At 42.4% G+C, this 214,402-nt stretch overlaps 1 protein-coding gene and 1 long non-coding RNA gene across 5 annotated transcripts; one reads left to right on the top strand and one right to left on the bottom strand.

Moving 5' to 3' along the window:
• The first annotated feature begins 45,543 nt into the window (after nucleotides 1-45,543).
• Nucleotides 45,544-187,816, top strand: RAB2A (RAB2A, member RAS oncogene family). Of its 4 annotated transcripts, none has more exons than XM_081111501.1 (11): nucleotides 45,544-45,591; nucleotides 97,937-98,012; nucleotides 98,466-98,768; nucleotides 101,047-101,200; nucleotides 142,009-142,080; nucleotides 144,235-144,302; nucleotides 151,161-151,243; nucleotides 151,673-151,765; nucleotides 160,963-161,074; nucleotides 184,467-184,535; nucleotides 186,509-187,816. In XM_081111501.1, the coding sequence occupies exons 4-11, from the start codon at nucleotides 101,194-101,196 to the stop codon at nucleotides 186,602-186,604; spliced, it is 600 nt and encodes a 199-aa protein (XP_080967627.1). In that variant the 5' UTR covers nucleotides 45,544-45,591; nucleotides 97,937-98,012; nucleotides 98,466-98,768; nucleotides 101,047-101,193; the 3' UTR covers nucleotides 186,605-187,816. The 4 variants fall into 4 exon arrangements, with proteins under 4 accessions (XP_080967627.1, XP_080967626.1, XP_080967625.1 ...); XM_081111500.1 differs by lacking the exon at nucleotides 45,544-45,591 and adding an exon at nucleotides 93,878-95,115; XM_081111499.1 differs by lacking the exons at nucleotides 45,544-45,591; nucleotides 97,937-98,012; nucleotides 98,466-98,768; nucleotides 101,047-101,200 and adding an exon at nucleotides 111,228-111,632.
• LOC308533459 lies at nucleotides 67,660-111,114 on the bottom strand. The gene is made up of 3 exons (XR_013997092.1): nucleotides 111,068-111,114; nucleotides 104,936-105,035; nucleotides 67,660-67,941 (listed from the first exon to the last, which is right to left on the bottom strand). It is a non-coding gene; the product is annotated as an uncharacterized lncRNA (long non-coding RNA).
• Nucleotides 187,817-214,402: the final 26,586 nt, after the last annotated feature.

A 214,402-nucleotide genomic window follows, 5' to 3' on the forward strand; every position in this document is an offset into this window, starting at 1 on the left:
TAGAACAATTTATTAAAACTAAGGCCTATATTGCTAATTACTATTTGATACTAAGAGAATATAAATAGAGGCACCTAAAAGGGACAGACTACCTAGATGTCAAAGGGACAAAGAGAGAAGATTGGGTCCAGCACGCCATACCCACACAATCCTCTCTTGCCAATCTTTTCTCACCAGTTGCTATCTTACCAAGCTTTCTTACTGTGTTGATGGGTTCTGGCCCTAGAACAGGCATAAATAATTATTACCTTCTTATGTGCACTTCATGATCCAGGAACACCTCAAGGATAGAGCTAACATGTGCACGTCAGATGACTTCTCGCCAGATTGTAAATCTCTGAACCTCAACAACAATGAATTATGTTCCTTCATAAGCCCTCAAGGAATGCACAGTTTCCTTGGGGAGGGGTGGGAAGTAAATAATTAACAATAATAAAGGCAATATGTTCAATGGAGATGCAAGTACCGTTACATCTAAAGATGATGCAACTCATATGCATGGAAACAATCCAGGATGGTTTCTTGGAAAAGATATCATTCGAGGCAAACCAAAAAGGATAAATAGGATTGGGGCGGGGGGGGGGGGGGGTAGGGGGAGGGGTGTGCACTGAGTGAGTGGATGGCTTCCAGGCATGAGCAATGGTGCTGAATAATGGCAGTGCTTGTTGAAGACCAATTCTCTCCTCAAGTACCTCCTGTGACCTGTCAAACCCAACCCAAATTACTCAAAAACGGAGGGCTTCAATGGGCTCATGCCTGAAGTAGGACACTTCTCTGGTTGGTTACTTTGTTAGCCTGATTTTTGTTTGGTCAGTAAGACCACAAAAATTTTCCTCATTATATACATTTTGATTTTTTGACGATTTCAGTCTTTTGTTTTTAAGCCAAAAAGCTCTGATTCTCTCTCTTTTTTTTTTTTGCATGAAAGCTGATGTTTATTATAATTACACTGCATCTTACCATCTGAGTAGAAATCTTGCACATGAATCTTTTGATGTAAAACAATTGCCCATCAAGACATACATATAACTGGTAAAGGTAGAGATATGAACAGAGCATAATAATATACTAACAGCAATTATATAACATTTGAAAGATTAACAGTATTGTTCCCTTTGTCTTGCCCCTACTCTCTGGACAAGTGGAGAGTGGATGTTCAAGGTCACTGTCATTCATTTTTCACAGTCTGAGGGACCTTTGAATGATTTAACATAACCATATGGCCATGCCGTTTTAAAGGACATTAACATTCCTATTAAGCTCTTGAGAATTTTGACCCTTCTTAAGTGTCAGAGAGGAGATATTCTGCAGATAAATTAGGATCAACTGGATGCATAATATTCCGAGTGCTTGGACTCATCTGTCTACCTCAGACCCCATGGGAGGTAATGGAGTTAATGAAATACTGTTTTCTATTATACAAGAATATTTGATAATTGGCTTAGCCTCCATCTTGGCACAGAAAGTGCTGCAAGATCTGACATTGGTGATCACAAAATTGTAATCTTCCAATCCTGTCTCCACATTTTACAAATAAGAAAGCCAAGGCTCAGAGAAGTGAGATATTTGCCCCAAGTCAGCCAGCCAGTTAGTAGCAGAGCTGGGAGTAGAATTCAGGTCTTCTGACACCCAGCTTGTTAGTCTTTCTACTTTATCACGCGGAACTACATTTTTAATTGCATTTATTGGGTGATACTGGTTAACAAAATTATATAGGTTTCAGGTATACAATTCTATAATACATCATCTATATATTGCATTGTGTGTTCACCACCCCTGATTCTTTCTTTCACGTTTATTTCTTTAATAGATTAATCTTATACTTTGCTTACTTAAGTTGATCACACCCTAATTTTATTTGAGCTCTTCTTGGTCTTTTGTCTTCAGAACCATCAGCTTTTAGTCTTAGAGTTCAGTGTAGCTGTGGCAAATTGTATTGTTTCTGTCATTCACAGCCCCTCTTTGTGTTATATTATACCTCATAGTTTTGACAAAGTAAATATGGGCAGAAGTGTAGGCACCACTTCCTAATAGAAGCCTTAGCTGCTATCGTGTGGTTGCACCATCATTGTTGTCCCTTGGCCCCAAAATTACCCAGTCCACGAAAGGCACTGTTCCTTCAGTTGGGATCCTGGAATGAAACAGATCCATGGATCAGAGGGCAGACAACCTGAAGTCAATAACATGTAAAGTGGAAATAAACCTATGTTTTATAAGCCACTGAGATTTGGGGGTGTTTGTTATAGTAGCATAACCTACCAAAAGCTGACTATTACAGTAGCCCATCAGGTAAAGGTGAGTTCAAGGGTAATTTTTATTTGTTCAAATGCTTTTTTGCATGTCTTTTTTTTCCAAATAAAAGTATCTCTCTGGCCTGCAAGGACACTAAACAGTCTAAAACAGTACCCTTACCAACCCCTTGCCAATTTCTTAGACGCCCTGGCCCTGACTGGGATCCTCATTACCTCAGCACTCACTGAGAAAGCTCTAACCCAGTGGTTCTCAACCTTCCTAATGCCCCGACCCTTTAATACAGTTCCTCATGTGGTGACCCCCAATTTCATTGTTACAAATTGAACATAATTAAAGCATAGTGATTAGTCACAAAAACAATATGTAATTATATATGTTTTCCGATGGTCTTAGGCGACCCCTGTGAAAGGGTTGTTCAACCTCCAAAGGGGTCGCGACCCACAGGTTGAGAACCGCTGGTTACTAACCCATAGAAAATCCCCATCTCCTGTAAGTACACATGGCCCATAACTTTCTTCACTTCGCTGAGATCACACCGATTATGCCTGCAGCCCTACACCTACTTCAGCACCAAAATGACAGCTGCTGAAGTTGGGATGTTTGAGATCACTATGTTGATGACTCTGAAATCCACCTTTTCTCAGGTGCCTTCCCAGCATTTGCCAAATGAAACCCTTACCCAAGTGGTTTCCCAAGTGCTTCCATAACACCCCGTAGAGATCCCTAGCCCTGAAATTGTGTTGCAAGTAAGTATTTTATAACCACCTTCCCTAATAAACAGTGAGTTCCCCAAGAGCAAAGGGTTGATCTTTTTCCTCTCTGTATCCCCCGATGTAGCACGGAAGAGGCACTTAGGAATTCGTTTCCCTGTGCCACCAGCCATACAGTGGTCTGACTAGCCTTTGTAGATATTAGTGCAAGAAAAGTCTGACGACTAACATAGAGGCTTTCAGGGTGCAATGGGGCCATTAAAAAAAAGAGTAATAAAGTTTACTTGGTGGCAGGTATGTCAAGAGGGGCTTCATAAAAGACGCTGAGTCTGGCAAGATAAATAAGTGCTCTTTTGCCCACAGAAGGGAGGTGGAAAAGAGGTCAGGACAGGCCAGTTAAAAGGAAAAACAAACAACCAACAGTCAAATATAGAAGCCAGTGTGGGTTCACTTTTTGATCAAGATTATTTTCCTTTTTATAGTGTGAATAGTTTTTCTATGGTATAAATATAAGTGCAAAATGATATATTTAAATAGTCTGTCTATGTTTGTTTTAGAGATTATTTTAATATTCATGACATGAAATAAAATACAAAGTAAATGATATGCTTTGATGCACACATACTGTTGAAAGAACAATTCTAAAAATGTATTGAGCCCTTTATACATTAAGAGAAGTCGCAGTGGCCAAATTAGAATGGCCCCTTGGCTACACCCATACTTCAGTTCCCATAGCAAACAGGACACCTCTCCCTACAGCATGCTTTTGGCTGTACGAAATGCAGGAATGCCTATCTTGCCAGATGGCAAACAAATTCACAGGAAAATAATAATTTGAGCACTGTGGTTTTCTCCAAAGACACTGCCATGATTTCTACCCTCCTGTAGGCACAGGCTGCTCTTCCCATTGAGGGAATTAAGTGCCTACTTAGCCGTCTAAAAATGCTACTCTTCAAAACCAGGAAGCATTCAAGATGTCCTACATTAAATATTTCTATTCCATAAAAAGTTTGTGTAATGAGGAGGAATGGGGACACTAATGAAACACACAAAGCAATAAACATTTGTAACACTGATGAAGTACAGCACGTTTGCTTTATGATTGGAACCACATTGATTAGGTTTCACTGAATATTACTTTGAGCCTCGTTATCATAACATCGCAATTTCATGTCATTTTGGATCTTATGTCAAAATGTGAGAATTTAGATTTTTAAAAAGAACGACTCCGTTTTAGATAGCCCTTCTTGATGTTCATATATAGTGAGTCCAATGTATGCAATAATAATCATAATAATAGTTCCAAACCAAAAGGGGTGTTGGGAGGATTGCAAAAGTTAATATAGATAATGCACTTAAACTGGAACAGCCGGTTTGACGAGAATGCTTGTTTTGAAAATGCACATTTTGTTCCAATTCAACTGATACATTAGGGAACAGTTTGCGCACAAAACTTCCCTGTTTTCTTATGACACTTTTGTCTGTGAGAAACATGAGATAAACTCAGAAAACTGTGCTCATTTCAAAGGCCTTTCATGACTTTTCCTGATTGAAGGGACCTTGAAGATCCCTTAATTTGAAGGCAAAGTCCAGAGAGGTCCTATGACTCCCCGAGTTTACCCTTTAGTTGATGGGAAGCCAAGACTAGAGCCAAGTTTCACGTCTCTTCTTGATGCTCGACATTCTTTTTACTTTTCGTAGAGTCTTTCAGCATTTCTCTGCAGCTGGAAATATCCGACCCTGAACTCCAGCAGCTTCTCTTTATCTCCTAACTGATGCTCTCTGGGTTTCCGAGTTTCTCGCTGACAGCGCGCTTTCTGGGAGTCTCCCAATCGGGGCTGCACAAGGTGGAGTTATCCTAGATACCCCCACACAGTGAAGAATCTGAACACTTCCCATGTGATTCTACTCGGCTCAGCGTCTGTTTTTCCAACACCTGGCTGGTGTCTTACCAACACCCACAGAGCCTTGTCCTGCTGTAAAAGTGTTCTAATCTAGGCCAATTCTTACAGTTACCCCAAGTGAACAAAATTATATAACGCTCGCATATTGTTTCTGCCAGAAGAAGGAAAAAAAAAAATCCCAGCTCAATTTGTGACCCAAAGAAGGAATCTCTCACAATGAAATGAACGTAAACCAAAGGTACTGGGGAACAGTCATGTGACAATTCTAAATTATCAACATGATTCTGCAGAGTCTGAAAGAGCATCCCTGTGGACTTTCAGGATAGCTGAGAGCAATGACTCTCCTTCTGGGAAAAACGAAAATAATGGCCCCAAGTCAGTTTGACCTTCAGAAGAATTCTTTTACATGAATCAACAGCAGTGGTTCTAAGCTGTGGGACAGAGTGAGGGCCAAGAACCATAATTTTAAAAATTCTGGAAGGAGCTTGATGGGAACCTGGTGTTCCTGACTAGCAAGCATATCCAAGCCCAGTTATATTTGGAGTTGATGGGAACCTTGTGCATTTGTGGTGACTGCGAGAAACCCTGAACTTCCTAAGAAGGAGGCAAACTTGCGTTTCTTGGATACATGAAAAATAACGATATCTCTTTCTTTGTTCCCACTGAGAAGAAACTTTTGTCTTCTTGGCTCCCAAGAATATCTAGACCAGTCCCATTTTCCAGCAAATAGTTCATACCCTCCTCCCTAACCAGAAAATACATAGTTTGACTCACCCTGACCCTGGAAAATGGAGAACAAAGACCCAGTTATGCCATTCATGCAGCTAAACCCAAGGACAGATGAAGTTGGGAGCAAGTAACAAAAATCCCATTAAAGCCAGACAGACCTACAATAAAAGTAAAACAGACCAAAGAATAATCCAAATCCTTCTTTTTCCTTTCCTTTCTCTTTTCATAGCTGCTTTGGTACTAACTGATGATTATTAAAGGGCCAAAGCAAAAACCTTTTGCAAGACATGTGGATTTTGATAGCACATGTTGAAAAGGAATTCCTTATGGATTTGGATGAATATAGCCAACACCAACGGGTAAGACCCTGATTAAAGTTTCCAAAGCAATATCTAAACGGGTTCTAGTTGGGAAATAATGTGATGGCAGTAAACCAGACATAGATGTGTTTGCCACATTCTGGGGTAATAAAATTAAGAAAGTTCCTCATGGAGATGAAAAGATGTAATTTTAGGGAAAATAAAAGGCCTACTTTATACTGTTAATCTTCAAAAAAATTACAATAGTTTAAAAAGTTCAATTTCAAAAAATTTAGATAAATCCTGGGTTTAGTAGCCAAAGGATATGTGATACAAAAGAAAACATAAACATGTTAAGTCCTGGCTGGTGTGGCTCAGTTGATGTCATCCATGCACCGAAAGTTTGCTGGCTCGGAGCCTCGATTCCCCGTCAGGAAACATGCCCAGGTTGCAGGCTCAATCCCCGGAGAGGGGCAGACAGGAGGCAGCCGACTAATGTTCTGCTCTCATGTCGATGTTTCTCTTTCTCCCTCTCCCTTTCTCTCTCTCCCTCTGAAAATCAATAAAAAAATCTTTTGAAAAATAAAAATATGCCTCTGGGGTCTAACACATTGGGAAATCGTGTCCCATCCCTCATTGCCCTTTAGACTACAACAATCTTAAACTCCAGCTTTTACTTATTCTTGTGTTCATGTTCTCGGTGAAATCTGTCAAAGTACCTCTATTGAAAGTCAAACACAAATACAGCATTAGTGTAGCCGGGTAGCAAGAAGCTAGGAAAATCCCTGGGCGAGTGGAAGGGGGAAACTGAGGCAAGAAAATTAAACCAGGCCAAACAGTTCGGGCAGCTTGCAGCCAGCTTGGGAATTGCAAGACCTTGTCTTCCCCAACCAAGGACACATAAGAGCAAACGGTTCATACCTTCCTCCCTGACCAGAAAATACATAGCTTGAACCACCCTGGCCTGGAAAAAAGAGGGAACAAAGCCCCAGTTAATGCCATTCGTGCCTGCTAAACCCAAGAACAGATGAAGTCTTGGGGACAAAATAACAAAAACCCCATTAAAACCAGACAGACCTTTAATAAACAGTAAAACAGACCAAAGAATAATCCAAAACTCCCCTATACACTCACTTTAATGCATCAGCACATTGAAAATGCACCTGGAAAGCTGATGAAGATTCTACTGAAACCCTCCCCCAAGATTCTCACCTGCAAAAAAAAAAAAGAAGTATAAAAAGCCCGCAGGACATAGGCTAGCTCCAGAGCACACCCATGCCCCTTCCTGGGCATGAACTGTTTACTTCTAAGGGTCCCCAGGAGACTTGCAGCCACGGGAGCAGTGGGCAGCAGCAGCTGGACCCAGGCTCACCCCCCCCCCTTTTCCTCTTCGCAGTGAGCTAACAGCAGCCCTGCCCAGGCTCACTTCTACCACTTTGACCTTCACTTCCCAGTGAGCTAACAGCAGCCCTGCCCAGGCTCACTTCTTTCCTGTAACTTTTCTAGGGAGACCAAGCAGAGCCCCGCCAAGGCTCTCCCCTGCTGTTTCTTCTACCCTGATTTCTTCTTTTGTTTCACTGTCCCCAGCATTAATAAACATGCTCTCAAATCCAACTGGACTGGCGTTGAGAAATCTTTCCTACTCACACGAAGTCAAGGACCCGCACACTGCAGGCCGGCCTGACGCAGACCTGCCGTGGGCTGGCCCCTGTCCGGTAACATTAGGAGCTAGAGAATGAGATGATATCATAGAGGAAACTTTCAGTAAAGACTGAGAACAGCAGAATCATTTGGAATCAACACAGGAAGTCTCAGTTTCACTAAACAAAAAAAAAATCATCTCACAAAAATGAGACAAAAGAAGCATTTCTCATCTTATGTGAAAAGATCGTAGGTTTGTCTAAACCAGTGGGGTTTCTTTTTATTGATTTTTCAGAGAGAGTGGAAGGAAACAGGAGGGGGAGGGGGAGAGAGAGAGAGAGAGAGAGAGAGAGAGAGAGAGAGAAGAAGAAGAAGAAGAAGAAGAAGAAGAAGAAGAAGAAGAAGAAGAAGAAAGAAGAAGAGAGAGAGTGAGAGAAAGAGACATGTGAGACCCATCTGCTGTCTCCAGCACTCCCCACACCCAGGATGTGTCCTGACCAGGAATCAAGGTGACAAACCCCGGGCGTACGGGACTAACTGAGCCAGGGCTAGACCAGTGATTTTTAAAGTGTATCAGCTTCGCCTGAGAAATTGTCAGACATGCAGATTCTTGGGCTCCCCTCCCAACTCATCGAATCAGAGACTTGGGGGATGAAGCCCAGCAATCCATGTTCTAACAAGTCCTCCAGGCCAGGATTTGAGAACCAATGCCCTAGACCTGTACTGTCTACGATGAGTACCAGCATGGATGAAAAAGGGGCCACACACTAAACCTGACAAGATCAGGGGGGCCTACATGGCGGCCTTACAAACTCAGAGACCTACAGTCACGCAGAGGATGGTCTGAAATTGAAACGTCTTCACTAAAAGTAAGTCATGGCTGATAATCATGTCCTAGGCGGGTATCTTCCTGACAAAAGCCCATCTTTACCTGAACTGAGCCTGCCTCTTGTCTTTGTGCATCTACAATAACATGCCTTTGGATGTCAGAGCAATCCCCTTTTTCCAGACCCCCCAGGGCACAATCTCCCACCAAAAGAACCCCTCATTGTTATTTTGTGACCTCGAATACCATCTCTATGGGCTGTAAATGTGGATTGTTAACTGCCCTATACTCACCAATGTAAAAGAAGCATGTGTCTATCCATTTTACTTTTTATCCAATCTGAGATTTCCCCACTTTGCTTCCTCCCTCCTCCCTAATCTATCAGTGATGGATTTCACATAACCCCCTGGGGCCTTCTCCTTTAATTCTGATGTATAAATTAAGTGGTAAAACTACCATTTTCTGGAGCATTTTCTCAATCCATTGAGATTTTGCTTCCCAGCAGTTGTCCATCAGTTTGGCTCAAAAAAAACCTCATAAAAATCCTTACAGGTTTGGACGTTTCCTACGTCGACACCAGCTACATGCTGCTATGGAACATTTGAAATGCAGCTCATCCGCCGAAACCGGTTTGGCTCAGTGGATAGAGTGTCGGCCTGTGGACTGAAAGGTCCCAGGTTCGATTCCGGTCAAGGGCATGTACCTGGGTTGTGGGCATATCCCCAGTAGGAGATGTGCAGGAGGCAGCTGATCGATGTTTCTAACTCTCTATCTCTCTCCCTTCCTCTCTGTAAAATATCAATAAACTATATTTTAAAAAAAGAAAAAAAAATGCAGCTCATCCAACTGAGACCTGCTGGTAGTTGTAAAATACTTAGTACAAACAAAATAAATAAAAGATTTCATTAATGTTTTTCTATTGATAACATGTTGAAATAATAATGATTTGGATATATCAGGTTAAACAAAGTATATTATTGAATCAATATAACCAGGTTTTTAAAAAAATGTGGCTACAAGAAAAATTTAAAATACATATGAGTTGCATTATATTTCTTTTTTTTAGTTGCATTATATTTTATAGGATAACACCACTCTAGAGCAAACTTCTGAAAAATATAAAATTTTGCTCCACAAAATTCCTATAGAAAATTCTGTAACTTCTTGAATATATTCAATGGCAAGGAACCCACAGATCAGCACTTTCATTTCTGAATAGGTCTTTCATATATTAAATTAATATCTGCTTTGCTGTAACTACCAGTTTTGGTTTTGTTTTTCCTTTATCCTGGTTCTGAGCTGCAGAATTAACAAAATAAGGATGACCCTTTGCTTTATGACAGTTCTTCAGTTTTTTTATAACTCAAACCATTATCAATGATGTGTCATGTCTTTGTCAGATCCCTGTACCATTGCTTGTCCATATGATGCATGAGTTCAGGGGCTTCTGTTTAAGGGTTACTCTCTGCTGAACAGTCTTCCCTGTGTTAATATTCCTCATGCAGGGAACATGGGCCAAGCATTGTAAATGAGCCAAAGTGATTTCTGGTGTCTTTTCAGTGGAGCTCAGAGCATTGTTACCAGACCCCATGGGATTATCTGATTGTATAGGGCTGTATTTTCGATTGCCTTTGATTGGCTATGTCACAAATCTGTAGGGACAGAGTGTAAGTTATAGAAAATGGGTAACAATGCAAATGTTGAATAGCCACAGGAGTGCAAATGATTGCTGTTTGTAGAAATGCAAATGAATTTTGTCTGACAGAGACTATAAATCGCTGTGAGTCAAAAGCTCATTTTAAGTGGATTTTAATTAATGGGTTCAGTAAAATATCTGACACATATTCATTTTTTTTTGCAATTTTTACCTTTTGAAAATTATGTTTCAACACCTTCAAAATGGGATTCCCAGAACACAATATGATACCCTAGCTGTGGTCTGAGTACGGGGGACTCCTCTATGCTTGCCTGGTTAGTCCACATCTCATAACTCGAGAGCTGCCTAATGACCTCCTTAGTACCATTGACAAATGGAGTTTATGGTGAAACAAAACACTTAATTCTTTCCTTCACAGGAAGTGCTTCTAAAACTTTAATGTATGTGCAAATCTCTAGGGATCTGATCAAAAAGCTGATTAGATGTCAGAGGTCTAGTTTAGATATTCTGCCTTTCTAACAAGCTCCCAGGTAATGCCAGTATTGGTGGTCAGGGACCACACTTTGAGTTTCAAGGGTCTGGGATCTAATTTAGTGTGGGTTGTTTTGTTCATCTGATCTACTCATTCATAGATTCTTTTCTTCATGTCTACTCCCGTGCGTGTGGGAAAATTATGTGCAGGCTTCACATTTTCATCACCACTGTGTGTATTGTGGCTCCAACCAATACCTTCTGACACCTGCACTTCCTGTGTTAGGCCTGTGACTGGAGCATGTGCATGGAGCCAGGAGTCAGCTGAGGGAAAGATTGGAGAGAAGCAGGGGAGGCAGCAAATAGGGAGTCGAGAGAGTGGGGCAGAGTCAGGGAAGCAGGAAGGAAAGTCTAGGCGAAGATACACCTAAGCCTCTTGTGAAAGGTGTGTGTGTGTGTGTGTGTGTGTGTGTGTTTAATTTTAATTCCAAACCAGAACACCCATTTCCATGCTTTATAAGCAGAGTATTGTTCCTCACTCCTCTGGAAACCAGTGCTATTCGTCAGGTCGATGAAATGAGGTCATTGTGAACAGCTCTGCATCACCACCGAGTATATATGCACCTCCCCTGCCTGGAGCGTGAAACGGAAATCCCATGCTCCTTTGACTAACAGAACTGACTTTTACAAACTGTAAAAGTATTTTACAAGCTGCAGTTCTTTGGAAGTTCCATAAACAATTCTGTGGAGTCCTCATCTTACCTATTAAAGAGGCAATTTCTCTTTTCTCAGATTAAGTCAAGACTTATCCTCACTCGTTGAATACAAATGACTTCTTAAGGCTTTACAGAGAGAGGTCTTACCTCTTTTGAAGAATCTGAGTCATGGACTGCTCTCTAAGAACCCAGCGTATGCCAGAGGGTTATTTCACAACTCATAGCAAATTCCAAAAATTTTAATTGGACAGTCATCCCAGCTCAAGAAAACATTTTGATTTAAAACATGATTGCTTATATCTGTGCCAGATGACACTGTGATATTGAAGCTCACTGGGAGCCAGGCGCTACTATGAGGACTTTGCACACATTAACTTCCTGATGCCCAGCACCCTGCAGGCCATCGTCCATATGTTCCCCACTGCGCGGCACTCTGGGACAGCTGGTCATTTCTAGCCCTTACCAATGAATGAAGGATACATGTTCACGGGTGCCCGCTAACAGGTATTTTGTTTGTTTGTTTGTTAATCCTCACCCAAGGATCTTTAACTTGTAGAGAGAGTAGAAGGGAGAGGGGGAGACACAGAGAGAGAAACATCGATGTGAGATAGACACATTGATTGGTTGCCTCCCACACACTCCCCGACCCAGGATGGAGCCTGCAACAAGGTACAGGCCCTTGGACAGAATCAAACTTGGGACCCTTCAGTCCCCAGGCCAATGTTCTATCCACTGAGCCAAACCATCTAGGGTTCAAAAACAGGTACTAGTATCCAGTTTTTATTTGAGTAAACAGATGCATAGAATGGGGAAGCACATGGCCTGAGGCCACAGCCAAAACCACAAGAGGCAGACCCTCAAGGCAGGAAGTCAAGATCAGATGCAAAGCCAAGCTCTAAAACCACCAGGTTTTGTTGCCTCTCAAGAGTGAATGAAACCAGAGGAGAGCCCTTATCAAAAAGAGAAATGGTGCTTCGTTTATATGGAAGCTGTGCTTTCAAACCAGTAAAGGAAAATAAATGTGCATCGAGCCAGCAGAGCTTCGCCCACCAGCTTTAGGGAAACAGGCCCTGGCTCTGCAAACACAGTGCCTGGCCTCGCCTCGGCCCAGCCACCCCTGCCAGGGCCTGGAGGGCTGTGTCTCCGGTGGAGAAAGGGGATGAGGTTCCAGTCACTAAAAGCAGCTCCATCAGAAATGGAAGTGGATGCATTTGAGGCATCTCGATGGACAGAGTCTTCATACAGACCATCTGAGCTACAGGAGTTGGAGATTTTAGACAGTGAGTAAGGCAAGGTCTTCCCTGGGTCAATGTGAAGCATCCATCTTATATAAAAACTGCTGTTTGAAATTTTAACCCTGCATTTTGGCTTCTGTAGATGCTTGTTTGCTTAAATAATAAGGAAAATAAGACTACTCCCATTCCAGAGAGGCCAAGCCTTTGGCTGAGGTCTCAAAGCCCCAGCACAAAGGGCTCTTTAAGAACATGCAAAAGGGACCAGAAAAAAAAACCATATTTGGGAGACAAAGAAGGTAAGATATAAATAGGGAAAGTTCCTCCATGTTGGGGCCCAGAATTTGAATACAGTTTTCTCTTGGCCCGCATGTAATAATAATAATAAAGTGTAACTCCATCTCTCTAAGTATTGCTTGGTTCTTCTCTGGTCTTCTGTAACAAATGCAGCAAGACAAAAGCTCCCCTGCCTGTAAATCCTCTCACCGTGGCATTTCCCTCATAAAGTCTGTTGATTTCCTGCCCTTCCCCTAGGCAGGCACTCAACTAGTGCTGTGCAGTGACAGCCAGCCGTGGGATTTTGTTTTACTCAAGTTTGGCCCGTGGGGGAGCGGAAAGCCAATCCATGAACCTGCAAGGGAATAAAAATGGTGCTTGTCTTGATTATCTCTTGCTGCATAATAAATTACTCCAAATGCAGGGGCTTAAACACCATCATCTCGTGGATTCTGTGGGTCAGGAATCTGGGCATGGCTTGGAGGCCCACCTCCGGCCTTCACAAGGCTACAGTCAAGTTTGGGGCTGGGGCAGCTCTCATCTCAAGGCTCGCCTGGGGCAGGCTCTTCTTCCCAGGCCACTCGCCTGGCTGTTGGCAGCCTCAGTCCTTGCTAACTGCTGGCCAGAGACATCATTCCAGGGGGCAACTCACATGGGGCTGCCAGTCTCAGAGGGAGAGAGAACCGAGATAAATAGCATAAGCTCCAAAGAGGCGTCCTCTCACCTCTGCCCCTCTTTGTGTCCTAGAAGGAGTCACAAGACCCAGCCTTCCTCTAGGGGAGGGGTAACATGTGGGCATGAGCACCACTGAGGCTACTTAGAGGCTGAAGGAAGACAGTGACAGAGATTTGATGAGGGAAAAGTCTTACCCAACCTTAAAATTTTTGTTTTTAATACAAAAACACTTCTTCACATTTCTAAGCTGTCAGGAGTCTATCAATAAAATTATACAAGTACTAGAGGCCCGGTGCATGAAATTTGTGCATGGGTAGGGTCCCTAGGTCTGGCTGGCGTTTGGGGCCAATCGGGGCCTTCTGGCTGCCAGCTGGAGCCGTCTTTCATTCCGCATCGCCCCCTGGTGGTCAGCACACGTCATAGCAAGTGATCAAACTCCCAGTCTCCTGGTCTAACACCCAAGGGGACACTTTGTGTATTAGCCTTTTATATATATAGATATAAGAAAAGCGCAGTGACATTTTCTTCCCTTTGTCCACGCTATCTGCAAACCTTCAGCCATTTTCCTTCCCTGGTTGCACCACTTAACCCTTTAGAGTCCTAGCACTAGGGGCCATCATTAGTTAGGCTAACAGCATTTGAGACACATCTATAGGGTAACAATTTATCATCCGTATTGAGACACTTTATAGTGAAGGGACTCTGTTTCTAAGTCGAAGACAATGGGCAAAGCAGAATGCATGGGCAGCCTCCTCTTCAGCCAAGTCTGTGTTTTAGGGAGTGCCTTTCTCCCACCTGCACTCTTTCTCTCTTCACTCCCGACTCGCTCTTCACTCTCCACTCCCTCCCCCCTCGCTCTTCACTCTCCACTCCCTCCCCCCTCACTCTTCACTCTCCACTCCCTCCCCCCTCACTCTTCACTCTCCACTCCCTCTCCCCCCTCACTCTTCACTCTCCACTCCCTCCCCCCTCGCTCTTCACTCTCCACTCCCTCCCCCCTCACTCTTCACTCTCCACTCCCTCCCCCCTCGCTCTTCACTCTCCACTCCTTCTCCCCCCTCGCTCTTCACTCTCCACTCCCTCCCCCCTCACTCTTCACTCTCCACTCCCTCCCCCTCACTCTTCACTCTCCACTCCCTCTCCCCCCTCACTCTTCACTCTCCACTCTCTCCCCCCTCACTCTTCACTCTCCACTCCCTCCCCCCTCACTCTTCACTCTCCACTCCCTCCCCCCTCACTCTTCACTCTCCACTCCCTCCCCCCTCACTCTTCACTCTCCACTCCCTCCCCCTCACTCTTCACTCTCCACTCCCTCCCCCCTCACTCTTCACTCTCCACTCCCTCCCCCTCACTCTTCACTCTCCACTCCCTCCCCCCTCACTCTTCACTCTCCACTCCCTCCCCCCTCACTCTTCACTCTCCACTCCCTCCCCCCTCACTCTTCACTCTCCACTCCCTCCCCCCTCACTCTTCACTCTCCACTCCCTCCCCCCTCACTCTTCACTCTCCACTCCCTCTCCCCCCTCACTCTTCACTCTCCACTCCCTCCCCCCTCACTCTTCACTCTCCACTCCCTCCCACCTCACTCTTCACTCTCCACTCCCTCCCCCTCACTCTTCACTCTCCACTCCCTCCCCCCTCACTCTTCACTCTCCACTCCCTCCCCCCTCACTCTTCACTCTCCACTCCCTCCCCCCTCACTCTTCACTCTCCACTCCCTCCCCCCTCACTCTTCACTCTCCACTCCCTCCCCCTCACTCTTCACTCTCCACTCCCTCCCCCCTCACTCTTCACTCTCCACTCCCTCCCCCTCACTCTTCACTCTCCACTCCCTCCCCCCTCACTCTTCACTCTCCACTCCCTCCCCCCTCACTCTTCACTCTCCACTCCCTCCCCCCTCACTCTTCACTCTCCACTCCCTCCCCCCTCACTCTTCACTCTCCACTCCCTCCCCCCTCACTCTTCACTCTCCACTCCCTCCCCCCTCGCTCTTCACTCTCCACTCCCTCTCCCCCCTCACTCTTCACTCTCCACTCCCTCTCCCCCCTCACTCTTCACTCTCCACTCCCCTCTCCCCCCTCACTCTTCACTCTCCACTCCCTTCCCCCTCACTCTTCACTCTCCACTCCCTCTCCCCCCTCACTCTTCACTCTCCACTCCCTCCCCCCTCACTCTTCACTCTCCACTCCCTCCCCCTCACTCTTCACTCTCCACTCCCTCCCCCCTCGCTCTTCACTCTCCACTCCCTCCCCTCACTCTTCACTCTCCACTCCCTCCCCCCTCACTCTTCACTCTCCACTCCCTCTCCCCCCTCACTCTTCACTCTCCACTCCCTCCCCCCTCACTCTTCACTCTCCACTCCCTCCCCCTCACTCTTCACTCTCCACTCCCTCCCCCCTCACTCTTCACTCTCCACTCCCTCCCCCCTCGCTCTTCACTCTCCACTCCCTCCCCCTCACTCTTCACTCTCCACTCCCTCCCCCCTCACTCTTCACTCTCCACTCCCTCTCCCCCCTCACCTCCACTCCCCCCCCCTCACTCTTCACTCTCCACTCCCTCTCCCCCCTCACTCTTCACTCTCCACTCCCTCCCCCTCACTCTTCACTCTCCACTCCCCTCCCCCTCACTCTTCACTCTCCACTCCCTCTCCCCCCTCACTCTTCACTCTCCACTCCTCTCCCCCCTCACTCTTCACTCTCCACTCCCTCCCCCCTCACTCTTCACTCTCCACTCCCTCCCTCCCCCTCACTCTTCACTCTCCACTCCCTCTCCCCCCTCACTCTTCACTCTCCACTCCCTCTCCCCCCTCACTCTTCACTCTCCACTCCTCTCCCCCCTCACTCTTCACTCTCCACTCCCTCCCCCCTCACTCTTCACTCTCCACTCCCTCTCCCCCCTCACTCTTCACTCTCCACTCCCTCTCCCCCCTCACTCTTCACTCTCCACTCCCTCTCCCCCCTCACTCTTCACTCTCCACTCCCTCTCCCCCCTCACTCTTCACTCTCCACTCCCTCTCCCCCCTCACTCTTCACTCTCCACTCCCTCTCCCCCCTCACTCTTCACTCTCCACTCCCTCTCCCCCTCACTCTTCACTCTCCACTCCCTCCCCCCTCACTCTTCACTCTCCACTCCCTCCCCCCTCACTCTTCACTCTCCACTCCCTCTCCCCCCTCACTCTTCACTCTCCACTCCCTCCCCCCTCACTCTTCACTCTCCACTCCCTCCCCCCTCACTCTTCACTCTCCACTCCCTCCCCCTCACTCTTCACTCTCCACTCCCTCCCCCCTCACTCTTCACTCTCCACTCCCTCCCCCCTCACTCTTCACTCTCCACTCCCTCCCCCCTCACTCTTCACTCTCCACTCCCTCCCCCTCGCTCTTCACTCTCCACTCCCTCCCCCCTCACTCTTCACTCTCCACTCCCTCTCCCCCCTCACTCTTCACTCTCCACTCCCTTCCCCCTCACTCTTCACTCTCCACTCCCTCCCCCCTCACTCTTCACTCTCCACTCCCTCCCCCTCACTCTTCACTGTCCACTCCCTCCCCCCTCACTCTTCACTCTCCACTCCCTCCCCCCTCACTCTTCACTCTCCACTCCCTCCCCCCTCACTCTTCACTCTCCACTCCCTCCCCCCTCACTCTTCACTCTCCACTCCCTCCCCCCTCACTCTTCACTCTCCACTCCCTCCCCCCTCACTCTTCACTCTCCACTCCCTCTCCCCCCTCACTCTTCACTCTCCACTCCCTCCCCCCTCACTCTTCACTCTCACCCACTCCCCCCCCTCACTCTTCACTCTCCACTCCCTCTCCCCCCTCACTCTTCACTCTCCACTCCCTCCCCCCTCACTCTTCACTCTCCACTCCCTCCCCCCTCACTCTTCACTCTCCACTCCCTTCCCCCTCACTCTTCACTCTCCACTCCCTCCCCCCTCACTCTTCACTCTCCACTCCCTCTCCCCCCTCACTCTTCACTCTCCACTCCCTTCCCCCATACCACTGTTTTCAAACGTGAGCTGGAGACGGGGGCACCATCCATGAGCACCCGCTGACAATGCTCCCTGGTTGGTACTCCCATGTAACTCCCCCCTCCCCGGCACCTTTTCTACAGCTGCCTTCGGAGGTGAGGGAGCATCACATGGAGTGGTCCTGGTGGCCTTGGTTTCCGAGCCAACTCAGTCCTCCCACCGCTGCCTTCACCTGGGATTTCTGCCACTCCTGGACGTGTCCTCCTTTCCCACCATCGGCACCAGTATGTGTGTCTCTGTCTGTGGTATGTGAGCACAGGTGTGTCTCTGTGTGTGTGTGTGCACCTGAGTGTGTGTCTGTGTGCACATGTAGTGTGTGTACGTGTATGTCTGTGTGCGTATGGAGTATTCCTGGTGAGGGTATTAGAAATTGGAAAGGATTCAGACTGATACTGTCAGGATGGTTTAGTCTAGTGACTTGTCATGGTGGTCACATCGTCAGGTATAGACATGTCGAATCCCTATGTTGTGCACTGAAACTAATATAATATTGTATGTCCACTATACTTCAATAACAAATAAAGAATTTTTTTAAAGAATTAATGTCAGTATTACAGGTTAATTTTTTGTTTTTATAAAGCATCTTTTAAGCATCTTTGTGTGCAGAATATTTACTGGCTAAGGTACCATCATCTTGTGGTATTTTAAAATTGTGCATCTAGAAGTTAACCTATCACTAAAAATAAGTACTCTGGTGTTTGCCCCTAATGCGGGAATAAGAACTTTGTTACCAAAATGGAATATTAAGATGAGGAATTGACATCATTTATCCAAAATGTCCAACTCTTGTCCTTCCCTAAAGAAACAAATGTTTACAATCTCTTTACTATCACCCATAGATTGCTGTTAGATAAATGAAATTTAGAAAACGGCATCCATAAACTGGGTTATAATACTGTGAACATCCTTTAACTCATTCTAAGAAAGCATGTATATAAATAGGGGAATAGTTTCTTAAAACTAAACAAAAAATTCTTATGATCTTAATGGCAGTCATTTCTGGATCATAAACACAAGAGCAATCCACATGGAAATGAACAGTTACCATTTCTAATGATCTGGAGAAACCATATGTCTTTTTAACTGTTTAGTTGTTCAGGCGGGATGAGCACAAAAGTGAATTTTTTCCTTTTTCTCAACACATCTGCGTTGAATTGGCAATGAATATGAAATCATCTTTCGGGGCTATTGCAGAGTGCCTGTGCAGTGTTATCAAATGCAGTCTACACTGCTATTAGTTTTGCAGCAAAGAAATGTTTCTATCATATGGTCTTTATCAAGAAAATTAAATAGAAGGATTGATAACTGGTGGATAATATTCTCTCATGAGCTTTTAAATGGGTCACATTGCTCTCCATTCTATTGGAAACTGAAAATAGATGCTCTGTCAGCAATGTTGTGAAAAATAGCACATTATCTGGAACTGACGGGGGGGGGGGGGGCGCAGTATATTTCTTTATAAATTAAGCCTCTTAGCAGAACCATGAGGTTTTTAAATCTGACAGGAGCTTCACAGTGTGTCTATTTTCCCAGCCCCTCACTTTCTATCTTAGGAAACAGACATCCAGAAATATTGAGACCAAATAAAACAACTCTTTAGTGTCTGAATTATAGTTTCAGGGGTAAAAATCCCTGCTTCTACATTATATGTAATTTTTCTGAATAAAAATGGAGTGGAGAAAAAAAGAGAATTTAGATTTTATGTAATAAATATTCCTTAAGATTTTATGCATTTTACCCCTTGATGAGTCTTAACTATAAAAGTCAAGGAGTTGAGCCCGGCCAGTGTGGCTCAATGGTTGAGCATTGACCCAGGAACCAAGAGATCACTAGTTAGATTCCTGGTCTGGGCACTTTTCAGCTTGATGCCCAGTAGGGGGCATGTAGGAGGCAGCCAATCCATAATGTTTCTCTCTTATGGATGTTTCTATCTCTCTATCCCTCTCCCTTCCTCTCTCTCTCTAAAAATCAATACAAACATTTATTTTTAAGTCAATGACTTGAAACAGAAAAACAAGGCAGAGAAACAATTTCCCCCAAATAAAATGGAAATAGCCCCTTTCTCCTGACTCTCAGCAAACAGGACCTGGATCCTGCCGTGGCACTGAGCCACGCCCGTGCCCTGAGCACTGACAGAGGACCTCCTGCGCCCAGCAGGCTGCACCGCAATGTCCCTTCTGCCTGGACCAGTGGGCACTGTGGCCTCAGCTCCGGCTACTTCAGTCTAAGACACAGAAAAAGGAATCCGGAAAGGCTTTCTCTCCCTGTGCCAAAGGGGCCAGTGTTCATCTCCCTGCTCCTGCCTTCCCAGAACCAAGGTGACAGTCAAGCCCGTTCGGCCTAAGGCAGCCTCCCAGAGCCACTTTTGAACAAGATCCGATTTCCCCTCAGGCCAGGTTGCCTTTGACCTTGGGCCACTCACCACTTACTAACTACATTACAGGTTGCACTTCGTGTATTTCAGGCTTGACAGGGGCGGGAGGGCAGCTGAACGTGAACGTTTTGTGTCCACACACCTTAAATAAAGTTCCAACTGAGAACAACCTTTTCCGCATCTCCTGCTAGCTGCTAAGAGCCATTTTGAAAAACAAGAAAATGAACAGCTGGAAGGCTAAGCAATTAGTGGGGGGGCGTTTCTTATGTACTTGATCTCCTGCCTCTCAGCTCAAGGATACACAGGGAGACTCTGGGCTCTGCTAAATGAGTAGCTAGTGGAAGTCCCTTGATAAATTAACAAGAACCGAATTAATATCGGTGCTCTGTAAGGTGAGGCCCGAAGCACCTCTGGCAGAGATAACTTAGGGTGACCCAGTTGTGATTATAATGAAGGGCTGCCTGGGATGATATTTCCCAGAGAATTTTATAAAAATTAAAAGATTGTGCAGTAACAATAACCCACATACAAGGTGTTGCTAACATCTATTGAGCCCCGTCTGGCAGACACTGTGCTATGTATAAACATTATCTTCTTTATCCTCATCGCAGCCTTAAGAGATCAGTTTGATTATTATCTCCATTTTAGAGATGCTAAAACCGAAGCTTGGAGAGGGTGAGGAACTTGCCGTCGGTCTCACAGCCAGAAAATAGTGGCGACTGGCTCTGAATCTATGCAGTCTGCCACCAGAACCACACTTTTAACTGCTCTTCTATAACTATCTACGGGAGACACGTATCGAGTTAGGATGTCTTTAAGCGTTTTTGAATTTGCACAACATTCAAGTTCAGAGTCAAAAGAATTGTAATGGCTCCAAAGTTGAAAATAAGAAGGTTTGTAAAAATGGGCCAAGACACAGAGAGAAATGAAAGTAGAAAAGCCTGCCCAAGGCCAGAGAATGGGATGCTGTCAGCTGGCTCAGGAGAGAAGGCAGCAAGGACACTGCTGTCTGTGGTTAGCATTGTTGGAGAGAGCCTACAGGGAACTTTTCCTTTCCCCAAATGGCCCTCATTCCAAGTAAGTAAGCAAAGCTAAATGTCCTATATAATAAAAGGCTAATATGCAAATTGTCCCCAGGGGCAGGAGTTCAACTGACCAGGAGTTAGACCTGTGCTAACCACCATGGGGCGGCGTAGAACATGTTGGGTATCGGTGATGCGGTGCTGGCAGTGGGCAGCAGTAGAGGTGCTGCTGGCCCAATGGGCCCTGACGAGAGTGGAGCAGGTGAGCTGGTGGCGCCAGGCCAAGGCAGGTGCAAAGGGAGGCCCCGGCTGGCAGCCGGCAGCCACTAAGGACCTTACCCATGCACGAATTTCGTGCACTGGGCATGTAGTGTTCACATAACCAGTTCACCCTCCTTGTTCTTGTCTTGGAAAATGCGAGAAGTGATGGAGAAGGAACTGGAATGGGGCAGCCTGCGCTTGGGCGTGGAAATCTCCACTCTGCCTGTGTATCTTCTCACTAAAGTCTGGATTCTGGTTTCTAAGAATGTTCCAAAGACGTTATGCAGCTGGGAACATGGGGAACAAATATCGGAACAAATAGCAACCTTAAATTAAAATGAACCAAAGTTTAACTCGGGGGGGGGGGGGGGGGGCGGGGAATCACCTAATTTATGTCCATGAAAAGGCCTATGTTAGAGAGCGAACAGCCTTTCCACCCAGTTTGTGCCATTCATGTTGTTGTTTAATCTTGGGTTTGCACATCTGAGAAGGTCTAAGATCTAGTGTTATTTTATGTAAATAGTTTCTAAACTTGGGCAGCAGGGTGTCACTGTGGTGGCGAAGGCGGGACTCCCACATTCACACCATGCAGTGGAAGTGTTCCCAAATTCCGCTCTCCTCTCAACAGCTAGTTCCTTCATGCAGCCCAGTTTGGACGGAAACGTTTTGCCAACTCTTGTACCGAATACTGACAGTTTTATTACAAATTACAAAATTAGAAAACCACAGGGATACGTTTTGCACGCTTCTACTATATTTAGTTCAGCATATGATAGTTTTCAGTTTCCTACATATCCTTGTTTTTATATGCTGAGAATATAAATTTATAGGACTATACATTGGGTTACAAATTGCTTTCCAATAATCCCTTTGTTAGACAAAGAGTTACAGCATTGGAAATGTATCCTGTGCTCATCTGTGTGCCTTCCTTTTATTTATTTATTTGTTTGTTTTTTGGAAATATCTCTTTTTAAATCTTTATTGTTGAAAGTGTTACATATGTCCCCTCTTTCCCCCATTGACTTCTTCCAGCCCGCCCCCGCCCCCCACCCCAGGCCGTCACCACCCTATTGTCTGTGTGTGCGCCTTCCTTTTCATTGATCATTGTGGCTTTTGCTGACTTTTGAGGCCCCGTACCTACAGAAGTCCATTCTCGGCTGTGCACACAGTCCAGCAATCTTCCAAAGCATTTCTCCGTCATTAATGACACAGCCCGAAGGATGCTTTGAAGAAACTGATCTGGGCTTAGAAGACAGTATTATTTCATTTCCAAAAGCTCCTGACCGATTGGGAAAGCTTATCAATAAACACAGTTTGAACCAAATGAAGAAATATTTATTGATGCCAATGCCCTATGAAAGAAATTGCAGGGGGAGAAAGCAACCACAAATGTGTTCAACGCCTCCTGTGGGTCACCCTTCAAATGATGTGGACGCTGGATACAATGGCTGTCAAGAGACTTCTAGAACAGCCTCCTCTCCCAGGGTGTGTAGTCTAGCTGAAGGTCGGGGGCCGTGGGGGACAATTAAGCGCTGGGTGGCGGGGTGTGTGTTGAGTGTTGCTGAGATACACGTGCACTAAATAGGTTTTATTAACACGTCCGCATGATGAGTTCTGTGTGCTGAGTGATCTTAGCGAGGAGAGGCTGCTCCCAGTTGTGGGGACCCAAGGTTTTTCCAAGGAAGGGATTCAGGGGGGCCTTGACTTACGAGTTTAATTCATTCCGTGACGGAGCTCGTAACTCAAAGTACTCGTATGTCAAATCATTAAAGTGAACGAGTGAGACACGTCATGCTGGGCTGATGTTGTGGCGTTCACTGTGACGTTCGCTGCGCCAACTAGCGGTGGGGTATCTGAAGCTGGCTCGTAACCCGAATTTTAGCTTGCAACTCAAAGCAAAAAATCAGCCGAGAGATGGCTCGTATCTCGAAAAACTCGTTAGTCGGGACACTCGTAAGTCAAGGCCCCACTGTATTTGAATTAGCCCTTAGAAAAGGGGTAGGATCTCAGGAGGCAGTGATGGCAGGGCAGGATTTCTAGCAGAACAACGACTTGGAAGCAGTAAGACACCGGGAGGATTTAGGGCAGCAGGTAGCGCAGAGAGCAGGATGAGAGGTGGAACCGGCAGGGTTTTCAGAAGGCCGTTGGAACCCCGAGAAATGTAAAGCCAAGTTCCCCCGAAAGCAAAGACCTAAGCTCCTCAGATGCCTTGGCGAAATGTTACTCATTCATTCAATAGGAGAAAAATCGATTACTTTGCTTCTGAACTCTCTACAATCACAGGCCTCCCAAAGGCACAATTAGTATTTGGAAAATGCCTGAGGCAGCTTCTGTTCTCTTTCATGTTCCATTTGCCATTGGATTACTTATTAGGCGTCAGAGAGTTAGTTGTTCTCTTCTGGGCACCTGGGGTAAAGCGGTGCACATGCCTCTTCTGTCATTAGCTTACAATATCACAGGATCATGTTCTATCCCAGAACACGGGAGAGGGCTTTGCCCTGTGTTGTAGCTACACTGCACCCCGAGAGCTCAATAAAAGCTGCTATTGCTCTAGAGCAGCGGTTCTCAACCTGTGGGTCGCGACACACTGGTCTTTTTAAAGTATATCTTATAAGGTTTTAGCCATTATCATGAGCTATTGTGAACTGATAAGAGGTAATATTAGTGCTTCTGGATTTTCACAGGGGTCGCCTAAGACCATTGGAAAACACATATATAATTACATACTGTTTTTGTGATTAATCACTATGCTTTAATTATGTTCAATTTGTAACAATGAACCTGGGGGGTCACCACAACATGAGGAACTATATTAAAGGGTCGCAGCATTAGGAAGGTTGAGAACCACTGCTCTAGAGCAATCATATAGACTTTCTTTTTTTTTTTTTTTTGGCCGCACTTTAATAAACTTCAAAATACGAGGCAGGGCAAAGTTTTACAAATCTTGAAACCCCAAAGCAGGTTTATCCTAAATAAGCAGGCTTTACCTGGATACTGAAACTCCAGGTAATTCCTTAACTGGTTCAAGGATTACTTTCCCAGTTGAAATTATGTTGCTGCCAAGAACAGATTTCTCAAAAGCTAGACTTTTATATGCTCACCATCTTTTTAAAATATGTTTTTAATGATTTGAGAGAGCACGCAAGGGTGAGGGAGAGAGAGCAAGAAACATGGATGTGAGAAACACTGATCAGATGTTTAGGGCCTCTTGCACGCCCCCTACTGGGGCCTGAGCTCACAACCCAGGCATGTGCTCTGACCAGGAATCAAACCTGCAACCTTTTGGTGCATAGGATGACACTTAACCAACTGAGCTACATGGGCAGAGCATATATATGTTCTCTATCTTGACAGATTATAGATATTACAAATGTATGTTTTCCTAGCTGTGGAATTGGGCTTTTATATGACCAATGGCTTCTGTGAAACACCATTTTGTTTTTGTCTCTCAAACACACTGGTCTTTTTAAAGTATATCTTATAAGGTTTCAGCCATTATCATGAGCTACTGTGAACTGATAAGAGTTAACATTAGTGCTTCGGGATTTTCCTACAGTAATTGAGATACATTTGATTTAAAAGATGGGGGAAATGAAGTTTTAAAGAAAATCAATTTCTCACCTATCACACTTGGCATGACCTTTTGTAATATGAGGTTTCTGTGATGCAGTTTTAGTGCCATTAAAACTGACCTCTTCAATAAATATCAACTAAGAGAACATAGATCAAGGCATGTTTCTACTGGGAGGTTAGCAGCTCGACAAGTTTTAAGAATTTAAAGAATTTAAAGTTTTAAGAATTCTAAGTTTTCTGGCAATATTTCCAAAGTGAGCAATCCATCAAATTTTTTCAAGAAGCTACTCTGAGTGAATCGAGGCCCCTTTGGTATACACTGAAGCCAGCATGGGGGGAAGGAGAAGAAAATAGGTGTGTTAGACATAACATTTATGTATTTATGTGTGTATGTAATTCTACCCTATTATTTCATATTTTCTCCAAGCTTTCCTAGATTACTTTTTCTATTCTTTCTTGCTTTTCCAATTATTTTTTCTTACTTGATTTTTCTCCTTTACTAGTTTGCAAATTATGCCTTTTTTGCTATTTTTAGTGGTTACACTAGAAATTTTCATACGCACATTTTGATTCAGACATTTCTTACCCTCTTACCAACAAAATAAATATACATCTTTATAAACATATACCTATATATTGCAATGGCATTGAAATACATACCTACAGCAATGACATTAAATCACACATTGGAAATTAAATGCTTTTTTTTTTTTTATTAAGGGCATCCTCCTTCTTGTGGGCTTACTTTAAAATTAAAATATTCTGCCCTGGCCAGTTTGGCTCAGTGGATAGAGTGTCAGCCTGCGGAGTGAAGAGTCCCAGGTTTGATTCTGATCAAGGGCATGTACCTTGGTTGCCGGCACATCTCCAGTGGGGGGTGTACAGGACGCAGGTGATTGATGTTTCTCTCTCATCGATGTTTCTAACTCTCTATCCCTCTCCCTTCCTCTCTGTAAAAAATCAATAAAATATATTTTTAAAAAGGAGGTTGCAGTTTAAAAATAAAATTAAATTAAAATATTCCTAGGAGGAGTCGCATACATTTTATCATCATAATAAATATTTGTTTAGCAGATCCTTCTTCTCTGTGACTTAGGTTAAAAAAGAGAAAGTGAGGACAGAAAGTGAAGAAAGTGTACAAGAAATGAGAGTAGGGACCTCAACCACAAACAACCTACCAGACACTTTTGCCAGCCCTGACAACCAGCCTTCGAATCGCTTGCCAGGGTTAGTGCAGAGTAAATACCATTTGTTGCTACCACCAGCTATCCAGAAGACAAAGGAAAGATCAAATTCCTGTTGTTGTGACAGATGTGGACATGTGTGAATTAACACCGTGCACAATTAAAGTCTCCTCAGTCGAGAAGAACATGTTATTGCTCTCTGCCATCTGATTGGTTCAGATCTCAAAAATAAATTTTGATCTGACATAGAAACCATGTGTAATGCCTTATTGGATCTATTTTGTTTCACCCTCACACCATGGGTGGGGGAGTTGAGTGTGCCTGACTGTTTCTTTACTGGTAGATATAAACAACACTTATCCTTTCCTAAGAGCTCTCATTAATCACTCTATAAGCAGAAAGACTTCTGTGGTGGTGGTTTGCTCTAGGCATAATAGTCACAAGTTTGCCAATGATACTGCACACTGATGACCCAATGCCGTCTTTCCCAGAAATGAAAAGAGATACTCACAGGTGCAGATAGAGACTGTCTCCACTAAATAATTGTTTCATAGCTAAGGAGAGCTCACCCAGTGGAGCTCTACCCTGCAGCAATTACACCTGCAGAAGTCACTTTGTTCCAAGCTCTAGATGAGTATTGTTTGGGAATGTGGCCAGTTAAAGGAGAGGTGGCAAGTTCTGAGTAGAAACTCAGTATAAGGTGTTCAAAAGTCACCATCCCATCACAGCGACTCTTCCCAGCAAGTTCCAGTATACATCCTAAATCAGAATGGTCTAGAACTTGGGAAAGAGGCCCCTTATGACAGACCAAACAGAGCACCCCCACACCCCTGCCTCCCTACCAGACATACACACACATTCAATCTGGTTCTACTTGACCCTTATCTCTGGGAGATTTAAAAGGCAGTAGTAATTTTTCTTCCAACACACACAGTCCTTGAAGTAGATTTCTCTAAGCCTCACCCTGCCTACTATACCACTAATATGTTTGCTGGCATGTAGAAATTTCAGTTAAAGAGGAAAGGATGTTTGGATCCTAACCAATATTTACACAGCAACTGGGTGCGAGTCTTCATCCAAAGGCCTCAAAAATGTGCATATTGTTGATCTACCAATTTCATTTCTAAAAATTTTTCCAAAGAAAATAACTAGAGATTTGTGCAAGGATTTAGCTACAAGGAATCTTATTATAGAGTTGTTTTATAATATAAAAATAAGCAAAAAACCTGAATATACAGCTTTATAAAATCTTTGATTTATGGTGAACCCGCACACTAAAACATTTTGTTGCCATTTAATAGTAGTAATGACTATATCTAACCAAATGAGAAAATATTTATCTTACAATATTAAATGAAAGAGCTTGAAAGCAACATTTTGTACTTTATAAAGTAAAGGGAGAAAAAATCAAAAGGACCCATACACTGAAAGAATTATGTGTGAGTGATGGGACTAGCAACTACCGCCTATAGTCTTCTCTTTGCTTTTCTTCATATTCCAAACAATCTGCAAGAAATATCTATTAGTTTCCTTTTCAGAAAAAGAAACCCCATTTCCAAAATAATTAAGTAAATTTGGGAGTGCAGATGTCTACTATTCGAAGCTCAAGAGCTCTGGGAGAACAAAGGCTTGCAAATTAAAGTGCTGACTTTATGTAATGTTAAACAAAATGTGTGCTATCGCTAACACTTTTGTGTTAACAAATTATAACGTTTCAAGTCCCTTAAGTGGTTGAAATCAGATATGTTTTGTCAGGAAGTTCTGGATGAGTATTTAATGTTGGTGGTGGGTTGAAGCAAAGAGCCAAGGCATAAAAAGTTGGCCCGGGAATACAATGTAGGCAATAACCCTAGGTGGCAACCTGCAGGTGCTGTGCTCAGAATTCCTCGGGATAAAAACAAAGGCTGACGATTCCTTTGACCTTTCTCATGCACTGACTTTCTCTGCCCCCAACATCCGATGGATGGCACATTTCCCGGTGCTGTAGGACTCAGGAGAGGGGTGACATGACAGCCAGGGAGTCCAGAGTCCCATGAGTAATGATGAAGGGCCAGCCCCAATTCCCATGCACAGAGCATATGGGAAATGAGAATATCAACCTCTAAGTCAGCGGTTCTCAACCTGTGGGTCGCGACCACTTTGGGGGTCAAACGAACCTTTCACAGGGGTCGCCTAAGACCATCGGAAAACGCATATATAATTACATATTGTTTTTGTGACTAATCACTATGCTCTAATTATGTTCAGTTTGTAACAATGAACTTGGGGGTCACCACAACATGAGGAACTGTATTAAAGGGTCGAGGCATTAGGAAGGTTGAGAAGCACTGCAAGTGGAAGGCATGTTCCTTAGAACGCAAATGGCTGACAGGAAATATAAACAACGGGAGACCATGGGAAAGCGCAAAGAACAGTTTTAAACTGGGTTTTTGGAATCAGCAGAGCATTGAAATCATTAAAGTGAACCAGTCTAATCTGGGCTCAGTCACTTACCTAAGGACCGAAAGCCCTTGGGCATATGACATGAGGCCTCAGCTTTCTCACCATGGAGATACCAGTGGTTTCCCATATCCACTGTAGTTATTTATGTTTTACAAAGTTGCTGCAAACACTGAATTAGTGGACACTTTCGTGAAACCATTGCCCCTACGGAAAACACAGGATTGGGTTTTGGGGAGCCTCTGGTCACAATATTTTCCTCAACCCATCAATACAGGACCTTGTTTTATGTGTGTTTCTATTTAAGGCACCTTATTTAACATATATATCGTTGACTCATTAACGTTGACCTTGCAGTGAACTAATAGCACTATTACTCATGCTTGCTCAAAGCTTATCTAACATACCTTTTTCTTTCTTTTCTTTTTTCTGGGGTTGGGAAGATTAGAATTAGCTTCAAGATCCTTGTTTTATTTAAGAAAAAAAGTAAAGATGTTGATTAAGTGTAGACTTAGACAATTAAAATATGCATTTAAAATTTCTAGTGTAAATAGCAAAAAAAGTCTTAATTTGCAAATTAGTAAAGGAGAAAAATCAAATAAGAAAAACATAATTGGAAAAGCAAGAAAGAATAGAAAAAGAAATCTAGAGAAGTTTGGAGAAAATACAAAATAATAGGGTAGGAATGCATACATATACACATAAACACATAAATGTTATGTCTAACACACCTACTTTTTTCCATAAGGCACATCACAGCCTTCTTGCTCTTAGGAAGAATACTAGCTTGGAGGCCTTTTCTTTAAAAAAATAGATTTTTATTCATTTCAGAGAGAGGAAGGGAGAGGGAGAGAGAGATAGAAACATCAATGATGAGAGAATCATTGATTGGCTGCCTCCTGTACATCCCCCACTGGGCATCAAGCCTGCAACCTGGGCATGTGCCCTGACCAGGACTCAAAACGTGACCTCCTGGTTCATGGGTTGAGTTCAATCAGTGACCCACACTGGCCTGGCTAGCTTGGCCAGGGGGTCTTTTTAAACAATGAAATCATCAACATAAAGCAAAAAAGAAGTGCGAAAAGCATAGCACTAAATAGATCTCAGAAATAACAGCTTATAGTGTGAGAACTAAAACAAGTTCCTGGGATGTAGCCACGCCTGACCCCACTGGGCCTGCGTGCGTTGATCAACTCGAAATTTTCTCTGCTCTGCACCTGTCATGTCCAGCAATGACTGTGAAACTGCCACAAGGATGGACTTCAGGGTCACAAATAAATGTTGGCAAGTACGTGAAATCACAAATACAGAAGCTCCAAATAATGTAGACAGACACTAACAGCAGTACCCACTGCAGCAGGTTGCTATAGAGATACATGAAAGAATTCATGGCAAGCAGGAAACACGGCACACAAACTGCGCTGAACAAAGAACTCCTTTCTCGAATTACTTGTAGCCCCGTTAAGGTACTAAGTATATAACTACACATATCCCCATAGACAGTCAGTCAGTACTCCGGAAAGGGGATTACGAAACAACCCAACGTGAAAACTACCTGATAAATCAGTGCAATTTTTTGCCATGACATTTTTCAAATGAACTTTTTTAAAAAATCCTTTAAAATAAAGCCATCTATGTTATTTTCTGCAGCAGGTCTGTTGGGTTATAATTAAGACCGCTGGGAGACCTGGAAGTGGGAGGGAAGGAGGAAGCAGATTAATTGTTTTGTAATAAAAGCTGCCCTGAAGGAGACAATTAACCCTTATTCAGAAGTAAATAGTGCTATTAATGAAATATTCATAGGACTCCGTAAAGGGGGCATCGGCAGCATAACCTTTTTTTACTTTAAAAGTCACCTCGCTTGGCATGAAAGGGGTCCTCTTTATTTGGCACAGGATCCCCTTCCAGAGAGTCAATAATTGATGATTGTGTGAGAAACTACAAACACATTTTCCTGAGGGAGTTTCTAGGAAGACGTTTACCTGCCTGAGCCAGACAGATTGAGATGATTTTAAAACTAACCTTCCTTCCAAACCTGGCCAGGTGGGCATTGTCTTCTAGTTCATTTTTCACTACTCTCCAGGACACTTAAACCCTCCTCTTCCCTTCGGGGTGTGGAATTCAAAACTTAATAGAACTTTTATTGTCATTGTTGTTAACTAAAATCTTTGGAAAGCTCTGTCTGTAGTATCCACCGCCTCTCCCTCCATTGTCTAACTCCCACACCCTCCCGCATTCCTGGTTTCTGTTTATGGGATCACCATTCTTGCAGTGACCCTTGGCTTCATCTTTTTCTTCTTCTTATTTTTCATGCCACAGGCCAATCCCATCCAATTACTTCATCCTAAGAGGATATTTGCAGTGTTTCTCACATCCATCCCCATCTCTCCCGTCCCCTGGTGCTCTTCCTAGTTGAGTCCCTTCATTTTTAATGCCTGAGCCAAGGCCACAGTGCTGTAACCACCCCCCATCATCTCCTCTCCCAAGCCATCCTACTCATGGCTACCGAATTCATTTTTATTATTATTTTTTTATTTTATTATTATTATTATTTTTTTGCTTACAGTATTACATATGTGTCCCTTTTTTCCCCCCGCCCTTGACAATCCCCTGGCCTCCCCTACCCCCCAGTGTCTTATGTCCATTGGTTATGCTTATATGCATGCATACAAGTCCTTTGGTTGATCTCTTACCCCCCTTCCTCCTGCCCCCCAACCCTCCCCGGCCTTCCTGCTGCAGTTTGACAATCTGTTTGAGGCTGCTCTGCCTCTGTATCTATTATTGTTCAAAAGTTTATAATGGTCTCTATTATCCATGACGAATTCATTTTTATAAAGGACTGTTTTCTTATCACACTCCTGCTCAGAATTCTTCAATGGCTCCCCAGTGCCCACAGAGTAAAGGGCTCACTCTCCTTTGCTCTGCAGTGAGTCTTCAGAAGTCCCCATCCTCCCTCACAACCACATCTCTGGCACCTGCCTTTCATGGAGGCTGGGCCAGGCCAAAACCACCCTGGAGCTCTCTGTCCTTGCACCCAGACGTCCTCACTTCTGTCCTCTCCTGCTACATGCCTGCCTCTGTCTACATTTTCATTTCCCCTAACTTTTGGGTACTCCATTGCTCCAATCCATTTCAGGCCCAACTCCGTTTCCCCCTCCTCCCTGCCACCTGTCCTAATTCAGGCTCCCACAGTCCCCCTCCCGCCCTGCATCCCAGCGCTGACTCTGAGCCACACAGCAGCAGCCTTGCTGTGCTGTAATCCAGGTACTTTAGCCTATGATTCCTCAACAGAGTGAATGGAGAGTTTTGTCTACATTGTGAGGGCTGAGGGCGGGGGAGAATGGAATGAAATTTGGGGTGGAGGAATACCAATCTATCCCGAGAACATTGTAAGGAGGAAAACCAGAAAGTATTTTCTTAAGTAATCACATTCAAACATCTTTTGATTTTCCTTCAGACAATTATTTTCTTTTTAAAAAAAATATATATTTTATTCATTTCAGAGAGGAAGGGAGAGGGAGAGAGAGAAACATCAATGATGAGAGAAAATCATTGATTGGCTGCCTCCTGCATCCCCCAAACTACATGCCCAGGAATCGAATAGTGACCTCTTTCCTGGTTCATAATTCAACGCTCAACCACTGAGCCACACCGGTCAAGCCAGACAATTATTTTCTATAGGAGAACTGAAAAACAATGCCTCCCACTCTTTTAAAAGACATTTCTTTTGTCTGGAGGAGGCAGACCTAGCCTCATCCAATCGTTTAGGTACTAGTAAAATAAAAGGCTATTTTGGTTCTGAAAACATCACAGCTGAAGCTGCAGGGTTTCTGATGGGAGGGTTAATTGGTAAATGTGCGAAGTGGTAAAAAGATCAGCTCTGTTCCTTGAGGGAACCAATGACAGGGCCACAACGTGAGGGCCTGGAATGTCTCAAAGCCATATGGGCCTGTGCTTATCAAAGAACTGAAACTTCTTGTTGCTGCCTGGTGGGCAGTGCATTCTACAACCAAAGGAAGGATGAGGGAAGAATTTAAATAGGAAGCAACATGATTGGGAGGTTATGTTCTCTATGTTTGCACCCCTCTCCCAACAAGAATTATCTGTTGAAATTCTAACCACGGAAGATGATGGGATTAGCAGGGGGCCTTTGAGAGGCGATTAGGTCTTGAGGATAGAGCCCTCACGCAGGGGATTAGTGCTCTTATAAAAGGGGCTCCAGAGAGACCCCACCCTTCCACCAAGAGGTCAAGAGGACGCGCAGCAAGGAGGTGCTGGCTATGAGCCAAGAAGAGGGCGCGCCCCCCCCCCCCCCCCCCCGCCCCCAACCACGCTCGCACTGGGCCTCGGACTCCACGCCTCCAGACGGTGAGGAATACATGTTTGCAGTTTATACCTCATCTCTAGGATTTTGTTATAGCAGCCGAAACAGACTGAGGCGCACGGGTGTTTCTCTGTTATTGGTTAATGGCTTCAGGAACGAATCCTGTTCAGAAAAAGGACACATTATAAAAGGGAAATTTTGTATGCACTCTACTTATTAGGTTACAGAAAGTAATTCTGCACATTGTTTTAAAATATCTCATAGAGAAAGATGTAGAGATAGAGATGTGATATAGATATGACCACAGAAAAGAAAAGAAAATGGGCCTATTTATTTGAGCGTCAGGACAAAGGGACAAAGAGAAATTGCCCCTCCTGGTGTTCCACTACTGGTCCTCAAATGAGTTTCATGACCAGAGACTTCCTCCTCGGTGTGGGTATGACTGAAAACGCCAGGGAAGCTATGGTCATTTGCTCTCTTTTCTGGAGGTGGGATCTGCCCACGGAGACGTGTTTATGTAGTTGCTTGGCTTGTTCTCTGGGGGAAGTTTTAGTGTCTAATTGGATCTCTAACTGGAGCGAGTCAGATGTATGAGAAAGTCGTCCCACCTCCTGGCTGTCCTTTCGAGTCTTCTCCCAGTGCATCCTCCGCCCATCCACCCTCCCCATTCACCTGCTCCACTCCAAACCCTGTCCATCCGAGCTCCACTAGCTTTCCTCTGGTCTTTGTTCCCTCAGGCGGAAAGCTGTCCCGTAGGCTTGAGAAGAAATGACTCGGCAATAGTGGAAATCAAAATATTTCTTCAGCCAGAGCAGAATTGTCTGTAATCCCTAAATGCTTTAAAGACAAAGCACTTACTAAGTTGTGTTTGTCTTTTTCACTGGGAGGGAGAAGATAGAAGGATGCTCTGCACCAGAAAAGCTCCCCATGCTGTCTGACAATTGCTGCAGCTTTTCCTTCCCAGCTCCCAAGCTTAGGTCATCATTAGCAGAACTTCTACAGCTGTTTAGCTAGAACACCTGTGAGATATGTCATGATCCCCTTTAATTATTTCAATAACCTATTTATAGCTCAAGACATAGCTTCAATGTGTCCAATATATTTTATACTTATACTATAAGACTATATAAAGTGCCTCTGAAGTCTACGAGGTTCAATTTGTCTCCAAGACCAGGTATTGATGAATACTATACTTATATCTTAATGACATGACCACACTAACATATGCAATGTGATATAATAGCCATGATGTTTTTTATTATCCCCTAATTAAGAGGAAAGGGTAAAGGTTTTCAGTACCATGACAAGAAGGCTAAACTAGCATAAAGCTATGTAAGAGATGCTCCTTTAATTTACATCTGAGTTGTAGCAAATAAACCAGGCTAAGTTGAGACCACTACTATCCACAATAGTTGGCAATTAAAAGGGAGGGGGTGAGAGCAGGATGGAGGGGGTGAATGGGGAATATAGAGGGTTATCTGTAATACTTTCAACAATAAAATAAAAGTAAGGGACAGTTGAAGAGGGGGATGAATATCAGAATGAAATGTGTAAAGAGAATGTGAGAATGGGTGGGGAATACATAAGAATTTATCACTGATACATTGTCCTGGGGGAGAAAAATCTAGAACATGATACTTTCCAAATCATACTAGGACGTTAGAGACTTCTCAATTTGGCTGAATAGGAATATGCCTTTTTGTTTTGATTTCTTAACTGGAATTGAGTGCCACATTCTTCTAGCTATTGCTTCTGGGGGAAATTATTGCTAATTACTTTTTCCACTCACAAACTTGATCGTTAAACAATACATGTTGAAAGAACTGTGAGAAATCAAGACCAGCATTGTTCCCGGGTCATTCTTCATTTCCTCCCCTTCCTTGTCTGTTCCCAAACTTATTCACTTCTCTTTTTCTTTATGTTTTCTTTTTTGCTTAGTTTTATTCTTTTATTTATTTGTTTTTATTTTTCAATATGGTTCACAATTAATATTATTTTTAGTTTCAAGTATACAACATAGTGGGTAGATAATCATATACTTTACAAAGTGGTCAGCCCGATATTTCTAGTTCCCATCTGGCACCATACCTAGTTATTACAATATTACTGACTAGAGGCCCAGCGCACAGATTCATGCACCAGTGGGTCCCTCAGCCTGGCATGCTCCCTCTCGCAATCCGGGACCCCTTGGGGGATGTTGGACTGCCGGTGTCAGCCCGATCCCCACAGTCCGACATCCCCTGAGGGATGTAGTAGTGCACAAAGCGGCAGGTGGCCGGGGAGGAGCCCAAGCCCTGGCTGGGTGCCTCGCTGCTCCCACTCATCCCGGCCCCGCTGCACCTGCCACCACTGCTCAGTAGTGCGCTGCCATGGAGGCAGGAGACGCTGTGAGCTCAGCATCTGGCACCCATCAGTCAGCTGAGTGGCACTCCCGCTGTGAGAGCGCACTGTGTTAAGTGTCTGTTCCCTGGTGGTCAGTGCACGTCATAGCGGCCGGTCAAACGGTCATTTGGTCGTTCAGTCGTTTGGTCGCTTAGGCTTTTATATAGATAGATTACATTCCCTATGCTGAACTTTATGTCCCCGGGGCTATTTGGTAGCTATCCATCTGTAGTTCTTTATCCCTTCATCTTTTTCACCCAGTACTCAAACGCCCCTCCCCTCTGGCAACCATCACTCTGTTCTCTGCATCTATGAGTCTGTTTCTAATTTGTTTGTTCATTAATTTTGCTTTTCAGATTCCACATATAAGTGAAATCATATGGTCTTTTTCTTACAATAGCCACATTCTAGTCAATCATGAAGAGGCAGTGCATTCTGTTCTTTAATTTGCTTTCATACATTAATCCTATTCCTGAAATTAAATGACTCAGTGAAAGGAAAAAAAATCACAATTTGAACAAGACAGATATTCAAACATGTAAAATAAGTGGCTAAATTCACACAGTCAGTTTTAGGAATTTTCTTTTGCTATCTACTCAGAGAAAAACTAATTCACCATTATGTGTCTCCTTTGTCCATTTGTAAAAACAACTTGTAGTATTCATGTGTTTTCTGTTTTAAGATATCATAATAAACAGCATCATGTGCCTACTACTTACCATTTACAATGCAAATAATGTGCTTGAATCTCAGGAACATCTGGTGGCCAATGCTGGCCACTGGTCACTGATGTAGCAGGGTCCTACGTTTCCTGACAAAATCAGCTCTGAGCTCTGAGGGTAAGCACCACGGGGTGGGGGAAGAAGAGGAGGAATTCTCTCCTTTCTATGACCTGGCCTCCGCAGGCACATGGGATCCCTTCAGCCATGCTCCATTGGGCCACTGGGGATAGTCATAAATCCTAATTCAAGGGGAAGGATCATAAGCCCCAAAAGCCCCATCTCTTGTTGGGAGGAGTGTTGGTGACAGTGTTACAAGAGCATGCATGATGGGGTAAAATACATAGGAGCAGCCACCAATGGGAAATGCAATTTTCCACAACAGAGAGAGCCTGGGATTTAGTCAACCCCACGAAACATGTCTCATGGCAGGACTCCTTAGGTGGATAGAGAAGGAAAAGATCGGAGAAGGTTTCTGACTAAGGATAAAGGCAGTCTTTATAGAGGAAGCAGCGCTTGAGTTGTATCCTGATTGGGCAGGACTCCGATTCATTTATTCATTGAGTGCCCACTTGGTGTGTGGATGGTAAGTGGAGAACATCATAGAACATTCTACTTCCCTTTTAAAAAAATATATTTTATTGATTTTTTACAGAGAGGAAGGGAGAGGGATAGAGAGTTAGAAACATCAATGAAAGAGAAACATCAACCAGTTGCCTCCTGCACACCCCCTACTGGAGATGTGCCCACAACCCAGGTACATGCCCTTGACCAGAATCAAACCTGGGACCCTTCAGTCCGCAGGCCGACGCTCTATCCACTGAGCCAAACCCAGTAGGGCTTCCCAAAGCCCAGAGCTGAAGGTGATCTCTAGAGAGGGGGTCAGGACTTCCTCATTAGTCAATGGCTCATTTACACTCTTGCCTCTCTCCTTTCACTGTAACGTTCCTCCTAGTGTTGCTAGAAGCTTACAGTGCTGTCGAGACCATGAATCATACTTTCCTGGTTTCCTTCAGTCTCTACTCCAACAGATAGCAGGACCATGGGAGACAGAATTAGGGAATCTGCAGACCGAGCTAGAAACTGTTTAGTATTACTAAGGTGAAATTTTATGTAAAACATACCCAATCCAATGAAATAGTCTATTTGCAGACCATTGAGTTGCCATTTTTTACATCTTCAAAGAAACCAAATTCCTTGTGATGTGTGAATTCAAGTATTTAAAAATATATAGAAGAAACATTTTTTAAAAAATGTATTTTATTGATTTTTCACAGAGAGGAAGGGAGAGGGATAGAGAGCTAGAAACATCCATGAGAGAGAAACATCGATCAGCTGCCTCCTGCACACCCCCTACTGGGGATGTGCCCACAACTATGGTACATGCCCTTGACCGGAATCGAACTTGGGACCCTTCAGTCCCGCAGGCTTATTTATGCTCTATCCACTGAGCCAAACCGGTCAGGGCTAGAAGCAAATATTTTTATAATTCCATTTTCTGTTTGATTCCATATGGCATAGAGGTCCAAAGCTTTTACTTGTTGACAAGGAAGTGCACAGAAAAATCTACAGTAATTATTCACTGGACCAAAGAAACTAACAATCTCATAGGCATGATTGTGATTTTTGAATCCTATCAATTACTCTGTCCCTGAGTAAATGAAATTTTTGCTGATACTAGGGCATTGGGTATTTTTGTTTTATTTTATTTTTAAATATATTTTTATTGATTTCAGAGAAGAAAGGAGAAGAAGAGAGAGATAGAAACATCAATGATGAGAGAGAATCACCAATTGGCTGCCTCCTGCACATCTCACACTGGGGATTGAGCCTGCAACCCGGGCATGTGCCCTGACCAGGGAATTGAACCTTGACCTCCTGGTGTATGATTGATGCTCAACCACTGAGCCATGCTGGCTGGGCAGGCATTGTTTTTTTTAATAGCTACAAGTCTTATATTTTATTGCAGAAAAACTTCTTAAAGTAGGATATGCCCCAGATTTATACATCAGCAGTTCAGCAAAGAAGTGTTCCCTGTTTTTAAACCCATATACATATAAAATAACTTGCTTTGGGAACTCAGTGTAAATTCTAAGACTCTTCTCTGATAATGAAAAACTTGACCATAATTCAACTGTGATTACTTTTCTCACATATATAATTAGCATATAACTTTAGGCTTAACTTGAAAGATCATCAAATACCTTCACAGTGAAGAACTCTGCAATTTTAATTCTAATAGAGGATCATATTTAAAAACACAGTATTTTCAAAATGCTAAGAATTTCATAGGGTGAAGAAATTAATTTTCTAGGTTGGAGAATATTTTTTAAAAATGAAGGCAAAATAAAGACATTTCCAGATAAAGAACATCTAAGAGAAATTGTTGTTAGCAGACTCACCTTACCAAAAAAAAAAAAAAAATTCAATCAAGTTCTTCAGGCCAAAACCAAGTAACCTCAATTAGTTCCAGTAAAGATAATTATATAATTATAAAAGATGACATAACTGCCTATTTCCACTCCTGGTATAGACTCAAGAGAAATGAAAACATATGTCCACACAAAAACTTGTACAGAAATGTTCATGAAGCAGCAGTATTCATAATAGCCGAACAGTAGTCAAAACCCCCAAAATGTCCATCCACTAATTAATGGGTAAATGAAATGAAATTTATTTGGAAATTTAAAGAAATAAAGTACTATTATGTGCTACTTCTGAGCTCAAACACACCAGTACAAGGGTACCCCCTCCTCAGAGATCTGGATCCCAGTCCACGAGCTGGAAATGCATGCACCAGGGCTTCCTCAGCCCTGGGCTGTGTCAGCTGCTCAGAGCTCCTCCTTAGCGGTCTAAGTGTTAATAAATCTAACCCATTCCTTCTTTTCTCTCAGGCATAGTAGTGTTGCTTCTTCCTGCAATTGTTACTCTGTGATGCCTGCACGTTTGTTTACCTGTCCAGCTACCTGTTCACAATTCCTTATATTAAAGTCTCTGTGTTCATTGGCCTCTGCCTCCTGACTGCACTTACCTCACTCCCCTCCTATGAAGTCGTATTGCCAAAAAAATCAAACCAAAACCCAATGGAGGCATACAACACTACCTGAACCTGAGTCTGATCAAGCGCTGAGAAACCAATTTGTAAGAAATACAGGAAGCAGAGGAACATGTAACATACCACAGGAGTGTAATCAGCAAAAACCAGACTGTGGAAAAATTACAGAAGTGACTGTTTCTTAATCACAAAAATAACAAATTGCCAAGGGGAAGGAAAAAAACCCACCTTTACAAATATGCTGTTACAGGACAACCCAGGAAATCTTAATGCTCACTGACTGGGTAATTGATATTATTAAGGAATTGTGGTGCTGTGTTCTTTTTTAACAATTGTCGGTGAAAGTGCAAAGTAGCAACTGGAGGGAATAACCCTGTGAGAGACAGATAATGATCCCCATAGCCATGACCTCGTCTGCAGAAGCTGTGAGTATGTTATGTTACCTAGAGCGGGGAGTTAGGTTGCACATGGAATTACGGTTGCTAATCAGCTGACCTTAAGATGGGGAAATTTTTTAAAAATATATTTTTATTGATTTCAGAGAGGGGGAGAGAGATAGAAACATCAATGATGAGAGAGAATCATTGATTGGCTGCCTTCTGCAGGCCCCACACTGGGGATCAAGCCCAAAACCCGGGCATGTGCCCTGATTGGGAAGAGAATGTGAACCTCCTGGTTCATAGGTGGACACTCAACCACTGAGCCACGCCAGATGGCCAGGCAAACTAGACTACTTTAAAATTCATTAAATAGTTCTATCTCCCACGTTCAAAGCTCCCCCAGGCCACCGCTGCGGGTAATTTTTCTCCACCAGTCCCCTCCTCAGGGCCCAGCTTCAGTGGTTCATCTTTTCTCTTCCTGGCTTCATTCCCCCAACCTCAAAGGCCTCCCTGCTTTATTATGTGGAGAAAGTCGCCCTCGCCTCATCTCCACCTTCTACCTTCAGACATGATCTTCACAGTATTTAGCGAACAAAGGCCTTTCCAAAGCCCAGCGTAAACCATCCCCTCCCCTATTAACTGTGGGGATTATAAATCAATTGTTTAAAGTCGGCCTTTGGGATAGGATATGGAATTGAATTCCAATATGATATTTATAGGGACATGATATGAATACTGAGGCATCTAAATCCCAACAGTAAGTTACAATGAACGGACGTGAACTATATCAAATATATAAATGTTTTCTTATTGAAGATAAACTTATTACAGGTACCTGCTGGGAATTCCTGACAAATTCCAATAAAAGAATTGTTAACTGCACAGTTAGATAGGATTTTGGAGACAATATATTACTGACTAATAAATATCCCACAGTTACGTGTCTTTCTTCGAATAACACTCAATGATTTTCATTATTTAAATAACAGTGGCACATCGGAATTGTTTCATTGTCACAATCAGAACTTTGAAAGAAGCCCAACAGGCTACAGAACGGCTGCGTTGCTTTACTCTCAAGCAAGCTGTCACGGGAATGGCCCCAGCAGGTATCAGTTGCTTTTAAGGACAACCTAAGGATGGCGTTCCATAGCGTCCTTCGGTGTCCCGAGAAGTCACTACATTGGCTCTGCTGTCCTAAGAGACCACAGTCCGGTACCCTCACGGGGGCCTGGTGCCCAGCGATGTGGACGAGCCGTGTCCAGGCAGATGCAGAAGCATCCCATCAATGCACCACACACTTTGTGTCAGAGGAATAACTGGACAGGGCCACCATCACCAGAGATTCAGACAGAAAGTATAAAAAAATTAAAACCATAAGCATCAAATGCTGATGACAACAAATTGCTTTCTCTGGGGAGAACCAGTGGAGACCATCAGGAAGCAAGTGATATCATGATTCAGCAAGAACTTTAATATGTCAGATGCTAAAAATACCTAGTAGACATGTGCCACCCCTGCCCATTGCCCTCTGAATTAAAATATGTGCCCAAGTGCTTTATCTGGCACCAGGGGCTCATTTACAAATGATTATGAATAAAGGGATTCCCTTTCTGAACAGGTGGGCCTCAGGTACTGGTAACAGAGCATCTGTATGACCTGCACATCAGGTTGCTAGATTTGTGAGCATTCGCAAGAGCTTACATATGACACAGGATAGCATGTTGGCAAGTTGAATTGCAAATCGTGAAAGCCAGAATTGGGCTGGCCAGTGTATTTGGCCAATGTCAGACCTCACATGCAAGGTCAGACGTGCATCCTTCTTGGTGCTTCAGATGATGGATCTGCATGTGGCTTTGACTCGTGGCTCAAATAAGTCCCCAGGTATGAGTTTATGTGCCCATATTAAAAGCTTTCACATGAAACATGTGTTTTTATCAGACGGAACTGATTGTGAAGCTCAAGCCATGATTTGGAAAAAGATCTGTGTTCTGATGTGGGTACTGGTCAGACTTCGTAATGTAGTATCTGAATCCCAGGGACAAGGGGCTGAGAGCAGAGAAAGCAGAGGGCGGGGAGAGCCCAAATCTCCGTGGAGCCCTGGAGCATTCCTGTGGAACTGTCCTGACAAGCGTAGAAACTAGGTACGTGGGCAGGCGTGGGACTGTCATGGGGACAGTCGGAGGGTGACTTCAGGAACTACACGGGAGGGAACCGAGGCCAAGCATATTATGGTAGTGATGGCCACATCTCACTCCAGACTTGCCTGACCTTTAACAAAAGACTCGTGAAAACTTTCATTCTGGGGATAAGCTTCAACCATGGTATTCCCGTGTTCGCAGCAGGTTATGGAGTTCCCCTCAAAATCCATCCTGAGGAATTGCTCACTTCATCTGCATATAACTTTTGTCTCCGTAGGCCAGCCCACATTGTGATTTAAAATAAAGTTGTCCAGCCTGGCCTGCATAGCTCATGGTTCATCGTTGACCTATGAACCAAGAGGTCACAGTTCGATTTCCTTGACCTATGAACCAAGAGGTCACGGTTCGATTTCCGGTCAGCTTGGGACTCAATCCTCAGTGTAGTGTGTGCAGGAGGCAGCCGATCAATGATTCTCTCTCTTCCTCTCTGAAATGAATTTAATATATGTATATTTAAAATAAAGCTGTCCAAACAGTAATTATGTGTAAATCCCTGACACCTCAATCCATCTGCAACCACAGCACCCTCACTCCATTAAAAAGCCCCTGCGCCCAGTTATTTCTGGAAGGTTTTCACTGAGGAGGGAGGATGGCGCCTATCCTTTCTGCTAACACCCTGAATCTGTCATTTTATTGTTCTGAGGCTCCTGTTCCCTGTGGTGAGGGTCACATCTGCTGCCTGCCAAGCTACTGAATCGCCACCCCCTTCCATGAATGCTGGAGTCACTTTAATTGGCTCGAAACCAAAAAAAAAAAAAAAGTAATTAGTTCTGTGCTATTTCTTTCTTTGTACCATATCTAGTCCCAAAGAATTTTAAGTCCAAAATTATGTACAATGAAACAAGATAATAAATAGGAATTGAGTTTATAGAAACATAATGGCAGAAAGATTTTTTTAAAAAGCTATGAAATTAGTTCATAAAACTCATGCCATAAAATTAGGTAGACTTGCTTGAAGTGGCCTGTAAATGTGGCTGTAAGCTTTCTAGCAGCCAATGTGAAATGGGAAGCATAAGAAAAATCAATTTAATTCTCAGTAACTGAGATCTGAGAGAACTGTCTCCTATAAAGTCCCACTTTTACAAGTCTCCGATAAATGTCTCACTTTTATAAAGAGTTTCTCTTTAACTTAGTACCCTGTATCTTCACCAATATTTTTATAGTAAACACAAGAGCATTCATAAGCTAATTTTTAATATTCCTTCAAGGTGTATCTATGGTCTGTTCTATAAAATGTTGTTTAGTAACCTCAGCGGAGGAGAGCAAAGACAACGCAGTTTAGGTCTGACGCAGAAGAGAGATGAGAGTATCTAGAAACAAGCTGCATAGCTCTCGGGCACACCTCCATGAAGACGGCTGCGTCAAAGTCACCCTTCTTAATAGGTACTTAGAAGTACAAGTATTCTGTGTTGCCAAAAACGGACACATATACATCTAGAGCAGTGGTTCTCAACCTTCTGGCCCTTTAAATACAGTTCCTCGTGTTGTGACCCAACCATACAATTATTTTCGTTGCTACTTCATAACTGTCATGTTGCTACTGTTATGAATCGTAATATAAATATCTGATATGCAGGGTGGTCTTAGGTGACCCCTGTGAAAGGGTCTTCGACTGCCAAAGGGGTCGCGACCCACGGGTTGAGAACCGCTGATCTAGAGTCAGCTGAGTGAGGGGTAAGGTTAGCAAGTTCTTATAAAGCTGAGACATTGAAGAAAAGTTACATGTGGGAGAGAAGGCCACCCCTCCTGCGCTGGGGCGAGCTCAGGGTACAGGAAACCACAAGCAAGATTTTTTACTCCAGCCCTGGCCAGTGTGGCTCAGCTGGTTGGGTGTCATCTCATACACCAAGAGGTCACAGGTTTGATTCCCAGTCAGGGCACATGCCCAGGTTGCAGGCTCAATCCCCAGTAGGGGGCATGCAAGAGGCAGCCAATGGATGTTTCTCTCTCACTCCCTCTCCCTTCCTCTCTCTCTCAAATCAATAAAAACATATTTTTAAGATTTCTTACTCCAGTACACAGAAAAACAAGCTGTTGAGTCTCAAAGCCCTGTTATTGAAAACATGGAAACAATAATTTTTGTATGAAAAATTACCAAAACCTCAGCCCTCCCTCCCCCGCCCCCCCCCCAAATTTTTCCTTAAAATATCTGTTGAGCATCCAACTTTAAGTAGTGTAATGACTTACTGTACACCCCCAAGATAACTGATTCAATGGTTTGGCTGGATTTATCTGCTTTCCAGGGCTGTTAACTATCTGCCAATTGTAGGTTAGGGGTATAGGGGGGTCTATTAAAAATTAAGTGTGTTTTGTTTCTGAAGCCCTTCTTTCTGGAAATACTTGCAAGAAAAGACCAGTTGCCAATTGAGGTCACTCTTTCTTCATCGAACTAAAGCATGTGATCTGCTTATAATAAAATGCTTCTATTAATTTGCAGTGACTCAGAATGAAAACTTTATTCAGTCCTTTTCAACTTAGGTATGTTCAACTGAAAAGTAAGCACTTCGCTTCTGTCCAAACTTTGAAAAAAAATGTGGGTCCCTTTCAAACCCAATAAAAAGTCCATACTTTTATGGAAGGAGCATATTGACAACTCAAATGTAAAAATTCCACAATAAGTAATATGTATAATAGATCCCATTAGAAGGTGCTGATCAGATAATGTGGTCTGACTCTGAGTTTAAGAAAATAGCTCTGGCCGGATAGCTCAGTTGGTTAGAGCATTGTCCCAATATACCAAGGTTGCAGGTTCGATCCCCGGTCACAGGCACATACAAGAAACAACCAATGAATGAGAACAACCAATGAATGCATAAATAAGTGGAACAACAATCAATCTCTCTCTCTCTCTCTCTCTCTCTCTCTCTCTCTCTCTCTCTCTCTCTCTTAAAAGGAAACAAAAGAACAGACTAGTTCCACAGGAGCAAAATTTATTTACAACAGCTTCAGCTGACAGGAATCTTTCATCCTCAGTGGAGTCCAGGGCTATGCCCCTCTGTGATTAGACACCCCCCCCCCCCATCCTCCTTGTTTCATCAAGTTGGTGGCTCCAAGTCAAAGACCTGAGGACCCATGGGTGGGGTTTAACCTTTAATCTATAAACCCGGAAACTGTCGGGGTAATTTATGCCAGTATTGGGCCCATTTCACCTTCTGTCTGTCTTTACCAATGCAAAACAAGAGAAATGCCTATTTATTGCAAAAGTCTTAAATGCAATGTCCCAGGAAGACGTAAAGTAGAAGAGATGGGAATTAGCCCTCTAACCTAGTTTCGTATCTGCAAACAATTCCATTCCCTCCAGTATCGACCCTGGAGCCCCATTCATCCCCCACAGCCCCACCATTACCTCACTATTATTTATTATATGACTCTTAAAGCCAGATACTTTGGATGATGAAACTGTTTCCATAATAAATTATTTCAACATCATTTATGGTTTATGGCTTAGAAGAAGGAAATCATATAATTTCGTTCCACTCCTGAATGTCCAAGCATTGTAGATATAATCCTATTCGTGCCAGTAAAGACATTAGGGAGAGAGAAATGCAGGCCCTTTTCCAGGCTTCCAAATAGGAAAAATATTTCTTAAAAAAATAAAGAACAAAGCCACCAAAATGGTCCAAGAAAACATTGGAGACATGGTGACAAAATAGAAAACAGTGTTATTCCTTAGAAAAAGTGAATCACAGAGCTGTAAACATCAAGTAATGCTTCAATATTGCCACTATAACATGGGTTTTACAAGGTGAAACAGTAACATAAGCTGAAAATATGAAGGAAATCTGGACATGTAATCAACACTTGATTTTTTTTGTAAAGTCTTTTAGATGAAGACATTCAAAAATTATAACGTCGGACCCACACTGTAGTCAAGAATGCATGACAGTAAGAGAGAGGCGACGTCAGCCATCACTGCCAGAGTTCCGATTGATGTTTAAAACCCAAGACTCTAATACTCCTCCTCCGGTACATCCCATGCTGAAGAAATAAATGTCGAGAGAGCAGAAGACCTTTCCACTAGACAGAACACGGTGCCGGAATGAGAGTTAAGGGAATTTGATTCTGACATGACCCCATCAAATCCCAAACCTCATTGTGCTGATAGAGATCAGAGGCAAAAGCAAAAAGGTTGAATCTACACTTGTGTGCCAGTAAAAATTCCATGGCAGGTTTTACAGGGAGAGCAGCTGACATTTGGGGAACGTATGGCGGACGTGGCTGAAATACCAAAGAGAAGTCGGCCAGATCGAACGTCTACTTCCTGCAGGTATGTGAGCAACAATGCGGGGGTGCAAAAACTCACTGTTCAGAAAGCCTTTGTTCCTGCCAGCCACATACCCCGCCCTGAGCTATCATGTGTGCTAAGTGGGAACATACAACAAAAATACCCGGAGCAGGCGAGGTCCTGACAGCTGAGGGCCTCGGTTGTCACCAAGAACTTGGCCTTCCTGGTGACTGTGCAAAGGATGGTCTCCAAACTGGAGTGACATGGAGAAAAAAAGGGGTCATGAACTTTCTGAATCATTCTGTAAACTAAACCATATTTCTTTTCATGGGTTCTTAGGTCTTGTTTTTTAAATGTTTCAAGAATGTTCTAAAAACTTTCCATTTTGGCCCGGCCGGCATGGCTCAGTGGTTCAGGAGGTCATGGTTCGATTCCCAGTCAGGGCACATGCTTGGGCTGCGGGCTCGATCCCCGGTGTGGGGCATGCAGGAGGCAGCCGATCAATGATTCTCTCTCATCATTGATGTTTCTATCTCTCTCTCCCTCTCCCTTCCTCTCTGAAACCAATAAAAATATTTTTTAATATAAAAAATAAAAACTTTCCACTTTTCAGTATTGGAAACTCAAGAGGACTGGAAAATTCACTTGCATACGGATTGCTCTTGTGGTCTCATTGGGTCCTGAAATCCGTGTCAAAGTTGAATAAATAATTTTACAGGGGAAACCTGTTAGGATCTCTGGTAGCATGATTTGCAAGTGATTAGCCAAAAGAAATAAATAGCTGCCAGGGTTTATTGTGGAAATCTTTCATTTAACACCCAGCGAACTTTACTGCACAGCTATTATTTGGTGGGCGCGGGAGAACCCTCAGAACCTGGGCGCAAGTTTGGAGACAAACACCAATCATATTCAGGAGCAACTATAAGGCGGTGTTGTCTGCTTCTTGTAATCAACCCAGTCCTGTCTCTTGTGATCAAAGGTTGGAGAACAAATGCAGTTAAACAGGGATGTCCTAGAAATGACAACCAGAAATAGACTTAACACGGTTTCCGTAAATAAAACTGAGGACAGGAGAGCAAGGTGCTGAAGCTGGAGTTTCCCAGGAAGGGTGGAAATCTGTGCTCCGGCCCGTTGCACAACCCAATTACCAACCAATGTCACCCAAGATCCAGGGAGTGTGTTAAGGGCTTAGACCTGCTCTGTCCGGCGTGGCTTATGTCCAATGTGCACTTGAAATGTGAGTGGTCACCCTGCCTGGTTAGGCTCAGGGTGTCGGCCTCCGAAGGGTCTCAGGTTCGATTCTTGGTCAAGGGCACATACCTCAGTTACAGGTTCCCAGGCCTGGTTGGAGTGCAGGCAGGAGGCAACCAATTGATGTGTCTCTCTCATGTCAATATTTCTCTCTCTCTCTCTCTCTCTCTCTCTCTCTCTCTCTCTCTCTCTCTCTTGCTCTCACTCTCTCTCTCTTCCTCCCTCCTCCCTTCCTTCCACTCTCTCTTGAAATCAATGGAAAAAATATCTTCCAGTGAGGAAAGAAGAAGGAGAAGGAGGAGGAGGAGGAGGAAGAAGAGGAAGAGGAGGAGAAGGGGAAGGAGGAGGAGGAGGAGGAGGAGGAGGAGGAGGAGGAGGAGGAGTGTGGCTGGTGAGCAAATTGAGATGTAACTTCAATGTAAAATAGATGCCAGATTCCAAAGGCAATATGAAAAAAAATGTAAATCATCTCATTAATGATTTATTTATGTTGATTATATGTTGAAATTGTAATATTTTGGATATATTGGTTAAACAAAATATAGCATTCAAATTAATTTTACTCGTTTCTTTTTATCTTTAATGTGGCCACTAGCAATTGACTAATATATGGCTCACATTACATTTTTATTGAACAGCTCTGGCTTAGACTCTTGAACACGAGAAAACTGAGTTCAAATCCACGCATCAGTTGTGTGATCTTGAGCAAGTCACTTCACCTTCCTCACCACTTGCCATCTACCACTTTCTGTTGTTTTTTTTCTTTTCTTTTTAATATATTTTGTTGATTTTTTACAGAGAGGAAGGGAGAGGGATAGAGAGTTAGAAACATCGATGAGAGAGAAACATTGATCAGCTGCCTCCTGCACATCTCCTACTGGGGATGTGCCCGCAGCCCAGGTACATGCCCTTGACCGGAGTCGAACCTGGGACCTTTCAGTCCGCAGGCCGACACTCTATCCACTGAGCCAAACCGGTTTCGGCACACTTTCTGTTTTAATTGGTGGGGAAACCTTAAAGAGTTGTTTTTAGGGTGAAGTTTACCAAGGTAACTCATGCAACACAAGTCTTCCATAAATTTCAGCAAATATTTTCAAAACCATCTCAGCTATGCAGTGACCTTTCCCCCCCCCCCCCACTTTTTTTTTCATTTCACTGCTAGCCCTCAACTTTAAGGAATCACATGATCTAAATTGACCTAGGATCCTTACACAGGAAGTGGCATTTTCTACTCCCTTTGGGGTCATTGTTTTCAACCTTCCTTGTTTGGTCAATTCCTACTCAATCCTTCAAGACCTAACTCAAATGCATCTCCTGTAACAACTTCCATGCCTCCCCTTCCTGATTAATGACTCTCAACACTGTCCATCTAATATTTATTTAACAAGTTTTGATTGAGCACCCACTATGTGCTAGCTTTGTTTTAGGCTCGAATAGAGTAGTGAGCAAAATAATATTCCTGTCCCAACAACATTCTGCATTCTTGCAGAAAAGACAATAAACAAAAGCACACATAGCATCGTGCCAACAAAGAGAAATTTGGGGGAAAATAAAGTGGGGCCCCTTGACCTGGCCTGTGGGATCAGGCCGAAACAGGCTCTCCGACATCCCCTGAGGGGTTCTGGATTGCGAGAGGGCACAGGCCAGGCCAAGGGACCCCACTGGTGCACATTCGGGGCCTGGGAGGGACTTGGGAGGTTGGCCAGCCAGGGAGGGACCACGGGAGGGCTCCAGGGCATGTCAGGCCCGTCTGGCTCAGTCCCAATCGGCTGGACCCCAGCAGGAAGCTAACCTACCAGTCGGAGCATCTGCCCCCTGGTGATCAGTGCACGTCATAGTGACTGGTCGACCAGTTAACTGTCTGCCCCCTGGTGGTCAGTGCACATCCTAGTGAGTGGTTTAGCGGCCTTAGCATATCATTAGCATATTACGCTTAGATTGGTTGAACAGACAACCAGATGACCAGACACTTAGCATATTAGGCTTTTATTATATAGGATAAAGGATATATAATATTTTATTTAATATAATATTTAAGTCTGATCTATATTCTTATTCCCATCATGATTATTAAGTCCAAGAAGAAAGCCAAGGAGGAGAAGAAAAGATAGAGCCATGGATATCTCAGATGGTAAAGAGTGAGTCATAATTTGCTTCATCTCCCAGTAATTGAGTGGTTTGCAGAGTTCAGAAGTGTCCATGCACACAAGTCCAGCCAGCCTCATCTGTAACTTTCCACAGTGGAATAATACTGATGACTTCCATTTGTTTTCTTTCCATTAGTTGCAGCTGTTTTCTACTGTTATTTATTTTATTATTGTTAATTATTTGAGCAATTAATACAGATTTATTTTGTCTTGATGGCCTGGGGCTATGTTACTAAGGGTACAAATTTTCAAGTCAAACAAATACATGGACTTGGCTGGTGTGGCTCAGTTGGTTGAGCGTTGTCCCGTGTACTGAAAGGATGGGGGTTTGATTTCTGGTCAGGGCTTATGCCCAGGTTTTGGACTTGATCCCCAATAGGGGGTGTGTGGGAAGCAGCCAACCGATGTTTCACTATCACATAATGTTTCTCTCTGCCTCTCTAAAAATCTTTTTAAAAATAGAGAGAGAGAGAGAGAGAGAGAGAGAGAGAGAGAGAGAGAGGAAGGAAGGAAGGAAGGAAGGAAGGAAGGAAGGAAGGAAGGAAGAAGAAAGAAAGAAAGAAAGAAAGAAAGAAAGAAAGAAAGAAAGAAAGAAAGAAAGAAAGAGAAGATGAATCACAGTAGACTTCCTTCATTTCAGATTCTCCTGAAGTCAGATAACAGGGAGTCTGGGGACCATACACTCTTGGCCAAAAAGAAAAATGTTATAGCCAACAATCACTTATATCAGCTATGCATCTTTGAAACCATTTGCCTCAGTCAGCTCATTTTTCGCAGGACACCTCCAATGAGATGAACGTGTACATACACATATTTCAGCCAGTAAGTAAGGCTAAAAAGGGGTGGAAAATACATTGACCAGAGTTCTCTACCATCAGATCACAAGGGGAGGGTGCTGTATTGTTCATAAAATTCTTTGGGTCTTAGCTGAGACCGAGTTGCTAAGCCAGCCTGACTTCAGCTTTCAGAAAATATACTCTGCACAACAAACCTAAACTCATGATGGTCCTAATAAAGAACCAGTAAATTAAACCAAATATTTAGAGGCCAATTTTTTAAAAATAAAGATCATTTGTTCAGAGTGATGATGCCAACAGGGTTTTGCTCATTGTGTGGGTCTCCTTTTCACAACGCGGCCTAAGTAGACTGCCCAAACCTCTGGAGCCTGCTCCAGAATCTCACTGGGAACACTGGCATGAATGAACAGTAAGTCTGAATTACCTGATAATTTGTAAATAGCACTTCCTTAATTACCATCAAGAATTTTCACACACACACACACAGCACTATTGGCTAACCAGGGATAGCCTAAAAAATGAATGCTGATCACATTTAATGCAAAGTTGCTGCCTGGCAGATTCAAAGGAACACTCGTCCGGAGTCAGGTGATCTGGTTCTCATCACAGTCTTGTTTATTCTGTGTGGGCTGGTACAAGTCAGCTGACCTTCTCGTTCCTCTAACTTCTCATCTTAAACATGAGGGGCGTCTGCTAATGATATCTATATCCTTTCCAGCTCCAAAATGCTAATTTTACATCTCTAAACATTTAAAGTAACACGTTGTCCCCACATAAACTAATCTCGTTAAACTGATTTCCACGTAACTCCAGGAGGCTTGTGTAAGTAGGTTACACAGCCGCACGTTAGGAGCTCTGAATCGGGTTCTCCCGATTAACTTTCTCATAAATAGCACAGAAGTCAGCTGCAACCCAGTTTCGCCTGCAATGTCATGAAACCTAAATTAGTTGAATTTAAATTGGCGAGGTGTGAGTATGTGTTAGATCAAAACCAACTGTCAAGTAATTGTTCATGTTGTGTCCTGGGCCATTGTCTCTCTCGCTCCACAATCTGCCCAGGAAACTGTGAATTGCCCACAGCCTCCACTGACAGTCATGACCACTGGAAGTCTAACTCCAGACAACCCTCCCCTGAGCCCCAAACTCACGTTGACTCCTCATAGTCACCACGCCCGGAGTGCTTCTTCCAAGCCTGGCGCCCAGTGTCCTTGAACAGCTGGGCTCTGCGCTGACAGCACCTCTGCAGGTGGATGTTGTTATCTCCATTGCAAAGCGGAAGAGAGTGAATCTCAGAGAGGTCGCGCAGCGGACCAAGGTCACGCAGCTGATCGTTCTCAGGCCATGCTTCTAATCCAGGTCTTGCTGGCTGAGAAATCCATGCCCTTTCGACTGTTCCACAAGAGTGAACAATATAGTCAGAAGTGCTGGATAGCAAATCCTGGTAATTGTTCTGGATAAAAGTTTTCTCAGTGCAGAGACAGGTAGGTTTGGGGCAGGGGAGTTGGGGGGTGGGGGGGTAAGAAGCCACTAGTGCAGTGAGGACAAGGTCTGGAATTCGAGATCGAGAGCAGTGGATACTGAAAAACCGTTATCTGGGCAGAGTGGGAATCACTTCGTAGCCCCGGACAAAGAACGAAGGCCTCTGTAAGACCACGTGGGTCATCAAAGGGTATCAAGAGGGAGCAGGGAGTGATGTCTCTCCTGGGTTTCATATTTCAGGGGGAACATTCTGGAAATAACTTTACAAATGGTTTAGAGGGAAATGAAGAGAGATTAGAAATAGGAAGCTCATTGAGGAAACTATTGTAATAGGCCAGGTGCGAAGAGATTCAGGCCTGAACTGGGACAGTCACAGCAGGAAGGATAAAAAAGGATTCTGAATTTGGTGCACAGTTGAATTGGAGAGGTAGATAAGGGTGAGGTTATGTCACCCCAAAACCGTCCTTATTTGTCTTCACCTTGCTACCAATTAGAGCAGCGGTTCTCAACCTGTGGGTCGCGACCCCTTTGGGGTCAAACGACCCTTTCACAGGGGTCGCCTAAGCCATCGGAAAACACATATATAATTACACATTGTTTTTGTGATTAATCACTATGCTTTAATTATGTTCAATTTGTAACAATGAAATTGGGGGTCACCACAACATGAGGAACTGTATTAAAGGGTCGCAGCATTAGGAAGGTTGAGAACCACTGTATTAGAGTATGCCCCGATGGCACACATATTGCAAAGCCTGCCACCTCAGTGAGGAAACTCACTGCTCTGGGTTGTACCAGATCCAAAACATGCAAAAACAGAATGTCTAGATCAGTGATGGCGAACCTTTTGAGCTCGGCGTGTCAGCATTTTGAAAAATCCTAACTTAACTCTGGTGCCGTGTCACATATAGAAATTTTTTGATATTTGCAACCATAGTAAAACAAAGACATATTTTTGATATTTATTTTATATATTTAAATGCCATTTAACAAAGAAAAATCAACCAAAAAAATGAGTTCGCATGTCACCTCTGACACGCGTGTCATAGGTTCGCCATCACTGGTCTAGATCATACTGTTATTTGCCTCTGTGTCTGTCCTCTCTTTTTAAGAAGAGAGAGGGTTCCTGGTCAGTGTGGCTTAGTTGGTTGGGCATCTTTCCATGCACCAGAAGGTTGCCGGTTCAATTCCCAGTCAGGGCACGTGCCCAGGTTTTGGGCTTGATCACCAGGAGGGGGCATGCTGGAGGCAGCTGATTGATGTTTCAATCTCACATCAATGTTTCTCTCTCCCTCTCCCTTCTTCTCTCTAAAAGTCAATTAAATTTTTTGGAAAAGGGAGAAAGAAAGAATTCACAGGACATGATTCCCTGTTATTGAATGTCTGTGACTTTGACTAGGGGTAGGAAAGAAATGGAGATAACCTACTGAAGAATATAGAAAACATCACTGAAAACACTCTTGTTTATCTTGGCTAGTCTATCTCCAACAGTAAATGAATTAATCCAGCGGTTCTCAACCTGTGGGTCTCGACCCCTTTGACTGTCAAATGACCCTTTCACAGGGGTCGCCTAAGACCATCCTGCATATCAGATATTTACATTATGATTCATAACAGTAGCAACATTACAGTTATGAAGTAGCAACGAAAATAATTTTATGGTTGGGGGTCACCACAACATGAGGAACTGTATTAAAGGGCCAGAAGGTTGAGAACCACTGAATTAATCAACACTTGGGGTCTTTCCTGTCACCTCTCTTTAAGACAAAACCTTTCAACCTCCACCCCAAATACCATAGACTTCGGTGCCTTTTTTACTTTGCTTATCTTGCTTCCGCTGTTGAGGATGCCCACCTGCTCCTTCTCCACCTGTTAACACCTCTTCGTCGGTTATGACACATCCATGTCCTCCCCTCAGTGATGAATTCCCTCTGCTCCCCTCCTCTGTTTTATTATTCCTGTGGCTATGGCTCTCTGCCTGTAAACCGAGACCCCTGGGAGTTCTGGGATCATGTCCTATTAATCTTCCTACCTCCAGAACCTGGCCCACTGTGGGCGCTCGGCGGCACTCACGAGGTGCTCGGCAAATGTTTGCTAGTTTGAATTAAATCTGTGTCCTGCAGCTCTGGCTCTGGCCACAGAGGGACACGAGAGGATTAGAGAGGACTTTGCAGAGAACTCAGATCAGGGCGCAGGAGCCTCCCTGCAGGCTCTCTGTCTTCCTGCAATCCCGGCAGAGTTTCTTAAATTGGAACAGCCGGTGATGTTGTACCCAAACCACTCAGCAAAGCCCAGGGAGACACTGGCCAGAATTCACAGCAACCCAAACAGCTCCATCAGAGGAGGTGTGCGAATCCTCCTTTTTATAAAGTAGAGCAAGCGTTCTACTGCCTCCGATTCCGGGTAGAGGTCTCATCGCTGGTTTCCTTTCTGTCCCTAGTTTCTTCCAAAGGGCGGGTGTTGTAAAGGCCACCTGTCTCCACCTGGCTTTGCGGAAAGGGTGAACTGGAGCCAGCTCCAGAAATGCTAGTGAAGGGTGTGTTGGGCGTGGCTGACACGCATTGAGCAGAGCTGAATACTCACGTGGATGTGGTCTGAAAAATCATCTTCTGCATGGAGCTTGGCTCTCATGGCAGGAAGCGAGCTCTCACGCCCCGAGCCAGCGAGGATTCCTGGTGCAGCGCTCCCTCCCGTGGCCGGCTGGCTCGCTCTGCATTGGGGCCGCATTCCCACTGCTCCCAGCTGCAACCAAGAATGCACGGATACGAAATTCTATGAACCTGTGTTCCATGGCCTCAATAAAACTTTCTCAATAATCAGCAAGAATAACAATGCCTACGAAAGACAGTCCTTCGCCCCGTGTTTGAACATGGAAAGGCAAAAGGCACATCAACGGAAAAGGCTTTTTAATGAATAATATTACTTTCTTAATCTGCAGTTACCTTTCAATCGATACTCACTTCCAGAAATAAAAACAAACAAACACCATCTTGCAAATGGAAAGGAGCTTAGGATAAATCATAATAAACTAATCAAGAGGCAGGGTTCGACAAAAAATGATTATGCAGAAACGTTCATCTTGTCCTCACACAGTTCATCTTTTTCTACTGTAAACATCCGTAGTTGCCGTCTGTCACAGGGGAAATGTAATTCTCTATCGTGGTTTCAGATCTATGATGTCTGAGAAACTTAGGCCACGAAGAAGAGCCATAAATGCATTTCATTGTCGGTGAGAACCCATCATGTCATTTCAATGATGGTTAAATAAATAAATAAACAAACAAACAGCAGCTCCCTGGACTAGCAGGCAGAGCCTCACCATTTGTGGCAAACAAACTTGATGCAAGTTCTCCACCTAGTGGATGTTTTGGAAAATGCGTAATGAGATACAAATGGCACGTGTGAATGCGCCTGTGCATGGCACCGAGCTAGAGAGAGACGCGGTAGCATTCTGTAAATCAATCAGGGACAGCATGTCAGACTCCATTTTCTTCTCTCTACTTTTCCTCTTCCTTTCGTGTCCCTCCCTGTCTTATTAGGCCAGGTCCCCCAGGAGCCACTCAGAGACAGATATTTATTTGCCTACAGGACGCTAATTGGGGAGTGCTCTCTGGGAAGACACCTGTGAGGGAGTGAAGGAGGCGGCCCAGGTAGAGGGGCAGCTGGGCTGGGACAGAAGTGCCACCCAGTGCTGTGTGCTCCAAGTGGCCGGCTGGAGGGGTGGTGCCATACAGGGCTCAGCACTGCTCTTGGTTGGCCGCTTGCTGTACAGTAGCCTTGGCGAGGGGAGCCACACTGATGGGCTCAGACACCGCCTCCAATCCTGCCACCGTGGGTACTCCACCCGCAGCCCCGAGGGCCAGGTCTGGTGGTCACTGCTGAGGCTGGCTGGCTGGCTTCAGGGAGCGCGCCATTCCCTACCTGTTGTCCAGTGCCTTGTGCGTGCAGATGCCCTCTGGAGGTCCTGCCAGGAGAAACAAAGCCCTTCCCACGTGGTGCCACCCGCCGGCTTCTTCCCCCGCCAGACCTGCTTGTCCCTGACCATGCAGCCTTTCTCCTTGCAGGCCTCCGACTTCCAGGGAAGCCACCTGCCACCGTGCCGGAAGGAACCCACGTGCCTCGGGCCATTCTCCTCACACACTAAGCGGATGATTAGATTCACCACCCAACTCACTGACCCTGGATCCTCCTCCCCTCCGTGTCTCAGGGCAGCAGCCGTCCAGCCTTAGCTGCACCTTATCCCAAGCCGACCCCTCCAGGAACTATGCCTGGTCTTCACCCCCCGCTCAGGTGTTCACAGGGACCCCTGCCCTCACCACGCAGCCATGGGTGTGAGTGAGAGGCGGGGCCAGTACATCTGTGATGGATGAAAGGGGGATCTGAAATCCCACCTTTTGTACCTCAAACTGCTCCAGTACGATCATGAAATGAGAGCTAATGAAATGAGAAAGACAGTGAGAACAGGAGGAGCAGGGGGCGGGGGTGGAGGGACAAGAGATGACAGGCAGGAGGAAATGGCTACATTGACGGGTGCATCTGAGGACATGGAAGAACGAGCAGAGAATCAAAGATTCTTTTCGCTTGCCCTCCACGCAGCATGTGTCTGACCTTCCGCCTGCCTCTGCTCCTCAGACACCTTGGGTTCCTCATTTCCTGGACCCCTAAACGTTGGAGTGTAACGACCCAGAGCCCAGACCCCAGACCACTTCTCTTCCCCCTCCACACAGGGTTTTCCCCCAAGTCCCTCACTTCCCCCTCCAGCCCCGACCTCCCGGCTGCCGGCCTGGCCTGCCCACTGTTCACCTACAGCCGCTCAGGCTCCACATCTGGCTCCACAGCCCAGCTCCTGACACTCCAGGCGGCCTCATTTTGGGCCACGTCAACTTCATTTTTCCCAGTGGCTCAGGCCAAGAACTTGGAGTCGTCCTTGACTCCTTTCCCTCACAACCCACTTCTGATTCAGGAGAATGCTGTCAGCAATACCCTTCAAGCATCTTCAGAGCCCAACCACTTCCCCCCACCACTCCTGCAGCAACCACGATGGGCCCAGCAGCTTCGCTCCCGTCTAACTGCCATGGGTGAACACATCTCCTGGTCGCCGCCTTCGCCCCTTCCTGTTTATTCCTTGAACAACATGGCAAGGCCTTCACACTGGCCCTCCCCACTGGTGGGCTCTGCCCCAGAATTCTGTAGACTTCCCTCCCTCGCCTCCTGCAGGTCTTCATTCAAATATCGCCTTTTCAGAAAGGTCTTCCATTTAACATCAATTTAAAAAATGGGGAGAAAACGTCTGGCCCGAGTGGCTCAGTTGGTTGAGCGTTGTCCTGTGCACCTGAAGGTTGCTGGTTCGATTCCAGGTCAGGGCACGTATCCAGGTTTTGAGTTCAATCTCCAGTTAGGGAGCAGACAGAGTGCATTGAGTCGATGTTTCTCTCTCTCTTCCTCTCTCTAAGCATGTCCTTGGGTGAGGATAAAAATAAACTAATAATAAAATAAAATAATAAAAAACAATTCTGTTCTCCCATGTGGTGGGTTGAATGGTGGCCCCAAAAAAGATATATGTGCATCCTAATCTCTGGAATCTGATTATGCCCTTATTTGGGGAGAGGGTCTCTGCCAACCGTAATTAAATTATGGGTCTTGAGATGAGGTCATCTTGGACTACCTGGTGGACCCTACGTCCAATAACAAGTGTCCTTATGAGAGAAATAAGAGAAGACACAGACACCCCGACGTGGGGCAGGCCAGGTGGAGCTATATCACTGCTCCCATGTAAAATCTGTTTATCACGGTTATTGACTTTCTACCTAGTAATGTATAATCCACAGGAAGGCAGAGATTTTTTTATATCCGTTTTGTTCACCTCTGTATCCCAGAGTCTAGAGCAGTGCCTGGTTTCAGTACCTGTTTGTGTTCAATAAATACTTGTTAATTAGGAAAACAAACAGATGAATCAACGAATGAGTGACAGGTCTCCGAATGTTGTACCTGTGTGAATAGCAGAAGGACGAGTCTATTGATAAAAAGAGAGAGTAGAGAAAATGAATAAATTAGAATTGAGATGAAGGTAGTTAGATAAGTTTAATTTATGGCTTGGTGCCATTTTATTTGACATCATTACAAATAGAAATGCCTACTCCCTCATTAATTTATAATTTCTTATCAAGTCAGCTCTAAAAGAATTTTGGAAGACTTACACTATTACTTTAATAAGATAACTAAAAAGACATAATAGGACAAAAACACTGTGATATTGAAGTTACAGAACTGATTTGGGGGTGAAATGTGTATTGAATGCACATGGATTAATGATTACATTTCAAATATAACCCCTTCTAAGTCCCATTTAGCCAGCCTCTCTTGAACCAGATGTTTTGGTATATGAAACCAAACTGATGTATTGGTTGACTGAGGAATTGGTTTCACCTCCAATCTTTCCCCTTTCCTATGTACTGAGGCAACACCAGTGGTGAGGAAAGCAGCCAGGGGCCGGGCTACGTGATGGATAACGACATCTCTGGACAACTTCAGGGACCCAGAGGAGAAGCTGAAATCGCAGCTCCCACCAGCACTGTCCTGGCAGCAGCCCGTCCTCCCTAAAGAGGGGACCACCCAAGCCCCACTGAGGGAGGCAGACTGAGAGTGGACACCCTTGACACAGGGGACCCCATGCGTGCATGTGGGAAAGGGTGCGTGCCCAGCCTGGCCGTCTTATTTCCCTCATCTCTTCCCATCCCATTTGATGAGGCACTTCCCTAGTGATATTTTCCAGAATGGTCTTTGCCATGCTCCCCTTGCTTGTTAAGAAGAAAGGAAAAAGGAAGGGAGGGAGGGGAAAAAGGAAGGGCTACTCACAATTCTTCATAGACACTAAAAGTGGAATAGATCTCACCTCACCTCCCTACACATCCATTTGAATTTTTATGACACCTTTCACCTGATAAAATGTTGGTGAGAAAGGTACATATCAGAGTCAGTTTTCTTTATTTTCCAAGGTTTGAAGAGCCTCGGGGGTATTTTTGCAGGGGCCATGGGGCCCAAGGGGTTAACATTTCATCAGCACCCTTCACAGATGCCGGCTGTGTGGCCACGTGGGGGCTCAGACCAACCTCATCTTGGCGGCCCCCGGAGGTAGGCAGGTACCCTCCCCACTCAGGGTCATCAGTGTTTTTGAAAACATCGAAGTTGAAAAGTCCTCATAAAACCTGAGGAACTGGCTTCCTGGTGAACTCTGTATTTGGTATTGGCTTTTTAATGGGCACTGAGTCCCAGATGCGTATTTTCTTGCAATCTGGCATGCACTGTCTATCTCAGTGCCCTGACACATGTGATAAGCCATTCTCCTTTTTTTTCTTTTTTGCTCCTGAGTTCATTTTAATTCTAAAATTAAAAAAAACTGGAAAACCTGAGTTATTCTAAAACATCATGTTTTCACCATGAGTGCTAGATTGCACTTGCCCGTGTCACATGCCTTTGGGCTACTTTGCCGTTATTAACATCTCCTCTGTGACAAAGATGTCTTGATTATGGAAGGGCCTACTGTGGAAGAGAGGTGACCTTTGGCATAGCAAAACATTTTTAGCGAAAAGTAGTCACTGTACCTCACTGAAAAGACAGGAAGAATTACTTTGTACTACAACTAGCCACAGACTGGATGAGAAATAAGATCCCCTTAGGGTTGAATTGTAAGGATAATTTTTTCACTAAAAGCAGATTATATATATATATATATATATATATATATATATATATATATATATTAGAAAAACATGGTAATTGACCGTACCTTCACTATACCTCCCATTGGCTAATCAGTGCAATATGCAAATTAACTGCCAACAAAGATGGCGACTAATTTGCATACTGCAGGCAGGGCCAGCAATGCCCCATGCTGCCCAAGGGATGAGGCCTTGGATCCGTGACCTGGGGAGGGAGCAAAGCGGCGGAGAAGGGAGAGAGCCCAGGTGGCAGAGAAGGGAGGGAGCTGAGGGCTAAGCAGTGAAGGGAGGGAGCAAGGCAGCGGAGAAGGGAGCGAAGCCTGCCTCAGTTGGCTTCGCTCCCTTCTCTGCTTCACTGCGGTCTCAGGAAGCCCTATTCTTGCAGGAATAGGCCCGAGGAAGCCCTATTCTTGCAGGAATCTTCCTGCAACGGGCCTCTAGTGTATATATATACAGGATGTCCCCCAAATATGTATATGCACTTTAACAGCTGATAGCTCAATTTTGAAAATGAAATGTATTTTAATAAACACTGCTTTTATAATTATTCAAAGTGTGTGTTTACAATTTTGGGATGTATATATATATATATGGAAAATAATACAATAATTAATCAAGAATAAACTGTTTTGTGTACTGACAACTGTAAACCTACTTTTGCCTCACCCTGTATATATTGAGAGAGACAGAGAGGTCTATATGCAATATAGATATTTCCTTTATAATAAGCCTTTCTTCTCATACCATATTTTTAAAATAAACTGTAATTTTATTATATATCTTCTCCATATACACAGATCTGAATTTTGGGAATTTTTTTCTAATAAAAATTATGCTTTTGGCCCACTGGAAAGCAAGACTGTGTGTTGACAAGTCAACAAATCTTTGTAGAGCAGGGGTTACATGCAAAGCATTGAGAAAGACATACTCCAAACCCCAATGCCAGTGCTCAGGCGCCCCCACTGGGATTGATCCGGACCTGTGGCCTGTGTGTTTCCTCCTTCTGGGCATTTGCTGAATCATTCATGGGTGACAACTGAAGTGTTATCTCTGCAGGGAATTTGTATTTTTTACTATTGGTGGATTTCTAATTGGCAGGAGAAAGGAATCCTCCAGCTGTCTGCTCAGCCTAGAGGTGACCTGAGGGGCCCGGCCACCTCTAGTCCTCACTGGAGGCTTTCCTCCTGACTTCAACACTGAGTCCGACAAGAGAAGCAGTGGCAGCCGCCCCAAGAGCTGCAGACCACCAGCTACCCTGACAAGGGGGCACCACAAAGGGTCTACACCTCATTCTGGCTAAGTGGCTGGTTTAGAGCTTGGAGTTAGACTGATCTGGAATCAGTTCCAGGTGACCGCCACTTACTAAATCAGTGGTTCTCAGCCTTCTGGCCCTTTAAATACAGTTCCTCATGTTGTGACCCAACCATAAAATTATTTTCGTTGCTACTTCATAACTGTCATGTTGCTACTGTTATGAATCGTCATGTAAATATCTGATATGCAGGGTGGTCTTAGGCGACCCCTGTGAAAGGGTCGTTCGACCGCCAAAGGAGTCGTGACCCACAGGTTGAGAACCGCTGTACTAAACCTTAAATCTGTGCCATCAGACACATCTTTAATTTCTCTAGGTCCCCGTTTCCTCAGGTGTAAATGGGGATGATATTGGCGAGGGTTTTGTTAGGATTCAGAACAACAACGTCAAGATCTCAGCACAGAGCCGCAGACCCTGAAAATGTCCAATAAACGGTATTTATTATCCTTTCACCTTACGACTTGAGACCAGTGAGTTCTGGAGTCATGACATCTCAGATGGAGGGAACTTCCAGGTTCCCCAATCCCACCACGACTCGCCAGCACCCAGCCCAGCCACCGTCTTGGCAGGAGATCTTCCAAGATTCTCCACATCTGACCTAAAACCCTTTGGGGGGACTATTGCCAAAAGGGGGAGGAGACAGGAAAGTGGCGTGGAGGCAACTTGCTAAAATGAGTTGTAAGAAAATACAACCTGGTGTGGGTTTGTTGTGTTTTGTTAAAAATATATTTTATTGATGTTTTACAGAGAGGAAGGGAGAGGGATAGAGTTAGAAAAATCGATGAGAGAGAAACATCCATCAGCTGCCTCCTGCACAATCCCTACTGGGGATGTGTCCGCAACCAAGGTACATGCCCCTGACCAGAATCGAACCTGGGACCCTTGAGTCTGTAGGCCAACGCTCTATCCACTGAGCTAAACCGGTCAGGGCTGGGTGTGTGTGTGTGTGTGTGTGTGTGTGTGTGTGTGTGTTTTCAAGTCTGTTTTTTCTGAGCACAGAAGTGTTGGAACAAAATGGAAACTCCAACCGAAGGAGACACTTTCTGAAAGGCACTTTGAAAACAACCCCCCCCCCCTCCCAAACCTCTTATAAGACACAGCTGTTAGAATCCAGAGGTACCCAGTCAGGTATTAAGAGATTTCTTTCCAATACAACTAATAAATGAGAGGCTGCTACGAAGGCCTCGGCGGGCATCGCTGGAGCCTGGGAGTTGTGCTGTGACATTCAGCTGGTTCCTGGCACCGACGGAGATGATCACTGAAGCGGTGAAAGCTACGCCAGGAATCACAATATTGCCACCTGCATCCTGGCTGGGAATGACGAGCTGCCAGGGAAAGCCGGAGCGCACCTTGGGTGTCCAGCCCAGTGCCAGGGGCTGGAGGACACAATCCGCCGTCAGCTCCACCTCCCACCTGCCACCTGACCTTGGCCGTGACTCATTGCTCTCCCAGAGCCTCGGCGTTGCACCTGCCAAGTCGTGACAATTGTGGCCACCTGCCTTCCTCACCTGATTAGTCGGGGCTTTCACGGATTTCATTTTCATAAAGTGTTTTTGTATCCTTGGTAAGGACATTGCTACCCAGTGTAAGGAAAAAGGCATTATCATTACTGACCTCAGAGCTCACAGAGACTTTTTCAGGCTTACTTGCTAATAAAGTGGTAGTATCTAATGTGTATATACTGCTTTGCATCACACACACACTTACAAGGTCATGATTTTGAAATGCGAATTTATTGTTGCCGTTGCTGTCTCTGAAAGGCGCTGTGAGCTGCCCCGAAGACGCTCAGTTCCGATGGCCAGCGCCAGCCGCTGATTCCCCCTTCGTGACACAGCCTCCCTTTGACCAACAGGCCCCTCATTGTAAGCAGCCCGGGCCTCGGCTGATGTCAAAGCCCCATTCTCTCCGGGATGAACTGTTCTCAGAAAGCGTGCCCCCATGCACTCTGCAGCAGGCAGGGACGGGCGAGCTCTGCAGATGTCACTGCCACCGCCCCTGTCCCTTTCCCCCTCACGCGATCGTGGGTCTCCTTCCAGACTTGCACAAAGCTCGATTCAGAGTTTGCCTTTGACCGGTGCACACTCGGCCTGCAGATGGACGCGGGAGAGGAAAAGGCTCCCCAGTGTTCCTCCCCGCTCGCTTGGGAAAGCTTGGGAACTCCTGCCTGAGCTACCAGCTTCCACTCGGGCTGGACAACAGGTCAGCACGTCGCCAATGGTTCCATTCACTCTTCCCAACCGGGTTAATGAGACTCTGTGTGAAACCATCAATGCACAAAAGTCAGGAAATCCAAGGCCGCCGTTCCCACAGCCCAGGGAGGCCTTGCACACACAGGTGACTCTGTGCCCCGGCCTGGGCCCGACTGCATCCTTGCCAGATGGCAGAGCCAAGGTGGAGGCCATCCCTGGGAGTCTGCCCGCCTCGGGGGTTTGGTCAAGGGGAAAACGGTCTCTACATTCATTACGTTGCCATGTCTACTCTGAGGGTATTCATTTATTCTTCAGTCAACTATTTACCAACGTATCATAGATGGACTAAAAAGTGCACATGTGGCAAATGCACGATAGCTTTTTACAGCACAAATGCACCCATGTCATCAACGTTCAGTTAGGAAATTGAGTGTTGCCAGCATCCCAGAAGCCCACGCCTCCTTCCAGCCTCTAATACGATGATCCATCTGATGATGAAAATTAACAAAGGAATGTGGTGTAAACAGACTCTGAGACGCCAGAGGAGACGAGATGATCTTACTCGGCGGTACGTCCTGGCGTTGAGCTGGCCTCTGGCAGCACGGGCTGGCGCCCCCAGCACTGGCCTTTGCACCCAGCACAGCAGGATGAAGGATGTGGTTGCTATGAGACAGGCGCAGGCCCTGTCCTCAGAGATGGCCGTGGAGCACCCAGGGTCCTTCTTCCTGGAGGCAGGTACTCCTCGTCCGGGAAGCACACAACAGATGTTCTTATACAGGACGCACCTGAGGAGCCCTGTGCCGGGCTGAGTGAGTCCTGGGCCCTCCCCAGGGCCCTGAGTCCGAGCTTCTGACCCTCAGCTCCGGCCACGTAAATCTCACAGACCTCCCAGGAGACAGCGAGGTGCAGCCCTCGGTGAGCACAACTCTTTCAAACCGTTGTTTTCCTCCTTCATGAAACAAGTACCTCTGAGCCCCTTCCCTCTGGCAATAGAAGGAAGAAGGCCGGTGCCGCGGGTGTATCTCTGTGTGAGCGTGGACCTGTGAATCAGGAGGGCATGGCTGACTCCCGATCTGGCCACATGCCCGGGTCGCAGGCTCAATCTCTCATCATTGACGTTCCTATCTCTCTCTCACTCTCCCTTCCTCTCTGAAACCTATAAAAAAAATTTTATAAAATAAAGGAAGAAGTCCAGGAAGACACAGGAAGGGACAATGAGGGGGCTCAGGTATCTCCACGTTCTGATTTTATCTGGGCTGTTCCTGCCTCATCGGATGCTGCGGCTGCAAACGCCCACAGAGCCTGTCAGACTCCAAGCCTCTCTCTCCCTCCCCAGACCTCCCAAGATCACTTCCTTCTTGTACGTAACTCCAGGCCTTTGCATGTACCTGAGATGCTCTCTTGCCTCTCATCCACACAGCAAACTCCTACACATTCTACAAGACCCAGACTGAACGCTCCCAACCCATACACATGTCCCGACTTGGGCCTTCTGTGGCCCCTGACATCCCATGGGGGCTCTCACCAAACCACACTGTAATCTCACGGTGATGCCTGGCCCCCTGAATGGACTGAGACTTTTCCTCTTCCCACCTCTGCATTCTCGGCACCGAGAATGGAAGCCGGGCCCTGCCGGATGCATAAATAATGGATGGGTGGAGGGTTGCATGGGTACTTGAAAATGCTTGGTAAAGTGCAAACTGTTCTATTTCCACTCGTTCCGTAACTATCGCACACAAATGTCTATCTGGAACTGAAACGTCCCTTTTTACCCAGACTCCCATCCTTCCCACCTCTCAAGCAGATAGTCAACCTTTGCCCTTTCAACAGCAACTAGAAACCCTACCCTCACCATGTCATTGTTAGCAAGACTTTATCTTTTCTTAGCATTATTCTTTCACACTCACTGCCAAAGTCCGACATCCGAATGTCCCTTCTGCCTCTCTCTCCTCTTTTTTTAACCCAAATACCAAACAAGGAGCAAAGAGAGCCCTTGGAAAGAACAACTCAAAGTGTGTCTGAGCGCTGCCCCCGAGGGCGCAATGGCAGTGAGGCCAGCTCCCCGTTGACGTCACCATCCCGCAGGTGGCTCAGTTCCCGCCAGGTGCGTATGCACGGCAACTGCTTTCCTGGGAAGAATAAACTACATGCAACCAGGGCAGCGATGACAGGCTGAGCCCCTGGCACAGGGTGGTCCCCAGGAGCTGGTCCTTTCCTCTGAAATGCGTTGGAACCACAGTCCCAGCACAGGAGGCACTGGCTACATTCCAGGAGCAGCCACACGGCAGAAGCGTAGTCAAAACAGGCAAATGGCCTGGCCGGTGTGGCTCAGTGGTTGAGCATCGACCTATGAACCAGGAGGTCAAGGTTTGATTTCCCGTCAGGGCACGTGCCTGGGTTGTGGGCTCGATCCCCAGTGTGGGACGTAGAAGAGACAGCCGATCAACGATTCTTTCTCATCATTGATGTTTCTATCTTTCTCTCCTCTCCCTTCCTCTCTGAAGTCAATAAAAATACTTTTTTTAAAAAAAAAAAAAGATAGGCATTTGAGTATGTGAAGCAAGTAGGGAAAAACTGTAAAGGTTAGAGCAAGAGAGAATTGAATGGCTGGAGACGGGGATGAGGGAGCCAGCGTGGGACACAAGCAGTTCAACAGAGAAAGCATGTAAATCGCATCATGAACAGTGTATCGGAATGTCCGAATGGTGGATGGGTTCCAGAACCGGGCAGATATGACCGGCCACGCACACCAAACCCAACATCTTATATGGATTTACCAAGACTAACAGTGAACAACGTTCCTGTCAGTGTCCACTAGTATAGTTCAATCTGCGTGCTGCCGGAAGACCCATCTACCTCACCATATTCCCACCTGGTGTTTGTGATGGTGTCTCATATACACCCACCATTGTTTCCTGTGAAGCTACTGTTTCCCAGAAAGGGCACATTGAACACAAACCTGTTTTCAAATTGAGGGGCAATCTACAAAATAAAGGGCCTCTACTCAAAAAGTGTCAAAGGCATGAATGGGGGGTGGGGGGATGGGTGGGGGGGAGGCTGAGGAATTGTCCCAGATGAACAAGACTAGAGAGAGCCGACAGCTAAGTGAAATGTGGGCCCAGGTTGGATCCTGGGCCAGAAAATAATGTTCCTTTCCTATAAAGCACATTGGTAATAGAGTTGGCAACATTTGAATAAAGTCTACAGATTAGATGTTGGTTAGATTCCTGATTATGATTACTTAACCCTGGTTCTGTAAGAGAACGTCCTTGTTTTTAGAAAAAGCTCACGAATGGGGTAAGGAAGGATGTGTCTCGAACGTTAAAATCATCCTCGTGAGTCTTGGCAGGAATGTTATAAGTACCTGCAAAGGACAGCGTGACCCAACGGGAGGCGCTGAGGAGCCCGGGTAATGCAGGGGCCGGATGTGCCCGCCTGGATGTCCCCTTCACGATGGTACCTGGGGCGTTGAGCAAATTGCTTAACATCTCTGCTCTCCTTTGTTTCTTCATCTGAAGTTGCTAAGAAAAATACTAGCAACTTCTTCAAGGAGACCTGAACCATGATCTGTGCCAAGCACTGTGTCAAGCACTTCGTGTGCGTTAACAACAAGCCATGACAAATGACAAGACTGGGGCACAGAGAGTCAAGTAATTTGATCACGATCACACAGCTGCGTGGTGGTGGCCAAAACGGAACTGCTACCTCATACCATCGTCTCGTCCACTAGTGTTTCTACGAGACCCCAGTGAGATCTGCCGCGCACTAACTTAGTGCCTGTGCCACGGGCAATGCTCAGGTAGGGTTGGCTCATCCCCCGAATCAACCTCATCACCACCATTAACGAGGACCTGCAGTACACCTGCTTCTGCTGGACTCTCACTCATCCGCTCTTAGGTTCCTTTTTTCGAAATCTTTTGCACAATTTCATCAATAATGTGATCTATAAGGTAAACACCAGATATCCCTGAAGAGCTAGAGAGAAAGTAACGGTAACATAAGTGGAGATTTTTTTTCTCATGACAATTGTTAACTTTGTACCTTGGTTCCATAAATATTGGCTGTGTGATTCATTTAGACTGGAGGACATTTTTCACACTATGGTATTTGGAATCCTTCCACAGGATACCACAGAGCTGGGGGGCGGGGCGGGGGGGAAGAGATTCATATTCAATCATAGCTGCGGTGTACATAGTTTGGGCATGTATTTGGGCTTTTCTCCAGAAATTATGCTCATATATCTTATCTAGTAAGTGATACTGAATTCTTTCAAACCCGATGCTCCTTCGCAAGTCACTTTCCTGTCTGTCTGTTTTTAAGATGTTTTAGTTCCTTACAGAGTGGCCTTTCACGGTGTTCATAGGTTGTGTTGATACCGAATGGAGGGGCCATCCAGTCATGTCCCCTAAATTCAGGAGACCATTTGAGAGGCAAGGGCTGCCATGACCAAGTACCGCAGACTGTGTGGCTACAGCAGCATACACGTACTTCCTCACAGCTGTGGGGGCTGGAGCCGAGGTCAAGGTGTCGGCAGGGCTGGTTTCTCCGGAGGCCTCGCTCCTTGCCTTGGGATGGGCAACTTCTTGCTGTGTCCTCAGACGGTTCTCCCTCTGCCCGTGTCTCTGTGTCCTAACTTCCTCTTCTTACAAAGACCCCGGTCATGTTGGACGAAGGACCACTCTAACGACCTCACGTTAACTGAATTACCTCTTTAAAGGCCCGATGTCCAGATAAAGTCACATTCTCAGGTACTGGCAAGGTAGGACTTCCACATATGAATTCTGGGGGAAAAGAATTCAGCCCTGACAAAGACTTGGAGAGCATGGCAGAGCGAGCCTCCATATAAAAGGCCCCTCCAGTTTAAGCCACCGCTATTCCTCGAAGCCCACTGTTTGTGAAAGGAGTCTGGCTTCCGATGCTGCCTGTCTCTTCAGTAGCAGCCTCCCTGGGAACGAATCCAAGGGCGCTTCCACCCTCGCCAAGTTCCAGAGCCTGCTCTTGCATTTTCTCCTCCACACCCCACGCAGCAGACTCAGTCCCATCTCCAGTGTGAGTCTCGGTGCCCAGGAATCCAAAACTCCAAGCATAATATGCTGGCACCCGTGCTGGATCCAACGCCGCCAACACGGCTCTGCGCCTTGGAAATAATCCATTCTCTTAATAGCTGATATAATTTTAGTGCTTTATTTACTGCAAACATTGCATTTTGCCTTCAGGCCTCATAGAGAACAGCACTGACAACTTCCAGAAACATATTGAAATGCCTAACACGGGGCGCACGGCTGAGTAGAAACGTTCCCAGTGTGCTGAGGCAGGAACGAGGCGAAGGGGGGGGGGGGGCTCCAGGGCAACCCCGCCTCTCCCAGCCCCGCATCGGACTTCGGACTGAAGACCCAGAGGCCTGTAACCCTGACTCTGCAGAGACTTGCGGCCTCGCTCTCGGTTTCCACGTCAGTAAAAGAGAGATGAAAAGTAGACCATCCTCTTCGCTTCAAATTCCTGTCAAAGGTAAGAAAATGGGGTGAAACTTCAAAAAACACTTGAGAAAGGTCAAAATGGATTCAATAAATAGAACTTTCATTCTTAGCTGCTCAAAACCGATTTAAACCCACTCAAGTTGTTCTTTTTATCCTGGCATTGTGTATTAGTGTATGCTCGTTACCAGATCAAGACTGAATGGTTCCCACAGTAAAACTTCTGTCTTCAATCCCGTAAGGAGGTTTTAATCTATGCCTTTATTGCCCTTAATCTATCTTTGATTCTTCATAGCTCAAGGCTTTCATACTGTGCAATAGAAGAAAGGAGAGCGGTTATCATTTTACACTCCGGAGGGCTGGCTGTAGTATAATAGATGACCACCAGGGGGCAGCACAGACCAGGTGCTGCTTTAGGCTTTCTCCCTGGTGGGCCCACAGAACAGGTGTGGGTAAAGATAGCGGGCACGGGCATCAATGCACAATATACAGGCATCCGAGCCACCCAAATTTATGTTGGCGCCGAACTCAGTTTCCCAGGCTCTTTCTAAAGTGTCAGGGAGCGGAAGGAGCAGGCGTGGGGGGAGGGGAAACACCTGGGGCAGCTGCAGGAAAAAGAAAAAAAAATCCCAGACCAGGTCTGGAGAGAACAGGAGGTCCCACAGGCCTTAGAAAAGGTTATTAGTAAAGAGCCAACAAGGGTTTCTTATTTACATTATTTCGTATTTTCAAAATGTTTCATCTTCACTCTTATTCATTATTAGCTAATAATTCCGGACCATCATGCTCATGTTATTGTTGAAAGGACGAAGCACGAGACATCAGCACTTGAAGCAGAAAGCAGTGAGATTAAAAGGAGAACCCCGGACTTCTACCCTGTTTGTTGCTGAGCATCCGTAAGCACATCACCTCCAGCGGTTCGAAGAGAACTCCAACCTGGAACCAAGACACAAGTGGAGCCCTGCTGGCGTGGCTCCGTGGTTTAGTGTGACTCTGTGAACCAGAAGGTCACGGATCAATTCCCAGTCAGGGCGCATGCCTGGGTTGCGGGCTCCATCCCCGGTGTGGGGCGTGCAGGAGGCAACGGACCAGTGATTCTCTCGTCAATGATGTTTCTCTCTCTCTCTCTCTCTCTCTCTCTCTCTCTCTCTCTCTCTCTCTCTGAAATCAATAAATATATATATATATATTTTTAAAGGTGCAAGTGGAACCGGGTAGAGAGATGGTGTTACAACAGAAACAGAAACTTCGCACGCTGTCCCAACCGTGGGGCCCCTCTGAATTGTGTGGTAACCAGCATAACCTGTTCCGTCCACCAAAGAGGAGGCCAGGCCACCAGGCGCCGAGGGAACTAAGGAAGCATCCCAAGGTCAGCGGGGCACTGCGTGTTCCCACACAAGGACTTCCCACCCGTCCCTGATGGATGCTCCAGCGGGGAACGCTGTCCGTGAGCTAATTATGGGGGTGACCTGCGGCCGCGGGACCGGAGTGGGTAAGTGGACCGTAGGTGAGAGCTGGCTATTCACAAGGGGGCAGGCTTTGATGCAAGAGGAGCAGAAAGTTTGGCCGAAACTCAACACCTCTCAGAAGCACAGATTAGCCAAGAGGAAGAAAGGAGAAGGCATTGTGGACGTTTGCAAGAAGGGAACAAAGATGCCTGTGTTCCGTATCGCTCAGCTGCCTCAAGAAAATGTCCGTTTGTTTTCCTTACACTCCTTTTACATTTTAAGTGGGATCGAGTGAATGTGTCTTTTCAGTGTTCCCAGTTCCTCCGTTTCCACTACACCTCATGCTGCCATTTTAATGAAGCATCGTTTTTCCAGAGGGTGTGGGAACAAAACCTATTTAATGACCTCTTGGAGCAAACACTGGGTTCTTCAAATGTTTCCCTGAATTAAGACTCCCCCTCCCACAATTCACTTCCTCTTTAAAATGCCAGTTTGCCAACGACTGCAGGCCACAGGGATCCCGAAGCGTCTCACGCCTGGGGAGTCCCTGAGAAAGCCGGGGCTCCCGGGGCCGCGCCGAGGGCGGTGGCAGCAGCGGTCCCCCCACAGTCCTGCAGCACCCAGGTCAGGGGACTCGGCAGACACCGGGGATGACCTTGGAGATGACCTTGGACCTAGTCCAACCCCTCACTTCACAGATGAGGAAACTGAGGCTGGTTGGGAGAGGCACGCAGAGGATGCACGGGTGTCCCTGGGAGACGGAGATAAGGAAGGTTCGCCCCCTATGGTTCCCTACCCCCTGCCCCAGCATCGCTTCGGGCAACTGTGCCAAGTGCATATTCCTGAGCCCCTCCCCAACCTGCTGCGCTGGCCTTCCTGGGGGCGGGACTGGAAACGGACACGTCACCCCACCACCGCGGTGGTGATACACACTGGCTTTGGGAAGCACTAGGAGTAGAGGGACTAGGCGTGGGGGCAGACAGATCTGGGTTTGAATCCCATCCCTGCTGCTCCCTAGCTCTGCACATTTGCAAGCTGAAGTCTCCGAACTCCATCTCCTCAGCTGTAATGGAGGGGTGTGCTGCGAAAGCCATCTGGACGGTGCACAGAGGCACACTCCGGCCCAGGGCCCGGCCCCGGAACATAGTCAGTGTCACCTGTCCCCTGGAGGTTGCTGGGCTTGAGTCCCAGAACCCCTGTGCAAGGACGGCATGGGCTTGGACACATCACTTGTCTCCACGGGGCCTCAACTTCCTTATCTGTACATGAAGGTCATAATAGTACCTCCTCCCGGGGGTGTGGTGAAGGCTGAACACCACAGTGCAGCATGTTCCAGTCATGAAACACAACCACTCCAGGTCCTTCAAGTAGACAGAATTCAGGGAGGGGATTTGGTTCCACAGGGGATGGAAGAGCTAAGGAGGGGAATGGAATAAAGAGGCCATCCAGATATTAGCTGCAGAAAAGGGCAGAGGAAGGAGGGGGTTGTACAGGAGTCAGGGTGACTAGCATGACCTAGGACCACCCATGGTCAGGGCAGGAGAGCCAGCATCACACAAGGCAGCCGGGAAGGAGGAGAAAGACCTTGGCTTCCCACCTCCTCCCCCCCCCCGCCCCCCCCCCCCCTGCAGTCTCCTTCCAGGACCTCTCCTGACCCAGAAATCAGAAGACAGGGTAACCTGGGAAGAGCACAGTTGGCCCTCTGTATCCACAGGTTTTGAATCTGTGGATTCAACCAATTGCACATCAAAAATATTTAGTGGGGGAGGGAGGCAGGAATCCCAGAAAGTTCCAAAGAGCAAAATTTGAATTTGCCACATACAAATAACACACAGTATTTATATTATACTAGAGACCCAGTGCACGAAATTCATGCACAGGTAGGGTCCCTACACCTGGCCTGTGATCAGGGCCAATTGGAGGCTTCCGGCTCCCAGCCAGGGCCTTCCTTTGGTCTGCGCTGCCCCCCTGGTGGCCAGCGCATGTCATAGCAAGCAATCAGTCTCCTGGTCAAACTCCCGTGGGGACAATTTGCATATTAGGCTTTTATATATACAGATTATTATTATTATTATTATTATTATTATTACCTGATTCTGATATTCACCAGGGAAGCTCCTGATTATACTTTTACTGCCCAAGGACAGCTGCCAAGATAAAGATAATATGCTTGTCATATCTCAGTCAAAGGGATACTGAGTTCTCATTGCAAATACTGCCACTTTGATTTATACATCATTCTCCTGTTGTCTGGGTTAATGGGAGTCTGTCCCCTGAGATCTGGATCCAAACCAATTGTATTTAAAATTTTAAATATTTGAAGCTCCAAGGTGACAGCTTGACCTAGTATTGATAGTGTGGAATCTACAGAAAGTAAATGCCAATTGAGGAGACATGTGGGCACTGACAAAACCAACCTTCCTCAATAATATCCCAATATTGCTAAATGCCATCATTCAAATTTAAACAGATAGCAGTATTGAGTGTGCATGCATCAGGTCACCTGAAATGCTGCACAAGGTAAAACAGCATGAATCCTGCAAAACTGGAGGAATTACTGTCGTGGTCCAGATCTGAGCTGCAGAAAAGGACTTAAGGTCTTTGAACTGTAAATAAATTCAGTAAAACTGGCACTAAATAGCGAATGTCTACAGTTCAGCTACGGTGAGTCACAGCGGCCAGCACAGTGTTCTACGTCCCTCCAATGACATTTCCTCCAGAACGTCGCTTAGACACCTCTGAGACTTTACCATTTCTTAGCAATTTAAATTGTGTGTAATAAAAACTAATAAAAATCAAATAGCACTCTGGCCATAAACAAATAACCCATAATATCTGTATTAGAATTGGGACATCCTAAAAGTCAAGAAATAGGAGACAGTATAACTAAAGGAACTAACAAATTTGACCCATATAAAAGTTTCACATTTCTGTGAACATACCTGGCAATATTTATATTGTAAAGACAAACAACAGATTAGAAAGATGTTTGCAGCAACATGTCAATAAAGAGGGGGGTCAACATTTGATTTTGATGTATCCAAACTTTCTAATAAATAAATGAAAATGGGAAGAGAGAAATTCTATTATGCACCTATTTAAAAGTAAGCAAGAATACCTAGCAAAAATTAAGTAAAGGCGGGAAGAAAATAGATTCTCACACGCTGCGGTTAACAGCACATATTTATACAACTCTTCTTGATTTCATTACACATCAAGAGTAATGAGATCATTTAAATTCTTTTATAATTAGTCTGATTTTAAAGTTTTTATCCTAAGGGGAAAAAAAAGTTTTAATGGAAAAAGCTACATGCATTAACATAACATAATCATACATAATAGAAAAGTGGAAAACAACTTAAATTGCCAACAAGTGAGAAGCAGTCAAGCTGACTATGATACACAACTCAGTGGGGTGTGATACAGCCCGTTAAAATTCTAATGTTTAGTTCTGCATAATACTTTGGGGAAATATTTAGAACAAACTAAACAAAAATCTAAGTATCTGATTTTAAGCCTGTCCCAGCTACGCTATGGCAATATGCGAGCACGTGGCCAAAGTCTGGGAGAGAACAGGAAACAAGGAAGCACTTGTGATGTATCTGAATCTCAGCTCTACCACTTACTGGCTGCAAGGCACTGTGCCTCAGGCTTTCAGTCTGTAAAGTGGGGAGAATAATAATCCCTACTTAGCCCTGGCCGGCTTGGCTGAGTGGATAGAGTGCCAGATTGTGCATTGAAAGGTCTCAGGTTCGATTCCAGCCAAGGGCACATGCCTGGGTTGAGGGCTTGATCCCCAGTGGGGGGCGTGCAGGAGGCAGCCGATCAATGATTCTCTCTCATCATTGATGTTTCTCTCTCTCCTTCTCCCTTCCTCCCTGAAATCAATAAATATATATTTTTTAAAATAATTCCTACTTAGTAAGGTCAGTATACAGATCGAATGAGTTACTGCTTAGAGAACTGTGTGTTTTGTGCAGAGCACAACAAATGCATTATGCAAATGATTACCCTTAGTCATTAGATTATTCTCCCATCATATGATTACCGTAGCCTTTATAATAAACAAAATTTAGAAAGGACACTTTAAACATTTTCTCTCCCTGGCCAGTGTGGTTCAGTTGGTTGGCCGTCATCCCATGCACTGAAAGGTTGCTGGTTCCATTCCAGGTCAGGGCGAAACTGAAAGTACAGTAAACCCTCGCTTTTACGGACCTCGATTTAATGGACTTCTGATTTAATGGGCAAAACTGTCGGTCTGTATGTCATATGTGAAAATTATCACCCTGCCAATTTTACAATGTGTTTAACCAAGGTTTGCTTGTAATTAAATTAACAGGTTATGCTTTTTGTTATTCATGCACTGTTATTTTTAACAAATTTTAGCGAACAGGCCATATGTTGGGAAAAAACACTGCACTAATTTTGCCAACACATAAAGATTACATGTCTACAGCTACACTCTACCTGCTTAAATCGAGGAGTCACCGCTGGTCAACAACGCTGGGGGAATGATCAGCATGTGGTCACACTGCACCCTGATCGTAATGGCCCTGCTGTCCCAAGGGGAGGCTTTCTACGGCAGGCCGATGGGGAAGATGCTCCAACCAACTGAGCTACCGGCCAGGGCCTGCTGGTTACTCAATATTATGAAACGTGTACCCTGAAACAGGATGTGCTAAAAAGAAAGGCGGATCGTGTTCCAGGAACTGCCTCTTACGGTGCCAACGCAATCCACAGGTGAAGCCCCAGAAGTGCCCCTCCTGTCTCAGCCACTGTGCAGTCCTGGCCGTGTTTGTGTGTAAGTAGGCTTGCTGCTGGTGTGTGCATTCGTTTGGGATTTTTTTTTAATTTTTTTATATGAAGAGAATATACATTAATGGTCATAACAATCTAAAATTAGAAATGGAAGCTACTGGGTATTCTTTTATACTTGATATAAGATTAAATACAGATTTTTTTTCTGTTTCTTAAGTGCAATTAGAGATAAACTGACTGGAGAAAACGTTTATAAAAATACATTCATTTGAATAGAAAAAAAAAAAAAAGCAAAAGCCACGGTCCTTACTATGACCTCTCAGCGCCTGTCTGATCAGTGCCTCTGTATTTCTGCCCTCCCGCTCTCCCCATTCCTGCACCCCACTGCAGCACTAGCTCCCTGCTCTTCCTAGAACATGGCAGGCGTGTTCTACCTTGTATCCTTTGGCCTAGCTGTTCCCTGGACTTGGGACTCTCTTCTCTCAGTTACTCACTTGCTAGTTCCCTTGTCTTCTTAAATCTTTGATAAAATCTCAGCAGGAGGCTTATCATGGCATACCCTTTAACACTGTGTACAGCCTGCCCCTGATAACAGCACTCCTGGCCCTTCTAACACTGCTTCATTTGTCCCATTTCCCATATCCCTCTCACCTTCAAACATAGCATACACTTTACTTACTTGTGTTTGTTGTCTGTCTTCCTCCACCACACACACCGACAAACACATATACACTCATAGAAGGTAAGCTTGCTGGAGACAGGGGCGTTTGTGTGTTTTGTCACTGATGTATCTCATGCTTCCAAAACAATGCTGGCCCTGGATGGGTAGCTCCGTTGGTTAGAGCGTCATCCTGATACGCCAAAGTTGCAGTTCAATCCCTTGTCAGGGCACACCCAAGAATCAACTAATAAGCACATGAATTAGTGGAACACAAATCAGTGTTTCTCTCTCCTTTCTTCTCTCTCTAAAATCAATCAATCAATAAATTAAAAAATAAAATGAAAACAGTTCTGTTTTGTTTTGTTTTTTAGAGCAAGGAAGGAGTGAGAGGGGGAAGAGGGAGAAAGAGAGAAACATTGATTTTTTCCACTTATTTATGCATTCATTGGTTGACTCTGGTATGTCCCATGACTGGGATTGAATCTGCAGCCTTGGTATATCTGGACAATGCTCTAACCAACTGAGCTACCCAGCCAGGGTCTACCCCGTAGCCTTTAAATGTTTCCTTGCGTTTTGGCATAACAAAATGTCCTAGGCGTATCTTGCATATTTCTTGCTCCAGACTTGGAATCAGCGATTTCTCAGAGGAGCTCTGGTTTCTTTTATTGGGAAATAGCATTCACAGAATTCAAGCAGGACACCAGGGGTGCTCCTTGCTCCCGGACTGCCATTGCTTCTAGGACTTTCAATGGACAGAGCTACTGGTAAGAAATACGAATATTTTCAGAAATAGAAAATATTGCCTGCGCCCTCTCGCAATCCTCGGGGGATGTCAGACTGCTGGTTTTGGCCTGATCCCTGCAGGCCAGGCGGAGGGACCCCACTGGTGCACGAATCCGGGCACAGGGCCTGTAGTATGCATATAAGATCTTTGGTTAATCTCTTCCTGCCCTCCCACCTCCCCCTCTGAGATTCATCGGTCTGTTCCATGTTTCCATGCCTGTGCATTGAGCGTCTGCCCCCTGGTGGTCAGTGCGCGTCATAGCTACCATTCGGATGGTCAAACGGTCGACCAGTCAGCCGGTCTCTTAGGCTTTTATATGTATAGATACTGTCCATGCTGTACATTAACTCTCAGAGTTACCTACTAGTATTGTATACCTGGAAGTTTGTAACTTTCGACCATCTTCACCCATTTTGCCCACTCCCTACTCTCCACCTCTAGCAACTTCCATATTTCCTTACACCTCAATATTTTCTTAACCACCCCACCTGACAGAAAAGCAACCTGATGCCTGTAAGTCAGAGAGCTGGTAAATGTTAGAACGAAAATGCAAACACTGGTGTTCTGATTACATATCTCAACTTTCCCACTAACCCATGAAAACCTTGCATTTCAATTCCATATTTTTAGAAGATTAACACCAGAATGCTATGGGACTATGTGAAGCATTTTGAATCACAGATAACATTTTGGAAAAATTTAGTATTTTTTTTCTCATTTATTGATTGATTTTAGAGACAGAGAGGAAGAGAGAAAGATCAACCTGTTATTCCACTTATTTATATATTCATTGGTTGTGTGTGCCCTGGCAGGAGATCAAACCTGCAGCCTTAGCGTATTGGGACGACACTCTAACCAACTGAGCTACCTGGCCAGGGCTGGAAAAGTTTAATTGGAGTGATTTTGAGTTACCAGCTTGGAGGCAGGAAGTAAGAGGACAAATGCAGAAATGTGCACATGTGGTCCCAAACTATATTAGATATTTGCCAAGATTGTAATTGTTTTACTAAAAAGCAAGGAATAAGTGAAAACAGCTTATTCTTCACTGTCACAAATGAACATTCAAGCAATATGCAATTAATCACAAGCTGTTTCTTATGCAAATATTATTTCAATGTGAAGTCACTTCCATAAGTGCAACTGTGAAATCCTTCAGGAAATTGAAACAGAACATAGTTCAACTGTTACCAGTGAGCCTTACTCTCTAGATATGTTTCCTAAATGAGCTGAATTTGCAAATCTAGCTTCTCATTGACTTTTATTACAAATTTAAAAATGCTTTTCCATTTTTTCAAGTAATATACATATTTTCCATTACAGACTGTGTTACAATATGAATGAAACTATTTGTCACTATATACAAAGGAACACAGCCTGACCCATTTTACAATTAAAGTCAAAAAACAGGGCAAGGTGCTTTTAATAGTGACTATTCTATTATGGCGATTAAATGTAAAAGTCACCCTAGCTCTGTGACTTTAGGTTATTTCTAAGCCTTAATTTCCTTAACTGTAAAATGGGGATAACACCTACTTAATGGCATAATTGTGATTATAACATGAAATGCCAGATGCAAGATGCTTCATCCAATAAGTGCTCAATAAGTAATCATAGTAGGACTAGGAGGGAGAATAGTAGCAATAGTGACTGTAGTAGTAATACAGCAGTAATGGTAGCAGTGACAGAAATCATCAGAATCGAGGAGACCACTGGCAAAAGGTGAGACCCTGAACTCAAGAGCAATGAGAGGAATTTGGGGGACTCTCCTGAGAGGAAGTGGGGAGAGGAAGGAAAGGGAAGGGATGAGAGAACAAGGCGAAGATCTGGGCCATTCAAGGGTAAAGGCGAATTGAGAAACCCCCTGTGGTGGGCCAAGCAAAGGACATTTAGAAACAAAATTTCTAATCTGTTTTCCTGCAGAATTTGGCCAAGCAGTATGCTCAGTGGGATCCCTCCTGGTGACCCCTAAATGCTGAAGAAAGTTAAGTTCATAACAAATTCTCTGTGTGAGTAGATTTTTGTAGCAATGAAGGAAAGGGCAGAGCTTGACAGGGATGGCAGGCACCAACCCAAGGACAGTCTCGGAGATATTGAGGTAGACTTTGAACTTCTGCAGGATGTGGAATGGGCACCGGAGTTCATCCTAACGAGATCTTAGCCGAAGGGAGACATAGCTGACATCTGTTAGACATTTGCTACCTAAATTCTTTTTAATTCCCATTCATCACTATCACCACCAACTCTAAATTCCCTTGGTTAGCTCCTTTTCACTGTTCTGATTGTTACTGGTCCAAAGTCCGTGTGTCCAACACTTTGAAAGACCAAACCTCAAAACGTCAGCGTTTTGGAGTAAGGAAATGTTTATTGATCAAGAGGGCGCCAACTGAGGAGATGAGAGGCCTAATGGTGCCTCGAATCCAGCTGCAGAAAAGACAGAGTTCGGGCTCCTTTCATGTCAAGGGAAGGGAAAATGGGAGGGGCAAGAGATGATTGACAACCACAGACATCTGGGCATCAGCAGGGGTTTGAGGAAGAAATCTCTAAATCTCTTTGTTCCCTGTAGGTTCCCTCCAGCTGATCTGAGTCGGGGCTTGTGGCTCCTGCAACTCTTTGATAAACAATCATTATTTTGGTATATATTCTCCCCTACCCCCTGGAGTGGCACCTTCCAGAGAAGGGCTGTTTTTGTGAAAACTCAAGCTGCAACAGAATTCCTCTAAGGATTCGCCTATCTGTATGCAAGAACACAGCAAGCTTGAAGAAGATGGGAGTCAGAGAGGCTAAGCATTTCATTCTGTTACAAGATCTCAATTTTCAAGCTATGGAAGGTCCTTCCTGACCCGCCTATGTCCAGGTTAGGTATCTCTGCTGAGCTCTATGATAGCACCCTATATCCTTACCCTGGCATAGCACCTTCCACCTTTATAATACGCGAGTCATTGACTCTCCCCCAAAATAGACTTTAAACTCTATGAAGACAAGAGCCGTATCTTTTTGTGTACCTCATCCTATTCCCAGCCCAGAGCACTGAGCTCAGTAGGAACTCAGTACATCTTTAAAAGGGAAAACAAGTTGAAGAGGGAAGAAGGGAGCTAACACCATTGTAATAATCTAGTTGTAAATAACTGGGAAGGAACAAAGGGAAGGCCAAAGAGGATAGCCATGCCATTTGTGCAGCTCTGCAGGAAGCTGCAGTTTAACACTCCCCAAGGTCCCACAGGTTTGTCCCCTGCAGGGGGAGGGGACTAGACAGGGGAAGAACAGACACGTGCCCAGTAAAGTCTGGATGACATAGGGAAGGTACTTGTTTGTCAGTCACACCTGGGAACAGGTCATTGGCCAGAGTAGGTGTGGCCACTGCAAGCACGGGAGATTGGATGATGTAAAATTAAGGAAGTTCCCCCTCCAAGGCCCCGTCTCAGTCTGTCCCACCATGAAAAAAGTCCAATCTTGTCTTTACCAGGGATAGAATTAAGGCCACTGCCCAGAATTTCTGCTCCATGTTCAAGTCTAGTCCAGTCCAGCATCTGGCTAGCTTAGATTGTGTTCCCAGCTGCAGGTTATTGTCTGTGGGGTCCGCATGGCCCATGGCTGCTGAAAGCCTCATGGCTATAGAGAGATCACGGGAGACCACACGGGCAAGTGCAGGTCACAGAGCAAGAGAGAAAAGGGGAGAAGGAACTCTTTGGGGATTTTAACTTTCCAAGATTTTTCGAGTTTCTGATGGGGTCTACCCCCAGCCAATCCATTGTTCGCAGGCTAGACTGATAGGCAAGCACCTTCCCTGCATCATCCCGACTTCACTGCACATGCGCCCTTCTCCCTCTTTGCTTGGACCCTTCCCCCAGGGATATGCAGGGAATGGATTGGTAGTTTCCTGGGAAGCGGGAAGCTGTAGCTTCCTGGTGAAGCTGCCCAGGTGACCACGCTTACAATGTCTAGTCTCCCCTTGGCTCTCTTCCTATTATTGATATTAATCAGCTAGTTAATCATGATGATAACGAAAGTGGGTCTCAATTTCCCCCCAGACTCCCTTCCTTAGTGCTCACATGAGAAATGGGTGAGATTTTGATGGCCAGGAATAGACAGCTTGGGTGCCGTGCAGCCATACACCCCAGTAAGCTCTTCATCGACCTTCTGAGCAAGTCTGCCTGCTTCAGAGCTGGATTTTAGGAGCGACGCTGGTACACGGGAGAAAGCAGCCCAGGAAATTTAGCCTGGGGAGACTGCAGATGTAATCTTGAACCAGCACGGAACACGGAAACCTGGAGTGCTTGTGAGACAGCCAGTGAAGAAGGGAAAATTAGAGGCCTTCAAAAACACGAAAGGCAGAGAGATGCTCTTATTTCTTGCCTGGAAAGGTGGCTCTGAAGCAAAAGGAGACAACTGGGCGGGAAAATCACTACCACGCCCTGGCACCTGGGAAGACAGGCGTCACAGGAAGGATTCAGCCTCTCGGTAGCGTGACCTGAAATGTTTGTACCTTTCGACCATCTGCACCCATTTTGCCCACTCCCTACTCTCCACCTCTAGCAACTTCCCTATGGAAGTTGTGAAGCGCTGGAAGAGGAGTTCATTCATGTGTGTAAGGCGTCATTCTTCCACCCTTCCGCCTGATCCCTCCCATCCTTAGAGTGAAGAGACCAATTCAGACAAGAAAAATGTGAGGAATTCCTGTGCTGGGTCTGATGAGGTCAGCATCTGCCTACTGTTCAACATGGCGGAAAACCTGCTTGATCTTTATCAAGTGATGCGATAAACAATTGTATAGTATCTGTAGGTTTCCTTTTTATTTGGGGGATGTTTTTGTTTGTTTTTTTCTATTTATTTTATTTGTTATTGTACACTTCCTTTTAAAATAATTTTAACTTAGTAATTGTATATTAAAAGAGCTAGGGAAGTTTAATTACTGAGGTACAGAGCATTTTAAAAATAATTTTGATGAGGTTATCACAAATTTGAGAAATTGAGGGAGTATAGATGTGGAAGTATTAAGTAATAACCATTTTTTTGATTCGCGGTAAAAATAAAATAAATAAAAATGAGTCAAAATTAATTACAAAATTAAAATTAGATTTGTTTTTAAACATCGCCTATAAATATGTAATACTAAAATTGAAATACAAATATGCATGGGCCTTCAAAATGATTTCCATCTATTTATTTATTTTAAATATATTTTTATTGATTTCAGAGAGGAAGGGAGAGGGAGAAAGAGATAGAAACATCACTGATGAGAGAGAATCATCGATTGGCTTCTCCTGCACCCTTCCTGCCCCCTACTGGGGGATAGAGCCTGCAACCCAAGCATGTGCCGTGACTAGGAATTGAACCTTGACCTTCTGATTCACAGGTTGATGCTCAATCACTGAGCCATGCTGGTAGGGCTATTTCCATCTATTTACCTGATAAATACTGACTCAAGAAATTGCTATGTTGAATTCAATCAATTACCTTTAGGTCCTCTAGTGACAGCTTAATTATCCTTGTGTAACTTTGTTTTTTTTGGTGCAAACTCTATACTCAGTTTCCCACACACAGTACACCACTAACATATGGTGCCATGCATGATTTACTACTAAAACCTGCTTGCAAAGGAGGTCTGCAAATGAAGATTTCTCAGACGTCTGTGAGGATTCTTCTGCTCCTGCTGTTAAAACATATTTTGTAGATTTAAAATATATTTATGGAATCAGGTCTTCTGACTTTTCATCATCTATGACTGGATTTCTCGGTGTGCCAAGTATTTTTTGTATGTTGCTCATTTTAGTAAACCTTTTTGTATCCCCTGAGTCCTCAATACAATGACACCCTGCCCATCTGTTCTTCTGTCTCTCTCCTCTGTAAGTCCCCTGCTATGTTGCCAAGGCAACATTACCTGCTACGACATCATAACGAATGGTTATTCCTTCACTAGACTTCTGATACCAAATGCAGCTCTTGGCTTTCAAAACCCATGGCATTTCATCCTTAGGGTTAAGGTTTCTTCTCTGGCAGATATATCTGCCTAGGGAGGCTGGAGGCCTTGTCAGGGGTCATCTTCCCACTGTTTCCTTAGCCAGGAGCTTCCTTTCATAGTTAGGACGCCAATACCATCCCATCTTTCACCCTAGCAGACTCAGTTACCCACAAAAGCATCTAGAATTTCTGGGGATAAAACAAACCACTGGCAGGAATGGCCTATTTCACAGAACAAATAATCCAAAAATTTATATCAAACCAAAAAAAAACCCCTAATAGCCACAGCAATCTTGAGAAAGAAGAACAAAGTTGGAGGAATCATGCTATCTGATATCAAACTATACAACATGGCCATAGTAACCAAAGCAACATGATACTGGCATAAAAACTGAAATATAAATCAATGGAACAGAATAGAGAGCCCAGAAATAAGCCCATGCCTTTATGGTCAATTAATCTTGGACACAGAAGGCAAAAACATTCAATGGGGTAAAGATAGTCTATTCAACAAATGGTGTTCAGAAAATTGGACAGATATGTGCCAAAAAAAAAAAAAAAATGAAACTAGACCACCTTCTTGCACCATCCACAAGAATAAACTCCGGCATGCTCTCCCTCCAGGAAGCAGGCCCAAGCCTTTCCCTTCCCCCTCTTCCTTCCCCACAGGCATGCATCTCCTAAACTCTAAGGGACCCCACAAGACTTCAGGGGAGCGATGGGAAGCAGCAGCTCCTCCTAAGCTAACCTCCCCGAACCTGTTTCCAGGGCCTCTTTTCCCTAATTTTCCAGCGAACTGACAGCAGCGCCACCTGGGCTGGCTTCTTTCACTGTGGCTCCTATTTCTCAGTGAGCCAGAGCAGCCCCGCCTCAGCTCTCTCCTGTTGCATCTTCTGTCCTAACCCCTTCCTTATGTCATTGCCCCTGGCTTTAATAAATGTTCTCGCAAATAATAATAGTAATTACTATTATTACACATAAACTCCAAGTAGATTAGAGACTTAAATGTTAGACTCGAAACCATAAAAATCCTGAAGAAAACCTAGGCATAAAATCTCAGGCATTTCTAGTAGCAATACCTTTTCTGCTATATCTCCTCGGGCAAGGGAAACAAAAGAAAAAATAAACAAATGGTTTCTTTTGCACAGCAAAGGAAACCATCAACAAAATGAAAAGACAACCTACTAAATGGGAGAACATATTTGCCAAAGATACATCTGATAAAGGGTTAAAATTTATAAAATCAGCAAAAAATATATACAATCCAATTAAAAATGGGCAAAGGACCTGAACAGACACTTCTCCAAAGAGGACACAGAGATGGCCAACAGACATGAAAGATGCTCAACATCACTAATCATCAAATAAATGCAAATTAAAACCACAATGAGATATCACCTCCCACTGTCAGAATGACTATCATCAAGAAAACAAGCCATAAGTGTTGACAAGGATGTGGAGAAAAGGGAACCCTAGTGCACTGTTGGTGGAAATGCAGATTGGTGCAGCCACTATGGAAAGCAGTGTGGAGTTTCCTCAAAAAATTAAAAATGGCACTGCCTTATGATACAGCAATTCCACTCCTGGGAATACATCCAAAGAAACCCAAAACACAAATTTGAAAACATATATACACCCCTATGTTTGTTGCAGCATTATTTACAATAACCAAGATTTGGAAGCAGCCCAATCGTCCATCAGTAGATGAGTGGATAAAAAAAGTGATGGTACATTCAGACAATGGAATAGTACTTGGCCAGAAAAAAAAGAAGGAACTCTTACCCTTTGCAACTGCATGGAATGGACCTGGACAGTGTTATGCTAAGTGAAAGAGGCCAGTCAGAGAAAGACAAATACCATATGATGTCACTTACATGTGGGATGTACTAAACAAAATAAACTAGCAAACAAAATAGAACAGACTCAGAGATACAGAGAACAGGCAGACAGCTGTCAGAGGGAGAGGTGTTGGGTGAAAAAGGTGAAGAGATTAAGCAAAACAAAACAACAAAAACAAAAACTCATAGACAGAGACAACAGTATGGTGATTACCAGAGGGCAGGGGGTTAGGGAGAGGTAGAAGAGGGTAAATGGGGGTAAATGGTGATAGAAGACTTGACTTGGAATGGTAAATACACAATATAATATACAGATAATGTATTATAGAATTGTATACCTGAAACCTATGTCATTTTATTAACCAACTAGAGGCCTGGTGCACAAATTCATGCATGGGTGGGGCCCTTAGGCCTGGAGGGCAATCAGGGATGATCAGGGCTGGCTGGCCAGGGAGGGACCGTGGGAGGGCTCCAGGGCATGTCCAGCCCTCTCACCCAGTCCCCGTTGGCCGGACCCCAGCAGCAAGCTAACCTACTGGGGTGAGCGTCTGCCTCCTGGTGGTTAGTGTCCGTCATAGCAAGTGGTCGAGCGGTCAACGGAATGATCGACCAATCAGTCGGACACTTAGCATATTATGTTTTTTTTATATAGGATGTCACCCCAATAAATTAAATTTAAAAAAAAGAAAAAAGAAAATCACTGGCAGAAACTCATACCAGTGGTTTTTAAACTTCAGTGTGACTTGGAATACCCCAGGCTGCATGTTAACCATATGACCACTGTAATCTGCTCTGCCTTGATTCTCATTTTCTTTTCCAGAAGCTCCTGGGTAGATGTACACCAGAGCTTAGGGGAAGTGACCTGGATTTCCTAATTCAGGGAGCCACAGACTCAGATAATTAGGTGATGTTTGTGTGTGCATAGGACTTGAGTTACCTGTGTCAGCTTTGCTGGGATATTTTATTTAAAATGCAGATTCCTGGATCTCACCTCCTAAATCAGAATCTGAGCATAGGGTCCGGATATCTGTATTTTAACAAGCATGAGATGCCATTGTGATGACACTAGAGAAACCAACCAGACCTAGATCCAAATCCCAGCTCTGCCCTCTAGGTAATTGTAACACATTAAAAAAAAAAAATTCTCTGTATCTGTTTTATCTGTAAAAATGAGGGTGTATTATAGAAGGCCAAGAGACATATGAAAACATGCTCAAAGTCACTAATCATCCAAGAGGTGCAAGTCAAAACGACAGCGAGGTACCATCTCACACCTGTCAGAATGGCTATCATTAACAAATCAACAAACGACAAGTGCTGGAGAGGATGTGGAGAAAAAGGAACCCTCATGCACTGCTGGTGGGAATGCAGACTGGTGCAGCCACTGTGGAAAACAGTATGGCGTTTCCTCAAAAAGTTAAAAATGGAACTCCCATTTGACCCAGTGATCCCACTTCTAGGAATATATCCCAAGAAACTAGAAACACCAATCAGAAAGGATACATGCACCCCTATGTTCATAGCAGCACAATTCACCATAGCTAAGATCTGGAATCAGCCTAAATGCCCATCAGCAGATGGGTGGATTAAAAAACTGTGGTACATCTACATGATGGAATACTATGCCGCTGTAAAAAAGAAGGAACTCTTAGCATTGGCAACAGCATGGATAGACCTGGAGATCATTATGCTAAGTGAAATAAGCCAGTAGGAGAAAGATAAATATCACAAGATCTCACTCATTTGTGGAATATAATGAACAACATAAACTGATGAGCAAAAATAGATCCAGAGACAGAAGCATCGAACAGACCGTCAAACCTCAGAGGGGAGGCAGGGGAGCGTGGGGGTAAATGGCAGCGATCAACCAAAGGTTATGCTTTGGACACAGACACCAGCGGGGTGAGGGCATGTGCTGGGAGGTGGGGTGGCTGGGGAGAGGTCAATGGGGAGAAAAGGACACATATATAATACTGCAAACAACAAAGAATTTTAAAAAATAAAGAAAAAAACAGGTTTTTTTAACAAGAAAAAAATGAGGGTGATAATATCTATCTTAGAAAGGGATTGTGCACACGAAATAATGAGAAGCTGTGCGTTGGGGCTATTTCTGAATCGGGCCTGGTGCAGCTAGAGAGGATATTGCCTAGAGTTGGGCAAAAACACCGTCGAGGCTGGTCATTAGTTCTGAGTAATGATGGAGTCTTTTTAAGGACAACATTCCCCCCACCCCCCGGGGCGGAGGGGGTACTTTCTTCCAACCAAAAGCCATGCTATGAAACTCCAGCCCAGTTTTGAGGGACAGAGCAAAGGGCCACAGAAGTGAAGAATGTAATTTCAATCATTTCAAGAACCTACCGATCCAGAAAATATTTCTGTATTTGATAAAAACCTGAATATGGGACAGTGTTGCATATATATGATCCCAGGAGGGAGAAAGTTAAAGAACCGCCTTGTAGAATGGTGCTTGGACAGGTCCTCTTCCCCTCTACGCTGCTCCCCCAGCAGGAAATTTCCTGTATTGAAGAGAAAGAACTGCTTCTCTCTACCTGACTCTTGTTTCCTGAGTCAAGTTAAAGGTCTTTCTCCAGCAGTCACCACCCTTCCAGGTTTCCCAGACACTTTCATAAGGATGTATCCATCGTGAAGGATGACCATTATTTCCTGGAGGTTTGCGTTGGCCATCTCACAGATTTGGGGGTGCAAAGTCAAGGCTGCCTGGAGTGAGGGTAGAAGCAAAGCTGTGACATGCTGATTCCTCTGTTTCCAATGTCAGTGTGGCAGGGTCCTGCTCAGCTGAAGGTTGCTGTTCATTTCTAAACGGCCCTCTGAAAATAAACAACTCCCAGAAAAAAAAAAAGACGCCTCCAAAGTAGCAGTGGTGACCTTAAGCACCCATAACCCTTCCCAGTGACCAGCCTCCTCCGCTCGAGGTGGATGGAGAACAGAGGGCCTGATGTTGAGAGTAACACTGGGTAGGCAATTAAATAATTGGAAAATAAAAGCTTTGGGGAAGGGCTAAAGGAAATAAGATATTTAGCCTGAAGAAGAGAAGGCTGAGGAAAGACCTAATTACAGGCTTCAAGTACATGAAGAATTAATCTACTCCAGATGGTGACCAGCTGTTTTCAATTCCCATTGAATACAGTACAACAGAAAATTGGCTTAGAGGGTTAAAATGAAGGATTTAGGATAGATAAAAGAAGGAATTTACTGGCTTGTGAGGGTCACAGAGGTTAAGAGCAGATAGGCTCTATTACTTAGGGAGATGACAGCCACTCCTCCCTTGAGTTTCCTGGATTGGGTTGGTTTGTTGAAGAGCACTGAGGGGGAAAGAGAGCTTTCTTCTGTTTGGTGAAGGCCAGGCCCATTCTGCGGTGGCTCGTCACACCTGTGCATTTCACCTTTCTACCTTCGTATGGTTGTATTTTTGTCATCAAGTGCCACGTGTGTGCCAGGCATGGTGGAAGAAAACGACATAGATTCCACTCGTTACCCTTCCAACATTTGCCATTGGATGGCTACATGCATTTATTATTACCCTGAGTGTCAGGCACCCTGTTTCAAGAATAGGGGCCTATCCAGATTAATAAAATGGTTTTTCTCAACAGCAGTGGAAAGTGTGTGCGTGTGTGTGTGTGTGTGTGTGTGTTCGCAGCAAGGGAGGCAACTTACAATCAGGAATTTTTAAAAAAACCACACAAATGACATGCTTTTAGTGCATATCATTCTGATACATTCTACCAAATCATAGTCATCACCTGCAATTTGATAATTCCCCCCATTTTTACTACAAAATGTAATAAGAAATACATTTTAAATTGTGAGACAGTGTACACTCACATAGACATATACATCTACATCATTCATAGACACACAGCTGAAAAGAAATGTCACAGAATAGTACTTTACTGCCACTTTTATATTTTATTCGTTTTTTTATGTTGGTCAACTTCAATACATTGATTTTATAACTCTCTAATTGGTTATGACCCAGAGTTTGGAAAACACTAATATGGGAAAGTTTGCTAAAGCCTGGGGGACAATAACTCACACTTTTATTACCACTGGGACTTTTGTCCCCATACTCATTCACCTTGGTGACTTGGACTGGAACATATATACCCTTGGAGTTTAAGGTTTGGAGAGGAATGGAAGACCCTTGGCTTATTTCTCTTATTTCTCTACATTTCGCCCTGTGAGTCATAAAAGTATGAGATATTGAGCCAAAAAGAAAAAGAGAGAAAAAACTCATGGACACTGGCTGTGGCAGGGAGAGGGGTTAGGTGGAAGTGGAAGAGGGTACAGGGGGGATAAATGGTGATGGAAAAAAAAATAAAGGGGAAAAAAAGATACAGAGAACATTTTGACAGTTGCCAGATGGGAGAAAAGTTGGAGGGGGTGGTAAAAAAAAAAAAGGTGAAGGGGGCCCAGCTGGTCTGACTCAGTGGATAGAGCGCCAGACTGTGGACTGAAGGGTCTCGAGTTTGATTCCAGTCAAGGGCACCTGTCCAAGTTGTGGGCTCAATCCCCGGTAGGGGGTGGGCAAGAGGCAGCCAATCAGTGATTCTCATCATTGATGTTTCTCTCTCTCTCTCTCTCTCCCCTCTACCTTCCTCTCTGAAATCAATAAAAATAGATATACTTTAAAAAGGTGAAGGGATTAAGAAGTACAAACGGGTTATTACTTAACAGTCATGGGGTTGTTAAGTGCAGCACAGGGAATATAGTAAATAATATTCTAATAACTATGCATGGTGTCAGATGGGTATAAGATCAGGATGATCACATAGTAAGTTAAATAATGTCTAATCACTGGGGTTGTACACCTGAAACTAATATAATATTGTATGTCAACTGTAACTGAAAAATAAAAAAATGTTAAATAGCTTTAAAAAACCACAGAAACAAAAAGAAATGTGCTGCATAATTTTGGTTGTCAGATGTCTTACTGCATAGCTGACCAGCAACAGAAATTTGTCACAGTTCTGGAAGCTGGAAGTCCAAGATCAGAGTGACAGCATGACCGGGTAGGACTCTCTCCTAGTCACAGACTTCTCACTGTGTGTTTATGTGGCAAAGGAACTAGGGAGCTCTGCGAGGCCTCTACTAAACGTTTAAGGAAACAATAATACCAATTCTACAGAAACTCCTTCGGAATTTTTTAAGTGAAGGAAATGCTTGCTCTATGAGGTCAGTATTAATTACCTTGATAACAAAATCAGACATAGACATTGTGAATAAGGAAAGCTATAGGCCAGTATTCTTCATGACTGTATGTACAAAAATTCTTAACAAAATTTTAGCAAATTAAATCTAGCAATATAAAAAAAAAATTCAACTGTCTTTATTCACAGATGACATCACTTAGGTAGAAAATTCAATAAAACTTACTAGGAAAAGCTACTAGAACTAATAAGTGAATGGAGCAAGGTTGCAAGATATAAGATCAGTACACAATATAATGGTATTTTAATTTTAGCAACAGTCTGAAATCGAATACCATTTACAAAGCATCAAAAAATATGAAATACTTAGGGATAAAAAAATATAAAAGATCTACAAAAGTTATGGAAGAGTTACATAGTGAAAACTACAAATCATTACAGTGAGAATTATAGAAAACCAAATAAATGGAGAGAAATGCCTTGTTCATAAATGGAAAATTAATGTGAAGATAGCAATTCTACCCCAAATTGATCTATAGATTCAAACAATGCCAATCAAACCCAGCAGGCTTTTTTTTTTTTTGGCACAAATTAAAAAGCCGATTCTAAAATGCATATGGAAATGCAAACCATCTAGGAGAGCAAAGGCAACTTTTTAAAAAACCCACAAATTTTGAGAACTAATCCCATGTGATTTCAAGGCTTATAATAAAACTATATTAGTCCAAATGGTATGCTATTGACATAAAGATAAATAAGCAGATCAATGAAATAGAACAGAAATTCAAGAAATAGACCTACATATATAAGAACAACTGATTTTTTACAAAGGTGCAAAGGCACTTGTTTTATAGTAAATTTTCAATAAATATTTGTAGTAGTAGTAATAGTATCTTGCACTTCTATACAGTTGTAAAGGAGTAAGTAAAACACGGTTGTGCCCACAGACATCCATTCGTTAGCTAGGTGCATACTGCTTTGTGAAGGAGAGATCACAGGCAAGGCAGCTCTCCCAGCAGCGGGGACCAGATCCCTCTTCCTCAAGCAAGCTGGGCCAGCACGTTAGAGATCACCACAGGACACCCCAGCAATGGTAGGGTGACAAAAAGCTTTGTGCCAGATCCCCTGCTTGTAGAGGGCACACCACATTAATGATTTTATAAATGTTATACCTAATCAGGAAGCATGGCTAGTTAAAATTACAAAGTTGACTTGAGAGAAGTTTGGTCCTTTTAGCCCGAGCGCCAAAACGGCTGGCTAGCGCTCTGCTTGAAGGCAATTTTTGTGGTTGTATCCTGTGGGAATCCTGCGTGAGTCAGAGACGGCAGTGATCTGGGACCTGGCTACCATTTCTAAGGGGATAAAGATGAGCCAACCTGGAGGTATTTATGATTCCCAAGGCTGCGGAGGAATAGCCAGTCCTTAGGGCATGTGGGTCCTTCCTGCTGAATTGTCTTTATGTGGATGGACAAGTGTTTAGATAGACAATGAGCTTAATCTTTCTCTGCAACTTACAGATCTTGGGAGTTCAACAGAAAACAATCAGATATCCTCACAGCATGGAGCTGGAGGTGGGAGGGATGATACCGGAAGTCTAGTGTGGGAACAACCTCACCAAGGTAAAAAAAGAATGTCTTTCCTTCACCTTCCAGGCTTGTCAGTACCCATGAATCACAGCAGTTGGCAGTGAAAGATTATTAATCACATGAACAATTTTTAAAAGCACTTGGTAGGAGACAGGGCTCAGAAGGAATGAACTTGTATGGATAGAGAATTTCCAGCATTACCACTGGAAATATGTGAAGGAGTGATTGGTCAGAACCATAGGTGAGGAAAATGTTCAGCTGGTGAGCAAGTAAGACACACAGTGAATAATGCTTAAGACTTTCAGAGTTCATGCATTAAATCTCTAACTGAAAAAGGTGTTTGGAAGTGGATTGCACATTAGAAGTAAAAAAATAAAATAAAATAATTCACCAGATGACTCATAAAACCATGAACCTGTGGCTTCAACATTTAGAATGCGTTTATTTTACAATAGCGTTTCTAATGTAAGAGGTTTTTGTTGGTAATATTGGTGGATTTGGTTTTCGTTTTGCTTTTTCATCAGAAAAATCCAAGGATCTATATTCTCAAGTTGTCATGTTTTCTTATAATAGCACACGACTGTGCACATAAATTTGCTCACTTGATTCAAAGATTTGAATTCAAGAAATGCCCTTAACTGGTTTGGCTCAGTGGATACAGCGTCAGCCTGCGGACTCAAGGGTCCCAGGTTCAATTCCAGTCAAGGGCATGTACCTTGGTTGCGGGCACATCCCAAGTAAGGGAGTGTGCAGGAGGTAGCTGATCAATGTTTCTCTCTCTTCGATGTTTCTAACTCTCTATCCCTCTCCCTTCCTCTCTGTAAAAAATCAGTAAAATATATATTTTAAAAAAAAGAAATATACACTCACCACTACCAACTTTTTAGTGCATGCTAATACGTCAGGACAAGCAGCCAAGGCTGTAGTTAAGTTATTTGCAGTCAGGCAGATCCGGGTTCATTTTTAAGCTCTGCCACTTGCTAACTGTGTGGCTTTATGCAAGTTCCTTAATCTGTCTGAGCCAGTTTACTTATCCATCAATGGATCCAGCAGAGTATCTGCTGTTAGGGTTATCACAGGTATTAAATGAGACAATACAGGCCCAACCAATGCTTAACACCGAGCCCAGGAAACTGTGTCTGCCCACTAAACAGGAGCAGCTGCTACAATTGCTGCTCACATCAGCTCTGCCACTAGCTGACTTGTATTTACCCAGGGTTTTTCCTTTCATACGTTTCTGATTGGCAGGAAGGAAATCTGTATTACTCTTACAGCATGAGTTACTCTTCACCTCAATTCTTGTAGGACTCCAACCCTTTTGACGTCAGCACACATGAAGTATTGGTGCAGTACTATAAAATAAATAGTGATGCTTTGGCCAAATAGTTCAGTTGGTTGAGCATTGTTCCATGCATCAAAAGGTCACAGGTTCAATTTCTGGTCAAGGCACATGCCCAACCTGTGAGCTTAATCCCCAGTTGGAGGCATGCAGGAGGCAGCTGATCAGTTTCTCTTTCACATCAATGTTTCTCTCTCTCTCCCTTCCTCTCTTTCTAAAAACTCAATAAAAACATCTAAAAAAATAAAATAAATATTGATGCCCTGGACATCAGTTGGTTCAGTTGGTTGGAGCATTGTTCCAATATGCCAAGGTTGGGGGTTCAATCTCTGGTCAGGGCGCATACAAGAATCGACCAAGGATTGCATAAATAGGAGGAACACGACTCTCTTTCTCTCTCTCTCTCTCTCTCTCTCTCTCTCTCTCTCTCTCTCAATAAATTTTTGAAAATAAAAAGAAAATAAATATTAATAACAACTATATTTTGGAGAGGCTCATGACAGTCACAGTATAATCCACATGCCAATTCTGTCATTATTTGCTATTTCACTACTTCTTTTCCAGCAAATCCCAAAGCAACATGAACTGCAAGAGGGTTAATGACTTGTCCAAGGTAAATTAACTCCAGGTTGAGCCAGGAGTACTCATGTAATTGAACTCCTAGAACAATGTTTTTTCTTTTTCTCTAGTTTTATTGAGATGTTATTGATAACGAAAATTATAAGATATTTAAAGTGTACATCATGATAATTTGATATATGTATACATTGTGAAAGAATTCCTTTCAGCTAGTTAATTAATACATCCATCACCTCACATATTTATACATGTTTTGTGTGTGTTAGGGAACATTTAAGTTCTATTCTCAGCAAACTTCAATTATATATATCTAAAGAACCTAGATATACATTCACAAAAGACTACATATTGTATAATTTCATTTATATGACATTCTGGAAAAGATAAAACTATAGAAATAGAAGTCAGATTTGTAGTTGCCAGGGACTGGGAGTGGGGAAGGAAATTTGGGGATGACAGAAATGTTTTATATCTTGGTTTTTGTAGGTTTTATAAAACTGTATATATTTTTCAAAAGCATCAAACTGAGCACTTAAAAGGGGTAAGTTGTACTGAATGTAAATTATATTTAATAAGTCTGACCTAAAGAAATGTAATTGTAAAATTTTTTTAAATTTTATTTATTGACAGAGAGAGAGAGAGAGAGAGAGAGAGAGAGAGAACCATTGATTTGTTGTTCCACTTATCTATGTGTTCATTGGTTAATTCTTGTATGTGCCCTGACTGGGGATTGAACCCACAACCTTGGGGTATCAGGACGATGCTCTAACCAACTGAGTTACCTGGCCAGAGCTAGAAAAATATTTAATGACATAGAATGATGACCATGTGATATTACTAAAGAAAGAAAGCAGATTATAAAATAATCTATATTCATTTTTATAGGTCAAGCATTTTATGTAAAAATTGATAATACATAAATTCATGTACAGAGGAAAGAACATAAGAACATACACCAGTATTTCAACTATAGTTGCTTTGGAGACTCATGGGGTGAATTTTAATTTTATATTTTTGGGCATATGCATTTTCTAAATTTGCTTTAGTAGGTACATATATCATATAATTTTTAAGTGTATTTTTGTTGATGGTGGTGGGGTTGAGGGTTTTTAAAGAACCTATGAGAAGTGGGGGATCCAGACACAGAGATTCTAGCCTGTCCTGACAGGCATGGCTATTTAGGGAGTTGTGAGAGACTCAGCTCAAGGGAATCATTTTTGTTTTGTTTTTCCTTTTTTTTAAAAAAAAAAAAAATGAGACTTTTCTGTCTGGGAAGAGTGAGAACAAGATGCCCAGGCAGTCGAGCACTGACATGACACTCCCTGGGAGACACAGCCAGGAAACAGTGTTGGGAGCAAGACTCAATTATGCTCAAAAGCCTTGATGACTCACCTCTCCCCGAATAATGCTTTCGTTTTCCCTGGTGCCCACCCACATAGACAGTACTCTGTGTTCTCACCAAGAGTTTACTCAGCACTCCCAACCACAGCCTGAACTCCTGCTCCATGCCTCCACTCTGTTCCTGCGTCTGGAATGCTCTCACATCCCTCTCTCCTCAAATGGGAAGCAACAGTTATTGCCCCAACCGGTTTGGCTCAGTGGAGAAGCAACAGTTATTCCCATGCACTCTACAAGAGGCCTGCACCGCTGACACTGGAACCTAGCTATACTGTCTCACAGTTGTCCGTGACTCCTCTCTCCCTCATTAATCTTAGCTTCTTAGGCTCTTTATATCCTCCACAACATGGAGCACATAAATGTGCTTTATAAATGTTTCTTGACTTTCATTGAAGATGGCATCAGATTGAGGGCACCATATTATGGTACATCCATAAACTGAAATGCTTATATAATGAACAAGTTCTATTCCACAGCGATTAGCAAAAAAAATAAAATAAAGGTCTCTATTTTCATGGGTCTTAGAGTCTATTGAGAGAAAATAACACATAAAATAAAGAATTGCAAACAGTGATGAGTACTATGAAGGAAAGTGTCACTGGATGTGGTAGATTTGGTGGTGCCCAGTGGACCATGCCTCCTGATATTCTGCCCTTGTGTAATCCCCATGCTGGGGATTACTGGTTGGCCATATCATTAATTTTGACTATTGGGACATTACATATGTGGCTCAAGCAAAGGCTTGATGAACACTTGCACAACACGAGTAGACCTCCTCGAATGCACTTTCTCAGAATCCAGTTATCATGTGGATGATAACAAAGGGCCCTGGCCAATGACCCCAGATGAGCCTCCAGTAGGTCGCCAGCATGGTATGCCAGCCTTGTGACCTTCCAGCTATCTCAGCACCTCAGTGAAGACCATGTAAAGCAGAACCACATGATCAACAAAAAAAATAAAAGTCATGGTAAATAATACCATTAGTATTTAAACCACTGAATTTTGGAGTGGTTTGTAACACTGCAATACTGGTAGATAGCAAAAACACAAGGCTATTAGAACAAAAACAAAAAGTCCTATCCAGGCTGGAAAATGGAGAGGCCTTTCCAGAGAAATTGATGATTTGCATGGACTCTGAAAAAAAAAAAAGTAGGAGTTATCCTCCCAACAGAGTACAGTATGCACAAAAGCTTGTGTTTGAAGGGAAGAAAATGCATTTAAAACCAGAATGAAGGTAATTTTCTTATGAACCTTTGCCTAATTATGAAACATATAGAAAGGCAAACATATGTGTGCATACATATTTATATTTTATACAGAAATAGTACATTTAAAAAGGAGATGAACGCCCAAAGCTAAAACTGATCTGCCTATTCTTGTTATTACTCCAGACCTGCTATTATGAACCATCTGGGACATGAACACTTCGTGCAGGGACCATCTGTAATGTTCCTAATCTAATGGTTTAAATGGTTGCTCATGCTATCATTAGAAGATATTAGCACCTCCGAAAACATTTGTTGGAAATAGCAAGGTACTGATCCCTTCAGATCCCACCAAGTGGCTACACTGTAAACTAATGCACAAAAGAGCAGGAAGAAAGGAAACCAGCACTCATTGAGACCCTTCTATGGACCAGGCCATTTATATTGTCTCATTCATCCTCTCAGTAATCTCATGAGGTAGGTATTTTTATTCCCTGTTTACTTATCAAACAAAATAAGGCCTTTTAAGGTTCATTAACTTGCTCAAGATCACACAGCTCCAAAGTGGCAGAGCCAGGATTTAAACCGCAGGCCCTCTGCTTCTAAGATCTGTATCTAGCTGTTGTTGGCTGCCTCCCCTGTACCCACTTGTCCCTGACTTCCAGAATTTTGTTTATTTTTCCCCAAACCTCCAAGCAGTTCTCCAGTTCTCAGTGTACATCAACTGTGTGTCCTACAAATTTAACTCAATTCTGACACCATCTGCTTGGAGACAGCATCAGGTCCAAAGCATCAGGGCTCAGTCCCACAGACTGCTCCCACTTCAGACGACCATCACAAGTCCAAGGGGCCACCTGTACTGCTTGCTGACGGACTGGCTATAAATTGGAGTTCCCAGGACCCTCACCTCAGGTCTGAGAATTTGCTAGACTGTCTCACAAAGCTCAGGGAAATATTTACTTAATATTTACCTGTTTATTATAAAAGGATACTACTCAGGAACAGCCAGATGGAAGAGAAGCAGTCTCCAGGCACACCACCCTCTCAGATACTCCATGTGTTCACCAATCTAGAAGTTCATCAAATCTCTCATTGTCCAAGAGTCTGTTGTTGTTGTTTTATGTTTACACTAGAGGCCCAGGGAACAGATTCATGCACTGGTGGGGTCCCTCAGTGTGGCCTGTGGAAATTGGGCCGAAACTGTCAGTCGAATGCCACCTGCTGCTCTTGCCTGCCACTCCCGCTCATCCCGGCCTCACAGCAGGCCAGTCGGTCCCAATCAGGAGAGTCAGTCCCAGCCGTGAGCCCTGCCTCTGGTGCCCATCAGTCAGCTGAGTGGCGCTCCTGCATTGAGCATCTGCCCCCTGGTGGTCAGTGTGCATCGTAGCGACCAGTCAACTGGTTGTTCGGTCACTTAGGCTTTTATATATATAGATTGATTTCATAGAGAGAAAGGGAGAGGGAGAGAGACAGAACTGACATTTTGGACTGGCCAGTTCTTTTGCTCTGTAAGAAACTACTGTTATCTGATTTATGGCCCCACCTTAAGTCACCTCATTAACATAAATTCAGGTGTGATTAAAAAAAAAAGCAGGGGGCTCCTTATGAATAACAAAAGAACTCCTATCACTCAGGAATTCTTTAATGAAACTGCATTGGTAATCTTCACTAATTAACACCTAAATGATAAATCCAATAGGCATTTTCACCTTTAGAATTTATAGTCGTTCTGTTAAGTGGGTTAATCAAGTCTTCCTTCAAAAATTCTCTTTTCTTTTGGTGTCTGGACTACCACCCACTGATGCACAGAGAACCTATCTGGGGTTCAGGACCACCTAGATATGGATGGGGTGGGGAAACTGCTTCAAAACCGCATGTGACAGTACAGTCACTGGATTTTACAGCAAGGGTTCACCTAAGGACTTGGAAATAAGTTTCTACCCTGAAAGTTTATTTTAAAATTCAATACATAATGACATGTGGTAATCCTATATAATAAAACCCTAATATGCAAATTGACCAAATGGCGGAACGACCAGTCACTATGATGCGCACTAACCACCAGGGGGCAGATGCTCAATGCAGGTACTCCCATAGGGGGAGTGCTGCTCAGCCAGAAGCCAGGCTCATGACTGGCGAGCGCAGCGGTAGTGGCGGGAGCCTTTCCCGCCTCCACTGCAGGCGGATGGTAAGGAGTGAGGGGGTCCCGGACTGTGAGAGGGATGTCCAACTGCCGGCTTAGGCCCACTCCTCAGGCAGACATCCCCTGAGGGGTCTCAGACTGCGAGAGGGCACAGACCAGGCTAAGGGACCTGCCCACCACCGAGTGCACGGAATTTCGTGCACTGGGCCTCTAGGAATAACATAATATACTGTAAGCTTCTCACATCCTCAGCACTTTATGGTAACCCTATGACTGACATTATCTTCCCATTTTACAGATTAAGAAACTGAAGTGCAGATGGAACCAGTGGTTTAGCTAAGTCATAAAGTCAGAAATTAATGAGAGAGAGGGCATAAAATACTGCAAAATGAAGTTACAGGAGTGACCTAAAGATCCAGATTGGATCCCAGGGCCAGAAATTGATGGTAATTTGAATTTGTCAAGGTATCAGAAGCAATTGTCCATCCAAAGGAGGGTTGGTTAGCTTTAGAAGCTCAAAAACTGAAAGATCTCTGAGAGAGAAAAAAAACTGGCATTCTCTATTGAAAAACTACTCAGAGAATGTTTTTCACTCATCAGAGTATTTGGTACTTGGTTAAGGCTATTGGGCCAGGCTTAGAAATGCCTTCAGAGGCCACACAGATATGTCATGCAGCTCAGAGCGAGACAACAGCGTGTGGTCAGACTGATGAAATGAGAGAGTGAATGAGATGACAAAAGGCACTGGGAGTTACAGATTTTCTTCCCTGGAAAGATTATCTCAAAAGTGAGATGGGAGCTTCATGTTCTCTTAGCTTGAAGTCATTAAATATTTTCACACATTTTACATTTTGTCCAGGATAAGAAAAAGCGAATTGCATTGATTTTACATACTCCTGTCTCTTGAACAGTGATTTCTCACTGCAATCTGCTTTTAAAAATCGGGCTCATAAACTAGGTGAGTGCAAGTCCATTCCTGAAAGATGGGTTCACTCCTGCTGTAAAGACTAATCTGGTTTCTACTAGTAAGCCTGAATTACTATATATACCATCCTGTGAGTTCCCTTGGGAGACTCAATACATCCTTTCTGCATGAACATGAAGTGTCTATCACTTCCTGTTGGAGGATAACTACATTTTTCTTATGTGTTACAGGCTGATGACTTCTACGTTTATATGTGGAGGTCAAAACTCTCATTAGACCCATGTATCCAGCTTCCAGCACTGCCAGGTAGCTGTCATGAGAAATTATTTAATCTCTTTAAGCCTCAGATTCCTTCTCTATAAAATAAAGATTTTAAACGTAAAAATAACGGTATCAGATTTGTTGTGAAGTTTAGGTGATTTGGAGTAGTCTACTACATATTTTAACCTTGTGAGATGCTGAATAGAGAACCCATTCACACCATGACAGACTTCTGCCCTGAAGGTTAGTGAGATAAAAAATGGGCAAAGCAAAATAACCAAACAAAAACCTCATAGACACAGACAACAGTATGGTAATTACCAGAGGGAAAGTGGTGGGGAGGAAAGGGTAGGTTGAAGAAGGTATAGAGGGGATAAATGGTGATGGAATGAGACTTGACTTAGGGTTGTGAACACACAGTACAATATACAGATGATGTATTCTAGAATTGTATACCAGAAACCTACATAACTTTATTAACCAATGTCACCCTGTCAGAGCAAGTTCCTCCTTGATCCTGCTTGACTATGCTAACCGTGGGATCACAGGTTCCCCTGCCAGGAACTGGACCTTCATGGATGCCAGATATTAGATGGAGAAGATATGAGAAGTCATCATCCTATACAATAAAAGGCTAATATGCAAATAGACCGAATGGTAGAACAACCAAACAACTGAACAACCGGTCGCTGTGATGTGCGCTGACCACCAGGGGGCGCACATGGAGCATGGTGGGCATCGGCAGCAGGAGGCAGAGCGTGGAATATGGTGGGCGTTGGCCATGGCAGAATGGTGGAGCAGGTGAGCGGGGGCGCCAAACCAAGGTGGGGTGCCGGTTGCTGTCATCAGGGTGAGCCTCTGGTGGTTACTGAAAATTCTTTGCTCCCATGTGCCGTGGTCCCACCTGGTGTTTGCACCTGCTGCCAGCGCCAGCCCCACTCTCACCCACTACCAGGGCTGGCCCCACTTGCACCCGCAGCCGGTGCCATCAGTGAGTGTGAGCAGTAGCTGCTGGCCCCAATCGTCCCTGAGGGCTTCTCCACCTCCCCCTGCTACCGAGGGGCAATCAGGGCAGCAGCCGCTGCTCCCACCCACTGACAGCACCAGCCCCACTCCCACCCCACCCGCTGCTGGCACCAGCCCCAATCGCTCTGAACCATTAGCAGGTGCGAGCGGGGCCAGCGCCATCAGCGAGTGGGAGCAGCGGTGGCGGGAGTGGGGCTGCCGGCAGACAGGGGACTGGCACCATGACCGGAAGGGCCGGGTGAGGGCACGGAGGATGGGCCAAGACCCACCCCTGTGCCCATGGCAGCCTCGCGGCCCACAGTTCCTTTAAAGGTGCACAAATTCGTGCACTGGGCCCCTAGTTGGGTATATAAGAGAGACTTTATTGCACACCATGTAGCCATTGCTACCAAGTAGCCATCAGACAAAACAGTTCTTCAAAGTAGCTTCATAAAGTAGCTGTTCAAACATAGCAGCTATTGCTAATAAAGTAGCCCAAGTAGCTGCAGTAAACATAGGAGCCATTACACAAAGTAGTCCGGCACCAGCTGGTCAGTAACACATCTTTATACCAACTTAGACAAAAGAGGCTTCTGGCCAAATAGCGACATCAGCATTTGGGTTATAGAAAGGAACGCCTGAGCAGTGTATACAATAGAATCACTGTGTCCTTGCTCAGAATGGCCTGGAACATCTGGCGTACTCTGGACAGGACCCCCACACCCCCAATAAATTTAATTAAAAAGCAAAAAAACCCACATTGTTTTCAATTAAAAAATATGGTTTCTTTGTCTTTTCTTTCTTTTTTTTTTTTGCCCCTAAGTCTGTGGTATTTTGTTATGCAGCAATAGAACACTAACCCAGGAGGACATGCTTACACTGAGATATGCCCTCTACACCATATGATGTAGTGTGAGTCAGCACAGAAGGGATTGTGGCACTCCTGGGAGCCTTTTCTACACTGGACAACTTGCAATAATTCAACTACACACAAGAGCGACTGAATAAATACTTATTTTCTTTTTCTTTTTCTTTTTTTTCCATACAAGGAATTTTACCTATTGTAAAAAGAGAGGATTATTGGCTCTCGGAAGGTTCTGGGCTCCATTAAGACTGTCCATTTCACAATTCTAGCTCCAGTGCTTCTTAGAAACTAAGAAAGAGACCCAAAGGCCTACGCTCATGGGCACTGATGAGGGCAGCCCACCCTTTGGCTCCAGTTATATGTCTGATGCTTGAGGAGTCTGCCAGCTGTGGATGCTTGCTCCCCCGGCTGCCGCACTCCTGAAGTAGCTGGATTAGGAGTGTAAGGTTGCTGCGGGTGGGAGGCAGTTCCCTTTAGTCTAGACTCCAGATCACTGCTTTCTTGGCCTGATCCTGCTGATTCTGATTTGGGACCTGCAGCATTCTCGTGTAGCCCCCATTCTGACCTTTGTCAGTCCTTGAAACAGCTTTGGGATCAAGTCTTTCTTTGAGTCAGAAGTCAGTCATGCATATGGCTCTTCTATACACACCCCTGACACCTCAAAGCGTTCGTGTGGCCCCATAAGCCGGTTGAGCAACAGTGGGTTTCAGGGCCAAGACCCAGCTGGCAGAATAGGTGGCCATGGGAGAAGGTGGCAGTGACCAACAGCAGCATGTTGCATAAATATTTCTCTTTTTTATGTTTCATTTATTTATTTTAAATATATTTGTATTGATTTAAGAGAGGAGGGGAAAGGGAGAGAGAGAGAGAAACATCAATGATGAGAGAGAATCATTGATCGGCTGCCTCCTGCACGCCCCCCACTGGGGACCGAGCCCGGAATCAGGGCGTATGGCCTGACTGGGAATTGAACCAGTGACCTCTCGGTGCATGTGTTGATGCTCAACCACTGAACCACGCCAGCCAGCCTGCATTAATATTTCTCATGAAGCTACATGTGTCCCCACCTCAACTCTTCCTTAATAAATACCAAAAAATATCTGTGGACACTCACCTCCCAACACAAGGGGAAGTGTAACAGATAGGAAGTCTGAGTAGAAAGAAAGAACAGCATTCATAAATTAAGGTTTAAATATTTAACTTTTGCAGAATTTACCAAAACAAGAAAAAAGAAAAGAAAAAAAGAAAAGAAAAGAAGACTATATAAATACATTTGCCTTGGAAAAGATTCATGCAAGTGAGGGACCCTGAGCTTAAGCTTCACTAGCTTCATGGTAAATCCTGAGCACCTGGCACATGACTGGTAGGTCTCAATTCTTTCTTATACCCTCCATTACATTAATCATTGAATAGTTGTTTATTTCAGTGATTTGCTGATTTCAAAAAATTTTAAGTGAATTCATGTTAATTAGGGATGCCTAGATAGTGAGTCCACTTTCAATTAAAACATGGGTCACTTACTAGTAAATAACATGTATCATATGTTTGTTTCCTCATCTCTGCTTGTTTCCAAGAAAGAGAAGGTAAATAATTCAGTTTTTGTGTTTCAAATAGTAATTCAAGAACCTCCGTCTGTTCTTTTATAAATAAGCAAAATGGCTTATCTCAGGGTTCCGATGAGACCATCTCACATTTGGTGTTTGCATTTAGTGCCTTTTGGAGTGAAGTGACAGGAGAGCCTTCCAGAAGTGCAGTCAATTCAAAGAGAGGAAGCAGGATCTAGTTCTAAAGAGGTTTTTGTCTATAATTGGTCTTTCTAAAGGAAAAGTTAACAGAAAGTATAGTATATCGATGCTGAATAATCTGCTCTCTCTAACAGACACTTTTGTATAATAATTTGTGTCAAATGAGGTATCAAGAAATTAAAATATCCATTTACTAAGAGTAACAAATGTTCTCCATTAAGCCTAGTAATGAAAACTTCAAGATAAAATTTTAAAAATGGCATAAGCTGGCAGTTCTTCTACTAAAGATTACTACACTGTGGTACCAGAAAAGACTACTTCTAGGGAATAAGATGATAGTCAAACTTGTACTTGTTTGTACCCTAAACTTGCTTAATTAAAGGCAGTACTCCCTCTACCTCTATTTAATGTAAATTTTTTAAAACCTGAAACTTATATTGCATAACCAACTATTATAATATTTTGATATAAGAGTTTTTATAGGTAAGAAAATATTGATGTCCCATAAAAGTATTTTTTAAAGTTGATGAAAAAGTAGAAATAAGTTGCTTACTCTGTTGAATCACATGAATCCTTAAGGACTTAGGATGGAAACAAACACCTCTCTTAAAATGTTTTTAAAACAAATATCCTCACCTGAAGATATGCTTATTAATGAGAGAGAGAGAGAGAGAGAGAGATCGGTTACCTCCCGTATGCATCCAACTAGAGTTTGAACCTTTTTGGCGCATGGGATGATGCCCAACCTATTGACTCACCTGGCTGGGGCCTTTTAAAAAATTCTTTTAAGGAGCTCCATTGCCATTGTATTCTATCCTCAAAATAAGTGCTTTGAAGTATAATTTCTAAAAACTGAAAAATGTTTTCCTTTTCCAACTACAAAATAATTATTTTTCAGGTCACTTACCTAAAATATTTTTAGACATACACATAACTAAAACTACCTTTTTCTTTTTTTCAATCCTTACCCACAGATATGTTTTCATTGATTTTTAGAGAGAGAGAAAGGGGGAGGGAAGAGAGAGAAAGAGGCAGAGAGAGAGAGAGAGAGACATCAATGTGAGAGAGAAACATCAATCCAGTTGGTTGCCTCCTGTACACCCCCGACCGAGGATCGAACCTGCAATCTAGGTACTAGTATATAACCTGACCAGGAATGGAACCTGCAACTTTTTGGTGTAGGGGATGGCACTCCAATCAACTGAACCACCCAGCCAGGGCACACAATAAGCTTCTTCTTCTTCTTCTTCTTTTTTTTTTCTTTCTTTTTTTTTTTTATTTATCTCAGAGAGAGGAAGGAACTGGGAGGGAGGGAGAAAGAGAGAGAAAAACTTAAATGTGAGAGAGAAACATGGATTGGCTGCCTCCTGCAAGTGCCCTGACCTGGAATAGAACCCGCAACTTGAGTATGTTCTCTGACCAGGAATCAAACCCACCACCCTTTGGTGTAGGGGATGACACTCCAACCAAGTGAACTATACTGGCTAGGGCACATCAGGCTTCTTTATAGACTAATCTATTTATAGTCAATTTGTATTATAACAGGTTAAGTGAACCTGACTTGACCCAAAATGTATCTAATTTCAGGTGGTTAGCCATTTATTAGATCTCTGTTTTTACTTCTTGATCTCTTCAGGTTGTGGAAGCCAGCTTCTAAGATGATCCCCAATGATCCCTGCCTCTGGTATTAATGCCCTTGAGTAGTCCCTTCCTATATTTTACCATAGTGGGTCTATGGGACCAAAAGAATGCAGAAGTGATGGAACATGACTTCCAAGACTAGATCATAAAAGACTTCGAGGTCTGGCCTTGTACTTCCTCTCATATCACTTATTCTGGGAGGAATCAGCTTCCATGTCCTCAGGATACTCAAGCAGTCCTATGGCAGGCCCATGTGGTAAGGAACTAAGGCCTCCCTTCACCAACAGCCATGTGGATAAGCCATCTTGGAAGTGGATCCTCCGGCCCCAGTCAAGCCTTCACATGACTGCAGCCCTAGCTGAAAGATTAACGACAACTCATGAGAGACCTCAAGCCAGAACCACCCAGCTAAATTGCTCCTAGATTTTCGATGCACAAAAATTATGTAAGAATAAATGATGATTGTTTTAAGGTTGTACTATCCTGTCTCATAATCTGTTTATTTGAAGAAGTTCTTGAGAATTGATTGCCAGATTCCTTAAATTGAGAAATTTAAAAGAGCGGCAGAAGTGTGAAACAATTCTTGAAACAAATCTAAATTAGCCTTGCAGATTTTTTAAATGTGAGCCTTCAGGTGTAACCTTAACTTTTTTTAAAATAAATTTTTATTGATTTATTTAGAGAAAGAGGAATGGAGAGGGAGAGAGAGAGACAGAAACATTGATGAGAGAGTGAAACATTCTTCGGCTGCCTCCTGCAGGCCCCCTACAGGGGATGGAGCCTGCAGCCCTGGAATATTCCCTTACCTGGAAATGAACCGGCAACTTTTCAGTGCACAGGACAATGCTCAACCAACTGAGCCACACAGGCCAGGGCTGTCATCTCAATTTTTGAAGAACAGATTTATTCTTTTAATAAATTTTTAATATATTTTTGTTGACTTCAGAGAGGAAGTGAGAGAGAAAGAGAGATAGAAACATCAATGATGAGAGAGAATCATTGATTGGCTGCCTCCTACACAACCCACACAGGAATCGAGCCCGCAACCTGGGCATGTGCCCTGACCGGGAATCGAACCATGACCTCCTGGTTCATAGGTCAGTGCTTAATCACTGAGCCACACTAGCTGAGCAATACTTTAATTTTTTAAAATAAGAAAATTTGAGCCCTGGCTGGTATGGCTCAGTTGCTTGAGTGTAGTCCAATGCACCAAGAGGTCGCTGGTTCAATCCCTGGTCAGGGCACATGCCTGGGTTACAGGCTTGATAGGGAGCATGCAGGAGGCAGCGAATCGATGTTTCTCTCGTCCTCTCCCTTCCTCCGTCTATAAATTAAAAACATTTTTTAAAAAAGAAAATTTGGGAAAACAGACTCCTATTTTCTCCATATTAAAAGTGAAATGTGATTATGTGGTGGTCATTTTCTTCTGACTCACTCCACATGTTGAAAATTCTGATAATGAGATTGTTAGAAGTAAAAGTAAAAATGAGATAGGAGAGAGAGGACACAGAAGGTTGAAATGAGCTCTCACAATTCCCTGCACCACTTATTTTCTAAGATCCTGTCTTACACAAAAGATAGTGACAGGAGGCTTTCTCTCTCTATACCTCCTAATGGGACAGAACTAGCTTACCATTTCCTCAAAAAGAAAGAGAAAACGCAAAATTTAAAGACCCGTGAGAGTAAAGATTGAAATAAATTAAAGCACTTACGGAAGTTGTAAAGGGTTCTCTCTTCAGCACAGCTTTAAGAATGCTCCTCAATGCAACGCTATTCTCATTCCAATCCCAACTTTTTCAAAACAAGGAACACCTACCAATTAACACAAGACATAGAACACATCAAAGATAAATGGAGAGTAGGGCTTGAAGCAATTGCACGGTGTAGTCTCTGCTGACACACACACAAAAAGCAGATAATAAAATATTACTGATGTTAAATGGTTGGCCTTTTAATATACTTAGATACATGTGCAGAAAATCGTTCACCCACAATTTAGTATATGTACCCTCTCCTAGTAATAATGTACTTTTCAGAGTGCTTTCATATCTACCTCCCAGCAATTCTATTCTATAAGCCACCAGAATTATTACCTATTGAACATATGACAAGAAGTTTGAAGATAATTTTCTCAAGGTCAGCGAGGTAGTGGCAGGGAAGAAACTGTAACTCAGGCCTTATGGAATCCAATATTGGGCCTTTCTCCACACCACTTTCTCTGCTGAAAGCATTATGCAAATGTTAAAGACTTAGAAAAGTAGTTAATGTAAAAAAACTACTCTGGTTTTTTACTTTTCAGTTTTTGGGTTTTTTTAAATATATTTTATAGATTTTTTACAGAGAGGAAGGGAGAGGGATAGAGCGTTAGAAACATCGATGAGAGAGAAACATCGATCAGCTGCCCCCTGCTCACTCCCCACTGGGGATGTGCCTGCAACCAAGGTACATGCCCTTGACCGGAATCGAACCTGGGACCCTTGAGTCCGCAGGCCGATGCTCTATCCGCTGAGCCAAACCGGTCAGGGCCAACTTTTCAATTTTTTATTAATTCAAAATGTTTTATGTATTCGTATTTTTAATCCACTTTTTTTATAAAATAAGCTATTATTATTCCAATATTCACTGTTTCGCTGGTCCATGAGCTCATGTAAGTCCCTTGTATTACTAATGATCAGTTGATTGTAAAAAGAATAGCCTACATATAAGATAAAGTTTCTTCAGCCATCTATATACACAATGACTAAGTATATGAATATGTGATCATTCACTTTTGACTCTTCAAGTAAGCTTGTGAAAGATGAGCAGAATGGAAGAGAGAAAACAGTCATATCTGGCTTTGACAAGTGGCCAAAAATAGGTCATGCATAGAAAAGTAAAGCAGGGAATATCAGGTGGGTTACCCAACTAGAATAGAAATGGTAGGTCAGGTGGATAAGGTGAACAATGTACAATGGAGTGGGCTGAAGCAATTGGCATGACTAGGTTAAAGCAATAACCATGAAAGATGAATGCCCTTAAAGGCTCAGTTTGAATAGGTCTCCTTCCATAAAAATCTACTCTCATTTCCCAAAACAAAATTCTGTCCTCTAAAATAACACAGGACCTCTCCTGTAGCCTTCCCAGGCCCAAGCCACTCATGACTCAGCACAAGGAGATTCTAATCTCCTTTCAGGCAGGGTCTTTGCTGGCTTCATTTAACTCCTACCGTCCTTAGTGACAAGTTGGAGGTGGAGAACAGGAGTGTATGAAAGGAAGGGGGAGATAACTTGGATGTTTATTTAATGTCTACTTAGTAAGCTTGACATTGTGCTAGATGCTTTACTTATGTCATCTCATGAAATAAGGCTTAGAGAGTTTAGTAATTTATTCAAGATCACTCAACTGATAGGTGGTAAATTCAGGATTTGAAATTAGTTATATCTTCCTCCAAATTTGGTATTTAGCTTATTAGTATTTGCTGAAAAATTAGTCCTGTCATGGTATTCAGAAATGGATAAAGAGGGCCTTTCGCTGTGATTCTTAATTATTTCTGGGTCATGGACTCATGCAAGAATCTTTCCCATAAAATTACAAGTATGAAAATACATACAACAGTTTGCATACCATTCCTGGAGGATCTGAGTTCCCAGAGTTCAAGAACTGGCTAAGGAAACCATGGAAACCAAAGTAAGAACCTATGGATTACAGTATTCCAAGTCACTCTTCTCCCATCCCATCTCTACCTTTCTTCCCACATCTCAGAGCAATCAAAAGCAGAGAAAATGTAAACACATGATAAGTTTGACTGAGCAGTAAATGCCAAGTTCCAATATTCTACTGTACTTTAAAATGTCATGGAGCCCGGCTGGCATGGCTCAGTGATTGAGCATCGACCTACGAACCCAGAGGTCATGGTTCGATTCATGGTCAACCCGTATGCCCTGATTGCAGGCTCGACCCCAGTGTGGGCCTGGCAGGAGGCAGTCGATCAATGATTCTCTCTCATCATTGATGTTTCTATCCCTCTATCCCTCTTCCTCCCTCTCTGAAATCAATAAAAACATATACTTTAAAAAAAAGTTATGGAGAACTTGAATAAGAAGACCTTGGAGAATGTACTTATAATTTTTATATTTCAGTTATGACCTTCACACCATATATGATGTAAGACTGAGAGATGAGGTTATTGGAATTCATACCCAAGGGGGTAAAAAAGCTAAAAATCAAACTGAATGGAAAATCCTAGGAATTACTCTACCGCTTAAGGGAAGAGAGGTTTATTTCTGTCATTTTGCCTGAGGAATTTTTCTTGAAAATTATTTCTGAATATTTGGGGTAAATGTTTTAAATGAAATTTCTGTGGTTACCCTGTATTGTTTCAAAAAGGGTTTAAGAGAGAATATAGGCTTAGAGGAAATATTATGGAGTACATGTAGGAAAAAAATAGACATAATATAGAGATAGGCATGGAGCTGGTTTAAAATATGAATTTATATTGTGACTAGGTCTTCACTCCCTCAATGTACTGTAATTTTTTAAAAAAATCTGCAGCACTAAGTTTTATGTATTAAGCATATATTTCTCATAATTTTCAAAATATCTTCATATACATTCTCTCATTTGATCCTAAATTGATTTTGTGAGGCAGTTATTATCTACATTTTCCAGATAAGGAAAATGAGGATCAGGGAAGGACTTAGAAATCAAGCTCTTGCTCTTTTGAGATTACACTGATCATTACAGTTCCTGTGCACAAGTAAGTACTGCATCTAAGTTCTGTGCAAAAACAATATACATTTGACGCCTGTGGCCCTGACATTTAAATTAGAGGATTATGGCCTATTTTACATATGCTTTAGGTCTGGAGGTTGGATAGACATCAAATTAAAGGACTTCAGACTTGAACAACTCTTAGGTAACACTTAACTCCTTCACTTTATAGAAGGGGGCCCTGCTCTTAGAGGCCAAATCATTTGTCACAATCATCCAATGTTAGTGGTAGGACCAAGATTAAAAGTAAGGTTTCCTAAGTTCTTTACTTTTTTATTGAATTTATTGGGTGACAGTGGTTAATAAAATTATATAGGCTTCAGGCATACAATTCCATAATATATCATCTGTATATTGTATTAGGTGTTCACTAACCCATTCTTTTCTCTTTTTTTAATTTTTTAATATATTCTTTTATTGTTGGTAGGATTACAGATATCTCCCATTTTCCCCTTTTCTGCTCCCCGCCTCCTCCCAGCCATTACCCATCCACCCCCAGGTCTTCTCTACCCTAATTGCCTGTGTCCATGGGCTATGCATCTAAGTATATAAGTTCTTTGGTTTATCTCTTCTCATCCCCTCAACCCCCACATCAAGGTATGTCAGTCTGTTCCATGTCTCCATGCTTCGGGCCTTATTTTGTTAGTCAATTCATTTTGTTGATTAGATTCCACAAATAAGTGAGATCATGTGATACCCTATTCTTTTTTTTTTTTAAATCTTTATTGTTCAGATTATTACAGTTGTTCCTTTTTTTCCCCCATAGCTCCCCTCCACCCAGTTCCCACCCCATCCTCTGCCTTTAACGACCCCCCCCCCAACTCTCCTCATCCATAGGTGTATGATTTTTGTCCAGTCTCTTCCTGTACCCCCACACTCCTTTCCCCCCGAGACTCTATTCTTTTCTTTACATACCATTGCTTTTATAGCATTATGCCCATTTCTATGACTTCTTATGCATCCAGTTCTGACCTTTCTCTTCAGTGTTCCGTGTGTCCACTGGGTAAAGTTCTATATGCATACTGACATGGCTACAAGACCCTGCAAGACCTGGCACCGGTGACTTCTCCAGCTACGCACCTCCTCTAACAGTATGGGAATGTTCCTGAGTTGTAAGGATGCTAGGTTTTTGTGTAATATCCTGATAGAGTTGTCCTGTCGGGGCGATGAGCAAAGGCAACAGCTTTCAGAGCAGTAGGAAATTGGGTTTCTCCTGGAAGAAGGGGACATGCTTGATGTCTATCACCAGAAAAGACTGAGGGAAGCACTCAGATGGGAGGGACAAATGGGCTCTGCAACCTGGAGGCCTTGGGCAGGGACCTCCCCTCCCTCAGGGGAAGGATAAGTGAACCAGATTATGCAATTCCAGGTAACTGTTTTTTTTAATCCTCACGTGAGGATATACCTGAGGACATTTTTCCCACTGATCATTTTTTTTCACTGATATATATATTTTTTATTTTTTACTAGAGACCCAGTGCATAAAATTCATGCCTGGGTAGGGTCCCTAGGCCTGGTCGGTCATCAGGGCCGACATGTGGGGCAACTGGCAGGGCGATTGGGGGGGCCCTTGCTGGCACCCACTTTGGCTGGCCTAGGGCCTAAGGGCAGCTCTTGCGTTGAGCATCTGCCCGCTGGTGGTTAGTGCATGTCCTGGCGACCAGTCGGTCGTTCTGCTGTTTGGTCAATTTGCATATTAGGCTTTTATTATATAGGATTTTTCTATCACTGATCTTTAGAGAGAGAGTGAAAGGGAGGGAGGAGAGGGAGAGAGAGAAAAACATCTATGTGAGACACATCAACTGGTTGCCTACCTCACGGGCCCTGACCGGGACTGGGATTGAGCCTGCAATCGAGGTTCATGTCCTTGACTGGGAATCGAACCCAAGACCATTCAGTTGAGGGCCGATGATCTAACCACTGAGATAAATTGGCCAGGGCCCAGATAACATTTCATGTCAAATTCTTGTATGCTGAACCTTTAATAAAATCCCCTCCAAATATTCCAGAAAACGTCCTGTCAGTTCACACTTTGCAAGGCCACTCAAATCAAGTAGGAACCAAGCACAGCCAGCCCAGCATGAAGGTGTTAATAGAATTACATCGTGAGAGATCCCAAAAGGGAGAGGACAATATTAGGCAACAGGAACCAGGCCACCAAATTCCAGTCACTTCTCCCCCTTACACAACTTTAAATTCCCAGAACAGATCCATGAACTTTGCACATTTTGTTTCTTGGGCCTAAAACTTCAGTTCCTTCCCCTAAACTTTTATCCTTTTGACAAATTCTTACTCATAATTCATATGCCTGATTCAGACATCATCGTCTAGTTTTGGGTAACCTATCCTGACACTAACTCTGTCTTCTATTCCCGCCTCCAAAATTTGTGCTTCTTTCCAATAGGATCTGCCTTTAGTTGCAATTCCTAGGTGTGCAGGAAACAAAAGATGTACTCACTAAGGATTAGCCGAATGAACAAAAAGTTATTTGTCTAGTCCCTTAACTGTGTTTTCCACTAGGTAATTTGTGAGCACTGCAAAAATTTCAAACCACACATGAGTAATTCAGTGCAACGTGGCTCTTTCCTCTAATCACACCCCTCCCTTGGTGCAAGTTGTGCTTCCTTTCAGATGGACTATATACATACGGGTATTTAAGTATATTCCTATTGTTTATTTACACAATGGTAAAAATATGCATTTATATTAACACAATAAAACATAACTTATGTGTCACTTATTACATATTATAAGTAATCATTACATATCACGTATGAATGTATCTAATATATACATTTATACACTGAGTCTTGTGCTTTGTTTTCGCTTACCATAAATCAGGCTTTTTATATTTTTTAGTTAAGGGCCGTGTAGTATTCCAACGTAGGGGCATGCCATCATATACTTCCCATTCCCTCACTTACGGTCTCGAATATACAAATAGTTCATTTTCACGGTCAAGCCCTAGTCTCCAAATTCAGAAAGGTCCCCGCACTCCAGCCCAGCTCATGTAGATGCCTGCATTTTCAAACACCTTCCCACCACGTGTCCCGCGCCCCCGCGCGCAGCGACGACAGAACCGAACCTCCCCTCACCTCCCCCAGCTGCTCCGGACCGAACCGCAGGGATCGCCTGCTCCAAGGCGCCGGATCCACTGGCGCCGGGGCTGGCTCGTGTCGGGTGGGACTGGGCGCGGCTCGCTGGGCGCTGTGTGGGCGGGACTAGGCGCTGTATGGGCGGGGCTAGGCCCTGTGTGGGCGGGGCTCGGGCAGACGGGCGCAGCCGTCGTGCGGGCTCCTCCCCTTTACTCCGGCGACGCTGGCGGCCGAAGCCCTTCCGGGTCGGCGCGGAGGCGGGGCGGGGACGCCACGGCAGCTGTTATTGTTCGACTGGGCTCGGCCGGGCGCTGTCTCTCTCGGCTCCTCGGGTGTCAGTTTGTCCGGCTTCTTCTCAGCTCCTCACTCTTGGCTGCGGACGGCGACGGGCGGAGGTTGCGACGGGCGGGCCTGGCGTTTGGAGGCCCTGCGGCGGCAGGTTGAGGGGCGCGGAGGAGGAGGAGGAGGAGCAGTAGCAGGAGGAGGAGCCGTGTGCCCTGGCACCGAGCGGCCGCGGCCATGGCGTATGCGTACCTCTTCAAGTACATCATCATCGGCGACACAGGTGAGGGTCCCGGGCCTCCGGGGCCTCCCGGGCGGGTGTCGGCGGCCTGCGGGCCGGGGCAGAGGGGCTGACGGCGCCTGGCCCGGGCGCGGGCGCCGCCACCGCCGGGCGCCTCCCTCCGGGCCGCGGCGCTCCATTTCCGCAGTGCTAGCGCTGGTGACGTGGGCACTGCGAGCGCCGCGGCCTGGGGCCCGGTGCGCGGCCGCCGCCCGGAGCGCGCTGCAGCCGGGGCCGGGGCGTGCAGCCGAGGCCGGAGCGTGCAGCCGGGACCGGGGCTGCCGTGTGCGATGCTCGGCCTGGGCAGTGTCTGACAGGAGGGGCCGCAGCCCAGGGCCGCCAGGGCCTTGCTTCGATGGTTGCACCCCTCGCCGGTGCACCCCAAAGTGAGGCCTCTTGGCCGCCCCCCGAGAAAGGAGAGGGGAGGCAGAGGAGAGCAGCAGGTGATGGGTGGGAGGAGGGTCTTGGGTTTGCTGAAGAGTCCCCCCTTCTCTGACCTACATGCATCTGTCTGCCTAGGCCTGGGCACAGCGCTCCCTGGTGTGGGACAGCCAGCTGAGGAGGAGAGGAGACCTTTAAAAAAATTGTGGGTTTTTTTTCCCCAAGGCCTACAAATACTAAAAAAAAAAAAAATTATTGTTTACCTTTTCTAACACCGTCACTTATCAAGTCAGAATAAATCAGATCCCATTACTTGACGGCTGAGGAATCCCTTTCGGGGTCGTTAAAGCACGAAATAGTTCTGTAGACTTTTGCCACGTGTAAACTGGGGTGGTTTGATAGCAATGCCAGGCCTCCGGTGCTGTGTGTGTGTGTGTGTGTGTTGGGGACATTGATTTTTTTCCGTGTATCAAATATCAAATCTGGGTCACAACTGCTAATTTTCGAGCTGACCTGATGTCTATCTGAAGCAGAAAGAAACTCAGTCTCACTTTAAATGACATCCGAGTGTATTTCACAAGTAAGTGAACGGACACGCAAAATAATTCCTCAAAACCGGCGATTTTGGAATTATGTGGGATCTTAGATAATACAACTGAGGCTTCTGCAGGTGTTATAACTATTAATATACCGGAGTCTGGTTTCACTGGTGACTCTTGCACAATTTTGGACGCTTTACACAACTTTGGAAATGTAAGGTGCAGCTGCGGTCGCACTAGTGCTGAAGCAGATTCAGTAAGGAACTCGAGGAGGATGTTGATTGCTGCCGAAGAAAAGAAAAACTTTCTGCCCTGAGGGAGGTTTTCCAGCTAGATTTTTCTTTTTTTTGGGTGTGTGTGTCTGTATGGAAACTGGATGATTTTCTACAGAAAATCCCAGTGGTTTGCAGATATTTCGTTGCAAATTTATATACTGTTCAAAACGCTGTGGCATATTTTGAAGGAAAACGAAGTGGGGTTCTAAAACCTACTGACACAATGTTGATTTAGGCTGTAAGTCCAAGACTGGAGAGGGACTTCACCTTAGGAGTAATAGGAAAGGTTTTGAAAAGTAGAGAGAGAAGTGATTGTGGACATTTGCAAGTTCCCTCTCCCAGCTCATTTATTGAGCATGTACTGTGGGTCAGGCATGGAGTTGGGAGTGGAGGGCTGCAAAGGTTAACCTGTTGGTGCTGTTCTCCGGGAGTTTGCTCTCCTGTAAACACAGTCCCCAGGCAGTTCTTGCTGTTGCTGCTGTTCTCTGGTTCACGCACCGAGTATTTGACGCCGATGCTCTACTGCAGTACTTCTCCCCACACCAGTTCAGCCTGTACAGTTTACTGTCCGATTAATCTTCCTGAAACGTGACTGTTAGGAGGCTGTGCCTCTGCCCACGTTTTGTTTGACCTGGAAGGAACTCCATATTTTAGCCCCGTTTACTGGTCATTATTCCTGACCTGGCTTCTGCCAGTGGCCCAGTGGCTTTTTTTCTGGTCCCTGTGGATCCCTCTGCTTGGAGTGCCTTCTCTGTGGAAATTTGATTAGTCTTTCTTTCAAAGCCTAACCTGGGTCTTCCATAATGCTTTCAGAGTCAGCATATATTAAGCTCTTTAGATGTGTCAGGCTTTTCCTGGTAGCTGGCTGAAAGTGATTGCTCCTTACCTGGATGCTATCTCATTTTGTATCATCTTTCTGGTACACCGCCCCCTCCCCCCCAGGGGGTACAACACTGGGTGGATGCTTGGAGTGGAAGCTCCTGTCCCATCTCCCTGCTCCAAAAGTCCATTTAATATATTGTCCTCAAGTGTAGATACCTGTCTTATCAGTTTCATATATAATCTTAGCCAGAAGACTGAGAAGTGATTCATCTTTCTGATATTAATTCCAGAATGTTTTGTAGGTACTTGTGTAGACATCTATATTTGGTTATGTACTTCTTGAGGGCAGAAAAGTTGTTTTGTATGGTTTTGTATTTCAGGAAGAACCTAGTAGAAGGTAGACCCTATACATTTAATTAAATTAATGAAAGAATAGCCAAACAGGCCACTGTATAACTATTATTGTACATTAATAACTTTGACAGCAGAATTTTTTAGCCTGATTCTGTCACTTTCTTACTGTTGACTTTGGTTGAAATGCTTTACCATACTTCCTTAATTCAAAGTATACCCATAGTTATAAAATACACTTAATGTGGCCCTCCCCACAGAAGATGATATTAAATTAGTAGTGTGAGACCCATCTTGATTTTTTTTTTTAAAGTCATAGTGTGAAAAATATACATCTTAGAATGAAGGAAATCACTACTTTTCCTGTTTCACTTTCTCTAGCCTATAAAATAGTCATTAGCCTTCCCTCCTCTCAGTAGTGAGATAAAATGTGGACAAATGTGAAAGTAACAGGCTCATTTTCCTTTTCAGAACCCCCTTTCATAGAAGAAGTGTGTGTGGCTTGTCTTTTGTTTTTAATCTAGAGAGTATGTTATTAAAGTTGGGGCAGTGGAAACAGGAAGGGCCTAGGATAGAAACAACAGGGGAGAGACTAGGTGGGGCTGCTTTGGCTCCCTAGAAACGCTATTGGAAAGAAGTGAGCCAAGGTGGGGCTGCTGTCAGCTCACTGGAGAGTCATTGAAAAAGGGGGCCTCGGGAACGGGTTCAGGGGTTTATCCCAGGACTAGCTGCCACTGCCCATTGCTCCCCTGGTTACAAGTTTTGTGGGTTCTTTTAGAGTTTAAGAGATGAATGCGTGGGTGGGGAGTAGGGGGTGGGGGAGCATAAAGGGGAAAGGAAAGGTCAGGTCAGAACTTTTTACCTGACCAACTCCTATTCATCCATTTTTTTTTATATATATATTTTATTGATTTTTTACAGAGAGGAAGGGAGAGAGATAGAGAGTTTGAAACATCGATGAGAGAGAAACATCGATCAGCTGCCTCCTGCACATCCCCCAATGGGGATATGCCCGCAACCCAGGTACATGCCCCCGACCGGAATCGAACCCGGGACCCTTCAGTCCGCAGGCCGACGCTCTATCCACTGAGCCAAACCGGTTTCGGCTTCATCCATTCTTTTAAGATAATAACAAACCCACTACTCCTTATTGCATTTTATTGGTCTGCTTCACTCTTCATTCTTTTGAGGATAATGCTATATAAGAAAATAAACAAGACCAGCCTGGTTATACATTATTACATCATCTGAATATATTTTTTAAATTGAGATATAATTGGCATATAACATTGTATTAGTTTCAGGTGTACAACATAATGATTTGATATATGTATATATTGCAAAATGATTACCACAGTAAGTTTAGTTAACATTTATTGCCACAAAATACAAAATTTTTTTCTTGCCATGAGAAATTCTATTTTAATGATTTTAGAGACAGAAAGTTAGAGAGAGAGAGAGAGAGAGAGATCAATCTGTTGCCTCCTCCACGCACCCCAACCTGGGATTGAACCCACAACCTGGATATGTGTGTCCCCTCACCAGGATTCAAATCTGCCACCTTTTGGTGTACAGGATGATGCTCCAACCAGCTGAGCCATACCATCATGGGTGCTATGAGAACTTTTAAAAATTTATTCTTGCCCTAGCTGGTTTTGCTCAGTGGATAGAGTGTCGCCCTGTGGACTGAAGGGTCCCAGGTTCAATCCCATTCAAGGGCAAATGGCCCGGATTGTGGGTTCAATCTTCAGTGAGGGGCATGCAGGAGGCAGCTGATCAATGATTCTCTCTCATCATTGATGTTTCTATCTCCCTCTCCCTTCCTCTCTGAAATCAATAAAAATATATTTTTAAAAAATTTATTCTTATCAACTTCCTGCTATACAGTATAGTATTGTTAACTATATTCTTCATGTTGTTCTTTACATTCCCAAGATTTACTTTTCTTATAACTGAAAGTTTGTACTTTTGACTACCTTCTCCACAGACATTCTAAATAATCTTATTTTTTGTTGCTTGTCTGGAAAGCTTTTGACTTTGTCTTAAATGTAAAGGTAGGCCTTTCAATGTCAGAAATTTTTAATAGATAAGTGATGAGCCCTTGGGGGGAGATGTAGCAAGGCTTTACCTGGAAGGTGATATTTAAACTGAAATTGGAATGGTGAGTAGGGATTTGTCAGTGGAAATGAATGGTAGATAGTTGGAAGTTCATACCTGTTTACGGCTCAGTGGATCAATCTCACCATCTGTGGTTTTAAAACAAGAGATACTGGGAAGTTAAAAGTAGAGCCATTTTATTGAAACCTTTGAGTGTGAAAGAGAAGGAAACAGTGAGAGTTGGTTGTAAGATCAGGTTGACTAGGGTGTGTGTGTTAAGTTAGGGCACACTTGAAGTTGAAAGCTTGAAAATACAAGAGAGAGAGCAGGAGCAAAATCCTAGAGGATTCTCTAGTGCTTTAGAGGGGTGGGGAACCTTTTTACTGCGAAAGGTCATTTGGATATTTATAAGATCACTTGCTGGCCATACAAAATTATCAACTTAAAAATTAACTTCCTATGTTTGGTCACATTTATTTAACTCACCCCTGATGCCTTGGCAGGGCCAGACCAAATGACTTCTCAGACCTTCTCAGGCTGGATGTTCCCCACCCCTACTTTAAAGCTATAATAGCCCTGACCGGTTTGGCTCAGTGGATTGAGCATTGGCCTGTGGACTCAGGGGTCCCAGGTTTGATTCCAGTCAAGGGCATGTACCTTGGTTGCGGGCATATACCCAGTGGGGAGTGTGCAGGAGGCAGCTGATCGATGTTTCTCTCTCATCGATGTTTCTAACTCTCTATCCCTCTCTTCCTCTCTGTAAAGAATTAATAAAATATATTTTTTTAAAAAAATAAAGCTATGCTGCTGGGGTCCAACCCCAGCAGGTCCAGGGGTCCCCAAAGGTGTGGACGGAGTCGGCGAAGAAGGAACGACACGGAGGCAGCGTTCAGTTGATCAGCAGCCTAGCCAGGATCTCTAGCCAAGTTCTGTTCAGGATCTCCAGAGAGGTTCTGCTTAGGATCTCCAGCCAGGTTCTGTGTCCATGTTCTCTTTCTAGGTTCGCCAGGTTCTGTAGCCATGTTCCCTCGCTAGGTTCTCCAGCCAGGTTCAGTCACCAGGTTCTAGTCAGGTTCTCTTGCCAATTTCTGTAGTCAGGTTCAGTCCAGGATCTTTTGCCATGTTCTCTCCAGCGAAGTTCTTCTGTCTCTAGGTTCTGTGTAGGTTCTGTCTTCTAAGTTCTGTCTTCTAAGTTCTGTGTCTTGTTGTCTTGTTACATCTGTATTTATACTAGTTGATTCAATCCTATCAATCTCTATTACAAAGGTTAGGGCGTTTCTTATCTCCATTCCAGGGAGTAAAGATTATGTAGCTTAAGCATGATTGTTCATAGTTAAAGTGATTAATTACCCTCCTGGCACTTAGTTGAGGGGTTTTATTCCCTCCCTAACTTCAGGGGAAAATCCCTACCTGGGGAAACAACCTTTCTCAGAGACCTTGGTTAAAACACATAGTGCCAAGAAGGTGAGCAAACATATTAAGAACAGTATGCCATATATGCCAGGTCCCTTGAAACAGCAAGGATGGACTGGCTCCCGGCAATATGCTGAAACCGGTTTGGCTCAGTGGATAGAGCGTCGGCCTGCGGACTGTAAGGTCCCAGGTTCGATTCCGGTCAAGGGCATGTACCTGGGTTGCGGGCATATCCCCAGTAGGAGATGTGCAGGAGGCAGCTGATCGATGTTTCTCTCTCATCGATGTTTCTAACTCTCTATCTCTCTCCCTTCCTCTCTGTAAAAAATCAATAAAATATATTTTAAAAAAATAATAATAAATAAAGCTATAATAAAAGGAAGCCCTCTTCCTGTGAGAGACTCAAATTTGAGTTACTTTAAATTCTTGTGAATCACCTAGAGTGTTTTGTGTGTTTTTTGTTTTTGTTTTTAAGGATTCAGAGATTTTGAAAAGTTCGTTAGATTATTTTTAGAAAATAAGCAGTGGGAAAAACAAACTGGCAACTACCTGAATAGACCTAGAGAGTATTATGCTGAGTGAAATAATTCAGACAGAGAAAGACAGATACCATATGATTTCACTTAAACGTGAAGAAACAAACAAACTCATAGATACAGAGAACATATTGATGGTTACCAGGTGTGAGGAGGGGTTGGTGGAATGGATGAAAAAGGAAGAAATTAAGATGTATACATTGTCTTGTATAAAAACAGCCATGGGGATGTAAAGTACAGTATAGGAAATATAGTCAGTAGTCTATATGCTAGTATATAAAAGCCTAAGTGACCGAACGACTGGTCGACCAGCAGCTATGACACACACTGGCCACCAGGGGGCAGATGCTCAATGCAGGAGCTGCCCCTGGTGGTCAGTGTGCTCCCACAGCGGGAGCGCCGCTCAGCCAGAAGCCGGGCTCACAGCTGGCTAGCGCAGCTGCAGCAGAGCAAGCTTCTCCCGCCTCTGCAGCAGGGCTACCGAAGGCTGCTTGCGGCAGGTGCCGTGGGGTCGGGATAAGCGGGAGCGGCACAGGGTCCCAACTCGAGCTCCTCCCCAGCCGCCTGCCACTTCACACACTGCTACATCCCTGTGGGGATCAGGCCTAAACTGGCAGTCTGACATCCCCTGAAAGATCCTGGGTTGCAAGAGGACACAGGCCAGGCTGAGGGACCCCACCAGTACATGAATCCGTGCACCGGGCCTCTAGTATTGTAATAAGTACATTGGTGTCATGGATACTAGACTTACTTGTTACTAGATTTATTGGGGTGATCACTTCATAAGTTATATAAATGTCTAATCACTATGTTGCACACCTGAAACTAATATAATAGTGTATGTCAACTGTAAATGAAAAATTAAAAAAATCTTAATAAACATTTTTAAGCCCTGGCCAGGTAGCTTAGTTGGTCAGAGCATCATCCTGACATGCTAAGATTGCCGGTTTGATCTTCCATCAGGGTACATATAAGAATCAACAAATGAATGCATAAATAAGTACAATAGGTCCATGTTTCTCTCTCTCTCTCTCTCTCTCTCTCTCTCTCTCTCTCTCTCATCCTCCCTCTTCCTCTCCCCTTCCTTCCTATTTCTCTAAAAACCAACAAATAAAATTTACAAAATAAATTTTTTTTTAAAAGAAAAGCCAGAATTCAGAGGTAGAAAAATTCCATTGAAGTTTTTAGCTATGAAATATGAATATTTTAGTTATATAAGTATTCATAATTTAATAGTTTTGAAGAATAGCACTAACTCAAGCACCCATGCTAAAGAAATACAGATCCTCATCACAAACCTCTCTCTCTCCCAGGCTTCCACTAGCCTGAAGTCTGTAATAACCTTCCCTTCATTGTGTCACTTATGCACCTCTGAACTATATTATTTAGTTTGTCTGTTTTAAAATTTTTTTAGTAATTTTATTAAAGGAGAGAGCTAAAACATGTCTGAAACATACCTTTTAACATCATCTAAAATTTAGACAATACACTTTTTTTGTTTTGTTAATCCTCACTCGATATTTTCCCATTGATTTGTAGAGAGAGTGGAAGGAAGGGGGAGAGACAGAGAGAGAAACATTGATGTGAGAGAGAGACATCAATTGGTTGCCTTCCACACACGCCCCGACCAGGTCCAGGATGGAACCTGCAGCCAAGGTAGGGATGTGTCCTTGACTAGAATTGAATCTGGGACCCTCAAACCGGTTAGGGCAACAATATACTTTTGTTATACTTAAAATTTGCTTTATGCATGTTACATGTAGTCTTTCAAGATTTTTGACCAGCCTTTTCCTTTTCTTTTCTCCTAACCAGTTTATTTGCTACTTGCTTCCCCTAATATTTATATTGCTCCTAAGACTTTATATTGAACCATAGTGACCTTGACCCTGTGTTTTCATTCTTTTTTTCTTTCTTCCCTTTCCTAGTGAACTTACCTACTCATCTCAAATAATACCCCTCTCTGCTTTCTCAGTGTTTTTGTCCTTTTTATCCCCACTCCATTCCTGCTCCTGCTCCGGGCTTCTTTATCGTCCCCACTGCTCCCCCACCAGTTTATCTTGCTAGCTCTCCTCTTGCTGTCACCAGTAATTTTGCTGTTTTATTTGAGCCGATCCTAATTTTGCCAGCTCAGCTGTTTTCCCCTCTCACTCTGGCCCAGCTGTGCTTGCTCCATTTTGTTTTGCTCATCCTTGGGTCTGTGAGGCTGTGTCCTTTGCTACAATAGATGCAGCCACATCTGACCTCCTTGCCCCCCTTTCTAGCTTTTCACTTTTTACATGAAACTTTCCCTTTTGATTCCATCAACCTCAGTTATTTGCAAGATTTTAAACACTACATTCAACTTGTAAATGAAGGACGCCTGGCAAGAAGATGCTAGCTTCCTTCTGCTATCATAGATGCATAGTCACCCCTCCCCTTTAATTCCTGCAGTGTTTGTTAACTCAAATGACTTGGGTCTCATCCTTGGAGGTGCTGTTTTAGTAGAGCTGAAGTGAGTCCTGGACATCTTTTTCTTTTTTAAAGCATTGTTTGTACTATGACATTCCCCTCTACTGGTCATTCTTGGGCCTTTCTTGCTTGCCTAATTTTCTAAAATTGATTTTTTCTTTTCATTGCCAGATTTTCTGCTTTCTGGGATTTTATGGATATGCCTAAGACATATTCAGGCTGAATTTATATAGAATTCTGTATCACATTAGCTTTTGGCACTATGTGTATGTAGTAGATTCTTACGAGGAATTCTCTACATTTTTTGTAGTTCATACACAATATCAAAAGCTGTTTGTTTGTTTTTTAATCCTTCAACAGATATATGAAGTTACCATTTTATAGATAAAGAAATTGAGCTATGTCATTTGGGACAAATTATTTATTTCTTCCCTCTTCTTACCCCCACCTATCTTAAGTTTTCAGTTTTCATAGCTATGATGTGATGTAGCTCTTTAAGTTTCTCCCAGTTTTCTCTTCAAAATCTTCCTGTTTTCAGGTGTAGCTGACAATTAACTGTGTTTCTGGTCAAATCTGAGGGAGAAAGGAAGAAAATTCATTGCATATGCTGCAGCAAAATTCTTGAAAACAAGACCATGCCTGGCACAGAGTTAGTACATCAGAGAGCCATGGATGTGTGCTAGGTACCCTCTGCTGGGTAGGCTAAATGCACAAACCAATTTATTTTCCCTGCTCAAGAAGAATTAAGGACACATACGTATTTTTTAAAAGTACAGTTTTTTTTAATGCAAATGAGAGAAAAGGTGTATTCATTTTGTGTTGCTACCATAAACTACCACACCCTTAGCAGCTCAAACAACACAACTTTATCTTACAGTTCTGAAGTTCTACATAAGTTCATGTACATATCAAAAGTATGACATGTGTCTCACCAGGCTAATGTCAAGGTTTTAGCAGGGCTGGGTTCCCTTGTGGAGGGTCCTTGCTCATTCATGATATTGGTAGAATATTGGTTCCTTGCAGCTGTAGTGCCGGGAGCCCATCCATCCTTGCTGTTTCAAGGGACCTGGCATATATGGCATACTGTTCTTAATATGTTTGCTCACCTTCTTGGCACTATGTGTTTTAACCAAGGTCACCTCTCCAAGAAAGGTTGTTTCCCCAGGTAGGGATTTTCCCCTGAAGTTAGGGAGGGAATAAAACCCCTCAACTAAGTGCCAGGAGGGTAATTAATCACTTTAACTATGAACAATCATGCTTAAGCTACATAATCTTTACTCCCTGGAATGGAGATAAGAAACGCCCTAACCTTTGTAATAGAGATTGATAGGATTGAATCAACTAGTATAAATACAGATGTAACAAGACAGCAAGACACAGAACTTAGAACACAGAACTTAGAACACAGAACTTAGAAGACAGAACCAAGAGAGACAGAACCTAGGCACAGAACCTACACAGAACGTTCTCTAGAGACAGAAGAACTTCGCTGGAGAGAACATGGCAAAAGATCCTGGACAGAAACTGGCCTCAGAACCTAGAGACAGAACCTGGCTACAGAACCTGGATAGAACATGGCAAGAGAACCTGACTAGAACCTGGTGACTGAACCTGGCTGGAGAACCTGGACAGAACCTGACTGGAAAACCTAGCGAGGAAACATGGCGACAGAACCTGGCTGGAGAACCTAGCGAGGGAACATGGCTACAGAACCTGGCTGGAGAACCTGGAGAACATGGACACAGAACCTGGCTGGAGATCCTAACCAGAACTTCGCTGGAGATCCCTGACCAGAACTTGGCTAGAGATCCTGGCTAGGCTGCTGATCAACTGAACACTGTCTCCATGTCATTCCTTCTTCGCCAACTCCGTCCACACCGTTGGGGACCCCTGGACCCGCTGGGGTTGGACCCCGGCACTGTAGGGCTGATGATTCCATTTTTTTTGCTGTCATCTGATGGCTGTTCCCCGCTTTCTAGAGTCCACCCATATACCCACATTCCTTGGCATGTGACTCCCTTTCTCCATCTTCAAAGCTAACAACAAGGACTCAAGTCCTTCTAGTGTCAAATCTGTCTGACTCATCGCATCTCTCTTACTGAAGCTGGAAAAGGTTTTCTGCTTTTAAAGACTCGATTAAATTGGGTTTGTCTGGATAATCCAGGATAATATCATCTCAAAGTCTGTAATCTTAATCACATCTGCAAAGTCCCTTTGCCTCCTAGGGCAACGTAGTCACAGGTTCTGGGGATTAGGCATGTATATCTTTGTGTGGTGATGGTAGGGGCTGGGGAGGACAACATTATTTTGCCTACTACAGAGGGCGAGGGAGAAACACAAGATACAGTAAGTTGAAGTCAGAAGCAGCATTAATACTTGACAGTGACTGTTGTGTACACCTTTTAGGTTGCGTATTTTTTGTGTTAACTTTTATTGATTGAGAAAGAGTAAGAGAGAAAGAAACATCGATTTGTTGTTCCACTTATTTGCATTCATTGGCTGATGCTTGTATGTGCCCTGACTGGGGATCGAACCCGCAACCTTGGTGTATCAGGACAACGCTTAGTGTAACTGAGCTACCTGGCCAGCGCCATGTGTACACCTTTTAGAAGTGGCCACTGTATTTAGCACTAAGCAGTGTAAACAGAAAACCCTGCTCATTTTCCCTAATTATATTATCTGTTGCTTTTTTAAGTATGTGCATTCATGTACTTAATTATAACTGATAATGAGTCTTAACATAGTGTAATGTAGTGAAGAATGTAAATAGACAACTGGTATATTTTATACTACAAATAATGGCCTTTTCTAATAGTCCAACTCATTGAATCTTAACAGTAATATCCACAGGAAGGCTATGTGTTATGAATGAGGGAAGGGAGACTAATCACATCACACAGCTAGTAGCTGACCAAGCTGGAATTTGAGACTAGGTCTTTCTGACTCCAAAGTCCATCTCTCTCTTCCATATCATACATATCTCTTGATTCCCTCAAATTCCATATCAGACCTCGTCTATTGGCTTACTGCTGCTTTGTCAGTTCCCTTTACTAAAACAGATAACCACCTCCACTCAAGGAAAATAGGGTTAAAGTCCTATAACACAGAATAAAGTCCTTTCTCTGCTCCTTAGTAGCTGTGTGAGCTTGAGCAACCTCTTGAATCTCCCTGAGTCTCAGTGTCCTCATCTGTAAACATGGAATGAATGCATGAGATAATGTATAACACTTGTCATGAATAAGAAATGGTTAATATTTCATCTTTACTTTTTGTCCTGCTTCTTTTAAAAAATATACTTTTTATTGATTTCAGAGAAAAAGTGTGAGAGAGAGCAAATCGATGATGAGAATCATTGATCGACTGCCTCCTGCACTCCCCCTACTGGGGATCGAGCCCAAAACACGGGACTGCTCAAGCTCTGACTGGGAATCGAACTGTGACCTCTTGGTTCATAGGCTGATGCTCAACCAGCTCAACCACTGAGAAAAACCAGTAGGGCCATCCTGCTTCTTTGAATGTTTCTATACTTTCTCCATATGCATTTAAAAAACTAACCCATACTTGATCAGTATTGTATAGTAATGCTGTTCGTAGCAAAAATTATTTCTTTTGCCCTCCATGTGTCCTACTAATGTTGATTTCCACTCTCCCTCTGCCTCCCATCCCTGCTTACCTTGCTTACTTGAAGCCAGCTGCTACTTTGAGGAATCTGCTATACTTGACTCTAATTGTTTCCTAGCTTATGTTGGTGTTTTCTTGTCTTAGCATGTTTGTTTGCATCTAGATGTTTTATGGGAAGTTCTGTAGTTTATCAGCATTTTTTAACAAGAATCAAAATTGTTTATCAAGATTTCTTTTATTCTAGGTATACATATGCAGCATTGCTTTGTTTAGTCTAAATGACTATCCATCTACACTAAGGAGTTAGAAAGACTGTAGGATAAAAAAAAAAAACATTAGCCCAGCCGACATGGCTCAGTGGTTGTGTTGACTTATGTATGAATCAGGAGGTCATGGTTTGATTCCTGGTCAGAGTACATGCCCGGTTTTCGGGCTCCATCCCCAGTGGGGGGCATGCAGGAGGCAGCCGATCAATGATTCTCTCTCATCATTGATGTTTCTATCCCCGTCTCCCTCTCCCTTCCTCTCTGAAATCAATTAAAAATATTAAAAAATATAAATATATATTTTTTAAAAATTAAAAATGCAAAGCTTCTAGGGATTTATCTAGGAAGGACCTGTTTTATTATAAGGAACAGAAACCTATTCCAACTAGCTCACAAAAAGAGTTTTTTTGTGTGGGTTTTTTATTTGTTTTTAAGTGAAAGAGCGTTTATTAGTGAAAGTGAGACTGAGAGAGTGGCTCCTTCACAGGCATAGCAGCCATGAAAAGAGGTTTTGATAATAATTTAAAGAGTGTTCAAAGGAACCCCGGGGGGGGGGGGGGGAACACCTGTAAACAAGTCTTGGGGAACCGGCCACTCTGAAATCTTTGTTATCTTCTCAGAGCTTCTCTTTCAACCCTAAAGGTAATTAGGACTGTGTGTTTTGGGTTTTAAGCATTTTTTTTTGTGGGTTTGTTTTTTTGTGTGTCTATTTTTATTGATTTCAGAGAGAAAAGGCGAGGGAGAGAGAGATAGAATCAGTGATGAGAGAGAATCATCGATCGGCTTCCTCCTGCATGCCCCCCACTGGGGATTGAGCCGCAACCCGGGCATGTGCCCTTGAACAGAATCGAACCTGGGACCCTTCAGTGCAGTCCGCAGGCTGACGTTCTATCCACTGAGCCAAACTAGCTAGGGCTCTTTTCTTTTTTATTTTTTTTTTTTTTAGACAATCTTTTTATTAATGATTTCTGATTTTATGTCATTTAGGTATGAGAATATAGACTATGTGTATTGATTCTTCAGTATTTGAGACTAATTTTGTAGCCAAGTACTTGGTGATCGTTTATACATATTCCATGTATGCTTGAAAAGTGTTTTGTGTACATGCAGGGTTCCATACATGTCCATTAGATTAGACTTGCTATTTGTGTGTCATGTCTTCTGTATTAATAGTCTTGAGTTTGGGGGTTAGATATTGACATCTATTATGATAATGGATTTTTTTTTTTGGTTAGTTTTGTCATATTGAAAACCCCCACCCCCACCCCCCCAGTAAATTTGAGTGCTCATTTGTAAGGTGTAAATGGACTCAGGTCTTTACATCTTGCTGAAGAGTTATTCATTTGTTACTGAGTTACCTTGCACGTTTTATATATTTGGTAGTGTAGTTTCTGGTATTCCGGTGTTAATATTACTTTTTGAATATTAACTTTTGGTGCATATTTGCCTAATAGTATGTACTTTTTTCTTTTAATCCTCACCCAAGGATATGTTTTTAATGATTTTAGAGAGAGAGGAAGGGAGAGGAAGAGAGAGAAACATCGATTGCCTCCCATATACATTATGACTGGGGATTGAACCCGAGACCTTTCAGTGTACTCTCCAACTGAGACAAGTCGGCCAGGGTGCCTAGCATGTACGTTTTCATCCTCTCCTTTTTTCTTAGAATCAGGTGTGGGGGTTTTTTTGTTTTTTTTATTTTGTTTTGTTTTGTTTTGTTTTGTTTTAGGAAACAAAAATTACAGATACATTTGAAGCCCCTTATATACTCTTTTACCTTTCACCTCTTCATCCCTGGAGGTATCCCTCTCCTGAATTTGGTATTTATTATTCCTATGAAAGTTTCCAAATGATTACTACATATGCATGTATTTGTAAACAATGTACAGTATTTTATGTAATTTATTTCAACTTTATGTTAATGGAATTGTGCTTGCTCTGAAACTTTTTTGTTCAACATTATTTTCAGGGATTTATCTGTGTTAATATGTTTTGCTCAGTTTTGTTGATATTAGTTGTTGGATTGGTTTAATTTTAATTATGCTCTATTTTCTGGCTGTACTATAATGTTCCCATTCTTTTTACTTAAGGAAATTTTAGGGTGGGTTGTTTGTTGTATTGTAAAAGACGGTATCGCAGGGATTATTCATGTGCCTGCCTACTTGAACACATATGCTAGAGTTCTGGAGGTATATCTTGAAGTGGAATTGTGGGTGGAAAGTATACACATCTTCAGTGTTACCAGCTAATCTGAATCATTTTCTAGAGTAATTATCAGTTAACTTTCATTCTTGTTCTTTTTAAAAAAATATATTTTATTGATTTTTTACAGAGAGGAAGGGAGAGGGATAGAGAGTGAAAAACATCGATGAGAGAGAAACATCGATCACCTGCCTCCTGCACACCCCCCACCGGGGATGGGTCCACAACCAAGGTACATGCCCTTGACCGGAATCCAACCTGGGGCCCTTGAGTCGCAGGCTGACGCTCTATCCACTGAGCCAAACCGGGTAGGGCCATTCTTGTTCTTTCAGCCCCTATATCTCCCCCCCTTTTTTAAGGCTTGTACTTTTTATATAGCCCATTACTGTATTTTTAAAAAATTCAATATAACAGGCTGTCTTTTTTTTTTTTTTTAATATATTTTATTGATTTTTTACAGAGAGGAAGGGAGAGAGATAGAGAGTTAGAAACATCGATGAGAGAGAAACATCGATCAGCTGCCCCCTGCACATCTCCCACTGGGGATATGCCCGCAACCCAGGTACATGCCCTTGACCGGAATCGAACCTGGGACCCCTCAGTCCGCAGGCCGACGCTCTATCCACCGAGCCAAACCGGTTTCGGCAACAGGCTGTCTTTTACCAGGGGAATTTAATTATAGATAAATTTGAATTTATTTCTGTCAGGTATCACCTTGGTTCAATCACATGGGGAGGGATCAATGCATGGATTACAGGTATGTCCATTTGCCATGGCTTTTGGGTAAGGCAGGCACACAGCAATATAGTGGTCATGTTTCCCAAATATATATAATGTCACCTGTTCTATGTAGGACAATGTAGAAAGACTAATGGAAAAAAGATATCTTCTCCTAACTCTTGTTTTTTTGCAAATTATCAATTAATTTAAATCCCTAAGTTTTCTATTTATAAAATGTGTATTGTACTAGTATAGTGCTCCCTATAGGGTTGTTCATCAGTTGGGTTCTTTCTGGTTATTGCAGCTTAGCACACTTGAAAATTTTCCAACAGCCTGCTATTTGTAATTAGAGTATCTTGATTAGTGTGGTGGCTGCTCTGCTTACTTGTTACTTTGGTAAAGTTCAAATCACTTCACCTTCCATTTTCTCATCTAGAAAAAAAGCAGTAGAAATGCGTGGCTTATCTTAACTCAGGATTTTTGTGAGTTTGAAGTAAGCAATGTATGCAGGTGCCTTCTTAGTTGCAAAGGATATGCTTATTGATTTTAGGGAGAGGGCAAGGGAGAGACAGACAGGCCGACACATTTATGTGAGAGAGAACATCAGTTGGTTGCCTTTTGTATGTGCCCCAACGGGGAATCAAACCCACAACCTTTAGGTATATGGGACAGTGCTCCAGCCAACCGAGCTCTATATTTACTTTTAAAAACAACCGTACAAATACAAGATAGAGGTCAGCTGATTAAATAGCAGCACATTTTCTAAAAACTTAGTTTGACATGACATGGTTCAGTTTGAGTCAGATGAGTGATAAAGCTAACAAAGGAATAATTGTGCTACTGGGTTGTTAAAAGTAAAACATACAGACAAGGCAGGTAATAGTTCTATTCTTGTCAGGACTCAACTATAAGTCAGTTATGGAAACACTTCAAAAAATTTTTTTGATACGTTTTCATTTATTTTTCAGAGAGGGAGAGAAGATAGAAATAGGAACATTGCCCTGGCCAGTTTGGCTCAGTGGATAGAGCAGCCGTGGGCAAACTATGGCCCGCGGGCCGGATCCAGCCCATTTGAAATGAATCAAACTAAAAAAAAAAAGACCGTACCCTTTTATGTAATGATGTTTACTTTGAATTTATATTAGTTCACACAAACACTCCATCCATGCTTTTGTTCCGGCCCTCCGGTCCAGTTTAAGAACCCATTGTGGCCCTCGAGTCAAAAAGTTTGTCCACCCCTGGGATAGAGCGTTGGTCTGCGGACTGAAGGGTCCCGGGTTCGATTCTGGTCAAGGCCACATGCCCAGGTTGCGTACTTGATCCCCAGTGGGGGCGTGCAGGAGTCAGCTGATCAATGATTCTCACTCATTGATGTTTCTATCTCTCCCTCTCCCTTCCTCTCTGAAATCAATAAAAATATATTAAAAAAAAAAAAAAGAAATAGAACATTGATCAGCTGCTTCCTGCATGCCCCCTACTGGGTTTAGATGCCACAACCAGGGCATATGCCCAGGACAAGGCTCGATCCACTGAGCCATGCCAGCCAAGCAGTTATGGAAACTCTTGTTACACATTGGAGTCTATGCTCAGGAGACTGGTCAGGGTGGTATATGAAAGCTCTATCAACCATGACATTTTAGTAACAATTGAAATAATGGAAACATTTTAACCTAAAGAAGACTTAAAGAATATAATAATTAATAATGACTTATAAATACTTAGGTGATATAAAAGAGTGCTTAAACAGCCTTTTGTGGCTTTTCACTGACAGAACTAGGACCATGAGTAGAAAAAAGATAGATTTGGACCCTCTATGAAATGGAAAGAGCTTATTAAGTGGTGAGTTGGTTTGTTACTGGAGCTGTTCTAGCAGGGGTTTGATTGATTTTTGTTGGGGCTTGGGTGATGGAATGTTTGCAAAGAGTAGATGATTGGATTGAGTTTATATTGATTTTTGTTTGTTTGTTTTTTTGAGAGAGAGAGAGAGAGGAAGTGGGGAGGGTAGAGATCAATGTGAGAAACATCAATTGGTTGGCCTCCTGTATGCACCTGGACTGGGAATCGACTGGGGATGGAACCCAAAACCTGGGTATGTGCCCTGACTGGAGATCAAACCCAAGACTCTTCAGTGCTTGGACAACACTCCAACCAATTGAACCATACCGGCCAAGGCAGATTTTTTTTTTTTTTTTTTTTAAGTTTAAGGTGCCCTGACTGGTTTGGCTCAGTGGATAGAGCGACGGCCTGCAGACTGAAAGGTCCCTAGTTCGATTCCGGCCAAGGGCACGTACCTTGGTTGCGGGCACATCCCCAGTGTGGGGGGGGGGGGGTGTGCAAGAGGCAGCTGATCAATGTTTCTCTCCCATCATTGTTTCTAACTCTCCCTCTCCCTTCCTCTCTGTAAAAAATCAGTAAAATATATTTTTTTTAAAAAGAAGTTTAAGATACTGTTTGGGCAGTCCCTGTGGTGGAGTTAGAAAAATGAATAAGACTTTTTTACCTAAAGGGAAGGCCAGTTTGCTGCAGTAATTACAAGGTAATGTAACAGAGATATGTACAAGTAGTAAGGAAGCCTGGAAAGGATTAATTGTAACTGGAGTGAATGGCTCAGAACAGATTCATATTTTTGGTAAGCATTTATTGAGCACCTACTGTATGCTGAGTGCTGTGCTCTGACTTTCATATGTGTTCTTAAAGAGAATTATGTGGCATAGAGAATCCCATTTTTACGCTCTGGATAACTTCAAAGAAATAGCCTTATTTCCCATCTCTAAACAGGATAATTTTCTACCCTTAACTCATTTTTCTGACATTAATTAATGAGCCCCTTCCACTATTTAACCCTTCTTTCTTGACCTCCCGGCCACCCCAATCCTTTCTGGCTTAACATTTACCTTCTTGGAGAATTGACCCGAGAAATAGAAAAATGATGGATTTGAGTGTGAATATGTGAATTTTCAGCCTTAGTCATGAGTAAGTCTTGTTAAAAAGTTCTACTGATCCTTTAGTGGTTTTTAGGGTTTTAAAAAGGAAACCAAAGCCTTTTATTTCACAACTCATTATTTTACTTGCAGGCTTCCTTGTAATTTTCTTATCACACCAACATTTAGTGTAACTATTTTTGGTCACACTGTAAGTTTTGCTAGTTATTTAAATACCACGTACTATGGAGGTTGTTGGATGAGGCCCTAAAAATATTGCTTACATAGTGTTTGACCCTAAAATAGATCATTTTATATATATATATATATATATATATATATATATATATATATATATATAAAATGGTGAAAGTGGTAAGTGCTCATGATAAAAAAATGAAGATTAAATTCTCTACCACTTTACATAAATATGGTAAACAATGGGTTGTGTATCCTTCCAGAAATTTTCTATACATCTGTCTTTGTGCGTGTGTGTTCCAGTCCCACCAGTAGGGATTATACAATTAGTACTGTTTGTCCTATGCATTTGTTTTTTCACTTAAGGATGAATCTTGGATGTATTAAAATATCATCACATATAAAACCTCTCTCATTGTTTTTAAGCACCTGCATAGCTGAACCACAGTTTAATCAGTTCCTGATTCTGTTAGTCTTGGTCTGTGGTTCCAAATAGTAGAAATCTACTATAGCTAAATTAAGCATAAGATTTTATTGGGATGATTAGAAGTCCATAGTATTGATAGGAAGGCAGTATTATCAAGCTTGAAAATGGCAAAACCAAGGAAGGCACAAGGCACAGCCAAATTTCTGCTGTCAGTACAGCCTTCTGAAGAAGATGCTGGGCACATGCCAGTATCTCTCACCTCCACTGTCGCTACCATGGAGTCTCTGATCCTGGAGCACTTCTTCAAGAATCTAGATTATGGACATTAGCATCTGATTGGCTCATCCTATGTCACACATCTATGCCCTAGCTGCCAGGGAGTTCAAAGAAGGGTTCTGTGATGCTAGGTTGCCAAAACCCACAAACGTCCAGGACATTTTTGATAAATATTATACACAGTTCTGTGGTATGCATTCTTGTGCATTTGTGTAACAAATTTGTGGTTCAAATAGGATATACATTTTACATTTTGATAAATACTGCCAAATCACTTTCCATTAAACATAAATATTTAATTTTGAGCTTGCTATATATTTCATGTACTTAAATTCAGCAGGCTACTCTCAACATTGTATTGACTGATGCTTCGTCTACTAGTATGTTTGGGAGTTGAACAGTTTGACTTAGTTACTATTAACATGTACTGGTACTTCTTGGGCTCTTATTAGTTTAATCTGGCAACTGCATAAAATAGTTCTTTTTGCTTACAGCCTTAACTTTGATCCCATTTCTATCATAACATACTACTTAGACATCATGTACAGTAAATTTTTTTCACAATTATTATAATGTACATTCAAGCTCCTTTTTTCCGTAGCATTCTGAAAAAATATCCTCTTCAAGCTACTTCATTCAAATATATTTCTGAGATGTGCACTTCTTAATTGGCATCTTTGCTTTTGAAAAAAACTTGGAAATACTCAGATTAGTGTACATTTAATATACCTGTTATTAACTGGATCATTGTTTGGGATAAAGTCAGTATCAAAGAAATAGTATTCATTTTTTAAAACTTCATTAAATTTCTGCCTTGTTCGGGTCATTTAGCTTCTGAATATTTTCTCCTCCTTCTTAATATTGCTACTAATACCTGGAAAATGTGATAACATTCTTTTTAGTTAAGAGAGCTATTGGGTGCAAATAGTAATATGTATCTAAGAAGAACAAATTCAGGAGATTGGGTGGTGTAATGGAATATATGATTTAGAATCAAAACACCCAATTTTGATTTTCAATTCTGCCTCTTATTTTATTAACTTGAGACATAACACTTGCCTGAGTTCATCTTTAAAATAAGGTTGTTATTCCAACGTTACTGATTTCATTGACTTACTGTTATGGTGAGATAAGATTGTGGTAGAAGAGGGAGCGTATTTTCACCTTCTTATTGTCAAAGGCCATGCAGATATTTTACTAATAAATAACACAAGTACGTTAGTATAAACTTGGTTTATAGGGCTTCATAGATACAATAAAAAGAAATCCACATTGAAGTGGTTCTTTGAATATTTGACAGATAGCATGTAGTCCAGCTATTTTAAACTGGGTAATTGCCAAAGATAGTAAGTCAAAACGAAAATCATGTTTTAAACTTAATCTGTACTATGGTGAAATATATCTCCAGCATTTTCAGTTATTTACCTGTTACACTTAGCATGTAGTAGCTTCAGATTGGTTGTAGTTGGAAAACTAAACTGAAAAGGATTGGACAGTGAAACTACTAGCATTTTACTTATCATTTATTATTATTTTTTTCACTGTGAAGAAACTACTAGCATTTTAGTTGGATGTGTCTAGGGTAGGGGTCCTCAAACTTGACTTGTACATCAGAATCACCTGGAGAGCTTGGTAAACCACAGTTTGTGATTTAGTAAGTCTGGGATGGTGCTAATTGCATTCTAACAAGTTTCCAGATAATGCTGATACTCCTGGGTAGGTGTTTTAGGGACACCATATAATTTATATCTTCCAAGCTGATCCATACTTTATCAGAACAAGAGGAATAACTGAGCCTGCCCCTAGTAAACCAGGATAATATAAGGTCATCCTAATTTTACCTAATGGAAAAATCGTTTTACAAAGAGGATTATGTAATAGAATTGTCACCTGGTGGATGACTCATGTTACCCAAGTTGTATTTATTATGTTAAATTGCCAACAGATGATTCAGTCAGATTTCTCCCTTGATTCCTGTCCTTATAAATGTTAGTTAAAAGATAATAGAAGTATTCTAGATTCTTTAGCTAATTTATTTTGCCATGAATACTAGCAAAATTATTGTAGATGAGTTCTTTCATTAGATGTGTGGCTGGATTAGATACTAGAAAGTAATTTCCAAGTTTGTTTGTTTTTGTTAATCCTCGCCCAAAGATATTTTTTTCCATTGATTTTTTTTTTTTTTTTTTTTTTTTTTTAGAGAGAGAGTGAAAGGAAGGGAGAGAGAAAAACATCTAAGTGAGAGAGATACATCGATTGTTTGCCTCCTGCATGCACCTAGACCAGGCGAGGATTGAGCCTGCAACAGAGGTATATACCCTTGACCAGAATGGAACCCATGACCCTTCAGTCTGCGGGCAAACCTCTAACCACTTAGCAAAACCGACCAGGGCCCAAGTTTGTTTTTTATAAGCCCCAATGATAGATACATATTATGTTGCAACCCAATGTTCATATATGTTCTAAAACAAAAGTTTCCAAACAGTACTATCCTAATCTTGTATAGTACTAGTATACACAGTCTAATATTTATTACCAGAGGCCTGGTGCATGAAATTCGTGCATGGGGGGGGGGGGGAGTCCCCTCACCCCTCACCGTCTCCAATCCAGGACCCCTCGAGGGATGTCCGACAACCTCTCGCAATCTGGGACCGCTGGCTCCTAACTGCTCACCTGTCTGCCTGCCTGATCGCCCCTAACTGCTCCCCTGCTAGCCTGATCGCCCCTAACCACCTCTGCCTTGCTCCGCACCCGGGACCCAGGATTACCTCCTCCCACCGGTTGTAGGCACCCAGGACCCACGTTTCCCTCCCTCTAGCCAGCCACAGGCACACAGGACCCGGACCAGCTTTGCCCGGGCTGCAGCCGCAGGCGCTGGTGCCCAGGACCACGGGGCGGTGGCTTGTCCTCTCCTGGGCCGCAGCCCCAGCCACTGGCGCCCAGGCCGCAGGCACAGGTGCAGCCATTGGTGCCTGGGACTGCGGGGCGGGCAGCTTGGCCCTCTCCCTGGCTGCAGGTGCAGACGCAGCCACTGGTGCCTGGGACCATGGGGCATGTGGCTTGGCCCTCTCCCGGGCTGCAGCCTGGCTGGTCCCCATTCCTCTCTCGCAAGCTCATTTGTGTCTGGCTGGTCCCCATTCCTCTCTCACGAGCTCATTTGTGCCTGGCTGGTCCCCATTCTTCTGTCCCCAGTGTTGAGTGTCTGAGCCATTACAATATTACAGCATGAGGGCGTGATGACCATTTGCATATTAGCTCTTTCTTATATAGGATATATAGGATTTTGTCCTAGTCATTTTTTAATGCTAGTTGTGACCTAACTGGTTATAGTCTACTGTTTAAAAATCACTGCACAGCCAGGCCAGTATGGTTTAGGTTGAGCGTCTACTCAGGAACAAAGAGGTCACTGGTTTGATTTCCAGTCAGGACACATGCCAGGTTTGTGGGCTCAATCCCCAGGGAGGGTCGTGTAGGAGACAGCTGATAGATCAGGGGTCCTCAGACTTTTTAAATGGGGCCAGTTCACTGTCCCTCAGACCGTTGGAGGGCCAGACTATAGTTTTAAAAAAAACTATGAACAAATTCCTATGCACACTGCACATAATCTTATTTTGAAGTAAAAAAACAAAACAGGAACAAATACAATATTTGTATTTGCATGTGGCCCGCGGGCCGTAGTTTGAGGACCCCTGTGGTAGATGATGTTTCTTTCTCATCGAGGTTTCTATCTCACTATCCCTCTCCCTTCTTCTCTCTTGAAAAATCATAAAAACATTTTTAAAATCACTGCGCAAAGGACTTCTGATTTCAACAAACTGTGACATTCTAAGATTCTGAAAGGTAGGTAGTTATACTTGGCTTTTCTCTACTCTGATTCTTCTCAAACATTCTAGCCATTCTCCACCATTACAATAAACTAATAGGAGAAGATCTCAGGAGTTGGGAAAGAAAGGAAAATGATGCTATTTTTACCACATTCTGCTACCTGTCTTGCTATTAGCTTTAATAGTCTGTCATTTATTCCCTATGAAAATTGGCATGTGCTCTATTTTATTTTCTAAATTTTAAACATTTAAATTGCATCTAGCTTTGTATTTGTGAAAAAATTGCACTAAAAAAAGGCAAATGAGGTCTTTGCTAAGAAAATCTAAGCTCAGCTTATATTCAGAAACCTTCAACTTCACCAAAATAAATTTGACTTATCTTAATAAAGGATGTATTCATCATACTAGTTGTATCAGTCAGTGTCCAGCTAGGAGTTTGAACAGGGAAAGTCTAATGTAAAGAATCGTTAACTATAATGTGGAATTAGAGTAATGGAAAATTGATTAAGAAGTAAAGAGAACACTAAAGAATACACTAACAGCAGATAGAGGGCATAGCTACTACCCGTAAGACTGAGGGAGAGCATGGAAGGAAGGAACAAATCTGGCATCCAGACCTCCTTGGAGGGGCATGGTTGAGGCCCACTGGATGGCAGCGAATTTCACTGAGAGGCCAAAAATACTACGTGGAAAATTCTGGAGAGAATTCAGTAAACAATTCATAAATTTTAAATTGTATGCAGATCTGAGTAGTGTGATGATATCTCATGCTGTCCCACTGTATCCTGCCCAGACATGAATCATCCCTTTGTCCAGTGTCTCCACATTGTAGACGCTTGCCGCCAATTTGTCCCTCAGTAGCCATCTGGATTATCAGATCAGCTGTGGTGGTATTGCAGTGCTTGTGTTCAGGTCACCTTATTTTACTTACTAACGGCCCCAAAGCGCGAGTAGTGATGCTGACAATTCGGATATGCCACAAAGAAGCCATAAAGTGTTTTCTTTAAGTGAAATGTGAGCATTCTGGACTTAATACGGAAAAAAAAGAAATCATATTCTGAGGTTGCTAAGATCTATGGTAAGAACAAATCTATCTGTGAAATGTGAAAGTCATGCTAGTTTTGCTCTGCCTCAAACTGTGTTAAGTTATAGGTACAGTTCATAAGTGCTTAGTTAATGTAGAAAAGGCATTAAGTTTGTGGACGGAAGATAGGAACAGAAAATGTGTTCCTATTGACAGCAGTGTGTTGCACCAGAAAGCATTGTGCCTTTAGGAAGATTTCAGCAAGGGATCGTCTGAAATGAGTGATCACGTTCAGATAACCTTTATTCCAGTATGTTGTTACAATGTTTCTAGTTAATGTCTTACTGTGCCTAATTTATAAATTAAACTTTATCATAGGTATGAACATATAGGAAAAATCATAGTATAAATGGGGTTTAGTACTATTTGCAGTTTCAGGCATTCACTGAGGGTCTTAGTATACTCCCAGATAAGGGAGACTGCTGTGCAAAAAGGTGAATATTACTGCTTTTAAAGAAGGAAGATAGGTGTATGAACTGACAAAGTATAATATGATACGTGCTTAATAAAGTATATATAGAATATTCTGGCCTTGGCATGGGATAAAGTGTTAGCCTGCCTTTAGGCATTGCGGAACAAAAGAGAAGCAGATATAGTATCTCTTTTATTCTCCACATGCTAGCTCTTGTATTCCTTACAATACTGTTATGAATAAGGTAGGTGGTAGTATGATAACCATCCTATCTAATAAAAGAGAAACATGGTAATTAGCGTACGACTGCTACCCTTCCCATTGGCTAATCGGGGTGATATGCAAATTAACTGCCAGCCAAGATGTCTGCCAGCAGCCAGGCAGCTTGAAACTAACATGAGGCTTGCTTGCTTCAGTGACTGGAAGAAACCAACGTTCCCCGTTCCCCGCCTGCCTTGCTGGCCTCTGAGCCTGCAGTTTGAAACATTATATGTAATAAATATAGAAGCTAAAAAAAACCCCAGAAACCTGCTTTCAGCGAGCTGGGATCTCAGAGCTGGAGTTATACATTGTTTCGATTATAGAACCCAAACAAACCAGATACCTGCTTTCAGCAGCAGAGGTGGAGCCAGAGCTAAAGCTGGCCCAGAATAAAAAAAAAAGAAAAAAAAGCATTTGGGAGCTTCAGTCACCCGCGAGCCTGAAAACAGCCCCAACCCCTCACCCAGACTGGCCAGGCACCCTAGTGGGGACCCCCCACCCTGAAGGGTGTGTGACCAGCTGCAAACAGCCATCATCCCTTCATCCAGGCTGGCCAGGCACCCCAGTGGGGACCCCCACCCTGGTCCAGGACACCCTTCAGGCTAAACCAGCCAGCCCCACCCATGCACCAGGCCTCTATCCTATATAGTAAAAGGGTAATATGCCTCCCAGCACCGGGATCAGCAGAGCCGAGAGGCCTCCCGGCACCAGGATCAGCGTGACAGGGGGCAGCGCCCAAACCCCCTGATTGCCCTGCGGTTCTGTGTGTGACGGGGCAGGGCCACAACCTCCCTATCTGCCCTGCTCTGTTCGTGACAGGGGAAGGCACCCCAACCTCCTGATCAGCCCTGCTCTGTGCCTGATACGGGGTAGCTCCCCAACCCCCTGATCACCCTGCGGCTCTGCGTGTGACAGGGTGTGGCGCTCCAACCCCCTGATTGGCCCTGCTCTGTGTGTGACAGGGTGCGGCACCCCAAAACCCCCCCCCCACAGGCCCTGCTCTGTGTGTGACAGGGTAGAGCCATAACCTCCCCATCAACCCTGCCCTGAGTGTGACAGTGGCGGCGCCCCAACCCCCTGATCGGCCCTGCTCTGTGGGTGACAGGGGGCGGTGCCCCAACTCCCCTATCGGCCCTACTCTGTGAGTGACGGGGGGAGCTCCTCAACCCCCTGATGGGCCCTGTTCTGTGCGTGACAGGGGGGAGCTCCTCAACCCCCTCATGGGCCCTGCTCTGTCCGTGACAGGGGGGAGCTCCCCAACCCCCGGATTGACCCTGCTCTGTGCATGACGGGGGAGCTCCCCAACCCCCTGATTGACTCTGCTCTGTGCGTGACAGGGTAAGGAGCCCCAACCCCCTGATGGGCCCTGCTCTGTGCATGACAGGGGGTGGCGCCGTAACCTCCCCATCGACCCTGCCTTGAGTGTGACAGGGGGCGGTGCCCCAACCCCCCAATTGGCCCTACCCTGAGCATGACTGAGGGTGGCATTGCAACCTCCCAATCCACCCTGCTCTGTGAATGACAGGGGGCGGTGCCCCAACTCCCCAGTCCGCCCTCCTCTGAGCCCGACCAGGGGCTGCACCTAGGGATTGGGCCTGCCCTCTGCCACCCAGGAGCAGGCCTAAGCCAGCAGGGCATTATCTCCCGAGGGGTCCCAGACTGCGAGAGGGCACAGGCCAGGCTGAGGGACCCCCCCCCTCCCCCCCCCCGAGTGCACAAATTTTTGTGCACCGAGCCTCTAGTCTATATAATAAAAGCCTAAGCAACCATTATGGCAGAACGACCAGAATGACCGGTTGCTATGATGCGCACCGGAGCTGCCCCCTGGTGGTCAGTGCACTCCCACAGGGGGAGCCTGGTCAGCCAGAAGCCGGGCTCACTGCTGGTGAGCGCAGCGGGCGGTGGCAGGAGCCTCTCCCGCCTCTGCGGCAGTGCTAAGGAGCAGCAAAAAGGCGGGCGATAAGGAGCAAGGGGTCCCGGATTGTGAGAGGGTGCAGGCCAGGCTGAGGGGACACCCCCAACCCCCAGTGCATGAATTTTGTGCACTGGGCCTCTTGTTACATAAATAAATAGACAAGGCCTAGAGACCCGAAACAACTTTTTCTACCAGTATCATACACAGGATTCAAATTTAATCCAGTGTATTTGTTATCTCTTAAATTGGTGTTGTACTTGAAATGCAGAAAGCTACAATAGTAAAAGTTGACCAAATGTAAAGCACAGGACTAGGTATTACAATGAGGGATTTAAAAAGTGGCTCCAGCTGGTGTGGCTCAGTGGTTGAACAACTACCTATAAACCAGGAGGTCACAGTTAGATTCCCGGCCAGGGCACATGCCTGGGTTGTGGGCTCAATCCCCAGTAGGTGGCATGCAGGAGGTAGCTGATGTTTCTCTTTCTCCCTCTCTCTTCCTCTCTCTAAAATCAATAAAAACATATTTTAAACAAAAATAAAACAGTGGAAGGGCAGAAGATTGGGTGTTGTGGATGAGGCTGAAAGATGACATCACAAAAAGAAACAAACAGTTCAAGGGAAAAGGAGAGGTTAAAACTTAGGTAAGGTCCTCTACCCAAAGGATTGGGCTACACAGTGACTACCTTCAAAGAGTATATATGTTATATATAGAAAGGGAAGGAAAAAAAGTTATTTTGTGGTAGAGAAACTTGGCAAGCTACCTCAGCCAGGTGATCAAGGTTAACATCAGTAGTAATCAGTCAGTTGATAATATGTACCCTTATTTTGATGTGATAAAAATTGTATGCTGTGATCTTCCTCCCAAACACCCATAATTACAGTTTAATCATGGGAGAAAAAAAATCAGACAAAACCCAATTAAGGGACATTCTACAATATACCTGACCAATACTCCTTAAAACTGTTAAGGTCATCAGAAACAAAGAAAGTGAGAAACTATCACAGCCAAGAGGAACCTAAGGACACATGACATTCAAATGTAATGTGGTATCCCTGTTGGGATCATGGCAGAAAAGGGGCATTAGGTAAAAACAAAGAGGTTTCCTAAAGAATGCAGGCTAAGTAATGAACTACTCAAGTTAAGGCTTCTCCACTCACTGCTGTGTCTATAGGTGCTCAGCAAATAGTAAAAAGAGAACTCATTAAAAATGTTAAAAATTCTAAGTGATAGAACCATCAGATCTAAATGGTAGAGTTAGAAAGGAATATCTATCATCATTTTCTGGCTCAATTTTCAGCACATTTAGTACAAATCAAATTGGTAATCTCTCTCAGGCAGCTATCTTCCTGAGGTAGTGGGAAAAATTCAGAATTAGCTACATGTGCAAATTTACTCTTTTTTAAAATTTTGTATAAGAGTTTATTTAGGCCAAACTGATGACAATGTCCAGGAAGCAAGATCTCAAATGTTTTTCTCCTTTTTTAATAGACAGCTAAGACAATTTTTGTAGTAAGATAGGAAGGAAAGAAAGAGACTTTATAACACTTGCTTTGTATCCATATGTGCTGGAGATACATTCTTGAATGTGGCCTCTATGGTAATGGAGCTTGTGTTCTGTTGGTGGTCACATTCTGCTGTGGGAGAGCCAATCATTCAGCATAACTAAGTGCCTTATCTCTCATAAGACAGCAAGTGACAAGATGTTCATTGTCCTTCTCTCATGAGTTTATAATCTAGAAGACATTGAACAACTTAGTTTAAGTGTCACTTCCTCAGAAAGACCTCTGTCCCTTCAGTCTAAATTAAGTCTCTTCTGTTACTCGCCCTAATAACACTTTATTCTCTTCTTTCAAATGGTGATTATTATAATTATTTCAAATTACAATTCATACAAATTATTTGGGCATTCATCCTGTTTAATTTCTCTACCTGTATTAGACTATAAGGATGGAAGCATAACAGTTTTCCACACAATTATATTTTCAAGTCCCTGGTGCAGTGCATAGTTAGCATTCAACAAAGACTTTTTGAGTAAATGAATGAATGAATGGAAATGAATGAATGATGACTGCCTTTAGTGTTTTGTAGAAGTGCAGGATGCTATCAAGTAAGCAGACTTGGTCTAGTGTGAGGATAAGTGCCTGGAAATGAATAGGAAGATGGTGGTATTGATGTTCAATATATAATTCTGATTAGAAAGCAAGTAGGACGAATATAGAAAATAGGCCTTCAATTTAGGAATGTAGGAGTTATTTATAACCTTAATGCAGTGAAATTTGGAGGTAGAGTGAAGGAATGCAATTCAGATTAGAGTTCATCCTGAAATGAATTAGAAGATACAAGAGCTTTTTCCAGAAAAGTTGATCCAAACACTGCTAGCTTATTTATTTACTAGAGGCCCGGTGCACGAATTTGTGCATGGGTGGGCTCCCTTGGGGTGGCCTGTGGGGATTGGGCCCTAGCTCGTGCCCCCAACCTCGCCGCCCCCTAACCCCACCTGGCACCCCACTGTGGCCTGGCGCCACCCGCTCACCTGCTCCACCATCCTGCCGCGATCCCGCTCTCTCAGCTGCCTCCACCTGCTTCCTGCACCATGTTGCTGATGCCCACCATGTTCTATGCTGCCCCCTGGTGGTCAGTGCATATCATAGCAAGCAGTCGAACTCGCGGTTGAACAATTTGCATATTTAGGATAGAAAAGAAGATAAACTACAAAAAGAGGAAATTGTTTTTAGATATTTTTACTATTACACAAAAAAGGAAACGTGAACACTTAATAGCATGAGTACTGTGGTAGAGGCTACTGGAAGGACCTCAGTTATCTTCTGGGAGTTATTCCCACTTTCATCTTTCATATTGAAATGTTGAATGAATAAGAAAGTATAAAAGGATGTTTTGGATTGGTTAACATCTTCCATCTAAATTCTCAGTCCTCTAATTTCTTCCTTCTTTCCTTCCTTCCTTCCTTCCTTCCTTCCTTCCTTCCTTCCTTCCTTCCTTCCTTCCTTTTTTAATCCTTACCTGAGGATATTTTTCTGTTGCTTTTTAGAGAGAGTGGGAAGAGAGAGGGAAAGACAAGAGAAATATCGATGTGAGAGAAACACATCAATTGGCTGCCTCCTGCACAAGGCCCGACCAGGGTCCAGGCCAGGGAAGAACCTGCAACTGAGGTACTTGCCCTTTATTGAAATCAAACCCGGGACCCATTGGTCTGCAGGCCAACGCTCTATAGCCCTCTACTGTTTTAGGAAATGAGAGCACTGAGAAATCATGGTAGATTGTTCACAGAGCACCAGAAACCCTGGCTGCCTGTTTTCTATGTGCTTTTGTAAAATTTCTTAATTTCCTTGAGTTTGGTGTCTTAATGTTGTTGTTTTTTTAACTTTCAGGTGTTGGTAAATCATGTTTATTGCTGCAGTTTACAGACAAGAGGTTTCAACCAGTGCATGACCTTACTATTGGTAAGTTTTGGGTAGTGGAAATGGAAGATGCTTTCAATTGGGAACAACTAGGGTCTAATTAAATAGTTATGAGTCAAAAAAAATCAGTGAAACTGGGTTTGTTGCTGTGCAGAGTTCAATCTCCATCACTTTTAAAAAATATAAATAATAATGCTAACTTTGTAAAAGTGATTGAAATGCAGCAGGACATTAATACTTGTTTTTTAACCTTGATTGTTGAAAGTATTACATATATCCCCCCTTTTCCCCCATTGACCCCTTCTGGCCTTCTCCTGCCCCCCACCCCAGGCCTTCCCCACACTATTCTCTGTGTACATGGGTTATGCATATATGTATACAAGTTTTTTGGTTAGTCTCTTCCCACCCACCCAAGACATTAATAATATTTTTTATTGTATTTAATGATTAAACAAATGAGAAACAATATAGCATAGGGGTCAGAAGCACCTTAGAGCCCTGGAAACAGCAACTGTACAGTGGTCCTGCAGCAGAGGTGGTCTTAGCCGGTCAGTTTCAGTATCTTCATCCCTCTACCCCAGATGTCAGTCCCAGAGAAGCAGCATCTGCCTGCCTTGCCTGGCCACCCTTGATAACAGTAAAGGGCCTGTTTCTAGTTTGCAGTTGTTTTTGTCAAATTTAACATTGTGCATTAGATTAAAGAAATCTTTTTTTTTTAAATATATTTTTATTGATTTCAGAGAGAAAGGGAGAGGGAGAGAGAGAGAGAAACATCAATGATGAGAGAGAATCATTGATTGGCTGCCTCCTGCACCCCCCTACTGGGGATTGAGTCTGCAACCCAGGCATGTGCTCTTGACTCGAATCGAACCCGGAACTCTTCAGTCCATGGGCCGATGCTCTATCCACTGAGCCAAGCTGGCTAGAATGGATTAAAGAAATCATGAATTCCAAGGAGCAATGCACTTTTTTCTTTTTTTATTGTGGTTAAAAGCCCATTTATGACAATAGATTCATGATAAGGCTTCAATTTTGTCAAATATCTTAGTGATATATAATATTTTGTACTTTTGTACATTCCTTTTAAATATATTTCCTAGAACATTTGTACCACTTTTTTCCCTCAACTCCTCTCATTTTTATGTCATTAATGGTAAGCTGATGATGGTTGTGTTGTGTGTCCTCTCACCTCGTAACATAGGACATATATGACTATATATATATATACACAAATATACAGTGTGTCCCCAAAATATGTATACACACTTTAACATCTGATAACTCAAATTTAAAAATGAAATGTATTTTAATAAACACTACTCTTCTGAAATCATCTTTTTTTCTCCTTTTTGATAATTAAATGAGTACTTTCAAACGTGATGATAAATGCAAGGAGAAAGGCCAAGTAGTAAACTTGTAAGTGTAAAGTTGGTATTCCCTTTCACTTGCAATTTGCCTAAAACCATAATCATAAATTGAAAATGTACACAGAAAAGTTTCATATTTATTACTGGCAAAGATATTTGCCATGGAATAAAGCTTATGACATATTGACTGAAAAGCAAATGCAGAACAGCATTTATATGTTCCCATTTACATAAAACTATGTACTTATTCTATGCATATATATATTCATGCAACAGTGTCTGGAAATATGTTTTAACAGTGGTTATCTCTAGTTGATAGCAATTACTGGGAACCAAGTCTATGATGTTGAAATTCTTCTATCCCTTTCAGTGATTTTTACATGACATTAGTCATTTTTAAGAAATGTTAATATTCGTTACTAATAATTGTGGTGTTTTTTAAAATATATTTTTATTGATTTCAGAGAGGAAGAGAGAGAGAGAGATAGAAACATCAATGATGAGAAAGAATCATTGATTGGCTGCCTCCTGCATGCCCCCTACTGGGGATCGAGCCTGCAACCCCGGCATATGCCCTTGATAGGGATCGAGCCCAGGACCCTTCAGTCCACAGGCCAACACTCTATTCACTGAGCCAAACCGGCCAGGGCAGCTTAAGTCTTATTAGCACCTCTACCTTACTAAGGATAGGAGCTGTATTTGTAAAAATTCTTCTGTATATCACCTGGCATAGCATGTCATCCAACTAAATGTCTTTTTTTTTTTAATCCTTAAATGTGAAATAGATTCCCACTACATTATGTAACAAATGGTTTTCTACTCTATTCAGGTGTAGAGTTCGGTGCTCGAATGATAACTATTGATGGGAAACAAATAAAACTTCAGATATGGGATACGGTAAGTATAGCAAAAATACATTGTATGACTCCAGGAAAGTTGTTCTATAAAAGTACATTGTGTGTTTATTTTGTTTTCATGTTATTTTATGCCTGTTACGATTTGTTAAACACATACACCCTTACAGCCATGAGATGAAATGTGGTACCAGGAAAGATTAGTTTTTCTTCTTTTTTTTAATCCTCACCTGAGAATATGTTTGTTTGTTTTAGAGAGAGGGGAAGATGGGGGGAGGGAGAGGAGAGAGAGAGAGCGAGAGAAACATCCACGTTAGAGAGAAACATTGATCGGTTGCCTCCCATACATGCCCTGACTAGGAATCAAACCCTCAACCTTTCAACCCACTAGGCCACACTGGCCAGGGCAAGATTAGTTATGCATTATTTTCAACAGGTGTACCCCAGCTATTAGATGTTGGTGAACATGAATGCTCAGGCTGTGGTCTAAACATAAATACTACAGAAACTATGTTTTTAAGAAAAACAAGCAGCATGTCTGAAATACACATGTAAGGTAAAATATGAATGCCAACACTGTAGAGTCTTGATCTGACAGTGCATTAATTTTACAAGTTTGATTTAGTCCCAACCACTTGAAGCCACCTTGCTTTCAATCCTAATTCTATCATTTACGTTTACTGACTGCCTATTACTTCCTATATAATTTTTAAAAACCTTTTTATTGAATTTATTGGAGTGACATTGGTTAATAAAATTATATAGGTTTCATGCCGGGCCAGCGTGGCTCAATGGTTGAGCATTGACCTATGAACCAGGAGGTCACAGTTCGATTCCAGGTCAGGGCATATGCCCAGGTTGAGGGCTCGATTCCCAGTAGTGGGTGTGCAGGAGGCAGCTGATTAATGATTCTCTCTCATTATTGGTGTTTCTATCTATCCTTCTCCCTTCCTCTCTGAAATTAATAAAAATATATTTTTAAAAATTACATATTTTCAGGTGTGCAATTTTATAATACACCATCTGTATATTGTATTGTTTTTACCATCACGCGTCACATCTCCTTTCATCACCATTTATCTTTCTCTTTACCCTCTTCTTACCTTCCCAAGCCCCCTTTTCCCTCTGGTAATCACTATACTGTTGTCTGTGTCTATGAGTTCTTTTCCCTTTGCTTAATCTCCTTGACCTTTTTCATCTAGCCCCTCTCCTCTGATAGCTGTTAGTCTGTTGTTCTTTGTATCTATGAGTCTGTTTTCTATTTTGCTTGTTAGTTTATTTTGTTCATTAGGTTCCACATGTAAGTGAAATCTTAAGGTATTTGTCTTTCTCTGATTGGCTTACTTCACTTAGCATAATACTCTCCAGGTCTATTCATGCTGTCACAAAAGGGAAAGATTTCCTCTTTTTTTGGTCTGATTTCATTGTGTAAGTGTACCACAGCTTTTTTATCCACTCATTTACTGATGGACACTTGGACTTTTCCAAATCTTGGCTATTGTAAATAACGCTGCAATGAACATAAGGGTGCATATATTCTTTCGAATTAATATATTGGGTTTCTTCCGGTATATTCACAGAAGTGGAATCGCTGGGTCATAAGGCAGTTCCATTTTTAATTTTTTGAGGTAACTCCATACTGCTTTCCATAATGTCTGCACCAATCTGCATTCCCACCAACAGTTCACAAAGGTTTCTTTTTCTCCACATCCTCGCCAACAGTTGTTTGTTGATTTTTTGATGATAGTCATTCTGTGATGTGATATCTCATTGTGGTTTTAATTTGCAACTCTGATGATTAGTGGCATTGAGCATCTTTTCATATGTCCATTGGCCATCTATTAGTCCTCTTTTAGAAGTGTCTATTCAGGTCCTTTGCCCATTTTTTAATTGGATTGTTTACCTTCCTGGTGTTGAGTTTTATAAGTTCTTTATACATTTTGGATATTGGTTGGCAAATATATTCTCCCATTCAGTGGGTTTTCATTTGTTGATGGTTTCCTTTGCTGTGCAAAAACTTTTTAGATAGATGTAGTTCTATTTGTTTATTTTTTCTTTTGTTTCCCTTGCCTAAGGCTAAGTATCAGAAAAATTAAGTGGTAGTTTTCTTTCCTGTGTCTAAAAGGGTGGTGCCTTTGAAAACATCATGACCCCGCTCCCCCAAAGAATTCCAGGGCTTTCACATGGAGGGTGCTAGGACCCAGTGGCTTGTTCCAGAACTTAAGGAATGTTTAAAAAAACTTCTTTTTAAAGTTGTTTTCTTAATGTCTGCCTTATAGATTTTTCTCTTATTATCATTGGTTTTCTTCCTTTCATACCTGATTTCCAAAACTCTTTACTGTACATTATCTGACAAATATTAAGGTTGGTTCCACACTTAGTTTATATCTGAGTGAAACAATTTCCCATATTGTTGTTTTGTAGTTTCTTTATACCCTGGGTAGGAAGCTACACTTTAAGTAAGAATCATGTCTATTCCTGGCCCAAGACATTTACAAAATTATTCTAGAATCCTTCAGGGAAAATTTTGCTAAATCTTATGGTTAATTGTGCCAGCTTTAAAGAAATGATCTCCTCCCCCACCCCCAATGACTAAGTTTCAATATCTTAATATATTTGTCATCCATTGTGTATTCATTTCCAGTTTCAAAAGTAAAAGTAAGGCGTTTTCCTTGAAAATATCCACATCTGCCATCTATGCTTTCTTTTGAAAATAGTAAGTCCAGCTACCAGCAGATACCTCTGGAGGCCTTGCTGGCAGCAGATCGCTGCCTCCCTTAAAGCACTCTTCCTTGGCCCTGTGTCACTTTTGATCTTTTATCAGAAGTCAGATGTGTGATATTCGTTGTCTCTGTTACAGTAAGTCAGTGACGGAACGTAAGTTGCACCCAGTTCCTGTTCATTGACCCGTGGCAGAGGGGCTTAAGTCTTAGCCTCACTAGTAGACCCTCATCTAGCCTTTATCCACTCATTTTTCTATTCTTACTCATCATTTGCTTTTTGTCAGTTTTTCATTCACCTTCCAAATAAATTTTATTCTCACCCAAAATTTGTAATATGGATGTTTTAAGTCTGTATATCTACTCAATTTCCCTAGAAATATTTTTATTTTATATTTACAAATATGTTTACATCATGTAAAAGTTAGTGAAACTATGTAAAAAAATCACGTGAAATGAAAATGCTAAAAATACCTTTTCAGAAAATCACAGACATTTTTTTCAGTCTTTTATAAAATATGTCAGTTTATACCCAGCTCCTCACCCCGAAAAATGAGTATTTTTGTTTATCAATGAAGCAGTAAGCATGGATGACCAGAATTAGGTGGGGCTAGACGAAGGGCCTGGAACCAAGCACTGGGAACAATCCTGCCTCTGTCACTCCTGTCTGCTCCCATCCCCCCATCTCCCAGAATTGAGAGGCTTTGGGAGGCCCAACTATTTTGCCTCCTTCTGCAGCTGTTCACCAACTTTTTCTTGATGTTTCTATCTCTCTCTGAAATCAATAAAAATATTTTAAAAAAATAACATCTCGGCCTCTCCCTCCAGGGAGCATGCTTTTCCCTTCCCCTCCTTTCCTTTTCCCTTCCCCCTCCTTTCCTTTTCCCTTCCCCCTTCCTCTCCCCGGGGCGGGGGGGGAGGGGGGGGGAATAATATCTCTAGTGGGCTTCAGTGTCAATATGACCAAGTCCAAGAACCACACCAAAAGAAAATGGCACAGAAATGGTATCAAGAAACCCTGACCACAAAGATAATCTCTTACGAGTGTAGACCCCAAGTTCCTAAGGAACAAGTACAATAAGAAGGGCCTGAAGAAGATGCAGGCCAACAACACCAAGGCCATGAATGCACCTGCCAAGGTTATCAAGGCCCTCATAAAGCCCAAAGAGGTCAAGCCCAAGATCCCAGCAGCTGCAAACTCAGCCAGCTTACCTGCATTGCTCACCCTAAGCTTGGAAAATGTGCTTATGCCCGCGTTGCCAAGGGTCTCAGGTTCTGCCAGCCAAAGTCCAAGGACAAGGCTCAAACCAAGTGCCAGGCTGCTGCTGCAGCGTAGGCTCCAGCTCAGACTCCCAAAGGTACCCAGGCCCCCAGGAAGGCTCCACAGTAGAGGCCTTTGTCTGTCAATGTGAGGTCAGAAGGGCTGCTGTCTGCATGGAGTTGGTTTCCTCCTGTATACATTTATTGTGCAAATAAATCTAAGGCAGGGGGAAAAAAATCTCTATTTCCTAAGTTGGTATTCTTTTTCATTTAAAACACTATAGGTCAATCACAGTTTGGACAAGTTTATATAAGTGTTTTTTTAAAACTAGATTACTTAACCATTGGGCTAGCTTTATGCAGTTAGCTGTTACTTGTTTATAGTTGGACTAGAGGCCTGGTGCACAAAATTTGTACACTTGGTGGGAGAGGGGGGGGCTCAGCCTGGCCTGCACCCTCTCGCACTCCGGGACCCCTCACTTCTTACCGCCTGGCTGCAGTGGAGGCAGGAGAGGCTCCCGCCACCACCACTGCACTCACCAGCCGTGAGCCCGGCCTCTGGCTGAGCAGTGCTCCCACTGTGGGAGTGCACTAACCACCAGGGGGCAGCTCCTGCATTGAGCATCTGCCCCCTGGTGGTCAGTGCGCATAATAGTGACCGGTCATTCCGCTATTTGGTCGACTTGCATATTAGGCTTTTATTATATAGGATAAGCCGTAGTAAAACACTTGAGCAAAATCTTTTTTGGCTACTAGTGCCATTAACTAGGCCAGAGTGTAGGGTATTTTCCTACAAGTCAGCTCTCAAGAATTTGGAAACTGTCCTGAATACTGGTCTTTGCTTATTATGTAATCAGAGATTTTTAAGATACATTTGACATTCATAGTCCTCACTTGGAATGTGTGGGGGGTTTTAATTGCATTTTGTTTGATTTTTATAATGGTAGGCAAAGTCCTGATTCAGTGGATTCAGTATAAGGTGTGTATATGTTATTTCCATATTGCAACATGTTTGTTTTTGGTAAAATAATTAGGGAGGAATGGGAATAGTATATGGATGTGTGCTTTTCTCCTTTTCCTGAACTATTTTCCCTTTTATTATTTCTTATCTGGGCTGTAAATACGGAAGTTTTAGATCTGTAGTGGTGTTCCTCTAGTAGTATATTTATTTTAACTCGTCCCACTGAATGTTCCAGCAAGATTGTTTTTTAAAACTTTCACCTTACTCAGTGTTTAGGTGTGGCAGATACTAGAACTCTAAAACTGATTTTTATTTTAAACTAATAAAACGTTTATCTTTTTTTGTGTTATTTACCACAGACTTGGTACATATAATTCACGGTGAAATGAATCTCTTAAAAATCTAGTCCTCAGTTTTTCCATACTAAACAATTAAAGGAGAAATTCCCATAATGCTTGCAATTTTGAACTTGAATTTGAAAGGTCTTTTTTGAAAGATACATTCCAATAAATTATATTAACATAATTGTAATTAATTTCATGCTTCCATCTAGTAACAGCTAGTGTTTTTACCTCAATCTATGTGAAATGAGTTGGCTATTTTTACAGCCCTTTTGTATGTGGCTTTCTCAGTATCTAATTTAGCATGACATTATTCTAAGTGCCAGAATTGCACATGAGGGTCTAATCTTTAGTTTACACATAGAAGTTATTTTACTGAATCTTAGCATGCTATGATTTCCTGGCATGTATATTTATTTAGGTGGGATGCACTATGACACCAGGATTCATTCTTTCACTCAACAGGCTTTGTCTGAATGTTGTTGTGTGCCAGATCCGGGCTGGGCACTGGGTGTGGGGGCATGGGAAGGAGGGAGTGTGGTGGGAGGACCAAAAAGAACAGGAATTACAAAGTATTGAGTGTTAGAACAGGGCAGAACTTGAGCTGTCTGTGTGCTTACTGAGAGTAAGAAGGGCTTAATATTCGCCTTAGAACATCAGAATTCAGAACATGCAAACATAAATATGTTTCAGGAAGTTAGTAGGTTTTGAATACAAAAATTCTGAAAACTGGCTTTATGTTTACTTAATTTACATATTTTTTCTCAAAGGTAGAAAAAGCATTTTTGATAAGAACTGTCTCAATTTTAATCTTAAAGGAAATAGGCATATCCCTTACCATCCTTTCTTGAAAAACAGAATATTAGTGCCAACAGTAAAAGAGAAATTAACTAATTTTGCATAATCTCTGAAGTCTGTTTTCACAAGTGGATATAAAGATGACTTTTACATCCTGTTGCCTTTTGACAGCATTATATATCAAATACAGAGAAAATTGATTAAGTGTGGAGAAAAATTATATAAATTAAATTCAGAACCATTTTCTGTTTTTCATAATAAAATGATTGCTCAAAGAATTCCATCTGATGACTGTTGAAAGCTCACTGCAGTTTGTGATATAACTGATAAAATCTGCATCCTTGGCCTTCCAACAACCTTTATACCAGCAGATGGTGGGCGTAAAGATGTCATTCATCATTTATTTACAATGGACTTTATTTATTCTAGTGTCAACAGCTGCCCCAGGGAGTGGGTTATTGAATTCAAATGTGAGGCTCTGGGTTATTTGCTTCCTTTCAAATTTGTCTTCAGAGCTTAGTTGCTAGGAGTCCATTCTGTGCTCTAATAATGATTCATGTATTGTGAAGCCATTCAGTAAATTGGGTTGTCAGGGATTGCCAAAGAGGTCTTGGGGGTAGGGTGGTTGCATGTGCATCTGGTTGTCTGGTTGACTTGAGCAATAGTAGTAGTATGTGACTTTTTCCTAAGATTGGTGAAGTTAGGTCCCTTCTTTCCTTTATGCGCTCATTCCCTACCTGCCCATATTCTACATATAAATAATAAGGAAATGAAGAGGACAATTTATTAAAGGAAACTCTCAACCTTTTCTTTCCTCACAGGCAGGGCAAGAGTCCTTTCGTTCCATCACAAGGTCATATTACAGAGGTGCAGCGGGGGCTTTACTAGTATATGACATTACAAGGTGAGAACTTAGAAATTTTTCAGTTCAGTGGTCAATGCAAAGAATTTTTCTAAATAAATGTCGTTACAGTAATAAAAGTATAGCATTGCCTTTATGCCCTGGCTATTTGCCTTTAAACTTGTATGTCTTAATTGAAATATAAATTTACTACAGAAATTTGTAACTAAATTATTTTCTTATATAAAAAAGTACCCCCAGATTGATCACTTTGGTAATATTATTTATATATTGAAATTTAATAAAGTGCTACTATACTTAATTTCTAAACGGAACTGTAATCACTGGATTTTAAATCCAAATATGTATTTGAAATCTGTTATCATTACATAAGTGGATGTGGCTAAAAATAATTATCTTTAATAAGTGTTCATTGTACACTGCGAGGGGAAATCCTTTGACAGTAGTAATAAAATTATCATTTATATTTAGGAGAGATACATTCAACCACTTGACAACCTGGTTAGAAGATGCCCGCCAGCATTCCAATTCCAACATGGTCATTATGCTTATTGGAAATAAAAGGTAAAGGGAATAATTTAAAGCTCTTTTGTATTAATTATGAAGACTGGATAGTTGTTTATGTGATCACTGTTGAAGTGCTTATCTTGTACATTTGTCCAAATATAAGTCAGTGGTTTCTTAAATTATAAAATTTTGAAAATCCTAAGATGTTTTCTTTTAATTAAAATGAGGTGACATTGTTTAATAGGATCATATAAGTTTCAAGTGTATGTTTTTATGATACATGATCTGTATATTGCATTGTGTGCCCACCACCCAGCGTCAAATCATCTTTCGTCACCATATATTTGACCCCCTTTACTACCCTTATCCCCATTCCCTTCCCTCTGGTAACCACCATGCTGTTGTCTGTGTGTATGAATTTCAGTTTTATATTCCACATATAAGTGAAAAAATTTGGTTTTTAAAATACAGAAAATAAACTTGCTTGGAAATTATTATTTCAAGTAGTTTTTTGTTCTTAAAATCCTGAAACACTTTTAAAATTGTTTAGTAGATATTACATTAGTACTTTTAAACTTACCTGTAAGGCTTTATATTGGTGTCATATTAATGTTTTTTTCTTCCAAACTTTATATTTCTAGGGAGCATTATCTGCAACAAATGTCCTTGTGCTTTACATTTAAAAAGGTAGTACATGGGAAAACGTTCTTTCCCGTAGTTTCTGTAAACTTGCAAGAGTGTGGGAAAGTTACCACTAATTTTAGTAGAAAATGAAATTAGTATTTCTAAAATGCTAGACACAGTTCATTCGTTCTTTAGGTTTATAAAGTAGTGTTCAAAGTTAATGTTTTTAGAAAGGTAAAATCATGATTCTCAAATGACAATGAACACAGCAAAGCTTTTATTTATCTCATTGATTAATAAGGGAACCAGTAAGATATTAAAGTTTATTTAAAAGAGAACACGGAGTACCATATTTATAATCAAATAAGGAATGCCTACATGAATTTACAGATGGATACAAAACTGAACAATATCCATAGGATGATAATATCCATAGGATGATATTTCATAGAGGCATAGTCTGAATTGCTGTGAACCACATTATTTGCAATATTATCTGCTTTACAGAAGTTATTTTCTATCTTTTGCAATCTTTGAAAATTTGTGGGATGCAGTAAAAGCAGTGCTTAAAGGGAGATTATAACTAATACTTACATTAGGAAAATGTTTCAAATCAATAACCTAAATTTTCACTTTAAGACTAAAAACTAAAACAATAAGAGCAGATTAAACCCAAGGTAAGAAAAAAAGGAAGTAATAAAAAAAAACCAGTGAAATCAAAGTTAGTTCTTGAGAAGATAAATAAAATAATATTGATTATGAAAAAGACACATTACCAATATCAGGAAGTGCTTATCTTCTACAGATACCACTACAGATACTTTAGATATTATAGGGATAATAAGAGAATATTGTAAGCAAAATCACCAGATTGGGGAGACGTTTGTCAAAGGGTGCAAATTTATAATTAGAAAATGAATGAGTTCTGGAGATCTAATGCACAGCATTATGATTGTGGTTACCAATTATATACTTCAAAGATCCTAAGAGACTAGATCAGTGATGGCGAACCTATGACACGTGTCAGAGGTGACACGCGAACTCATTTTTTTGGTTGATTTTTCTTTGTTAAATGGTATTTAAATATATACAATAAATATCAAAAATACAAATCTTTGTTTTACTATGGTTGCAAATATCAAAAAATTTCTATATGTGACACAACACCAGAGTTAAGTTAGGGTTTTTCAAAATCTGACACACCGAGCTCAAAAGGCTCGCCATCACAGACTAGATCTTTTTTTTTTTAAATATATATTTTATTGATTTTTTACATAGAAGAAGGGAGAGGGAGAGGGAGTTAGAAACATCGATGAGAGAGATCGATCAGTTGCCTCCTGCACGTCCCCCAGTGGGGATGTGCCCGCAACCAAGATACACGCCCTTGACTGGAATCGAACCTGGGACCCTTCAGTCCACAGTCCCACGCTCTATCCACTGAGCCAAACCGGTTCGGCAGATCTTAAATGTTTTTAACACAGAATGAAATAATGTGTGACATGGTGGAGGTGTTAGTTAATGTTACGTTGGTAATCATACTGTGATGGAAATGTATCAATAAGATTATACACCTTAAACTTACACGGATTATATGTCAGTTATATCTCAACCAAAAATAAATGATTCCTAAATAATTTGTTAAGAACTATTTTCTTCATAGCTATTTGATTTCTAAATTCAAAGCTATAGTTAACTTTAGTCTTCCTAAAATTCCTATATTAGATGACTACATCTTTAGAGTTCTTAAGTCCAAGAAAAAAAGAAACAAACAAACAAAAAACCCTAAATAAATGGAGAGAGAGGGACTGTGTTTGTGGATAGAAAACTAATATTTTTAAGATTGATTTAAAGACTCATTGTAATCACAAGATGCATCAAAAATTTTTTTAGGAGGTAGAAATTGGCCAGCTAATTTTACTTTTATTTTTTTGTTAATACTCACCTGAGGATATTTTTCCATTGATTTTTTGAGAGAGTGGAAGGGAGAGGGAGAGACATAGAGAGAGAAAAACATTGATGTGAGAGACACACATTAATTGGTTGCCTTTGGCACATGTCCTGACTAGGGTCGGGGAACGAGCCTGCAACTGTAATAAGTGCCCTTGACTGTAATCAACCCAGGATCCTTCAGTCCGTGGGCCAATGCTCTATCCACTGAGCCAAACTGATTTTAAAATTTATATGAAAATAAAAATTGATTTTAAAATTTGTATGAAAATAAAATTTGGAGGATTCACTTGTTTCACTAATATTGATTTCAAGATTTATTATGCTACTGTAATCAGTTTAGTCTGATAATGGCATTCACAGACAAATCAGTGGAACAGAGGGAGAGGTCCACACATAGATCCATACATTATATGGTCAAGTAATTTTTTTACTAAGGTGCTAAGGCAGTTCAGTGGGGGAAAGGATAATCAATCTTTTCATCATATGGTGGTGTAACACTTGAATAGCTATGCGCCAAAAAATGAACCCTGGACCCTTACAGCACTGACTGCCGAGGGGGCTGCGGATCAGGCCCTGAGAGAGGCCCGAAGAGAGAGGCAGGGTCTGATCCACAGCCTCAATGGCAGCTATTGGTCAGCCATTCCCTTTCTCTTTCTCTCCGGGCTTTGCCAGCAGCCTCACCTCTCTTTCTCTCTCGGGCCTCCATGGGGGGCTGCTGATCAGCCCCGCCCCTCTTATCAGTCCCAGAGATAGGCCCAGAGATGCTGACTGGCATGGAAACCAACCAATCAGAACCAAATCTGGGTGAAGTGTGAGGAGCCAATGGCTGCCTAGGAGGCAGAGATTTTGATGCTGACTGGCATAGAAACCCACCAATCAGAACCTAATCTGGCTGAACTGCAAAGGCAGAACGTAAGGTGGGGGCTGAGGCGGGGTTTTAAGGGCAACAGCTGTTTGGTGTAAGGCAGAAGTTCTCAACCTGTGGGTCCAGACCCCTTTGGGGGTCGAATGACCCTTTCACAGGGGTCACCTAAGACCATTGGAAAACACATATATAATTACATATTGTTTTTGTGATTAATCACTATGCTTTAATTATGTTCAGTTTTTAACAATGAAATTGGGAGTCACCACAACATGAGGAACTGTATTAAAGGGTTGTGGCATTAGGAATGTGAGAACCACTGGTGTATGGTGTAAGAAAGCAGTTCAATTTTTTAATGACCGGTTTGGCAGTATAGTGCATATGGCTGACTATCAGCCCAGATATAGGGATTATGTATTTTTGTCTGCCAAGAGCATCTCCTCCTGCGGAAAAAGGCTCCCCCCCCACCCCCCCATTTAAGCAATCTTATCCTATATAATCTATCTATACTAATAATCTATACTAATAAAAGGGTAATATGCTAATTAGACCGGTTCGACTGGCCATCTTCTAGATGTCCAACTTCCTTCCGGACAAAGCCATGGTGGTGGGGGGCCGAGGCAGAGAGGCCAGTTGGGGGTGAGATCAGGCCAGCAGGGGAGGGCAGTTAGGGGTGATCAGGCAGGCAGAGGCAGTTAGGGCCTAAATTGGCAGTCAGACATCCTTCAAGGGGTCCCCAATTGGAGAGGGTGCAGGCTGGGCTGAGAGAACCCCCCACCCCCATGCACAAATTTTGTGCACCAGGCCACTAGTTCATTAATAAAAAGACAACCCAGTTTTTAAAAAGATCTGAACTAGCACTTCACCAAAGAAGACATATATAAGGCAAGTAAGCACATGAAAAATATTTAACACTACTAATCATGAGGGAAGTGCAGATCAAAACCTCAATGATACACTATTGCACACTCACTGAAATGGCTAAAATTAAAAAGATTAACATAGTAAGTGTTAGCAAAGAATAAAGGCACTGCAACTCATATACAGCTGGTGGGAGTATAAAGTGATATAACTTTTAAAACAATTTGGTAGTTCCCTTACAAAGTAAACATGCATCTGCTATACCAACTAGCCATTTCACGCCTAGGTTTTTACCCAATATACACGTTTCATATGTCCACACAAAAAAATTATACTCCAGTTTTCATAGCAGCTTTATTTGTAGCATTCCAAAACTGGAAACAACCTACATTTTTAATTAACTGGTGAATGAATAAAGCCATATAATGAATACCACATAGTAATGAAGAATGAGCTATTGGTATGTACAACAAAGTAGATGAATCTCAAAATGATTATGCTGAGTGAAAAACAGACAAAAAAGAAGACCTAGTGTGTGATCCTATTTATATAACCTAGAAAATGCAGACTAATCTATAGTGGCAGAAAGCAGATCATTAGTTGCTTAGGGTACAAGTGGAAGAGAGGATATATTACAATGGGGTATGAGGAAACATTGGGGAAACTGATGGCTTCACATATGTCAAACTATATTAAATGTACAGTTTTTTTATATTGTGCTGTTAAAAAGAAAGATAACAAATAACAGTATATTGTATAGATTTGATTGTAGAAAGTATTGTTTTAATAGAAATCTAGGTTTGCTGTTAAAATATTTACTTAAGCAATATACTTAAGCAATACTTCCATTGTAAAGGCTAATTTTTTATATTGTAACTAGATGTATGTATTATCTTGACTTTCACTCAAGGGCTTTTGTGCTTATCCTTTCCTCATTTAAATCGCCTCACTAAACCATTTAAAATTAAGATTGTTGGAAGGAAGTTTTAATCTTTGTAATATGGAAGTATTTATACTGTCATTCAATGGTGATGTGTGAAATAATATTCGGAATATTGGAGAAGAAAGGGAATTTTTATATATTTATCTCCAGTGTTTTCCTTGCGTCTGAAACATGATGGGTGGCTTAAGTTTGGTTGCTGCCCATGATGAGCTTATAGTATATACAATAGGTGATTCTAATGACAATGGATGGGTGGCCCATGTAATTAGGGATATAGTAGCTATGGAAAGTCATTTTAAGGAAGAAGCTAAAAGAAAGGAAAAAAGAATGTATGACATGCAAAGAGTGAATGGGAATGAGCAGAGATAAATGAGGTGATTATTATTAGATGAGATGAATTGGGGTAGACATGGAAACAGGGAATAAGCAATTTTTGAATTATATGCATTAAGCACTAGGGAGCCAATGAAGAGGTTTGAGAAGGGCAGTGACCTAGTCAGAGTGACAGATAACACTGATTTTTCTTACTGTGGCATTTTAAATTTGTTATACAAGAAATAGAAAGTAAAATCTACAAAGATGAAAGTTTTTAATAGCTAAAGGATTAGCATACAAACCTTAAACAAAAAGAGGGCATAGTAAGAGAATGATTTAGGAAAGAAAGATTTAAGTAATGAAAGCAATTTAAATGGGACTAATGGGGTTGAAAAGTCAAAGACAATATGATTTTAAGCCTGGAAAACTGAGGAAGTGACCAGAGTAGAATGGTAAAACAGAAGAAGACCATGAATAGTAAAGTGTCGCTTCCTCTTTGAATAATCCCTCAAACATCCAGGTTCTTAACCCTCTTTGTTAAGATAACATTTCAAAACATAATCAGATACTGGTAGTGGAAAACTGGGAATAACTTTAAATATCCCCATAATAAGAGATTGTTTCAACAAAACATGGCATATGTATAAAATGGGGGAAAGGGTAGTAAGGGAGAGGTATTTTCTTGAAGAGTTCGTGTAATTCAAAGCCCATTTTCCCTTAAGAATGATTGTAAGATAAATGGGCTGAATTTAGAAGCATGTATCCCTGCCCCTGTCACTTCTTCCCCACCCCCAAGTTTTTAATTCCTACTAGAGCAGTGGTTACCAACCGGTGGTCCATGGACCACCAAAAGGTTGGCCACCACTGTACTAGAGTGTAAGCTCCATGAGTCCGGGGGAGGGGAGAGGGTGTTGGATTTTTGTCTATTTTTTTGAGTAATTTGTTCTGGGATCCAGGAAGAGTCTTGACTCACAGGAGGCCCTCAGATTATAGTTGGATAAATTATCCTTGCCTACTTAATGCTATAATATTTGCAAACTTAATTTGCCTGTTTTTTAAGTTCTCATCTTACCATTAATATTTTATAGTACGGTCACTTTTATGCTTGCTGTTATCTTTATAGTATCTTGCTAGAGGCCTGGAGCACGAAATTCGTGTGCGGGTACAGTCCCTAGGCCTGGCCTGTGATCAGGGCCATCTTCCCCAGCTGCCCGCAACCGGCCCCCCCTCCCACCCCCGGTTCCCCATTGGGCATCGGTGATTGGTGCCTGACGACTGGGGGAAGGGACCGAGAGGTAAGCTGTTCCCACGCACTTGCCAGCCCCGCCCCCACCACGGGTGGCCATCAAGTGATCGGAGCCTGCCAGCCAGGGAAAGGGACTAAGAGGTGATCAGTGTTGTATTATATATATTGACTGGTCCTCATAGTGACTGGTCCAGCTGTTGTTCTGGTCGTTCTGCTGTTAGGGTCAATTTGCATATTACCCTTTTATTATATAGGATATCACACCTTCCAACATTTCATGTATGTGTTTGTGTGGCTTAAAACAACACAAGTGTATAATCTGACAGTTGTGGTCAGAAGTCTGAAATGAATTTTATGGGGCTAAAATCAAGATGTTAAAAAAACTTTATCTCTGTAGACTAGGGGGAAATCCATTTGTTGTCTCAGCTTCTAAGGGCTGCCTACATTCCTTGGCTTAGCGCTGCATCACTTCCCTCTCTGCTTCCATCACATTGCCTTCTATTTCTGATTTTTAGGAGTGTTTTATCAGCACTTGTTATACTGAATGAATGCTTAGATGGCATTTAATAAATCATGAAATATTTCTAAAGTGTAACAACTTGTGAAGGTTACAAAAGAGTCACCAGAATCACTCAGAGAAGTTGCAATCACAGAAACGACAGTGACTGATATGGCAACTTTGTAAGCATAATGGACAGCTTACCCAGCCAGCCAGCTTTGAGGTTATGAAGTTCCTGCTGAATTTTTTTAAAGTTAAAACACTGACATTGCTTAACATTAGGTGAATGAGACTTTAACGTCTTTGTTTTGTTTGTATTATTCTTAACTTGTGCAATGTAGATTTGCATAAAATATACTGCCAGTCTTTACTGTGTACTTGGTAAAAATAATATTGTAAAAGACTGCAGAAATGACATGGGAAAATGATCCACGATGTAGTCAATGGGAAAAAATCAAATTACAATGAATAGTGAATACTAGTATATTCTGGTAGGGAAAACCAAAATGAGTTATATGGAATTGTATTCACCAAGATGTTAGTTACTTGGGGAAAGTAAAATTATGGCTATTTTTTTCTTTGTATTTTTCCTTATTTGACAAAAGTTCTTCAGTATAATTGGTTATCAGAAAAGGTAATCATTAAAAAAATGTTTTAATGATGTAATATAAATATAGCACAGGGGTCTGGATGGAATCACTCTACTAGCTCCTCCTAGAGTGTGAGCTTGGATGTTTTACTTAACCCCTTTGTGCCTCAGTCCCCTGATCGTCAAGTGAATTAAATGAAATTTTAAATAACTATGTCAGTGGAGAATTAAAAATGAATTGTTGCATTCATTCAATAAAATATATATAATACAACAGTAAAACATTAAGAAACTAGACCTACGTACATTATGTATATAAATCTGAAAAACATATTGACCAAAATTAACAAGTTATAGAATGATAGCTACATCTAAATTTTTTAAAAATATGTAAAAACAAAAACAAACAAAAAATCCTTCTTTACATGAGTATAAATATAAAAGTACCCTGAGAATTAAAATGCCAAATATAGAGTGCTGGTTACTTTTTGAGATAAGAGAAGATAATAAGAACAGGAACAGACAGACACATGGGAGGCAGTTGAGCTGTGTAACTACTGATTTTATTTCTCAACAGAAAAACTGATATAAATCCATCAAAATACTGTGTCAAGACTAAATGGATATTATATTATTCTCTATACTTTTCTATGTGGTTAAAATATTTTATAATAGTAAAGTTTTAAACTTTTTACAGTAGAACACACTTGAAGTAGACTGACTTTCCCCCTCTGCCTTACTAATACGGTTCCAGTATGATAAAAATGAATACCATGCTTTTGTTCCAGATTTCTAGCTTAGACTTTTGTTTCTCTTTTTCTATTAACAGCTTTACTGGAAATTAGGCCAACATGGATTAATAATCTAATTAATATATTTTCTTATATATTCCATCCCCAATGTGTACTTTGGAATTTAATAAGCAATTTCCTTTAGCTTCTGAGAATTGTGTGACTTATTTTTAATCACGTTCATAGAAAGTCAGTCTGGCTGAAGGATGAAGAAACTAGTGTAGCTCTGCTCTCAAATTATTACTTGAGTAAAATGGTTCCTTCTTTGGGAATCCACTATACTCAAAGGCAGGGTGTTGGGCTAGATGCTCCCTTTAGATTTCTCTTAGTTTTGGCATTATAGGGCTGTAATTCAGAATCTTCTGTTTGATCATTAGTTCTTTGAAACTAAGCAGTTTTTCTAAACACTTTGACTCTCATAATACCCAGCATAATTCAGTTGCTTATTATGTATTAAAAATTAATTGAAAGAATGGTCAGTACAACTTTGAAACTCTTGGTACATTTTCTACAGATGCCTCTATTTGTCCTGTGTTCATTAATAACACGGTGCTTTCTTTCCTGTGTTTAGTGATTTAGAATCTAGAAGAGAAGTAAAAAAAGAAGAAGGTGAAGCTTTTGCACGAGAACATGGACTTATCTTCATGGAAACTTCTGCTAAGACTGCTTCCAATGTAGAAGAGGTAAATAAGGGGTCCTTTTAAATGTTTATTATCTTTTTGCTTAATAAACTTGTTTTATATACTTTAATATTTTTTAGTATGTCTTCCATAAGCTTTTTAATCACTGATAGTTTTTGAATATCATAAAGTAGGAAAATTTCTTTCCTTTGAAATGCCTTGTAACATTCATCTTAGATCAGACTTTTGACTTATATTCTGAGCCTTCTCTTAAAGCCACAATGCTTTAACACATCTTTGTATACATTTTCCCTAAAATCTTTTTTTATATTGCATGAGAGGGAGAAAAAGGGACACTAATGAAGTTTGGAAATGTTTCAAGACGCTGAACATTTGTAGCTTATTTATAGCCACTTTTGATTAAATAGGTAAAGTGTTATATTACTGCTGTATAATATTATACAAAGCATGGGAATTCTGCCATCTTTAATAGATAAAATTTGCAGTATCTCAATTATTTCCATTAATCAACTTGAACTCTTGGAAGTTATCTGAACATATTTTCTTTTATGCTGTATGTGTCTGAATATGGTGTTGGTATAGTGTACATAGATGAGTAGACAGTTAAGCCTCTAGTCCAGCAGTTCTCAACCTGGGGGTCGCAACCTCTTTGGCGGTCAAACGACCCTTTCACAGGGGTCGCCTAAGACCTTCCTGCCATTACGATTCATAACAGTAGCAACATTACAGTTATAAAGTAGCAACGAAAATAATTTTATGGTTGGGTCACAACATGAGGAACTGTATTTAAAGGGCCAGGAGGTTGAGAACCACTGCTCTAGTCTATAAGGTATATATGTTGTTACATTCTATTTTAGAAAAAGTCGGAATGAGGCTAAAAAATAAGTAGTTTGCCTAGAATAATGCTATAGTTCCACCTTCTGGGTTAGACTCTTAACACATTGCGGACCAGTAGTTTTATTGCCAGCTTTACCCAGTGGCCAGATAAGTTTCTATTGAACGAGTACAAAAAATGTTTTACATAAATGTTAAAGGCATGCTTTAAAATGAAATACCCATTGCATTTTGAAGTTATTTATTACATGTTCTTACCAGCTAATATCTTCTTAAAGTATGATTGCCATAAGACTTAGAACAGAAAACACGAGAATCCATCCCCAATGTGTTAAAATCAACTGCCAGAAGGGATTCTAGAAAACAAATGATTAAAGAATCTCATTGTTCTAAGGATAGTAGAGGATGAGGTCATAGGCAGCACTTAGCATTGTGCCTTGGACATAGTAAACAGTGAGTAAATATTTATTAAGAATGATACTTGGAGTTCTCATTAACCCTTGAACCCAGAAATTGATTATAGTAATTGAACCGCATTGGTATTCACTGAAGAATTCTTTCTTAGGTAAGATATTATATTTATCTATACTTGATGAAATGCTCTTGATTGTCCTTATTGCATTTCCCATAGGCACCAACTAATGCTTTACTTGTTATTGCCAATAATTTCAGCTTGATAACATACAAGAGCAATGTCTCACTTCATACAGCAAATCCAGAGAGAAATCTGTTCCATCCCTTTGTTCAACTTATAATAGACATGTAAACCTACCTGCTTCAGAAAGGGACTCCTTTATTACAGGTGTTGTATTTGAAACCATAGGGCCAACATGTTATAGGAGTTTCAAGAAATATGAAACATGTCCTTATTAATTATTAACAGTGGATTTTGTTGATTTTGCAAACCACATGGAAAATTGTGTGCATTTTAATATGGTACTATACTATGGAGTCAGATAACAAGGTGTCAACTACCTATAATAAAGCATAATATGCAAATCAAATGGCCGAACAGCAGAACGACTATCTGGACGACCACTGGCGCCAGACCAGCCAAGGCGGGTGCAATGCGATTGGTCAGGGGCCCAGCCATCGCCCCATGATCACCCTGCAGAGGAAGGCCCAGGCCACCAGCTGGCGGGGCGATCAATTGGGGGGCTCCACAATTGCCCCAAAGAGGGAGGCCCAGGATACCTGGCCATTGGTGGCACTGCGGCAGGTGGGTGGGGCCTCCCTCTGCAGAGTGATTGATCATGGGCCCCTGGACTGTGAGAGGGTACAGGCCAGTTTGAGGGGACCCTCCCGACCCCATGCACGAGTTTCGTGCACCGGGCCTCTAGTTGGAAAGTAATCCTAGATTTCTAGTTCTATCTCTAATGCCTGTGTGTTCATTTCTCTTACTCTTAACAAGTAATAGGAGGTGTTTGTTTATAAGTAGCAAATTACTGTTGTCATTTAAATGAAATACAGGTATCCCCTCCACTTTTAATAGTACCCAATACATCACTTTGCTTTATTGTACTAATGTAAGTCTTTGGTAAAAGCAAAGTGACATAATGTGAACTTTCAAGAAAGTAGAGGATGGTACTCTTCACTTTGTGCCATTTCAGCTTAGGAAAGGTTTCATAGGAACACTGTACTTCAGTTAGTGGTAGAAGCGTGGTTATTGCATTAATGTTTTGGCAGCACTTGTTACAAACATTCTGTATCTGTGGTTAATAATAAAAATAATTGTTTAAATTTGATCTGGGCAGGAATTCCTCATACTCATAAGAGAACAGCATTTTATTTATTCATGTAAATTAATTTGCCTCAGAAGCTAAGAATTTAAGAAATAATCTTTTTAATTTTTTTCTTTAATATATTTTTATTGATTTCAGAGAGGAAGAGAGAAGGGAGAGAGAGGGAAATATCAGTGAGAGAAAATCATTGGCCAGCTGCCTCCTGCACAACCCCTACTGGGGATCGAACCCACAGCCCAGGGATGTGCCGTGACTGGAAATCGAACCATGACCTCCTAGTCCAGTGATGGCAAACCTATGACACGCGTGTCAGAGGTGACACGCGAACTCATTTATTTGGTTGATTTTTCTTTGTTAAATGGCATTTAAATATATAAAATAAATATCAAAAATATAAGTCTTTGTTTTACTATGGTTGCAAATATTAAAAAATTTCTATATGTGACACGACACCAGAGTTAAGTTAGGGTTTTTCAAAATGCTGACACGCCGAGCTCAAAAGGCTCACCATCACTGTTCTAGTCCATAGGTGGACGCTCAACCACTGAGCCACACCGGTTGGGCAGAAATAATCTTTATAAATCTATTTTTAAAGGAATCATAGATAAGCATTACATAATAAAATCATCCCTGAAATTTTACCTAAAAGCTGAAAATATTTTATGATAAAGTGTTAAGAAGATGGTGGACTATACAAAAGGGTGAAAACAAACCTGAATCTCCTTACACAATTTAGGAACTGACTGAACATGAAAATAGTAACCAGAGACTTCTGCATCTTGAAAGATGGAGTAGACTTACTTTCACCTGTTCCTCCTGCTAAGAACAACTAAAACTGTAAACATTATATACAAAACAATTATAAGACAACTTTTAAAGGTAGAGGGAAGAAAGGTGACCAGGTAGAGACCTTGGGACCTGAGAAATGAGACAGCAGTGATTTCCCTTGGTTTTCTTTTTGCCTCATATATCTCAGATTGGGTGCTAGAGAAACTGATGATCTAGGAAAGCTAACAGGAGCAGGGGAGCGGAAAGCTTATTCTGTAGCCAAAGGATCAGGAAAGGCACTGCCTAGCAAGACAGAAAGCTTTTAGAAATTCAGTGTACTGCCCAGCTGAACACTGGGCAGTGTTGAACAGTGGTTGAGCGTTGACCTATGAGCCAAGAGGTCAAGGTTCGATTCCCGGTCCAGGCACATGCCTGGGATCCCCAATAGGGCGTGCAGGAGGCAGCCAATTAATGATTCTCTCTCATCATTGATGTTTCTATCTCTCTCCCTTTCTTTCTGAAATCAATAAAACTATATATTTTTTTTAAAAAAAGGAATATCGTTCTACAGCTAAACAGAAAAAAATGAGTGCTGCTTTCACTATCAGCTGACTGTAATGACGTTCTTCCATGCTCATCGTTTCCCCGTGGGAGCAGTGTCAGAAGAAGCCATATAAAGTATAGATTTAAAAAGACCCCGTAGCAATAAAACAGTACTCAAAATGTCAAATTTTCAATAAAAAGTCACTCTTCCCATCTAAGAACCAGGAAGATCTCAAACTAAATGGAAAATAAAAAAGGTAAATAGATGCCAACAAGATGACAGATGTTAGAATTATCTGACAAAGATTTTGTTTTTAGACAGCCATTATAACAGTGCTCGACAAACAATTAGAAGCTTGCTTGAAACACATGAAAAAGAAATACAAGGTAGAAAGGTAGAAAGAAGAACCAGATAGAAATTTTAAAGCTGGAAAATATAATAATTGAAATTAAAAACTCCATGGATAAGATCAGCAAAATGAAAGGAACAGCCCTAATTGGTTTGGCTCAGTAGATAAGAGTGTCGGCCTGCAGAATGAAGGGTCCTGGGTTTGATTCCGGTCAAGGGCACATGCCTGGGTTTCAGGCTCAATCCCCAGTAAGGGGCATGCAAGAGGCAGCTGATCAGTGATTCCCTCTCATCATTGATCTTTCTATCTCTCTCTGTCTTCCTTCCTCTCTGAAATCAATAAAAATGTATTTAAAAAAAAAAGAAAGAGAAAGGAACAGAGGAAAGAAATAGTGAACTGGATGATAGAAACAACTCAGTCTAAACTACAGAGAGAAAATAGATGGAAAAATTTACAGTACCCCAGAGACAGTAACAAACGCTCTAACATTGTGTTATCAGAAATCTAAAAGGGGAGAGAAAGAAGATATTTCTGAGAAAGAACTCATAGAAATAATGATTGTGATAAGTTTTATGTTTACAATTTAATACCTGGCGCAACTTAAAATATTCAGTGAGATACACTAAAAAACTAACAGATAAATCAATATAGAATTCTAAAAAATGTTCAGTTGTCCCTCAGAAAGCAGAAAAGCAGGGAGGAAAACCAAAAAATAGCACATAAAAATAAAATGGCAGACATAAGCCCTAATAATTACATGACATGTAAATGATCTAACTACAACAAAAGACAGAGATCATCAAAGAGGTGTCTGCAAGAAACTCACTTCAAATATAAACAATATAGGCAAGTTGAAAATAAAATGGTAAAAGACATATCACACAATAATCAAAAGAAAGCAGGAGTGGTTCTAGTAGTATAACATAAAGTAGTCTTAAGAGCCAAGAAAAGCACCAGAGACAGTAAGACATAAAATAAAAGAAGAATCCATCAGGAAGACCTAGCAATCTTAAATTTGTATACACCAAACAAAAGAGCTGAAAGATATGTGAAGCAAGAACCAATAGAATTAAACTAGACAGTGGAATTAAACTAGAAATCAGAGACAGTCTCTAATGATAATTATGATTTTGTCTGTTTCTCCTTTCAGCTCTCTTGGTTCCAGTTATTAATAACATAATTGGAAAAGTTTCCAGAGACTTGGGAACTAGACAGTACACTTCTAAATAATATAGGTGTCAAAGGGGAAGTCTCAAATGAAATTTTAAAAACATTGAACTTCATGAAAATGAAAATACAATGTATTAGAATTTGTGGGAAACACAAAATGCAGAGAGGGAAATTTATAGCATTAAATGCATACATTGGAAAGAAGAAAAGTCTCCAATGAATATAGGAATCTTAGTTCCTAAGTCAAGAACCCAAAGCAAATACAAGGCATGAAATAATAAAGATAAGAGCAGAAATCGACAAAATTGAAAACAGGAAAGCAATAGAGAAGATTAATAAGAACAGAAGCTAGGTTTTATTTTGTTTTTAACATTTTTTTTTATTTTAAAGAGAAAGGGGGAAGGAGAGAGAGAGAGAGAAACATCAATGGTGAGAGAGAATCATTGATTGGCTGCTTCTTGCAAGCCCCTTACTCTGGGGATTGAGCCCGGAACCCTGAGCATGTGCCCTTGATCAGAATTGAACCCGTCAGTTTGCAGGCCGACACTCTATCCACTGAGCCAAACCAGCTAGGGCAGAAGCTAGTTTTTTAAAGGCCGCTAAAATTGACAGATTTTTGACATAACTGACAAAGAGACAGAGAAGGCACATATTACCACTATCATGAAGAAAACAAGGTACAGCTAGACCCTGCAGACATCAAAGGAATAATACATAAATATGATAAATTAGATAAAATAGACCAAAAACCCCACAAACTGCCACAACTCACCTAGTGTGAAACAGATTATTTGGAATAGTCCTATAACTATTAATGAAATTGAATTAATAATTTTTAAATTTTCCCAAAAGAAATCTCTAGGCTTTGATAGTTTCACTGGAGTTTACCAAACATTTAAAGAAAAATTGAGCAGCAATTCTACACTGTCTTTTCCAGAAAGTAGAAGAGATAGAACATTTACTAATTTATTTTATGAAGCTAATATTATCCAGATACCAAGACCAAAGGAAGTACAGAAAACAGAAAGTACAGACTGATAGCTTTTATTAACATATAAACAAAAATTCTCAGCAAAATATAAGCAGATAGAATTCCAGTAATAAATGAAATAATACATAGGCACATAAAATACATACATCGTGGCCGAATGAGATTTGTGTCAGACACGCAAGGCTCGTTCAGATTCAAAAGCCAGGCCGTATACCCACCATTTTAACAGGGTAAGAAGAAAACCACATTATAGCAGTCAATGCTGAAAAAGCATTTGACAAAATTAAACACTCACATAGTTTTAAAATTCTCAAAAAAGCGGAGGGGGGGCGATGAAAAGGACTTGCTCAGCTTCCTAAAGAGCATCTACAAGAAATCTACAGCTGACATTATATTTAATGGTGAAAGGCTGAATGCTTTAGCCTTAAGATCAGGAACAAGACCAGAATGTCTGCTCTCATCATTCATTTAACATATTGGTGGAAGTCCTAGCCAGTGCAATAAAGCAAGTAAATAAAGGCACACAACTCAGAAAGGAAGAGATAAAACTGTATCTGTGTATGATACGATTGGCTCTATAGGAAATCCCAAGGAATACACACACACACACACACACACACACACACACTCACACTCTGAAAAGTGGGTTCAGCAAAGTTACAGACTACAAGACAAATACAGTCAAACCTTGTTTCTCGACCATCTCCCATCTTGAACAGTTCAGTTCTCAACCAAGTTGTTCACAGAAAAAATGTCTCAGGTTTTCGACCTGAAAACCTTTTTATGCTGATATCTCAGCATGACAAAAAACATCTCTCAGGCAATAAACAAAGGAGAGAATGCTTTTGTTGCTTGAGAAATATATATAGCACCATTTTAAAACATAAAGAGGCCATCAAGAGTGCTAATGTTGCTAAGGCTGTGAAAGAAACAATGATCACAGGCAATTGAAGAGGTAGAAAGCTTGTTGATTTGAATAAACAAAAAGCAGTTAGCCTGTGACATAGCTAAAACTAGATCTTACAGAGATAAGAGTTTCTGAGACAAGTTCTATTGATAGTTTTATGTTTATAAAATTATGTAACATTAATAGCACCCACACACATATATGCACATAAAAACATCATATACAAACACAACTCTTTATTCATATAAAACCTCTGCCTTAGCAAAGTAATATGGTACATAAATGTTATGTTTAAGTATTTGTTTTCACACTATAACGTTATCATTTCCAAATTACAAGTTATAACAAGGGAAATCATTCTTTTTATGAAGTGGATTTTAATCAATTTTATACAACTTTGATGGCTCCAAATGTGCTGTTTATTATCATTTGTCCTTTTTATAACTCACTGAGGAAGTATGCTCATAAATGTGATAAAGTACACCCTAGAGTTCATCTCCTAAATGTTGATGAAATTAAAAAGCCAATTTTAACCGAATAGTCTTGCCTATATGGTATTCCCATAGTAATTGGAGATCAGAACTGATTTTTTCCATTTTCAATTTCCATTCTGACTTTTCAAACATAATATTTGGATGCTGTACACATTTGAGTGCATAGTATATGGGGGGAAACCCTTTATTTAGTTGCCTATCACTTACTCAACTAATATTTATGCTCAATGTGCAGAACATTTATATTGTCATCACTTTTTATATTAGGAAAATGAGGTTTAGGCTCTTTACCTCTAGTTGAAAAAAATTATTTTGAACTTGATTTTACTAAAGATTTTGCTGATTAGCAAATAAGAATCGACTGTGTGGCCAGAGATATTGAGGACACCAAGATATCATGTCTGCTGGTAACTGCCCTGGCTTCCCATCAGGTTCACAGCTCCTCACTCGCTGGCAGTTCATTCCAGAACCACAACTTTGTTTAGTGTCCTGCTCTGTAGGGCTCCAGGGAGATCTGACCCTGTGGTGTCTCCTGTGACAGACTGAGGAGGTGGTATGAAGATGACGAGCCCCTTCTCCTGTCCCTGGAACCCAGTGATCTCTATTGCACACGCTGTTATCAGCATTTACAAGAGTGGAACATTTCTTTCAGAAGTGTTTTCAAATGATTGAAACATGTCAAGTAGCTGAAATAATAATGCTGTTGTATATTTGTACGGCACATTGTCAAAGTTCTTTACATACGTTATCTCCATTTTCTCTAGAGGACTCAACCCCAGGAGTTTCAGTTCCCCATCCATTCCCCTGTATGTTGTGCTACACAGTGGAGAGTAGCAGGACTGAAGGTTATTCTCTCCTTTGAGGAGTGTTCATTAAAATGATCGTTTCTACATAGTCAAACCAGTTTAGGAGGAGCTGGATATATCTCTCCCCCCCCCCCCCCGCTTTTTATATATATATATATATATATATATATATATATATATATATTTTATTGATTTTTTTACAGAGAAGAAGGGAGAGGGATAGAGAGTTAGAAACATCGATGAGAGAGAAACATCGATTAGCTGCCTCCTGCACGCCCCCCACTGGGGATGTGCCCGCAACCAAGGTACATGCCCTTGACCGGAATCGAACCTGGGACCCTTGAGTCCGCAGGCTGACGCTCTATCCACTGAGCCAAACCGGTTCGGCTACCTTCCCCCTTTTTAAAAAAATACAAAACAGGATTTACAACAGTATATTAGTTTTTTTTTAATTATTTTTTATTTCTTTTTTGTTTTGTTTTTTGTTTGTTTGTTTGTTTTAAATTAAATCTTTATTGTTCAGATTATTACATTTGTTCCTCTTTTTTCCCCCCATAACTCCCCTCCTCCCAGTTCCCGCCCCACCCTCCGCCCTCACTCCCCACCCACTGTCCTCATCCATAGGTGCACAATTTTTGTCCAGTCTCTTCCCGCATCTCCCACACCCCTTTCCCCCCCAAGAATAGTCAATCCATTCCCTTTCTATGTCCCTGATTCTATTATGATCACCAGATTATTTATTCACTTGATTCTTAGATTCACTTGTTGATAGATGCATGTTTGTTGTTCATAATTTGTATCTTTACCTTTTTCTTCTTCCTCCTCTTCTTAAAGGATACCTTTCAGCATTTCATATAATACTGGTTTGGTGGTGATGAACTCCTTTAGCTTTTCCTTATCTGTGAAGCTCTTTATCTGACCTTCAGTTCTGAATGATAGCTTTGCTGGATAAAGTAATCTTGGTTGTAGGTTCTTGGTATTCATCACTTTGAATATTTCTTGCCATTCCCTTCTGGCCTGCAAAGTTTCTGTTGAGAAATCAGCTGACAGTCGTATGGGTATTCCCTTGTAGGTAACTGAGTTTCTTTCTCTTGCTGCTTTTAGGATTTTCTCTTTGTCTTTTGCTCTTGGCATTTTAATTATGATGTGTCTTGGTGTGGTCCTCTTTGGATTCCTTTTGTTTGGGGTTCTCTGCGCTTCCTGGACTTGTAAGTCTATTTCTTTCACCAGGTGGGGGAAGTTTTCTGTCATTATTTCTTCAAATAGGTTTTCAATATCTTGGTCTCTCTCATCTTCTGGCACCCCTATAATTCTGATGTTGGTACGCTTGAAGCTGTCCCAGAGGCTCCTTACACTGTCTTCGTATTTTCGGATTCTTTTTTCACTTTGCTTTTCCAGTTGGGTGTTTTTGCTTCTTCGCATTTCAAATCTTTGACTTGATTCTTGCGCTCCTCTGGTCTGCTGTTGAGAATCTGTATAGTATTCTTTATCTCAGTCAGTGTATGCTTAATTTCTAGTTGGTTCTTTATCATAACATCGAGGGTCTCATTAGATTTCTTGTAGATCTCATTAAGTTTATCGGCAGCTTCTAGACAGTTCTTGAGAGACCTTAAAAGTGTGGTTCTGAACTCTATATCTTCCCTTGACAATTGTGTCCTGTTTCTTTGTCTCCGCATTTTTTTTATGCTTTCTTGGTGCACCCCCTAGTGGTCTTTGTGTGCAGTCTTGTTGTAGTTAAGCCTTGATTGTTGTAGTTAATACTGGGGGGATTTGACCTTCAGGCCAACTGGCTGTGAGAGTCAGCTGTGTCTGCAATGGGAAAACTTCTGTCCTCTGGGGAGGTGCTAATCTAGCCTTTGCCTGAGGCTATCTGGCAAATGGCTCTGTGCAGGGCTTGGGTGGGGCGGGTCACACTGGATCAAACAGGGCGGGCGGAGTGAGCTGTTATGGCTGCTCTCAGTTCCGTCCCTAGGGCTCTGCCTCACAGAGTCCCAGCAACCGCTGCAAACCTCGGAGAGAAAGCTGCCTTCGAGTTCCGACCGAAGCCAGACAGTCCCGCTTCTCCCGTTTGAGTCTGGGTCCCTAGAGACTCGCCCGGATCTGGAGCTCAGAGTCTGAAACTCCCTCCCGATTGAAAACAACAACCGCGCCCTCCGCCGCCAGCCCGCTCTGCGCGCACTCCGCACCTGAGTATTTCACTTCAGCACTGCGCCTCCTCTGAGTCTGGGTATGATATTCTCTTTCCTCCTAGTTGTAGAATTTCCACTCAGCCAGCCTTCCTGTGGTTCTGGATGATGTCTGTTCCGTCTTTTAGGTGTACCCTTGAATTGGTTGTTCGAGGCAGCAATCTCCAGCGTTAACCTATGCCGCCATCTTGGTTTCTCCCAGTATATTAGTTTTTGAGAACCCATTGTTGAGAAACTTGTTGACTTTTATGTAACCCAGAGATTTCCAAGTGTGATTTAGTCATTCCCTGCCGCCCCCCCCCCCAAAAAAATAAAGAAATTAGGGGTGGGGACACACAACATATAAGGGATTAGTGTCTCTTTTATTTTGCTTATTCTCTTCAGGGTAACATACAGATTGCAGTGGAGGATTTGGACACTATTTTGAAGCTCAGAATATATTGTAAAAAAAAATTTTCCCAAATAAGTTAGTTGTATTTGGAGCAGTCCTTCTCAAACATTAATATGCATTCAAGTCACCTAGGAATCCTGTTACAATGCAGGTTATGATTCAGTAGGTCTGGGATGTGGCCTGAAAGTCTGCTTTTGGATCCAGTTCTCAAGTGATGTTGATGCTGCTGATCATGGATTCACTCTGAGGGGTATGGAAACTGCGGAATCTGGCAGAGTCGTTTCCCATCTCCACAGAGACATTCCTTCAAAATGTCTCATCATCTTCATCCTCTCTTTTTCTACCGGTTCTTGGCTCGCAGCGTGTAGTTACATAATCACCTTTAGCTATCTTACAAGTCTGTCATTTTCAGTTCTGGATATGTTCTCTTCTAGCTTGTAGTAAGACCCATGTCCATTTCCTCATTCTGCTTCACATCTCAGTGACTTCCTCTGCCATGCATGGCCAAGGTCACACTGGAACTCCTAATTGCTTCACCTAACAAATGCTTTTCTGTTCTTACTTTAATCCCTTGGGGGTTTTTTGACTTCTCTTCTATAAACTTTTTCCTTAGCTCCAGTACCGTTTTCTCCTCTTTGTGCCTTTTAGCCTTCCCAGACCCTTTTCCAGCTTTTCTTTCATGTTGAAATGTCACCTAGATCCATGATTTCAAATACCCTTCTTAGGGTGTGTGTTTAGCTCAACATTGATCACTGCTACCTGGACATCTCTGCATGAGTGGCTCTTGGACCTTCCACACACACTGAACTGATAAACCTTCTCTGGTCTGCAGATCTTCAGTATCCTAGAGCAGTCCCTTTCTCCAACCGCTTTAGTCATTTATTCAGTCACCATGTATCATTTTCCACTTGTGTCTTGTTATTTCTACCTGTTAAATATCTCTCCAAATTGTCCTCTTCCTTCAAATGAGGCGTCCCGCATTCCTCATTTATTTGGCCTTTGTTAGCCTTTGAGTTTGACATGCTTGCTCTCCACTGTTGCCTGTGAGATCTTTCTAAAAATGAAAATTGAATGTCACACCCCAATTTTATTAAATCATGTGTGGTTCCCCACAGCTTCAGAATCAAACGTCCTTTGCTTATAATACAAGCCTCTTTTTCTGCCAACTCCCCACAATGAGTTCTCCACATTAAACTAAGAGCCAGCAGCTGGGTAGTGCTCTTGACCCTCCACAGAAAGTGTTCTCTGTACTTGAAATGCCCTTCTTTCCTGCTTGATCCTTCAAAGATAGAGTCAAGTCTGATGCCTCCTCTGGGAATGATACATAGCATCACTTCCCTTTTCCCCTACACCACCACACACAAGCACACAGAGTCAGGATTTATATGCTCTTTTTCTCTGCATCCATTCATTTATCATCCCTGAGCATGAATTTATTTTAGCACTCTATGACAATGTATGTGTGTGGTGTGTGTCTGTGAAAAATTGAGGCAAAAGTCTGGTAATTAAAAATATCTTAAAAACTATTGAAAAATCAGCACTGGACATTCTTGGCTTAGCTGTTAAAGTGCTAAAGATAGAGCTGAGATGAAAATCCAGCCAGCTGACCCTGAGACAGATTGCAGAAACCTGCCATCTAAACTGACATCAGATAGGTGGATTTCTATGTCAGGGGAAAACGCATGACTTGATAAGACTTCAGTAACTAAGAAGACCAATTTCAAGGTCCCTTGCTAAGACTTGTGTCCTGTTCCTGTACTTGAAAATCCACAGACTTAATTTGATTGAGGACACATCCTGCTTGCCTTGGGCTGTGTTGTCAGGACTTTCCACTCGAAATCTGACCTGACTCTGTATCAGGCTTGAGGAGAGTTTAGTTTAATAAATATTTATTACTCTCTTGCACAAATTGGAAGATTTTGCTAACTAGCATCAGCTTCTCTATCCTTATTTAGCCATCTCCCTAGGGAACTTTAAGGATGATCCAAAGCACACTAACTTAAGAAAGTTACATTCATCTTCTCTACTTTTAAACCAAGATAGCTAAACTTTACTGAAGAAAATCATGCTGATGTGTGCAGATCACACACTTACACACACGCACATTGATCTGTAGTATATATTCATAGGCTCACAGTTTATAGATAGATCACCAACTACCAAGATTTTCCCACCTGTATATGACATAAGCATTAGAATTCCATGTATAAAATAACTCTTCATTCCATCCTTGAAATCTGATTTTCTTCCTTTTTTATTCACGGCATACCCTTCCATCTCAGTCACTTAAGCCAAAAGTGGAGTCCTCCTTAAACACCTTACCATTCTTACCCTACTTAAGAAGTCCTGCTAATTTCTCCAAAATAGATACTAAGTGACTCCTTACTGGTCTCCCTCTTGCCAATTTTACCTCCTTATAACTCATCCTTTAACTAGGGGTGGGGGAACCTTTATTCTGTCAAGGGCCATTTGGATATTTATAACATCGTTCATGAGCCATACAAAATATCAACCTAAAAATTAGCCTGCTAGGCCCTAGCCAGTTTGGCTCAGTGGATAGAGCGTTGGCCTGTGGACTAAAGGTTCCCCGTTTCAATTCTGGTCAAGGGCACATGTCCATGTTGGGGGCTTGATCCCCAGTAAGGGGCGTGTGAGAGGCAGCCAATCGATGATTCTCTCTCATCATTGATGTATCTGTCTCTCTCTCCCTCTCCCTTGCTCTCTCTCAAATCAATAAAAATGCTTTTTTTTTTTAAAATTAGCTTGCTATATTTGTTCAAACATTTCATTAACTCCTAATTCCTTGGCAGGCCAGACAAAATGCTTTCATGAGCCTTATACGGCCCACGGGTTGGACGTTCCCCACCCCTGCTAAACTACCCTCTGATACTGTCTCCCACCTGTTTCCTACCTTTTCAGGGTTTCTTGATGTCTAGTGGGCCACTTCTAGACATGGCTGTCTGACCTCAGCTTCCAGCTGAGCTTAAAATCCGCCCCTCTGTCCAGAATGCTCTTTCCTCCCCTCAGTTTTCCTAATAAATGAATAGGAGCTTGCTTATTGCTCAGGCCTTCACTCACAGGGCTTTTTCTCTTTTTTCTCTCTCTTTTTTTTATTATTATTAGTTAAGGTATTACAAATGTGTCCTCATCCCCCCCATTAACCCCCAACCTCCCCCCCACGCACAAACTCATGCTCCCATCCCCCCGTTGTCCATGTCCATTGGTTTGGCTTATATACATGTATACAAGTCCTTCGGTTGATCTCTTCCCTTTACCCCCGCCCTCCCCTACTTTCCTTCTGGGGGTTGATAGCCTGATCGCTGTTTCTCAGTCTTTGGGTCTGTCCCTTTTCATCAGTCTATGTTGTTCTCTATAATCCACAAATGAGTGAGATCATGTGGTATTTATCTTTCTCTGACTGGCTTATTTCACTTAGCATAATGCTCTCCAGTTCCATCCATGCTGTTGCAAAAGGCAAGAGTTCCTTTTTTTTTTTTACCGCAGCATAGTATTCCATTGTGTAGATGTACCACAGTTTTCTAATCCACTCATCTGCTGATGGGCACTTAGGCTGTTTCCAAATCTTAGCTATGGTGAATTGTGCTGCTATGAACATAGGGGTGCATATATCCTTTCTAATTGGCGTTTCTGGTTTCTTGGGATATATTCCTAGTAGTGGGATCACTGGGTCAAATGGGAGTTTCATTTTTAGTCTTCTGAGGTAGCTCCATACTGTTCTCCACAGTGGCTGCACCAGTCTGCATTCCCACCAGCAGTGCAGAAGGGTTCCTTTTTCTCCACACCCTCTCCAACACCTGTCGTTTGTTGATTTGTTGATGATAGCCATTCTGACAGGTGTGAGATGATAACGCATTGTCGTTTTGATTTGCATCTCTCGTATAATTAGTGACTTTGAGCAGGTTTTCATATGTCTTTCAGCCTTCTGTATGTCCTCTTTCGAAAAGTGTCTATCTAGGTCCGTTGCCCATTTTTTGATTGGATTGTTTATCTTCCTTTTGTTAAGTTTCATGAGATCCCTGTAAATGTTGGAAATTAAACCCTTATCAGTGGTATCATTGGCAAATATGTTCTCCCATGTAGTGGGTCTTCTTGTTGTTTTGTTGATGGTTTCCTTTGCTGTGCAAAAGCTTTTTATTTTGATGTAGTCCCATTTGTTTATTTTCTCTTTAGTTTCCATTGCCCTAGGAGCATTATCAGAGAAGAAATTTCTTCGGCATATGTTTGCGATTTCGCTGCCTGTGGATTCCTCTGGTATTTTTATGGTTTCCCGTCTTACGTTTAAGTCTTTTATCCATTTTGAGTTTATTTTTGTGTATGGTGTGAGTTGGTGATCTAGTTTCATCCTTTTGCATGTATCTGTCCAATTTTCCCAACACCATTTATTGAAAAGACTGTCTTGACTCCATTGTATGCTCTTGCCTCCTTTGTCGAATATTAATTGGGCATAGTGGTTTGGGTCGATTTCTGGGGTCTCTATTCTATTCCATTGATCTATATGTCTGTTCTTGTGCCAGTACCAAGCTGTTTTAAGAACAGTGGCTTTGTAATACAGTTTGATATCTGGTATTGAGATCCCACCTACTTTGTTCTTTCTCAGGATTGCTGCAGCTATTCGGGTTCTTTTTTTATTCCAGATGAATTTTTGGAGCGTTCGTTCTAGATTTGTGAAATATGCCGTTGGTAATTTAATGGGGATTGCATTGAATCTATAAATTGCTTTGGGTAGTATGGACATTTTGATGATGTTAATTCTACCAATCCATGAACACGGTATAGTCTTCCATCTGTTTATGTCTTCCTCTATCTCTTTTTTCAGTGTCCTGTAGTTTTCAGCATATAAGTCTTTTACCTCCTTAGTTAAGTTTATTCCTAGGTATTTTAAATTTTTTGGTGCAATGGTAAATGGGATTGCTTCTGTAGTTTCACTTTCTGAAAGTTCACTATTGGTGTAAAGAAATGCCATGGATTTCTTAGCATTAATTTTGTATCCTACTACATTGCCAAATTCATTTATTAAGTCTAATAATTTTTTGATGGAGTCTTTAGGGTTCTGTATGTACAGTATCATGTCATCTGCAAATAAGGACAGTTTTACTTCTTCTTTTCCAATCTGGATGCCTTTTATTTCTTCTTCGTGTCTGATCGCAAAGGGCTTTTTCTCTTGACAGTGTTTTCCATCAGCTGTTCATGCCACATTTTCCCTATTGTGGAAGTTTCCACGCTGTTTCAGTTTTGAATTACATCTATCCTGTACCATACCCTTGAGGTTAAAGAAACTCATAATTTACCTGAGTATGCTCGGTGCTTGGTGCTAATCAAGTACTCAGTAAATGCCTGTTTAATGGAAGAAATAAATTACTAAGGAGTTAAACATATCTGTGTGTTGTCTCTGACAGAAAATAGGAATAGGTAATTCTTAAATACTATAATCTCCCAAACCCTTCTAACATAAATATTCCAGTTCCTTCCCACCTTTATTTTCCTGGTCGAGATTTGTTTAGGCCACCTCCTGTCATCCTTAATAAATATTTACTGGTGCTGTTAATTTTTGTAAAGGGAAGGAAAGATACAAAGGATGAAAATAATCACAAATATTAAGTACTTCTCAAAATAATCCTAGAAATCCAAAATAATTTTTAACTAGAATCTTTTTAAAGGATGTGAGAAGTGTGTTTTTTAAATCAAATATAGCAGTGGTCCTCTTTTAATGGAACACAAGAAACTCAGTATGAAAGAAATAAAAGTAGACTGTGTTTGCTTTGGAATTGGAGATGGGATGCTGTGGGAAATGAGCAGGGAAGATGAGAAAATGGTCTCCCTTCACTGGGCTCTGCCTACTTACTATCTCATCCCCAAGGGTGGCCCTTGCAGGATTTCCATGAAATACAATTTGAAAGCTACTATATTGGATGATGTATGTATAAGTCCTCTCCCACTGCAGCTAAACCAAATAAAGTCAGAACATTTTAAAGTAGCAGAATTTGTATTTAAACTGCCCAATCTTAAATTCTATCTAATGTCCTTTTCCCAAAACTTTCCTATCTTTAAGTCTGATCTCAATATATTTTATTCTTTAGGGCCCATGGAACACATTATGTGTTGCTAATTTATTTATTTATTTATTTATTTTTTACTTTTTCTATGTGTTTTTATTTAAGTACATTTTTTTTTTTACTTTTTCTATGTGTTTTTATTTAAGTACTTTTTTTATTTTATTATTGCTTAAAGTATTACAAAGAGTATTACATATGTGTCCATTTTATCCCCCCGCCCTAGACAGGCTAATTTACTTTTTAAGTGTTTAGCTTTTTAAAAAAATATTTTTTTTTATTGATTTCAGAGAGGAAGGGAGAAGGTGAAAGAAATAGAAACATCAATGATGAGAGAGAATCATTGATTGGCTGCCTCCTGTACACCCCCTACTGGGGATCAAGCCCACAACCGGGCATGTGCCCTTGACCGGAATCGAACCCGGGACCCTTCAGTCCACAGGCCAACACTCTATCCACTGAGCCAAACCGGCCAGGGCTTAAGTGTTTAGCTTTATTTAATCAAGAACTACTTTCAATTCACTGAAGAGCGTTGATCACTGTTTCTCTCCTTTAGTCTACAGTGTTTCAGGGAACATTCACATCTAGCACCTGTGCCCTCTTCTGTCGTTCCCCACATGTCACCACACTCAAATATTCATGATGAGAAAAGCTAGTGTGCATCAAGTGCTACATGGCAAGCACTGTTTTCATTGTGTTATATTCATGAATGTGTTACATTCATCCTCCCAACAATTAATATGAAATAGGCTCCATTATTATCCTGTTTACAGGAGGTTAAGCAGTGAGTCCAAAGCAACACACGAGGTTTGAACCTAGAAAGTCTGGTTCTAGAGCCCCACTCTTAACCATTTTGCTAATCTTATAGTAGGTATAAATACCTTCTTCCCACAAACAGATTTTCTTTTATTTTTTTAAAATATATTTTTATTGATTTCAGAAAGGAAGGGAGAGGAAGACAGAAACATCAATGATGAGAGAGAATCATTGATTGGCTGCCTCCTGCACGCCCCCTACTGAGGATCCAGCCCACAACTTGGGCATGTGCCCTTGACTGGAATTGAACCCAGGACCCATCAGTCCACAGGCCCACGCTCTATCCACTGAGCCAAACCAGCTAGGGCACAACCAGATTTTCTTGAAAGCAAATGAAAGAAAACTAATTTCCTTATTTTTATACATACTTTTTTTCTTCAGAAATAATAAACACCTATATAAATCATTTAGAATAGTGACTGGCCTATAGTAAGCACTTAGTCAATACTGGTTGTTATTAGCTTCAGCAAATGGACACCTGTAACATCTGTAGCATTGTGAGCAATTGAGAAGAAAAGTAAACAGCAGTTTAGTTATCTTGTGTTTTCTTCTAGGACATGGTTCTCAACCTTGGCTATACATTAGAATCACCAGGGAATCTTTTTGAAATCCTGATTTCTGGGCCTCATCCTCCAGAAATTCTTTTTCTTTGTTACTAATGTTGTGGCTCCACCCCATAACAAAGAAACAGAATTTCCGGAGGATGAGGCCCGGAAATCAGGATTTTAAAAAGATTCCCAGATGATTCTAATGTGCAGCCAAGGTTGAGAACCACTGTTCTAGGAGAAAACTAAAGAGTCGCTTATTTTACAGGGTACTTTGTCTCTAGCATTTGTTCAAGATGTTTAAATAAAACAGATACTTTGATTTATTTTGAATTCTTACCTAACAGGCACTGTAATTTTTATCTTTCCACCAGGTGGCAGCATGTTACATAAGGAAATAGTTTAAGTGTTAATCTGTTGTAGAGAATTTATTTTCAGTGTTTTGCCTTTATTCTCTCTCGTCAGCTGTGAAGGCCCTCTTAGCACATTGTGCACGGCCTGCAGCCAAACCTGCCTCAGTCCTGCCCTGCACACGTTCTCCCTATGCCACTCAGCACAGAACGTTTTTTTCCCCGCATCTTCAACAGATTTAAGCCTTATGCTTAGATTCTCCCAACTAAATTGTTTATTTCAGCAACCATAGGAACTACATCCTCTTCCTGTATCTCCCATAGTGCCTAGAGAAGTGTTGACCTATGGTAACAATATAATAGATGCCCTTGGGTAAATGACAAATGTTAAAGGTAGGGTTGTTAGTGTGTGTGCCGAATAGGTATTTGAATCATAATGCATTTATAGTTTTGCCGTACATTTACTTTGATTTGTGCTATAAAAGTCCCTGAAAATTTAATTAACACATTGAGCATCAGTAGTTTTATTGCTAGCTTTACCCAGTGGCCAGATAAGTTTCTATTGAACAAGCACAAAAAGTGTTTTACAAAGTATCATACTTTAAAAAGAGATTAGCTTGTAAAAACATGTAATAGTAACTTCAAAATACAATGGGTATTCAGTTTTAAGGCGTGCCTTTAACATTTATGTAAAACACTGTATAATATGAAAACATGAGAATGCTCATGATCTGCCCGCGATGTGTTAAGTTTAAATATTATCAGGACCATTCAGATAATACTGCCAAGGGTTGAAAGATTAGTGTATGAGGTGGAAGGCAATTAATGGCTAATGAAGGTAAAGGACTGAACATGGCAGTTAATCAAAGTAGGGCAAAGGGGGAGAGCTAATGGTAAAATGAAGAGAGTCAGGCTCCTGATACTGAAGTGGAGCATTGCATGGGAGAGCAAGAGGCTCGCCAAATTAAGTTGGCTGCAAGGAAATCTGTTTATACTTCATAATCATGGATCTGCCTAGATGATGTTTGTTTCACAGGGTTGATAATGCAATCCTTTGACACGAGTTTCTCAGCAAATACTTTTTCCTGTTCCGTAACCTGTTACTATTTGGATTAACTATATGTGAAATGTGAAGTATATATGAACATAATGTTCTTACTTATGTGTCACAAAACCTGTAATGATCTTTAAGATGCCATGTTTCACAAGTATTGTGTTAACTAATGTTAAAATTTTTCTGTAGGTATGCCATCAGCTTGCTCATTTTTCTGATATTAAGGAAATAAGTGTTCCACATAGATTTTTAATCTTACCCTTGTAAATATCAAGCTTGTGAGAATAATGATAAAAGTTCTTAAAAACATTTTCTATTTCTTATGTTAAACGGGAAATACTGAGCCTCCCTCTCCTGGATGACTTGGACCATCGTCATTAACACTTGTACTCTGCTGTCAGGAGCTATCTGCACAAGTCTGTTGCTGCCACAGCTGCTGTGGTGCAAGTCCCCCCGTACCCCTTCCCCTAATGCTACACATGCTCATCCCCACTTACCAGGTGCACAGACACACCCCTCATGCCTGCTCTCTTTATTTCTTCTCCCCCGCCTCAGAATTTGCTTCTATAGCCTGGGAAATAGAAAAGGTAAAACTGGTTAAAATTCTAAAATTGAAAGGAATTTTAAGTTAAGGCTGTCTTATTAAAGCATGAGCTTTTAAAGTAAAGCCTTTGTATTATCTATTTAACTTGTTGCTAATTTCCTCATTTTTTTTTCTGTGTCCTAAAGATATTTCAGAATGTTACATTTCTACCTTGAAAAATATATATGGGGCTTGATTTTTAGTGACCAGAGTGAAATGAGAAATTAAAGATAATTGTGTATCTCTTGTCTTTCCAAGTTCTTGAGATGCTTTGCAGCTTTAGTGGACAGATATTGTCTGTGACACCCAAGACTCTTACCTTAAAAGTTTCATTTGAGCTCTAAGCCTTAATGTTCATTGTATTTAGAAACTGGATAATTTCCATTTATAGCCACACATTTTTAAAGCAGGTACACTAATGTCTACATTTGTCACATTGGGTTTTAAACTCTGAGGACTCATTAAAATTGATCAGTAATTAATCACTTAATAATATTATATTTTTCACTGTGATATAGGTAAACAATCCACTTATCTAGTATCTGCTCTATAATAAGTACTATTTAGCAATAAAATTAGTGATTAGGAAATTTTATGTAGCGTAGCTTTCTTAAGGTAGGTTTTACTTTTTTCTTAAGGCAGTTTTTGAAGTGATTCATCAACTCCTTAGCAAAAAGTCAATTTGTTAAATTGCACATTTAATATTGACTTTTATAACGTAAGTGTTTATATAAAGTTATAACTCACTTATAGGACCTTGTAGCTCTGTGTAACGTTCTACTGAAATGTACACATATGGGTGCCCCTGTAAGGAATTCCAGCCCTGTGAATTTATGAATCTGTTGACTTCAGTATTTAGTCAGACTGGTTTCTGAAGCCATCACCATAATTGCCATGTTATTGGGAATAAAGTTAAATTTTTCCTGATTTATCAGGATAACTTCAATTTTGAGGAATATAAATCAATTCATAGCTGGCTGAAAGCCCGTTTCTCCTTCCCTTTAACTCCAGCACACACATGAAAGGTGCACTCACTTCCCAAGTGCCTTATGAATCTGCAGTGATTAATTCTTCTCATTATTTTGCTGCAAATTCTCATGACCCTCTCTGATGATTCGATCAGCCACTTAGAGTTTATGCATATTCATATCTCTCTGTTCCTGCCGCAGTCGTTCATGTCTCCTTCCCTGACTGGTGTGTTCTTGGTGCAGTAATTGAGCTGCAGTAGATTGATTACTCTGGGGAGCTGTAAGGCCTTTAAAGGTGAAAACATATCAGTCCTGTTAATTAGGAAACAAAAGCTCTGGTGGCAAGTTCAGCAGTCAGATATTTCCAGTGTGGAAAAGACGAAAGGTGTGATTTGTTCCTCTCTATGAACGCTGTTTACTTTTCAAAATTTGAATTAAGTCTGTCTCAGTGGTAGTAAAGAAGAGATATCTTTATGAATTTCTATAGAATGCTAAAGAGGACCTGTCGTCTTAATACTGTTTTTTGTGATCTCTCAAATCTTAAAATTTAGAAACACCTTCCATAACATTGGCAATGCTTGCATACAATGTTTCAATATTTTGCATAACTATAGAATGTGGATTAATGTTGGTATTTAGTAGTGTGCTGTATGAAAAAAGGGTGAAACTTGGTTCAACATGGCATGAGCTGCCTTTTCATCTCTGTATGATAAGCATACTTTGATTTTTCTGTCTCTAACTGAATATTAAGTAATACATTGTCCTGGCCAAAAGGATGTTGTGTGGAACAGTAACCTCCAGAAGTAAGCTAGTTTCAACATGGACGTAATGTAGTTTATATAGTTGACGTGTTTTTCTCCTGTGTGCTGTTAAAGGGTATAATTCAGTGGGTTTTAGCATATTCACAAAGTTGCGCAACCATTACCACTAATTTCAGAAGTTTCATCACCCTAACCTGAACCCCATATTCATTAGCAGTTGTTCTCCATTTCCCCCTTCTCTTAACCCCTAACAACCAATAATCCACTTTCTCTCTCTCTAGATTGACCACCTCGAACATTTCATATATATGGAATCAAATGTGTTCTTTTATGTCTGGCTTCTTTTACTTGGCATAATGTTTTTAAGTTTCATCCATATTTAGCATGAAGCAGTACTTCATTCTTTATGGCTGAATACAATTCCATTATATGGCTATACCACATTTTGGGCTTCATTCGTCAGCCGAACATTTGTGTTGTTTTCACCTTTTGGCTATTGCTGCTAATAATACTAATGAATGTTCATATACATTTTTTGCTCTGTTCTTTTTTAAAAATATTTTTTTATTGATTTCGGAGAGGAAGGGAGAGAGAGATAGAAACATCAGTGATGAGAGAATCATTGATTGGCTGCCTCCTGAATGCCCCCTAATTGGGGATGGAGCCCACAACCCAGGCATGTGCCTTACCAGGAATTGAACCGTGACCTGGTTCATAGATCAACACTCAACCACTGAACCACACTAACTGGGCTCTTGATCTGTTGTTGATCTTAGGGAGAAAGCTTTCAGCCTTCTCCACTGGATACAGTGTTAGTTATCGGTTTTTCTTAGATGCTGTTTATCAGGTTAAGGAATTTTCCTCCTAGTCCTACTTCGTTGAGTGTTTTTACCATGAAAGATTGTTGGATTTTGTCAAATGCTTCTTCTGCATCTATTGACATTAGTATATGATTTTTGTCCTTTATTCTATTGCTGTAATGTATGACTAATTGGTTGATTTTCTTATGTTGAACTTTATGATATTCTATATAGCTTTTATATAATAACCTTTTTCTATGTGGTTTTAAATAATTTGAACCAATTTTTATACCTTATATTTCAGGCATTTATTAATACAGCAAAAGAAATTTATGAAAAAATCCAAGAAGGAGTCTTTGACATTAATAATGAGGTATATACATATTAAAATTATTGGTTAATATTAATTTATTTGTATGTGTGGTGTTTTTTTTCAAGTATAGTTTACATCTACTGTTTGTATTAGTTTCGGGTGTACAGCATAGTGGTTAAATAATCATATACTTAAATTAATTTAAAACTGAATTTTAATTACTACTTGGATTTATGATTTTATATTTTTTAATTCCTAAAATGGATATGTGGTGCCATTTAATACTGTAGTTTATAATCATATAACTGAAAATTGTTGGATATTGTAAAATAGTTAAATGTTTGTGTTCTAGTAGAGCATCACTATATGCGGAAATGGATTAAAATCAGTGACCCTATCCATTTGTTGTAAGCAATGCAAAATAATATAAATCCTCCAAAGAGAAGAAAATCCACTTTCATCCACATGTCCATATGGTGTCATCTGCTTTGGGGAATAATTTTCTAGTTGTGTAAATGCATGTACTATGTCACTAATGCGAGATGATGCTCTCCCTGTTGTTTGATATGAAAGTGGGAAATACCTAACTTGGAAATTATTTTTAGTATAGCATAGCATATTTTCAGGAAACTAAATTAATATATGTAATTGGCCATTGGCACTGGTTTGTTTTTCTTGGGGGTTTTGTGTTTGTTTTTTATTCAACGTGATTAGGATAAAATGTAAGCTATGAAGCGTATAATTCAGAGTGTTTACCAAAGATCTTCATTTTGACCTAAATCCCCACTTTATGGCTCTAGCAAATTATTTACTGTTACATAAACATATTTGCCATTCTATATGAAGACTTTTTGTTTCCAAGCGAGAAACTCTTATTCCTCACCCAGGTACAGATAGGAAAGCGCTATACTAGAAAGCCATTGCATATGTGTCTCTTGGCCTATACATAAATGAGGCTCTTTATTATTTGCCTCAGTATTCTTTGCCGAAACCACAGTTTACCTAAATTTTCTAAAAAGTACTTGATTTTCTCATTTGTTTTAATTTGGAATATTATGGTTCCTAAATCCTATCTTCTAGGTTTATATGGCAATAGATCTTGTGTTAATTTAAAGGCAACACCATTCAGAGACTAATGCCATATAAATTGAACAGTAATTGAGCCTCTCTGTAAAAGTACACGTTCATTGTTTCTGTCTGGTTTCATATAGTAGCTGACTGCTGCACTGTGCCTGGTGCAGCTTTGATTGTAATGTGCTGTCAGGAGCCAACAGGCCATGCGATTTATTTGGCCAAATGCCAAATCTGACTCCTTGATTCCTCAAGAAGTTGCTACCAGCCCAGAGGGGGCAAAACCAATGAGCCATAGGGCATGCTTTTTATTAAAGAGGAGTCAAAAGAGCGAAAAGAAACCACATCAGCTGCTGTCAATACTGAGCTAGTGCCAGAAACCCCAAGGCTACTACTGTTGCAGAACAACTGCCAAGCACTATAAATCTGAGATTTACTGTGACGTAAAGTTTCCTTAAGAGCTTAATTTCTGAAGCTACTGTATTACTTTTCTCAAAGTGTTGTATTTTTAGGTAAAATCCACTTGAGGGAGTGAGGGTTAAGACATAAGTGTGAGTTTGATGAATGAAAGAACTGCTCTGTGTGTGGGTTCTTGGCAAGCTGCCATGTCTTTGGGGATCATAGAAATTATTGATGACACAGAACACTCTTATGCCCTTAGCCTGTACAGCTGATTCAACATGGAAGAGAAATGCTGTCTAGAGAGATTTGACATTGTATTAGAGCAGCATAGGCTTTACATAGTTTTATCTTTTAAAGATGACTTGCAATAATTGTTTTCAGAAATATTTCCACAATATTGTTCCTAAAAGGAAGAAACAGCCCCTGAGAGAGATGGTTTTAATTGTTGTAAAAATCTCCTTAATATTTTTCTGAGTTGTTTGGTAAAATTCTATCATTAAGAAAGCAATGGATTTTTATTGGATCCAGTTATATGTATTATTCTTTGTCTTTTATTTCAGGCAAATGGCATTAAAATTGGCCCTCAGCATGCTGCTACCAACGCCACGCTTGCAGGCAATCAGGGAGGACAGCAGGCCGGAGGAGGCTGCTGTTGAGTCTGTTTTTACCGTCGCGCTGCCCAAATGGGGCTACTCACTGCTCTTTCACCCTCTCCTACTCAGCTGCGACATGAAACTATTTGAAATGGCTTTATGTCACAGAAGACTTTACTCTTTCAAATTCTTGTATAACTTTGAATAAATGGTTAATGTTCACTTAAAAAGACAGATTTTGGAGATTGTATTCATATCTATTTGCATTTGATTTCTAGGTCAATTGATGTGATTATTTTTGTTAAATGTTGTCTTGTGCCCTTACCTACGAACTGAATTGTATTAAACACTACAAAGTCATCTTGAGTATTTTAAATCAGTTTGTGTAGTTAGGTTTCCCAACACCTGTGGTTACCTAATGCTTAATATTAATAGAACTGTCCTCAAAAAGTTTGTCAATTTTCAAGGCTATAAGGAAAAACAGAAGGACTCTTTTAATTCTATATTTATCAGTTACTTTCTGTATATATAGTTTAATAACCTGCTTGGGTGTAATTTGCCAAGCTTGAATTCATTAATGCATTTGCATAAATTCTAAACTGTTTAGAGCTTAAAGCATTGTTAGGAATTGCTTGGACACTGAATTTTAAACTTTTTGACATTGTTAGCAAGCATGTTCATCTTCTCTTGTCACTAGTCCAAGAAAAATATGCTTAATGTACATTATAAAGGCTATGTATGTGTTAACCTGTTTTAATGCCAAAAGTTTGCTGTTTGTCCACAATTTCTTTAAGGCCTCCTCAGAAAAGGATTTGTTTGCCTTAATGAATGCTGTTGGGTAAAAACACAGTATAATGAGTGAAATGGGCAGAAGCAAGAACTTCCTACACCTAAGCGACTCCAAGAAGAATGAATGTCCACATTTAGGTGGCACATTATGAGGACTTCAATTTTTTCCTTAAACACAATAACTTTTCTTTTATTCACATGATTTCTAAGTATATTTTCCATGCAGGATAGTTTTTCAACCTTGATGTACAGTGACTGTGTAAAATTTTTCTTTCAGTGGTAACCTATAATCTTTTAAATATGGTAATTCTTGTCTGTTTTGAAGGGGATATGACAATAAATCTACCAGATGGAAGATCCCTGTTAAAAAGTAGAAAAGCTTTAGTAACTTACTCAGTATGATGGTTTTATCCTTTTTTTTTCTTTTCTTCCCTAGTCTATAATGAAATTGTTATAGCAGTGCAAAATAAAATCCTATGTATAAAAGTGTTCTTTTTTTTATTATGACCACATCAGTTTTTAAAAATCTTTTTTTTTAGTCCATCCACAGCTTTTACATGTATCTAAGCATATTTTTTGAAGGGTCAGAATGTTTAATGCCCTTTTTAAAAAATGTGCTAAAGTGTTAAAAAAAAACTCTTCACAATATTGAAATTCTTTTGGTTATTGATGATGTAAGCAATATTTTCTTCTCAACCAGCACAAAAGCACATTTAAACTACAAGAAATACTTATAAACAAGTTCTAAATATGAAACTTAACCTTCAGTTCACTCATGATTTCACCTTTTTTTCTAGGTCTTCCCTGAATGTTCAGCAATGCCCTGTTAAAACTATAGTATTACTCTTGGGGGATGTCACCTATCTTAGTTTTGTTTTAACCAGCTCCTGGAGGCCAGGGCTAAGGGGAGAGGACATGGAGTTTCTTGAGTATTTTTATTGCAAACTATTTTTCCCTAAAAGTGGTCATACCCAGAATCATTGATTGTACCATTCAGTCTCTCTAGCGATGAGGGAAAAGTTCAGGCAACCAGGAATTGTCCCGCTCCACGCCAAGGAGAGGACCGTTCTTTGGATGTTATTTTTAAAATTGCTGTGAGGTTTTCCAGAAGTTTAATGTGTTCCTTTTTCATGCTGTCTAGACTAATTCTTTTATAAATCAAGTATAAGAGAGCAACTAATGGTTAAGTAAATAAAAGCAGCACATGTACTTTAATTCCCTAAGAAAAGATACAGCCCTCAAATACCGCTCCTGCCACAGCAACCTTAACCTGCCTCAGGCCTGGCTGCAGAGGTGAGTAGTGAGTGGACTTCTCTAGTTCATTACCACTTTCTCTGTATCTCACCTACTTAGTCAATTGATAAAGTAACGTTACTGTCTGCTTTCTACTCTTTGCTCGTTTTATCATCCCTATCATAGGTAATGTAATAGTGGCACCTGTAATTGAATCTTTAATACTGTAATTGAGTCTTTAATCTTTGATTAGTTTTTATAGCATCCTATGGACCTGTTTTAAGAGCTAGAAAACCAGTCACTAAAAAGATAAATACAACTTTTAAAGTCTCAACATGTAACATTCCAAAATTGCAATCTTCATAAAGGTAGTGTTACTATTTCTCTTTTGAATTTAAGACAACTGAATGGAGAGCACTTTTTGGAAGAGTAGCATAAATTAGGCATATGATTCAACAATACAAGGTGGAGCAAGTGTAGGTTTACAGTTGTGAGTATGGGAAACAGGATATTCCTGTATTGTTATTTTCTATACAACTGTAAACCTACTTTTGCCACACTTTGTGTATGGGAACTAAAGTGAATCTTCATACAGTTTTTGTGTGTGTGTATGTGTGTTTTAATTTTAATATACCCTATTAACTGGAAACTTGTCTCTTTATCTCCTAATAGTCAATAGGGTAGGAGTGTAAATGATACCAAAATATGTCTAATTACTCAAAAAATAATTTATATCTGGCTTTGGAACATTAAGTACTGATTTTTCTCATAAGTGAAGCTCCATCTGAGCTAAGTAATAAAGTTGGCAGAATAGGGTTTGACTATATGAGCTAAAAAATAATATAAGAAGAAAACCTTAATAATGAAAGAAGATAACCCTGTTTCATAATAATAATAATTGACTATACAAATAGACAAACCAACATATCTACTTGTGTTCCTTAGAGTTTACATGTGCTTGGGGGTTCAAATGAAAATAGGACCTAACTTATAGGAGAGCATCTCATATTGCATTGGGATAGATACCAGATTATATGTGTGTGTGTGTGTGTGTGTGTGTGTGTGTGTATATATATATACATATATATATATATATATATATATATATACACACACACGATGGTACCTACTTGGTTGAAGTCATGATGGGAAACTTTAAAGTGCCAGTGTATATATTCAGTGTTCATTAGCTTTACAAAATCATGAGGCTAACTCAAAAATTTAAAGGCAAAGGACTGAACACCTGATAGAAAAAAAAACAAAAACACACACACAAAAAACAGAAAAAGACAGTAGATTCACAAAAAAAAGCTATAAAATATATATTTTAAAAAACATATTTGGAGAAATGCAAATTAAAACAAATACCAAAATATATTTTCACTGGGAGACATGTTTTTATTGATTTTTAGAGAGGAATGGAGAGAGAAAAATCAATCAGTTGCCTCCCCATAGCTGCCCTGACTGAAGACCAAACCTGCAACTCAGGTATGTGCCCTTGACTGAGAATCGAGCCTACAACCTCTTGATATACAGGACAGTGCTCCAAGCAACTGAGCCACCTGGCGGGATTCTTGCCAAAATATATAGCCTCAACTAATCATTAGGAAACCTCAGACAATCCCAAATTGAACATCCTGCAAAGTAAGTGTCCAGTGCTCGTCAAAAATATCAAGGCTATAAAAGATAAAGAATGGGGAACTGCCCTGGCTGGGTAGCTCAGTTGATTAGAGCATTGTCCCAATACGCCATGGTTGCAGGTTCAATTCCCTTTCAGGGCACATGCAAGAATCAACCAATGAATGCATAAGTAAGTGGAACAACAAACTGATGTCTCTCCCACCTCCCTCTCTCTAAAATCAATAAATAAAAAAATTTAAAATGAATGAGGAACACATGGGAGGAGACGGTGGCATGACGACTAAATGCAATGTGGGATGCTGGGTGGGTCTAGAGGAGGGTTTTGACAAAGGAAGGGCACCCGGGCCTTCTCTGGTAGCAACAGTGGGGGTTACATGGGTTTTGCTTTATAATATACTAGAGGCCTGGTGCACAAAGTATGCACACTGGGGAGGTGGGGAGGGTCCCTCAGCCGGGCCTGTGCCCTCTCACAGTCCAGGAGCCCTTGGGGGATGTCCCAACTGACAGTGCTGCTGCGGAGGCTGGAGAGGCTCCTGCTACCGCCGCTGCACTCGCCGGCCATGAGACAGGCTTCTGGCTGAACAGCGCTCCCCCTGTGGGAGCTCACTGACACTAGGGGGCAGCTCCTGCATTGAGCATCTGCCCCCTGGTAGTACACATCGTAGCAACTGGTCAACTGCCCCCTGGTGGTCATTGTACATCATAGCGAGCGGTTGAACGGCCTTAGCATATCATTATCATTAGCATGTTATCCTTTGAACAGATGACCATATGACCGTACTAGCATATTAAGGCTTTTATTATATAGGATGCACATTTGCTTTATGCACTTTCTTGTAAATAGGATTTTGTCTCCATTAAACAAAAATGCTGCCTTATGAGTTGCCCTCAAAACTTAAGTGTGTGGCAAAGCCAGTGTGGTTGAGTGTTGACCCATGAACCAATAGGTCACCGGTTCAATTCCCAGCCTGGGTTATGGGCTCGATCCCCAGGAGGGGGCATGCAGGAGCCAGGCAATCAATGATGTTTCTCTCACTGATGTTTTTCTCCCTCCTTTTCTCTCTAAAAATAAAAACTAAAGTAAATATGTGAAGTTTCCCTTCTCCCTTGATACGAGTTGAATTGTGATTCTCCCTCCCCATGGGAAAAAAAAAAAATGCTGATGTCCTAACCCAGGATCTCAGAATTTGTCTTTATTTGGAAATAGGACTGTTGCGGATGCGATCAGTTAAGATGAAGTCCTATTGATGTCCTAAGAAGACAGCAGGTGAAGACAGACACACCGGGAGGCCACGTGACGACAAGGTCAGAGCTTGACATTAGGCAGCCTCAACCAAGGACACCAAAGATGGCCAGCAAGCCACCAGAGAGGATGAGGCAAGGAAAGAGTCACCTACAGGTTTCAGAGGGAGTCGGGCCTGCTGACATCTGGACTTCAATCTTTTACCCTTCAAAACTGAAAGAATAAGTTTCTGTTGTTTTAAGCCACCCAGTTTTGTTTTTGTTTTTTTTTTGGCACTTTGTTACAATCACCCTAGAAAGTGACCATATCCCTTCTAGTCTATGGATGAAGACATTTTTTTATAGGTTGTCTGTATCTTCAGTGAAAGGTCATGTTGAAGCCATGGGTTTAAGGAAGGGTAACAACTGCTTCACTGCTCAGCACATTTGAGCTAGCTCATCCTGAGAGAAGCGAAATTAATCTCTAGAAATACTATGTTTACATCTTCCTGCTTCAGAGTAATTTAATTTATACATCAGGATGACATTCAGAATATGAAATTTTTTTATGTAGAGATTTCATGAGAAATAGATGCTGCACATAGGACCTTCTGGATATGACAGTAAAAAGATTTTTAGAATTCAGTTTAAAATTGAAGCATGTGTCAAATGTATACAAAGTGTGATCTTATGATGAAAATGAAAGTGAAGATATAACAAATGCTAGGAATGGTGTCCCTCCTGTTGTGGAAGTAAGAAAGTAGGGACAATGAAAAAGTAGGGCAAGCTGACCACGAGGGGTTGTGTTTGGGTTTGAAATAATTTATGATCATTTATGAGTATGATGCTAAAGCCACGGCAATCTTCTAGTTGACAATTACTTTTGCACTAAAATGGTCACATTCCAGTTCCCATGAGCTGCTGCTGCACAGAAGCTGCGTGTACAAGAATGTGGTACACAGCCACAAAGCCTGCCGTCCGCTGCGTCTTTTCCTAAGTGCCTGTGTACTCTATTTTCATAAACGATGGCATTACAGAACAAATACGGGGGCATGGGGTATATGGCAACCTGATTTGTGATGAACCTAAAATTGTTCTTTAAAATAAAGTCTATTTGTTGGCCCTGGCCAGGTAGTTCAGTTGGTTAGAGCATTGTCCTGATACACCAAGGTTGCAGGTTCAATCCCTAGTCAGGGCACATGCACAAATCAACCAATGAACACCTAACTAAGTGAAAAAATGCTCTCTCTCTCTTCCCCACCCCATCTTCCCTCTCCTCTCTCTCTCTCTCTCTCTCTCTCTCTCTCTCTCTCAGCAATCAATAGTTTGTAAAAATTATTTTTATTGATTTTTTTTTGAGAGGGGGGGGGCGGGCGGGGAGAGAAAAACATTTGATCGGCTGCCTCCTGTATGCCCTGATTGAGCCCACAACCTGGGTATGTGCCCTGACTGGGAAATGAACCAGTAACTTTTTGGTGCATGGGCAATGCCCAACCAACTGAGACACACTGGCCAGGGCAAATTTTTTTTTAAGATGATGTCCTTCCTACTTCTTTGGTGCTAAATGGCTTTTCTCAAGTAATAATGGTTGCCTCTGTGGGAGGGACATTTACTTTCACTGTCATCCTTCCTAGCTTTTGGTATTACATATCCAAAAATAAACAAATGCATATTTAAAATAAAACAATTTCAGTCCTTGCTTTTATGATGGCAATTTTTAAATGTCCATAACTGGAAAAATAAGTTTTAAATTGCAATCTTAATTTCCTGAAGTTATTTAAAATTTTTTTCTTTCTTTTTTTTTTACTAATAGCGATACCCCAAATCCCAAAGCACTGAGTACAGTGTCTTGCATATACTTGGCACTCAAGTATTTGATGAATGAATGAAGCATCTTTAGTTTTTTGTTGGTTTGTTTGATTTTTTTTTTTTATTGATTTCAAAGAGGAAGGGAGAAGGAGAGATAGAGAAACATCAATGATGAGAATCATTGATCAGCTGCCTCCTGCACGCCCCCTAGTGGGGATCGAGCCCGAAACCGGGCATGTGCCCTTGACTGGAATTGAACCCGGGACCCTCCAGTCTGCCACAGGCCAACGCTTGAGCTTAGTGTATGAACTTTACAAATTAAAAAAAAAAGTCTCCTTCTTGACGTCTTTAAGGGCCCTTATCACCTGTCACTGTACTCTAACAACGAACTCCTCTAACTGCTTCCTCCAGGACTCATTTCCCACTCCCCCTATTGTCTGTCTGCAAGCACATGTGGAGTCCAGGCAGGGTGAGGGTGAAGGCTGGGAGGGGTGGGGACTTCCAAGGGCTCCTGATGCCGACCGAGGTGGGTTTCAAGTGAGGCTGTGTGTGCATCAGGAGCTCATCGAGCTTGTTACAAACACAGATCCCAGGGCCACAGAATGTAAATGAAAGTGGGGGTGGGAGGGTAGCCTGAAGTCTGGTTGGAAAGACACCCTGTGAGACCCTCCTGCAGCCCTGCTCTCCTCTCCTGATCCCAACCTCCTCCTCCTCCTCCTCCTCCTCCTCCTCCTCCTCCTCCTCTCTCCTCCTCCTCCTCCTCCTCCTCCTCCTGCTTCTCTGGCATCCCAGGGTCTAGCAGAATGTGACCTTATATGGAAGTAACATCCTTGCAGGTGAGGTCATACTGGAGTTGGAGGAGAGGGGACCTAATCCAATATGACTGGTTTCCCCACAGGAAGAAAAAAACAGCGTGTTGGAGGGGGACACCCAAGGACAGTGCCATGTGTCAACCAGGACCGAGCAGCTGCTGGCCAGGGGCTGCCAGGAGCCAGGAAGAGGAGGGAAGGATGCGTCTCAGAGGGACCATGGCCCTGCCTACACCTGGATTCTGGACTTCCAGCCTCCAGAACGAGAGAATACATTTCTGTTGTCACTTAGTGTGTACTTCTTTGGTACAGCAGCCCTAAGAAAGAACTATTTTAAGGGTAATACTGGCCCACTGAGTGGCACTCTCACCCACCACTGGTTTTTGTTTTGTTTTTATCTTGAAGGTGATAATATAAATTGCGTGGTATGTATTGATCGAGCTCTGTGAGATAAGGATTCCCTTTTTATCCACCCCCCCCCCCAAGTCTTTCTATTCCCCAGAAACACAGGCTAAAATGACATACATGACATAAAGGGGGTCCCACTTCCACAGCTGTGGCCACTCTGGGTTCATCCCCACTCGGGTATGTTCTAGGCCTGGCTTATCACCGTGATGCGGCCACGGCCCCCCAAGGATCTGGTTAAGCACAGATTTGGATTCTGAAAGCTCAGGGGACAGCCTGGGCTTCTGCATTGCCAAGCAGGTCTTCGGTCCTAAGAGGCTGCTGGACCTCAGACATGTGTGGAGCAGCAAGACTTTTAGTTCACAGCACATTCACGTCCGTGGGCACCTTTTATTTTAATTTTCTTTTTTTTAAGTATTTTTTTTTTTATCGATTTCAGAGCGGAAGGGGGGGGGGAGAGAGAGAGAGAGAGAGAGAGAGACATCACTGATGAGAGAATCATTGATTGGCTGCCTCCTGCACACTCCCTACTGGGGATGGAGCCCACAACCCAGGCTTGTGCCTTGACCCAGAATCGAATCATCGAATCATGACCTCCTGGTGCCTGGGTCAATGCTCAACCACTGAGCCACCCTGAGCAGGCTGTGGGCACCTTTTAGAAGACAGCAAGGGCTGACCTGGGAAAAGGACAAAGCAGGTTTCTCAAATAGGGGTGTGATTCTGGGGAGAGAGTCCTGCCAGTTCAGGATGCCCATGCCAACAGTGATGCAGGCAGGGCACAGCATCCCTTTACCAGGGTTCTTTATTTTTATTGCCAAGGACTTATCTTTTTTTTAATAGGATTTATCTTTTGGATTCCAATTTACTGATGGAGAAATGGTTAAAATGCTTTGCATGAAATCATAGAGACTTTGTTATCAGCTCACAGTTTCCTGCTTGTCAGTGTCTCTGATTTCTCTCTGGAATTTTTAAGTTCTTCATAAATCCAGATGCCCTGAACACTTAAAGGTGCTTTAGTGGTTCCAGTCAAGATGGCAGTGTAGGTAAATGTCATTATGGAATCCTCCCACAACCACATCAAAATTACAACTAAACTACAGAACAAACATCATTCAGAACTGTCTGCTATCTAGCTGAACAGAAGTCCTATAATGAAGTATATAAAGAAAAAGCCATATTGAGACTAGCAAGAGGGGTGGAGAAGTGGACTGGGCTGGATAAAAATCAGGAGGAATATCTCAGCTGCAGAGGACCCCAGTGAGGAGGGAGTGGGCCCAGCCCCACACCAGGCCCCCAAGCCCAGGGTTCCAGTGCTAGGAAGAGAAGTCCCCATAACTTCTGGCCATAAAAACCTGTGTGGATTGAAGCTGAGGGAGACAGGCTGCTGGAGTCCCAGAAAGTTCCTCTTAAAGGACTTACTCAGACTCATTCCCTCTTAGCTTCAGCACTGGGAATGCAGGTCAAAGGCACCAGGGACATATAGGGAGGAAGTGAATTGCCCAGCATCAGGGTGAGATCTGGAAGGGCAGATTTCTCCTAGACAGAAGTACTGTCAGGGGCCATTGTTCCTTTTCTGAGACCTCTTCACACTCACAGAGCAGGTAGGTGGGCACCATACCTGAGTCTCCATCAAGCTGACTCACACTATTTTCCCTGCTCTAGTAATTCCCCAAGACTCTGGCACACCCAACTTGCAGGCCCACCCAAGCTATTTCTAGTATTTTTTTCATATGACTGTCCTGTCTTTGCTCATTCTTCAGATTTTTCTAAAATCCCTCAAACAAGCAGCATCTGCCCTTGCTGTTCCCCATACCTCTCACTAAGTGACCCCAGGCCTGGCACTAGTGGCATAGAGCCTTGGTTCATAGGTTGGCCTCCCCTGGGCACCTCCAAGCCCAGCACAAGTAACAGCCATCTGCAGATTACACTGTAGCTCATTCCATTTGGCTCCAGGAAGTGCACCCAATGGACAGGATCAGACCATATTGAAGCACCACCCAATCTCCTCTACAAGCGACTCGCCCAAATGGCAGACACAGCAGGCATCAGAGCCCTGCTGAAGTAAGTACTGTTCCATGGGGTCAGCCCCTGCAAGCTGATTCTCCACAGTGGTTGCAGCCAGTCTGTGCAGCCAATCAACTTGGAGGGTAAATCCCTCGCATTCAGGTGCCAAGAGCAATCAAGGCTCAACTATAACAGGAGAGTGTACACAGGTCACATGGAGTGCTGAGCTCTGCTGATTGGGGAGGCTGTGTCACTGGATCCTACAGGAACCTACTACATAAGGCCACTCTACAAAGCCGGGGGACATAGCAGCTCTACCTAATACTTGAACACAAACACAGGGAGGCAGCCAAAATGAAGAGACAAAGAAACATATCTAAAAAAAAGAACAAAATTCCAGAAAAAGAACTAAACAAAATGGAGACAATCTGCTAGATGCAGAGTTCAAAACAATGGTTATAAGTATGCTCAGTGAACTTAGAACTTCAACAAAGAGATAAGAAACATAAAAAGAACCAGTCAGAAATGAATAATACACTAACTGAAATGAAGAATACATTACAGGGAATCTGCAGTGAAGTAGATGAAGCAGAGGATCAAATCAAAGATTTGGAAGATAAGGAAGCAGAAAATACCCAACCAGGATAGGAAAAAGAAAAAAGAATTTTAAAAAATGAGGATAGTTTAAGGAACCTCTGGGATTACTTCAAGTGTTCCAACATTTGCATTATGGGGGTGCTGGAAGGAGGAGAGAGAGCAAAGAAGTGGAAACCTATGGGGTAGTGAACACACAATACAATATACAGATACTATATTATAGAATTATATCCTTGAAATCTATATAATTGCATTAACCAATATCACACCAATGAATTCAATTAAAAAAAGAAAGAAAGAAAAGAAAACCTATGTGAAAAAATAATGATGGAAAACTTCCTAACCTAGTGAAGAAAATAGACATGCACGTCAGGAAGCACAGGGAGTCCCAAACAAGATGAACCCAAAGAGACTCACACCAGGACACATCATAATTAAAATACCAAAGGTTAAAGACAAATAGAGAATCTTAAAATAGTTAGTTACCTACAAGGGAGCACCCATATGACTGTCAGCTGATTTCTCAATAGAAACTTTGCAGGCCAGGAGTGGCAAGAAATATCCAAAGTGGTGAATAGCAAGGACCTACAACCAAGATTGCTCTACCCAGCAAAGCTATCATTTAGAATAGAAGGACAGATAAAGAGTTTCCCAGACAAGAAAGATCTAAAGGAGTTCATTACCACCAAACCAGTATTACAAAAAATGTTAAAGGGTCTTCTTTTGAAAAAAAAACCACAAAAAACCACATTTTTATTGATTTCAGAGAGAAAGGGAGAGGGAGAGATAGAAACATCAATGATGAAAGAGAATCACTGATTGGCTGTCTCCTGCATGCCCCGCACTGGGAATTGAGCCCACAGTCTGGCATGTGCTCTGACCAGGAATCGAATCATGACCTCCTGGTTCATAGGTTGATCCTCAACCACAGAGCCACACCAGCCAGGCAAGGCTCTTCTTTAAGATGGCAAGGGGCTAGACCAGCCGTGGGCAAACTACGGCCCGCGGGCCGGATCCGGCCTGTTTGAAATGAATAAAACTAAAAAAAAAAAAGACCGTACCCTTTTATGTAATGATGTTTACTTTGAATTTATATTAGTTCACACAAACACTCCATCCATGCTTTTGTTCCGGCCCTCCGGTCCAGTTTAAGAACCCATTGTGGCCCTCGAGTCAAAAAGTTTGCCCACCCCTGGGATAGACATAGTGGTTCTCAACCTTGGCTGCACATTAGAATCACCTGGGAATCTTTTAGAAATCCTGATTTCTGGGCCTCATCCTCCGGAAATTCTGTTTCTTTGTTATGGGGTGGGGCCACAACATTAGTATTCGGAGATGCATTAGAATTTCTGGAGGATGAGGCCCAGAAATCAGGATTTCTAAAAGATTCCCAGGTGATTCTAATGTGCAGCCAAGGTTGAGAACCACTGGGCTAGAGGGATGGGTAAAAAAGGTGAAGGGATACAGGGGTGGGCAAACTTTTTTACTTGAGGGCCACAATGGGTTCTTAAACTGGACCGGAGGGCCAGAACAAAAGCATGGATGGAGTGTTTGTGTGAACTAATATAAATTCAAAGTAAACATCATTACATAAAAGGGTACGGTCTTTTTTTTGAATAGTTTTATTCATTTCAAACGGGCCGGATCCGGCCCGCGGGCCGTAGTTTGCCCACGCCTGGATTAAGAACTACAAATTGGTAGTTACAGAACAGTCATGGGGATGTGAAATGCAGTATAGGGAATATAGTCAATTATATTGTAATAACTATGCCTGGTGTCAGGTGGGTACTAGATTTATCGGGATGATTACTTAGTAAGTTATCCAATGTCTAATCACTGGGCTGTACACCTAAAACCAATATAATATTGTATATTAACTGTAATTGAAAAATAAAAAATTATTTAAAGAAAAAAGAGATGCTTTAATCATCATAATTGTAACAGTACAAATAATATTTTAAAAATATATATTCTATTGATTTTTTTACAGAGAGAAAGAGAGAGGGATAGAGAGTTAGAAACATTGATGAGAGAGAAACATCGATCAGCTGCCTCCTGCACACCCGCCACTGGGGATGTGCCCACAACCAAGGTACATGCCCTTGACCAGAATCGAACCTGGGACCCTTCAGTCCGCAGGCCGACGCTCTATCCACTGAGCCAAACTGGTTAGGGCTTAATATTTTAATTAAGTAATAATTTAAAAGGAAGTCTCAATGTTTTCACTTGTCAAACATTGAATTATTAAAGCAGAGAAATTGATTGTTGGGACCCTGTAACCACCGTCTTAGGAGTGATGGGAAGGTTGGATAAAATATAAGCTCCCATTGCCTTTTCATGTTAATGTTTGACAATGTGAGAAGTGGGTTTCATCCGATTAAGAACAGCCTTACAGACACTCTATCAGAAGCCTATGCCCCGAATGAGCTTTTGTCCTTCTGAGGATACAGCACTGAAGTTAGCCCAACCTCACCCTCCGCACAGGTCATTGCCTGCATTTCTGCAGTGGCTTTTATTACTGTGAAGAAAAACTTTATTTCTATCACATGATTTGACACTAAAAATTATTTAAAAGAACTTAACAAAACCAAAGCCACGACGGAAAACCAATGTGCTGTGTAGGTATCATTTTTATGCTTGGGACCAGTTTTATTGTTTTTGGAACTATTACAAGACTTCTGTTAAACATGTTGAATGTTAAGAGGAAACAGACTCCTGGCAAATGTGGAAAACCAATTACAGAAGACGTCTCTGCTAGAGCTCCAGGAGCGCCAGGGAGGCCAGCGAGCTTGTCCTCCCCCTTCTCTCCCCGCCCGAAACACAGGCGGAGGGCTGCTGGGGGAAAGACGCCTGCTACAGTGTTGTCTTTGTTTTTATATTTACAGGCAGAAGACCATAAAATGACACTTCCCAGTTAAATCTACTTATTATGGAGTACAGTACAACATAGAACTACTTTTCCTAAGCCAACTCTGATGTAAGGGAAGTAATATTTTAAAAATGATTATTTGCTACACACACACACACACACACACACACACACACACAGCTTCACCACCAATAAAAGAAATCAAATTACCTTAGATTTTAACCATTTGAAGCAAAAATATTAACTCACTCACTTTTGAGCAAATTATTAATTTACTCAACTTTTATTGGTAAAAGCATGCTATCATGTTAATAGTCAATATTAATTAAAGATATAATTTTATCGATGTAAACACTGACGAGATTGAAATAAGTGAAACTTCAATTTTGAATCCATTACATTTTGAAAAACTAGAAAGCTGATCTAGAAAAAGAATCAGTAGAGGGAACAGAGCATTTTAAAATTATTTATCCCAGCTGGTGTGGCTCAGTTGGTGGAGCACTGTCCCATGCACCAGGAGGTGGCTGGTTCAATTCCCAGTCAGGGCACATGCCCGTGTTTTGGGCTTGTTTCCCAGTAGGGGGTGTGCAAGAGGCAGCCAAGCAACGATTCACGTCATTGACATTTTTATCTCCCCCTCTCCCTTCCTCTCTCCTAAGTAAGTAAATAAATAAATAAATATTTAGCTATTATTTCATGATGTTATTCCATGTGTTCAGCACTGTCCTAAGCACCAAGGTTGTGTCTGACTCTGCTCAAAGCCATGTGGCCATGCGTTCTCACTAAACAGACTTACTTATTTCTATAGATATGATCATTAATCCATTTTTTAAAAACATATTTTTATTGATTTTTTGCAGGGAGGAAGGGAGAGGGATAGAGAGTTAGAAACATCGAAGAGAGAGAAACATTGATCAGCTGCCTCCTGCACACCCCCGACTGGGGATGGGCCTGCAACCAAGGTAAATGCCCTTGACCGGAATCCAACCTGGGACCGCTCAGTCTGCAGGCCGACTGAGCCAAACCGGCCAGGGCTGATCATTAATCCATTTTTGATCAGATTTTTTTGACAGTTACATATTTAAATATTTTTACATTAGTCCTTTCATGGGTAAGACATGATCTCTGATCTCAAGGAAATTCTAGGTTTGAAAGGGCAAAGCAGTGTTTCAAAAACAATGTGGTAAATGAAGTTACAGACACAGCCCCTGGGGAAGGGGCCCAAGGACGTCCTCACAGAATATTCCTGACAGAAAGAACAGCATACTCGAGGGTCAGAGTGTAGGGGTAGAGGAATTTGCTGCGTGAGAGAAAAAGGATGAAGAAGGGAAAGGCCACCATTCAAACTCGAGGTGTGGGTAAGCGCCAGATCATGATGGAGTCTGAGGCAGACATGATCAGAAGATGAAAGAAAGTCACATTCATCGGGGCTTTTTGAAAAGCCTGTTAAGAAGTGTGGGCAGAGTGAAAGGTAAGGCATGACAGCAACCGTGGGAAGCCATCAGCACGCTGAGGCTGAGGAGTTGAAGAGAGAAGACCAGAATCTGGTTGTGTCCTGGGGCCCAGGAGAGAGAGTGGCCACCGGTTGAGTGCTAGTAAGTCCTAGAACAAAGATAAATGAAACAAACAAGAAAAAAGATCTGACTGAAAATATTTTTACACATTTAGAAGATGCTTTAATATTTGGATTTGAGAAATATTAAGTGATAAGAGCTCAGTTATGGAATTTTGTAAAAATAAGATGAAAAGGCAGTCGCTAGCTAATAAGAGGGCTGGCAGCGGTCTGTAGTTGGGCCTGCCTCTCTGGGTGTTAAGACCTGCTGCAGCCTCGCCTGTCACCCCCTGATGGCAGTGGGACTCGGTGGGTCAGGCTTGCCTGACACTGTCCTATGCTCCATGCAGCTGTGTGGCTTGCCTGCCAGTGTTTCACGGACGGAGGTGAGCTGCTTGCTGGCCAAGGACAAAGCGCTAAGTGCTAGCTCCCTGTGCAGGTGGGAGTGGGAGGACGGCTGAATGCAATCCTTTTATCCTTCTGGGCCGCCAGAACATCAAATCCTGACGCCAATCCTTAATCACAAAAGTTAAACAGACTTAGCCGACTCAATTTTCAGTGATAATGAGCATCAGCAATCACATGGATTAATGAGTCACATATGATCCCCTTCAGAATAATTTTATTTCTGGTTCTTAACAGGCACTGTGAACAAGCAATGATGGGGACTGATTTCAGACTGACTACCCTCAGCCCCCCACCTTTGTCAGAGCTATAGAAGACCACCTTCATGGCCACTGGCTGTGGAACCAATGCCAAAAAAGACCAAGGTAAATGGGAGGGGCAGCAACCCTTTACCCTTGTCATTGAAGGTGTGCCACTTCTCAGCCACAGGTACAGAGTGAAGAAGAAAGGCAAATTATATAATATTTTTCCCCTGGAAGGCACAGCCCTTTGTCTCAGTTTTTTGCTACTGAACCCCCAAATCCCTGTCTTACGCTCATGACTCCTCACCCCTCTCCACCGTCTGAAGGACTGGGAAACTTGTAAGTATTTGGCCAATAACTGAATGGCTGATTGCACCAGTACCTCTTCCGGGCCTGACACCAATTAGAGGCAGTAAACACGGCCAATAGGTATTATGGGGGTCTTATGAAGTGATACATCTGAAAGAAGAAAAGAGAAAAAGACAGAAAAGCAGAAGGTGAGGACTTAGCCTTGTGCTTCTGTCCATGTACATACCATGTTTAAAAAAGAACAGTAGATGCAAATTTGAGAGATGCTTCTTATTTATTTATTTATTTATTTATCTAACAAATCCATTTTATTTATTTTCAGTTAAGTTTAAACCCTTGAGGGGTACAACATTACACGGATTCTGTGTCCCCTAGCCTTAGCAGGAAGGTTGCTTCGGAATTTAGCTCGAACCACGCCACTGTTTCCATGAGCACGAGTTTCCTTCCCCAGATGACTCTGGTTTTGTTTGGTTTGCCACCAGGAGTCACTGTGGTGTTCTTTGCTTTGTTCACATAAGCACATCTCTTGCTTAGACAGAATTCTGTTTCATCTCGAGCGTAAACACCTTCAATTTTAAGAAGAGCTGTGTGCTCCCTCTGGTTCCGGAGACCCGTTCCCAGCAGGCCTCCACAGGGTCCAAGATGGTGGGAAAGCCAGATGCTTCTTTAAAAAAACAGGTGATAGGGATGCTTGACTTTCTGTAGCAAAATAAACACAGATGGCAATCTTGCATCCACATGGTCACCCGACATACATGAATGAAAGGGCTATAGCAAAAATATTCAAATGCATAACTGTCAAAAAGATCTGGCCAAAAATGGGTTAATCATCATAACCATAAAAATAAGTAAGTTTAGTTAGTGAGTGGTTGAGAACACATAGCCACACGGTTTTGAGTTGAGTCAAAAAGGATTTTAGGCCCCATTCCTGGCTCTATACCCACCAACTGTCAGACCTTGGGCAAGCTACCTAGCTTCTAGAACTTCAGTTTCCATGCTTCTAAAATGGGGATAATTGGCCCTAACAGGTTTTGCTCAGTGGATAGAGCATTGGCCTGTGGACTCAAGGGTCCCAGGTTCGATTCCGGTCAAGGGCATGTACCTTGGTTGCAGGCACATCCCCAGTAGCGGGTGTGCAGGAGGCAGCTGATTGATGTTTCTAACTTTCTATCCCTCTCCTTTCCTCTCTGTAAGAAATCAATAAAATATATTTTAAAAAATAAATAAATAAAAGGGGGATAATTGTACCTGCCCCCTAGGATTTTTGTGAGGATCCAAGAAGAAAGTTGGTTATTCTTTATTATACTATTTCATCACCTAGAAAACTTCTTTAAGATGAAAGAAAACCCTGCTCTTCACATCGACCAATAACTGAGAATGGTGTTTGGCATATCCCAAGTTCCACAAATATTATCGCTCTACATAGATTAATCTATGGTTACATATCGAATACCAAAGCAAGATTCCTAAGGAAAGGACTTGCTGGGAGTCTCAAACTTATTTGGCGAGGCCTTTCGGTCTTATAGACTGTATCATCTTACCTGGTGCTTGTGTTTATTACAAACATCTGAATTTCAGCTTAACCTTTAAATTTTTTTTTTTAAATATATTTTACCGATTTTTTACAGAGAGGAAGGGAGAGAGATAGAGAGCTAGAAACATCGATGAGAGAGAAACATCGATCAGCTGCCTCCTGCACATCTCCCACTGAAGATGTGCCCGCAACCCAGGCACATGCCCCTGACCGGAATCGAACCTGGGACCTTTCAGTCCGCAGGCCGACGCTCTATCCACTGAGCCAAACCGGTTTCGGCTTAACCTTTAAATTTTAATCATTTATTCAATCACTTTTAAGTGAAATTTGTTTGATTATAAAAATCAACAATTTAAATGTTAACATTTTAAATAATCAAAACTGAATTTACTGCAGACATCCACACAGCTACCTGTTTCACTTCTGGAGAGAGCTATTCTTTACGCTGACTTCTGCTTTTTTATGATGGGTGAGATTGAGGAGCCTGGGAACAGTTGTCACCTGGGGAAGCTGCTACAGTATTTTTAAAAATTTCCTTGTTTCTCTTCACTTTATAATACCAAAAAAAGAGAGGGACAAATCAAATTAGTATCATCTGTATAATAAATTTATTTAACATCAAATCTGGTTTAGTGGAAATCCCTCCATCCCTCTACTGAGGAATGAGGTCATGTCTCCTACAATAAATCATGTCCATTAAACTTATCTTCTTTTCTGGATGCTTTCCTTCTTTCATTTGTTTGTCATTTCCAAGTCTCTAATTCTTGTTGATTGCTCAGTTAAGTGAAATTACTTTTTTTTAATGTTGAAGAGGGCATGTAACTGAAGCTACAAAATATTACCTGTATCAACATAAGCCTGCTCTTCATTCTACAATAATTTTCCCCCTTCAATTTTTTTAAAAGGCAAATACCAACTTAATTTTACTCAAAACTCTCCAAACATTTTCGATTTTTTGTGTGTGTGTATCTTTTATTTCATGCGTGTCTTCTCTCTTTTGACATTTTCTATTCCTTTGATACTAAGAACAAAATAGGAAAGTTGGTTATAGTTTATTATACTATTTCATTACCTGGAAAACTTATTTAAGATGAAAGCAAACCGTGGAGTAATAACTGATTGATCTCCATACATTTCTTTACTGCTCTCATTTTCCTTTACTCCAAAATTACACCCGGAAAGATTACAGCCCTGCTTAAGTAACTCCCACATATTTTCAAAGACAAGCAGAGAACTGTGATGTCCTCCAGGGCTCTTAAAAGGTCTCGCCTACTCCCAGGTCTTGAGATGGGATCCCTTACAGAGGAAATGTAAGGATTCCAAGTCGAGGATCAGAATCCGAGTTATTTTAACAAATTGAGCAAACGTGGAAAGCTACCAGTCCAGGGTCGACTTTTTACACATGTGGAAACTAAGACCCAAACAGGCTGTACTGTCCAGAACAAGGCTATTTCATATATTTGCATATATATTTATACATATAATTTGCTTAAAATTCTTAAAGAATATTCAGATGAATTATCATAGATCCTAATTAAAGAGATCTTGAAGACAAAACTACGCCGTAACAGCTGGCCTTTTTCAGCTACCGCAGTACATGGAATCTTCAGGGAAGGAGATCTTTATGCCAAGCACCGAGGCTTTATTCCCTTGCTGGTAATGATTCTGTGTTTGGAAACGGCACCTCTGCGCCATTCTTAAATCTGTCGTCGCGTAAACGTTCCGCTTTCCCACCACGCTGTTCCCCACCGCGGGGCCGCCCGGCTCCGCACCCATGTTGACTGTGGCGGGCGGCGGGCGAGGACAGAGACGGCCGCGACAGACAATGTCCTGCATTCACCGTGGCCTCGGCCAATCACAGGCCGGCGCCTCCCGGCCCCGCACGGCGCCACCGGCCACGGCTCGGCCGCAGGAAAACCTGGCCTCCGGGCAGCCATCTGCGGCCACCCCCGGCCGGGCGCGCCGCTCCCACGGCGCCCACCGGGAGGAGGGGGCTCGCGGCGGCGGCGCGCGGCGGCCCCGGGGGGCAGGGGTCGCGCACAAGGGCAGGACGCGCCGCCCCTCCGGCTGCACGCGGCGCTGTCCCTTTAAGACGAGCCTCCTCGCGGGGCCTGGGAGCGCGTCGGCGGCCCCGCCGCGGAGGGCAGAGACATCCGGGCTACCGGGCTGGCGACGGCGACGGCCCCTCGGGTGGCTCCCAGTCCCCGCGGGGCGCCTGGATGGCCGTGGCTGCGGAGTGCCGCCCGGGCCAGCGGGGCTTTCAGCGCCCCGCCAGCCTCCACCCCGCTGCGCCCCGCCGCCGCCGCCCGCTCGCCCCCACCTCGCGAACGCCCGGGCAGGGACACCGGGGCCGGCACGCGGGTCACGGACGCTCCGTCCGCGGAGCCGCGCCGCGCGCGCCCGAGCCCGTCCCGGGACGCCCCGCCTCCTGCGCGTGCACAGGGGGCGGGGCGCCCAGGAGGCAGCCAATCAGCGCCGGCCGGCCAGGGCCCGCCTCCCAAGCCATCGCGGGGGGCCGTGCGGGAGGGAAAACTTCGTCGGGGGCGCCACGCGGGGCCGCGGGGGGCAAGAGCCGGAGTGCCCCGGGGCCGGAGAGCCGGCGAGCAGCGGGCGGGCTCCGACTCCGCAGCTCCGCCAAGTGCAAGGCGCGGGCGCGGCCGTGAGAACCGGCGCGGGCGGGCGGGCGGGCCAGCGGGAGAACGGGGAGGCGCCGGGAGCAGGTGGTGCGGCCGGAGGGGGCGCGGGAGGGGCGGTGCCGGGGGGTGGGCGTGGGCGGCGGGGGAGGGCAGAGTAGGCGCCTCCCGGAGGTCGGGAAACCGGGGATGAACGCGCCGAGCTAACGAGCTTCAGGCCAGAATCTGCCAAGAACTGTTTGCGCCGCACAGAGAACGTGAAGAACGTGTGTACTTACGGGTAGAGATATATTCTAAAATGCACCTCTGCCCGCGTTTTCTGTTGGTGGTGTTTTTAAGGGAAGTGGTTGTATATGCTTACTTTCTAGTGATATTTATTAAAATGGAAAGTTGATCACATAATTTTCTTTTTCATGAGGATTGGGAAAAAGGAACAGATATTGAAAAAGAAAACCTGTTTCTGTGACCTCCTCCTCTGCGTAACATGTGAGAGGAGTAGACGTCAGCCATCGGGTGCATTGCGTTCATGTGCAGAGTGGAGGGGGGGGGGGCGGTGCTGGCTGGCCGCCTGGACGTCACGGTTCACCTCCAGGAACAAACCCCAAGGTCCCATTTTCCCACCTGCAACATGAGAGCAGCGAACCCCCCCCTCTCCCCCCCGTCTGCCTCGCAGCATGCTGCGTGATGATTTGGTGATTTGGTGTGTATTTGGAGAACAGTGGCACACCAGCACCGTCCCGCCCGGGGTGGGCCCCCTGGGGAGCTGTCCCTGCCACCTGCCCTGTGCACCCCGGACCGGCTGGGCCCCTCGCAGAGCTCATCCTGCTCGCAGACCACGCTGCCCTGCAGTCCGGGCATATTTACTAGTAACTTGGGTGCCACCGAAAGCTCGTCCTGGATGTGTGTGTACTCAGCGGAGCTGCACACCTTCCCTCCAAACTTTCCGTGTTTCCCGTTTTAGCAACGGCATCACGACAACTTGGCCTCGGGCCCCCCCACTTCATCCTCCAGTCACTAAGCCCCGGATCCGTCCTCCTCCGTGCAACCTGTCGCAGGTGGTCGCCCCTGCCGCGCTCGGCTCCTCCTCGCGTGCAGGCCACCGGCGTCGCCCCCTGGACGACCAGCAGGTACCACCTCCATCACCCAGGTAACCTCTCCGCGTCGGGGCTTTGCTCCTCCCCCCGCCCCCCTCCCCCCAGCTCCATCTTTCAATCAGATTGCTTTAAAGTGAGTCAGATGGTGTTTCTCTCGTTTAAATCTTTTAGGGGATCTCTGTGGCCCTCCGGGTAAAACCCTATCTCCTTAAGTTTGCTGCATAAGGCCCTCCTAATCTCCTTTTCATTTACCTCTCCTCTCCAGCGGGCTCTCCGCCGCCGCCGGCCAGTCCTCGCACCCCTCCCCGAGCGAGTTCCAGATTCACCTGAAATGCTTTCTTTCGTTGCTATAAACGTACCCGAGATTCCCCGGCGCGGCCACACTCCCCCGTCTTGTCTCCTCCTTTCCTCGGAAGTGGCGGGCTCCCCTTCCCTCGTCTATTTATTTACCCAAAGTGAGGATTAGGGGCGCCATTGCATCCCTCCCTCTACAGGGCACCCAAAGCCTTACACGCGGTCGCCTCCCATCCTGCCCGAGTGTTAGTTACACCCCAGCCTTCGAGCAGGGGGTGCATCCTGCTCGCCATTGTTCCCAGTTCCCAGGATGGTCTTGGCAATACTGGTCGTAGACCAGTGACCCTTTTAGCACATACCCTGGTGGGCACAGGAAAGCCAAAGTAACTAGTGGCCCCTAGGTATCTACGAATAGATTCATTTTATATTGCTGTATTTTTCAGTGTTGAATTCCTCCTCTCTTAGCTATTCTATAAGAATAACGTATTTATACACACACACACACACACACACACACACACATAATTAATTTTACTTAAACCAATGATGTGTTTGTCACAATTACTATAAATGTCTAATAGCAAAAATAGCGTGTGTGGATTGTGAAGTGAAATTCTGGAACAGTGCCTGGCTGTTCAATGCAAGTGGGCAGAAATGTCCCTTTTAAACTGAAGACTCTGAAACTTCAAAACTGAGCTGAAACCAATGCCCTCATTATGATCGAGGCAAGGAGTGGGAGGAAAGACTATTAAGCTCAGAGTTCTGGTTCCTTGTTTATTAGTAACTTTTAGGATAGCAATTATTGATGTTAAGAGCAGTCTGATACTGACTTTTTTTTTTTTTTTAAAGAATAATCCTGATACTCTTGATGTTTTTCCTTTGTTTACAGGAGATGTCAGTGTCACAACTTGAATTTCTCATTTTCTTTGGGTTCACTCACAGCTAGCACTACTAACGTATGTGCACTTAGATCTGTACTATTTCTAAACACCGCCCTGCCACACACTTTGCAATAAAGTTAAACAAGAATTCTTTGTTAAGAGATGTAATATTTAGAGGGTAGGATAAGGGAATAAATCTTAACTACTACAAATTGTTTCCCTTCAGCCCTACTCTGAAGGAGATCCTTGTTGGTTTTCTCATTACTGTACAACTGTTCTGTTGACTTTGTTATGTTTTAGTGGAAGAAAGTAGAATTTAGTAAGAAATAAAAAATTTTAAGAGAAGAGAGGGAAAGTTTGTTTCTTTAGTATAATAAGCAAAACATACACGGGATTATATGTGAGTAAAAACAAGTAATGTATTTAAAGTATTTAAGTAAGAAAATATGCATTATAATTATTTACTGTTTCTATAGAAAAGTATTTTCATAATATGTATCATATCTGTCTATAGGACACACCAAATGATTATTATAAACATATTATAAGGGAAAAGTAAATGCTGGAGAATAATTTTGAGTTTAGAAAACATTTTAGACACTAATTTGGCAAAAGTCCTGTAAATACATTTACATTTTAGCAAACTGTTTTTCAGGTTTTAAACCTTTTTAAAAATCTTGCCCTGGCTAGGTAGCTCAGTTGGTTAGAGCATCATATACACCACGGTTGTGGGTTTGACCCTCATTTAGGGCGCATACAAGAATCAACCAATGAATGAATAAATAGGTGGAACAACAAATCGATGTCTGTCTGTCTCTCAAATAAATTTTTAAAAATTTTAAAAATTGTATTTAAACTTTATGGAGTGGTGAAAAAAATTAAAAAATGTTGCCCTGGCCGGTGTTACTCAGTGGTTAGAACACCCGCCCATGCAATGAAGGGTCTTGGGTTCTATCCCCCGTCAGGGCATGTATGCATGTAAGTGGGTTGCAGGTTCCATCCTTGGCCTGGTTGGAGTGTGTGCAGAAGGCAACCAATCAATGTGTCTCTCTCACATCAATGTTTCTCTCCCCTCCCTTCCTCCTTTCCTACCTTCCACTCTCTCTAAAAACCAGGGGAAAAAATATCCTCAGGTGAGGATTAACAGCAACAACAATTTTTTTAAGTTTATAGTGACACATTTTTAAAACAACTAACTTAAGAGTATATCTACAGTTAAGTACATTTCAGCCTTATTTCAGTGTTATCAAACCTAAATAGGTGACCACTTGAAAGGAACATATTTAAGATTGCCATTTGCTACACTTGTTGGTTTTAGCAGTGATTTCAAGCCAATTGGGCATTAAAAATAAACTGCTGTCCAGTAGAGATATGCCGATGGTAACGACTAACACGAGTGTAGTGGAAAGAGGACGGGATTTGGAATGAAAAGATCAGGTCGAAGTCAGCTGAGGGGGTGACGCCTGCCTGAGTACCTCACCCTCCCCTCTGCCAGTCCACCCCTAGAGTCTCATTCTTTTGTATTTTAAAGTTTTAAATGTTCTAAAATTGCTCCTTAAAATTTAAAGATCCCCGGAAGAAGTGAAGGTGGCACTTTAAGTTAACAAACACCTAAATAATATTTTTGCTCAGCAGAGATTGTTCTTATCCTGTTGAGACCGAGAAAGGGAACACGCCCAGCCAGCATGGCTCAGTGGTTGAGCATCGACCTTGAACCAGAAGGTCATGGTTCGGTTCTGGTCAGGGCACATACCAGGGTTGCTTTGGGTTGCAGACTCGATCCCCAGTAGTGGGCGTGCAGGAGGCCGCCGATCAATGATTCTCTCTCATCATTGATGTTTCTATCTCTCTCTTCCTCTCCCTTCCTCCCTGACATCCATAAAAATATATATTTAAAAAATGATTAAAATGGTACATTTTTATATTATGTCTATTTTATCTCAGAAAAATATTTTAAACAGAGCAATCTGGAAGCCCACAGTGGGACCCTGGCTGGTAGGCCTGTTTGTGCGGCATGCCTAATGCCATGCCCTGACTTTTCTGTGACTTATCCTCAGCCCCTCCCTGCGTGAAGGGACCCCCTCCATAGTCTTCTCCAAGAATTCCCCCTCTTCCTCCCTCAGCATACACACTCCTGGACCTGGGCTGGAGTCTGCATTCCCCCAGCTCTTCTCAAGCAAAACTCTCTGCTCTGCCCCTCAGCCACCAGTCTGGAGCTGCCATTCCAACCCCAGGCCTTGTTCCCCCTCCTTCAGTAGAGGCATCTCCTAGCACTGCCCAGGTCTGAAGTGCGCCCATGTGTAGCCGACACCCACAGCCTCCTTCCATCCCCCATGACTTTGATTTTATTCCATCTGCTCTTCAATCTCACCAAGACCCCGCTCCCTCAGCCTCTCCCCCAGCACCCACTCTGTCCCTCGGGGGTGGCCCACAGTTGTGTGCACTGGTGCCGCTGCACATTGGCTAATTATCTGCAACCCCAACTGAGTTCAAAGGGAAGTTGACCAGCCCTTGCTACGAGTCTGTTGGCGACTTCCTTTTCCACTCTTTAGAACGGAACTCTCTTTAAGCCCCATTCCACGTTGATTTAGGCCTCTCTAATGCCTTGTAATAGAGCACCGTTGTGTCATGTTCCAGCCCAGTTCTGCATGAACAACCCTCATCTTTAATTGCCCTTCCTGCAGCCCTCCAGAAGTCTATGCTCCCTCTGTTCCAAGTTTCTGCACCGGCAGACCCCACCGCCCAGCATCTGCTTCTTTCTTCTTCTTGGTCGGCCAAACTCCTGTTGGTTCGTCAGGTCGCAGGGGGACCTCAGCTGGGAGCCAGCCTTCGCTGGCCTTTCCCCAGCCGCAGGAGTGTGTGCCAGAGCACCCTCTGCTTAGCCCTCCTACCAGACTGAGGTACCGTTTCCCCAGGTGTGAGGTACCGGAGGGCGCTGGCTTATTCATTACGGCAGCCTTAGAGTCTGATACAGGGCCCGATACAATACAATTAACTGCATAAGTCCCTGAATATGCTTTTAAAAACATCGTTATATGTTTAGTCTCATACATGGTAATTTGGCTTACGATTTGACTTCTGTGATTTTATTGTATTCTTATAAATACCTTTTACATAATCTTTTTTTAAAAACCAATAACTAGTTAATTGTAATACTTATATATCCATTAGAATTAGGTTTGGCTGCACATAAGAGAAAGTTCTCCAGTAACATTAGCATAAACAGAACAGAGGCTTTATCCCGATTCTGTACAAGGCCGTGCACAGACAGTGTTGGGCTGATGGGTGTCCCACTCCAAATCTGCAGGACTCCGTTTTCCTTGGCTTCACTCCCCCTCTCTGGGCTGTGCCACTGTCTTTGTGGTCCAAGATGAAGGCTAGACTCGAACTCCAGGCAGCAGCGTGAAGGAAGGCATAAAGAAAGGGTGAAGGGCACGTGCCAGCTGTCTTTCTGGAAGTTCCTCAGAAGCTCACATGCAACATTTTTGCTTACATGCTGTCAGCTGACGTAAGCACACGTAGCTGCAAGGGAGGCTGAGATACACAGTCTTTATTTTGAGCAGCCATGCACCCCGCTAAAAATTCTATTGGTGTGGAAGAAAAGAAGAAATGAATATTGGGAGATAAAGAAAGAAAGTAGGCCATACCTGAGTTTAAAAGGGTATGTAAATATAGTTGTCCGCCCATATCTGTGGGGATGTGTTCCAAGACCCCCAGTGGATGCCTGAAATCACTCACAGCACCGAACCCTGTATATACTATACTGTTTTCCTTAAACCTCCATATCTATGATAAAGTTTAATTTCTAAACTAGGCACACTATGAGATTAAGAACAACTAATAATAAAACAATTAAAACAATACTCGCCAGTAATTTTTACATTTTTTAGTCCAAACCTATTCTGAGTCTGTGTAACCATCCCTCACTTGTAGTAAGTGGTGTGGTGTCCCTCATTTCAGAGGATCCCTTGCTGGAGTCCTCTTACAGGTTCGATGTTGGCTGGCAAAACACATGTGGTCAATCGGGACATGTTTTTTGTTCATGTCTCCCACTCTCAAATGCAATGCCTTTCCCATCTTCACTGAGCATTTATCACGCACTGTGGCCCTAACTTTTGCAGTTTGAGGTGCGACAGCAAAACTAGCACACATTTCTCTTTTCCTTCTTCACAATTTCACAGAAGATTCATTCTTACAGTAGATCTTAGCAACTTCAGCATACGATTTTTTTTTTCTTATCAAGTTGAGACTTTCGCCTTTTCAGTTAAAGCTTCTCTTTGGCATATCCGAGTTGCCAACATCACTACTCTTGCACTTGGGGGCCTTTAGTAAGTAACATAAGGGTGACTTGAACACAAGCCCTGCCATACCAAGACAGCCAGTGTGATCACCAAGACAGCTGCTCAGTGACTCCCTGGTGGCGGGTAAGTACAGTGTAGAGACTGGACAAAGGATGATTCACATCCCGGGTCGGAGGGAGCAGGACTGTGTGAGACTTCATCATGCTACTCAGAACGACTCTCACTTTAAAAGTTATCAATAGTTTGTTTCTCGAATTTTCCATTTAATACTTCAAACTGCAGTTGGCCACAAGTAACTGAAACCACAAAAAGCAAAACTTTGGGTAAGGGGGGACTACTGTATGTCAACGTTATAATTCAGAAAAGACTAGATTTCAAATGTATTCTCTCTCTCTCTCTCTCTCTCTCTCTCTCTCTTTCTCTCTCTCTCTCTCTTAATGTTATTGATTTTTAGAGAGAGAGAGACCTTGATGTGAAAGAAAAACATCAATTGGTTGCCTCCTGGGCCGGGGATCAAACTCCATCCTGGGTATGTGCGCTGACCAGTAACCGAGCCCACAACCTTTTGGTGAACAGGATGGCACTCCAACCAACTGAGCCACGGTGGGCGGGGCTCTTCCTAGCTCTTAATCTCCTTTGTCGAAGGATCATAACCTTTAGACCCAGGGGTTTCACACCAAGCAAGTCACCAATTTCCAGGGTTTCCCCCCCCACCATGATCAGGTAAAAGTGTTAAAAACAAGTACTATCATCCTGTCCTCAGGATGATGCCCGAGATGGGCCGATGGGGAGTGGAGGTGGAGGGTGTAAGTAGAGAGAAGGGCTCAGTAGTAACAAAGGGAGGATTTCACATTGTAGCAGTTCTGGTGTGACCCCTATCTTGGCTTTGTCCTGGTTTTCTCCCTGGGGGGCGTTCCTATCTCCCCTCAAACACCTGCAGCTCTGCCCCGGGAAGCTGGAGGTCTCTATTCCACCAGGCCCCTGTGCACGCAGTTTCGCACCGGGTGTCAGTTGACACCCTTCTCCAATCACCCAAGGGGAGGTGTCGTCAAAAGCCACACAACAATCTCTGGAAGAGGACAGGGTGCAGATGCTGCCGGTGAGGGCCTCCACTCTGCACTCCACAAAGCTGTTCCTGCTTATTACCAGCCTTCCATCCTTCCTCCCTCAGCCACTGGCCCAAATGTCAAGCCCTTTGCTCAACTGTTCTCTCTTTCACTCTCATTCCGGTATGTCCCT

The sequence above is a fragment of the Myotis nattereri genome (genome assembly GCF_964212035.1).
Source record: "Myotis nattereri genome assembly, chromosome: 17".
Classification (NCBI taxonomy): domain Eukaryota; kingdom Metazoa; phylum Chordata; class Mammalia; order Chiroptera; family Vespertilionidae; genus Myotis; species Myotis nattereri.

What these genes read in the sequence shown, in the direction of transcription:
- RAB2A (XM_081111499.1), top strand. Translation starts at nt 111,587, where the DNA reads ATGGCGTATGCGTACCTCTTCAAGTACATCATCATCGGCGACACAG. An exon ending in AACTTCAGATATGGGATACG is followed by an intron (nt 144,303 to 151,160) that starts GTAAGTATAGCA and finishes CTTTCCTCACAG; the next exon opens with GCAGGGCAAGAGTCCTTTCG. An exon ending in CTGCTTCCAATGTAGAAGAG is followed by an intron (nt 161,075 to 184,466) that starts GTAAATAAGGGG and finishes CTTATATTTCAG; the next exon opens with GCATTTATTAATACAGCAAA.